We start from the raw sequence: 288358 nt of genomic DNA, 5'->3' as shown, positions 1-288358 counted from the left end.
ACCTTTAATAAGCTGTAATTCCCAATTGAGAGATGGTGTCATGTTTAGTACCTCTAGAATGGTAATAACAAATCCTCTTTGGTTGTAAAGTTGGATTTGTAGTTAGCATTTCAAAAAGTTGGACACGTCCTGCTCTTAGCCATTTGGTGTCTGCTGCCTTCTCTGATCACTAATTGGGCTGGGTGATAGTTCACCTTGAGTATTCCCTCTAGACAGTCCCATATAAAGGAAGGCTTGGTATGACTTCATACATCTTCCTGGGAGGAAGGGAGGGAGGGAGGAGCTGGGCAGAGCCTCACACTTACACCTGCATAGGCTGGACCCTGTCCACAAACAAAGGGCTGAATTTCCCCCCTGTAGTGAGTCTGGAGCCAGGGCGGTAGGAAAGGACTTCTGTGCACTTCAAAGACCCTTCTTCGAAGTTACCACCACTTCACAGGCACAACTGGGTATAAGTGCTGGACCTCTGACCCTACCAACTCAGTACACTTCTGGACTTGTAAAGAAACTCTGCCAGGTAGAAGGACTGCTGTGCTGCTACGAGGGCTGGCACTCTGCTGGACTGCTGTATTGGAAGGATTGCTTTTCTGCTGTGCTGCCCTGTTGCCTGCTACCCTCTTCCCCTGCTGAGACAGAAAGGGACTCTTGATTGAATCCAGAGTGGTCTTCACGAGCATGCTGTCTTGCCTCCTGTTTTGAAACTGAGGAATCTCAAAGTCTCACCTCCTGCCCCTCTTCCTGGTTCATTGTAAGTGGATTCAGGTGCTTGCTCCAGTGGAACCGATCCATCCTCTGCTGTGTGAATCAGAATTGGCGAATCTCTGTTGTTGTGGGAACAAAACCAGTGCAGCACACTCGGAACCAGCGCACTGCCTCCAGAACTGCCACATTGCTGCTGCTGCAGTGAGAGACGATTGATGCATTCCCTCAACTACATGGAGAAATCCGGCACATCTCATCTTGGCTTCAGTGCTTCACCTTCAGAACTGGTGCATCGACATAGTCGCATGGAAAAAATCGGCGCATCATCTCAACTACGGGATCGACACAGATGCATTGTTTGGCTACACCCCACATCTAGCTGTTGCGACCAGGATCAAGGTGCTTTCATCAACAGGCCTTGGTGGCTCAGGTATCCAGCCCGCGCATTATCGCAGTCGGCCTGAACTCTTGACTTTGCCCCGGTCCAGCGCAGCCAGATAACACCCATAGGTGCTTATAGCTTCTAAGGGCTGTTGACACTTTTAATACTTACAAATTCATATCTCAACTTCTAATTGATGGATTTTTGTTGTTTTGGTCTTGCTTCATTTATAAAATCATAATCCATTTTTCTAAACTGGTGAGGAGTATTTTTGTGGTGTTTTCACTGTTCCTGTTTGTAGCGTTGCAGAAATACTTTACACATTGCCTCTTAAATTAAGCCTGCTTGCTCTGTGCAAGGCTACCAGAGGGCGAGCACAGGTTAATTTATGGTGTGTATCTAACTTACTCTGACTAGGATTGTGGTTCCTACCTAGACACAGTGCATACCTCTGCCAACCAAAAACCCAGTTTCTGTCAGTATGAACTAAAATTCATTCAATTATGAAATGCATTCATGTGTGTTGAGCATCCCATAACTAATTCTATTTTCAGTTTATTTTGTGTGTCCCCCTGTTTCTGTACCTGCACTGCATTGGTTCTGTTTTAATTTTCAACTGGATAAAAGGCCAGGAGTGGCTGAAGGTTTCACGCATGGCATGGTGTAAATTGGCAACTGTACACACATCTCTATACTGCTGTCCACGTGAAGCTCAAACTGCAGCTGTGTCTGTGTGAAGGAAACTTGCACAATTCCTGCCAGGACCATGCTTGTCTGTCTTATGTCTATAAAATGTGTGCTGTTACTTGCAGTGATACGCCTCTGATTTGTGAAAGAAGCATCCTGTATGCGAGAAGCAGTTCAATTACCTTGGCAGAGCATCTGGCTGCGAAACTCCGGCAGGCTGGCTCCTGAGAAAGCAGAAAGAGGTTAGATTGAGACAAAGGACTAGAACATAAATGGATGGACTAGCTGTATTAGGAGGGAGTGGGGCAGGCTAGACAGAACATGGGCTGGAAATAGCAAAGGTGTAAACAAGCATTGGCAAAGCCAGTGGGTTTCGCCAACGCAATATCTGTTGGCTTTGGCAATGTTTTTTTTTAGATATGTTGCACAGCAGCATGGGCTGAAGTGCAACATTCCCTAAAGTAAAGAAAAAAGGTGCCATGACACTGCCAGCGCTGAGCACTTCATAGCACTATTATTTTCTTTACTTTCAGGGAAGTTGCACAGCAGAGCATGTGTAAAGTACATTGACAAAACCAATAGATCTCGAATAGGCGAAACATATTTGCTCTGCCAATGTTTGCTTTTTATTTAAGAGATTTCACAAGCACTGTGCAGGCGAAGCCAAAAATGGGCACACAGGAAGGGGAGGCGTTTGGGGTGGGGGGGGGGGCAAAGAAAAAGAGAGTGGGCAGAGGACGAAGAGGTGGGATGTTACAGAGTCAAAGAGAGACACACTTTGTGGTTCGAGGGAGAGCAATGTAAAAGGGGAGTGAGGTAGGAATGAGTGGGAAGGAGGGTGAGAGGCTAGTGGCACAATGTGAGAGGTGGCCGAGTACATAACGAGGGTGGGAGAACGTTGAATAGCGGCGATAACCGAGTGAGAAGTACGATTCTAACAGGGTAGGAAATGGCAACGGTAAAGACAGAACTGAGAATCTGAGGGACGTTTGGACTTGGAAAATACATGATTCTCTACACCGCCCCTTTATGAGGCTTCTGAGATTAGTCAAAACACAAGAATGAGTAAAAGCTCCAAAGGCATGGTAGTTGTGAGCACCAATATCATATCATACAGTAAGAAAGAAGAATCACACAGTGTGAGGTAGAGTGTGTCTGACAACACTGGCTGCAATCACTGCCTGTCCTGGAAGCATCCACAGGGTAGAGTGATGTAGGGTGACCACCTGGAATGGAGGCAAATTCTGGACAGTGAGTGAAAAGATTCAAGACAAAATCTAAAAACTCTGGGCAAAAAGGTCAATTTTAAGGATACAGCTGAAGAGGCCAATCAATATTATCTAAGTAAACAGACAGCAACACAAGTGCAAGTTAAAATAGGTTTATGTTCTTTGCTCTGTACAATACATAACACCATTGATCATTCATGTATATGTAACTGGGGTTACTTAACGGTTAGAAATTAGCAACCATGTTCACTAAGCAAATTTTGACTGCTAATATAAGTGATAGTTAACAGAGGATTCTGCCCCCTTAGCATGACTGTTTGTATTAGAAACAAAACTGTTTTGCTGAACACAGACAAACTGGCAGTAGTGCTATATGTTTTATAGCCTGATTTTGAAAGTGTACTTTTTATCGAAAGCCACTGACTTCTATGCATTAGGTCTCAAAAAATCATTAAAGTCTTACTAGACCAGTAGGTCTAGTGACTTGAATAATCTACTCAACCTAACTGTACTGCACTTGACCCATAAACTGGTTTCAGATTGTGTTATCCAGGCATGTATTTCATTTTTCAGAGTTGCCTTTTTCTTCGTTATCACGTATGATACCCCCTTCAAACTTGGGATTTCAGAACGTCTGCTATACAAAAATACTTTTGTTTGATTTAAGATAGTAAACTTTTTGCTTGAAGAATCTAGCCCATAGATAGGATACACATTAACCCTGACTTGCCTTTTCGTTCACTAATAGCATTTGTCATCAGGGCAGGGGCAGGAATGTTTTTCAGTTCATGTTTAAAAACTCTCACTTTTAATAAACATATTACTAAAGCATGATGTGGTACTGCACTGTTATTTACAGACCGCACATTTTCCTTTGAAAAGGCCACAACCTTCCAAATGACATGCAGTTTTACTGTTAAAACTAAATCTGCGTGATCAATTTTTTTATAGTTAAGGCATGCGTGGTAAAGACATATGCCTGGTATAGGACGCATTGTAAAGGCATGTGTGGTAATGGCATGCGTAATTTCATCATACATCTCTTAAAAATAGCTTGCCCTGATAAAATCTGCCTCACCTAGTGAGTGGGCAAGTAGATTTCTCAAGGCATGTGCAAAAATGTTCCATATTAATCTGGAGAGGTGGGACAGATGGAGGAAGAGATAAATTAAGGTTTTATGTCCTTACAGTGACAGTGGCCTAAAACCTATTTTCACTGGAGCGAGGTTGGCTGTTTCATAGGAAAGCATTGGGATACTTTATTAAAGTTACTAAAGTTATCTACGCCTAGGAACCAGATAAAAAGTTCATTCTTGGACTTACAGAAAATGTTTATTACAAATCCAATTCATTGGTAAAGTTGAATCTGTAACACATATTTTACAAAAGGTAATTTGAAGAAGTTACCCTTAGCCTGCATAATATCTCTAGAAGTAGTTTGCCTAAACTTCCAACTGTCAACCAGTAGATGAATAGCTCCTTGATAGGTGTATATTTGCTTTCAGAGCGGAGACAAAGGGCTTAGATGTGGGAAGGTGTCTTGTTCCTCTGACAGGATGCTTATCTGTGGAATACCTGGGGAATTAATCACATTCAGAGGGCCCTGCCCCATCATAGAGAAATGTAGTTCATACTTGGCTCTGCCACCTCTGTTGTCCACCTAGCCAGCCAGGTACCAGTCCCAGTAGGAGAGAAGCTGCCCCCAGAACGTGTTTTGAGTGACACCATTCAAGGGTTTGCTCATATGGCTGGCCACACCTCAAGGGTTGGCGCAGGGGTTCTATACAAGAGAGAATAGTTTCTGCCATCTTTGATTTAGGTAGAGGGTCCCTATGGGATTGTCTGCAGTTGGCCACACAGGGACTGCTTCAAAAGTGGGTAGGGTTACTCCTTGGGAACATTTTCCCTTGGTCAGGGAAGGGCCAGGATTCACCCACAAGCTAGTGCCAGGAATAAATGTGGTGCTCATAGGAACCCTCTTCGAAACGCTACTGAATCTTTGGGGCACAGAGGAAGAATGCACCTCCTGTTGTGATATGTGAGGAGAACCCTAAGGGTTGGACCTGCTCCTACTTAACCAGGACAAAGAAGTTGAGTCCAATGGTCAGTTGGCTGACCTCATAAGCTACAGGGTCACAAAAATTGCATTAAGCCCACCTTCCTGAAGAACCCCAGATGACCTGTTTCAATTTGACTTACCCTGGACCCTGCTCTTGGCTTCTATTAGAATGAGTCTTGATCCCCAAATGCTGTTCCTGAGGCCATGTAATCCTAGGCTGGTGTCACAGTGTGCTCCTTCTGCCTATTCCTAAAATTTGGAAATAAAACTTTTTAAAGGATTTTTGCACAGAGAACCAACAAAAGACTGGCACAAACTTGCCAAGTCAGTTTGACAAAGGTGTGTTGCCACTGGGCCCAAAATTCAGGTTACTGTCATTTGGAGCTTTTCTGTAGCAGCAGATCTGTTTCAGCGGGACTTTATGGAGAAGGTATATGGCCTCGTGGAGCCCTGTTCAGCTACAAGTGGTAGCCTTGCCCTGCTGGAGGAATTTGAGCTCCAAAAAAGTGACTAAGTCCAAAGACTGAAATCTTCACCAGAAGGCATCTAAACTATCTGGCCAGTGAGGGACCTTCCTTGGGTGTGAAATTAAAATTTCTCCTGTTCTGAGCTTTCCCACCAAATGTCAACAGCCTCACAGGGACTTGGTCAAAACACTATCCGACCTCATGGAACTAATTTCGGCCACAGACTGCCTGCTGCTTGCCCCATTGAGGATTTTTACTTCCATTCCAGAGACTAAGTCAGAAGATGTCTGATTTTTACACACAATGAGTGATCATCCATGCTTGTAGCTGGGTACGGGAAACTAGTAGTATTATAGAAACACAAGCAGCACTCAACATGTTCATTGTTATATTTTTGTGGCAGTTCGGGTATGACCTCTGCTCATTCTTTGCATGACATTATGAACTTTTTTCTTCGAGTACTTTTGTATATTTCTACTTATTCCAAGGTGGCGCTTATGTTTAGAATGATGGGAGGAACTATGACCATCAGACATGCGCACTAACCTACGCCCGTCTCCGTTTGATTTATTTTTCATGTTCCCACCCACGCCGTATATATGTAGATGGAGAATAACTGTTAGACTGTAGCGTTCCAGTTGACTGGAATCATACAGACAGCATGCAACTCTAATATTTGTCTTATGGGTATATCCGGGTCATGACATGGAATCTATTTGTGAAGGATGTTGTCTGCACGAGGGGATCACTAACTGTATTTGTCTCCTGTGGACCTTTGTTCTTGGGCAGTTATATCCATGTTTTTGTACCAGATAGCAGACGCTTCCCACATTTTCTTCTTACTTTAGCTAGTGTCCTGTTGATATTTTAAATAAGTAAATAGTGGGCGCTCTTATGAGAGCTTGATTACACATGATTTTCATGGTTTCTTTCTACTTTGATTTCATGTCGACAGAAACTTTGACTACTTAATGACTACATTGTACGCCCTTGTCAGGAGTAATATGGGGTCTGGCTAGTCCCCCTACTTAGTTCCTTTAAGATACATTGACTTTGATAAGGTATGAGTCATATGTTCATATTTTTTATGCTCTTCTGTGAGTAGATTCCATATAGAAAGCTACACATTTTTAAAAATTATTTTTGGATTTATGTTTGAAATTTTCCAATAGGAGATATCATTCTACTTATTGAGCACTATAGAGCTTTGGACTCTTGCTATATATTAGCTAAACATGACATATATGTCTGTATTCGTTCCACAACCATAAGTATTATTGGAGTGAGGAATATCACACACTTGATTGCTGCATGTTTGTGCGGTTTAATTTCTTTCACATTATACCTTTGAGGATTTCTTCACCCTGGTATGTACTTGGTGGACATATGCTCGCCCAGATACAGTGGGTTGGGCTTTGGAGGATTGTGCACTTCTGATATTTCATTTCATCTTTAACTTTATTTCTTATTTATACACAAGGTGCTTTATATCTGGGGTTCACATCTAAGTACGTTACACTGACTCTACGAGTATATTTGGTGAAATTACTGAGCTCCCCTAGTGATTCATTTATTTTTCTAAATAGGATCCTGCTCTGAGATCTGCTTGATTTCAATTCTCCCCGCCGACCATGTTGTTGTTTTGTGCTATACTTGGCCCTGAGGAAGGAGTGACCATTATTGGGGTCATCACCGAAACGAGCGTCGGTGCATACATAGAACGGAAATATGACGACCGGCTCACCTTAGTCTATTGATACATGGAGGACATTATTTGGTCATGAAACATTAAATATTAAAATGTGACAGATATATAAGGATTACTAATATTTTAATAAGGGGATAGGACTATGGGTTCTGTGACCTTCTATTGTTTCCGTTCCGTTTGGAGTTTGGCTGTATGAAGGTGTATCTGTGGTATGATAGTTATGTGTGTTTATTTGTGAGCAAGCATGAGTCTTTTTTGTTAGGGGGTGTCAAGAATTCCTGTCATGCGAGGGGAGGAAAACGGTAACCAGCGAAAACGGACTACATCTCCCAGGATGCTTAGCGGTTGAGAGGTTATGTAAACAGGAGAGCTGTTACATAACTCAAGGAAAACACGCCCTTATGTAAACAGGAGAGCTGTTACATAACTCAAGGAAAACACGCCCTTATGTAAACAGGAGAGCTGTTACATAACTCAAGGAAAGCACGCCCTTATGTAAACAGGAGAGCTGTTACATAACTCAAGGAAAACACGCCCTTATGTAAACAGGAGAGCTGTTACATAACTCAAGGAAACCACGCCCTATAAAGGGAGGAACCGGGAGGTACAACGCTGTCGGATATTGTGTTTACACCGACGTACCTGCTTCGTGAAGAGCAGTGTTCCGGAGTGGAGCTCCAGTAAGGCAAGAACGGAGGTAGGTCGAGTCGTTACTCCCTGGGCCGTGTCTTGCCCCATCGTCACCTGTGAAGGACCCGAAAGCTCTACCGGTCAACCATTGAGCTTCGCTTTTTGACTCGGCTGAGTCAAAGCGCAGTGGCGCTTTTGCTGGTTGGAGTCGTAACTCCCAGCCCGACCAGAGATACAGGGACTGCCAGCTGTAACGCGCACCAGGAGGTGTTTGCCGCGTTACAGACTCGGAAGTCCACAGGATCGATCGAGCGGCTGCTCTCGGTTCAGTCTTCTTGGTTTTGATTGGGGTATCGGTGACGCATCACCAGGAGGTGACTCCGCGTCCCGGTGCAGTCTGAGGAAGAGGTTGAGCGGCTGCTCCCTTCAGGTAGAGACCCCGGCTGGGTGTTTCCCTGACTCCTCGATGAACCCCAACACTCTTCGTGCCCCTCACAGCCTACCGATTGGTATTGTCGGCCATTTCATTTCTGCCCTCTGTTGGCATACGCCGGGACCGGCGTATATGCAGAGGACGGTTAGGACCACCCGTGCTGTGGGCTGGTAACGTACTTAGCCTGGAGGATTCCAGTGACTATAACTTTTGTTTCTTCTTTGTGTTATTTTTGCCTTCATTAAAATAACTAACCCTTCACAAGTGGTTGCGTCCTCATTATCGTGTCTGTTAAACGATCCCGAGACGTTCAGGGCGTTACAAAATATCCGACCTTAAATAACACTAACTGTCTCCCGGTCGATAACAGACATGGCAACACTTGATGATGTGCTGGCTGCTTTAGCGACCGTGCAAGCTGAAGTGGCTGCCTCTAGGCAAGAAACAGCCGATGTAAAAGCCAGACTGGATGCTATCCAATTGGACCCGCTCACGCCCAGCACCTCCCTCACGAAACCGACCCCTGCGGTAGTAGTGGAAATGCCGGTAGCCATCCCCTTGGCAACACCAGAGAGGTACAGTGGGGATTCTAACACAGTGCAGGTATTCCTCACACAAGTGGCGCTACATTTAACGTGCAAACCAAGGGCGTTCCCCACGAGTCAGGCTCGTGTGGCTTTCCTTATTTCCTATTTGGCTGGAAACGCGGCACAATGGGCCGTACCTCTGGTAAGCAGGGACGACCCCATCTTATGTGATTGGGGTGCTTTTCGCGAGGAATTCCTGAAGGTGTTTGACAGAAGGGCTGACTCGTACACGGCGGACCGTGAAATGCTTGAGTTGAGACAGGGATCCAACGACCTGGTGCAGTATCTCAACGCGTTCCGAAGGCTGGTTGCGGAAACCAAGTGGCCTGTTGCTAAACAGACAGCGCTCTTCTATCAAGGGCTGTGTGATGAGCTCAAGGACGCCGTGGCTCATATTGACCCTCAACCCAAGACATGTGAGGGCCTTATCAACCTGGTATTACGGCTGGAACATAGGCTAAGTGAAAGAAAGGGGGATCATGGGAGAAAAGGAAAATCCCTTCCATCCTATGTGACGGTGGGAAGTCCTGAAACTTCCACCGCATCCAAGGGAGAACCCATGGACATCGGCGCAATACGAGCGAGCCTCACAGCCACGGAGAAAGAGTCACGCCGTAAACAAGGATTGTGCCTATATGGTGGCAAAAAAGGCCACTACGTACGTGAATGCCCTGCCAAACCGAAGACGTCACGTTATCGGGCCAACCGGTCGGTAACAGCCGTGGTGGACATACCGGCGGAAAACTAGAGGACTCCCAGACCAAAGAAGGGGCATCTCGGAGTCACTCATCCATCCCTTCACTTTCCAACTCGGTCACTAAGGGATAACGACACCTGTTTCTCACGGTGCACATGGGAGTGCATGACCAGTGGATACCCGTTGTGGCCATGGTGGATTCAGGGGCCACTGGCATGTTTATGGACCACAACGAGGCATGCAGGCTAGGGCTAGTGCTTCTTCCCAAAGCTGTACCCGAAGACGTCTATGCTGTAGACGGAAGGCGATTGGTGACGGGGCCCATCGGGCAGCACACGGGGGTCCTTCCGATGAGATATGGGAGGAACCATTTGGAACAAATCGATTTTAACATCATCCGAGCGCCCCAATATGGCGTCATATTGGGATTGCCGTGGCTACAGAAACACAACCCCTCTGTGGATTGGCCAACACATCACCTCGAAATGACGTCACCGTATTGCATCCTGCATTGTGGAATAAGAACGGAATCCCTTGACGCAGATGAGAGCGGGAGTCAGACGGTGGCTACAGCGGCAGAAAAAGATGTGGCTCTCCCCCAGGCTTATCACAGTTTTGAGGATGTATTTGATGAGGTGAAGGCGGAAGTGCTACCACCACATAGACAGTTTGACTGCCAGATCGACCTGGTGCCAGGGGCCAGCGTTCCCAGCGGCAGGCTGTATGCCCTGACGGAGCCTGAAAACGTGCATCTCCGGGGGTACCTGGATAAACTCCTCAAGCTAGGATTCATCCGCCCGTCCAAGTCTCCGGCCGCCTCGCCACTCTTCTTCATCCCGAAGGCTAATGGGGAGCTGAGAGCCTGTGTGGACTTTAGGGCATTGAATGCGATAACCATTAAAAATCGGTACCCCTTGCCTCTCATCAGTGTACTTCTGGAACAGGTCAAGAAAGCGCGTATCTACACCAAGTTGGATTTGAAAGGGGCATACCATCTGGTGCGCATGAGGGACGGAGACGAGTGGAAGACCGCCTTTAAGACCAGGTTTGGCCTTTTTGAGTACCTCGTCATGCCGTTCGGACTGTGCAACGCCCCGGCAGCCTTTCAGTACTTTTTGAATGAGGTATTCAGAGAGGAGTTGGATATCTACGTGGTCGTATATATCGACGACATCCTCATCTATTCGTCCAGTGAGGAGGAGCACGTTCACCACGTCACAGCTGTGCTCCACAAGCTGAGGGACAACATGCTGTTTTGTAAACTCAGCAAGTGTGACTTCCACGTCACATCCGTGGAATTCCTCGGAGTGATGCTGAGTCCAGAGGGACAGGAGATGGCAGAACGAAAGATCAAGGCGGTGAAGGAATGGCCGGTGCCCCAAAGCGTGAAGGACGTCCAAAGTTTCATTGGCTTCGCCAACTTTTACAGGCGGTTTATAGATGGATTTTCAGGATTGGTGGCCCCAATCACACAGCTACTGAGGAAGTCCAAGGAGTTTGTCTGGTCCCCTGAAGCGAACAAAGCCTTTGAGGCCCTGAAAAGCGCCTTTGGTAAGGCGCCGGTGTTGGCTCACCCCGATCCGGATCTCCCCTACGTGGTGGAAGCGGACGCATCGGATGTGGCGCTGGGGGCTATCTTGTCCCAACGCAACCACGACACAGGGGTGCTTCATCCTGTTGCGTACATGTCCCGCAAACTCAACGACGCCGAACGCAACTACCATATTGCGGAGAAGGAGCTTCTCGCAATCAAGGACGCCTTCACCGAATGGAGGCATTGGTTGATGGGGGCAAGACATGTGGTATCGGTGTACACGGACCATCGGAACCTACAGTTCATGACGGCCACAAGACACCTTTCTCCCAGGCAGCTGCGGTGGATGATCTTCTTTGCGGGGTTCAACTTCCGCATCACATATCGGCCGGGGACGGAAAACCGGAAGGCGGACGCCCTGTCCCGTCAATCTGCAGTTAAGGAACCATTGCCTGCGACCGAGCGTTCCATCATTTCCCCGAGGATGGTATTGGGGGTTATCCAACCGGATACTTTCCTGAGGGGAATAAAGAGAGGGATCAGGTCGTTCGCATGGCGGAGGTGGCTCCTCAGTCACAGAGAATGGCAGCTGAAGGACGGGATACCCCTGAAGGGCAGGTGCCTATTGATACCCACGCCTAGGCTAAGGAAACAAGCATTCATCTGGTGCCATGACTCTCCATGCGCAGGTCATTTGGGCTTTGAAAAAACGGTGGCTAGCATGGGACGGCATTTCTGGTGGCCAACCATGAGAGTGGATGTCAGGAGGTGGGGACAGGAGTGTCCTACGTGTGCTACCATGAAGGCCGACCATGGCCGAACCCAAGGGCTCTTACATCCACTTCCGACCCCGGATAGACCATGGGATAGCATATCACTGGACTTCGTGGTGGGCCTACCGGTAGACCAGGGGATGACGGCGATACTGGTGGTGGTGGATTACTTGACGAAAATGGGGCACTTCATCCCCTGCAAAAGAGTCCCTACGGCCGGGGAATTGGCGTCACTACTCCTAAAGAATGTGGTACGACTGCATGGATTACCGGGGGTGATCGTGTCGGACCGGGGGTCGCAGTTTACTGCGCAATTCTGGAAGACTTGGTGCACTGCGCTGCATGTTAAGACCGCCCTGTCCACCAGCTACCACCCTCAAACGGACGGCCAAACCGAGCGCCTGAACCAAACGCTCAAACAGTATCTGCGATGTTTTGTGGACCAGGGCAGGGAAGAATGGGTCGACTTGCTATGGGTTGCAGAGATAGCCTATAACAACGCCACTCACAGCTCCACACAGTCATCTCCGTTCTATAGCAACTATGGCCAACATCCCAGGTTCTTGCCATTTCTACATCCGTTCAGAGAGGACAGGATTCCCGCCACAGCGGACAGGGTGGCACACATAAAAGACACGTTGATGCGCTCAAGGGCTGTCCTAATTGAGGCCAAGAGAAGATACAAGGCTGCGGCAGACAGGAAGAGAAGGCCCGGGCCACTGTTCCGCACTGGAGACTACGTCTGGATATCCACAAGAAACATGAGGTTTCGAAAGAACAGTGTGTTCCATCCCAAGTACATGGGCCCCTATCGAATTACCAAGTGTATGGGTCCCGTGAACGTGAAGGTGTGCTTGCCCCAGTCATTGCGGATACACCCTGTCTTTCATGTATCATTGCTCAAACCAGCACCCTCCAAGCCGTCTGGGACACCTAGGCCGGTATGCGTGGAGTCGGAGGTGGAGTATGAAGTGTCGGGCATACGGGCGTCCAAATGGCGCAGGGGGAAGCTGTGGTACCTGGTGGCGTGGAAAGGCTATGGCCCGGAGGAGCAATCATGGGAACCGGCTGAAGGGGTTCATGCTCCGCGCTTGGTCTCCTTGTTCCATCGGCGTTTTCCTGCCTGCGCTGGACCCGTGGGGAGCCGCTGAGAGGGAGGATGTACTGTCAAGAATTCCTGTCATGCGAGGGGAGGAAAACGGTAACCAGCGAAAACGGACTACATCTCCCAGGATGCTTAGCGGTTGAGAGGTTATGTAAACAGGAGAGCTGTTACATAACTCAAGGAAAACACGCCCTTATGTAAACAGGAGAGCTGTTACCTAACTCAAGGAAAACACGCCCTTATGTAAACAGGAGAGCTGTTACATAACTCAAGGAAACCACGCCCTATAAAGGGAGGAACCGGGAGGTACAACGCTGTCGGATATTGTGTTTACACCGACGTACCTGCTTCGTGAAGAGCAGTGTTCCGGAGTGGAGCTCCAGTAAGGCAAGAACGGAGGTAGGTCGAGTCGTTACTCCCTGGGCCGTGTCTTGCCCCATCGTCACCTGTGAAGGACCCGAAAGCTCTACCGGTCAACCATTGAGCTTCGCTTTTTGACTCGGCTGAGTCAAAGCGCAGTAGGGCTTTTGCTGGTTGGAGTCGTAACTCCCAGCCCGACCAGAGATACAGGGACTGCCAGCTGTAACGCGCACCAGGAGGTGTTTGCCGCGTTACAGACTCGGAAGTCCACAGGATCGATCGATCGATCGATCGATCGAGCGGCTGCTCTCGGTTCAGTCTTCTTGGTTTTGATTGGGGTATCAGTGACGCATCACCAGGAGGTGACTCCGCGTCCCGGTGCAGTCTGAGGAAGAGGTTGAGCGGCTGCTCCCTTCAGGTAGAGACCCCGGCTGGGTGTTTCCCTGACTCCTCGATTCTCCCCAACACTCTTCGTGCCCCTCACAGCCTACCGATTGGTATTGTCGGCCATTTCATTTCTGCCCTCTGTTGGCATACGCCGGGACCGGCGTATATGCAGAGGATGGTTAGGACCACCCGTGCTGTGGGCTGGTAACGTACTTAGCCTGGAGGATTCCAGTGACTATAACTTTTGTTTCTTCTTTGTGTTATTTTTGCCTTCATTAAAATAACTAACCCTTCACAAGTGGTTGCGTCCTCATTATCGTGTCTGTTAAACGATCCCGAGACGTTCAGGGCGTTACAGGGGGAACATACCAGTCTCTGTTGAGAAAGTGTATTCATACTTCATGTATTTGTTTTTTAGGTAATGTCTATAAAATATTATGCATGTTGTTAATATATGCATTTGATTGTTTATCAAACGTGGAATATGAATTATTGCATCATATTGCAGAAAAATAAAGCATAATCATGTTTTCGTAAACATATTTATCGGATCACTGGGCTCTATTGTTGATGCGTTGGCACTCCATATATAGGCAAGATATTCCACCTCATAATTTAACTAGGCAGAGGTTTTTGTTTGTTTACTTTGGTTCTTATTACCCCTGCTTCCCCTGCCTACATATTTATTCTCCAGGGGCCCTCTTTTATTTTGATAAGTCAGAAGATATAACTTCTGACTGGGATGGCCCTGTCTCTGTATCCGATTGCTGTCGCCTTATACCTTACCCCTATTCTGGTCTTGCGCGACCATCTGTTCGTGGTTGGTGCTTTGCACTTTTTGGTACTATTTCTATTTAAACCTCCTAAAATCTGTATGTCTGGTTCCCCTTAGCGGATGTCTGTCGTTTTGGCATCATATTTTTTAATTTGGTAGTCTCTATATTTTATATTGGGGTGGAATTTTTATTGAGTTGTGTTGATGACTTTTTAAATGTTTTGGTTCACATTTTCCTAAGTTAAGCCTGTCTGCTCTGTGCCATAGCTACTAGGGGTTGAGCTCGGGTTTAAATTACTGAAACTTTTACTGGACCTTACATGAATAGCGACAATATTACTTGGGGTGGACTACCATCCATCTCAAATAATAATCCAATTCCTCACAGTTTTAATATGCGACCATCGGGAAATTTAGCAATTGCTATGTGTGTGCATTTTTTCCAACTTCTGTCTCCGAGGGGGTGTCTTACTTATAACTTTCTCTAACCTATTATTTATAATGCAATGTTTTGGTTAATGTTTTCCTTGGGAAAGAATTCCTCACAACTTATCTTATGGAATATAATGCTTTCTTGGCAGAGTTCACTGAAACTGAAGATCTTGAGTCTAGTTCTATCTTTAATCAGCGACTGGTTATGCAACTTAATTCTAACTCTGATAAGACTAAAAACATGCTTGTTTATAAATTGAGTGAAGTGGAGTGTGAATTAATCAGAGAACATTATGACAGAAAGGTGCGAATGAACTGAAATTGGGAATAAGTTCGAGACAGGCTGAAGAGAAATTCTGATATTCAAGGTGGCATCCTAGACTGAGAGTGGGGCATGAAAAGAAAGGAGTAATGTGTATGGTTCTTGTGAACTCTTCAAGCGATGAGCCAATAGAAATGGTTGGAAAGATTGAGAGTAGTGTGAGCTATGTGCTTGATGATATGTTTTCGACTGGGAAAGAACCAGTATTGAAAAGAATGTATTTTGTCTGTGGTAGAGCTGCTCATTTGAACCTTCTATGTAATTATGTGGCAATCTGCTATCTTGCTTTTGTCTTTCCTCATGTTTATCATATGACTAAAATAAATGAAAGGAGTGATATTGGGCTTAGAAGAAAGTAGCATGGTTTTGGTCAAGTATGATCGATGTGTTTGGTGTTTTGATTCTTCCTGTTGGTATTACTTTGAATGACCTGAAGATTAGAAGTCTGTCTACGCTAGTGGATCGCTTAGCTCCTGACACTGAAAGAGCACTAAATCGTATTAATTAGGAGCTAATGGCTATGTCTGCAATGGTGATGCAAAATCGCCTTGCATTGGAAATTCTTCTCCCGAAAGAGGTGAAGTCAATTGTGTGATGAAGGTTCAACAGTGTTGGACTTTTATTCCAGATAATAACAAGTTCATTAATGATTTCATTGGTAATATTAATATTTTGCGTAGGGCAAAGATTCTTGAAAAAAAAAATTAGTTCTGGGAATCAGTTGAAATTGGAAAGCATTTTACAAACAATTCTGAATGGTTTTAAGTATTGGTGGGGGTATCCTTCGGAAAATCCTAACTGGACTAATTATTATTCTAGTTTGTTTAATTGGTCTCCTTCTTTTACTTAAAGTTCTTGAAGCAGTTTGTTTCCAAAGGTGTTTAAAGTGTGGGTCTGAAAAGGAGCTAGCGGTGTATACAAAGAAAAGAAGAAGTGATGATGTCCAAACTGGAGGAAATTAAGGCTCGTGCATACGATGACCTCAAGATTTTGGAAGAATCAATGTGCAAGAAATTGAAGACGATAGAGACTGTATTGTAATAATTGGGAATTTGTGATGATTTATTATTTATCTGGTGGGGTTTTGATAAAGATGTTTTCATGTTTTCCAATTAAAAGTTAAATATTTGTATAGTGTTGTGAGAATTTTACATTTAAACTATTTCACTACACTTTAAAAAGCCATATTTTACTGTGCTTGGCCGAACTATGTGAATGTAACGTGGCTGCATGTTGTGTTTTCATTTAGCCTCGCACAGAACATAGCAAAATATGAATTAACGAAACACTCTTTGTTGACATGTTGTTCTCGAAGAACTCCAAAGGAAACGTTTCCTACCAAATGTAACTGTTCATGACCTTTTGCTAGTTTTGCTGTGTACTTTAATATAAAAGGAGCTGGAAATGGAACTTTGCTAGTTTGTTATGCCTCTTGGAAAGCATACCCATGTCAGTCTGTCTTTTGCATAGGACTAAGACATTTTCTCTGAGATTTGACTTAATGTCCTAACACGTGCTGCATCTGACTGAGACCGTTGTAATTCCCTATGTATTATGCATAGTGATTAATCATTGTTTTGTGCCTTCTGTAATGCACGTTAAATTTCAATAAACCTTCATGGTTTCCGTTGCAGCCGTTCTGGAGAAGGGTGGCTTCTTGCCTCAGCAACATACTCTCATGGGAGCTCCCACTCGATCCGAGACTTTTTTTGTTTTACACAGCACTGAGGACATAGGGGGTAACAAGTACAAATAACATCTGCTCTTTTTGGCTCTTACCATTGCCAAATGAGATATAGCCCAGCTGTGGAAGGGGGTCTCCCCTCTGACAATAGGTAAATGGAAGGCTGATCTGGACAGGTGTATAGGGGGGAGATTGCGGTGTTTTTTGCCCGTGGCTGCTTCAGAAACACAGAAAAATATGGACCCGCATAGCTCAACAAACGACTGTCCTTCTACACCCTGAACTGCCAGCTTTGCTCCACCGACCTCGCCCTCGTCACCGTCCCATGTATCTGCCGAACGACCACCAGCGGCAGATCATTCTCCCACCTCGCTGCCAAGACCTGGAACACCCTCCCCGCCCACCTGCGTCGGACCCAAGACCTGCTGACCTTCAGGAGACTTCTCAAGACCTGGCTGTCCGACCAGTAGCGGTCACCCCCCCCCCCCCCTCTTAGCGCCTTGAGATCCTCACGGGTGAGTAGCGCGCTCTACAAATGATTGATTGATTGACCCCTTGGGCGACATACCGAGGGATAGACCTTAACCCATATTTGAACCCCTGATGGAAATCACCATTTATACAAATGTTTACTGAACGTATTATTCTGTGTCATGCAATAGTTTGCCTTTGTACGTATGTAACATTTACGCAACCATTGGGATCTAGAACTGTCTGCACTGTATTTATATTGTGTAACGCCCTGAACGTCTCGGGATCGTTTAACAGACACGATAATGAGGACGCAACCACTTGTGAAGGGTTAGTTATTTTAATGAAGGCAAAAATAACACAAAGAAGAAACAAAAGTTATAGTCACTGGAATCCTCCAGGCTAAGTACGTTACCAGCCCACAGCACGGGTGGTCCTAACCGTCCTCTGCATATACGCCGGTCCCGGCGTATGCCAACAGAGGGCAGAAATGAAACGGCCGACAATACCAATCGGTAGGCTGTGAGGGGCACGAAGAGTGTTGGGGAGAATCGAGGAGTCAGGGAAACACCCAGCCGGGGTCTCTACCTGAAGGGAGCAGCCGCTCAACCTCTTCCTCAGACTGCACCGGGACGCGGAGTCACCTCCTGGTGATGCGTCACCGATACCCCAATCAATACCAAGAAGACTGAACCGAGAGCAGCCGCTCGATCGATCCTGTGGACTTCCGAGTCTGTAACGCGGCAAACACCTCCTGGTGTGCGTTACAGCTGGCAGTCCCTGTATCTCTGGTCGGGCTGGGAGTTACGACTCCAACCAGCAAAAGCGCCACTGCGCTTTGACTCAGCCGAGTCAAAAAGCGAAGCTCAATGGTTGACCGGTAGAGCTTCCGGGTCCTTCACAGGTGACGATGGGGCAAGACACGGCCCAGGGAGTAACGACTCGACCTACCTCCGTTCTTGCCTTACTGTAGCTCCACTCCGGAACACTGCTCTTCACGAAGCAGGTACGTCGGTGTAAACACAATATCCGACAGCGTTGTACCTCCCGGTTCCTCCCTTTATAGGGCGTGTTTTCCTTGAGTTATGTAACAGCTCTCCTGTTTACATAAGGACGTGTTTTCCTTGAGTTATGTAACAGCTCTCCTGTTTACATAAGGGCGTGCTTTCCTTGAGTTATGTAACAGCTCTCCTGTTTACATAAGGGCGTGTTTTCCTCCCCTCGCATGACAGGAATTCTTGACAGTACATCCTCCCTCTCAGCGGCTCCCCACGGGTCCAGCGCAGGCAGGAAAACGCCGATGGAACAAGGAGACCAAGCGCGGAGCATGAACCCCTTCAGCCGGTTCCCATGACTGCTCCTCCGGGCCATAGCCTTTCCACTCCACCAGGTACCACAGCTTCCCCCTGCGCCATTTGGACGCCCGTATGCCCGACACTTCATACTCCACCTCCGACTCCACGCATACCGGCCTAGGTGTCCCAGACGGCTTGGAGGGTGCTGGTTTGAGCAATGATACATGAAAGACAGGGTGTATCCATAATGACTGGGGCAAGCACACCTTCACATTCACGGGACCCATACACTTGGTAATTCGATAGGGGCCCATGTACTTGGGATGGAACACACTGTTCTTTCGAAACCTCATGTTTCTTGTGGATATCCAGACGTAGTCTCCAGTGCGGTACAGTGGCCCGGGCCTTCTCTTCCTGTCTGCCGCAGCCTTGTATCTTCTCTTGGCCTCAATTAGGACAGCCCTTGAGCGCATCAACGTGTCTTTTATGTGTGCCACCCTGTCCGCTGTGGCGGGAATCCTGTCCTCTCTGAACGGATGTAGAAATGGCAAGAACCTGGGATGTTGGCCATAGTTGCTATAGAACGGAGAGGACTGTGTGGAGCTGTGAGTGGCGTTGTTATAGGCTATCTCTGCAACCCATAGCAAGTCGACCCATTCTTCCCTGCCCTGGTCCACAAAACATCGCAGATACTGTTTGAGCGTTTGGTTCAGGCGCTCGGTTTGGCCGTCCGTTTGAGGGTGGTAGCTGGTGGACAGGGCGGTCTTAACATGCAGCGCAGTGCACCAAGTCTTCCAGAATTGCGCAGTAAACTGCGACCCCCGGTCCGACACGATCACCCCCGGTAATCCATGCAGTCGTACCACATTCTTTAGGAGTAGTGACGCCAATTACCCGGCCGTAGGGACTCTCTTGCAGGGAATGAAGTGCCCCATTTTCGTCAAGTAATCCACCAACACCAGTATCGCCATCATCCCCTGGTCTACCGGTAGGCCCACCACGAAGTCCAGTGATATGCTATCCCATGGTCTATCCGGGGTCGGAAGTGGATGTAAGAGCCCTTGGGTTCGGCCATGGTCGGCCTTCATGGTAGCACACGTAGGACACTCCTGTCCCCACCTCCTGACATCCACTCTCATGGTTGGCCACCAGAAATGCCGTCCCATGCTAGCCACCGTTTTTTCAAAGCCCAAATGACCTGCGCATGGAGAGTCATGGCACCAGATGAATGCTTGTTTCCTTAGCCTAGGCGTGGGCATCAATAGGCACCTGCCCTTCAGGGGTATCCCGTCCTTCAGCTGCCATTCTCTGTGACTGAGGAGCCACCTCCGCCATGCGAACGACCTGATCCCTCTCTTTATTCCCCTCAGGAAAGTATCCGGTTGGATAACCCCCAATACCATCCTCGGGGAAATGATGGAACGCTCGGTCGCAGGCAATGGTTCCATAACTGCAGATTGACGGGACAGGGCGTCCGCCTTCCGGTTTTCCGTCCCCGGCCGATATGTGATGCGGAAGTTGAACCCCGCAAAGAAGATCATCCACCGCAGCTGCCTGGGAGAAAGGTGTCTTGTGGCCGTCATGAACTGCAGGTTCCGATGGTCCGTGTACACCGATACCACATGTCTTGCCCCCATCAACCAATGCCTCCATTCGGTGAAGGCGTCCTTGATTGCGAGAAGCTCCTTCTCCGCAATATGGTAGTTGCGTTCGGCGTCGTTGAGTTTGCGGGACATGTACGCAACGGGATGAAGCACCCCTGTGTCGTGGTTGCGTTGGGACAAGATAGCCCCCAGCGCCACATCCGATGCGTCCGCTTCCACCACGTAGGGGAGATCCGGATCGGGGTGAGCCAACACCGGCGCCTTACCAAAGGTGCTTTTCAGGGCCTCAAAGGCTTTGTTCGCCTCAGGGGACCAGACAAACTCCTTGGACTTCCTCAGTAGCTGTGTGATTGGGGCCACCAATCCTGAAAATCCATCTATAAACCGCCTGTAAAAGTTGGCGAAGCCAATGAAACTTTGGACGTCCTTCATGCTTTGGGGCACCGGCCATTCTTTCACCGCCTTGATCTTTCGTTCTGCCATCTCCTGTCCCTCTGGACTCAGCATCACTCCGAGGAATTCCACGGATGTGACGTGGAAGTCACACTTGCTGAGTTTACAAAACAGCATGTTTTCCCTCAGCTTGTGGAGCACAGCTGTGACGTGGTGTACGTGCTCCTCCTCACTGGACGAATAGATGAGGATGTCATCGATATATACGACCACGTAGATATCCAACTCCTCTCTGAATACCTCATTCAAAAAGTACTGAAAGGCTGCCGGGGCGTTGCACAGTCCGAACGGCATGACGAGGTACTCAAAAAGGCCAAACCTGGTCTTAAAGGCGGTCTTCCACTCGTCTCCGTCCCTCATGCGCACCAGATGGTATGCCCCTTTCAAATCCAACTTGGTGTAGATACGAGCTTTCTTGACCTGTTCCAGAAGTACACTGATGAGAGGCAAGGGGTACCGATTTTTTATGGTTATCGCATTCAATGCCCTAAAGTCCACACAGGCTCTCAGCTCCCCGTTAGCCTTCGGGATGAAGAAGAGTGGCGAGGCGGCCGGAGACTTGGACGGGCGGATGAATCCTAGCTTGAGGAGTTTATCCAGGTACCCCCGGAGATGCACGTTTTCAGGCTCCGTCAGGGCATACAGCCTGCCGCTGGGAACGCTGGCCCCTGGCACCAGGTCGATCTGGCAGTCAAACTGTCTATGTGGTGGTAGCACTTCCGCCTTCACCTCATCAAATACATCCTCAAAACTGTGATAAGCCTGGGGGAGAGCCACATCTTTTTCTGCCGCTGTAGCCACCGTCTGACTCCCGCTCTCATCTGCGTCAAGGGATTCCGTTCTTATTCCACAATGCAGGATGCAATACGGTGACGTCATTTCGAGGCGATGTGTTGGCCAGTCCACAGAGGGGTTGTGTTTCTGTAGCCACGGCAATCCCACTATGACGCCATATTGGGGCGCTCGGATGATGTTAAAATCGATTTGTTCCAAATGGTTCCTCCCATATCTCATCGGAAGGACCCCCGTGTGCTGCCCGATGGGCCCCGTCACCAATCGCCTTCCGTCTACAGCATAGACGTCTTCGGGTACAGCTTTGGGAAGAAGCACTAGCCCTAGCCTGCATGCCACGTTGTGGTCCATAAACATGCCAGTGGCCCCTGAATCCACCATGGCCACAACGGGTATCCACTGGTCATGCACTCCCACGTGCACCGTGAGAAACAGGTGTCGTTGTCCCTTAGTGACCGAGTTGGAAAGTGAAGGGATGGATGAGTGACTCCGAGATGCCCCTTCTTTGGTCTGGGAGTCCTCTAGTTTTCCGCCGGTATGTCCACCACGGCTGTTACCGACCGGTTGGCCCGATAACGTGACGTCTTCGGTTTGGCAGGGCATTCACGTACGTAGTGGCCTTTTTTGCCACAATATAGGCACAATCCTTGTTTACGGCGTGACTCTTTCTCCGTGGCTGTGAGGCTCACTCGTATTGCGCCGATGTCCATGGGTTCTCCCTTGGATGCGGTGGAAGTTTCAGGACTTCCCACCGTCACATAGGATGGAAGGGATTTTCCTTTTCTCCCATGATCCCCCTTTCTTTCACTTAGCCTATGTTCCAGCCGTAATACCAGGTTGATAAGGCCCTCACATGTCTTGGGTTGAGGGTCAATAAGAGCCACGGCGTCCTTGAGCTCATCACACAGCCCTTGATAGAAGAGCGCCGTCTGTTTAGCAACAGGCCACTTGGTTTCCGCAACCAGCCTTCGGAACGCGTTGAGATACTGCACCAGGTCGTTGGATCCCTGTCTCAACTCAAGCATTTCACGGTCCGCCGTGTACGAGTCAGCCCTTCTGTCGAACACCTTCAGGAATTCCTCGCGAAAAGCACCCCAATCACATAAGATGGGGTCGTCCCTGCTTACCAGAGGTACGGCCCATTGTGCCGCGTTTCCAGCCAAATAGGAAATAAGGAAGGCCACACGAGCCTGACTCGTGGGGGAACGCCCTTGGTTTGCACGTTAAATGTAGCGCCACTCGTGTGAGGAATACCTGCACTGTGTTAGGATCCCCACTGTACCTCTCTGGTGTTGCCAAGGGGATGGCTACCGGCATTTCCACTACTACCGCAGGGGTCGGGTTCGTGAGGGAGGTGCTGGGCGTGAGCGGGTCCAATTGGATAGCATCCAGTCTGGCTTTTACATCGGCTGTTTCTTGCCTAGAGGCAGCCACTTCAGCTTGCACGGTCGCTAAAGCAGCCAGCACATCATCAAGTGTTGCCATGTCTGTTATCGACCGGGAGACAGTTAGTGTTATTTACGGTCGGATATTTTGTAACGCCCTGAACGTCTCGGGATCGTTTAACAGACACGATAATGAGGACGCAACCACTTGTGAAGGGTTAGTTATTTTAATGAAGGCAAAAATAACACAAAGAAGAAACAAAAGTTATAGTCACTGGAATCCTCCAGGCTAAGTACGTTACCAGCCCACAGCACGGGTGGTCCTAACCGTCCTCTGCATATACGCCGGTCCCGGCGTATGCCAACAGAGGGCAGAAATGAAACGGCCGACAATACCAATCGGTAGGCTGTGAGGGGCACGAATAGTGTTGGGGAGAATCGAGGAGTCAGGGAAACACCCAGCCGGGGTCTCTACCTGAAGGGAGCAGCCGCTCAACCTCTTCCTCAGACTGCACCGGGACGCGGAGTCACCTCCTGGTGATGCGTCACCGATACCCCAATCAATACCAAGAAGACTGAACCGAGAGCAGCCGCTCGATCGATCCTGTGGACTTCCGAGTCTGTAACGCGGCAAACACCTCCTGGTGTGCGTTACAGCTGGCAGTCCCTGTATCTCTGGTCGGGCTGGGAGTTACGACTCCAACCAGCAAAAGCGCCACTGCGCTTTGACTCAGCCGAGTCAAAAAGCGAAGCTCAATGGTTGACCGGTAGAGCTTCCGGGTCCTTCACAGGTGACGATGGGGCAAGACACGGCCCAGGGAGTAACGACTCGACCTACCTCCGTTCTTGCCTTACTGGAGCTCCACTCCGGAACACTGCTCTTCACGAAGCAGGTACGTCGGTGTAAACACAATATCCGACAGCGTTGTACCTCCCGGTTCCTCCCTTTATAGGGCGTGTTTTCCTTGAGTTATGTAACAGCTCTCCTGTTTACATAAGGGCGTGTTTTCCTTGAGTTATGTAACAGCTCTCCTGTTTACATAAGGGCGTGCTTTCCTTGAGTTATGTAACAGCTCTCCTGTTTACATAAGGGCGTGTTTTCCTCCCCTCGCATGATAGGAATTCTTGACATATTGTTTGACCTGCAGGTTCTAAAGGACTTACAACTTTTTAAATGCTATGGTACTCCGGACTCATTTTGATTGCTACAGGTACTTGTGGGACTACGGCCTATATTGCATCAGAAAAATTTGTTATTAAAAAAAAAAAATCATGGTTTCTAAATTGCACCTGTCTCAAGAAGGCTTATTATATTGATTATGCTGCTGGATTATTTGTGGAATGTGACCTTGTTAGTGCTCATTACCTTATGCGTTCTTGAAGCTAACACCACCCCCGATCCTGCAAAGATGCTTTATTTTACATCTTATCAAAGATAGTGTCAACAGATGTACCAACATCATCACTAATTCTTACAGGCCAATCCAGATTAATGAGGGGACTGTAAAAGCTCCAGGTGATCATGGTCTAGTTCAGTCAGAGCTCTGAGAGGTGAACTAATATTTAACCAGATACTAAAAGAGCGTTTCACCCTCTGTGGTGGAAATGGTTGTACAAGGTAAAGGAGAAAATAAAGTGGAAAGTGGAGAAGCAGCAAAAATAAACTGCAACATATTGACTCTCCGATTGCCTCAGGCTGCAGGACTTAGGACTTCACACAAAACAGATCAGAGTTCTGCGTCCCTGATCATGCTTCCACTTGTAGGCCTTGATGGAACACCCTCCCCATCCGCCTGTGGCAGACTGAAGACCTTCTGACCTTCAGAAGACTTCTCAAGACCTGGCTCTTCGAACAGTAGCAGTTTCCCCCCTCCCCCCCAGTGCCTTGAGACCCTCGCGGGTATGTAGTGCGCTTTACAAATGCCATGATTGATTGATTGATTAATCTCCTTTATGGTGTTAGGCTTAGGCTCTCCTTGGAATTGTTGTTTTTCATAAGTAAGTAAATGTTTCAAAACTTATCGTTTTGTTGTCGTGTTTTCTTAGCTACTAAATAATATTCCCCCTTGATGGTACTCTTATATGTGTAGGTCATTTTATACACACATGCACAGTAGTGATCAGTGTGCGAACTGCTTACTATATGTATATGAGGTCGTGAATAGCTATATTCCATCCATACTAGTCAGTGAGTTCATGATGCCCTTCAACATGATTATTTTTGTGGCATAGCAGTGCTTAATTTGATCCGGTAGGTCTCCGGTGCTCGGCACCTGCACTTAATTGTCAACACTGGCACTTATGACAGCTGCCACACAGTAGCTCTGTTTGTCTAATATAGAGATGAGCAAAATAGCAGTTGTTGATTAAGTCAATACACATTAAATGGCTAATAACTACCTTCCAAGCCATTCTTACGACTTTGGGAGCCTTGAGTAGTCTGAATTGTCACACCTGGAGGAGTGCGTTGCTTAGTAGTTGTGTTTGTACTGACATTGGCAGTGCTGGCACTGGCAAAGGCTGGTGCAAGCTGCAGTGGCCTGTGGATGAGCGCCCCGCCACTTATTCTTCCACAGATTAAGCACTGTGGCAAAGACGTCTCACACCTACACATACCTGGCTACAAGCCAACATCTCGAAACTCTGTTGCACAAAGTCTCTTTACCAGCAGGATAAATACTAACAACCCCAGACCACCAGAAAGCTGAATACATGATTTAACTTAGTTTGCAAGTAAAGGCATACTGTACTTCACTCTCTCCAATAGATCACATCACTGCCCTAAGTGAGTCAGAGCCTGCCCTATAGGCCGCTATTTCTGAAGAAAAGAAAACAGTACCTCCCTGTCTGTCACATGTCAGAAATGACGAAACATTGTCGCTTGAAATATTTGTTGTGACACATAGGCAAGGCACTGCAGTGGATTCTGTGAAGTACTATTGGTGTCCCTTGGCATAAGGTACTATTTCATTCCAACTAAACACTAAGTTAACTCCTGTGACAGTTCACTCTAATAATAGCAAGAAACAGCATGGCACATTTTGCTTTTAAATATACCTTGTTGAGTGCTTAATTGTTTGTAGTCCAGGGTAATGGTATTATACAAACTGTTCAATAAATATTATGCTCTCTGCTGTTTTTTATTTTTTGTCCACTTCTTTATGAATTTGCCAGACACAACATTCTGTCTTGTATATTAAGATTCACCCTTAGTGATATAAGCTGTCTCTTATAGAGAATTCTTAGATGCGATTCTTGTCCACTTCCATTTTAGAGCCCATCACCTTTCTCATCCGACATAAAGCTCGGGTTCCCATGCGTATCAGTGAGGTGACTATCATTCCATTCTTCATTAATGGACGTGGGCGCCTTCTCACTACCTGACACCAAAGACACTGGTGTCCTCCACCTGCTCTGGGCTTAGCATACTACAGGTGAGGCCACAACTGCAACATGGCAGCAGGTGAGAGCTCAGTTCTTCTAAGTTCCTCTTGTGTCCAACTACCTTCAGGGCAAAGGATGAAGTCCCTGTCTGGAAAATGTGGCAATGGCTGTGAAGCGCTGCCTACCAGCAGGCCGTTCTCCCTTCCTTTGACGAACTAAGATCACACCCGGTGCCCTCAATTCACCCAGGAGGTTTTTGCTCCTGGAGGTGACTCGCTGTTGAATAGCCTACTTACCTCCCAATCAAGTGATCAGTGGATCTGACCAGTCTCTCCACGCCTCGTGAAGACCCACGGCTGACTTGGAGAGCTTTCGGATTATGCCCACCAGCTGCTCAGTGAGGCCTGGTGCCTGGCCATCCAGATGAGGGACTCCCTCAGACCAGGTCCTTCTTCTGAGGTGGAGCCTCTGTGCCAGCCAGGGTCTCTCACACAAGGAATGATTACTCTCCCCCCCCCCCCCCCGCCCAGCTAATGCTGTCCTTGTCAAGGTGTGCCCCCACAAGGCTGCTGGGTGGAAAGTTTCCATAAGCACAGGTAGGCCTTTCTCATCAGGAACCAGCTATTAGCTGACTGGTCTGGAAAATTCACTCTAGTAAATGCATGTGCAGCTTATAAGATAACAGCAGCTTTCCATTAACTATCCTTGAATCCGTCACAATACTACAGCGTGTGTTATCCTTGCTATCTGGAGGAGATACACTACTAGCTTCCACCAAGCCTAATCGTCCACTGGACACTGCACCTGCTGCTATCACACGTTCCCCTGTAGGCAAACTCACAGATCACCATAGGGGAGATAACCCTACATGTGATGCTTCCATATCTTAAAAGGATGGCTTGGCGAAGAGGAGAGCGCTCTGCACGATGGGCCTCCAGCAGACTTTACTTCATTATTACCTACAAACTACAAGTCGTGCCATGAATGGGACCTTGAGCAAGGCCACACCGAGGAAGGACACAGAGGACATTCATTCATACCCTGCACTGTAACCTTGCCTGATGCGCGGACTCTGTTGTTTTCTCATTTCATCTCAGCTCATTTAAAACACAGACTCTTGTTGGAGAGAGAAGGGCTCCTTAAATCTCTTCTTGGTTTTCGTACTGATGCAGTTTGACAGATTAAATGATGTTTGTCCCGTTACATTAATGGATGGAGCAACGAGGAAATGGTCATTGGATGAATAAAGTATAGGGAGCAGCGTTGGCCCACACCCATGAAGGAACCCATGGCATGCTGGCTCGTCTAAAGATGCGTAGGCCTAATAAATGAATAATGCTTTCAAGAATGAAAACGGTTTGCATTTTTGGAATTAGAGGCGGTTATTGACTTATTAAAGAGTGGAGGTCCACCCTAGGAGTTGCGTGGTTTTTATGAAGGCAGCCTGTTCAGATGGCAAATAACACCACCTCTTCTGAAGTGTAGTCTGCTTTTGGTCTATATATCCAGAAAGTACCGAGTGTTCAAAAGCTCTAAACGAGTGTGGGTGTGTTTACCTTTCACTGTGACAGTGATCACGTCAGCTTCTTTATGGCTGCTCCTCTTCCACCCAGCATGGTACCTCTTTGTTCTGTTAGGCAGATTTGTAGAATGCACTGTCACCCAGGTGAGTCTAGGCACACCTAGGACCTAGTGGTACTGCTCAACCAGCCAGATCTTCAGCTTCTTGTGGAATTCAGGAGGTGAGGAGGAGGCTCTTATGTGTAAAGGCAGGTTGTTCCATGCTTAAGGAGCGATGTAGGAGAAGGCTATACTGCCAGATCTGGTTTTCTGTATGTGCGGGATTCATGCAAGTAGGAGTCCAGGCCAGAGGAGGTGTCTGGAAGGTTTGTGAAAGCAGATGTGATTGTTGAGGTATCTTTAGGAGTTCATATGATCTCCGACTAGCAGGTTTGAATTAAGACCATGCATCTACATACGAGGATGTATATTTCACATGTTCAGATGGGTCCTGCAGGTTTTCCTGAGAATGAGTGCTCCTGAATCCTATGAACTGTGCTCTAGTAGTGCAAGTGGAATGCAGCTCCCACACGAATACCACACTGTTTACCGCAGCCTTCTTTTCTGATCTTCCTTGTCCCACAGTACCTTTTAGGCTGTCACCTTGGGGGTTGGCATCCCGTTCAATCTGGCAAGACTGTCCATGGCCACTTTGCGAGGTATCATGCAACCACTTTTTCCCTTTAAAAAAATGTATACATGTAATAAGCAAACTAAGCATTTGTACCTAAATTGAGAAAACATTTGCTCTGAAATTCAACAGAGTTCTAGCCACTGCTGTTTGGGAGCCATGACGTTGACCCTTGTGACTCTCCAAGACGCAGCTAATGCTCTGGTTCTGTTGGAGGGGTGGGGGGAGAGAGAGAGACACTTGCTTCCTAGAGGTACTTGCAGGACAATAGTAATGCCTACGCTTAGAGTTTTCGTTTTGTTTGTCTGTGTTCATAGTTGTCTGTCTCATGACTATCACTTAAAATTTTGAGCAAAAGTAATTTTTTCCCAGTGTGTTCTGATTTTGGTCCTCTTTGAAGCCAATGAAAATGTAAAATATGCATACGCTCCTAACTCTGTGAGGGAGAACAGTCCTTTAGGTACACAAAATCTATAACCCTACCAAATTCCGATCTGGTTGCACATGTGTAGGGATCCTATGTCTACTCAAATATGTGAGAATTATTTGAGTGTGCGACCAGAGCCTTGTAATGTCTATTGGGTGAAGTACTCATACAGGAAGCCAGGAGGTGCTGTAGACAGTGTGCATTGGCTGAGGCTAGTGTGTGACAGAGTATGTCTGCTCTGGATTGGCTTAGTACCTCCATGGATCCATGAGGGAGAATGTTTGAGTGAATTCTTTCATTTGAGACATGCTGAGAGGTCTGCTGGTAAGGCAGCCCCAGGTGCCGAGTCCAGCATGGCCACCCTGACAAGCGGTTGGTAGGGATTCAAATGTTTGTGATACAGGGTCCCATGCCTGGCATGGGTCCAAATGGGACTGAATTGTGAAAGGATACTGCGTTGGCCAGGTCAGCACTAGTTTATGCTGGGCCACCAGCAGGCAGCCACATTTCCGGTACTCACTACTTTTGTGACAGTGACACTATGCCTCACTGTATTAGCGGCATATCATGTGGAAAAATAGAAACTTATTTTACCCAGTGGCTCGCTCCTTGTGAGTTGTTCCAATGATATGATTTACATAAGCGTAGGCCACACAGTGGGCATGATGCTTTTTCTCTGGCTCTATCATGTGCCCTGAGAGCGATATGTGGCTGATATATTGAACATTAAGGTATATTTTTTGTAAGTAGTTTTTTAGGTCGAGCCTACAGCAGCGCATGCGCTGTTGCTCGACTTTTACTAAGGGGCTTTTCAAAGTGCTACCCACAAGCTTTTCTTGGCCTGAAGCTTGCGTGCATGTGCACGGGCGCAGCCACCATCTGCCTTTCTTATCTCTTCCTCCTCGCTGGCCATTACTTTCACTTTCGTGGCAATGGCTCCCCTTCAAGAATATTCAGGAGAATATTCTGAGTTCTAGCTACCAAAAACTCAAATTCCAAGCAATGACGGAGTGTACTGCAGCAAATACATCAAATATTGGGAGCCCTACATGCAAGGTAATGTTTTTGTACAAAGGGCAAGGTAATGTTTTTGTACAAAAGGCACATATATTTTGTCCTTCGAAACTCTCTTACAATACATGTAAAACGTTCGAGATGGCATCAAACTCCTTCTGAAATGACTTCACCAGAGGTTAAAGATGCTTTTCTTGAAAGTTCTGTGCTCAGTTTGGAAAGGTGGCCCAAGAATCCACGGGTGTTAACTTATTTTTAATACAGAAATAAGCACCGTACTTTCAACTAAGTGCATGCCAACTGTGGCCCGCTGGAACCGACTTAATTAGCAGCCCTCTGTGTGATTCCCACATCTAGCCTAACGTAGAGATGTGGCTTCACTGCTATTGCATAAACTGCATGGACAGTGTGCATTTTATATACCACGGGAATAAGTCCATTATAAGACAGACCACTGCTGGGATCGTGTGAAATCGATAAGTGCATAAAATTGCAACTTGGTGAACTTTTTTTTAACTTAAAAAGCTTCGGTTTAAGCGGGTATTTCTCGTGGCGGGAAACTGTGAGTGGTTTCTACGTGTAGGCAGTATGGAAGAGCCCACGTCAACTGGCTCTCTCATGCCCACTCCACCTGGTCCTCTCCTGCCCACTCCACCTGGCCCTCTCCTGCCCACTCCACATGACCCTCTCCTGCCCACTCCACCTGACCCTCTCCTGCCCACTCCACCTGACCCTCTCCTGCCCACTGCATCTGACCCTCTCCTGTGCACTCCACCTGGCCCTCTCATGTCCACTCTACCTCACCCTCTCCTGCCCACTCTACCTCACCCTCTCCTGCCCACTCCACCTGGCCCTCTCCTGCCCACTCCACCTGGCCCTCTCCTGCCCACTCCACCTGACCCTCTCCTGCCCACTCCACCTGACCCTCTCCTGCCTACTACACCTGGCCCTATCCTGCCCACTCTACCTCACCCTCTCCTGCCCACTCCACCTCACCCTCTCCTGCCCACTCCACCTTGCCCTCTTCTGCCCACTCCACCGACTCTCTCCTGCCCACTCCACTGACTCTCTCCTGCCCACTCCACCGACTCTCTCCTGCCCACCCCACCTGGTCCTCTCCTGCCCACCCCACCTGACCCTCTCCTGCCCACCCCACCTGACCCTCTCCTGCCCACCCCACCTGACCCCGTCCTGCCCACTCCACCTGACCCTCTCCTGCCCACTCCACCTGACCCTCTCCTGCCCACTCCACCTGACCCTCTCCTGCCCACTCCACCTGGCCCTCTTCTGCCCACTCCACCTGGCCCTCTTCTGCCCACTCCACCTGACCCTCTTCTGCCCACTCCACCTGACCCTCTTCTGCCCACTGCAGCTGACCCTCTTCTGCCCACTGCAGCTGACCCTCTCCTGTCCACTCACCCTCACCTGCCCACTCTACCTGATCCTCTCCTGCCCACTCCCCCTGGCCCTCTCCTGCCCACTCCCCCTGGCCCTCTCCTGCCCACTCTACCGCACCCTCTCCTGCCCATTCTACCTCACACTCTCCTGCCCACTCCCCCTAGCCCTCTCCTGCCCACTCCACCTGACCCTCTCCTGCCCACGCTACCTCACCCTCTCCTGCCCATTCTACCTCACACTCTCCTGCCCACTCCCCCTGGCCCTCTCCTGCCCACTCCCCCTGGCCCTCTCCTGCCCACTCCACCTGACCCTCTCCTGCCGACTCTACCTCACCCTCTCCTGCCCACTCTACCTTACCCTCTCCTGCCCATTCTACCTCACACTCTCCTGCCCACTCCCCCGGGCGCTCTCCTGCCCACGCTACCTCACCCTCTCCTGCCCATTCTACCTCACACTCTCCTGCCCACTCCCCCTGACCCTCTCACGCCCACTCCCCCTGACCCTCTCACGCCCACTCCCCCTCACCCTCTCACGCCCACTCCACCTCACCCTCTCCTGCCCACTCTACCTCACCCTCTCCTACCCACTCTACCTAGCCGTCTCCTGCCCACTGCACCTGGCCCACTCCTGCCCACTCTACCTCACCTTCTCCTGCCCACTCTACCTCACCCTCTCCTGGCCACTCTACCTCACACTCTCTGCCCACTCCACCTAGCCCTCTCCTGCCCACTCCACCTGACTCTCTCCTCCCCACTCCCTCTAACCCTCTCCTACACACGCTACCTCACCCTCTCCTGCCCATTCTACCTCACCCTCTCCTGCCCATTCTACCTCACCCTCTCCTGCCCACTCTACCTGACCCTCTCCTGCCCACTGCACCTGGCCCTCTCTCGCCCACTGCACCTGGCCCTCTCCTGCCCACTGCACCTGGCCCTCTCCTGCCCACTGCACCTGGCCCTCTCCTGCCCACTGCACCTGGCCCTCTCCTGCCCACTGCACCTGGCCCTCTCCTGCCCACTGCACCTGGCCCTCTCCTGCCTACTGCACCTGGCCCTCTCCAGCCCACTCCACCTGGCCCTCTCCTGGCCACTCCACCTGACCCTCTCCTGGCCACTCTACCTCACACTCACCTGCCCACTCCACCTGACCCTTTCCTGCCCACTCTACCTCACAATCTCCTGCCCACTTCACCTGACCCTCTCCTGCCCACTTCACCTGACCCTCTCCTGCCCACTTCACCTGACCCTCTCCTGCCCATTCCACCTGACCCTCTCCTGCCCATTCCACCTGACCCTCTCCTGCCACTCCACCGGACCACTCGCCTTGTCCTCTTTCACATTCCCCATGAAATTCATGGACCTCAGTGCGTAATAATAAAATATAAATAAGTGCAGGTACCCAAACGTTTTTTAGGAGGCCACCACCCACTTCAGCACTGGCGCTATATCACTCATGTCATAGATACTGCCCTAAGTTTGGTTGGAGCAAGCAAATTAAGAGAGCCTGCCTTCGACCAAGGGTCAATGTGATACCTGCGCCACCCATCTTTCGAAGTCACATGTCCGATAGATAACTCACTCCAGAGGCCTTTCAGAGACCTTACTTAGATCTGAATTCACCAAACTGACTGAACTATGACCATCCCTCTAGAGTCCTGCTAGTCAGACTAACTCCTGCCTGACATCTGACTGACTACCTCTTGTCCAGCTCTATCAGTCTTTCACTCACTGGCGTGAACAGGGCACTTTTTTAATCCCCCTTTCCCTTTAGGGTGTGACTGTAAATGTTATCAGATTCATTACAGAACCAGGAGCATCATCTGCCTCTCATTCTATCCCCCAAACCACCATCACAACAAGCTCTGCACTTCAGCAGGGAGGCCAAGCAATGGATGCTCATGCATGGCCTTTGAGCTCCCAGGCTGGGCAGCTCGGTAGTCCATCCGTCAGAATCCTGCAGGTCCTTCGGGCTCTTGTTCTTCAAACCCGGCACCTTTTACAGCAGCAGAATCCAGATTTGCACTAAGTTGGAATATAGTGCGCCAATCACATGTCGTACGCTGTACGTGGAAACCTACTCGCCCGTCCAAGCTCCGCACGAGTCTGGGGTCATTTATGTACAAAGCAATCTGTGGCATGATAGCATACAGATACAGTTACTATATCACAGCAACACGGATGGCGCCTAACTCCGCCTTAGCCATGCCTTCGCGGCATAGCCAATAGGTCTTGCTTTTGGGACCTTATAAGTATTTTGTTATGCAGTACAATATCCTTGGTGCAACAACATCAACTGTTGCATGGCGAAACACTTATAAGGTCCCAAAGGCGAGACCTATTGGCTATGCCAATGCTTGTTTTCCTTCTTTCTCAGGTGTGAGGTGCTCCCGAATTTTCAGGTCTGAGTCATAAAACAAATGCTGTGAATAGGTGTATTTTACTCTTGTTTTAGGTGTGACTCAGGGCGTTATTACAAGCCGCACGTAGCTTGGTGCGGTACACCAGGGGCCGGAATCTCTGATTCCGGTTTGTATCGCTGAACCAAAAATGGGTATCTCAAGTTATGCTGCTTGATATGAAGGACCATCCGGTCCTTTCCACATGAAACGACCACTGCTGGGCTGAATAATGAGCACATTTCTGCTGCCATTTACCACCTGCTTTGTACAAGAGGTAAATGTAAATGGGGCATTACTGCAGGTCTGAGACAGGACAATGCTGGTGAAGTAGTGTCTGCTTCCCCTGTTGTGCTGCCTGGTGTTTGGTGGGGGACAGTGTGTGCATCTGCACATGCTTCATGAGCTGCAGATCCACACTCACTGAAACATGGCCCGGTGTTTGCAGGCTTGGTAATCCCAGGCCTGAACCACAGAGGAATCACCTGGAGCCACATCTCCTTGCAGATAAGAATCCAGGTGACTTATAATAGGGTCTTCACTGATGAATTTCCTAGCATAGACATGCTTCTTAATGGAAGAAAACCTTTGAAAATTGGGGTCTTTGCCAGGAAGATGTGTGCGGCAGCGTGTAGACATGTGGTTATCGTTCTTGACCCTGTGTCATAGTTCAGGGCCTGCATTAGCTATAGGACACACTGCCCCAGTCTGTGCTGCAACAGAATTTTAACTGGGCGATCCAGGGCAGACCAGCGCAGTGCACCCTCTTACAGTCTGTCCCCAGTAGAGCTGCAACGTTTGTCAGCACCGGGATAGCGAATCACTGAAGGCAGACTGGTTGTTTGAAGAGACTAGTCCTCCTTACACTGTGGCCGGTGTTTGAAAGGAGGCAGAGATCCACCTGTAGGAGGGTACAGCGAGTGACTAAACCCATGTGCAAGGAGTTGTCTGTAGGATCAATGGGAAACCCTTCACTGACGCCCTGTGGAGCACCTTCATGTACTCAACTGACTGTTCTTCTCCGTCTTTTTTCCAACCTCTGTAATACCGCACAGGTGCAGAGGCAAAGTGTTTCCTCATTTGTATGGGGCCATGCTTTGCCAAAGGAGGGAATTCCCCCTCGCAATCATGCCAACAGGATCCGTATAACAGAAATGACTGCACAAGCATCTGCAGCAGTGGCGGCCGCTATTTACCGGGGTGGCGGGGCATGGGTAGAAGGGGGGCAGGATTTGTAAATTAAAATAATAAAAAGTTTTGTAAAAAAGCACTTACCTGCCGGCTGGCTGCCTCTCAGTCCACCTGCCGCCACCATTCGCTCCTCGGAAGCAGGAACCAAGAAGAAACTAGGCTCCTGACTACCCTAGCCACTCAGAACGCTGCTTCGGTCTGAGCGCCATGGTTTGGCTCTCAGACGGGGAATGGGGGCTGGGCATGTTCTAAACCCAGGCTGTAATGCAGCCTGGGGGCAGAACATGCAAAGTGCGCATGACAGTTATGGTTGGCCCGAGAGGGCTGGTCAAACAGTTATGCGCACTTAGAGTGGAGCAACCACTCCTCCTGGCCCCTGCTCTGACAGTACAGCCCCGTCCGCACCAGGAAACGGAAAAATAAAATTATAATAACGCTGGTCATCATTTTAGTTAAAAAAAAATGTACACTGCATAAAGCAGTGGGGCAACGCTCCTCTGCCTTAGTGGAGGGGCCGCCATTGATATGCAGCCTCTTTAAAGTGCTATGGGGGGGTGCAAGAAGCAGACAAGAGCGCCTGCTGAGCTTCCAGGGCACTAAATGTAATAAAGCCCCTGATGTTCCATTTAGGTGGAAAGATCACTCTGTGAATAGTCCCCTGAGTGAGCTGTCCATGAGGAGATCTGTCAGTGGGAAGTGACCTCTTCGTTCATTATAATCAGCGCGTGTTTATAAAGATGGTAAATCTTTAATCTAAAAATCACGATGGTTTCACAAAATAAAGACGCCCCTGGGCTTCTTTTGATGCCTCATTTGATAAAATGAATAACGTTCCTAAAATTAATTTAATACTAGCCGGGTCATGTTGCTCGTTTTCCATTAAAAGAATAATGCACACTTTCAATATTTGGCAGCAGCGATTCACAATGAAATGGAGATCCAGGCACGAGCTGGTTGACCTCAATAAGAACTTCGACATTCATAAAAAGGATTGCATGGTTTTCCAGACACTGCATCATCCGGAATGGTTATTAAATAGTACGTGTGTGGGTCACTTGTCTTGAACAACCCTGGGTTTGTGTAGGATATTAAACAAATATATTCCGCACATCCGCTGAAGTTGCTGGACTCTGCAAATGACTTAACTTGGTGTGGCTGCAATTCTACTTACCTAGAGTTCATGCGAACAGCGTAGAAAAATTAGACAATTGTAGTTTTCGAGGCTAATGCAGACACCCACAAAGAAAAATGTGAATTTTTAATTAAAAAAATGAAGTTGATGCTCCAAAGTAAATGTATTTATTTGAACTTCTGTATTAAGTACCGTTTAATATACAAAGGACCAGATTTACCACTTACTCACGCAGCGCAGTACAGCAGCCACAAATGCTGCGCTGCGTGAGAGGGTGAGAGCAGGAGAGCGCCATATTTACAGAAAAACAGCACTTTCCTCCTCTTTTCCTAGCGCCGGAGCTGAAATGAGCTGCCGGTCGCCATGGAGACACCTTTGCGCCATAGTTCAAGGGTGTCTCCATAAGTCTGCGTGTGTTTCTGTAAAGTGCAGCACATGTACAAAGTCGGAAAAGGAAGGAGAAATAAAAGCATTTCTCCTTTGTTGCACCTACTTCAAAAGGCGCAGTTTTCTGACACCAAACCCTGTCTCCTTTATTTAGTAAATGAGGTTTAGCATCACAAACGTTGGGTGGTTGTGTGGGAACACCCATGCTCCACCCATAGACCCATAGAATGCGTCATGCGCTGCTTTGCGTTACTTTCACGTTATTTCCAGCGCTAAACAAGTTTAGCGTTGGAAAGTAAATCGGAAAAAAAGATTGTGCACCGATTTACGTCAATTTTGTGACGCAATCATGGCGTAAAATCTTAGTAAATCATCTCCAAAGTCTTTATCCCAACCACTTAGCATTAATAAATATAAGCTCGAAATTGGAACAGCCGTGGCAAAAACGAAATTTGAGGATTTGATCTTTGCAGGCCAAACAATACCGCAGATGTAAAACAAAATCTGGTCCGATAGTGATAGAGACAATATTATTATATTTTGGAACATACACATACTGGATCTGTTCTTGGTGACAATTCTGTCTTCCGCATGGAGAGGCAGATGATAAGCAGACAATAGTAAATGAACAAGTTGTGAGACAGAAAAATGGAAACCAATCTGCGTTCAACATCAGGCTTCTGTGCTTGCAAGGAGCAGCTTTTAAATCCGCCTGGACATGCTGTCCACAAAAACGACGTCATACGAATATCCAAAAATAAAAATGCATGGTGCAATGCTTGTTTTTTTAAATGCGCTTCAATTTCAGTCGAGGAAAAAGTAAGTGAAGATTTCACTGACCATTCTGTGAAATGGAGAGTGGCTTGAGGTGACTCCCTTAAAGTAGCATGCTTAGCTCCCTTGCTGTCCTGGGCAAAGGCTGACTGGGAACCTGATACGTATCCCGAAGCCATGGATATGTTGGCCTCCTTTGCTAACATGGATGAGACGAGAATCCTCCGGTTTGCTCTGATAAAGTAGTACCATGATCCAGTAGCTAATGTGCCCTCAGGGGAGCATGCTTTTCAAAAGATATCTTTGCTCAGAAACCACAGAGTCCAAGGGCAATGTTACTCTACTGGGCATCATAGACTGCCTACAGAAAACGGCGGTATTGCTATCCATGAGATCCAAATGCAATAATTCCTGGTTGGATGATAGTCTTTTTCAAGTCTACATTGCATCGGCAACTGGAATTCTGTTTTAGGGAAAAACACTTGGAGCCTGATTGTTAGTTTGGTGGTGCGAGATCACGGCGGCCCGCCAACACCCTCCTGCACCGCCAAACTCTATTGCTGGCCACCCACCAGATTAGGAGTCTTCTCGTTGTCTGGCAGGTGGACCTTTGGCATCCCCACAGCGGTGCCTTTCAAAAAGACACTGCACTGGGAACTCCAAAGCCCTTTCCTGCATGGAATGGACTGGTAAGTCCATGCTGTGCAGCAAAGGGAGTGCATGCACACAGGGGGGCACTCCATGTGCTCCCCTGCATGCACCCAAGGGCCCAGAGGCAATGAGTTTTCTTCACCGGCAGGACTCCATGGCGGTGTTCACACCATGAAATTCTGGCGGTGAGGAAAACTTTTAATATGCTTGGCGGTAACGCAGTGGCACCACAAGCATATTGCACACCTCAGACCACCGCGCCACCGCCAGGGAATGAGGTCCCCCAGCAGTTGCGCTGGTCCCCTGGAGGTCTGACCGCTGTAGTTGTAATACGGCAGTCGTACCACTGGTGCGGATGTCTTTGACCCCCACCGCACCTCCACCATGTGTTCTGGGTCTGATGGACCGCCGAACTTGTAATCAGGCCCTTAATTCGTTTCTTTGTCTTAAGGAGTGCGTGTTTGTTTTAAGGCTATAAAACCAACATACAAAAATATTATTACTTTGAACTGTATGCCAGTGATGAACTGTATACAGTACACTGGAAGATTCTTGGTTTTGTATGTTACTAACACTGATGGGAACTTGAAAACCCAAGTCTTGTTTTTGTTAAGCTACTTCCTCTATTCCTTGCTTCTTTATTGTTGGTATGGTAGAACACTTATTTCTAATTCTAGATTAAAGTAAACCTATGTATTGTCGGCCTTTTTGAACAGGTCTATTCAACCACCTTAAAACCTTCAAAATATGATAACTGGTTGTCTGTTTTTAGAGTAACCATTAGATTTGCAGGTTGTGGGAAGTTAATATGCTTTGATTTATTACCAAGGTTTACAAGGAGTAAAGTGATTCTTTTAGCTAATGTAGCTAAATGCATTCTACCTGTTATTAAGTATAATCATAGATATATCAACATGGCCAGAAATTAGTATAAGGCAAAGGTGAAAAGCAAAGGTCCTAGTATTATGTTTTATTCCTTTTAGTGACTCGTCTGGATCAATAAGTGAAAAACAAGTAAGGCAGGCATACTGAGGAGCCAACAACTAGCAATGTTTCTCTTTTTAATCCCATTCCCCTTTTTCGCTTCCACAGGACTAAGCCACAGAGTAATAAAGTGGTGCAGTTTTTGCAAGGCAATAAGGGTATTCCTCATCTCCCTATAAAATCAACTTAATGACGCACCGCAAAGCATTGGAGACAGCGTGGCTGGGGTGTTGCCCTTGTGGACAGTGGCGTAGCAAGGGTGAGTTGGTCCACCTCGGGCAGCACGAGTTTTGGGGGTGGTGGCCTCCCCCCTCTTATCCACAGCCATCTCAGGGGAATCGCCAGCACCCCTCACTCTCCTGCACCCCCCATGGGCGGCAAACACAGGGGCCGCCACGGATGGCAAAAGGCCTAGTTACGCCACTGATTTTGGGAAGAAGTTGGGGAAAAAGAATATTAAGAGGCTCTTGGCTGAAGCGGCCTATAATGTTGCAGCTCCGTATCCCCATCATACCATTCATCAATGGCTGACTTTATTTATCCTAGGAGTCCCTGTGACGAGGTGGTGTCAGCTACTTTTCACAGAAAAATTGGTTTGAGAAAGTGGAAACAATTAGCAGAGGGCAGTTGCCATATCAAAGTAAATTGACATGTATTTGTGGAATTGTTGTCAGATGCGCATAGAAGATCATTAACAACATTGAAACATTTTAAAGACAACTCTGCCTTATCTGAAGACCAGTGAGATGCCTACAATTGTGGCTTGACAACTTGGCAAGGTTTTTCTCCTTTCTAGAGCCTTGTGTATTATCAGAAGTGTGGTGATTGTATTCAGTTTTTTTTAATGTCCTTTAGATTATCCTGGCTTGGATACGATTATGCCACAATTAAGTTTGCTTTGTTCAGCTTGAGCTGTAGTGATGTAGTTTGCGTAATAGTTATAGTAGCATGAGGGAGTTGCTGACGATCATTATCTCCGTTTTGTCTGATCACTCCCAGGACCATGACCAAGTAGACCCTCCCAGACGCAAGGGTGCTGTTCAAAACTTGATGCTGGAGAGTGGGTAAGCTCCCTCGCTAACTCTGCCCCTACAATGGATGAGGATACCACGGAAAGGTAAACAAATTTGAGAGTTTGCTAAGCTATTACCCGAGCACCCTCTTTCCCCTGGAGACCTCAAAGGACCAACCGGCCTGGTGGACATGCCCCATGGTTCACACCTGAACTTGCAGGACTAAAAAGGGAAGCTGTAAAAATGGAGGACATGGGGAAAAAAATTGGGTAAAATAATTTGAGAGCTACGAAAAAATATCAATACACCATAATAAGACAGGCAAAAATCTTGTATTTTAGTACTAAGATAGAAAACATCCCTATCTCGTCCAAGTAATTATTTAAGCTAGTGAAAAGTCTCATGAACCTACCCATGAGCTTATCAGACCCTCCACTATCTGAAGCACTTTACAACATATTTGCCAAATTCTTCCTCGATAAAGTAAATAAAATCGTCTGTTAATTACCAAAAGATCAGGATCATACAATGACCCCCTATGCTGGATCTCTAGCCAATGCCAAATTGAATGTGTTTCCTGCCTTAAATGCAATAAAAATCAGGCTTCCCTCTTTACCCTGCACCCCAGACATACTAAGTAAAGGAGGAAATGCAGTCCTGCCCATTTTAATGGGCATTTTTAATCATTCCTTAGACAGTGGAAATGTCGCCCGCATGGAAACGCATGAACCAGAAACCCTTACTGAAAAAGCCCTCGGCAGACCCATTACATGGAAAATTATAGACAGATCTCCTTACTTCCGGTAGCGAACAAAGCCTTTGAGAAATATATGAACAAACACCTCTCCTATATGGAGACACAAGCCATTCTCTATCCTACCCAAACAGACTTTGGACCGGGCAGCATTACTGAAACTGCCCTGCGAGCAGCCACAGAAGAACTTAGGTCAATCCTGTATCAAGGCAGCTCAGAAGCTATGATGATGCTAGACCTGAGGGTGGCCCTCGACACAGTCTTCCATCCTGTCCTAATGCAGAGGATGGAGGCAGCAGGAACACCCGGAGCTGCATTAAAATGGCTAGTAGACTTCATGGTAAGCAGGAGCTTCCAGGTTTGTGAAGAGTCCCTGTTTTCTGCTAGTCATTCTTTAAAATGCGGGGCACCATAAGGCTTGTCTCTAAGCCCCACATTATTTAATCTGTATGTACTTCTCAGAGATTGTGTGAGCACACCGCCTTGCACGAGTATGCTATGCCGATGACACACACATTGTCATATCTCTCTGGAAATATGGAAAACCTCCAACTAACTAAACACCTGTTTAAAACAGGTAATGGACTGGACACCCGCAAGTAGCCTAAAACTGAATGGCGAAAAGACTGAAGTATTAGTCATCAGAAAGAATCCTTTCCAGTGGACAGAACTTTCTTGGCCGGACTTCCTTGGGGAGCATCCCCTTCCTAGTCCAGCAGTTAAAAGCCTTGGCTTCTGGATTGACAATAAACTCTCCATGGAAACTCATGCCAGGAAACTTGCTGGCAGCTGCAGTGGAATTTTAAAAACTTTGAGAAAACTGCTACTCTAGCTAAAGTTCTCCTCAAGGAGAGTGGTAGTGCAAGGGCTGGCAAATTCCCACCTAGATTATGGAAATTCCCTTTACTTGGGAAGTCTGTGATAAAAAGACTGCAAGTTGTCTAGATCGCTGCAGCCAGGACCCTTCTAAAAATCCCTAAGCACCAATGACCCGCACTGGCTTTAGCAGCCCTGCACCTGCTGCCGGTGCAGAAAAGAATCCACATCAATGCACTTTGCTTCGCCCATCTGAGCTATGCACAGCAGGGGCCAAATCGTAGACAGCGACTACTCCACTCTTACATTCTGAGGAGGTTTCTCTATTCTGGAAATCTAAGATTGCTAACAGTCCCCAGGATAAACAAGGCAAGGAGCGGGGGTTGCTACTTTGCTTATCTAGCTCCCAAACTCTGAAACAACCTCCCTGCTGACCAAAGAATGAACCAGTTCAAATCTAGTTTTAGAAAACACCTAAAAACTCATCTGTTTCGCTCACCTTTCACCTTTGTTTAAGTGCATTTTAGCTATCTAGCAAATGTGTTGTCTTCAGCGCGGGGATGCCCATTTCGGTAGCCATTCACTATACAAATTTGCCAGAAATTCGCCAGATTTACCTCTGTAGGGAGAGATGCATGTGAATATGCCTTTGACTTTGACCTAGTTGTCCAAGATAGCTGCTTGTGCATTTAGAATGGCTGTGCTACCCTGAATTCTGACTCGAGATTATCAAGGATATGCAGACCCAGGAGTATAAGTACTCAGGAGGAGTATGAGTATCAAGGACTGTAGCATGCAAGACTTTTCAGGTGGAAGACCTTTATGTTCATAAGCAAGCATATCCTGAAAAAGCTTCATTTTCTGCATTACCATTTCAAGAAATATTGGTCCTATGGAAATTATTATGGGGAATTAATCACTTTCACTGCTTATTATAGTGTAAATCTTCGTTTCTTAGTAATCGCTTCTGTATGGTCGTCCCCATATCTCACCCCCCCAATATGCTAGGCAATATTGGCAGCTCCACAATGATAAACTCCAAAGATTGAAAAGTTCATCAGCAATTACTAGATAACTTGAAAATATGTTGCCTTTGGCCAAGAAAGTGATGCTTCAGGTGCCCCACCTTTCAAATATGACAATATTTTCAGCTTTTGTTGGGCATAGTTGAAAATGAAAATAGGGGGTTTTGCAGTGAAATTATTTCACTACTCGTTCAATGCATCTGGGTTGAATCTCCGCTTGAGGCTTTGTGGTGTGCTTAGTCTATCGGATTGAATATATTTTCTCTGCTACACACACACCAGTAAATAGGCTTGTTCAATATTTTGGACAAGCCAAAGGTTTTAGGTTTAAATCTTTTTTTATTGATACACAAAATGCAATAAAACAATACAATGTCGGAAGGTGTGCACGATAATAGGGCATAAGACAAAAAGAAAATCCCAATTCCTTCCTTCCCCCCCCTCTCCTCCCATCCCCCCACCCCCTTTCCGTGCCCTCAATCCCCCACCACCACAGATAGCAACAGAGGGAAAAACCAAGGATATCGCGAGGAGTCTCACGTTGGAGGGGGTTGAGCTGGATCCTGCATCAGCGCGTGGAGACGCAATAAACGCAAATATCTGGGGCAGGTGAGTTCCCGAAAGTGTGAGCTCAGCAGTGTTATGAAAGGGTGCCACAATTCCGCAAAGGAAGCCCCGTACCCCTGAAGCGAAAGGAAAATGCGTTCCATGCCCAACACATGCCACAACCTGTGTAACCACCCCTGGAGTGTGGGAGTCCTATCTGTGCCCCAAAGGGACAGTATGTTCTGCAAGGCCGTACCCAAGGCAATTCCCATCTGCCTACCTCTGCACGATTTAAGGGGAACTGTAAACGTGTTGGGCAGGCCCAGGAGAACATACGCCGGGAAACGTAGTATTTGTCTATTAAAATGTTTATCAACCTTATTGAGGAACTGTTCCCAGTATGATGCAAGCGCTGGGCATTCCCACAGCAGGTGTGTCAGCGTGCCCTCTGACCCTCAACCCCTCCAGAAACCTGAGGAGCGGCTGGGATTACCCTTATGTAATCTGGGGGAGTAAGATAACAATATGTCACTATCTTGGTAGCAGTTTCTATGCTGGAGATGTTGCGCACCCTATGTCTAGCCTGGTAAAAAATGTCCCCCCATTCCTTCTGTGGTATGCCCCTATTCTGCCCCCCATCGCCTCTGTCCTGTGGATTTAGCCAACTGCTCCAGAGGCCGCAGGAGGTGGTAAAGCTTTGTGATGAGACGCTTGCTTGACTGTTTGGTATGCAACCACTTCTCATATGGGGTGAGCAGTCTCTCTTCCCCCGGCGCGTTGAGGGCTGCATAATCCAGTGGTGTATCTGCTGATAATGGTATCACTCGGTTTCAGGCAATGCACAGTCCGAATGTAAATCCTCGAAGGTCAAGGGATCCTCCACATCAAAGAAGTGGCCAATCGATCTGTGCCCCTCTATGTCCCAGTATTTGAAGGCTACTAGGTGGAGGCCAGGAGTGAAATCAGGATTGTTGGTTATGGGCGTGAGCGGCAAAGGAAAGGTGGTAAGGATGCAGCGTACAGTGGTTGCATCCCAGGCCCTTAGGGTTGCCCACGTAACCAGTGACCAGTAGAGCCCTGAGGGGTGACAGGGTTTTTTGATAAAAGGGATCTTCCACAGGGACTGACCCGCCAAGGAACGCTCCATAAAGAGCCAGTGCTTTTTGGACTCACCTTGAGACCATTCCAACAGAACCCGCAGCTGAGTGGCTCAATAGTAGCGATCTATATTGGGAATCCCAAGGCCACACTCCCCTGGGGATCTGTAGCTCAAGTCCATATTCATCCTTCTTGTTTTTTTTTATCTGCCCAGACGTAGGAGAGAAACTCTTTTTGAAGTGATTTCAACATGCCAGGGAGAGGCTCCACAGGCAATGTTTGGAAGAGGTATAGTATTTTCAGAACCACGCTCATTTTGAGTGCCGCCGCTCGGCCCAGCCAAGAAAGGCCAAATGGTTGCCAGCGATGGAGGTCCCTCTGAGTCTGAGACAAGAGATGGGTGTAATTTAGAGTGACTGTATCCTGAATTGAGGTTGCCAGCTTTATACCCAAGTACTGTATGGACTTCAGGTCCCACTGAATTGGACATATCTGCTTAAGAGCGTCCTTAGTAGAAGGCTGTAAAGAGAACCCTAGAGCTTGTGACTTGGACAGGTTGATCCAAAAGCCCGAGGCTGCAGCAAGCGTCTCTAGTTCTGTGAGAAAGGCCGGTATTAATGTGGTGGGGGCCTCTAGTGTAGCAATGGTGCCGTCTGCGTATTAACTTATGGCATGGCGCTCTCCCCCAAACCGAACCCCGATGATCTGAGGATTCTCCCGCACCGTCTGACTCAAGGGCTCCAAATACGGACAAATAACGGGGAGAGCGGGCAACCCTGTCTCGTTCCCCGTGCTATCTGAAAGGGCTCTGAGATGTATCCATTTACCCGGACCATGGCCAAGGGGCGGCTATAGCTACTGAACACCCATTTTTCAGCATTGACAGACCGCATCACCAGTTCCTCTGATTGATGGTGGGCCTTGTCTAGGAGTTGAAGTAGTCTCCGTGTGTTGTTGCCACATTGTCTAGTCACCACAAACCCCGCTTGATCCGGGTCCACCAGGCCCGGCATCAGCGGTTTCAACCTAGAAGCCAAAATTCCTGTAAAGAGCTTTAGATCAATGTTCAACAGGGATATTGGCTGGTAAGAAGCGCAGTGCCAGCTATCCTTACCGGGTTTAGGGAAGACAACAACTGAAGCAAGGAGCATCGTGGGCAGGATATCCGAGGTGTCCCCAATTGAATTAAAGAGTCGGGTTAATATCGTGGCTAGAATGGTGCAATAGGTTTTGTAAAAAATAGCAGTAAACCCATCGGTACCCAGAGATTTAAGGTGTTTGAGTCAGGCTATGGCTGAGATCACCTCCTCAATGCGGATTGGGCTGTCTAAAGTGGAGGCCTGCTCAGGGGTCAGCCGGGAATGGGTTATTCCCTGGAAATAGTTTGTTATCCCACTCGGACAGTTGCTGTGCAGTGTACAATTCAGTATAAAAATCCCAAAACGTGCGAGAAATGTCCGCATCTCCGGTATGCTCAGAGCCATTTGTGTCACAAACCTTTTGGACCGTAGCCACCTCGCGCTGAGCGTGCAGTTTGCGGGCCGGCAGGTGCCCTGATCTGTCCCCTCCCATGTAGAATGAGTGCCTCAGTCGTAGAGCAGCGTATTCTGCCCTACCACGGTCAAGACTGGCTAACTGAGAACGCACTATCTCCAGCTGCCGCCACACCCAAGGTACCCCAGTCCGCTTGTGTATTCCTTCTAATTCTAGCATTTGTTTGGAGTGCTCTTCTCTTTTTTTCTCTGCGGATCTTATTGTCCTCCATTGAGGTGGTGATGAAGTTGCCTCTTGCCAATAGCTTATGCGTTTCCCATAGGGACACTATTGAAATATCCAGAGTGTTATTGAAAGACAAGAAATCCTCCAATGTCTTGGTCAAGCGGTGTACCACCTCGGGTGGTAGAGAAGAGTGTCCTGCAACTGCCAGGAGTATGGTGATCTGTCTGTGGGGGGAACTGCCAAAGTCAGGGTCGGTGCTGCGTGGTCCGAGAGTGCGCAAGACTCGATATCTGAGTCACCCCCCAGCAGGAGCAGGGATTGGGAGCCTATAAAATAATCAATCCAGGTGTAGGTCTTGTGGGCATGGGAGTAGAATGTTTAATACGTTGTGTGGGGATAAAGGTAGTGCCAAATGTCAACTAACCCTGGATCCTGCAGCCATTCTTTGACGTTTTTGGACAGAGCCCCTGTTTGTCCCTGACTTTGGGCTGAGCGGTCAAGTTGGTTGTCAAACACTGTATTTAAGTCGCTCCCTATAAGTAGCTGCCGGTCTGGAGAAGCCACTAGGTCTGTAACCACTCAGTGGAGAAATGCCTCTTGGCCCTCGTGTGCGTAAATAGTGGTGAGTGTGAACGTGTGTGCGCCTATAGATATAGAGAAGGCCAAGAGCCGCCCCTTAATTCCAGATACTCTTGCTCCCACCACCCCCTTGAAATTATGGGAGATGAGGATGGCTACTCCAGCCTTTTTGGTAGGGAGTGAGGAAACAAATTGCTGTGGAAAAGCCTTAGAACGGAGTCTGTGAGTGTCGCTGAAGTAAGCAAATATGTGCGCCTGGATTCTCGAGATATGACAAGATTGCCCTTCTCTTAATTGGGTTGTTAAGCCTTTATACGTTCAGGGCTAGAATGTTAATGTTTGCTAACATATGCTCCAAGATCGGGATATACAGCTAAAATAAGGCATCGGTATGTGCCAGGAATCCCTTCTTGTAGATAATCTCATGGGATTGAGGAGTGGGGCTGACATAGAGGGAGGCACATTTGCGCGAAGCAGCGAGTGCAAAGGTATGAGGGAGGAGATCCACCAAATGAAAAAGAAAAACCCCAACCCAACAACTATATGAATATAAGCAAATGTCATTTAACGAACAAGTGTCCAGAGCTTACAACTCCTGGAGAGTGAGTTGCAGGGTACCAGTTCCCGGTATCTCCCCCCCTCCCCAAACACAGCCCCATGCTTATGTTTAAAGTGTCTCTGAAGATGGGCATGGATGCAATCAAATGATCGCTGGTTCTTTTCTCTGACTGTTAAGGACTACTCCGAAGAAGCTTGGGTCAAGGACGCCAGGACCACTTGCCGTTCCTATGCCACGGTGTCTAAGTTGGGTCGTGATGATGGGCTCGGTGGCTTGATGGTGGTCCATCCGTGGCCACTTCGGCATCTGCTGCTTGAATTGCTCTGTTGCGACTTCTCGGCTGTAGGTTCCTCAATGTGCAGGAGCTTGTAGGCCACCGAGAGAGAGTGTATTTGCCTGAGCTCCCATTTGAAGGTGAAAATCAGCCAAAAGGGGTGCCCCCAGGAGTACGTGATGCCAGCCGCCCGAAGGTGTGCGGTTATAGGTTGGAATGCCTTGTGCTTGACTAGGGTACATGCCGCCAGGTCTTAGTACAATGTGACTTTCTGGCCTTTGTATTGGAAAGTGGAGTCAACCCTGGCCGCTCGAAGTATGCGCTCCTGGAGCTGGTAATCATGCACGCATGTCAGAATATCTGCAGGGGAAGCCAGGGCAGACCTCTGAGGGCCCACTCTGTGAGTGCGGTCTAGCTTAATCGGAAAGTCCTGAATTTCGCCCAAGAGTGAGAGGAAAAGGTCCACCACTAGCGCTTCGATGATAGTGTCCTCCACTCCGTATACCATGCCTCGGATGCGAAGGTTGTTCCGCCAGGATCTGTTTTGCAGGTCCTCTATGTGAGCTTGGAGGTCGTGGTTCTGTTCTTGCAGCCGAAGGACTTCTTGTTGAAGGCTCTCTAGTTGCTCACTGCGCCCAGCCTCGCATTCCTCCATGGTGTTGACCCTTTCCCCCAGAGAGTCCACATCTTGGCACACCTCCCGTAGGACGGCCGAGAGGTCTCGCTTCATAGCTGACAGGTCCTCGCAGAAGGAGGAGAAGAGAGATTCCAAGAAGGATCAACTAACTCGAGCTTCCATTGCCTCTGCTCCCTTCATCTCTTCCTTGGGCTTCATTGTGATTTGGCCCTCAGGCTACGAGTTGGTCGGTGTAAGCAAAATCTCCTTCAACGATCTGTCCTCCATCCCATGGTGGCCGCCATTGCGAGTTGTTGGTGCCCCGTGTCCATGTGGACATCACAGGCTTTTGTTTTAATGTCCCGGGGCTGGCAAGTACTACTCAAATGGCCCGCAAATCGCCCCCCCTCTGCTGTGATCCGCGGCCCCCTCCGATGCGTCCGCCAGGCCCCACTGAGTGCTCCAGTCTCGTCGGGCCTCCTGCTGTGCCCTCTAGAGTGCATCCAGGGGCGAGCAGTTGACCCTAGGCCCGAGCCCCAGCCCGTATGCCCAAGCCTGCTCTGCTGCTGTAGTATGTCGAGGCAACCCCCGGCTTTAAGAGGTTCTAGTTGGAGATGGATGGAAATGTCACTTAGGGGTTCACCTTACTCCCAGCCTTTGACGTGTAGCTGGTCCCCTGAAAATAGAGTCTCCTGTTGTATTGGCGCAGGGTGAGTAGTTAATCTTTCCCAGTCTGCTTTCAACTCCCTGCCTTGCGTAGAAGTAGCCAATAAATTAGGGCTCAAGTCCGGGCAGCCGAACATGTGGGGAGGGGCCACAGCCTGCACACCCCCGCTGCTCCTCTCTTGACCTGGCGCTTGTGTAGGCCGTCCGGGACGCCTCCGCAACCACCAGTTGGACGATGAGCCACATCATGGCTTCTAATCTCCTGATTGCTGTTGGCTTCGCCCCTTACGCTGCTCTTCTCAGTGCCGGTCCCAGGCCCCCCATGACAGCCTCCTCTCGATGTGATGGAGGCCAGCGTCTTCTGATAGCTTCCGATCAAGCTCCTATGTAAGTAAGCTTCCTTTAAAAATGTGCACACCACCCGCATATGGCCCCCTGGTTCTAATCCCCCTTTCCCCTGGCCCACAGATCTCTGCATGGAAGACTACGCGTTCTCTCATTAACTTTAGCACCCCGTGGCTTACGCCGGTCGATTTTTGGACCCTATCCTTCTTTAAGTAAGTCTTTTCCTGGACCTTGCTCCTCGCCTTGCAGCCCTTCGTGGTTCACCCTAGTCCTGCATCCGGTTACCACTTCCCTTGCATGGTATCATAGCAATCTCACGCGCAGCGATTTCCTTTGCCTTGATAGCGTTCTTCTCTCTGATTCACTTTTCTCCTCCTAATTCACTGTCGCCCAGCGCCTAATCGCTCTACTTGTGAACTGACATTTTCCTACCTTAAATCCTTACTTCTTCCACTACTCTTGGCTCGCTGCCACTTATCCTAACGTGTGATTGGTTCTGCAAGATTTATGTTTGAGGGTCACTGACCCACCCCAGTCCTCCCTCCTAATGTTTAGATTTCTTAAATCACGCACCTTTAATTTGTCTTCATGATTAGCTAACTAAGTGCTTATGGATTGATATACATGTACGCAGGTTCTGTAAAGATTCTTGTTTGAGGTTCACCGACCCACCTAGTCCTCTCTCCAAACTTTTTAACAGCGCACCTTAATTTTGCCTTCGTGACCTAGTGCTTGTGGATTGATAGACATGGACACAGGTTCAAATTATCTGTTTCTTTTTTCTTGTTTAGATTCTACTTGCTCACACAAATTGTCCTGATGATGATCCTAATGTTATAAGATCGAAACACCGTCGACCTCACAATCAAACTCCTTTACTGTATTAATTTAATTAGGAGTTTTACATAGTGTTTTCAATGCGATGTAAAGTTTTTATTTGTCACAAGAGCACCATCACTTCACGCACTTCCACTCATCTATGTGTGAGCACCAGAACTACTTGTAAATAATTGAGTGATACTCCTTTTTATGATGTTAATAAAAAGCTTGTGTCCACACATACATTGTTTACTGAGTCCGGTTAGGATTCAGTTTACATTTAACTTCTAGAGAGTTACACACCATCTAGTAATTGGTAGCCATAGCTACTGGAGGACCACTTTAGGCCTCACCTAGACCTTTGTTTCTCTAAACTGGAGGCCAGCGGGAGGCACAGGCTTGTCGGGCCTACCTGATCACCTGAGGCCTAGGCCAGCTCCCTCAGCACGGCCTCTAATCTGCGCTGTGTATGCAGATGGGTGAGTGTGCAGTATCAGTCAACAGACCAGGTGAGGGGGAATGAAGTCCTCGTGCCCCGGTCACGCCTCCACAGCCCCAACCCTCATGTGGGTCTCTGGGGGTGCCCGCACTCACCGGTGTGGCAGCATGGAGCACCGTAGCCACCAATACTCCTGTCTCTGTGGCCTGGCCTCTCTCGCCGCCCTCCTCGAATGTGGCCCCCGATTTCCCTAGGGTAACGTCTCCTCAGCACAGTGCTGGGTAGTGAAGACTGTGTACTCGTGGGGCCTATATCTCTCCCTGCAGCCGGGGCCTCACGTAGTTCCTCGGAGCCGGCTCCTCCCACTTCGGAGCCCGGCCAGCGAAGCCCCACTTCGAGATGCCATTGTCCTTCACTTGATCTTCTCTGATGAACCCGCACCCCAGACTCGGGGAGGGGGTCTAGCCACAGCACCTCCATCTGCTGTGCACCAGTTCCGTTAGGATATCTACAGACTGGCTGCTCTCTGCCGCAGGGCCGCTCCGGCAGCTGCCTCGCTGCAGCACTGGACCCAAAACTCATGCTCCGAGGGCACCCCCCGTCAGCAGTGTGTTCCCGGGGGGGGGGGGGTCGCTAACCTCAAGAGCCTTCCTCTGTCGCTAAAAGAACGGGCCTTTGCCAGGCAGGGCGGAAGCAGAGAGACCAGAGGACGCGTCCTACCAGGTCGCCATCTTGGCCACGCCTCAGGCCATAAGATTTAAGGTTGTATGCTATGCGGAAAGGAACCTTTGAATAGCTCTGATAAATCTCATCCCCTTAATATATTCAAAAACGTCACACAAACTGATCAGGCCCTGACTCCTCTATAGAGAGGGGAGTCACAAGAAATCAGATTAACCCCTTCTGTTTTCTATTTAAAAACAAAATCACTTAAAGATTAATCTGCTCTTGAAACCCCTACAAATTACCAAACCATGACACGCCTCTTCCTATCCATCAATTTTGACCATTCAGACAGAAGAAAGATTGATCAAGATTATCTGACATCTCACCATCCTTGACGGTGAACCTCCTTTGACCAGTATCGTTGAGATCAGCATATCAACCACGCGTTTTCAATTTATTGTGCACATTTCTACATAGCAATTTGAAGGACGTATGACTGGAAATACACTTGCAACCTGCTCTGACTTCTTGCTGAATTGAGACCACCCTATATAAAACCTCAAAGGTCTCCTTCACAAAGCTTTTTTATGAGTTGTGCCTTATTTATTTCATAGTTGTGAGTAAGACCTAAATATTCGGGACTGATTTATAAAAAATTAGCTTTGAGTATTTGCCACGAGTAAGACATGCTCACTTACAGAATAATGCATCTTATTCCTGGAGTAAGAATCTCTTACTTAAACCAAAAGTATTCTGGAGAATCAAAAAGAAAGGGAACCTTTGTGTTACAAACTAGATTGATGAGTTCTAATGCTGTCCCTAATGGTCCAACTCGTTGTTTAAGTAGAGTTAGTTAGGTGGGTGTATACTATGTGTTTTTGCCTCTACTCTCTCCTGTTTGTGCTGTAGTAGGACACACCTAGTCACAAAAAATGTTTTGTGAATAAGACCTGGATATTAAGGTGTCACTCAAAGCCAATTCATATAGTGAGATACACCTACTCATGAGAAATGCTTTGTAAATTTATCCTAAAATAAATCATATTTTAATAAGGGGGTGATTTGAAACTAGGCAACATGGTATTCTGCCACAAACAAGGTGGAGAACACTGTCTGCCAAATTGACAGTCTACCCGCCCGATCTAGGGCCAGGAGCACTGTCCGCTTTCTATCGACAGTGCTACTTCAGATGGCCCAACGGAGTAGGGGCCATTGGAGTAAACACTTTACATTGCCCTTTCTACTTAGAGCATATAGTCTGATGGTTATTTTTTTTTTTTGCACTTCACCACCAAGGAAAACCTGGCAATGAGGGGCAGAAAAATTACAAATGGCCTCCATACACTGGGAGATGTCTCCCAGATTGTTGGGAGTCATTATTTTTTTGTGTTTCAGTATCACACACCCACCTTGGGTGTTTGTTCTTGTAAAACGAACATTTTTAAAGGTTTGGTGGATGGCAGTCAAAACCAACACCAGCCATCCACCAAACGTGTTGTACCGTGAAGGGTATTGTCATGATGGCAATTTGACAACCATTCATCCGTCTGTCAGGGTATAAATCTGGCCCTAATCCCCATCTCCCAGAACATGGCATTTGCCACACTGTAAATTTAGTTTGCACACTTTCATACATGCCAACTTGAAGAACAATATCACAGTGTGATAAGGGGGTGGGGTCTCGTGCCGAGAAATACCCAGGAGGCACTTTTTGAACCCCACCCCACCCCCAACCCTTCTCCCCAAATACTAAGCTTGCTGTGGGTGGTGCCGATGTCCTGGGGTGCCCCTAATGGATGTTGTCAGTTCAAAGCCTTTCAAAAACAAGCTGGGAAACCACTATTCACTGTGGTTTTCATCTCATTTTCTCTGCAACAGTGTGATATCTGCAACAGCTGAAATGGTGTGTCACACGGTGGCACCGTGTGAGTTGGCAGGTATGCACTTTGACCTTCTCTAACATGGAATATCTGCTAATGTGGATGCATTAAAATATATGGACCGTGGTTGGAAGGATTAAAATGGGGCTTCCTGAAGTGCGACACAGGCCCCCTTTGAGCAGATGTGTTATTTAGCAGCAATAAAATCCACTGATTTGAAGAACATACCCAGTTTTAACTTTTTGGGCATTCATTTCAGAGTTCCAGTGTTTTTTCCAATAAGAATAATAATTTCCTACATACATAAACATTTTTGTTTGATCCTACGCATTCTCCCTGAAGGGCAATCTGCTGTGAAATAAACCTCCGCTAGTAGTAAATTGATATACCACACTGTATCTGTGAAGTTTACAATATTAATGTCTGCAGTTTAGCTAACAGTACTCTCTCTCTATTGTCACAGGAGTGATTGAATACAGGCTCCAAACGCGTCTCCTGCGAACCAAGGTTAACCTGAAATCTTGCAGGGATTAATGGAGTTGATCTCAACTAAAAAGCTTCTTTTGTACTAAAAATCATATTCTCTACTTGCCAGATGTACAAATAAAGAGGTTAAGTTGCCAAGAAACGTGAGAGGTTTACTTAAGGTGTAATTGAACTGTGGACGCGTGTTTTCCATCTTATGCTTCACATTACACATCTGGGACGGAAGTCTTCTTCTAAAGAGGTGTCCTGGGTCTTACATTTGAGGATTGTTGAAATCGAGGGTCAGTGTTTAGCTATCCTTGGCATAAGAGTCAACAGAAAGAACCAAATTGTTAATTTAAAATTAGAGTCTGCAAACATAAATCATCAATAATTTTCAGCAGTTCCCGGTTATACTTACATAAATAAATAACGTAACATCTTTATATAAGAAGCTTAAAAACATGATAACACACAACGGAGAGCCTCTTCAGTAATCATTTTGAGTATTGGAAGCAATAGTGTGGTAGTACTACTTTAGGTACTCACAAATGCTAATCATAAATCTCCAACAGATCTCCACGTGCTCTGACTGTGCGGAGCTTCACACCGAGATACACAGTTTTGTGGTAAATATGGGAGGGAAGAGGGGAAGTGGAAGGAAAACGTGAAACATCTACTAATAAAAGGATGGGGTTAATGGGAATGAATGAAGGGTTTAAAGAGGTATGTACAAGAGTAAAACAATAGCGATTCACAAAATGTAGACTCTTGTCTACTACAGTAATGCTGACAAAATAGTCTCCCCTCTATCCCAGCCAGGACTTGGAGTAAGTCAAATGACACACACAGCCAATCACGGGCACAGGAAGCCAAAACCCCGTGGAAATCAATGCATGCAGTGAGAAACACGAATATGATATAGGAAATAGGAAAACAAATGGAAATTATTTTTGAATAGCTTCATTTTTTATTTATAAAATCACATTTTTTTAAATAGATAATATTAATTTTAATTTCAAGGTATGTAAAACACATATTGCAAAAAGGAGGAGAGAGAATTTACAGTCATAGGATCGCCATCTCCAGCAAGTCCAGGAAAGCAGTGGTTGCTAGATTCCACTTCTCAACTGATGTGATCTTTAACGTGGTTGAGAATGGGAGCAGGAGCTCTACTCACCTACAGCACGTGCCCTGGCTACATCTCAGTATGTCAAAATGATGGTGGCACTCTGCTATTAGGCCACTATCTGGCCAGTGGATCATTCCAGAGGATCAATGGTGATGCCATGGCTATCTCTCACGCCAGCTAATCAGTGCTTGTTACAAATACGGAGATACAGCAGAAAACATGTGTAGCAGTTTATCGCTCTGCCACAGTCCGAAGTACTGTTGCTCCAGCTGTGGTAAATTGAGCATTAGACTACGGAACTGTACGTCAGAATTTTAGAGAGCACTGAACAATGTCAACAATTTATTCTCTGAAACGGAGGGGTTGTAGGAAGCTGTGAATGAGGGACATGTGTGTGTGATGTATACCTAGCTGTTAATGGTGGAAGGAGAAACAGAATGGCACGAGTGGTGATACAAGAACTAGTTGTGAGAGAGGGCTGTAGAGTTCTTACCGGGCCTTACATTGAGATTCCCTGGAAGGGGCAGGCAGAAGGTCAGGGTGCATGATGGTGAGAACAACCTTCTCTAGGGAAATCAAGTCGAAGTAACTAAGGTCCTCTTCCAAGAAGAGCATTTGCCACTTGCATCCTGGAGAACTTCTCCTTCACCTGCTTCATCTGGACATGTCACTTTATCTTGATGTCCTCTATGGTGTATACCTCCACTTCCAGGGCACTGATATTGTCTGTCAACTGCTGCCACATTATTTCCTTCTCTGCTACACTGAGTGTGAATGAGGGAGACAGTGTAATTCCTTATGATGATTAACTACAAAGGTAACAACAAGATCTTTCTCCTCCTCAGTGAACAACCTCTTTCTCTAAGTTGCACGAATGGCAAAAAATGACGGTTTATCGACAATATTTTCTTGATTTGGAGTAGAACCAGATACAAGCTCGAAAATAACATATTAAATTTAATTAAAAGAATTCAAGAATCAAATTTACATATTCCATCAATAAGCATTTGATATATTTTTTGGACTTACAAATAAAAATTGAAGACATGAAAATTCAAACCAGCGTTTTTAGAAAAAGTACAGATTGCAATAACTGTCTTCTGCAGCAAAGTTTTCACTTGCCATCTTTAATCAAGAATTTACCTAGATCTCAGTTCATTCGCGTCAAGAGGATAACTTTGGATGAATATAGATGTCAATTGACCATGGAAGAACATAAGAAATTATATGAAGCCAGAGGATATCCTAGAGATCTCTTAGATGACTCTGCATCTGAAGTCATGTCCATGAAACAAGAGACATTATTTGAAAAAAACATCAAAAATAAATCAGAAACATCAGTTTTTGTGAAAAGGTTTTCCACCAGTTCATCCATCATTAAAAAGATCATCAAAAAAAGATGGGAGTTATTATAATGTGAGCCGGAGTTTTGCAGAATTTTTGTTAACCCACCTATATTTGCATACACCAGAACGAAAAAGCTGAAGGAAAAACTAACAGCACGAGAAAAGACTTCACACAAAAATGGACTGGGGTGAAAAAAAAATTCCAATTGCACTCATTGCAATTCTGTTATAACGGGCAAAATCCAATAACTGATCCATTAATGGGACAAACAATCAAACTTCAACATTCATCAGATTGTAATACAAGCAATGTGATTTACTCTATCAAATGTCCATGTGGACTTCTGTACATTGGCAAAACCGAGAGAAAAAGGAACAAAAATATCAACTCAAATTTAGCATTCCATTGGTTGGAACACAACCATAATTTGGCACAACTTCGGTTTCAAGTTCTGGATGCTGTGGAAATTATCCCTGGTTTAAAAAAACCCAGAATATTAACCCAAAGAGAAACATACTGGATAAATCGATTTATTACTCTTATACCAAAAGGTCTGCATGATAAAATAGAATTCAGCTGTTTCTTATGATCATTAACATACACAACGGGATATACAACGTTTATCATCATGATACACCCTAAAGGATGTATTAGAAGTTGTTGGTTCATATGAAAGCAGATACAGAACAACAGTAACACACACAGAATGTTGATCACTTCATAAGCTACATAAAGTTTGTTTTAAATGAATTATAGAGTTTGTCATATGGCATAATTGAAACCATACATGATGATATGTTTTATGGTTACTAAAACAGCATTTTTTTGTTGTTAAAAAATCATAGAGTGGCAGGATGAAAGCACTGAGTTTGTGAACGAAGTTATATGATACGAGTCTGTTATGAACACAAAAGTTAAATCAACTAATTCTTTACTCAATTGCTTTCAGAGTTTTTCTCTGTCACATTCTTAGGTCTTTCATCTGGGTTGTCTGCAAATTTTTTTAGCTGAAACTATGTTTTTCCTTTTCACATTTCAGTTACACTGATATTAAAAAGAGCCTCGGTTTTCTTAATGCGATGTTGGACTAATTTATTCATGAGTCTAACTTGTTCTCCTCACGTACTCCAGTCAAAAATAAAATGTTTATCATAAAAAAATGGCGGAATCTATTCAACACAAACAGTTGTGCTTCTCTTTTGCAGAGTCGTATTTCTATGACTAATGATTTAGGACTCAAGCAGTGAGTCAGTGTTATGCATAATTTTAAATAGGAGAAAGTCTGGCGGCGCTTGTATCGCTGGTGGGACGGTAGCTGTGTTTAGACCACGTACGGATTCTGAGAAACATTCATTAAGAAATTTAGTGGCTCATAACTAACCCTGGGCGCAGTTCGCGGAGTTGTGCTACGCAAAACTCTGCAAAGTGGAAAAAAAACTCCGCCGTACTACACGGAGCTCTGCAAGCTGCAGAGTGCGAAAGAAAAATGCAGTTTGCGGTGGTTTTCAGTGCCTGGTGCTTTTCCGCACTGTGCAATCATCACGAACGGCACCATGCACAGCACAAGCGGGCGCTGCTTTTCTTTCTGACGCTCGTGTAGATTTTTACTCGAGCGGCAACTTTCTCAATTCAAACGGGCAGTTTCTCAACGCGAGCGGTCGTGAGCATACGCGACCAATCACAATGAGAACCCTGACCCCTCTGCATTGAGAAATCTCGCCGAGAGATTTATTTTCCACGCTCGCGCTCGCCAACTTGATGTTGACGATCGCGAACGAGAAAATCTCACCGGGAGGTGGATTTTCCTTGCTCGCGATCGCCAATTTGATGTTGATGAACGCGAGCGAGGAAAAAAACTCCGTGAGCTCCACATAATGCGGCGTGTGGAAACCACAAACTCAGCGAGCGGAGCGGAGTTCACCGCCCAGGCTTACTCATAACAATAGCATGCTATTGTTCGACGTACGCTTATAATGTTGCAGGACAGAGGTACCAAGCGATGCAGCAGCAGGAGTTTAATTCAAAAAGCTGTTTCCCTGATATTCTATGTATTGTATACAAACTAAATGGATTTAAATTATTTGTAGAATGTTAACAACCTTGTTTACTCATGTTGCAAGAAAGTATGATCATTAAATCATTAAATGAAGAACATCATTCATCATAATATCACGTATCTTCTTCCGTTGGTCTTGCGATAATTTTTTTTAGAACAGGAGTGTCATAACTTTCACTAAACGTTTGGATTATGGCAGACTAGCGGTCAGTTTTAGCATATTATGTTTTAAGCACTTTGCATAACACGGTGCCGGTACAGTTAGAGTACTTTGAAACCTAATGAGTTGTTTATAAATTGCACTTATATTTTACCACCGGGAGCATGATTTGATTCACAGTTTGTCTTTACAATTGCACACTTTTTCGGTGATGGGTTTGAATCTGGGTTTTCGCTTTCAATACTTTTGCTTTATATTCTTATTGACATTATTGACCACATAAGAGTGTGCTAAATATTGAATATATTTCCGCTTTCTTTCAAATTTGTTTCTAGTTCCACCCGAAGAAGGATCATCCGATTCCGAAATGCACTGGGCGTGCAACACATAAAGAAAATAGTTTTGGATTGTAAAATGATTTTGAAAATGCAAAATGGTGGCAGGATTTATGTCAATTTGTATTGTGTTTAAAAATAAGTTTCTAAGAAATTGTTGAAGTTGACAATAAAATGTACACATTGGTTATCCTGATTAAGATTGTAAATGAATGTTTTGATGAATGTAATAATAGTGCATGCTGTTCCACACAATCATCATTGTCTGTTTCTTTGTAAAAAAGTGCATTGAGCCATATACAGTATGGGACATGAACCACTTATGTCATCAGCTGAGCTCGGGCTAAGAACAGTGCATAATTTGAAGGGCGCTCCCCAAGATGCCACTGCAGCTTGCACCACACATTTCTCTGGCCAGCGCTGCCCGTGACAGTACCAAAACAACAAATAACCTTCACACTCTTAAAAGTGTTACTATTCAGACTATTCCAGTTCCTCAACGCTCTAAGAATAGTTTGAGAGCTCATTTTTAATGTATCTTGAATTAATAAACATCTGTTGTTGTGCTCATCTTTAAATTTGACAGTCAATGCCACCATGGTGCAGACTGTCATAAGTACCGGTGTTGACAATTAAGTGCTGGTGCTGAGCACTGGAAACGACCGTCTCAAATTGAGCACTGGCTAAGAAAACTATTTTAGCTTGATGTTAAGCATTGTGCTACAGTGCACAAGCTATCCAATGTTGCCTTATGTAAGATTTGTTCTTGAGGTACACCCTCAAATAAAGATTTTGATATGAGGACTACTGTCCAGGGATAAGACATGAAAAATGTGTCATTTTGCATATCTCACATGTTACATTTGGGAATATCATGCAATAGTCTTATGTTTGAACATGGTTTTATTTGGAATTCATGCAAAGAGACCATACTATTTTAGTTGATCTTAGTTTGGTGTTTCCACTGTTCACACGCTGTTATGTCTCTTTTACATAGATAGTAAGGGGTTGGCTGTCTGCAGGGTAAAGAACTGTGCTCACATCAACTTTTGGCAGAACATAGTTTTATGACCAAAAGTTGATTGGTACAGCCTTTTACCCCACTTTGTCTTGTGCAGATGCCACATGTAAACATAGAGTAAATCTGGGGCTGGAGCCCTTTTCTGTTGCAATGCATGATGACCCATCCTCTGAGTAACCAGTCATTCCAACCTAAAAAATAAAATTGATGTAATCCCAAAAAAAACCACTAGTCCTCCTGCACTACTCGCTTTTTTGCTGTCACACTCTGCTAATGAACTGAGCTAAGATCTTACTCATAACCAAGTTTATGGGAACCCCCACCCCACTTAATGCCATTGTATGGGGCCTCCGTTTGTGCAGGGATTGGAATTTTCCTTTGGTATAGTATTGCAGGTCAAACTTGCAGAAATTTACTGAGGGGAAAATATAAAGTAAATTAAGCTAAATGTGAAATTTGGCATGGGAATCATAAATTCCATATGTAATTCCTCATTTTTAGAAACAAATCTGGATACTTACTGCATCAGGTAAATGTGCATCCCACGGAGTCTTAGTCCGTTTACAACTCCAAACAGTAGTAATTAAGTCAGGTTCCACTGACTCTTTTACATTTGTCGTATCCAATATTTTATGTAATCTGTGATCCCACGATTTGCCTTTTTTGAAATAAGATTGTTAAAAAGCATGCATAGGATAATTAAGGTGACATAGCAGTGGAGCAGGCTATTCCAGCAATAGTGACACTACATGAGCACTGTTCTGGCTCAGAAAACCCTATGGAAGATATTATACTTGAAAATATAACGTTGGCTTAGCAACAAATATCATGTAAATTGTATTGTACAGTTGAGTGGAAAATTAACCTTCATTGTCACTGCTGCCACTTTAACTTGTTGATAGCTTAACTCTAACTTAAGTTCTACCTTGCTGCAAACTTAAGCTTGTCACAAAAAAAATATATGATTCTGAAAAGAGCAGTATGGTATGATTAGTGCTTGCATGTTTTAATGTACTAGAATTGGGAAGATGTATAGATTCATATGTTGCCACTGCAGCCATTAGCAACATTTCAATATGTGAACTGTTGTGTGTCGTACAAGGGTATATTTCATGGACAGAGCTGGTCCTAGGATGGCTGAACAGGGGTGATACCCCGAAACCTGTCCTAGGATGCTTGGTTCCAGTTCAGGGAGGACCTGGCTTGGCAGTTCGGGCTGGACTGTTCCCATGAGGCACAGGGTCAAGACTGATTTGCTTATGGCTGGGTTCAAACTGGAATGGCATGGTGAGCAAAAAAACGATGGATTTAGGCCCAGATCTGTGTACTGGGGTGAATGTATGACATTGTTCTGCATTCTGTCCATCAACTGTTGTTTTTGCATTTGGCAGAGTAGGTGAGGTGGCATTTTGCCATACTGCCTGTAAATCTGTCCACGCAATATCTCCCCCCACTCTTTCCCTCCATGGCTGAAAAGGAACATATATGATTCTTCTAAACAGAATCTCTTCCTGTGGCATCCTAGGCTACTGCCCAGAACATTCTTGCATTAACACAGGTCATGTCCTGGAGAGGAAGAATTTTCAAAATAAATTGAGAGATCCTTTTACTTAGACAAATCATCCTAGGGCTGTTGGCAAGTCACGTTACATCTCATCCTATCAGGCCAGGCTTCAATGTCTCACAAAACATCAGTCAGGTTCTGTTTTGAAGCGAATGGAAAGTGAGGTAAGGTAGCCATTCCATGTACGTGTTTAGATTGCAGTCTCTTGCAAATATGTTCATTGTAAGGAAGTCGAGGGCAGGATTTATTTATTTAGTTTCTTTTTGGATGGCATTTAGAAGACCTGGAGGGGATAGGAAAGCACTTTTCAAAGACATGTAGGGGAGCGCTGGCAACATAGATAAACTGTATATTTACAACTGGACTAACTGAAAAACAATGAAGACTAAATAAGTTTAATAAGGATACACAGTAGCAACATCAATGATAATATATATATGCACATGATCAGGGTAAAGGGCATCATCAGACATGGCATCAGCGTCATTAAGAGTGTTGAAGGTGGTTGTATCTTAGAAATTGAAGACCTTTTAATTTCTATTGGAAAGATTCATAGGTGACATTGGTTGTTATTGCATGGTTTGGGGGGGTGAAGTTCCATAAGTTTGGTGAATTCACTGAGAAGGAGTGTTTGAGTATGCTTTTTTTCTTGATGATTGGGGTTTCAAGAACATTGTCAGGGCTCCAAAGGGGATGGGATCCTCGTTCAATGGTGATTTTATGGACCAGATATTTTGGCGTCCTTAAGTGTAAGGTTTTATGGACTGTGCAGGCCAGCTTGAATATGCTCCTAGCTTCAATGGGAAGCCATTTGATGGACACCAGTTCTGGTGTTACATGGTCAATTGTTTTGGTTGCCGAGACTAACCTAACAGTCAAATGAAGGGCAGGGTTGTAAAAAAGCCAGCTGAATTGTGAGAGTACCTGGCAATAGTGTGCCATGTCTGAGTCAATCCTAGCTGATTGAACCACTTATTTTAAATCATCCCTGGTGATGATGGATTCAACCGATTGGAATTTGAAATTATGCATCTTTGACTAGGGAATTTAATTCAGGTTGTCAGTATAAATCCGAGAGACTTGGCACAGTTTGTCCCTAATGACGGTGGGCTCACCATTCAATGTGTTGAGTGTCAACCTAGTTTGCATTGGAATGGGGAATTGAGGATGGAAGATGAGGAGGACTCATGTTTTTTTTCCAGTTTTCAATTTCAGATGCTGGAGAAACATCCAAGACAGGATGTTAGAAGGTATTTGGCCCAAGGAGACAACGCCTTCAGAGAAAAAATCTTCATTTATAGATGGTGTCATTAACACAGCAGAGAAGATGAGAAATGCTGGAGAGCTTCAGGAGTGCACCTGGTGAGTCTAGATCCAGGTTAAAGAGTTGAAGGATCATGTTGAGGAAGAGGAAAGTGGAAGGGAAGGGATATGTGTGAAAGCTTTCTCTCTGTTTTCACAGTACCCAAAACACAGTTCAAGACTCCATAACGTATCCTTTGCTTGTTGTCTGGCTGCTTGGCAAAGCTCAATGCTGTACCGCCCAAAAGTCGATGGAGATTGAAAGAAATACCCTGCGCAGTGCAAGAAAGTTAAGAGATAGAGAACGTATTGTTCAGACAAAGCAATATGCAAAGAAAATAAACATTTGTTAACTTAAGGAATGAAAGTATTAACAAGGATACAAATTCTTACCCATGCACAGGGTTTAGCGGTGGGGCTCATTACGATTCCAGACAGAGGTCGGTTCTACTTCCTGGCTGAGCTCCTATTTGCCTCAAAGGAATGCCGCAAAAAATCCGGATGACTGCAGTACTTTGTGAACTGAAGGCCACCTTAATGTATAAATGCAGGTGGATGTGGCAAGTATATGGAGTCACATCAGAAACTACTACATCAATGTAATTTCCATTACTTCACACATTTGTCATATGATACATTCCTTATAAATCTGTTTTCCCTAGTTTTGTTTTTCAAACATAAGTACAGGTCATAAACCTTTACAAAGTCCCTAAAATATTTATAAAATATGATGCAGGGTTTTCAAAATTCCAGGTTCTGTCTGTGTAGTCCATTTCCCATCCTAGTATGACATGGTTCGAAGAGCTTCCGCCTCACTCTTTTCATGCTTCAACTCTCCATTCCTGCTTTCCCTTTGCATGGGTAGAGGAAGATCATCTGAAAGTCATTCTTTATTTCCACCAACTTTATGTACTCTGGTTACCATATAGCCTGGTGTGGGAAACATTTAGGTAGGGTGGCTGGAGATGATTGAGACTTCTTCTCTAGACCAGCTAAATATAGCAGCCATATTTAGCAAATGGAAAGGAATTTGAACAAGCATTGGCATATACAATAGGTCTCGCCTTTGGGACCTTATAAGTGTTTAGCCATGCAACAGTTGATGTTGTTGCACCAAGGATATTGTGCTACATACCTAAATACTTATAAGGTCCCAAAAGCGAGACCTATTGGCTATGCCAATGCTTGTTTATTATGATGCTGAAACTTGATCTAAGCATTTCTCATTTCTCCAAGTTGATGTTTTGCAATGAAATGTATCAAGGAACAGTATACTGCTTTAAAAATAATGGAAGTGAGTATATTTGTATTTAATGTTGTTAGTTTTCCACTGAGTCGCTGCAATTAGATCTACGCACTTATAACCCTTCCAAGTGGATGCTTTTTAATTAATCTTATTGTGGATATTTTAATGTTTTTTGTAAACTGCCTGTTTTTATCTGTTTGTCTTTTATGATCTGATTTAGGAAGATTGAATATTGATTATTGATTGATACTGATTGTTTGACAAACGTTTATTAATGTAAAAAGCACACTCACTCTCCTCAACCGTATACCAAAAACTTCAAACTCTTTAAAAAAATAGTTTTGCTTCTTCTTTTCTTTCCCTTCATAATGTGATACAAACTTAAATAAGAGTCTAACAAGACTTTCATTTAAGCTAGAACGTCTTAAAGGACAGAATATGCAGGGCAGATTTTCAACACAAACATTGCGCTTTTTGCTTCATATGGAAGAATTGTTGTAGGTCATTTGAGAATGGAAGACTCAACGAAGGTCCACATGAAAATTCTCCATCAAGGTAACAATGTTGTGAAATACATTTTCAAAACTGTAGTCCTGAAGATGAGGAGCAGTTCTGTGAAGTCCACTTGGGTAAAAGTGCATACACTGCACACTCTCCTGTAACCGAAAATTAAACCATTCTAGTTGCTGCAAAAAGGCTCTATTGCTTTTGGGCATTAAACCATCTGTCTCTGAATTATGGGACCGAGAAGCAGGCATGCTCTCAAATGGGAGAGAGGCCATTTAGTATCTAAAAGCGTGCATCCATTGAGGGAAGCATGCTAAAAATTAAATAGAGAGCAACTGTAACATTCGAAAGCAGGAGCGAAAGCCTTATAGGAGTCATTAGCCACCCTGTGAAACACGATCGTTTTCAGTGTAGCGTTCAGCCTTCCAATGATCAAAATCCCCTTACAAATTGCATCTATTTCTCAAATTCAGATTTCTGACAATAATTCAAGCATTATATATTAACTCATCCACATAGAGACATTTTGAGAGACAGACATAGCGAGACACACAAAGAGGGAAAAATAAAGAGAACGGCGCAGAGTTAGACAAGCTGATGGAAGCAAAAGGAATGGCACCATGAAGTGAACGATATACTGAAACAGTGAAAGAGGGAACAAAAGAGACCAAGCTTGCCAAAGTTAGACAGAGACAAAAAGTGAGAGCGACAGTCAGTAAATTTCCAGACTCACAACAGACCGAGAAGACATTCTGTGATAGATACGGACATCAAACACAGACAGGAGGAATCATCACACCCCGTTTCATTGGTCCCATTGAACTTGGGCTGGCGGCCTGAAGACGAGACAAACTTGTGTGTGTTGACTGGTAAAATGCAACCAATTTGTTTGCAAAAGCAGACTGTGCGAGTCTCGAAATTAATGCTTTCACAGGAATTGCATACGTTTCAAATGTAAAGGCATCTCAATTTATTTTGCCCGTCTTTTGCTGTTTTCAGCCTTCCCCGCAGGCGAGGTATTTTTCCAGTGTTAGAGTATCAATGCATGAGGAGCATAGGCAGCATAACGGTCTGAAAGTTAAAGCCACCACAACCTAAAACAGACACAAAGTCTAGCTGTCTAGCAGTGAAACATCAGGCGTGTGGGGCTGGTTTAAAAAAAAAAAAAAGCACTTTGCTGAAGAGCGTGTCAGGCAGGACAAAAGCAATTATAGAAAAAACTGCAAAACAGATGGTGCCTGTGGGCGCCGCTGTATGTAAACAAGCGCGCATGGGAAAGTTCATTAGAAAGAAAAAAAAGCATTAGCTCACTGAGAACATAAAAACGGCCGTGCGGCCGTGAAAGTGAGAGTGATCGCGATCAAGCGCGGCGTGCGCCCGCGCACTTGCACTGTAGCTCTAGGCCGGTCATGGTAGCAGTTTTTTAAGCCCTCACAAAAAGTCTCGCCAGACCAGCGCATGCGCTGGGTCAGGCGAGACCTAAAAAGGCCTTATGGAGAATCAACACTACTGTGACACAAGAGGCCTCAGCATGTGATAGGTGTGCAGTAGAGTTGTAGTGCATTGAAGTCAAGAAGAAGATTCTTATGGGTGTACAAGCTTATGAGGTCTATTCGCAGGCCTCTGAATGCAGAACAAGAAAGATAATATCTGGAGTCTGCACAACATTTATTGCTCACCTGCCCCCAGTCTATATTTTCCAGCTGCTAGGATTCATACCCAAACGTTGGTTGTTCTTCTGACTCTGATACTTATTCTTTTTGTTTGGGAGTGCTACTGTTCACAATTTATCACAATACTCCTCTTTTCTGAGTCGATATGGGGTCATTTTGTTTGTGTATGCTGTTCTCCTCCCTAAAAAAGTATTTTGTAGCTTCCTTACCACACCTATGTCTGTGTACCACTCCCCGTGAGGTGACCTTCTGGTTTCTTGCGGGCTTGCCCTGAGGTCTGTAGCCCACACAAGGGATCATTGTTCCTGACATCCAGCATAAACATATATTGCAGATTTCAAACTTTTTATATCCAGTAATATCTCTGAGAGATCAGCATTCAAAATATGTCATAGGAAATGTGCCTGTCCAGTTTCATTTGCATAATATTAATTACTATTATCGCCTTTGGCATTTTAATGCATGTATTACAATTTCAGAAATGAAAGCTGCAGCATGTTTCCATTCCTCCTTTTGGTGTGGGGCCATTTTTATGGGAGACAGCTGCATGCCTACTACTTTATGTTGAAGTTAGGTACCATTAGGTTGAGCATGAGCAAAAACATAGCAACTTCGTTGCTATCAGTACAAATGTTTGAGATGAGCTTTTTTTAAACATTTTTTTATTGAGCAGAGCAAGAGGTTCAAAATACATTACAGAATAAATTTTACAATCATATCATAGATAATATGGCATTAAAGTGCAATCGAAAGTGCAATGTGCCATGTGCAAAACAGCATTGACCGTAGATTTTAAGATCAAAAACCCAAAACAATACAGATACTCAAAACCACTAAAATGCAAGTGCAAGGCTTAAATAATTGGAATAATGTTACGATAAAGGGAATTCATTAATATACAAACATCGATAAAAAAACATACTTCAAAACAATTCACCACTTCCAGTATTTAAAATGTAGTGTCTATAAAGTGCTAGTGCATTCTTGACGAAAAAACAATCAAAAAGGAGGTTCACTTCCGTACAGAGACCACGTAGGGAGAAGACTTCTAGGTATATCCCTTCCAATATTTCATTTTCTATTAAGACCTCTCTAACATTTAAAAAAACTTCCAATTTCGCTCAAACTTTTTTTACAGCTCCTACCCTCCTAGCGTAGGCCTCCTCAAATTTTTTTACCCTTTTAATTTTGTTAATCCATTTCAGATGCGAGGGGGCTTCTGTAGATCTCCAATTTGGCAAGATTAATGAGCGTGCAACCGCACTTGCAATAAATATAAAAACTCTTTCTGGTTTAGACTGTTGTATCCCTCCCTTGCAATAGCCAAATAGCGCTGCCTCAGCTTCAACCGGGATTCTATTTCCGATTGCGCGCTCAATATCTGAAAAAACGGCTTCCCAGAAAGACCTTAGACCGGGACATAAAAAAAAAAATATGATGCCAGCCACCTTCCCCAGGTTTAGAACACCGAAAACACTTATCTTCCACCTCTGGAAACCTTTTGCTTAGAGTAGAAGGTGTTAGATAAGCCAGCCACCTTGATAAAAAGGCCATCCTCTTGTAAGTGGCAGCACGCAATGCTCTCCCTCCTAAGTGGCTGATCCGCTCCCACTCCCTTTCGGATAATCTGCAGTCAGTCTCCCGATTTATTTTTTCCAAATGATTCTGAATCACCAAAGAATATTTAGTTTTATGTAGCAACTTATACCAGTTGCCTATTTCTCGTAATTTGGCCCCGTAAAGGGCAACTACCAAATGATTGGGGGATTCAATTATACCACCGGTGCTTCTAAACCAGGAGACTAACCGCAGATATTCGAAAAAGGCCGGTTTCCGATGGGTCCCTGTCCTGGCCAATATTTCCTGCCAGGAAATCAGCCTATTCTGTACTATGAAATGTCTCAATTCGGTTAACCCAGAATTCTCCCAGACATTGATATGGCTCGCTTGTATCTGGAAACCGAGGCTGGCACCTTCTCTTATATTCAGATACTGAAAACCTGTCAGATTCATTTCCTTAGAGACATCTTGAAGTCTAAAAAGGGAGTCTTTTAAAGTTTTATATCGAGTTTTCTTAGGAAGTTTAGCAGTTTTTAAAAACACTGGAGTGGACGAACCGATTTCTAGCAGCATTCTATCGATAAAAAAAGTATCTCTACAAGAGCTGGATCCTAACAGCCCAGATACTAAATCAAGAAGGGCAGCTTCATAATATAATCTTATATGTGGGAGCGCAAGCCCACCCAAATCTATAGACAATTGTAGAGTATTCAATTTAACTCTAGGGGTTTTCTTCTCCCAAATGAATTGTCTAAAAAGCGTATCCATTTCCCTGAAAAATTCCTGATTAATTTTAATTGGAACATTGGAAAATAAAAAAATCAATAGGGGTAATATAGACATTTTAATTAATGATACTCGCCCTATTATAGATAATGGGAGCAATGACCATTGCTCCAATAATTTACTTATTTTTGTCTTCATTCTTAAATAATTTAACTCAAATAGTTGAGAAAACTGTGAGGAAACATATAACCCAAGGTATCTTATAGGGCCATTTCTCAATGCTTGTAATTTCAAAGAACAGGGAAATGCATCAATATCAGCGTTCATGGCAAGAACTTCTGTTTTATTTGCGTTAATTTTATAACCGCCTATTCTCTCAAACTGAGAAAATTCTCCCAAAACCTCCTCGAAATTGATCCTATTTGGGGCCAAGTATAGAATAATGTCGTCAGCAAATAATTTAAGTTTAGGCATATTAGAAATTGGGGGATGGATAGCAGCATTATTTCAAATTTTTAAAACCAAGGGTTCAATAAAAAAGGTAAAAAGTAGAGGAGAAAGCGGGCAGCCTTGTCTCGTTCCGCGCCAAATTTGTATTGTTCCTGCACAGCTGACATTTATTACAAGCTTGGCTGTAGCATCCTGATAAATATTGTTTAACATCCTTACAACATTCAAAGGGAAACCAAATTGAGCCAAAGTAATGAATAAGATGAGCTTTTATTCTTAAAAGTGATATGATTAACTTTAAATATACCACACGCACTATTGTAAAGAAATTAAATTTAACTGCCATAGATCTTGCAATGGTCTGTCAAGGACTTGTGACAAGTGAGTCAAATGGAAGTGAATGTTAACAGAGCTGCCCAAGAGTCAGAGGTGAAGAGGGATCCAATGGTGAAGCTCTGCACAAGGTAAGAAAGTCAAAGCTCAGAAGGATCAGGCACTCAAGAGGTAATTCAGAATAACTGAAACCTGTGGCATGCGAGACGTTTGTGCAACCATATAATTATATTGCAGATGTGGGGTAAAGCACTCAGGAGCCTAGCATGGTAAGAGTGAAGCTCAGTAAGTTTCTCATCCTCAATTGCTGTTACAGATACTGACTGCAAACTATCCCCATGCAGGGAACATGTTAAGGCATGGTGCGTGGGACTGATACCTACAATGATGTTATAATAGGGAGCATGATGATCCTACTTAAAGTGGATGAGGAACACCACCCCCCAGAGGCTTAACGAAATTGATCCCCCCCCTGCGAAGTACATGGAGGGGCCCCCATGCTGAGTCAGTCAGGAGCTCTCAGGCCAAGGTACTGTGCTGAGGGGGCCCCTGGAGCTCAACCCCCGCACCACTGGGGCTGTGGGGGCGTATGTTATGCCACTACCACCAACTTTGTCAGCTGTGCCCTTGAATCCTGTGATCACACAGGAATAAACAAGATGGGAAAAACAAGAGTGATTGGCTTAATACACAGTCAAGGTAGACCATGAGCTAAAGAGGAATAACAGGAGAGATTTAAAGTCTTAGGTAACACTTGGCAGAAAGCAGGCAATATATCATACCAGGAAACTGGAAACATAGGCAGTAGAGATAGGAAGGCACTGAACCATTATCTGGGAACTAAAGAACAAGATAATTAGACCAATACAGATTAAAGTGTAACCCAACCCTCGAAGCTACACCCTTGATCACCTGCCTCAGAAGAGATCAAACTAGCCCCTGCCAGTCACAGCTGCACTGATTCCTTCACCTATCCTTGGTCTGCAAGGGAGGAAACGAAGCAGTGAGCAGGTACAGCAGCCTCGGGCAGGAAATTCAATCGGGCTTCCAAAAAACCTGTTGTGGATCTGTAATGTAAGTCAGATCCTGGAAACCAGTATTTTGATATCCCACAAAACCAAGGCTTCTGGGAAATGTAGTATTTGGGAGGACGGTACCCTGGCTGTTAGAAAGACCAATGTGGGCACAAAATAAGAGACGAGGGCAAAATATTGTCCCAAAGGTTCAAATTCAGTACAGATACAAAGCACAAGGTCAGGAAGCTTAGTGTAACACTGGAAAGTCCACCAGGCATGTCCACTAGTGGTGGGCACAAGAGTGTATTGAGTAAATTGTGACAGTAGCACTCCCTACATCAATTCCAGAGGTGTGAGTTAGTTGTGTGCGATGCAACTTTGGAAAATAAGCCAACATTCATTCCCATGGAACACCTCATGAGCTCAGGAAAAGGCAAGGGAGCGAATTGCGCTGCCTTGCCTTACACCATATCTATGAGGCCATTTAAAGCCACGCATAGTGGCTTAGCATGACCTCATAGATACGATTTTGATATTTGCACTTCCGAAGTATCACAAAAAGTGACGCTCCGGTGGTGCAAGGGACTCGTAAATATGCCCTTAAGTCTACAGTGTAACATTGCACCCTAGAAGGGTGTAGACAAACATTGCGTTCTTTGACGGTATAGGCTTAAAAACGAATAGTCGCCCCTAATTACGAATGAGCCACAAATCCAATTTTTGGTGCAAATTGTTGCTTGCGTCCAAAACGAATTGAGTCCATCTAGGGAGTTTGTTTCCAAGTTCTACTGGGTCAACAACGTTTACCACAAAATATTTTCCCCGCAGGGAATTACAACGCGGTCTGTAGTATGTCATGGACATGGCATATGAAGTGCCTTCCATTATCATTGGGTCTTAACTTTAGAATGGTACTGTGTCATTCTTGATGTCACTGTGTTCTATGTTGTGGTTCAGATGATAACAGCAGTTGCTGCATGGAGTTTGCATGGGTGAGATCTCTGAAGATTAAACCTGCTTCTACTTTACTCTAACTGCCTCTGGACTCATCATTCCTGAAATCTTACACTGGCGTAGTCGGCAGAGAAGCTAAGAGATCTCAACACTACCTCTTAAAAAAAAAAATATATATTATTTTTGACAACTTTTCGTGCAATTTCGAGGTGCAGGACTCCTGATTTGCTTCAAGTTAGCTGTTAACATTGGAGTTGAACTTTCTATGGGATTGAGGATTTAGCGTGCTGTGGAACTATGGAAACGTTTTCAGAGTGACAAGCAAAAACAAAAAAGAAAAAGAGCAAAAACGACTACAAACGGACTGTTTACTCAGAAACTCGAGCATTTTGACTCAGCTGTGAAGCTAAGGATTTACTAGCTCATCTGGTGTTTCATTGGTTTGCCGATTCTGGGAAAGTTTTGGAAGAATTCGTGAATCCCCGTTGGATCGTGCTGTGGAACCGTTTCACGTTTTGAATCATCACAGGTGCGCTTACCTTCGCGTGAGGCTTCGCGCAGAGAACGCTGTGCTCTTCTTCCTTTCCTCGTTCCAGTTACTCCATTGTTTCTTCCTGAGGCTGCGTGACACACGGGTAAACGTCACCACGTGGGAGCGTCATCGCGTGTCAACGTAGAAGCCATTTTGAGGCTTTCACTGACACGCACGGCTTGAGCGTGACTGTGTTTCCTAGCAACAGGGGAAGCTTCCGTTGTTATGCACTCCGGACTTGAGACGCAATCCTGAAAAATAAAGAAGCCTTCGCCGACACGCACGGCTTGAATTCAAGTGCGTTTTCTGGCATTTTATGGGTTTTGCTGATGCTTATGGCGGTGCTGTGTAAAACACGCACACCACGTGCATACATTGATATTCGTGCTGTTTAATACACGCACATTGCGTGCATACATTGCGTGCATACATGGGTAGTTGTTTTATATCCTCATTTTATGTACAATTGTTGGTATTTTGGTATTGTTTATTAAGAATATCAATTTATGGCATGATGTTTCTTTAAAATGTTTTTAGTTTAATTTGATGTTATAATAGTACTCAATACTGGCGAATTTTGAGGGTTGTTGGGTCATTCCTTTATTTATGCTATAACTTACCTTGTAGTAGGTTATATTTAATGGTGGTAACAGACAAACTTTTATAGTTTTGGTTTCCTATTTTAAAGTCTGTTGACCTACGTGCAATATGCAGAACGTCACGGCAGCTCCATTTTTTTTGTCAGAACCTGGTGACCCCAACATAAAATGGAAAAAATGGAAAGTAGTATTCGAACGTTACGCTAGGGTGTGTGGTCCCTCGCTTAGTGCGGAGAGAAGATCTGCATTGCTTCTACATTGCTTGGGGTCAGAAGGACAGGATGTGTTTGATCATCTTCCCGATTTAACACCCGCAGAAGCACATGGTCTCAATGATTATGAGATATGCATAAAAAACTAGATATACATTATCTTCCCAAAGTAAGTACCATTCTTGAAAGGTATACCTTTGCGAAAAGAATGCAGGCTGAGGAAGAGACTGTAGAGAGTTATATAACGGTGTTGAGAAAACTGGCATCGTCTTGTAAATTTGTTGGCACGACGGATGAACGTATACGTGACCAGTTTATGTTTGGTTGCAATATTGAAAAAGTAAGAGAGGAATTGTGGTTGCGTGATGAACCCACTTTAGAGGAAGTTTTAGTCGTTGCCAAGAGGATTGAACATTCAATTAAATGTGTCGAAGTTTTGAAGAAGAACTCTACTAATGATTGTAAAGTGCAATAGGTTAGGAGTAAGAATAAATCTGAGATAAAAGAGAAAGATAAGAGTCAGAAAGAGAGTATGTCGACAAAAGGGAAGACGAGTGAGAAGTGGGTCAACGGCAAGTGCTTTAGATGTGGGAAGTTAGGACATTTAGCAAATAATCCTAAGTGTCCGGCTCTTGCATCTGTGTGTTCAAAGTGTAAAAAGAAAGGCCATTTTACTGCTTTATGTAACAGCAGGATTACACCAAGTGTAAAGGAAGTTTATGTGAGGGAGGATAATTTTGATGAGTTAAATTCTGGGGAATATGAGTGTGGCCAAATTGTTGTACAAGTGGTAACTGGGGAGAAGAAAAGGAATTCTCCGATTGATGAGATTTTGGTTGAAGGAAAGAGAACCAATGTCTTATTTGATTCGGGGGCGAAAATCACGATTGTGTCTAGTGATTTCTTTATGAATAACTTAAAGAGTAAGGTTGATCTGTTAAAGCCAGATATAAAGCCATTGGCTTATGGTGGCGAGCCCATTAAATTACATGGCTACTTTCAAGGTTTAATTGAGTACAAAGAGAGATTAATTACAGGTAAAATTTACGTGTCAAAAAAAGGGGACAGCATTATAAGCTGGATACACCAAGGCTATCTTGGTGTTTTTCTGGATCCGAATAGTGTTCCTCCTATCCAATTGAGAGGGGATGTAAATTCCATTGGAAGGGTGGGACATGTCAATGTGGATGTCAATTTTGTTGATAGCCTTAAAAAAGAGTATCCTAATGTGTTCAGAAAAGAATTAGGGTGTCTCAAGGGTTACAAACATAAAATACTACTCAAAAGAGATGCCATTCCCGTATGTTGCAAGGTGAGAAATGTACCTCTTTCGGTGAGGGATGATATGCATGAAGAGATTGAAAAATTAAAGAAGGGTGGCATCATTGAGGAAGTCGAGGGGACTGAATGGTTGGCTCCGGTTGTGGCAGTTCGTAAACCTAATGGAGATTTGAGACTCTGCATAGACTTGAGACAACTCAATAAGTGTGTGATTATTGACAAATATCCATTACCTAACATCAATGAGTTAATGTCTCTTTTGGGGAGAGCTAAGGTGTTCAGCACGATTGACTTGACCTCGGCGTATCACCAAATCGAACTGGAGGACTCGTGTAGGGATTACATTGCCTTTATAACGCCGTTTGGTACCTTTAGATTTAAACGAATGCCATTTGGGCTGGTATCGGCCTCTTCCGTTTTTCAGAGGGTTATGGAGAACTTATTAAAAGGTCTACCTGGCATTTATGTGTATCAAGACGATATCTTAGTTTTTGGGGAGGATTCTGGTCAACATGATATACGTCTGAGGTCTGCTTTGAAAAGGTTAGCGGATCACAACTTAACAGTAAAAGCAGAAAAGTGCAAGTTTAGGACTAACTCCATCGATTATTTAGGTCATAACATAACGAGCGAAGGTGTGAAACCTAAAGAGAACCTGATTAACACAATTCAAGAGATGTCTTCTCCTTCTACTAAGAGTGAACTGATGAAATTCTTAGGGGTAGTTGAGTATTACTCGAAATTCGTGAAGAACTTTGCTAGTCACACAGTGAATATGAGGTATTTGCTTAAGAAAGGTGTGGATTTTCTGTGGACGGAAAACTGTGAACAGGAATTTGTAGACATTAAGAGTAAACTTAAGTCTGCTCCTTCTCTTGCAAGTTTTAATCCCAGGATCAAACCTGTTCTTATTACGGATGCAAGCGAGAAGGGTTTAGGTGCAGTTCTTCAACAACAGGGTGAAGGTGGCATGTACACGGTCATGTGTTTGTCGCGTAGTCTTAAAGATCCTGAGACAAGGTATTCCGTGGTAGAACGGGAAGCTCTTGCGGTGTACTGGGCGGTTAAGAAGTTGAAGAAGTTTCTTTGGGGCATCAACTTTGAAGTGAGAACTGATCACAAGCCGCTTGTGGAGATATTTAGCAAAAAGGGGCTAGATTTGATATCCAGCAGGATCACTAGGTGGGTGATAGGATTGCAGGAGTTTAGTTTTGACTTAAAGTACATACCGGGCGTGGAAAACAATGTGGCTGATGTACTTTCACGTCTCACGCCTAGGACAATGGTGGAAGAGGATGATTGGGAAGATTCGGAAGAATTGGTGTGCGTTATTGATCAGGGTATCATTAGCGAGGAGAGATGGAGTAAGGAAATGTCTTTGGATAACGTTTTGAATGAAGTCATGGATTTAGTTAGGAAGGGTTGGATCAGTAACAAGATGGGGTCGCTTGACTCCAGGAAATTTTGGGCGGTACATAATGAGTTATCAACAGATAATAATCTGTTGTTTAGGGGAACTAGATTGATTCCTCCTTCCAGTTTTAGGAAAGAACTTAAAGATTTGGTACATTCTTCTCATGCTGGTATTACTAAATCAAAGGAGCGTTTAAGGATGTCTTATTGGTGGCCAGGCATGGACTTGAAGGTGGAACGTGTTATCCGAGATTGTGTACCATGTACTTTGAGTGAAAAGTCTAAGTGTACTCGTGTTCAGCCCATGGTGGTAAGGAGACGTCCATTGAATCCGTGGCAAGATGTTGCCATGGACATTCTGGGTCCCATTCATTCTAATGGATCCCAATCTTTTGTGTTGGTGGTGATTGATATGTTTTCTCGCTTTTTGTCATGTGTTGACTCAAATCACATTATTAAATGTTTTAAGGATTTATTCTCCAAAGAGGGCATTCCTAACTCAATATTGACGGACAATGGGGTGCAATTTGTGTCCAAGGATATGGAAAAAATTTTAGCTTCCAAGGGTATATCTCACAAGCTGTGCTCTCTCTATCATCCCGAAACTAATGGAATGGTGGAGAGATTTAATAGGGTAATCAAGGAGACTATTGCATTATCAAAATCTATGTCATTAAACTGGAAGGATGAGGTTTTAAAAAAAATAGAGGAGTATAGGTTATCCCCGCATTCAACTACGGGTAAAACTCCCTTTTTGTTGTTTCGTGGGAGAATTCCCAATACAAATGTAGAACCAACATGGGTCAACGATTATGAAATGGATAGAGGTAAAGAAAAGCAGTGTGATAAGAACATGATTCAGATGAGAGAAGAAGGGAAAAGCAATGCAAGGAAGGTGTACTTTGATAAAAAGAAAAGTGTGAAGGTAACTAAGGTTGCTGTGGGTGATTTGGTGATGATTAAACGTCCTGGGTTGATGGGTAATTCTACCACCAAGTTCATGAAACCTATGAGGGTTGTTAAGGTTTTTAAAAATGCAATCAAGACTCAGGATCATAGGATTTGGAACTTGAATAGGGTTGTAGTGGTAAAAGGAAGGCTAGATGGGTGTCATGATAAGGATGTTATTGTTAATCCTAATTCATCAGAAAATATTAGGTGTCGTATATCAACCAGAGTGTGCAAGAAACCATCTTATTTACTAGACTATGTGTAAATGAATAAGTGTCATTCACTGTTGATGCATATTTTGTTTGTTTCATTGTAATATGATTTTTTTTGATCTGTAATGACTGTTTTTTTTGTAAATGCTTAGTGTGTTTTAGTTGTAGTATAAGTCTTTAGATTTGTAATTTTAAATGGGACGAGGGGAGGTGTGTAGTATGTCATGGACATGGCATTTGAAGTGCCTTCCATTATCATTGGGTCTTAACTTTAGAATGGTACTGTGTCATTCTTGATGTCACTGTGTTCTATGTTGTGGTTCAGATGATAACAGCAGTTGCTGCATGGAGTTTGCATGGGTGAGATCTCTGAAGATTAAACCTGCTTCTACTTTACTCTAACTGCCTCTGGAGTCATCATTCCTGAAATCTTACACGGTCGTTACAACGACAGCATTGTAACCACGCATACCATTACTCCGCAAGTCGGAACAACGACTTGCGTAGGGGGCAGTAGGTGTTGGATTTAAAATCCAACACCTTCTCTACTGTACGCACAAACTGGAGTTGGAATAGTAAATTATACTATTCCAACATCCTGCCCCCTGCTTGGTACGACTTGCGGGGTAATGGTATGCGTGGTTACAACGCAGTCGAGAGGGCCAACATCCCTTCCGAGTTTGATAGGGAGCTACAGAAAACACTGCGTTTCAGCATCTCCCACATTAACCAAGCTCATGTTACCAGTTCTTTTCAACTAAAATAGCAGGTAAAGGGTCGGTAAGGTGTTTTATTGAATTTACTTTCAGTAGTGATGCGAGGATCAGTCACACCTACTGACATATATTTTCTCCATTGTATAACTGTGATTGATATGAATGTTGTCTCTTTCTCCACCACAAATTGTGGCTTAAGCACTGCACCTTGGTGTATTATTATTCATTGTTAGTGAAAGTTCCCGCAGTATTTTGTTCATGTTCGATTTTTCGATATGGTGCTACAGAGCCTGAATGCACTGAATACGTTGCTACGTATTTGGGGTCATGTTTTACAACATAAAGACCATTCTCCTATAGAAGTTTTCCTAAGCATGGCATATTCTTTGAGCATCATGTCATTTCTACATTTGTGTTCAGGAAGGGACTGAAATGGTGTCAGATAAAATATTGATGACACTCTTGTGCCATGGAAGCATTATCTGTAAACCATACCTAGTGCAACTGTAAAATAGACAAGCCAATTAGTCTTGTGTTATCTGGTCAATTGAATAATGATTCCTGTGACTTTAAATGATAGTTTTATGAAGTTTTCCCCATCAGCAACGTGTCGTTGAAAATGCTGTTTATTTTATGTAGATAGTCTATTTGCATGTGTATTCACTAATAAAAGTTATACTAAAAATGCATGCAGCTAAATGAACATCATAAAAACAGACCTCAGGATCCTGTTAAAATTTCCAAGAGGTAATAATAGTTCATGGCTAATCACACCAGTCGTAAAATTGAAAGTAATTATTTTCAATATATTGTAAAATTAAAATAGTGGTGCTTGATTAAATTAATACCTGTCTGCCATGGTTTTCTGCCTATGCTAATACTGTTCAGTAGATGTGGCCATCTTGGAGATGAGCGTTGGCATGCCCGGCATAAATGATATAAACCAGTTTGTTCCCCTGAGTTTTGTTTCCATCATTGCCACTTAAGAAGGGGCTCCACCAGCTCTCTCATCACCTCACTATACTCCTGCTTGTATTCTTGCTGAGTAGTTTGTCATGTCTTCCCCGTAGAGCTTGTCACCAATGCTGATATGGTAGTGTCCTTTGTCCTAAAGGTCGATGACCCACTGACTGTAAATGTTTGCAGTAAACCGCTTTTGGATTCAGTCCAAACATAAAATTGAATTTTTGTTGCTGCTACTGTAATAAATTAGGAAAATAAAGTAAAAGATAAACCTCTTATGTACAATCCTTTAAACGTCTCACACTCTGCAGACATTGTGGGAGACTTTGTGAATAAGTTTCATCACTTCCCCACAATTCGGTACAATGCTGCACAATGCTTCCCTATCGGTGAGATTGAAAAAAGTGAAAATAGCGTCGGCAACTGTCCTAGTATCTACATAATTGAACTGTTCTTGTTACCAGATACAGTCATCTTTTTTAAGTTTGCAGCCTCTAAAGAGGATGTGACATACGACTCTAACCTGTAATGATAGTCTGTGGCAAACTGAACAGTATCTTAATTTCCGTAAAAGGGAGAATCAAAAACCTGAACCTAAATATGGTATTTTTACTGAAAAATTAGGGAAGGAGTCTATTCTATTCTTGAGCCAAGCCAACTTGATAGAGTAAGGTGAAAGAAGGAATGTTTTTATCTTCATCTTAATTGATAATTGACTAGGATGTAACATGAGTGTAGTATGGGTGTTGTATTAAGAGGTATGTATTTGCAGCAATGGGGTTTGATGCCGGATCGCACAGCAGCGGGTGCAAGCGTGGAGCCAAACCCAGGCCAAGTTCAATTTTATAACAAGAGACGCCGCACTCTGGAACCAGTTATTTTTAAAGCTTTATTTTTGCAAAGGCCAGTCTGTCAAACCGCCACGTTTCGGCCATGACGGCCTTTCTCACGGTGAGAAAGGCCGTCATGGCCGAAACGCGGCGGTTTGACGGACTGGGATTTGCAAAAATAAAGCTTTAAAAATAACTGGTTCCAGAGTGCGGCGTCTCTTGTTATAAAAAAAAAAAATAAGAGGTATGTATATATAATAGTTTACCTATGTCATTACATTGTCATTATGGTGGGGATTCTAGAATGTGGGGTTCACTGGGCACTTCTTGTCCAGCTCCTGTCTCAAGCTGTTGTGGGTCCTATACTTGGAAATAAACCTCCCTTTAAGAATTACCTCTACTTGTCTGCGTTTGCATCTATAGCCGCATACTACATTTATTGGTGACGATTCTTCGGTTGTCCTTCGCTTGGGAAACGTTTCAGATTCTTTTTTTTTTATCAAGGATTTTACTTCGCTTGTCTCCACGTTAGGGTCAATTTTGCTGTGTTTAACTGTGGTGGTTTCGGCAATATGGCGCAACTGCCTACGGTCGCTTCTCTGTGACCGTTGAATTTGCCTCCACCTTGTTGCTGTTTGAACAGGGTTGAGAGTTCCTCTGCGCCCGCTGCCCATTCCAGTTCACATGGTAGTGAACGAACGCCGCATCCTGTGAGTACCGCCTCATCCTCCCAGTTCTTCTGCGCTCACCAACTGTAGTTCCTGAAGTCAGAGCTTGTGTTCCACGCTGCATTGTGTGCTCTACTTCCTCTCGAAAAGCACACAGAGCACGTTTTCATCTGCCATTTTAACTGCTAGGGCTGGTTCACTTACATCCCTGCTAAAGTACGACATTTAAGCTGCTGCATTTTGCTTGTTTCCATGACCAGAAGACGCTGTTTGTTTACGGAGCTACTTCAGTCTACAACACAACCAGAACTTACACACTTCCTCTTGCGGCAATTACCAGTGGATTTCACAGTGACTTTTACTGTTTTTTTTTGTTTTTGTTTTTGTTTTCTGTGTATTAACTTTTTATTTACAGGATAAAGGATCTTGCAACTGACTGTGAGTTATGGCTAATAAGAATAACGTCTTACAACCTCCAATTTTTTCTCCAGAATCCTGGCAAACCCCTCACGGCATGGCACAAGTGGTATAGGGATTTTGAGAACTAGCTTGAGGCCATTGATGCTACGAAATATACCCTGTCTAGAAAGAAGGCCTTATTATTCAATCATTTAGGAACGGCTGGCCAAAAAATCTTTGATAATCTACCGGTAGTTCCTGCACTGGCTGGTGATGAAACTTGGAATGTGTTTTCAGAGGCTTTAGCACGGATGGGAAAGCAATATGTAGATGAACCATCTATAATGGTGGAGAGTCATGTTTTCTTCAAGTGTAAACAAATGCAAGAAGAATCTATTGAAGGTCATTTAGCAATTCTTAGGGTTTTAGCATCTGAGTGTGAGTTTGGCACTAATTTGAACACATCTTTACGTGATCAATTAGTTTTTAATTGTTTTAATAAGAAAATTCAGGAGCGTATATTGACATGTAAAAATTAACCCTGGGCGTAGTACTACGCTAAGCTCGCAGAGCATGCGTAGTTTGGGCTACTACGCACTACGCGAATTGCACGTAGCACTGTGCAAAAACACGTAGCGGGCATTTTTTGCTTGCTCGCAGTCCTCAACGTCAAGTTGGCGACCGCGAGCGAGCAAAATCAATATCCCGGCGAGACTCTTTCCTCAATCGCGATCAACAACATCAAGTTGCCGATCGCGAGCGTGGAAAATAAACCTCCCGGTGAGATTCTTAACGCGGGGACGTCAGGTTTCTTATTGCGATTGGTCGCGTATGCTTGTGATGGCTCGCGATGAGAAACTACTAGTCCGCGTTGAGAAAGCTGCCGCTCGAGTCCAAATCTACTCGAGCGCGGCAGAAAATGACTGCATGCACTATGCAAGATGCCGTTTGCAATGATTGCACAGTGCGAACAGCATTTCCCTCCCGCACTACGCAGTTCGCGTAGTGCAAAGTGCACTTCACATAGCGCTACTACGCAAACTACGCCCAGGGTTAGTAAAAATGCACCATTAGAGGAAGTTATGGATATAGCAAGAAGCATTGAGCGTTCTGTTATTTCATCTAAGATTTTAACTGATGGTGATGCTTACAGGCCTGTGGAGGGCACCAGTGTAAACATGTGGCTCAGTTAACAATGTAATCGAGTCAGATGTGAATGCGGTTACAAATATGATAAAAACAAGAAAAACTTTTGAAAGAAAATCTAACACAGCTTGTTATAGATGTGGTTCAAAATATCATATGGGAAATAGCACCAGCTGTCCTGCACAAAGAAAATGGTGCAACAATTGCAAAAAGATAGGGCTTTTTTACACGGTGTTCAGATCCGCAATGGATAAATGTAAAGTCAGTCAACTTAGTGTTGAGGATGAGTCAATTTCTGAAGCATTGAACAATGAAAATGTATTGTTAACTGTTGAGGTTAGCAAATTAAGCAATTCTGGTAAAAGGTGCAAAGGACCTAATTGTGAGGTACATATTTGTTCAATTGAAATTGGTGTAATGGCTGATTCTGGCTAGCTCATCACAATATTGGCTGAGCATACGTTAAATTTTGGTCCAACACTTTGTTAAAACCTATAGATGTCAATCCTAAGGCATTTGGCGAGTATGACACTATAATGAAGGGTTACTTTTCTGATGTCATCAATTTCAAAGGAAGAGAATGTTTCATTAAGGTATATGTTGCCCTCAATGTACGTGACAATTTAGGTTGGCAAGATCAAGCTAGATTAGGTATAATACTTAGACCAGGACACCCTGAACCAGTGGTGTTGGGTGATTTGCCTGTTTAATTAATTGAGCAAAATGTTGAACAAGATCAAAAGCTGCACGATCTGTTCACCAAAGAGACAAAGAAAGGTTTCCCGAACACTATAAAGCTCAAAAGTGATGCCATTCCAGTTGCACAAAAAGTCAGACCAGTGCCCCTCTCTGCTAGGCAAGAACTTAAAAGTTTATTAGATCAGAAGTGTTCTCAAGGGATAATAACCCCTGTGGAGTTGTCTGAATGGGTTTCCGCTGCTGTTGTCACCACGCAAACGTTCAGGGGACAGACTCCTGTGTGCAGATTTAAGAGTTATTAATCATAACATTGTGGTGGATTGTCACCACCTTCCCAGGATTCATGAGATGTTGGCTAAGTTAGGGGGAAGTACGTTTTTCATCACTAGAGATCTGAGGTCTGCATACCACCGGATTCCCCTGTCAGCTGATTTGCAGCCTTTAACTACCTTTGTAACACAGTTTGGTGTGTACATGTACAAAAGGCTGCCAGCGTTTTCCAAAGACTTATGGATCAAATGTTGGTATCCAATCTTTTTAGGATTATACACTCATTCACTCAGACTCTTTAGACCAACATTATCTTCTCCTGGAGAAAGAGTTAAACAAATTTGAAATGCATGGTATGACAGTCAATGTGGGTAAATGTAGATTTGTCACACAAAGGTTGAATTATCTTGGGCACAATATCCCAGGTAAGAGTATTAAGCCAAAATCTTCTTTATTTGATGCTATTATTGATGCACCTGTCCCATCTGACAAGGACTCTTTAAGGGCATTTCTTGGCCTTAGTGAGTATTATGCCAGAGTTATACAGGGCTACGCTGTAATTGTACAGCCACTTAGGAATTTGTTAAAAAAGAATGTCAAATATGTGTGGTCTGAAGAAACTCAAAATGCTTTTGTGTCTATTAAAATGTGATAATGAAAGCACCTGCCATCAGACATGGCAGCTGTGGTGAATAAAGTATTATCACTGTTGATGCCAGTGCTAAAGGGCTGGGGGCAGTGTTGAGCCAAATTGTGATGGGACAAGACTGTATTATAGCGTTTGCCCCAAGAATACTTACTGAAGCTGAGAAGAACTACAGTACTATAGAAAGGGAGGCATTAGCGTGTTCATGGGCCATAGAAAAACTTTAAATGTATATTTGGAGCACAAAATTCCAGCTATACACTGACCACAAACCGGTGATTTTCATGTTGGGGGATAGTTGTTCCAACAAAGCTTCTTCTAGACTTATCAGATTACTGGCAAGGTTACAGAAATTTAATTTTGACATCAAGTGGTTGCCACCTGGAAAGAATGTGTGGGCTGACTGCCTGTCACGTTTACCTGTGGAGTGTTGAGATAACTTCGATGTGGGGAGAAATGATGATGAGTGTGTGTTTACGGTGTAGGATGTCATGCAAGACTCTACAATTACTCAGGAAGAATGGTTTATAAATTGTGATAAGGATGAGTGTTTGAAGAATGTGAAGAAGTTTTTAGTTAAAGGTTGGCCTTGTGATAGGAGCATGTTAGGGGAGGAAAGAATTTTTTCCCAAGTACACCCGAATTGTCTATTGCTAATGATGTCTTAGTGAGGTAAGACAGGTTTGTACCTCCCATTGGTTGAGGGGGAAAATAATATCCTTAGCTCATGAAGAACACTTGGGTATAACTGCCACTGTTAGGGCAATCAAACAAATATATTGGTGGCCTGGGACGGATGGTCAGGTTAAGCTTTTTGTAGAGAGATGTGCAGAGCACCTATGTTCTGACTAACATTGGAAGACTTTCACTGCACCCCTGCGCCCTGTTGAATGGCCTAATGGTGCATGGGAAAAGTTAGGTTTGGAATTTGCTGGACCATTTAATGTTTTTGGGGGAACAGATTTCTCATTGAGGCCATTGATTATTTTTCAAAATGGTTGTATTTTACCTTTGTTAAAAACACGGATTCCAGTTCTGTCATTTCCTTTTTGGAGCGCCTATTTTGAATTGAAGGAACCACTAATGAAATTGTGACAGATAATGGGCCGCATTTTGTGTCTTAAGAGGTAGGAAATATTTTTAGGAAGAATGATATCATACATACTCTTGTACCTTTGTATAGTCAAGCATCCAATGTACTTGTTGAGAGGGCGAATCGCATGTTGAAGGAAGGTGTGCAGACGGCTGTAGCTAACAGACTGGATGTTGCAAGTTATTTGCATCACAAGGTCTGGAGTTATGATATTACTCCTCATAGCACTACCAATGTTTCCCCCTTTGTACTTTTAAGAGGGAGGAAACCCAGCTCCAGGTGGAGTCCGGGGCGGTTATAGGACAGAGTTGGACAATCCCATGACCTTGATTTAGATAAAGTGCGGGAGCATGTGAAAATGAAACAAGCTAATTACAAACGGGATTATGACAAACGTATGCATGTGAAAGAGAAAGAATTGGTTCGTGGCAACTGGGTCCTAATTAAAAAAAACGGTTAAAGTTAGTAAAGGTCAATCCAAATTTTCGGTTCCGGTTAAGGTGATGAGAGTTTCTAGGATGGCGATTTTATTGCAAGACAGAGGGTGGTGAAACAGGAATGCTCTGGTCAAATTAAGTAAAGAACAGGCTGCCATAATTGGTGAAAGAGTGAAGAGTCACGCTGACACATGGAAGTGTGGGTTTGCAAGTGATGATTGTTATGATGTAGGAGAGTTAACTCGTGTTGCTCCAACCAATGCAGACAATACGCCAATGGGAACTCCTGTGTGTGCGGATGCTGATATATGAGATTGCATACGTGGGTTGTCTAACTCGGGTGTGCAAAGTGCGAGGTGTGGTGTCTGAAGAGGGGAAGGAGATGGGCACTTCTTGTCTAGTTCTTGTCTCAAGAGCTGGACAAGAAGTGCCCATCGAGCCCCACATTCTAGAATCCCCACCATAATGATATAGTAATGGCATAGGTAAACTCTACTATTAAAGATACATACCTCTTAATACAACACCCATATTACAAGGAGCAGCAACTACCTCCTAGAATTTTGAAAGCATACAGACCTACATTCATTTTATGAATCCACTATAGACATGCCTTAGGTCAGTGGTTCTGAGCCTGTGGTCCGGGGCCCCCTGGGTAACTGCCAAACCTCTTCAGGGGGCCTGTAACTGCTTTTGAAGTTGCATAATATTAACATTCTAATAGTGTATGAAATTAAAGAAGCAAAATGTAATGCTTGCTTCCGCAATTTTGTGTATTGTGCTGAAGTTCAAATCAATGAAATTGCCTAAGCTGGACTCCCCAGCTTCCAGTAATGACTAAATGGGTTACCCAGATTCCAATAATGATTAATTGGGGGGTCCCTGTGGGTGTCTACAGAAGTCAAAAGGAAAAGAACCACTGCCTTAGACAATCGCCCCACACAGGTGTTAACAGGTTATCTCCTGGCAATATCATTTCTTTAGGAAGTAATTGTATCATTCCAAGCTGTTCAGCCTTGATCCTCCAAGCCCCTTTCTAATCAATTGGACATCAAGCACCAGGACCTAACTCATTAGCCTAAACTCAAATTTGGTCTGATTGGCATGTGGTAGGTAAATACTTTTTTGCCGTGTGAAGCTCAACCATCCTGCCACTGTCAGAATAAGCTTCCTTTCCGTGCAACAAAAATGTGGTTTTATTTTCTTTGTTTATTACGTTGCGTATGATTAAATTGAATAATAGAAAGCCCTTTTATTTGCAGTGCTTGGAAACAACAAAAATAAAACACAAACAATTATTATTATTAATATCATTATTATTATTATTATAATTAGTAGTAGTAGTAGTATTGAAAGGTTCAACATTTGGAAAGACAATAAAATGTCTACACAAAGGTTCATCCTAAATCATGAACTAGGTTAAACATGCCAAGCAAGATATGCATTTATATGTATACCCAGCCCTGATATATTCCATGATGTGGGTTAAATCGTTTGATAAATTTAGGCCGGCAGAGATCATAGGAAAAGTTTACTGGTCCAGCCAACTCCATGTCACAGGAATTCCAGCAAGAACAATTGCTTTGACTATTCCCTCGCCTGCCCGTGTCATAATCCATCCCCCCAGCAGTGCAAGTGAAAGCAATCAGTCTCTGGCCCATTAACAATACCCATCTGCCAAAATCTTTTGTCTCCATTTAACTGAACCTTGGGGTAAGTATCAAATATGATATTTATCTGGTTCTGCTTATGAGAGTAATAGACAATTAGGGTTTTTTCAAAATATTGTCTTGCATGTTTCCAAAGGTCTGATGCATACCATACAGCAAAAGGTTGCCTAATGCTGGATTCTATTGAGCTGGAATCAATATTTATCTTTGCGTTGCTAAAGCATCCAGTTCTAGGCCCCATTTTCCACAGTTGAGGTAACAGCGTGATGTGCAAGTGTCATTACCCTACAATTAAAAACTGCTGCAGAGATTGTTTTGTAAAAGCTGTCATTTTCATTGTGCACATGCATAGCATTGTTAGTCTGTAATAATGTATAATGCTGCCCTCTTATAAAAGAAGCCAGGACGTTCTACACTTGGCTGTGCTACTACGAGAATTTGTCGTTTTGTTTCCAGCACACGTCATGATCATGGGGATATCTTTGCAAGTATCCACGGGTGTATTGCTACATAAAGGGCACCACGCTCTGTCTTCCAGTAGATGACACTGATCTTCCATACATGAATGTTACCAAGCACATTTGGCATTTTAACAAAACATGGCTCAATTATGAGCCCTGAAGTAACTTCAGCCTAGCTTTACATGTATAAAATTGTTGTATCTCAGATTCTCTAGCTACCATCAACTTTGTCCTTCTAGTAGATATGTTCATTAATGCCAATTTGTTCATGATATTTGCTACATATGATCATTAGTAGGCTAGCATTTAATCAAAGTCAATAATATACTAGTTTAGATGTCTTGTGTGAGAGTTGTGTTGGGGGATGTGCTGCAGGAAACACCTATATCTGTCCAGTCTCTGGCAGGGCTGATCATCCAGCCCACATGAGCCCTTAATTAGGTACAATATGAGTAAGGTTATGTGTGACCCTTGTCGGTGTTTTCAGCATCACAGGTAGGCATACAATCACCACCTGAGGCCTGGAGGAATCTACCATGTGTTACAGAAATCTCTGCCATGCAACAGGATAGGACCTCCAAGACTTACAAAAGCCACACCTGTTTTGGCTTGTTCAGGATCCCCTAATTTGCCACAACCCTTCCGGTTCTGTTAAGTCCTCTAAAGAATGAGTAATTTCTGATCCAACAGGCTAATATTCTATGGGCTGTGTGCATAGGAATGAGGAGACAGGACAGTCCTTTCTGACCATGACTGATGCTGTAGGGATCATATGTAACAATATAACCCAAACACCAAATTCCTGTCCATTTTTTTAAGGGTTGCCATGAAAAACTCCATTCAATGAAATTGAAAACATTCTTTGTGGCCTAAGGCAGACTCACAAAAGGCTCCTTGGCCCCTCTTGCTACAGTGCCTCCGGTTCATGTGGCAACACAGACATTCTTTGTTTATTTCCCATCACGTTGAATCCCCCAGTTGAGGCCCTCTGCTTAGTGAATGACCTTTCCCCAGTTTCATGTAGTGCACTCCTCATGGATTCTGGTGACTCCCCCTCCATTGCGGTTGCCTGAAGAGTCGCCAAGATTTTGTCTGAACTCCCCTGCCAGTATGCATTTGATCTTGCTGGCCTTTTTTCCAAGTCCTGCACAAGTTCAACACGACTAGAGATCCTGTAAGATCAGGTGGTCATTTTGGGTATGAGTATATATAAACCACACTCAAAGAATGTACCAAATGCTTAGCTTTCCTAGGTTTCTTTGAGAAACATCTGCACTAGCTCACACTAAGGGATTAGCTTTCTTACCTGTTTCTGGTTCTCAATCCACTTCGACTACAGCAGATGGTGTCCAGTGATGGCTTTTTGTTCTGTACTCCTCGATCCTCTCCTGATCCCATGCTGAGTGTTCCACAAAAATACTTAAGTGGACAGAAAACACCTTCAGGCTTTATAGAGGCTAATTCATTTATATATACCCAGATTTGTTCGGCTGTTCACATAAGTCTCAATAAAATAAAATAAGTATCCTTCCCAAGGATGTTTTCAGTCCTCTGATCCCATTCCCTTTCTTCCTTGTAGGACTTCTAGTGGTCTTAGCTTGTTTAAACTTGATGTTTTTCTGGGCATCAAGAATGAGCTTGCCTCTCTGGAGAGCACATACAGAGATAAGTGGTTACATTGAATTAGGTTTTTTTTTTCCTCCTTTCTCTCTTGCCATTTAGTTTTTTTGTTTTTTTGTTTTTTTATTACTTCTAATCCTTTCTAAACTAAATCAGGTTCCATATTCTTCTCCCTATGTCTCCGTATATTGCTGTCCTTTTATCGTGCTTTTATTTTGCGACATTCATTCCTAATTTTAAGGCTTTGGTCAGAAAAGCTTTAAAGCACTTCACTCCTTTTATCCAGTTCTTAACAATTAATTGCCTTGTGCAGTCCATCCTCAGACCACAAATAGTGCTTTCCTGACTCCTCAAGGAACCCAGATAACCACCAGTCATAGTTATCAGTTGTGTTCCTGCTGTCTCCTGGTCTTCTGTTTCTGCTGATATCGCACGTATGGTTCCTTCAACTTATTTCCCTTCATTAGGTTGATCTGCTTCCCGAGGCTCCTCATCGGCCTCCTCTTCCTTTGGCTTGAACTTCTTTGCTGCTTTTCTTGTGAATTGCATGTTTTTATCCTCTGATGTCCCCTTATACATTTTCTTTCTTCTTTTCCTTTTCTGGTTGGTCCTCCCCCTTTCTGGGTTTTAGTTTCTCTTTGAAATCAGTGTCAATGGTAGGGACAGTATCTCTGGTTTATGGTACATATTCCCCTGACATACCCCCTTTGCTTAGATTTTGCTTTTTAGGTGAAATATTTAATGGGTGCTGGCATTGGATGTCCGTATTATTCTGTAGACTTACAGCTCAATGGAGGGTTTTAGAATAGTAGAGATGGAGTGAGAGCAACCACCGCACTATTCATGGATTGTGACTTTTATTCTGGGGTAGCCACAGCAGTAAGGAATGATAATTGTATAAAATGCAAGGCCTCAAAGAGTTGTTACCTCTCATTAACATGCTAGCCACTCTTTGATGACTAGCCATTTTGTATTTATAGCATAACACCTCGGGGCACATTTCACGCAACACGGTGCAGCATGGAAACTTGCTCCGCTGTGTAAAAAGGAGACAGCAAAAATGCCCCATATTCACAAAGATCTGGAGCCTTTCTGCTCTCCCCTTGCACTGGCACACTGTGTGCTGCCTCGCGCCATGCAGGCACCCTCGCACCATAGTGTAAGGGTATGGTGGTTTAGTGGACTAATGCATCCACTGCAGGGGCCTGTGTTCGACCTCATGGTCACAGGTTCAATTCCTGGTGGGTCCACTCAGCCTCTCATCCTTTCTGAGGTCGATTAAATGAGTACCATTGAGTTGGGTAATAATAAAAAACTGTTATTTAGCGCCAAGATGCCCCGTTGGGGGTGAACGTGAGCTTTACAAATACCCATGTTATGTTAAGGGTGCCTGATTACGGGCATGATTGTTTTTGTCCAGGAAGAGACCCCTTCCTAAACAAAAACACTCCTCAGAGGCATATTCCTCTATCCATGTATGCTGCAGAATGCAGCACACATGAAATACGAAGTACTGAGGAAAAATAAAGATATTTCTCCTTGTTACGCTGTTACATGCTGTATTATTAGGTGCATGTGTCATTAAGCAGGTTCTGTGTCGCATGCCACTGCATGCGACATGTTATGTTTCAGGAGGGTTCTACATTCTAGGTGGAGATCAAGGTTGGAGAGATTAACTGTCTAGTGGATTTGATTTGCTGACCTGTAGCTGATGGAAGGATTTTGAATGTGCTGCCAATAAACCATTTTATTTGAAGATATTACATTTTGAAGAGTTTTCATTTTAACATTTTGGCGACGACGGGAAACCACTGAGCAGCACAGAGTAATTCAGTGGTTGGACCTACGTTTTTTATTGGAGATTTACAGCGTTTTGAGGATTCTGGTAAAATTGCCATTCCAGCGATTATTTTTTTTTCAATAAGTTACATTAATTTTATGATCGACGGAGGTTGGATGCATCTACATGTTTGTTTTTGGCAATAATTTCCAGGGAGAAAGACAACGGGAGGAGCGTGACACTTACGTCGTGAGAAAGACAACGGGAGAAGTGTGACCTACGTTGTTTTGCCGCTACATCGCAATTTGGATATCTACGTTTTTTTTTGTTCTGGTAGCAAATACTTATTTTGGTGTGAACCTTTTGCGAAGAAGATATGCTCCTCGTACTTTCAGCGCTTGTCATTTAGTTGGAGTTACGCATTTATCCTGAGAGAGTGAAGACATCGAGCTTACGGTGCACTTCGGCCGTTACTGTTGAACTGTGTTTGCCGATGTGCAATAATTTGACATATAATTTGTGAACTTCGCTCGCACAGTTGGGAAAATATTTTCATCGTTATTTTCTTTCAAAAGGTAAAAGAATCTTACTTGGTCATAGCGTGTTCATTAAGCTTCCATTTCCACCATTATCGGCAGCATTCCATCTCCGTCATGATTGTCACGCACGCAGTGAAGTATGCGCGTTCGTGATGTCACACGCTGAAGTTGATGTTGCTAAGCAACGCCCACAACAACCAACGCGTTGACGCACGAAGAAGTGAAAGATCAGGTTAAGTCCGGAAATTGATCTGGAAGCAACGCGCGTGTTGGGGGAAGTAAGTACTTTATTGTTCCGTGGCTCGAGTTAAGTGTTTTGGTGTTTTCAAAGGTATACGAACTGTTATTTTTTTTTATACGAACTGTTATTTTTTTTTAAGCACCACAAGTCATTTTGCTACTGGCACATCTGGGTTAATTTAGGTGTACATTCTGTATTACCAGTGTTTATATAAAAATAAGGAAGTAATGAGAATATTAAAATGCAATTCGACCCGCCTGCGAAATTTCTACAAGTTAAAGGGGATCCACCCATGCCATGGCCAAGGTGGAAAGAAGAGTTTTTAAACTACATGAAAGCCATTGACGGTGAAAGGATGGGTTCAGAAAGGAAGAAAAGCATTCTGTTACATTGTCTGGGCTCAGAAGGGCAGGTTATTTTTAGGTCACTTCCTCAAATCAACATTCCAAATGCAAGCGGTGATTCAATGAATGTCTACACAGAAGCCTTGGCACGATTAGAAAAAAGATTCAAACCAACCATTAGCATAGCGCTAAACCGATTTAAATTTTACACCAGGAAACAGAAAGAGGATGAGTCATTCGATGATTTCCTAACTTCGTTAAGGTCATTGAGCATGCATTGTAATTTCGGAAACATGTCAGATGAAATGATACGTGACCAAATAATAGTTCATGTCAAGTGTAAAAAAACTCAAGACAAGTTATGGGTAATGGGTGATCCAAATTTGAATGAAACTATTGCTACAGCTAAAGCGCAAGAACAATCAGATCTATGGATGGACATCATCAAAAAATGCTCTGATAAAAAAACAACAGAAGAGGAAATTTGTGCAGTCTGTTACAAAGCCACAAAACAGAACGCAACACAAAATTGGGGAAAGCAAAATTTTAATAAAGCCAAGCAGTTTGTTCCAAGACAGTTTGAAGGAGTTGTTAACCAAGGAATGTGTTTCAGATGTGGAAACAAAAACCATTTTGCTTCATTTCCAGGTTGTCCAGCATTGAAGAGAGAGTGTAAAATTTGCAATAGGATTGGACACTTTAGCAATATGTGTAGAGACAGACGTGGACAATTCCAAAAGCAGGGTCCTGTTTCAACAATTTCAGAAGAAGATAACACCTGTATTAATACTGTCCAAGAGCATGGCTTTGTTGTATCTATTGTGGGGGATGTTCCAAGGCACATAAGTACTCCTAAATGTACGTTTCAAGTTTGCGATGTAGATATTTTGCTTATGGTAGATTCTGGTTCCCCTTGGACCATCATATCTCATGAGTATTACATGTCATTATTGGTAAATGTTTTGCCGTTAGACACATTAGTAGAGCCAGATATTATTGCTGAGAGTTTTTGTGGTACAAGAATTGACATGATGGGTTTCTTTTCTATTTGCTTACATTACAAACATAGAATGGCAAATGTCAAACTATATGTTTCTAAAAAAGGGGTAAATGTTTTGGGATGGTTAGATCAATGGAAATTTGGCATCATACTCAATATGAGATCTGTAGAACCAGTTTCCTTATGTGAGGATCATCTCATGAATTCTGTATCTGTAATTGAGAAGGGTAAAGTAGAGGAAACAAATGAGGTCATTAAGGATCAGGCAAGCAAACTCATCGGTAGTTTTGGGAAAGTCTTTATAGATAAGTTAGGTAGGCTCAAGGATTTCTCACACAGAATTGTACTTAAGAGTGACCATATTCCTGTTGTACAAAAAATTAGGAATGTACCCATTAACATCAGGGATGAACTCAAGGAAATGCTAGATGAGTTACTTAGAGAGGGCATAATTGAACCTATAGAGTCATCCGAGTGGGTTTCCCCCATAGTTTTGGTGCGGAAACCTGATAAAAAGTTGAGGGTGTGTGTGGACTTGAGAGCGTTAAATGCTAATATCATTGTGGACTGCCACCCTTTACCAAACATTAATGAGCTTGTATCTTTGTTGCATGGTGCTAAAATATTTTCCACCCTCGATCTCAGATCAGCATATCACCAGATCGAACTCTCTGAAGATTCGAGGAAATACACTGCGTTCATCACTCCACAAGGTTTGTTTCAGTACACTTGCATGCCTTTTGGTTTGGCATCCGCAGCTTCCGTATTTCAGAGAATCATGTTCCAGATTTTCAGGGACATTGATGCTTATGTCAAGTGTTTCCAAGACGATATCTTGGTCTTTTCAAAGAGTACACAGGAGCATCAATCTCATTTGCAAGAAGTATGTAAAAGACTGGAACAACATGGTTTGACTCTCAAAGCACATAAATGCAAGTTATTCAAAGAGTCTGTAGAGTATTTGGGACATACGCTTTCAGGGGATGGTGTAGTGCCCAAAACATCTAATGTTGAAGCTATATCTAAAGCCCCGTTCCCAGAGAATAGAGATCAATTACTCTCCTTTGCAGGAATGGGTGAGTATTACAGTAAGTTTGTGGTTAACTTTGCCACCAAGATGGAACCTTTGAGAAGACTTTTGAGGCAAGGAGTAAAATATGAGTGGGGGGAGTCTGCACAACGATCGTTTGAAGAGATCAAACATGATATTGTCAATGCACCCACACTCAAACCCTTTCGCATCAAATCTGAATGTATCATCACAGTGGATGCAAGTCTTTACGGCTTAGGGGCGGTGTTGTCCCAGAGAGAGAGCAAGGAGGAATGGAACGTGGCATTTGCGTCAAGGACTCTTAATGAGTGTGAACGTAAATATTCTGTTATTGAGAGGGAGTTGTTGGCTTGTGTTTGGGCTATTGAACATTTTAGGTTATATGTATGGGGTTCTAAGTTTGTTTTGAGAACGGATCACAAGCCACTAGTAAACATTTTATCGGTTGGTGGAGGGAGGAATTCCACTGCCAGGATTGCCAGGCTCATGTCAAAGTTGCAGGAGTATAATTTTAGTACGGTGTATGTTCCGGGCAAGAAGAATGTTACTGCGGACTGTTTGTCACGCTTACCGTGCAAACAGAGTGAAATTAATTCTGTATGTGATTTGGATGTGGTAATGACTATTGATGATGTACTTCAAGGAGATTTTCAAGACATTTCTGAAACCCGTTGGAAAGATTGTGAGCAGAAGGATGCTAAATGGTCATTGCTTAAGGATTACATCAAACATGGGTGGCCAAGGAAAGATAGAATTAGTTCTGAGTTTTTACCATTTTTTAGGGTTATGGAAGAATTAGAACTTGATGGTGACTTTATTTTTAAATCAGGGAAGTGTATTCCACCAGAAGGAATGTATGAGGTGATTTTGACAATTGCTCATGAGACACACCCGGGCATTTCATCTATGAAGCGTTTAATTAGATTGTTTTTCTGGTGGCCAGGTATTGACAGATTTATTGATAAGACAGTCAGGGAATGTTCTGAATGTGTATCTAGTGAAAGGTCACTCAAGGTTTATACTCCACCGCTCAAGGTTGTAAAATGGCCGTCTGTACCATGGAAGAAAATAGCTTTTGATATTTCAGATCCGTTTCACATTCTTCCAGAAAGTGCACGTTATGCTTTGGTGATAGTTGATTATCAGTCAAAGTGGCCTGAAGTGAAATTTGTTCCGAAGGCGACCACTAGTGCTGTCATTGGATTTTTCAAAGATGTTTTTGCCAGAGAGGGGTGTCCTTCATGTTTAATTACTGACAATGGTGTTCAGTTAACTTCGGGAGAAATGGATGAGTTTTTAAAAAAGTGTAACATCATGCATAGGTTTACTTCCTTATATGAACCACATGAGAATGGGCAAGTAGAACGTTTTAATAGAGTGTTGAAGGGATTTGTCACGGAAGCGATTAAGTGTGGTGCAGATTGGGTTAGTGCTTTGAGAGAACGTTTATGGACTTATAGGATTACACCACATTCCACAACTGAAGTTAGTCCTTTTAAACTGTTTAAAGGAAGAGATCCGGCTTCATTTGTGTTACCTTGGTGGTTAAAAGAAAAATCTCATTACTTTGACTCTGATAAGGAGAATTTGGAAGTGGTTGCTAGACGGGTGGAAGCTAAACAGATGGTGACTAAAAGGCGGTATGATGAGAAATGGAAAGTAAGGCCTCATGAATTTCGTGAAGGAGACTGGGTGAGGATATTGAAGCAGGGTTTAGTTTGTAAAGGTGAAAATAAGTTTGGTGAAAACACTCCTCAGAGGCATATTCCTCTATCCATGTATGCTGCAGAATGCAGCACACATGAAATACGAAGTACTGAGGAAAAATAAAGATATTTCTCCTTGTTACGCCTCTGTCGGTTAGGCGCACCAGTTTAGTGCAAACCCCTGTTTACATGTCTTTGTAAATCTGGGTTAGCGTCAATATACAGGGGTGGATGCATGGGAACGCTCATGCTCTACCCATGTGAAACTCGCTGCAAATTAATGCATGGCAGTGATATGCTTTGTATTTACTAAAACATGCAAAGCCAAGCTTAGTAAAAGCCAAATATTATTTTGTGTTGGGCTGCACCACAAAAGTGACACAAACCTGATCCAAAATTATAGTTAATCTGGGCGCTTGTTTCTATGGGATAGAACTTCCTGTATGTGAATAGCATAGGATGATCCACCCCGTGTTCACCACCTATTCTGAATCAAGGGCTCAGTGAATATTTTAGTGGTTGAAAAGCACTACAGAACTTTAAAAAAAAGTTCTTGTAATTGCCTTCTGCTTTTTTTCTTACCTAAGAAGTCAGTCAAGGGTCTAGTGATATGTGAAAAAAAAGGAAGAAATCGACAATAGTCTTCTATGCCTAAAAAGGATGCTTACGCTTTTTTTATTCTGAGGAAATTAAAACTGTTGTGCTGCTTCTACTTCAGATTTACAAAATACAGCGAAGCACTGTGTTCTGAGAATCATACACCAACCTGTGCGAAAAAAGATACCACCCGAGTTTGCTGACTAGGGAATTGCACAAGCAAGGAGGTGCATAGCGATTAAATGGTTGAGGCATAGACCACCAGATGTGGAACTGGGAAAAAGATATGATCGGATGGTCACTGACTTGAAGAAATTCGAATGTAAGGTGTTAGAACTGATGAAAAAGCAGTAGAAGAATTAGCAAGGTGGGCCGAAATGATACAACTATTGACAATGGGTGGAAGTAGTCAAAACATGTGACGAACCCAGTAAAGGCAAATGTATAACTCTGTCCAGGGACAGTTTCTGAATATAATTGGGAAATGTGATGAAAGATAAACTGAAGTTTACTGTGGAAAAAAAGGGAAGAAAAGGAGTATACAGCTGTGTAGGTTGTGTATGTCTGTGTGTAGGTTGACAAGAAAGCGCTGACTATTGCTGTTTGCACATGTTAAATGGTCATTATAACGTGCTTGCACACTACTCCTTGGGATTAGATGCAATCCTGCTTGTGTAATTAAGGAAACTACTTCCTTTAGAGGTCCTAGATGGCCTGGCTAATTGGAACTGTAAATTACATCAGTGAGACCTAAAGTAGTTTTTTCCCAGCCCCCATTTGCTCAATCATCCTGCCTATCTGAGACATTGAATAAGCCTCAAGGTGAAAAATGAAATTAACTGTTCAAAAATCTTTGCAAACCTAATGCTTCCTTCTGCTTTTAGAACCAAGACAACAGGGGAATTCCCTTCAATGCAAGATGGTTTAATATCGACCATCTTTAACATTTTTCTACCACCTCTTGAACTGATGTGCTTCAGGTCTCCTTATATAAGTGTTAACTATCTTTTGAGGTTCAATACGGATATAGTGATGGTTTGAATTGATGCATCTAAGTTCCTCACTGAATATTCAAGGCAAGTCTTTAAGCATATGTCCAAACTCAGGGGCGTGGCTTGCCATCATGGCCACGTAGTCGTGTCTCAGCCGAGCTCTGCGCGGCGGCCCAATCTATGAGAAAATCCTTTGTCATCCTGGCCCTACATTACGCCCTGATTCAACATGGGACCACACCAGACTCCCACGCAACATAATCTGGGATCGTGGAGTCAAGAGTAATACTGAAAAAACCTAAATAAATACTGTGGTCACTAAGGAGTATCAGTGCCATCTTGGCTACTGAGGGAACGAGCCGCGGCACATCGGGAGGAGCCGAGATTGGAGTGCCCTGCGGCCCACCCCTACGGGCCGCCGGTGAAAAGGAAGAGGACCGGGGGCCCCACTGAGACACCTTTACACCTGAGGGTGTGGAAAGTTATACATATATAACCACTGTTAATATGGGCAAGATATAGGTATACATTAGGTTGACTAATAATTGAAGTAGGGACAGAAGGGCAGCCTTGGGGTAGCGACACTCCTACCAGAGTTTGAAACCGCTTGGGATGCTTGAGAGTAATCTTGCACCCTGGTGGAGCCAATTCTCTAGCACAGCACTTAATATCAAACAATTAAATGGAAAGTAAAGGGCAGATCTACAAGAAAGTGCCTCAGCACGGCACCACAGGCCCTTTGGCTGCGCCACGCTGCGGCACTTTCAAAGCACAGGAATGCGACATATTTACAACAATATGTCACATTGCTGTGCTCTCCCCTGCGCTGGCGCAAAAACAGCTGCCGTGCACCGGCGCAGGACCCTTGCACCATGGTACAAGGATGCCTGCGTCATGGGGAGATTGTTTTTGTGCAGGAAGGGGCACCTTCCTGCACAAAAACAATCACTACAGGCATTTTCCTCTTTCAGTGCGTGCTGTATAATGCAGCACGCATTGAAAGAGGAAAAAAAAAATGAGGAGAAATGAAAACATTTCTCTTCGTTGTGGCTTTCGACGCCACACATAGGGTGGCGTAGCATACTGACACAATTCCAGGTTTACGATTCCTCATAAATCTGGAAATGTGTCAGGTTCCATGGGTGTTGCGTGGTAACACCCACGGCAACACCCATGGAACACCCCTTTCCGTATTTACAAGGACAGGAAAAGTCACGCAGGGTGGCTTTTCCTGTCCTTGTAAATGTGGGTCAGTGAAATGGATCGCCGGTGCGTCACGAAAAGTGACGCACTGGTGGCACAAGGGGCTTGTAAATCTTCCCCTCTGTGAGGCCGAAATGGTCCCTGGGCCTCAGGTATTATTGTTCGGGAATCAACTGTTGTAAAAGAGGTATATGGGGGAGGGAATGGGGCGGTATGTGCTGCCCGTTGTAGTAGTTGTAGTGTATGCAATGGGATCCACACTGCTGCCCAAGGGAAGGGAGATACCAAGGGATTGTTTAGTTACAAATGTTATATCAGTTACAGGGGAAGTGCCATGGTCGTCGGGGGAATGCACTTGTTCAACACAGAAGGTCGGAACAAGGGATAGATACTCACAGGGAAGGATTGGGAGGGAGGAAAATAGGGAAAAGCCAAAAACAAAAAATAATAACCCTGTCTGCTAAAGTTGTAACATTACTTAATTGGAATGTCCGTGGGATGGCGGGCCTTAAAAAACACAGCAGAGTACATACCTTTCTAAAACAATATAGAATAGCAATAGCTGGAGTACAGGAGACACATATATGGTAGAACATAATTTCGAGTATTCGGAAAAGATGGAGAAGGCAAATATATGCTACTTCATATTCGGGCTTTGCAAGAGATGCCCTTATATGGGTGGCACCCGGAGTCCCCTTCCAGCATCTCCACCACATCCTAGACCCTGAAGGAAGGTATGTAATATTACACAGGAAATGGGAGGGCAGGGAATTATGAATTATTAATGTATATGCTCCCAACACGGACTGTCCCGACTTCTTCCCGTCTATTCTGAAAGTAGAAACACCATACCTGGGAGAGGAGATTATCCTCTTTGGGGACTTTTACTGTGTCTCTTCGATGCGGTGTTGGATAGGGAGCCCCCCAGGGACAACACTAAGCGATGTATGCTGAAGTCGCTCAATGTCATAATGCAAGGTATGCAATTTAGAGATGAATGGAGAGCTAGTAACCCTTTGAAGGGAGTATTTTCCTGTTATACCCCTTCTGCCAATACATTCAGTCAAATTGATCACTGTTGCCTTACACCAAGCCTTTCTGCTCTTGGGGAGGGGGTTTCTTACCTCCCTCACTACCTCTCTGACCATGCACCATAATTACCCTGAAGAGTGGACCGGGTCGTCCGACCATCCCACTATGGCGACTCAGGGTTGAGACACTCAAAGACCCACCTAACTTAAACACAGTATCTGAAGCCTTACAATACTACTTCGAGGAAAACTGGGGGTCAACAGTCACTAGATCAACAGAATGGGAAGCCATGATAGTGGTTATCCGAGGGGTATGTATGAGGACCACATATGGGGTGAAACAGCAATTGGGCAATGATATTACAATGCTAGAAAACCGATTAAAAAAGCCAGAGAGTACCATACATACGATGGCAACCCACATGACGGAATGGGTACAGGTCCGGGGAGAGCTATTGGAAGCTTGGACTAGACTAGAAAAATTCATGTACACTGCCTATAGACGGAGACTGCATATGGAGGGGGACAGGTCCGGGGCACTTCTTGCACGACTGATCAGGACGGAAAAAGAGCACACACCTATCCTGCAGCTTCAAAATAGTAAGGGAGATACAGTACGCACAGAAGGAGCAATGATAAATGAATTTGCAACCCACTTAGAGACTACGTGCACAACCAACCTTCGAACGGCGCCGAATATACTGTGGGAGTTCTTAGCTGATGTGATGCTCCCCACCATGGAAAGGGCAGATGCAGAGACGCTGGGGGCGCCAAGATACTCGCATCAATCAATAAACTGAAGTTGGAGAGGTGCCTTGGGGGGGCGACTCCCAGCAGAGTTCTACCAAAACTTTGCTCCACAGCTGGCCACTTGCATGCTGGATGTCTATAATGAAGCCCTTGCCCGCTGGCTGTGGCCCACAACTATGCTGAAGGCGACAGTGTCCATGATCCCCAAGCCGGACAGAGACCCCCTTTGCCTGAGCTTCCATCGGCCGATTTCTCTCCTCAATACAGCCGCAACGATATTGAGTGGAATTCTAGCGGACCGTCTTTTACCCTATTTGCCCCGGCTGATCCTCCCAGATCAGGCTGGATTCATGCCAGGACGGGATACCACACATGATCTGCGCAAACTGGCGCAGGTGTGACATGCACCAATCCTAGAAAAGGAGAACTGGGCATTGAGCCTAGTGGGCATACAACAGGCCTTTGATTCAGTCGAATGGGACTATATCTGGGTGGGTGCTTGAGGGGATGGGATTTGGAGAGAAATATATAGAATGGCCGAAGATCTTATACACTGGGCCAACAGCGAGAGTACGCCTTCGAGACCAAGTGTCAAAGTTTTACACTACAGAGGGGTACCAGGCCGGGATGCCCCCTGTCCCCGCTCCTGTTCGCTATTGTGATGGAGCCTTTGGTGATTACTCTCAGAAAAAAATGGAAGGCTAGGCGATCCACCTGGGGACCACAAATTTCATGGTGTCTATGTATGCCGACGACACGCTGGTATACATGCACCATCCTGAAGAAGCCGTACCAGCACTTTTCACGGAGCTGGAGAGATTTGGGGAGCTGTCCGGACTGTACCTTAACCCGGGGGAAGTCCAAGCTTTTCCCCATGGGCAGCCTAGCAGGGAAAAGTGAAGCCGAATTACCCATGGTGGGGATGAAATGTGTCTGTGACGAAGTGCGATACCTGAGGATCAAGCTGACACACACACACACATACAGCTTACTTAGAGAATAACATAGGGAGGAGCATAGAGGGCATTAAAAAATCGATTGCTCTCTGAAAAGAACTGCCACTGTCACTAATGGGCAGAGCAGCATTAACCAAAATGGTCATCCCACCACGTTGCCTGTATGCCCTGCAGAACACCTTATATAGAATCCCACATGGAGATTACTTGCACTTGCACTTGGAGCGCCTGATGGTGGAGTTTCTATGGGGATCCAAAAGAAAACAAAAAAAATTGGGCACCCTACAGAGAAAATGGGTGCAGGGTGGACCGGAAGTCCCTCGCCTGGAACTATAGTACACGGCCACACAGCTTCAGCATGCGGTGCATTGGCTGGACGAGCAGGATAATTGGGAGAAGCGATTACTTCAGGGTACTCACCAGTGGGTCCCCTTACCAGAACTCTTCATTTTAGGGTCTAGGGTGCCTGAATCCTTCCCGAACATCATCAGAGATGTCGCCGCGATCTGGGAAACAGCAGTGCAGAAAGTAGTTAAACGGGCGCCCTATGCCCCAGATGCACCATTATGGAGTGTACAACCTTTCAAACAGATAGGACAAACAATGTCAATTAACATATGGATTGAGGGAGGCTGCCACACGATGGGGGACCTGTATACTGCACAGCGGTTTATACCAAGAGCAGAGGCAGGGAATGCTTTTGGGCTTGGCAGGGGGCAATACCTACAATACGCTAAGATTTCCACGGTAGCCCGTGACCTATGGCCAGTATTTCCGCAAGAGCCACCCATTGCGACAGTCCTGCAGATGATATCCAACCTGGCGGGAGGGTTTAGACTAGTCTCACACATATATAAAGCACTTGGGGACGCTCCCACCAATCCCCTTCCAATACACATTAAAATTGTACCCGGAACGGCCGATTTACTGTCCTAGATGTAGAAGTGTGGACGCCCACTTTGTGCATATGGTATGGGATTGCCCAGAACTCGCACCCTATTGCAGGAAAGTAATAGATGGCTTGCAGAATGCCACGCGATAGAAGATACCACTTAATATTAGGACAGTGATCTTGGAACTCGTTCCCACGCCCAAGAACAACAAGCATTGGCATAGCCAATAGGTCTAACTTTTGGTACCTTATAAGTATTTAGTCTTGCAGCACAATATTCTTGGTGCAACAAGATCACCTGTTGTATGGCTAAACCTTGTACCTTATAAGTGTTTAGCCATGCAACAGTTGATGTTGTTGCACCAAGGATATTGTGCTGAAGCTATCCAGCATTTTCCACCTACTTTCCACTCCTTTGTCTGCAAAACTATTTAAATATTTTACTATCTTCACCCTGCTCGAAGTGTGACAATAGTTGTGAGAAAAAAAGTGTAGCTTACACTGTAAATTGTGGGATACATTTATTCCATAAATGTGGACATTAGCAAACTGATACATCCTTGTCCACGTAAATCAGGTACCAGAAGAAGAGTACGCAGAGTAAAGTACACAATACAAGGTAAACGCAGAGCACGTGCTACACGTACAACACCGAGGACACAGAATGGGTGAAGGAATGAGTGGGCGTGGAGTTTGTTAGTATGATGGGGAAAAGGGATGAGTGGATCTCAGTGGGAGAGAAATGGGACAAGAAGCAGGTGTGATCGATGGCTGGCGGAACAAGGAATGAAGAGTAAAGGGGGTGAAGGTGAGTGAAGGAAGGAATGGGCGTGGCTACGAAGGATGTAGTGAGGTGGTAAAGGAGGAGACGAGGAATGAGGGAGCTGAAGTATCATGGTGAGGATGGGGCGGGTAGTAAAAGGAGGGCATGAGTGCACAAGGGGCGTGGAAGTGAGACGGGGATCGACTGAGGGCTGTGGAGGCAAGATAGGACTCAAAGAATTTTGGTGTCGGAGACAAATGAGTACGGGAGGGCAGTGAAAGGGGGTGTGGGAGGGAAGATATGGAAGAGGGTTAGAATAAATTTTCAGGATGAGGGATAAACGGGTAGTGCGGAGCGGTTTCAGGGAAGTTCAGGGTTGTGAAGTGGGTGAGGAAAGAATCTATGGCTGTGGGGGTGAGAGAGACCTTAGGGGTTGGAGGGAAGCCGAGATGGGTCAAGAGAGGAAAGGCAGAGCCGAGGTAGGAATTTGTGTGTGGAAGTAATGACTGAGTTAACATGAGTGGGCAGGAGGGGTGAGGGGAAGGTGTATGAGGGCATTATTTGAAGATGTAAAGGGAAATCAAACCGAGAGGTGGAAGTGAGAGAATACGGATGTGAAACTGCTGGAGAATGTTTGCGAGAAAGGAGGAGAGAGAATGCAGGCAAAGGAGGGAGTGCAACAAGAGGAAACCGGACAGGTGTAGGCTGCAAAAAGGGGGAGCATGATGGGGCGTAAAGGGTGTTGGTGTAAAGAGCAGGGCACACAGGCGAAGAAGGCTAGAGAGCGGGAAAGAAATAAAGTGGGATAAACACAGAGGAGGAGGTAACAGAATGGGTGGTGGAGGAAGAGCCACAGAGAGCTAAAGAAGAGAGGGGGGTTTAGAAGAGGGTACATAGATATAGAAAAGAGCTGAGAAGCTGAGTGAGGAGGCAAAAGAGTGTGAGTGGGAGGACTCAAGGACAGACGCAAATAAAGGCAAAGATTGAGGAGTGAGAGGGGAAGGTACAACGGGATATGAAGGAAGTGGGGATGGTAAGGGGTCGGGAGGAGTGAGTTAACAGACAATGGAGACAATATTAAAAGAGGGGAGGAATGGTAAAAATCGAGGAGAGAAGAAAAGTGAGAGGAGCAAAGAGATAGAGATAACAAGAGACCGAGATAACAAAAGACAGGTGCATGTAAAGAAATCAGGAGGGAGCTAAATTGGTGAAGGGGACAGTTGGGAGGAAGAGAAAAGGGGAAGAATGAAAATAAAATGGGACAGAAAAAATTCACCGGAATCCACCCCTGAATGCGAGTGTCCAATAGAGGAGGGGCTGAAGAAATGGAGTGGAGGAGGGCACTACAGGTGTCAAAGAGGCTAGGAGTAAAGAGGGCTACAAGGGTCTGGTGGAGGAGACCAGGGGAGAGACTACTGGTAAAACGATGAAAATGAACACCTGGTTTTAGAGTGAATGGGCGTGAAGGTGAGGGCGTGTTGAAGTGGTCAGAGTTAGCGAATAGATGGTTCTACCACGGATAACGTGACAGAGGCAAGGGGGAAGGGGGCACATGAGAGAGCAGGTGAAGGGCAGAAGGTCCTAACGAAGTTTGTGAGGGAGAGCAGTTTGAGGCGAGAGATAAAGATGGGTACTGACATGGTCGGGTCAGGAGGGTTGCTGGGGGAGCCACAAAGGGGAGAGTGCACAAGAGGCGGGTGGAGGTTAAAGTAGATGGCTTGGGAGGGGGAAATACAGGGAGGACTGAGTTGGTGCAAAAGGAGGGATCCGGGAAAAGGCTACTGAAGAAAACCAGTGGACGAGGTAAATGGAAAAGGAGCGGCTAGTGAGGGAGAGCAGTGGGAGGAAAGAGTACAACATGGGAGAGGATGGTGAGTGCGGGGGGGTTGCATAGGAGGAGGTTTGCGAGGTGCAGGGGGGAGTGAGCGCTGGGGAAAGGAGGAGGCTGGTAGAGAGGACACTGCGGGAGGCAAAGGCTTGTGACAGAGCATGGGGAAGGGGAGGAGGTATTCAAGCAGCTCGAGCGAGAGGGCGGGGTAGAGGGCACAGGAGGAGGCAGGTGAAGGAGAGCTCATGAGGGCAGAGGAAGACGCACGTGGAGGATGGCGAGAGAAGAAAGGGGCAAACAAGGAGGCTTTGGGGAGAGAACAGAGATGAACACACAAGAGGGGGCTGGTGAGGTGAGTGGGTGGTGTAGAAGAGCAATGTGGGAGGGTGCAAACGAGGTGGCACTGAGGGACAGCAAGAAGATTAAGGTACAGGAGTGAGCTTGCGACGGAGGGCAGAGAGGAGAGCACGTGAGGTGGCTGGTGTGAAAGAGCAGCAGGGGAGGGTGCGGAGAGGAGGCTCTGAGGGAGAGCGATGGCTAAACGGAGATCAACGCACAAGAGGGGGCTGGCGTGGGAGGGCACGTGAGTGGGTGGTGTGGAAGTGCAATGTGGGAGGGTGCAAATGAGGTGGCACTGAGGGACAGCAAGAAGATTAAGGTACAGGAGTGAGCTTGCGATGGAGCGCAGAGAGGAGAGCATGTTAGGTGGCTGGTGTGAATGAGCAGCAGGGGAGGGGGCAGAGAGGAGGGAGAGCGACGGCTAAAAGCCGAGAGGAAAGCCAGAAGCACGCAAAAAGTAAATTAAGAAAAGCACGCGAGTGGTGCGCGTGAAAGTGATCGCGTGCCGTAAGGGTACAGCGAGTGCTTAATGAGCCATGACGGAAATCCAGATGGCGCATGTGCGTGTCACCGCACGTAACTGCAAGCATTAGGTCACAAGCAAAAGCGTGTGGTCGCATTTCTAAAGCCCACTTACTAAATGTCTCGCCAGACCAGCGCATGCGCTGGCTCAGGCGAAACCTAAAAAACTGAGCAGGAAATTCCTTCAATTGGGGTTGGTGTTAGCAAAAAGAAGAATAACAATTAAATGGATCAGCCCGGACCCCCCGCAGTTGAGAGCTGGGTCAAAGATACTCACAAATGGGCTACGGGGGAGCTCCTTCGAATGAAAAAAGTTAGAAGAGATGAAAAACTCGCGGAAGATTCGAGGGCCTGGCATCTCATGATAAGAGATATACCTGAAGAGAGTGATCCTCCGACAGGGGGGACAGATGTAGCCCTGTCTGGAGACGGTAGTTATGGCGGTGTTGCGAGACTCTCCAATAACCAAGGATAACATAGAAATGTGAAACACACAGAATGGTATCATCTATTGTTCTCATAATACGTGATTTATGAAGTTTGCTGTACCCCATGTGGCAGGGACGACCGAAAATTTTACTGTAATACATTTGACTGAAAATGTACTAATTTAATGAGAAATACCAATAAAAACGTTTACAAAAAATAAAAAGCATATGTCCATTCTCTTCTTTCTGTTTCTGATCTAAGCTGTCACCCACCTTCAAAATAGTGCGACTATCTTCCAATCGGATAGTGAATTTTTGTACCTGTTATGCCTAGTCTTCTGACTCTTTCCAATGTTTCAATACATTTTTATAATATATCTGGTATTTTCTCTTTCCTGGCATCTCAATTTGATGTCACTTCATTGGTCCATTGTATTACTATAAAGGGTTCTTGCTGTCAAGAACCACTCACCTGAAGCCCAGGTGTTCTGCAGGAGCGATGTGATTCCTCCAAGCCCTCCAGAGAATAGGAAGAGAGAGGGATGACTAAGACATGCACTGTGTGGTGTGTGAAGGGTTAGCTGGATTAATGCATCTCTGACTCTTCCCAGGGTTAAATCTATATTCTTTTCTTTTCTTCCACTTGGTTCACCTCCTGTTTTATTTCACATAGGTTTGTCATAGTTCAAATTGAATATCCGTTTGCTTCATAGTGATGAAACAATCTTATTTCCAGATTGATTTGTGTTTTTTTTTATTTTATTCGATTCATCTCTCTGCTTAATCCTTGAGTCTGCTCTCATTAGCCTTATTAGCATGGGTTTACTGTTCATTCTTTAAGTCACGTGTCTTTTAAATATGACATCTTTGTGTTAATTAGCACATTGTTTTATCAAATTTGTTTTGCAACATGATTTTGCACTTTGTTTAATATTTATTTTTGTAGAGGTTTGTGCACTAACCTTTGTAATTGCCGGTTGCTTCTTTTACTTAAATCTTCTTCTCTTTTGTTCCATCTTTCAGGGTACATATCTACCTCTGTGAAGAAGCAGGTCAGGACACGCTAAGAATATGCCACTTACAATGTGCGTTGATGAGACAAGAAGGAGGACCAGTCACGCACCAGTACTGCGAGCTGCAACTCCAAGGGACCCAGGGAATCAAGACTTCACCCACGAAGTCTCGAAGCCAGGCAAATGGCTTCAAGACTGGATACGGTATTGATGTTACTGCGTACAAGATGGCCACCAAATCCTGGTTTGAACCCTAAATCTCACAAAAGTTCGGGTTGGCATTCTTTACAATAAAAAACGATCTCCCAGGGAAGGGTATCTGCTGCAACACACATGGAAACCTTGTAACATAAAATATATGAAGGGGCATGAACACAATATATTGAAGGACTAAAATGGGACAGGATATGAAATGTATAAGAGAATGGGGCAAAAGTAACAAGGAGACATGAGGTAACCGATAAGTGGTGGCGGGGGCTTGAGATGCACGAGAGATTGAAGCTGTATTGTGTGCAACACTTACCATCTTGCTAGGAATTTGTTTTTACTTGATGGGAGCATGACTAATACTTGATCCCCTGGTGAAAAGATCCTTAGCTTTGTACCCTTATTATAATACTACTTTTGTTTTCTCCGGGTTTCCCGATAGTCTCTTTAACTTGCTTCCGTACATTTTCCAAATGATTTTTCAACTGGAAAATATATTCCAGTGATAGTTTGGCTACCCAAGTCTGTTCTTCCTAAGGTAGATCAGAAGTGACTCTGACCAGCAGAGGAGAATTCCACTCTCTCTGTATGGGATGATTACCAAAGCCTGTTTGAATCGGGGCTGAGGGGTGAAGCGTAGGGCAAAAAAGGGGTAAGTGTAAGCGAGAGATCGAGAGAGAAGGTGGCTGCCGCTGGCGCCTTCAGTAATGGCAGTGCTGGTTATCACCCAGGAAGTGCAATCGTTGTCCTCATCATGTAATCTACTGGGGGATGGAGGACAACTCATTATTATGATACCAGAAACAGGGCAACTTAAAATATACAGATTTTATAAACATGGGGTCTTATCACCAAGAACAGTGGGCATTGCTGTAACTAGTCTACCAGAGACCTAGTGACTGCTGGAGAAACAATGTTGAAGCAAACTCAATTGGAGTAGAAGCAGACGTTTTTTTCAGAAACACAGGCCCAGGAAACAAACATGTAATAATGGGAAAATTAGCAACAAAGCCCTTATTATGATAAAGACCCAGGGCAAAAACAAAAAAAGTGCACGGACGCAAGATGGGTGGGAACTGAAGGAACAAGCGTAACCTGCCAATTGCTGATGCCTGGCATAGATATTCTGGAGACACTTGTTATTTTTCTCTCTCCCCAGTAGTCTTCCTGCGCTTACAGTGTCTTCTTTGTCTGCCCTAGGAGTACCTAAGTCTACGTCTCTTTCGGCTCACACAAAACCAATGACTGGCACTCCAACCTTCCTTCTGCCGTAGCCTCTATCGCTGGTTTGTGATTGGCCCAATCCACTTTGACAGCTGAACAGAAGTTTATAGTAGTCATTTCGATGATTCCTGATACATGTGGAAAAGAATTTTAGTGTGAATCCTGAAATAATTAAAAAAGAGAAAAGCCCATGAAAGCTTGCTCCATTGTTCTCAGTGGAAATAATAGCAAGTGTTAATATCATATCCCAGATCAGACCCTTCTCACCCATCAATTTCCTTAGAAAAGCCTTTAGGTTGACATTATATTTTGCTACCAGCCCATATGTCTGGAGTGCTGGGCTGATGCTCGTAATTTGGTTATTCCTAAAGTTTGACACACCTGATGCTTTAGTTTGGAGACAACGGAAGTATCCTGATCCAAAAATATCTCCATAGGACACCTGCCTCTAGTAACGTTCTGAATGATTAAATTGGACATAGTGTGGATAGTGGTGTTACTTAAGGGCACGGTAGAAGGATAACTTTAACACAGTCAGACAGATGTAGAATGTATGTCCTTGTGTTGATGGCATTAGGGGTCCTATAATATCAATCTTGACACTCTAGAAGGGCTTCAATAATGAAAGAGCTTTGGTGGTGACGAACACGTTGGTTTTAGGACAGAGGGGAGCAGTGGGGTTTGCAAGCCGTGCAGGTGTCTGTTGCTGGAGAAGATAGCAGAGCCGGCGTCTTTTAGAAATTCGAACTTCGTGTATATTTTAGGTTGGTAAAGCTTTTTTGCAGTTTGTGGCTCATTTGTAAAGGCATCTGGGAGCAAGGTCGTTGGTAATTCCTGCTCTGTTATAGTGTTGTTCCCCCCCGGTGTCTGCTCCGCCTGCTCTGTTAAAGAGAGATTCAACTCTGTGCAGGTGGATGAGTTTGGGCTTGTTTTCTTTTTATTGTGTCCCTTTCCTTGTCCTTTGCTTTGGTTTTGCACTTGGTTTGGGCTTGGGCTTAGACTCAGGAGGCCCCCTGGCCTTCCCCGACCTCATGGTGCTGGTAAACGTAGAGCTTTTTCTCCCCCCCCCCCCCCCTGGCTCTCCAGCTATTTGGTTCACTAGTTCACTGGCTGGTGTTGGAGACCTGGGGCGGGCGTCGCCTTACTCCCTCGCTCCAGGGGGAGTGGGCTGACTCACAGGAGCAGGCAAGCTGCGTCTGGGCTAAGCTTGCAGGTCCATGAACAGATCCGTGAGCCCGATGCCAGAGAGGGTGAGGTGAGGTGAAGTAGGGTGAGGGATGCCAGAGGAGGTAAGGGTCATAGAGCAGTTTTAGGGACCCCCCCCCGCTCCAGAGCCTCTGCAGCTGTCGGTGTCTTAATGTCAGTGTGCGGGTGGTGGTTGAAGGTATTGCACGCGCAAGGAGCCTGCTGCGAGCGGAGCACATGGTGGGGGCCGTAGGTCAGTCGGGCCTGGCCGGACTGCCTGTCAGACAACCCCCCCCGGGCTCTTACTTCGCAGCTGCCTCTATTGGCAGCTGCGCTCACATCTCCTGCGTTCTCCCCCAGAAGGCTTGCGCCTTACCGATAGCTGGTGGCCCGGGGATACCAGGGTGCGTGATCTCACCTCCCTGTCGCTGGCAGACTGACGATGGTGAAGTGATGAAGTGATGTACCGCTGGCAGAACTGGAGGTCCGGGATCGCGGAGAGAGAACTCAGGAGAACACCACCGACAAAAAACGGCAGTGAGCGGCAGTGAGCAGCTCCTCCTAGCTCCTCTCACTCCTCTCGCTCCTCGCTGCTCGCCTGCTCGCTTTGCTCCTCCTTCCTCCTGATGTCCGCCGTAGGGTAGTTGTAGTTGTGGCAGCAATAAAGTGGGTACACTCTCCCGTTGCCTAAGATGATTGTTCCTGCTTCTCCCACTACTCCCCAGGGTCCAGGAGTTAGCAGGAAATTGATTGCCGCTGTATGTGGCTCATGTTCGAAGCCCACTTGCTGCTTAATTCTAATTTCTTTAAACTGCAGTCGAGGTGAAGGTGAAGGAGTCTTGTGCTGTCTTATGGTCCGCTGTTGTGTTCTGCGTACTCCAGCTCCACAACAGCTGCCTTCAAGGCCTCATCTATACCTCTATCGGTTGCAGGGCTGTGGCTCACCTCACCCACCTCACCCGACCAGGGGTCCTGCGGCGGCCGCCGCTGCTGCCGCAGTTGCTGTACTGGAGATCGGGAGTCCGGCAGGACCGGGAGAACCAGGATGCACCGGCCGCCACTGCCAGTTGCGACACTATCGTGGCGAAGTTGTGGCTCACCCTGATTGGGAAACCAGGAAGCTCCTGTGGCTGCCGCTGCCTGCTACTGCTGCACGCCTGCCTGTGTTCAAGCACAGGAGTCTGGAAGAATGAAAGAGGGATTCAGGTGCCTTTCCCAAGGTTGTGCTTATGGTATATGGCACAGGTCTCACGATAATATTTCACCTCAGCAAATAATCCTGTCCACTAAAAATCTGTCGTGTTCTGCCCTTTATTTCCCAAGATGGCCACCCCAAAACGTAGGTGAGCCAGATACATAATTTGTTTTTATAAAGATTAAGGTACTTTGAACTGTCTCGGGTGTAGGTAGGGATTATTTGATAACCCCTTCACCTTTCACAAATAAAGGGCTACTTGATTTTTCCATGTGAGCTTGAGTGTCCTGTTATTCTCATATCTGGGTATCCACTTTACAGCCCTTGATGCATGGAATGCACACAGAGAACGTGTAAACATAAACCTTATACAAACAACAGAAGGGGTGTTTAGATTTGTCACTAAGTTGGGTTCTAAACCCATTAGAGAAATGTTGGCTATATATAAAAGTGAGTGCCTTGCTGCAGCCTTGTATGGGGTAAGATTATGGATATTTTTTAAAAAATGTTGCAATTCAAAGTCAAGAAAATAAATTCTTTAGATAATTAATTCCAGTCTCTCAATTGACTGTGTCTATTATGCATAAAAACTTAGGCATTCCCCATATCAAAGATATTTTATACATAAAACCTGTGCTTCTCTGGTACTCGGTCTGGACCAAGGCGGAGACCTCTTTCACCAGGGGTATTTTAAAAGATTATCTAGCCCTTGATTAGCCCATGGAATTCCATGGCGTTGTGATATAAAGAAGCTCTTAAACAAGCTGGACAAAACACGTCTTTTAGAAACTCCAAAGATGGATAGCCCGATACTCAAAGAACAAGTTAAAAAGGTTTTGCTCATTGGTAATAGAGAACATTAGAGAGTATCTATGGAGCCTCTTAAATCATCAGTTCGAGGCTATTCAGCCATCTTCCAGGAGGATGAAACCCAATTTTATCTTCTCAATGTTTTCAAATCATACAACAGATATAGCCTACACATTTTTGTTTAGGATTAGTTCACCATATGGTGTCATTCCCTGAAACTGGGCACTGGAATAAGGAACGACTTTCTTGCCCATGTGATTGGACATTAATACAATCATCAATGCACTTTATATTAAATATAGTGGTATGTAAGGTGTGGAAACCTGCCTCCAACATTGGGACACCCTGTGAGGCAGCTATGCTCTTTATAAAATGTATTATTATCATTATTGTAAATTCTATGTGAATGCAAGAAAAGGTTTTTTAAAATACTATTTTTAAATAGGAATATTATTAGCTATAAAAGTAATTTTTTTATATCATTGTAACTTGGAGGATTCAATAGTATGCAATGCGATTGTATGATTCGTTTTACAACCACTTAAAGAAAAGAAACGCCTAACTTGTTTGGAAAACCTGAATTATGAATTGTTTGATCTTCCATATTTAAAATGTAATGCTGTAATCTTTAAAGTTTTTACTGTATTATTGACAAAGTATGTTGTTCTGCATTTATTGACAGTTATTTGATGGTTGATTGTTCATTGTATAAACCGTATAATGATTTATTGATGATGATTAGAGTCCTGGGCTTGTTTCAGGGCTTCCGGCACAGGCGGATGTTCCTAGAAGACATCCCTAAAGCGTCTACCCCCTCCCATCAGTCTTCCACCTCAGATAAATTCATGGAATGGTTTAGAAGCATAAGATTATGTTGTTTCTGTTTGCCATTCTCCTTTCTTTTTGAGTCTTCTTTTCTCTAATCGAGTCAAGTGCAATCTCCTCTTGAGCATACTGTGCATCTTTTAACGAGTGATCCTCTGCCCAAAGGGCTATGTGAAGACAGTGCAATAAAATTGAATGTTGTCAGTCCCTCTGATATTCTTGTGGTAATCAATCAATCAATCAATCATGGGTTTGTTAAACGCGACTACTCACCAGTAAGGGTCTCCAGACTCTGGGGGGGAGGGGTGGTGCAGGTTCCAGTCCCTAGTAACTAATGAACTACTCTAGTAACTACTACCCTGGTAACTAATGAACTACTCCCTCCTTGTCGTCTCTCTCTTGCTACTCGTCAGTAACATAAATACAGCTGTGTGATATTTACTCGCGTCTCTGGTTCCTTCTCTAATCATTTCTCTCTAGCCATGGGGTCTCTAGTTACAGACTGTGTGCATCAGGTTTCAATTAAGACTTCAATATTCCTCCCATTGGTTACCACTGGGAGTTTAAATCCCCCACTTTTCCTTTGTGTGTGTAATATAGAGTCTGCTATGTACACAATTTCCATCAGTTTGACCATTTTTTTCTTGGGACAGTACCCCACATTCAAAACATTAGGGACCTTGCAGATGAAGTGGATGAAAAATAGCTGTTTCCGTTTTCCCTTTCTCCTTATCACTGGTTTGACAGGGATTATGTCTCTAAGCTAAGATGTTTGAGACCTCGACCCATTTCCCCCATTGTCTCTTCTTGTGCCTTTTTAGAACCCTAACTTAGGATTCTGTTTCGCCCATGTTTGAGTTGTGAGAGGTGGGGAATGTAAATGTTTTTCCAAATAAACTTTATCTATACTTTTCTCCTTTGAAATCATTTAGCTTATAAAACAAGGCTTGAAGAATTTTCCTTGTATGCATTTCGCAGATGAAAACTTTGATCTCTAACTCCAAACATATCCTTTCTAAAATGGTCTTTTTAAAGTCTACCTAAAAAGCCAGTATTAACTGCCTGATATTCATCTTCTAAATCTCGAGTTATTATAAGAGCAATATTTTGACCAATGCAGGCTAAGTTTTATTTTCAGCTGGTTTTTCAAAATTCGTAAAGAAGAGAGCAGATTCCGCTCCTGCAACATATGCTCAATATGACTGCTGGCACATTAGGGTGCACCAAACATACTATTTATTTTATTTAAAACCAAATATGTTTCATTTTTCACTATATATCTTGATGTTTTCCCGGTTGTCGGGATTGAACTATCCCCTATAGAGAACATACACATAAAAAAGGTCAGTAATTACATTGAGTTAAGATTGACATTTTCCTCCTTTTTCTTTCCTTTCTCTAATCCTTCCTAAAGTAATACAGGTTCTATTTTCTTCCACCTATTTCTTCCTGCATTCCTCTCCATTTAGCACACATTTATTTTGCTTAGGCCCATGACTTTCTCCTAATCACATTTTGTGATGACAGAACTCCAAAACAGCGTGCTTCATGTCCAGTTTCACCTCCATTTGATATCTTGCCTCTTCCCATGCAGTTCCTGTCCATAACTCACCTTGCATGGCCAATCCTCGGACAGGGCGAATGGGCAAGCTGGTATTTTCCTGAGAATACAGGGAATCACCAATTAGAGCCATCAGTCTGGTTTCTACTGTCTGACAGTTTCCTGCTTCTTCTGATGTCCTGTGTCTGACTCCTTCCACTTGTGTCTCTCCAGCAGCCTCATGTCCTTCCTGCAGCTCTCCTGTGGCAGCCTCTTCCTTTCTTGGGATACCTTTTCTACTTGTTTTTCCTTTCCAGGTTTCCACACCCCTTCATCTGGGCTAGTGTTTCTTACTGAGTTAAGTGCTGGTGATCAGGACAGTGTCTCTTGCGTAAGGTAAGTATTCCCCTGATGAACACCTTGCTCTGCAAAAAAAAAAGAATCTATAAGACCAAGGTCAGTGCATACCTTGCATAGCATGTTAACTATGCAAGATGAAAGAGCAAGAATCCCCATTGTTCTGCTTCAGAGGAGCATTGCATAGTTGAATAGAATTCTGCATGAAAATATTGATTGCACTCTAAAGGTATAACATCGTGCTTGACAATGTTGTGAAATCGAAAGCTGCTCAAGACGAGACAGAATGTTTGGCCAGCATTAAAAGGCATATTTAAATATTGAAACACCATGGAAGGAACCTGGTTTGAACAAGAGGGAGGTAACTTCAGCACTTTCACAAGTGATTTCCATTTTCTGGGAGGTAAGCACGTTAAGGCCTAGAAGCCATGTGACGTAGAAAGTAGTGTGTAGTCAGTATGTCATTTTCAAATCAAAGTACAGATAGTCAGTTTCACAGAGCTATTGCTTATTATTATTATTATTATTGTTATTATTATTATTACAGCTCATAGAGCGCACGGCTACCTCCAACGGAAGTGTCACTGTGCTAGCAGTGCATTCAGCCTATAGGGAGTGACAAAGACAAGCGAAGGACTCTAGGGGAGGCCGAAGAGCCAGGTTTTTTGAGTTTTCTTAAACATAGATTCTTACTTGGTTTTCCTCAAATGCTCAGGCATAGAGTTCCATAGTGTAGCAGTTTTGACCGAAAAGGCCCGGCCACTGATCCTGGCCTTCGTAAAACGAGGGATAACCAGTAATTTCTGGTCATTCGATCTATGTACTCTATTCTTGCTGTATTACTGAAGTCTCTGCCTCAAATACTGCAGACCAGTATCTTGCATTGCTCTATGTGCCAGGATCAGTGCTTTATATTCTATTTTTCTTTTGACAGGCAACCAGTGTAGACTCCGCAAATGAGGGGTAATGTGGTGTCGCAATGGCACATTCCTAACGAGCCTTGCTGCCACGTTTTGAATAATCTGAAGCCTCCTGAGAAAATACTCAGGGAGACCCAGGTAGAGGCTATTCACGTAGTCATGCTGAGAGGCGAATAATGCATGCACCATGGTCTTCCTGCAGTCCATAGGCAGAAAGCGAAGGAATCTCTGCAGAGCCTTTAACTTCCAGAAACAACATGGGAAATTTGTGCTTTGCAAGTTATTTGCAAATCAAACTTGAAACCTAAATTCCTGGCAGAGGCAACTGGAAGAGGAGGTGGATTTAACTCAGACGGCCACCAGAGTTCTAAAGGAGGGGGGGGGGGGGAATAATTAAAAAACAAGACCTCCGTTTTATCGGTGTTCAATTTTAGGCAGCTATCCATCATCCAGGACGAGATATTAAGAAGACACTGCTTGAAGCTGGCAAAGGCTGTTTCGCTGTGAGCTTTGAAAGAGAACACCAGTTGCGTGTCATCAGCATACGAGACGACCTTCACCCCACATTGCTCGACGATGGCCGCAAGGGGAGTAAGATACACATTAATAAGCGTTGGACTCAAAGACGAGCCTTGAAAGACCCCACACACAAGGGGGCTGGAGGTGGAAACATGAGGATGGAGAGTCACCTGCTGTGTACGCCCCTCAAGAAATGAATAAAACCAGGCCAGGACAGTTTCCCTCACTCCTAGATGTTCAAGTCTGTATAGGAGAATCCTGTGTGACACTGTATCAAAAGCTGCGGAAAAGTCCAGCAGCACCAGCATTGCGCAACTTGCTTGATCTAAAGTTTCACGGATATTCTCTGCGACTTCAAGTAGAGCCGTCTCCGTACTGTAGCCAGATCTAAATCCTGACTGGGAGTCGTGCAGATTGTGGTTTGACTCCAAGAAGTCCGATAGTTGTTTCTGAACTTCTTTTTCTAGAATTTTAGGCGGGACAGGAAGGAGGGAAATTGGCCTAAAATTTTTGAGCTCTGCTGGATCAGCGTCTTCTTTCTTAAGAATTGGCTGGACAAATGCATTTTTCCAACCATTTGGGTAAATCCCAGTCTCTAACGAAGAATTCCAGATAAAGTTCAGTATAGGATGAGCCAGGGGGCTAGTAACTTGAAGAATCTGGCAGGGCAGGGGTCAGACGGAGAGCCAGATTTTATTTTATTCAGTTCCACCAAGGATGCTTCCAGGCAGAAAGGGCGAAAGACAGACCACATACTTGTGTGGTATGAGGTATGAAATAGCAGGTCTAGTGGTGCTGAAAGTGGAAAGGAAGAGTAAATAACTTGAATTTTGTTCTGAAAAAAAGTGGCTAAATCTTCACAGAGAACCACTGAGGGGGGGATAGTACTCTTCAGAGCTTGTGGGTTGATAAAACCCTGGACTATCTTGAAAACTTCTCTCGCAGTGTTGTCAGAAGATTTGATCTGATTAGCTACATAGTCCCTAATGATCTTACGTTTTAGACCATGAAATTTTCTTTGCGCTGCTTTATATGCACACTTGGCCTCTGGCTCATAATATTTCCTTCAGGCACGCTCCAGCCTCTTAAATAGGCTTTTCTCCTTGAGAGAATCAGTTGTAAACCAGGGGGCTGAGGGTTTGCTCCAGGCCAATTAGATGGTCTTAATTTGGGCAATTCTATCAAAAACTGAAGCATCATGGCTCGGTTAACCTGTAAGCTGAGGGGGTGTGTTCTGTAACTCTCAACCCTTAGATTCAGATGAGATCTTCCTACAATTTCTCCTATCCTCCAAGACTGATCTGGTCTGATTATTACAGGAAACCCACATTAGAATGAAAGGGATCAACCAGTGATCCGACCAAGTTACAGGTAATGGGTCCTCTACCTGCAAAGTATGATCATTGGTGAAAAGTAGATCAAGCATGTGGCCATCCACATGAGTGGATGACGATGCCTTTTGGATTAGATTAAGCCCTTTGAGGGTATCGGCCAACTGGACAGCTAAGGGGCAGTTGTTGTCCATATGGACATTAAAATCACTGAGGACTGTAAAATTAGTATGCCCCAGTGCGAGGTCAGCGATAGTGTCATAACGTTTCAGCAGTTGGGCAGCCGGAACGTTTGGGGGTCTATAAACCAGCTGTCCGGCCATGGAGAAAGCCATAGAGAATTTAATACAAAAGGACGAGGCCTAAACCAGCCCTATACTTTCAATTCTCTTGTGCTAGATCTCCCAGCCCTCTCTCATATTCACGGCAAGGACACCTCCTAATCTATTGCCAGCCCGGTTTGCCTTGGATATTCTGTATCCTGCTGGAATAGCCAGTGATATATCAGGGTTGGAACTCTCTCTCTGCCAAGGTTCAGTTAGAAACATGACATCCCAAGCGTTTGTCTTTAGGGTAAGCCAGACATCATTCACATGCTTTGGGAGAGATCTGCAGTTAATAAGACATGCCTTAATAGTGGCCCTGGGGGAGGTTCGGGTACTATGGTAGACACAGCCACAAGAGCATCAGTATGCTCACTGCCTTTCACATGCCCATTATCCAGCTTAAATGTGCAGGACCTGCAATGGAGCTCTTGGGGGCTCAGCCTCTTTTCTTCCACCAAACTAAGGTCCAAACATATAGGACGGGGGCAGCCTGATGTAGAAATGGCAAGCAGCTGCTCTTTGGACCAAACGGTTCTGGTTGAAGAGACACGAATGGCAGCATGGCTGGCGCTGGCCGCGGTACGGATATATACTTTAACTGTTACAGCTGAGCATAGAGACCAGAATGACAAGTTGCTTAACATAGCTCTTCTCTTGTGGTTATCCATTGCATTCTGCATATGTCCTTGACTAGCAGAGGTCAGGTTTTGGAGTCCAATGTATGTTTTTTCCTTTGTCCCATACCGCTTTTACATGCTTGTACTGCTGGCTCATATATCTATGCATGTGGGCTCACGGATTGGGGTAGCTGGAGACAGAGTGGAGCATTGCTCCAATCCATGGGGTTGGTGCATCCTACATAACATAACGTGCATTTATAAAGTGCATATTCACCCTGAAGGGTATCTTGGTGATGGATAACAAATATATATTGTTACTTATTTCAATGTTATCCATTGTATTCATAACAGAAGGATCAAAGACTGAATGGACTCGGGAATTAACCCTGTGACCATGATGGCAACACAGATCCCTGCAGTGAGTGCATTAGTCCACTGAGCCACTAGACCTGAATGGTGTTTGTCACCTGTTCCCTTGGCTCCATTGGAATAGTTCTTGGCTGACATCACTAAAGTTGCCATCTGCATGGATCAGTGAAATCTCCAGTTCCTATGCCATTCAGGTACCACCCCATATGATTCTTCTAAAGCTGCATTTCTCCTTTCATACTTGGTGTGCAAGGCGGCCACATGGTTACTACCCAAGAGGGAAAAGAGCAACTTGGTCTTTTACAATTTTGTGGTCTGCAAAGAGGCTATGGAAAAACAGTTTGAAAACACATGCTTAAATGGAAACAATCGTTAATGAGCTGCTCAGTCTGAAGCAGGGAAATAAGGATCGCTTGCTATCCCTGTCAACGTTTAAAAATTAGTGGCTGATTTTAATTTGCATCAGGGTACAAGGTCATCACAGTTTTTTTGGGGCCTCCAAGATTAGCTAAAAGATGTTTTAGTTCAGATTGCTGATATTCTTGATTTGAGTTCAGGCGTAATCAATTTATTCATCAAACATGATTGTAGACTGGGTGATCGGAAAGGGGAGAAGAAAAAGGGTCGCACTAAGCTGCGTGTAGTATGTCATGATAAATATGAATATGAATCCTGGACTTCTGATGGCTCAGAATCAATGGAGAATGGATTGGCAGATACATGATCCCCTTTCTTAGAAGGAAAAGAGATGTTTGAATCTTTGTCTTTATTGTGAGAAAGGATGTCATTTCTTGAAGGATTGTCAGGCTAAGCCAAAAACCTGTCTAGCATGAGCCCAGAGACACAGGAATCAATCTTGGAGTCACAGGAAAATGAAATGCCCATCACTAACTGTGACTGAGCTTATGGATGAAGGTCTCATTCTGACTTACATACATTATCGAAGACCTTGGCTGTGCTACATAAACATCTGATTTTTTACAGTATCCCTTTTTTTCACTGCACAGTGCCAGCAAATTGTACAGCGCTCATTAGACTGGGGCGATACCAGAAATTTCAGTAATATGGCCTTTGAAAAGACACTGACTAGGCCAACAAGAAAAAAACCTGAATTCATATGGGCTGTACATGGCACAGAACTTTTTTACGGCCCAACACAATGCAAATTGAATTAATTTCTAGGTTGTATAACAATGGACACACAGAAAAAGTCAGTTTTGATGCAATTGATGCCTGTGCCTTTGGAGCAATTCTTGGTGTCCACTGGCTTTACCATCATAACTCTAAAATAGATTGAAAATGCCACAGTAACTCTAGCCTCCATGCAATAATATTGCAACTGTTATAGTGAATCTCCAAGATCGATAATCGCGTTTTTCTTTGCCATCGTGGAAGACACTTCAGATGTTCAAGTACCCCTTATTGTGGCAATCTTGACTTTCTTGCATCCTCGTTAGAGTTTCAACTGTCATATTGATCTCTAGCGCGGAGCAGTCCTACTATGCAGTCGAAGTTACAGGAAAAGCAACATTTGAAGACCTAAATTGATGAGCTTCTGACTATATAAGACCTTCATCCTCACTCATTGTTTTGTCTTTATTATGTAACTTAAGATGGTGGACTCCAGGATTGCATTGATCACAGGATCTTGAAGCAAGGTTGCTATTAAGAATCTCTGCTCAGTATTTTTGTATCAAGTCCCTAAAGCTACCATTTACACAAATCTAGATCTGTGAAGGGTGCATCATCTGATCTGGCAAGGGTGCATTATCTTAGGGTATGAAAATGAGAGGAGTGTACAGTTGCGTTTCAAACAAAATATGGCCTCTTTGAGACCTGTATTATGCCTCTTGGACTCTGTAACTCTCAGGCTGTGTTCCAGGTTTTTCAATAAAAGAGGTATTTTGGGGATTTTTCGACAAATGTGTGGCCATCCACTTAGATGACACCTTGATTAATTCCCATTCAGAACAGGCTGGTTTACAGCACTTGGGGGAGCACCTGTTGTATATGCAATTCATACTACTATGTTAGGGTTCCTGGGGTTCAGTATCACTTGCAATGGAAACCAAATGGATAAGAAAAAAGTGCTCTCTGTTTTGACCTGTCCTACGTGTGTGACAGATGTACAACGGTTTCTTGGCTTTGTCCAATTTTTATGTATTTCATGCAGCTCTTTTCTGAGACAGTGGCCTCCCACCACTCACATGCTCCACAAGGGAGTATCTTCAGCTGGCTCCAGAAGCTGATAAATCCTTCAGTCACTTGAAGCAATGCTTCTTCAGCACCCATACTGAGGCAGTGGGACCCTTCAATCTAATTTATTGTCGGGCCTGGTGCATCTTAGTTTGCAGCTGGTGGTATGTTAAAACGAAGGACCTTGCAGTTTCCATCTTCTGGCCTTCCTATAGGGGAGATTCCTCCCTGCCGAATAAAGCAATAAAACTACACTTCGGTTAAACTAGAATTAATAGCTATTAGAGCTTCATTTCAAGAACTGAGAGATATTTTAGGATCTGACACACTGTGACAGACTATTCAGAGCAGAAACACATCCGGTTCTTACACTGTGCCCGAGCGTTGACCCCCAGGCAAGTCTGACAGATGTTTTTTCTTTTGTCAAAATCGACTTTATAATTACTTACCATCCTGGAATGAAGAATGCCAGAGCACATGCATTATCCGACTTGAAAATTTGAAATAAAGAGGAAGTATCCCCAGAAAGTGACCTACAGGAGGGAACTGTAGAAGCATTATTCCACTCAGACATTTCTGGATGCTGCACACATTTCTACCGCTTCTCTTGATGAGTTGTTGGTTAAAAGACGTAATACAGAGTATTAACAATGTTCTCATTTTACCAGGGAAGGCTTGGTTGTACCAGCCAAAGAGTCACAACAACAAGTTATTTCTTGCTCTCATGCCACAACTTTGGCAAAGAATCCTGCACAATTAGTGTTGGTGGGCCCCACTGGCAAGAATTGGCTCAATTTAAGCTATGACTGAGCCTGCTCTCCTTAACATCACTTTAAGATTTAACTTGGATATATTGTCAAGGCCACATGTGACATTCCTTGCTGCTGTGGAGATGACATGGATGCCACCAGTCCCCCAAACTGTCACCAGAGCTGGGAAGTGATGGAGTACTCTCATCAACCCTGATGGTGAGATGAGGGAAAGGTGAAGGGATTGGAGGGGAAGAAGTTGTATGGACTTGTTGGTCTGGTCCCTGTGACCACTAGATTCACTCAGTGCAGAAGTTGTCTCTTAGTGCTTTCTAAGTGAATTGAAAAGCAGATGACTAAACAAAATGAGTGATGATAGAGTAACAAACACACAAACATTAGCCAAATCCACCAACATGTTTGCCATACACTACTTTCTATGTCACAGTATTTGTAGACCTCTGAATATTTACCTTCCGGCAACTGGAAACCTTTTGTGAAGGTGTTGAAATTACACTACTTTTTTCAAACCAGGTTTCTCTATCTAAATAACATGTCTTTTAACACTTGCCAAATGCGCTCTTTTTTCTTAAATAGCCATTCTTCCTTTAATAACTTTTTCCTGTATTATTTTCTACCATTCTAGGCCAATCAGCATTGTTGCATGGAATCCTCCAAAGCTCCATTTAAGAAGAATTATAGTGTTTTTTGTCTCTGTTATCTTATGCCGTTGGTATTCTGCAGAAAGTGTGCATTAGCATTGGTGGTGTTCTCTTTTGTTTTTGCAGCTTTTGGACCACTCTACGCCCAAGCAGAAGAGGATTGAGGGGTTTGGAGCAAAGAGAAGTAGCTGAACACCTGTAGTGTCTTGTGAGGTAGAGACGACGGGACACTTTTGGTTCCTGACAGACTCCGTAGAACAGTAATGTAGATTTGTGGGTGATAGAATTCATGATGTAGAATGTTCAGTTAACTGTTAAACACTGAGGAATAAAGACTTGTAATACCAAGCTTCATGTGTGTCATCAACATTTGCATGAATCCGGGTTGGGGAGTATACCACCACTGGCGATAAGATAGGGGATTATGTAAACCCCACGATCCGAAGAACCGAGAGTGCTCTCCTGGAGAGTTTGCTGTGGTTCAATAAACAGTTATGCATGCCATGTGTGCCTCAGTCGAAGTGAAAATCCATTGTTGGCATATGCAGAGTCAAAGCGCACACTCCAGCCAGTGCAATGCATGTGAAGAAAATAAAGGTCTTACAGAAAGTTTGTTTGTCATTGGCTCGAAATTTGCTAGTAGTCGAGAGGTACTGCGCCACAATATGACAAAGAGCTGTCATTCTTACAGTATGACAATGCTAACAGCAGCGACAACCAGGTGCAGAGAAGCGCTAAATGCAATGATAGCCGAGTGCAAGAAAGCGCTAAAAGTGGAAACATTTCTAACGCTAAAGGCAGTAGAAACCAGGTACAATGCAAAGAGGTGAGAGGGGTGAAGAACCTGTACAAGAACCAAAGCCGCTAGTCACCGCCAAATACGAAGAAGTGCCTCACAACTGGAGAGTGGGTTTGATGACCCATATGTCGGCACACAGCTAGTGCTTGACGAAGGTGCTGGTCCAAGCGGGCTGCAGACTCTGCCAGATCGTGCTCCGCTCCAGGTAGCAGAGAGTTCCACAGGTTATTACGCTGCCACATTCCCAAAACCACTGCTTCCATTAGATACCACCAAAAAATAATATATTGGTGACAGATGGATTCCTTGGATTGAAACCTTCGATGATTTAATTGATGTGCTGGAAGAAGCAAATGACAAAAAAGGTAATTAAATATTTTAAAAATTTAGCGGGTGGAGTTAAAGAAGTGATCAAGAAAATACCACAAGGTGATGAAGTGATGTACCATCAAATCATTGAAGCATTAAACACCAAGTTCAATCCAATGACAAATGTCGACTATGAAAAGTAGATTTTAAGTCAGGAAAGGCAGAGAGCTGGTGAAACAATGGATGAGTTTGAAGAAAGACTTGCAAGTTCAATATGTTTAATGATGAAGAAGCCATGCGTCTCAAAGTAATAGATGGTTGTCTCTCCGATTCCTTCAGATGACTAATGCTGAAAGAGACACTCAGCGTGAAGAGAGTACTCCTGGCTGCCACAGCGGAAGAAAGAGCTAACAACCAAGCAGTTAACATGGAAGTCTGAATGACCCAAAATGATTCAGCGCTGAGTGTGAAAAGTAAGTCGGAATACTAAGTAGAAAGGCATAAATTAATGTCTCTTAAGAAAAAGACGTTTTTTCGATGTGGATTTTCCTTTCCTCATGAAGGTAAATGTCCCACCATTTCACAGATATGCAAAGGATGCAGGAAAGATAACCATTTTGTAACAGTTTGCAAATTGAGGGTGCATCACGTCAAGGAAATAAAAGGATGCCAGAACGTTCCAGATGCAACGCTCTACGTACACCCGCAAGGCCAAGCACCACAGCTGTTGTGGCAAGTAAAAACTGAATGACATTGATTGTCATCAAATTCCTCTTCTAAAGGTTTGTCATCATCATTGTCGATTTACATTGAGGAAGATGGGTGTGCGATGTCAATGTTGACTGCTGGATGACGTGCACATGTAGGATTAGCTTCGTCCAAGGAAGAATGCTGGTTGAAGCTAGGTCGGCAAGTGAAAGTGCAAAATTAAATTGGACACTGTCTCAAGATCACACTGAAAGTGAATGGATGCTCCATACCTTCTATCATAGACAGTGACGCGTGAATAAATATTATGCCAGCAGAAAAGTACAATGAACTATCTGCAGTTCCCCATTTAACCCAGTCGAAAACTAAAGTGTATACATGAGCTGCTTTGACGCCACTGCAAATCAAGGTTCAGTCATAGCGACTTTGAAGCATAAAAAGAGTGAAGTAAAAGCACCTGTTCATGTCTCGCCAGATACTTCATTAAGTGCATGTTCACACAGTTTCAGGACTGCTGCTGACATTGGCTGATTTCCGTAAACTATATTACCAATGCCTATCATGAGATAGTGAATCTGTTTCCATCTTTGTTTCATGGCTAGGAAGACTTAAGAGCATGAAAGTGCAACTTCAAATTAGTACGGGCATTCATCCTGCTGCTCAACGGCATCGTCAAATTGCGTTTTATTTACAAGAGTCTGTTGAGAAAGATCTTGAGATACTATTAAAGCACTACATCATTGATCAATCCACAGGTCCGATGCCATGGGTATCACCAATAGTGGTAGTGCCAAAGAAGAATATCAAAGGAGCCACGCGCATCAGTGTTGATATGCTCCAAGCGAAGAAAGAAATTGACAGAGAACAATATCCAGGTGCACACATTGCTGACATGATTACGCAGCTCAATGGAGCTTAAAGTCTTGTCCTGTCTTGATCTGAATAAAAGGTATCACCAGCTCTAACTAGAAGAGAATTGCAGGTACATTACTACCTGTGTGACTCATGTTGATTTATTTAGATATAAACGGCTAAGTTTCGGAGTGTCATCAGCTGCAGAACCTTTTCAGGATGTCATTTGTCACACAATACAGGCAGTCACAAATGCTTCAATTACAATAATAACATACTAGGTTTTGGGGCCACACGAAAGGAACATGATAAAGCTCTTACACAAGTGAATCGTATACTTGCCGATTCAGGTCTCACTTTAAATGCGCAAAGTGTGAGTTTCATCAAACCAAACTCAAGTTCTTTAGTCATATATTTTCTGATGGGGGAATGACTCCACATTCAAATAAAATCAAGCCTTGTCATCCACTTCTCCCCCACAAGATAAGACTTTGCTGCAATCCTTCCTTGGTATGGCGAGTTACTACTCAAGGTATAGTGACTTTGCCACTGTAAGTGCCCCATTGAGAGACTTAACAAAATGAAATGTCCCATTTCAATAGTCAAGTGATTGTAAACAAAGCTTCAAGAAAATAAAGCATGCAATTAGGAACACCACTGAAATGGCATACTTTGATCCGAAATTGCAGACAGAGGTTGTCGATGCAAACCTAGTGGGGTTGGGTGCTATCCTTGCTCAGCACACTGGACAACCCAATGCCCCAAAACACATTATGGATTATGCTAGCCGAAGTCTGTAATCAACAGAACGTTCCTATTTACAACCTGAAAAATAAAGCCTCCCTATGGTGTGGGCTTATGAGGATTTTCATGTGTTTCCATATGGAAAGCATTTCACAGTTTTCTCTGACCACCAAGCATTGCTCACAATTTTCAACAATTCTAATGCCAAGATGCCCCTTTGCATTGTGAGGTGAGGGTCGCGCTGCAGGAGTATGATTATATAATTGTTCATCATCCAGGAAAATATCAAAACCGTGCTGACTACTTCCCACATGCGCCAATACAGTGTCATGGCACTACTTTTAAAGCAGCTGATGCTAATGTTAACTTCATTGTGAAATCCAGTACCCCTGCTGCCATATCGGTAGTACAAATCATTGCTGCCACGAGTAAATGACAGGGATTTGTTAGTACTCAAATACATTATTACACACCAATCATGGTGAAAATATAATCAACCTCTTCATGATGACCTTGAATACCAGAAATTTAAAAAATGTGCAGTAGAACTTTCAATTACCCTAGAATGGATCAACTTATGAGGGTCAAGAATTTCATACCAGGGAGTCTGAGACAACAAGTTATTGAACAGGCTCATAATGGACACAGTGAAGTTGCTGCTTCGAAACAAGCTCTATGGGACTGAGTATGGTTCCCTCGTCATGATGATAGAGCTGAAAGAGAGTTAAAGGCCTGTCATTTGTGCAACTGTTTGTCATCCAAGACGACCCTGCATCCGTTTACCATGTCCGATCTTCCAAAGCATGCATGGGAGACAATAGCAATTCATTTCTTTGGACCTCTTGACAATGGACATCATTTACTAGTAATTGTTGATGAATACTCCCGTTTTCCCCTTGTGGAAGATCTGTGATCAACTACTTATGACAGAGTCATTGAGGGACTAGAACATATCTTTGTAACCTGGGGTGAAATCTGACCATGGCCCGCCTTTCAATCGTTGAGAATTTAAAGGTTTTCTCACTCATTTAAATGTCAAGCATCAGAAATGAACAACTCTCTGGCCTCAGGCAAATGATGTGTTTGAGAGATTTATGAGTACCCTCAAGAAGACCATTCAGTGCGCTGCACTAGAAAAGCTTGAAATCAAATCAGTTCTTCAGTCTACGCTTTGTGCATACCGGTCAACAGACCATTCTACCACGTGACAGTCCTGCCACCTTAATGTTTGGGAGAGATATAGGAACCAAATTGCCACAATAAACTTCTCACCACTGATTCGTCTCACAAAAGAAAAATGAAGACCTATGTGGACAGACGACGCTGTGCTCGGAGCACTGTGTTCAAAAGAGGAGACCAAGTTATTGTCATGCAGAAATGAAACACAAGTCTGATGATTCTTTCGATGCTGACCTACTAAGGGTTGTGACTAATAGGATACATGGTGACTGCTCACTGTCCTGGAAAGTCCATTACATGAGATTCTTCACATTTTAGGCACCTACCTCGATCTTCACCAACTCCAGATATCAGAAGTGAGACCGGTCCATCTGAGAATCCGGAAAGCCCAATTACTGTACTAATGTCTCTGTCACCACTGCCAGTCATGGAAACTTCTGTGGTATCTCTGCATCCTCACATGACCAGATCTGAGGAATTAATTTGAGCACCAAAATGATTTATTGAAGAGTTGTGATGTATATGTGTATTATTGGTACTTTTTATTCAAAATAGGGAGAGATGGAGTGTCTTGTAAGATAGAGACAGCGGGACCTTTTGGCTCCTGACGGATTCTGTAGTACAGTGACGTAGGTGCATAGGTGATAGAATTAATGATGTAGCATGTTCAGGTAACGGTTACACGCTTTGGAATAAAGACGTTGTAGGACTTGGCCTTTTTGGCTAAAGTTCCCTTAACTTTTTGCTTTCCCCCTAGACCGTTTTCCTGACATAGAGATGCCAATTTAGATGCTTTGGGTACTTTGCTACTGCTGATCTGTGTCAAAGTACAAGTGTTCCCTGTGTAAAGTGTAATGGTAATTGTTTGGACATGATTGGTATGTTTGCCTTACTAGTAAAGTCCCTAGTGATGTGCACTGTGTGTGCCAGGGCTAGTAATGCAAAGGTGCACAGAAAAGGGACCTCAGGCCTGCAGTGTAGGGCCTGCGCGCAGTTTGCTAAGTTAGCATGTTGTCCTGACAAGTACAACCACTTGTCAGGCCTTTCTTTCCCTTTTGCGTACACAGTGGGCACCAATGTGGTAGGTCCAGGGTAACCCCTGGGCAGGGTGCAGTGTAAGTAAAAGGCAGGACATATACTAAGGTGTGTGTCATGTCTTGAAAGTGAAAAACACTCCATTTCGTTTTTCACTGCTGAAAGGCCCTCCTGCCCATAGGACAGAATGGGGGAGGCTGGGTGTTGTGTTTGTTAGCCTAGTTTCCTATAAGTTTAAAATAGAGAAGTGAAGTTTAGTATGTATGAACTCAGTGTCATAACACATCTTTCTATGAAAGTGGTTTTGTCACTGTGTGTTCAGAAAGCACTCTTTTAGAAAGTGGCTGAGTTTTGTGCTTTAAGCATTTCTGTGTGTCTCTGCTGAATGTTGATTGACTGTCTGGATCTGAGAGGTGAGAGGAGCTGGGAGAGGTCTTGACCCAGGGAGGGGTTGAGGTGGCACCAGGCTGCCCTGCATCTGGAGAGTAGGGGGAGGAGAAGCCCGTGCTGGTGCTATAAACCAATTGACCCATCTCCTGCTGAGTGAGTAAGGATCCAGACCTCCAGTATCAAAGGGAGAAAGGTGACACTGGGAGGGAGACACCCAGAACTGATTTAAGCAGGGGTCAGGGACCCCTGAGCAGAACGAACTTCAAAGACATTTAGCGGTATAACTATGAGAGCTGAGGCCCCTGTACGTTGGAATAGAAATGGATTGAGACTGAAAAGGCTTAGACCCATTTCGTGGTCAAGAGGAACCTCTGTTAAGGAAAGAACAACTGAAGAGACTACTGGGAAGGACCAACCCTTGCTTCGTGATCTGGGGCTGGTCTGAAGTTTGCTGTTTTAACTAAGGAAGAGGCTGTTGGGACTGTGCTTTGTGCGCTGGGTCCCCCTGCTTTAAGAAGACTGTGTTTTGTGCTGTGTCTTGTAACCCCTAGGGCCCGAGGTGAGCTGGCTACCTGTTTGGAAACACAGGAACATAAAAGTTTCTGGAGAAGTTTCAAGCGACGCCATGGGCGCGTGTTGTGGCAGCTTGAGACCCTCGGAAGGTGTGCCCTGTGATCTTGGACACACGGAGGAGAGGTGAGACTCTGATGCGCCCGGAGGGTGTCGTGGTGCACAGGAGACATGGGTGAAGAGCGCCTGGTCAGCGTGTGCATCGGAGGTGGAGTGAGACTCGGGCATGCAGGGTGCATGTTGTGGTGCACCGCAGACACTGGTGAGGAGCGCCTGGTCGGTGTGTGCACCGGCGGTGAAGGGAATCTCGGACTCACAGGGTGCGTGTCGGGATGCACCGGAGGTGCTGTGAAGAGCGCCTGATCATCAAGTGCACCGGAGGAGAAGTGAGGCTCGGACAAGGTGAGCGTGTCATGGTGCGGCCAAAGGCGTTGGTGAAGAGCACCTGGATATCGGGGCACCGGAGTTGGAGTAAGTCTCAGTGAAGCAGTGTGAGTGCTTTGGTGCAACCTGGGACTGTGGAGGTGATCGGCTGATCATCGTGTGCACCGGAAGAAAGTGAGTCTCTGCAGAGCAGTGTGCGCGTCTTGGTGCCAACTGATACCGCAGGAAGGAGTGCCTGGTGAACGTGCACTATGAGTCGACGTGAAGTCTCATCAGCGTTGTGTGTGTGGCTTCGTGCCAGAGGAGACCTGGAGAGTGCTGTGGTGAACGTGCACCCGGAGTAACGTAATCTCAGAGGCGCGGGTACGTGTGCCCTGCGGCTGCCTGAGACCTTCCTTTTTTTTAATTTTTTAATTTTTTTTTTATTCAAAGAGCACACAAATTTTCCTACATACAATACAATTGTTCAAACTTCAAGACTTCAGGATTCGGAGGTAGAGAGTACATATGTACAGATACGCAAAATAGCCGGGACACAGTTCATACTGGATAGCCCCCTATAATGCAGCCAGGTGACACTCTAACCTTATGTTGTTACTTAACCAATCCCCAATCTTTCCCTATACCATTCTGAGATGTATGCCCAGACCTCCCTCCCCCGAACCTTACCTCGTACCCCTCTACACGCATACAGTGCCTTTTCCTGATTGTATATTCCCAACAGTCTAGACAACCACATTTGAAAGTTTGGGGGTTCCATATCTTTCCTGCGTGCTGTTAAAGGTATCCTATACACTGCTGCCCCTATAAATAGGGTGTAGGCTTGTTTCCTGTCCAGGCCCAAGGAACAATCATATCCTAGAATCATTAGGGTTGGTGTCATCTCCAAAAGCTGTCCGAATAATTCGCCATAAAACCTTGATATCTCTTTCAAAATAGCTGTCAGCTTCTTACAGTCATATAACATATGCTTAAGATCTGCCGGCCCTTCCCCACATCTAGCACATTTGTCGTCATTTCTCTTTCCCCAGCTATGCAGCTTTGCCGGGGTATAGTATAGATTATAAACCGTTTTATACAGTTGGGCCTTCAAATTGGTGCTTAATAAGATATGCCTGGAAAGGGCAAAAGACTTGTCGATATCCACATCCGGATTGTTTAATTTACTGGCCCAAGTTGTCTCATTCTTGTTTACGTCATCCGGAATTCTTTCCAATAAACACTTATAATATATACCGATCCTGCTTCTTTCTTTCTTGCTCAATATTTCCAGTAGTGGTATTTTATCCCCGACCTTCTCTGTTGATCCATTTATCGTTATACAACTCGTTATTTGACAATACTTTATAAAGTGACCACCTGGTAAGCCATACCTCTGTTGCAATTCTGGAAAAGTTATAACTTCTTGTTGATCACAGAGATCCGCGATTGTATTAATACCTTTTTCCCCCCACCTTTTACTGACTACATCTCCTGATAAAACGGAAAGCATTGGCGTATCCCATAAAGGGGTATACCTATTTAGCTTAGGAATTACCATCAAATTGATCACACATTTCCAGACTTTCCAAACTCCTTGGATTGTCTGTAGCTTTGTTCGTTTATAAAACCCTCTGCCCATATATTTTAATCAAAGCTTCCTATATGCTTTTCCTATTGATAACTCAAAAGTTGGTGGTACTCTAACACCTATATTCGATATATTAATACTAGAGGATGAAAATAATGGTGCCATCTGTTGCAAAAAAGCAGCATAGTAATAAAGCCTAATATTTGGCACTAATAAACCACCTCTGTCTAAGGGTAGTGACAGATATTGTATAGAACGCCTTATTTTTCCATACTGCCACAAAAATCCAGATATTATAGCCTCAATCCGCTTCATAATTGATTCATCAATAGCTAATGGTATAGAACGGAAAAGATAGAGCAGCTTGGGAAGCACATTCATTTTTATATAATTGCCACGTCCTATAAGTGATAGATGTAAGTTATTAACCCGCCGGAGATCCTTTCCAATCGACTCCATTAGGGGCTCATAATTACATTCCATAGTATCTTTAATGTTGGCGCAGATACAGACCCCTAAATACGTGGCTCTATCAGTTCTCCTGATATCGTTAAATATTAAATTCTGCTTACAGACAAAGATCGTTTTCCCCTTACTCAATGCGTAACCTGATAAAGCTCCAAATTCTTCCGTTAACTGTTCTATCTCTTGGATGGCTTCTGTAGGAAGGGTCGTAATTACTGCTACATCATCCGCATATGCAAATATCTTGCTTTCATATTCCCCCGTTCTAACTGGAATAATTTTCTCACTAGCCATCATCTTCGTCAGCAGTGGTTCTAGGTACAGAGCAAATAATATAGGAGAACAGGGGCACCCCTACCTCGTTCCTCTGGAAATATAGATATTCCCTGACTCCAAGCCCATAAGTTGGATCCGTGCCGTAGGTTTATCATACATTGCTTTTATGGCTCCAATGATATTAGGGCCAAAGCCTTTATAACGAAGTACCTCCCAAAGAAACGACCATGACACCCTATCAAATGCTTTTTCCGCATCAAGGAGGATCATGGCCATCGGCCTTCCCCCTGCCGCCATGATGTCAAAAAACGTGATTGCCCTGCGAACATGGTCCGTCGTGTCCCTTCCAGGGACGAATCCATGCTGCCAGGGGGAGACCAAGGTACCCATGACCCTCCCTAATCGGTTAGCCAAGATCTTAGAATACACTTTATTATCCGAATTTATCAAAGATATTGGACGATATGAGGACGGGGTGTCAGGAGGCTTTCCCTTCTTAGGGAATACTATAATGTCCGTTTCTTTCCAAGAATTTGGAGGGACTCCACTATACTGTATGCCTAAAAATAAATCCAAAATTAGGGGGGTAATAATTTCCTTCAGCAGTCTATAAATCTCCAGGGGTAATCTGTCTGAGCCAGGGGCCTTACCTGCTGCTAACTCATTCAATGCCAAATCTACTTCTTCAATTGTTATCTCTTTTTCAAGTTCAGCTCTCTCACTTTCCCCTAGCTTTCCCACTAAATCTATTTCCGCTATTTTATTCAGCAGTGCTTCGACGTCTTGTGGTTTTTCAACCTCCTCCTTATTCTTATAAAGTGATTGATAATATTTTTGAAATTCATTAACAATCCCTGCTGCATCTGAAATAATATGATCTCCCTGCTTGATATTAGTTATTAAATTCTGGGTCAGTCTCTGCCGAGTGATGAAGGCCAATCTCCTTCCTACAGTCTCTCCATTTTCAAAAGCTTTGTTTCCTATTAAAAAAGGTTTCTCTGCAGCTTCCTTAGCCAAGTAGCTATTAAGTTCAGCTACCCTTCTTCCTTCTGCAATCTCCCTTATATGTTTTTCCTCCGCTTGTATGAGTTGGCACATAAGTGCCTCCTTTCTATCTGCTTGAGCTTTTCTTTCCGCTGCTACAAAGCTCACAGTCTCCCCCCGATGTGTAGCTTTAAAAGTATCCCAGACCGTATTTCGACCAGCACTAAATCTATTACAGTTAAAAAATTCTGATGCCCATACTCTAACGTAATAATCAGTCGGTTGTGATCAGATATTGCCTCCGGGAGATTTTAATAACTACATCACCAACCAGGCTCCTAGAGATAAAGAAATAGTCAATCCTCACATACTTGCTATGAGGGTAGGAAAAATAGGTATAGCCAGCATCCTGAGGTTTCTTAATTTTCCATACGTCCTCTAGGCCATGGGTCTCTTTTAGATATGTTAGTGCACTAAAAACCTTGGGCTTCCTATCCCCATAACTTGTCTTACCTAACCCATGTAAAGAATCTTTAACCGGATCTATAGATATATTAAAGTCTCCGCATAAGATTACAGGGGTAGGCCAACCCGCTAATTCAGTTTCCAGTGTCTCCAAAACTGCAGGATCGTCTTGATTAGACGCGTATTTAGTGCCTAATGTAACCCCAGCCTCCAATTCAACCAGAGCCCATCTACCCATACGGTCAGCTGCCTTTCTTTTAACCAACCCTAGTGCTGATTTCATCAACATAGCCACCCCGCTAATCTTAGAGGACTGGGATGAACAAACCACGGTCTTATAGCCCAAGATGTCTATCAGACTTCTACTAACCCAAGGGATATATGTCTCCTGAAGACATACTATATCATAATCTAATAATCTAATATAGTTATGGAGACGCTCTCTCTTAGCCCTGTCATTCATCCCTGCTACATTAATCGTGCAAATCGTTATTCTCCCCATAATTTCGCATTGTATTGTCCCGACTTACTGTCTTTCCAATTCTTCCCAAATTTAATGTGCTGTATTGAATGACTACTGATCCTCACTACCTCCATCCTTATTTTCTTTCCCAAAAACTTATTTTTATTGAGTCGTGCTCCTTTTTTAACAATTTTCTCCCCCATTGCCAACCCCACCTCCCCCGTACCCCTCACCCCACTCACCCTCTCCCACCCCCAACCCTTTCCCCAACCCCCCACCCTTTTGGTGAAGCACAGACAAGGTCTGTAAATGATGGTCGCTGAGCACAGATTCGAGAGCCCATCCATCCGTATGACCCAGTTCCTATACCCTTCTCACAATCTTAATGAAGACAAATATTTCACATTGTTACATAAATTTGATAATCAGGCAGAATTGTCTACAAGCTATCAAAGAACTCCTTAGCTTTTATCTCTGATGAGAAAAAATACATTTGACCCCCCCACTATAACCTTAAGTTTTGCTGGGTTGTTCAAGTAGGCCTGGGCATTCTTATCTTGAAATCATTTGATAAGCTGGCGAAGACGCCAACGCCTCTCAACCGTAGTGTGACAGTAGTCACGGCGTACAAAATATGAGATATCTCCTCTTACTCTTTTTGCCTCTGGTCTAGCCTTCTCATATATCAGCTGCCGTAATAGGTAGTTGCCCACATAGACCAAGACTGCCCTAGGGAAGGCTCCCTCCCTCACAGATTGCTTCTGTTCAAAAGGAAATCGGTGCACACGTTGTAGTTCTGTGTGCCAATTCCAGTCTTTTAACTCCGGGAGAGTGTCTTTAAACAAGGTCAACATATATTCCCGGATGTCCCCCCCACCTCAACCCCCTCGGGAATGCCTAATACTCGGAGATTGTTTCGCCGCTGGCGATTTTCAAATTCTTCAAGTTTCCAATTTATGTCAACCAACTGTGCTTCATGGGATTTGTTTCTCATCACGGTAGTAGATATCTCTTCCTCTACTGTTGCAATTCGCAACTCCATCTCCGTTACCCGGGCCCCCATTGCACTACAATTCTTAGACAGCTTTCTTGCCACACCCTGAAATTTTCTTAGGGCGATCTGCACCTTGCGTCCCCCCATGCGTGTCTCCTCCCTATGCATAGTTATAGCTTGAAGAATGGGATCTAGCGATGGGGGTTCAGAGCTAACACCCGGAATCTCTTTATTTAAACCGGTAAGTTGCGTTGGGGAACTGTAGTCCCAATTCAACTCCTCCTCACCAGCTCGCTTTTTCAGCCTCTTTATAGTCTTTAGACCTGTTCCACATCACAATTTTCCCTCGATCCCTCACTGTCATTACTCTCTTCTTGACTACTGCTGGTAATAGATGGAATGCCTGACTGCTTGTCTGACCAGCCTCCTTCTTCCGAGAGAGAAAAAAAAATGTTGCTGTGTATTTTTTCCCCATGATCCTTATCCTGTTCACATGGTTTATTTGTCTGGGGCACCCCTTGCTGTACCGTGGAACCAGATTTCCCTATCTGCGCTGTGGAGGCACTTTTAACATCTGGGAACCCTGCCCCCCCCACAGATAGAGGAGTATCGTTCTCCAGAACCAGATCGGGCGTATTTGATTTGTTCAACCCTCCACTGTCTGCTGCGCTTCCAACATCCATTACCTCAAGTATAGTATGTGTCGTTAATCCAGACAAGGGTTCAAAGATGCTGCGATCTACTATGGAACCAGGCATACTAACAGGATTAGGTATAGTAGCCTCTAAGCCTTCCCCCCCTTGCTTAGAATTTTTAGTTACGGTAGGGGTTTTAGGACTGCTCACCACACCATTGGCTTGAGACACCAAATCGATCTCTCCTAGAGCCTCTCCTAAATCCGCTCCGGACCCAGTCCCAGTCTCTGCTTGCGACCCTCCTCGGGTGTCACCCTCTACTTTGTCGCCTTCAGCTCCGGCACCAGCTCCAATGTTATCACCGGTTCGCTTCAGCATATCGATAACAGAGCGAATAGGTTGACGAGGCTTGCTCACCGCCCCACTTCTGCTTTTCTTCTCCACTGCTTTGTCGGGAACCTCCGATGACTGCAGCTGACCTCGGCGTGCCTGTCTCGGCGTAGCTGGCGAGGCCGTTTCCTCTATCTCCACAGCCGAGCCAGCCGGCTTCGGCTTGCCAATCACCTGTGCTGCCTTATGATGGATTTTAGGAGCTATTGCCTCGCGCCTCTTCTTCTGCTGCCGCGACCTCTCTGCGCCACAAACACAGCACACGCCGCTCAGGAGCTCCTTCACCTTCTCCACATACAGCAGGAGAAGGCGGGTCCAAACAATCAGCGACTCTGCTACCTCTCGCAACCTCAGGTAAGCTCCTGCCGGTCCCGTGGGATTGAACAGAGCTGTGCTGATTCTGCCTGGCGGCCTCGAATATTCCAGGCATTCCGCTCGGTATTCCACTCGGCCCCCTGCACCTACACCTGCTGCCATCGTATTTCTATAATAAATATCCTCTATCTCAGCCTCCTCAAAAATCCAAAATCCAGTGTTAAAATATTACAGCATCATCCGCTATTTCCAACACCACTTTGGACGGGCTCTCAAACGCGCTGCATCTCAGCTACGGTCTCAGCAGACCGCCATGTTTGCTTCCACCGCCATCTTTGCTTCTTTGCCTGAGACCTTCCTAACAGTCGCGGCCTGGACCGGCAGCCCCGGAGGAGCTGAGCTGCCAGGCCGAGCCGCTGAGGCCCATTGAGAAAGTTCTGCATGGAATGCCCAGTTCGCTGAAGGAGGAGAGGAGAGTGGGGTCGCGCCCCCAGGGTAACGTGGATCACTACCTGGGCGGGGTGCGGGCTTGGAGGAATACACTCTCCACCTCTCAGTCCTTCTGGTGACGTAAGCCTTTGCTTCGGCTCAGATTGGGGCCCATACTGACCAACAGAGTGGCAGTACTGGGGCCAGAGTGAGAAGCTGCACTTTGTCATCAAGGATACGTGTGGGGGGCAACTGTTATTGAAGAGGCTGATTGTCGTAATACACTTTGCCAATGTTGCTGCTAACGAACTGCCGGACTGTCTTAATGACGCCTGACATTAATAATGCATAACGAAGTACACGATTATAGCGCTACGTATTGCATTATTTCTTCATTGCAAAGTACATGATTGTAGCTACGCATTGCATTATTCCTTAATTGCAAAGTACATGATTGCAGCGGTGCGAATTGCATTATTCCTTCATTGCGCAGTACATTATTGTAGTGGTACGCATTGCATTATTTCTCCCATTGCAAGGTACCGGGGTGTATCGTTAGGCATTGTATTATTTCTCCTTTGCTCAGCACAGAATTGTATTGTTACGCAGTGCATTATTATTTGTCCCTTGCAACGTGTGTGATTCTAGCATTGTGACCAGCATAGCATTTTGAAAGTGGTGGTTGGGATTTGAACCTACCAGCCAGCCGGAACGAATATTACCTTTTATTAGATGTTGACTTTTGTATTGTGTGGTCTGATGGTATATTTTTTTATATAAAGTTTAAACACGTTTAATCAAACTCATGTGGAGTCCATTTGTGGTGTCACCAGTGAGTTGCTGTACACTCGTGCCTTGGAGATAGGCCGGGCTGCTCGTGCTAAGCTACTAAGGGGGTGAGCAGGACTATCTCAAACGGTGTCCTTTTTTGGCCTAACGTTGACTGGGGAGTCCTGGGTCTCGCATTTGGTGACAGTGGTGCGGGACAGGGACTCCCGCTTCCAACAGACGTGTAATATGAAACTCTGTGTGTGGCGTAATCATTTGCACCTACCCAGGCTGGAGAGGACGCTACAGACACGGATCTTTGAAGTGAAAAGAGAACAATGAACCAGAAATAGGGAATGAGTACAGAGGGAATTGTTACCTACTATCACGGGATCTCCTAATCCTGTTGAACCTCACTGAAGTTAAAAACAAGACCCGCAGGATTAGGAACCGAATGCAGACTAGCAAGAGTGTGCAGTCAAAATCCTGCAAGGTCCACTGTGTACCAAGAAGATCACGAGAGGAGTTCACTCCATACCCTTTCCGTTCAACTAGATAATACAATTATCCTGTTAATATTTTGTCAATCAAGAATGGCTTTCACCTCAAACTAAATGTGCTCATCTGCTACAACTTGGGGTGGCCGTAATGCCTGCCTGCATTTTTCATTATAAGACCTTTGCAATGAAACAAAGAAGACTGCATATATGAGGATAGCTTGAGGTAACAATAACTTGGCTGCCTCTAGGATAATCATTCTATGTTTTTATAAGCGCTCAGAAGCAGCCTCTTGAATTCAAGTCGCGGCTGGCATGACTCGGGGGTGGGGGAGCGTCGCACGGGTGGGAATTTAAAAATAAAAACTTACCTTACCGGGCCCCACGCCGCCTCCGCTTCTGGCCGGGTCACACGTTTTCCTGCTGCTTTCCTGCTCCCCTGCCTCCGGCAGGAAGAGGTAGAGAAGGCAGCCTCCGTCCCCTCCCCTAAGCCAATCACAACGCTGCAATGGCAGCTTTGTGATTGGTCTCTCTGTAGGCTGCATGCAGCCTACTTAGAGAAAATCCAGAGTGCGCTTGACCTGTTTGGGCAGCCCCAGAGGTACGACCAAACAGTCAGGGCCCAAAGCATTGGGCAAACCACTCCTCTCCGACCCACCCACCCAACCAGGCATACCCTTCTGCTTTCTCGCAGTGCGAGAAGTAGAAACATAAAATGGTATTTAAAATACCATTTTATGTTTCTGCCTTTCGCACTGCGAGAAAGCAGTGGGGCGACGCTCCCCTGCCCTAATGGAGGAGCCGCCCCTCTTGAATTCTTGAGCATTAAATGAAAGCAGCAGATGTAATAAATAGCATCATACATCTAAAGGTGAAAACACGTTGATGCCTTTTTTACCTGTCATAAGTTGCATACTCTCTAATTAAAAGAATGATTAAAAGTGCCTTTACTTGGCACCATTTGGGACAAAATACTGTGTAGGGGAGCACCATGTAAGGATTAAGCGAGATAGGCCTATGTGGCCAACATCTATGTCCCGATACATTTCTGTCATCATTGATGATATACTACATTTTTCAGTGCTTAATTTGAGCCGGTGGTCGGCACCAGCACTTAATTATCCACACTGGCGCTTGTGACAGTCTGCCACAAGGTGGCACTGTCTGAGATGACTACAACAACAACATTCTATTATTAATTCAATATACATTAACAATGACTATCACCTGTCGCCCAAGCCATTCTTATAGATTTGGGGGCCTGTAGTAGTCTGAATTGTCACACATAAAGGAGTCCAATGGTTAGTAGTTGTGTTACTGTCATTGGCAGCATGGCAGGGGCAATGTGTGGTGCAAGCTGCAGTGGCCTCCTGACGAGAGCCCTGGCACTTGTTTTTAGGTTAAGCACTGACATTTTTACACCATAGCTCAGTTGGTGGAGATTCAAGTGACAATCTGCATGGAATGTCTCCTGTAACATATCTTCATGGAGCCAGTTACTATGCCTACAAGCACGCCGCTGCCCCCTTTAAATAAAACGTATGCCTTCAAAAAACTAACATGCGCACTGGGGCTGCCATGCGGTTCAAAGCCAACCTTGCAAAATGGCTAGGACTTAGGTTCAGGAGGAGTCCAAGCAGCTTGGTCCCATAGTGCCCGCCGCCAGAGGGAGAAGGAATTAAAGAGGCATGTCAGAGAGAGAAGGATCTCAGCCACTATACACTGAAAGGAAATAAACCCGGAGCACAGTCCACCCAACAAATGTATTTCCATAAGTAGCCTTTTCAATATTTCCAATTCGATTTGATTACTTGTTGTACTCGTGACCTCTTCTACTGTTTCTACACAAATTATCTGTGCCTTATTGTAGTTAACCAACACAGATGTGTTCCCTGCTCCTGGAGACGTATTTTCTTACAAACATTCTGCTTCTATGTAGCCAATATTTATTTAATGGTTACTTTAATCTAAACATTGCATGCTGTTCCACACTCATTCGTACTCTTTCTTTAGCACAAATAAAAACACTATAATTCAGTTAAACATTGCTACATTTTTACGAAATATTTATCTGCATGCGCTTTCATTTCAAATACTCCAGCACCCCAGACCAATAGACAGTTTTCATTTCCTGCAGTATTCCTTGGCATTACACACTACTTTCCAGACATTCTGTTGCAATGTCATTTCTGTACTTTTAGTGGACTGAATATCTTCGAACTTCCATGTAGTTGAGGGCAGCTGCTTCTACCAGGGAAATGTAGCTTCTTACCTGAGTGGCACACAGCTTGAATGTATGAATGTTGTATTTTGCATACATTTCCTAGCTGCATACCGGCACGTATCTTCATTCTCAATGTAAAGTGACAACTTGAAAGGTGCTTCCAAAGTATTTTACACAACAATAGGGCAACCCACTAAACCCCAAGGGATTGGGTATAATATCTTGACACAAAAATAAACCTTGAGGATTTATTTAACTTATATTTATCAATTGAATCGTCACCGAAGTGAACCTCATTTCAAGGAACTCAGACAAGACCACAATTCATTATTTTGTGTTCTTTTTATATCGAAAATAAATCTTTTTTAGAATGTTTCAACACCTTTCATTAATTAGGTACAGAAACTTCATTCAATTTTAACATTGGCAACCAAGGCTACTGTCTTATTTCACAACTTAAGCAGTAGTTATTGACACTTTTACAAAGATATGTACCTTACACAGTTGGTCATATGACATTAGACCAATTTACATATTTGTAATATATGCAACACATCACATGAGAATTATTTATGTTGAAGAAGTGTCACAGCGTCGACGTTTCGGTCTCTTAAAGTTCAATTCCTGAGACCATCATCAGGACTCAAGTTGCACCACGTATCTATCATAAAAATATACATAAATTACCAACTTTTTTCATCATCTGAGCTTATCTATTATTATTGTCACTTCACTGAAGGAAAACAGATGTTGTGATTGGTCTGAGCACTGTGGTTCGGCGCTCAGCCAGGGACTGGGAGCCTGGCATGTTCTCCACCCAGGCTGTAATGCAGCCTGCGTGGAGAACATGCAAAGTGCGCATGAAGGTTTGGCTGGCCTGAGACGGCCGGCCAAACGGTTGTGCACACTGATGGCAGTGCATACCACTTCCCGTGTGTGCCTGTTATCCCCCTGTCCCTGACCCCAAGACTCCTGGACACAAAATAAAACTACAATAAACCACCATTTATTATTGTTTTATTTTTCTTTTCTTTATGCGGTTGGAAGGGGGGTGACGCATCTCCGCCATAGCTGAGGGACCGCCGCTGACTTTTACGAAAATATTCTTGCTCTGCATTGACTCAAATGCCTGCCTATGACATCAGTTTCAGGACACCACAACTTTTTGTGCAAGTAAAACGAGATACGTATCAATTTTTCAAAACTGCTGCACAGTCAGGGCCTGCCCTTACAATTTCTACATCGAAAAGACATAAAAGGGCTTAACCCCTCTTAAATGTTCTAACCTTTTCAAGTGCAAGGTACTAACAACTGGAGAAAAGTGCTTAATGCTTTTTCTAAATAATTTTCTTCTACAATCTGAATCAAAATATGGTGAATCAGGTAATCATTTTGACGATACTGCCCTGGAGGAGTGAGCACATTCTAGAACAGTTTTCCCTAGTGCTTGAGGACATAAAGTTCTTATTTGTATTCTGCCAACTATTGTTTACATTTCATAGGGCCTGATTTTAAAAGCTTTTGTGTAGGTAGGATTGAAAGGACCTGAAAAGTGAAAAGTGTGTACCTGGTGTATAATACCTCATCTGTCCCTCCTGCCCTGCTCCCTCCTACCCCAGTACAGGCCTGGACCTCTTCCTGCCTCTCGAATGAGGGTGAAAAGGGATTCTCAAAGAAGTTGTCTCAAAGAAACAGCTTTCACCTTGTGAATTGTGGCCTTCCACATTGATGGAAGCATTTATACCCCCCACAATGACATTCACATGTATTTTTTTAAAAACAGCCATTGTTCGGGGTGCTTTTAAGGAGAAACATCATTGAGTGAATACAAATGCAGTGATAGAACGCTGCTGTTCCCCGAAAGCCTCCATTCCTGCTTCTTAGCCATTCTCAAAAAAGTTAGATCCAGTGGCAGGTTACTGGGAACGGGGGTGGTGGGGTGGCAGGGGCTGTGAGTTAAAAACAAATGAAAAAAAAAAGTACCTCCTCCGCCACGCCTCCGCCTCTCCTCCGTCCTCTTCAGGTCTGCTACAGCACCAGAAGCAACGTTGCAGGAGCAGCGTCGTGATTGGCCTGGGAATCCTATTTGGACACTCAGGCAGTGCCTAGGGAGGCTGGGCATGTTCTCCATGGGGCTGTGCAACAAAGCCCAATGGAGCTGGGGCGGTTCCTTCTCGTGGGCGGAGGAGCGTCGCCCCACTGCTTTCTCGCAGTGCGAGAAGCAGAAACATATTTTAAATACCATTTTATGTTTCTGCTTCTCACACTGTGAGAAAGCAAAAGGGTATGCCTGGTTGGGGGCCGGCGGGTGAGAGATCCTGCAGGAGTCCAGGGGAGGAGTGGCTTGCCCACTTAGTGCGCTGACTGTTTGGTCGGCCCCAGGGCTGACCAAACCAGTCATACGCACTCTGCATTTTCTCCATGTAGGCTGCATGCAGCCTACATGGAGAAAGTGACCTCCCCATGGACGCCTGTGAGGTCGGCATCCCAGCCAATCACAACGCTGCCATTGCAGTGTTGTGATTGGCTTAGGGGAGGGAGGCTGCCTCCTTCCTGTATGGAGAGGAGAGAAGAGACGCGATGAGACGCAGGACCGGAGTAGATGGTAAGTTTAATTTATTTGTCAAATTAAATTACCCCCCCCCCTCTCGCGATCTCCTCAACCCCACCCCCACCTGCGAGTCATGACAGCCGCGACTGCAATGGAGGACGTGCCAAGGGTGCATGTCTGTTTGGCCGGCCCTAGAGGGTCTCCCAAACTGTCATGTGCACTTAGCGGAGTGCAAACCACTTCTTCCCCACCCTGGCATCACAGAGCCAGCCCCACCCGACTCCCGCATAAAAAAAAGAAAATTATAATAATGTTCTGTTATTATCATTTTCTTTTTTGCACCGCTGAAATAGCAGTCCCCTGCCTTAGCGGAGGAGCTGCCACTGTTGAGATCAACTTAAGAACTGCAGTCAGAAGAAGATATTCGAATACTAGATTTGAGATCCATAAAACGTACGATGTTGGTGCTTAGCAGAGCACCATTGAACCCTTTAAATAAAACATGTGCCTTCAAACTACTAACAAACGCACTGGGGCTGGCGTGCCGTTCGAAGCCAACCGTACAAAATGGCTATAACCTAGGTTCAGGAAGAGTTCATGCAGCGGGTTCCATAGTGCCTGCCGCCAGAAGGAGGAGGGATTAAAGAGGCATGTCAGAGAGAAATATCTCAGCCACTGTACACTAAAAGTACTTAAACCTGGAACAAGGTCCACCCAACAAAATATCCCCCCAAGGAGCCTTTCCAACTCGTTTTGATTACTTTTTGTACTCGTGACCTCTTCTACTCTTCCTACACAAATTACCTGTGCCTTATTGCAGTTAACCAACACAGATGTGTTCCCTGCTCCTGGAAACACATTTTATTACAAAACTATGCTTCCATATAGCCAATATTTATTTAATGGTTACTTTACTTTAAACACTGTATGCTGTTCCACATTATTTCGTACCCCCTTCTTTAGCACAAATAAAAACACTATAATTCTTTAGATGTGCATTCAGTTAAACTTTGCTCCATGCGCTTTCGTTTCAAATACTCCAGCGCACCAGACCTATATACAATGTATATTTCCTGCAGTATTCCTTGGCATTACACAGTGCCTTTCAGAGATTCTCTTACAATTCCATTTCTGTAATTTTAGTGGATTGAATATCTTTGAAATTCCATGTAGTTGAGGGTAGAGGCTTCTACCAGGGAAATGTAGCTTCTTACCTGAGTGACACACAGCTTGAGTGTATGAGTGTTGTTTTTTGCACACATTTCCTAGCTGCATGCCGAAACGTATCTTCATCCTCAATGAAAAGTGCTAACTCGAAAGGTGCTTCCAAAGTATTTTACTGCACATTTCTAAACAGTGAATCACCCCGTTGTATGTGCTTGCACTATTTTTACTGTTGTTTCTTTTACCAAAATATTCTTGCTTTGCATTACCTCAAATGCTTACCTCAAACATCAGTTTAAGGACACAACAACAGCTTGCGTATCGATTTTACAAAACTACTGCACGTTTTCTACATATCAGTAAGGTCCAGCCCGTACAATTTCTACATCAAAAACCCCCTCTAATTATTTTTCTAAATGTTTTTCATTTACAGACTGAATCAAAATGTCATGGAGAAATAGCTAATCATTTTGAGGATCCTGTCCTGGAGGAGTGAACACAATCTAGCACTGTTTTCCTGTGTCCTTGAGGGCATAAAGTACTATTTTGTATTCTACCAACTACTGTTTACATTTCATAGGGACTGAGTTAAAAGGTTTTTTTGTAGGTAGGATTGAAGGGCCCAGAAAAATGAAAAGTATGGGCCTTGGTGCATAATGCCTCATCTGTCCCTCCTGCCACCCCCACCCCCCTACCCCCCTTATGAAGGCCTGGATCTCTTCCCTACTCTCGAATGCGGGTGGTAAGAGATTTTCAAAGTGGAAGCTGTCTCAAAGACAGCTCCCACCTTGTGAATTGTGGCCTTCCACATTGGGGAAGTATTCCTACAAATCTAGGGATCGATGTCTGCTGTCCCTCACAAGCCTCAATCCCTGATTCTCAGCCATTTGCAGGGAGTCACAAAATGATTCCCACCTCATAATTAGAAATGACGCAGAGGTGTTTATAAGTATATGAAAATCAGCTTTTGGGCTGTCACTGATTAGCTGATCAGTTTCAACTCAAAATGAAGGCGGGGTCTCAAATCAATCCAGTGTAAAAACGAACACTGCTTTGCCACCCATCTTTGGTCATTGGTGTTATTATCATTTATGTAGAAGTGTTAGCCTATAAAATGATCTCCATAGTCCCAGAAGCAGTGTTGTAACAAAATTACTGGACACCCGGCCCCAGATTAGAATGAGGGGCTCCTGAGTCACTCATAGGATTGTGGGCCCTCTCAAGAGCTGGGGTCCCCTCCGTGCCAGAGTCATTGCAGGACCTTGCGTTACTCTCCTGCCCCGCACTTTCTCAATTAGACCAATCCATTTATAAAAACTCTCTTACCCAAGCATAATTTACTTTGTTTCCATTCTCTACTTTTCCACATTAGGGATTTCTTCTGGTTGGCATAAATGAGCTATACTAGACATGGTGATTAGGGATCCTAGAAAGACTAGACTATGTTTTTCCGAAATAATCACTGGAGATGGCATCATATTTCCCATCAGAGCCAACCTTGCGTCAGGTTTAATTTTAACTTCAGAAGGTGTATTAATCTGCTGTAAGGTTTTATCAACCCGAGATTCGTGTGAGGGAGAAAGAGTTGGAGCGTAACTGTCTGCAGGGTTGGTAGAGATGCAGTCTGTCATTGAGGTACGTTGGTCCTGAATTTTAGAGGGCTTTGTAGGTGTGGATGAGCAGCTTGAATTTGCAACATTTCTGGATTGATAGCCAATGTGATTCGGTGAGGCGGAGTGATGGGAGCAGTTCTTGGGACATCTAGGATGTTTCTGGTGATGGTGTTTTGAATAGTTTGGAGTTTTTGCATGAGTAGGTTAGAGATACCTACATAGAGTGCGTTGTAGATGAGTCTGCTGGTGATGAAGGCTTGGGTGACCGTGCGTCTTGTGTGAGTTGGGAGCCATTTGAAGACCTTGCGAAGCATTCTATCGATTCCTGAGCCCCTGAGTCTAGCAATGAGGGTGCCCTGGGAGACGGTGTTGAATGCCTCTGAGAGATCGTGCAGGATGAGACCGGTGGTTTCTCCTCTGTCAATGATGGAGACGATGTTGTCTCTTGCTGCCAGGAGGGCAGTTTCCATGTTGTGGTTGCTGCGGAAACATGACTGGGTGGAGTCCAGGAGATGATGTTCAGGTTAGGAGGAGAGCTGCTTGTTGATTTCTTTCTCCAGGACTTTGGCCAGGAAGTGTAGGAGCGAGATGGGATGAGTGAGTTGCTGAGTTTTTTTCTGGTTGGCTGAGGGTTTCTTCAGTACAGCTGTGACTCCTGCTTGTTTCCAGCTGTCTGGGAATATTTTGCTGAGGATGGAGGAGTTGACAATCGTGATGAGATTTTCACTGCTCACTGTGCTTCCCAGGTTGTACGTATGGTGAGGGCATTGGTCTGAGGGAGACTCTGAATGGATGGTTTGTATGATTCAGGTGATTGTTAGGTAGGGTTGATAGATTAGCTGTGGTAGGTATGCTGGATAGGTAGGTTAGATACATATGATAGGTTAGAAATGGTATGTTAGGTAGAGTCGGTAGGTAAATATGGTAGGATGGTAAGTATGCTAGGTTAGGTATAATAAGAAATCATGTTAGTTATGGTAGGTGCTGTAGGGCTACAGTAGGTATAGTAAGTAGGTTGGGTAGGTAGTTATGAAATGTTAGGTATGTTAAGAAGGTATGGTAGCCAAGTTTGCTGGTAGGTTAGGTTAGCTATGTTTAACATGTTAGGCATGATAGGTAGGCAGGGATGGTAGGTATATTAGGTATGTATGGGAATATAGGACTAGTAAGCATAACAGGTAGGCATCCTTGGTTATGCATGTTAGGATAAGTGTGGTACATAAGCTTTGTGGGTAAGAATGGTAGGGTGCTAGGTCGGGTAAGTTATGTAGGTATGATTCCTACGGATGGAAGGCTAGGTACAGCAGGTTAGGCATAGAATGATCGTGTGGTGAGGTACATTAGTTATATTAGGGTTAATATGGTATAGTCAACAGGCAGGGTAGGTTATGTATTCTAGGTAAGGCAACAAAGGTAAATATAGTAGGTAGGTAGGTATGGTTTATTAAGTGGTATGTATAATGCACAGTGGTTAAAAGTCATTAAAAAGAAAAAAACATTTTAACATTATGTACATTCACTATACCTATTATTGTTGGTTTCTTCTTTAAGAGGTCAACTAAACACAGACAATAAAAAAAAATTAAAAGTACATTGCACACTGGATAAAAAGAACCATTCTCTTGCCTTTATGTATACTCTTATTACATATAAACTGTAACCACAAGACATTTACAGAGGCTTAAAACAATTGCTAGGCAATGAACAGAAGCCACAACAAAACATTCAGTAATCTAAACTTGAGTTAGTATATAGTTAGAAGACTGTTGAAAGATATGTAGCAGCAAGCAGCATGGTAAGGTGCTGTAGTAGAATATACATGTTGTCTCCACAGTTATAACATTATTCTGGAGAAGCAGCAGTCCTAGCAATGTTGACTTTAAATACATTGTTTATGCTGGGCAGAGAAAAAGCAAATGATTCAGGTTTTGAGTGCCTGATGTACATAAAGTACAAATTTGTTAAGTGGGAGAAATACCATCCAAGGCTTGTATCCTTTTACTCAATTGTAACTTGCTTGGTCTCATGAGAAAAATAATTCTTCTTTGACATGATAAGCTTGCGGTTTACCCAACAGTGCTGTTTCCACCAATAACCATACAACTTTAGTGTAATATTGTGTTATATTATACGTCTGTCCTAATAACAAGAATCCCTTAACTGAAACATGTGCATTTACGTTGCTCCTGCATTAGTGGCTTCAGACATGAAAATAATAAAATCCTGCCAACTAAAATCCAAATGTTTTACGTAAAAATGTTATATATATATATATATATCAAAGCTCCAAGGTTCCCACCTGTGGAGACGCACTCTGACATCCACTCCAGAAACCTTCATGAGGTAAAAGCCGGATTGGCGGGCGGATCCAGTTTACAGCATGCCTGTCGATACACACCTGACGCGTTTCATGCTCATTGCACTCTTCAGAGGCGCGGCAGTCATTTTGGCATAGAGGCCACACCTCCCACTTTGAAATATGAGCCCTTCAATGGGCAACTCGAAAGAGTCCGCGTTGGCTTGTGGGTCTTGTGGTGTGTGCCTCAGTTGTGTGCCACTGTCTGAGACATTTCAAGCTCACCAATGGGCCTCCACTCGCACATCCGGCTTGTCAATCCTCCATGGATGCCTCCACATTGAGACTCTGATACTGAGCTCCGTGGCCCCAAGTGTCCGGGTGGTGCATCTCCTGCGGCTGGGATGCCGCGTGTAAATCAAAGCTCCAAGGTTCCCACCTGTGGAGACGCACTCTGACATCCACTGCAGCAGCCTTCATGAGGTAAAAGCCGGATCGGCGGGTGGATCCAGTTTACAGCATGCCTGTCGATTCACGCCTGAAGCGTTTCGTGCTCATTGCACTCTTCAGAGGCGCGACAGTCATTTTGGCATAGAGGCCACACCTCCCACTTTGAAATATGGGCCCTCCAATGGGCGACTCAAATGAAAACTGACCTGTCCTGTACCCAGGGCTGTGACGACTGAATTACAAGACCTGCAGGCCCGAGTGCAGTTGCTGGAGCCGTGAGCAGAGGACGCCGAATGCTGCTCCCGGCAGAACAATGTCCGGGTGGTGGGGCTGCCAGAGGTGGGACGTAGGGGGCTGATGAGGTGGCATATGCCAAGCAATGGTTGCTGTACCTACTACCATCCGGAGTGCTCTCACACTTCTTTGCAGTCAAACGAGCTCACAGAGTGCCAGCAGGCCGGCCACCACCGGGAACGAGACTGAGAGCTTTCCTCCTCCACCTCCTGAACTATAGGGACCGTGATGCAATTCTGAGAGAGGTGCACAGGGTGAGAAAGGTGCCGGTGGAGAATGCTGCAGTGCGCTTCTTTTCGGACTATGCCATGAGAGTGCAGAGGCAGAGGGGATCTGTCTTGGAGGTCAAACGACAGCTGTGTGATCTAGAAATCCGATACTGCCTCCTCTTTCCGGCACATCTCCGAGTCATCTTTGAAGGCAAAGCCCATTTCTTTGATGCAACGGGAGAGGTGTGGAGCTTGCTGGAGTCTGCTGGGCACCAGGTATTGCGACCCAGAAGCAAGGAACTTGTACAAAGTGGCACCGAACACAGAGCCAACCGCAGAGAAAAGCGTAGATGCAGCAGCCACCTGCCCCCCACCACGAGCCGTCCCAAATCTGGAGCAGGTGATACAAGAACGGCGGCAGGCTTTACTAGCAATTGCAGTGATTTGCAACAACGATGGCAGACAGGGGTGAGGTACCTTGTCCGAACATTCCCTTAGTGAAGACGGCTCCTCTGCGACATGACCCTCTGGAGGAGAAACAAGGAAAGCTCCAAGCAACACACCACAAATGGCAGATGAACTGTTCTAGTCAATAGAGCGTTATGAAACCCACGGACTGCACCTCAATATACTGTGCACATTGCTGAGACATTGGGGATATCAGGGAAGAGGGTGTGGCCAGCTGGTCACCGCTGCCAAAATCCAGACTATCAGATGCCCCCCTCCTGTTCTAGAATTTCGTGAACATGACTTGGCGCCGTTTGCGCATTGATGCATTTATTCTGGGGCATCACTGCGATAGCCTCACACCCCCTAACAGGCCACAGGCCTTAGAAATTCAGCGTGTTTAGCCGATAGTTGTGAAGAGAGGCATTTTTACAGTCTGGTCGAATACATGTTGTTCCTCTGCTTTCTTCCAGTTAATGTTCATGCTGTATTTACCACTTTTAGATATGTTATGCACTGCAGTTCACCAATACACAGACTAACAGGTGCTGCCCCGCCTGTAGAATTGGGTCTAGACACATAATCCACCCCCATGCACTGCGACAACCATGCAGGGGTCCTAACTCACACAATAGATGTCGGCCATTAATATAATTATCTGGAATGTAAGGGGCATGCATACCCACGTGCATCGCTACACTGCATATTTCTACCTAAAGCGCAGATTGGCCAATCATTGCTGCAGGAGATGCATTTGCCTTGCCTGAGATCCACAGGCTACAGCACAGATGGCGCAGGTAGGTGTTTGCCATGGTGTACTCCTCATACACCAGGGGTCACTCATCTGAGTAAGGCCATGAGTCCCCTTTGTGTAGATGAGGCGGAGGTGGACCCTAATGGAAGATATGTGTTTGTGAGTGAGTGCCTTGACTGGAGATGCCTGCTACTTGGGACTGTATACGCCCCAACACAGAACAGGTGATCTTCTGGCATACAATATCAGTAGTGCTGGCTCGCTGGAGTGCTCTCCCGTGCCTCATAGGTGGGGAGCGACGGAGACCTGAGTTGGGCAAATTTACTGGTTGACATCTGACCCCTATCACTTTTTCCCACCTTCCTAACCCTCCTTATTCTCCCTCACATCAGCCCAGCGTACCTTACAAAGACATGGGAGCTTTTGCCATTCGGCATAGTAGCTGTTCCTGTATGCCAAATATTAACCTGTAGTCGGGGCTCAAGCAGAGCAGGCCGGAGGTAAAGCCGATGTCTGTAATGTAAAATGTTACTTCGTTGTATATGTGCTGTACTGTCAGAATCTTGAAATGTACTTATGATTGACGTAAAAGCATGTTAGGTACCTGTTACTAAACCAGGAAACCAATAAAGAAATTGAAACCAAAAAAAAATGCAGGAAAGTTTCTTTAGATTTTGGAAAAATGACTGCCATTTTTCGTAATCTTACACAGTGGCGAATTGTTAGTACTGGGGTCTCTAGTTGGCAGAGGTAGGTACCTTTGACCAAATCGGGACCCTTGCTTCTAAGTCAGGGAAAGGGGATTACACTACTGGATAACCCCTGCTCACCCCCATGGTAGCTTGGCACGAGCAGACAGGCTTATCTCAGAGGCAGTGTGTTAAGCATTTTTGAACACATACAGTAATAAAGTGAAAACACTACAGATGGAAACCACACAGGTCTTATAAAAATAAGTATTCTTTATATAGACTTAACACAAGACCATAAAAGACAAAAATCCATAATACTGTACTCAAAATTGACTTAAAGATGGTAGGATAAACTTAGTTCAAGTTGGTGATAAATGCGACACAGTTCTCACAAAAGTACCTGGATGCGTAACACAAAATAAACAAAAGGCTCGCAGCGTTGGAGATGCGTCGGTTCCTTACTTCGGGGGAGACGATGCGTCGCGCCTCAATGCTTGAGCAGAGTAGGGGATGCGTCTTAATCCTTACCGGAGAGGAGTTGATGCGTAGATTCTCGTGCTGCAGCCCGGTTGCGATGCGGCAAGATGGTGCCTCGATGCGATGCTACGATCCAGTGTGATGCGATAAGATGGCGCCCTTGATGCGATGATGTTGAGACGATGCAGCATGCCCTGGCAGCCTTGCGGCGACTCTGTACTTTGGAGCTGCGACAGGCCCTGCGACACGCTTCTCCGATGATGCAACGGCGACCCTCACGGTTGCGACGCGCTTCTCCGGTGATGCGACAACAGACAGCTGCGACGAAGGCACGCTTCTGGGAGATGCGGCGGCAGCATGCTTCTCTGGCGATGCGATGACTACAGCGACACACTTCTTCTCGTTGCGTCGCGCTTCCAGCTCCCAGCGACTCGCAGGCTTCTGCAGATAGAATTCCCAGCAAGGAAATTCAGAGGGAAGCTGGTGGTGAAGTCTGTTGTCCATGAGACTTCAGCAGGAGGCAAGCACAAGTTCAAGCCCTTGGAGAAATATTCTGCAAGATGATGAAGTACACACAAAAGTTCCTTCTCCACTCCTTGGCACTGAAGTCACCACTGTAGGCCAACCCACAGCACACTGGCAGGAGGGCAGTCCACTCCTACAGCTTCCTTTGGTTCTTCTCCTTGGCAAAGGTTTCCTCTTGTTGTTCCAGAAGTGATCTAAAGTCTTGGGGACTGGGTCCCCATATTTATACTACTTTTCTCTTTGTTCTCTGAAGGCAGAGAGGCCTTTGCCTAGTCCAAACCACTTCTGGTCAGTCCTGGAGCACTTTGTTTACATGACTCCTTCTTTCCTTTCAGAGTGCAGGGCAGAGACATCAGACACACCACAGGAGGTGGAGCCAGCATTGTGGAGGGAAGGCACAGCACTATTCAGGTCCTAGGTGCAACTCCTCCCATCCATCTACATGCAGATCTTCCTATTCAGCCCTGTGCTGACTCACCCTCTCCCCTGGAATCCCCCAGCCCCTGTCACTCACAGAACCAGACACACAATATACAACCTAGCAGAGGCAGGCATGGACAGTTAAGCAAGAAAATACCTACTTTCTAAAAGTGGTATTTTCAAACACAGAATGTTAAAACCTACTTCACTAAAAGATGTATTTTATCATTCGGAGTTCAGGCATTCTAAACTCAAATTTCTACCTAGTTCCCTGAGTCAGTTAGGATTATAAGATGTAATAATCAAACTGCCCATTCTGGCCTATGTGGAACAGGTAGCCTTGCAATAGTGAAAAACTAAAATGGCTGTAATTCACTATTAGGACATGCCACACACACCAAGGCATGTCCTACCTTATACTTACAATGCACCCTGCCCTTGGGCCTACCATAGGGGTGTCTGATATGAAGATAAGGGAAGGTTTAGGGACTGGCAAGTGGGTGCACTTGGTCAGTCAACATGGCAGTACCAGACTGCACATAGGCTTTGCAATGGCAGACCTGAGACACACTTTACAAGCTGCTTCTGTGGGTGGCACAACCAGTGCTGCAAGCCCACCAGCAGCATTTGATTTACAAGCCCTGGGCACACATGGTGCACTGTACTAGGGTCTGACAAGTAAATCAAATAACCCAATCATGCAGTCACTAATCAATACATCAATTTAACATAGGGAGCACTTGCAGTGTGGCACTGAATAGCAGTGGCACAGTGCCCAAAGCATGTAAACTAGCAAAACATATCAAAAGCAGAGGAGGCAATTAGTAAAAAATGGAAGGGAGACTCACGCCAATGGTACCAGGCCTAACACGTGTCCCCTCCAGTTAAAATGTGGGGAGAACTACCCTTCCCCTTGGGAGTTCTCATCAATAAGGCGGAAAAATCTGGACAGACCATCAGCATTGGCGTGTTGTGTACCAGCACGGTGTTCCACTGTAAAGTCCATCCCCTGTAGGGAAATGGACCATCTCAACAACTTTGGGTTCTCACCCCTCATCTGCATTAACCATCTGAGGGGCCTGTGGTCTGTCTGAACCCGGAAGTGAGTCCCAAACAGGTATGGTCTCAACTTCTTCAGTGCCCAGACCACAGCAAATGCCTCACACTCAATTGCACTCCACCTCTGTTCCCGTGGAACTAACCTCCTACTGATGAAGGCTACAGGTTGGTCTAGGCCCTCCTCATTAATCTGTGATAGAACAGCACCCACACCATGCTCTGAAGCGTTTGTTTGAACAATGAATTATTTTGAGAAGTTGGGTGCCTGAAGCACGTGTGCTGTGCTCATGGCAGTCTTCAGGGCGTCAAAAGCCTTCTGACAGGTGTCAGACCAGTTCACTTTCTTGGGCTGCTTCCTGGAAGTCAGCTCAGTAAAGGGTGCAACAATGTTGCCATACCCCTTGACAAACCTCCTGTAGTACCCAGTGAGTCCTTAAAAGTCTCTCACCTGTGTCTGAGTCTTTGGGGGTTCCCATGCCAGGATGGTATCAATCTTGGGTTGCAGGGACGCCACCTGGCCGCTCCCTACCTGGTGCCCCAAGTACACCACGGAACCCTGCCCGATCTGGCACTTACTCGCCTTGATCTTGAGGCATGCCTTGGGCAACGCCATCAACACTTCCCAGAGGTGGCGCAGATGTTCTTCCCAACTGGCGCTGAACATTGCAGTGTCATCCAGGTAGGCGGCACTGAAATCTTCCAGTCCAGCCAACACCTGGTTGACCAACCTCTGAAAGGTGGCAGGGGCATTCTTCATCCCAAAGGGCACAACCCGGAATTGGTAGTGCTCATCTGGTGTGGAGAATGCTGACCACTCTTTGGCCCCATCAGTTAAGGCGATCTGCCAGTACCCAGATGTCAAATCAAACATTCTGAGGTACCGTGCAGCCCCTAACCGATCAATGAGCTCATCAGCTCTGGGGATGCGGTGCGCATCAGTCCTGGTGACTGAATTGAGTCCTCAGTAGACCACACAGAACCTGAGTTCAGGTGTGGCACCAGGCGAGGCAGCGTTTGGGACCAAGACCACTGGGCTGGCCCAAGGACTGTTGGAGGACTCAATCACCCCTAAGGCAAACATCTTGGAGACTTCCTCCTTGATGTAAGTCCTGACCTTGTCAGTCACTCTGTAAGCCTTGTGCTTCACAGGAGGACTGTCCCCAGTGTCCACATCATGGACGCACCACTCAGTGACACTGGGAACCAAAGAAAACAAATCAGAGAATTGTCCCAACAGTTGGTGACAATATATCTGCTGATCAGGGGTCAGTGTGGCAGAGAGGCTGACACCATCCACTGACCCATCTTGCTCTGTTGCAGACAGGAGGTCAGGAAGAGGCTCGGTCTCCTCCTCCATTCCATCATCCGTTGCTAGGAGCATGCCCACTTCGGACCTTTCTAAGTGGGGCTTCAGGCGGTTAACATGTAGGACCCGCAAAGGGTTCCTTGGAGACCGCAAGTTCACCAAGTAGGTGACATCACTCTTGCGCTCCACCACCTCAAATGGACCGGTCCACCTGTCCTGGAGCGCACAAAGCTCTACAGGGGCCATGACCCAAACTTTCTGTCCAGGTTGAAGCTCAATCAGAGTGGCATTCTGATCGTACCACCGCTTCATCTCTTCCTGGCTGGCTTCAAGATTCGCCTGAGCGAGTTCTCTGAATCACTGAGTCTGGTTCCTGAAGGCCAGCATGTAACTGTATACATCCTGGGGAGGTTTCTTGGGTGATTGCTCCCAGCCTTCCTTGACCAGACTCAAAGGTCCTCTTACCGGGTGTCCATACAACAGTTCAAAGGTACTGAACCCTAGGGACTTTTGTGGCACCTCACGGTAAGCAAACAGAAGGCATGGCAAGAGGATGTCCCACTTATGCCTCATTGGTTCCTCAAGACCCATGATCATGCCTTTAAGGGTCTGGTTGAATCTTTCAACCAGCCCATTACCTAGGGGGTGGTAAGGAGTGGTGAACTTGTAGGTAACACCACACTCCCTCCACAGGGACTTCATATAACTGAATATGAAATTGGTATCATGGTCTGACACCACCTCTCTGGGGAACCCCACACGGGAGAAAACCCCCATCAGTGCACGTCCCACCACGGGGGCCGTCACTGTCCTGAGCGGGATGGCTTCCGCGTACTGGGTGGCATGGTCCACCAAGACCAGGATAAACCTGTTGCCCATGGCTATCTTGGGGTCCAGTGGCCCCACAATGTCAATGCCCACCCGTTCAAAGGGGGTACTGACTACCGGAAAAGGTTGGAGAGCAGCCCTTTGCTTCCTTCTACCTTTCCCACTTGCCTGGCAAGTTTGACAGGTCCTACAATGAGTATCTGGACTCTTCCGCATCTGGGGCCAATAAAAGTGGGTGACAAGTCTCTCAAAGGCTTTGTCCTGCCACAGATGTCCAGCTAAAGGTACATCATGAGCCAACCGCAGTAGGAAGGCTCTGAAGCGCTGGGGTACCACCAGCACACGGGCTGACCCAGGCTCAGCAGCCTTAGGCTCTGTTTACAGGAGGTCGTTCTCCCAGTAGATCCAATGTGATCCAGACCGATCACCTGCTGCCTGGTTTGTGGCCTGTTGACGCAAACCCACAAGAGAAGGGCACTTCTTTTGTTCTGCACAAAATTCCTCCCTGGAGGGTCCTCCTTCTTGCTGCCAATGAGTCAGCTCAGGCTGGCCCCCAGGTCAGCAACTTGCTCCCCTGTAGGTGCCAGGGCATCCCCCTCAAGGTCTGCCTCCTCCTGGACCGTGAGAACACTGGGGGCTGGTTTCCCATGCCCCCTACCTCTTCTCTTCAAGGCAGGCTCCTGGGCCATACTTTCAGGCTCCAGGACCTCTTCAACACCCTTACTGGCTATCATAGACCGAGTGGTAACATACGCCCACTCAGGCAGATCCAACATCTCCAAATGAGCCTTCTTCTTCACCTTAGCCCAAGGGGAGATTTCCAAATCATTGCCCAACAGACAATCCACAGGCACCTGAAGAGTACCAGAGACGCCCCCCCACTCAAAGGGAACCTGAGCCACCTTGCAGTGGCTCTCTGTGTTATCAGCAGCAACAACTGGGTAGAAGGCATTGGGGACAACCTGCTCTTGAGACACCAAGTGACACTTAACAGCTGTCACACTGGCTCCTGTGTCTCTAAGAGCCTCCACTCTATGGCCATTGATGGTCACCCACTGCCTGTATTTCTTAGTGTTATCAGGCAGCTTGAATGAGACAAGGGACATTTCTGCGGGACCCCACCCACCTTGGGTACCCTTCTCCTCCCCTCCCAGGGCTACACTTGCCATCTGACGGGGTGGTGCACGTGGTGGCACTCTGGAATCCTTCCTGGGACACTGTGCATCAAACCAACGGTGGCCCACTTGACCACACGTAAAGCACTTGCAGGGGCCCCTCTGAACAGGTTTACCTGTCGGGGCCTCTTGCTTTTTCTCAGTGGGGAGGCTGGGAACCCTTCCCTTGGTTCCCTTGGGAATTACTTTGGGGCCCTTCCTGGAACTCCCTCTGTTTACCCCTGTCCCACCCACTCTTCTGCTGGGGACCCTGCCCACCTTTGACCGAATCTCCCACATGACCCTTGTGGACCCTACTACTGACCTGGCGGTCCGCCTCCTTAGCAAGCTTCCTAGAATTAGTTAACTTGCCATCAATAAGGTACTGGTGTAGCGCTGGAAAACAGTTAGCAGGCAAGTGCTCCCATGCAAACGAATCATAGAGCTCTTCAAAAGTATCCACGTTGCTACCCTTCACCCAACCATCCATAGCTCTGCAACAGAAAGACACATATTCCACCCAAGTGGTCCCCTCCAGCTTCTTACAATTCCTGAAACTCTGTCTATAGAGTTCTGGGGTCAAACCATACCTTGTCATCAGGGCTTCCTTCATGTAGCGCCATGATACTCCTTCGAGTGATAATAGCGCTATAAAAATACATTTTACATTACATTACATTACATGTGGTCATAAGACATCCTATTCTCACTGGCAGGTCTAACAAAGTATCCCTCCCCTCACTCACAAAGCGGCCCCACAACCCAGCTCCTCAATCCTTCTCAGGGACCCGGTGGGCCAACATTGCTATCTCATAGGCTGCAAACCACTGCCCAATATCCTCATGCTTGTGGAAATCTTTGATGACATCCTTGGGAATATACACTCTGCTTTCTGAAGGCACAGATGTTGCGCTGCCACCTGAGGGAGCGATCTCTAAGCCCATTGCCTTGATCTCTAACTCCCTCAACATCCTCTCATGCTCCATTCTCATTCTCTCTCTTTCCCTCCAAGTGTTGAAGATGGCTTTCAGCTCATGCTGAGAGATTAATGAAATTTTCTACTTGGCAGCCATTTTAGTTAGCTATGTGCTGGCCATTTGCTGTTTCCCTCTCCCAGAGTCTTGCGCATGCTCAGATGGGCCTAGCTAATAGAATGCGCCTGTTCTTAGTATAGAACTGTCAGGCTGTTCTAACTGATGTCAGCAACGTATTACTCCTCCTACTTGTTGACTGTGCAGTTTCTGTATGACCAATATGTGCATAACTCTTCTCATGTGTACTTGTACCGCCTTTTTTCAGCCCCTGTGTGGGTATATAATGCCCCTGTTCTCTGTACTCCTTAGAAATGTCTCCTACAGTGATTTGAGAATTCTGTATGACGCATTTTTCCCTCTTTAGAGGTTAAATAAAAAGATGTCTTTTATATTACAGCTTCTGTGCCAATCTCTTCTTTGTTGGTTTAAAAGGACCAGGTGTATCAGTGAAGCCCCAGATTAGGTTTTGATTTCTACACAAGTTCAACTTGTTATTCTCCATTTCCCTCTGACGCTCCATATTAAGCTTAGCCATCTCCAGCTTGTGTGCCCTATTTCTCTCCCTGTCATACAACTCTCTGGGGGACAGGTCTTTGGAAGAGACACTACTGCCAGGTGGGGACGGTACCCCTCCCCTGACTGAAAACACTGGCCTATCCAGTTGCCCATCTGCATCCCCAGCTAGCTCCACCACTGACTCAGGGGCATTTCTTGCTTCTACCCAGGCCCTCAGCGCCTTTTGGTAGTCATCTTTCTTGCAGAGCTGCTTGAGCTGTTTCAAAGTGTAGGTTTCCAACCTCTCTTCCTCAAAATCTAGATCCATAGATGCTTCAGATGCTGGCCTACTCATGGCAGTAAGAATTGGCAGTTCTTAGGAAAAAATAACAGTCCAAGGAAATAAAATTCTACCAAAAAGTATGTGGTCGCGTTTGGTCTGCACTTACTAGTAGTGTACACCAATCACTGTATATGAGTCACAAATGCAGGTTCAAATCCTCACCGCTGACCACCAATGTTAGAACTGGGGGTCTCTAGTTGGCAGAGGTTGGTACCTTTGACCAAATAGGGACCATTGCTTCCAAGTCAGGGAAAGGGGATTACACTACTGGTTAACCCCTGCTCACCCCCTTGGTAGCTTGGCACAAGCAGACAGGCTTATCTCAGATGCAGTGTGTTAAGCATTTGTGAACACATACAGTAATACAGTGAAAACACTACAGATGGACACCACACAGGTTTTATAAAAATAAGTATTCTTTATATAGACAACACAAGACCACAAACAACAAAAATCCACAATACTGTACTCCAAATTGACTTAAAGATGGTAGGATAAACTTAGTTCAAGTTGGTGATAAATGTGACAGTTCTCACAAAAGTACCTGGATGCGTAACGCAAAATAAACAAAAGGCTCGCAGCGTTGGAGATGCGTTGGTTTCTTGCTCCGGGGGAGACGATGCGCCGCGCCTCAATGCTTGCGATGAGTAGGGGATGTGTCTTGATCCTTACCGGAGAGGAGTTGATGCATAGATTCTCGTGCTGCAGCCTGGTTGCGATGCGGCAAGATGGCACCTCGATGCGATGCGACGATCTCGTGCAATGCGATAAGATGGCGCCCTTGATGCAATGATGTTGAGAAGATGCAGCACACCCTGGCAGCCTTGCGGCGACTCTGTACTTTGGAGCCGCGACAGGCCCTGTGACACGCTTCTCCGATGATGTGACGGCTACCCTCACGGTTGTGACGCACTTCTCCAGTGATGCGACAACAGACAGCTGCGACAAAGGCACGCTTCTGGGAGATACGGCGGTGGCACGCTTCTCTGGCGATGCGATGACTACAGCTGCGGTGGCGACACGCTTCTTCTCGTTGCGTCACGCTTCCAGCTCCCAGCGACACACAGGCTTCTGCAGATAGAATTCCCACCAAGGAAATTCAGAGAGGAGCTGGTGGTGAAGTCTGTTGTCCCTGAGACTTCAGCAGGAGGCAAGCACAAGTTCAAGCCCTTGGAGAAATATTCTGCAAGATGATGAAGTACACACAAGTTCCTTCTCCACTCCTTGGCACTGAAGTCACCACTGTAGGCCAACCCACAGCACACTGGCAGGAGGGCAGTCCACTCCTACAGCTTCCTTTGGTTCTTCTCCTTGGCAAAGGTTTCTTGTTGTTGTTCCAGAAGTGATCTAAAGTCTTGGGAACTGGGTCCCCATATTTATACTACTTTTTACTTTGTTCTCTGAAGGCAGAGAGGCCTTTGCCTAGTACAAACCAGTTCTGGTCAGTCCTGGAGCACTTTGTTTACATGACTCCTTCTTTCCTTTCAGAGTGCAGGGCAGAGACTTCAGACACACCACAGGAGGTGGAGCCAGCATTGTGGTGGGAAGGCACAGCCACATTCAGGTCCTAGGTACAACTCCTCCCACCCATCTACATGCAGATCTTCCTATTCAGCCCTGTGCTGACTCACCCTCTCCCCTGGAATCCCCCAGCCCCTGTCACTCACAGAACCAGAACCAGACACACAATACACAACTTAGCAGAGGCAGGCTTGGACAGTTAAGCTAGAAAATAACTACTTTCTAAAAGTGGTATTTTCAAACACAGAATGTTAAAACCAACTTCACTAAAAGATGTATTTTATCATTCTGAGTTCAGGCACACTAAACTCGAATTTCTACCTAGTTCCCTGAGTCGGTTAGGATTATAAGATATAATAATCAAACTGCCCACTCTGGCCTATGGGGAACAGGTAGACTTGCAATAGTGAAAAACGAAAATGGCTGTAATTCACTATTAGGACATGCTACACACACCAGGGCATGTCCTACCTTATACTTACAATGCACCCTGCCCTTGGGCCTACCATAGGGGTGTCTGATATGAAGATAAGGGAAGGTTTAGGGACTGGCAAGTGGGTGCACTTGGTCAGTCAGCATGGCAGTACCAGACTGCACATAGGCTCTGCAATGGCAGACCTGAGACACACTTTACAAGCTGCTTCTGTGGGTGGCACAACCAGTGCTGCATGCCCACCAGCAGCATTTGATTTACAAGCCCTGGGCACACATGGTGCACTGTACTAGGGTCTGATAAGTAAATCAAATAACCCAATCATGGAGTCACTAATCAATACATCAATTTAACATAGGGAGTACTTGCATTGTGGCACTCAATAGCAGTGGCACAGTGCCCAAAGCATCTAAACCAGAAAAACATATAAAAAACAGAGGAGGCAATCAGTAAAAAAATGGAAGGGAGACTCACGCCAATGGTACCAGGTCTAACACGAATCGACCATAATATCATACAAATCAAACAATGAATAATGACTATGCTTAAATCTATGGTGATAATGAGCTAATATTGGCAATTGCAAGAATGACAGAAGAGCCCCCAAAGTTTGCCATAACTGATCGATATATTGATTTTCCTGTTTGTGAACTCAAGGTAAAACTTGGCAATCGCTCTAACCTGAATTTTGGTGGTATTTCAACTCCAAGATCTAACAATACAATATCTTCCACACCCTTAATTACATCCGTTTATGTCTCTGTTTACAATTTTAGCTGTCCCGCCATACCGCCCGCAGCTATGCGAGCCGCCACTGGTCTTGACCCTGTTCCTTATGGGAACAGTGAAGCTGAACTGCCACGCCAGGTCTTCCCTGGACCAGAGACAAGCACCCTGGGACTTGTTTCGGGGTAACACCCCTCATCAGCCAGGCTAGCATGAATCCAGTGGCAAAGTGAGCATGGGACCTACATCTGGGCAAACCATGCCAACTTAGGGTGAACAAAGCAAACACAAGGAGATCATGGACGGAGCGCTGAGACTTTTCAGACACTCACCCCCAGTCACAGATCTGGGTTGAATCGAGAACAAAGGTTTTTTTAAAGAGGCAAAGTAATGCTGGGGTGGTCCTGATTGATACAGGGATGTTGTTCCAGATCATGGGTGCATTGATGGAAAGGTCTGCCGCCTTGCTTTTTTCTTTGTTACGTCTTTATTGTGATGGTGTCCTGGTTGTGGTGAGAACCACCAGAGGTAATGAGCTGTCTGCACGATAAGCGCACATGCTGGCCATGATCGCTTGTAAATGATGCAGATGGTTTTGAAGATAGTGCAGACGAGCAAAGGGATACAATGGATGGGGGCGATGAGTTGTATTTAGAAGCTATTTTATTTTAACTAAAAATTCATTTACGGAGCTGTGAGTGAACCAGACTGCAAAAGTATTGAGTTTTTTAAATATGCTTTTGTGGACTTTTCAGACAATGGTGGTTGAGGTCATTTGTCTCTATTATCTTTGGGTCAACCTATTATGGCTCTGCATCCTGGGACAAGTACACCCTTTGCGCACATAACCCACAGAGTAGCGCAGGCGAGCAGCCAAAGACTTCTCATGGAGGGCATGTGAGGGCAGAGATACCAAACTTAAATAGTCAAACAAAAGACACTTTCATTTACTGCCAACCCCAGTACTTATATTTTAGGAAAAGTAAGTACTTTAATATCACAGCAAAACATAATGCTACACAATTAAACAAGGGGATCAACGAAAAGGATAACAATCACACCCACAGGCTCTTACTTATGCAATACACCCTGAACAGTGCCATTCTCTGATCCCTACTGTGTCCCCCATTGTCTATGGTGACTTCCCTGAGATTTGGTCTTAGGCAAGAACAGCAAGGGTGCATGTTCACTAAACCTCTGCCACATCGGTAACTTTTAGGGCAGTTTGAATAGTGCTTAAGCCCAAAGTGTTCTCAATAGCAAAGGGAACTTACAATGCCAGGATAATATTTGTGCATGTGTGATACAGTCTTTTAAGGTTGGGGCTTGGGTTATTAGCTCCACAGAGAAGGCTTGGCTAGCACCGGATGGTGCGTGTCAGGCTTGCACCATAGAGTTTTCTTCGACCTTGCTAGACCGTGATGGCAGCTATCCTCTTTGGTGAGGGGATAAGTGTAGCAGGCCGATTGACAGGTTATTGTCTTGAGTGATAGTGGCCTCTGTGCCAAGGGCACCCCTTCCAATTAAGTCTGTATGCATTTGACATTTATATAGCACAAAGCTAGCCAAAAGATAGCAGAGCACTGTACAGGATCAATGGCAAGATTAAAGTCAACGAGTCATTGGAGAGGTAGCTGGATTGTGGACAAGTAATGCATTGAGATGTGCTCTATAAATAGGTGAGTTGTCTACTTTTTCCTAAATTGGAGCAGCATTTGGGCAGTCCTGATGGATATGAGGATGTTTTACTTTTTTCTCTTTTTTACACTTCTTAATCTACAGTTTGATGGTGTCCTGGCTATGGGTGAGTCAGAACCACCAGGGATATGTGAACTTGTCTACAGGTAAGCAGAGTTGCTAGTTATGATGGGTTTGTAAATGATGCAGTTGATTTTGAAGATGGTGCTGGCTGGCAAGTATTGTGAATAGAATTCCCTCAGCAAGTGGATGATGTGATCATATTTTGTCAGACCATGGATGAGACGTGCTGCTTCATGTAGGATGGGTTTAAGGGATGCCAATGTGCAGCCTGGGAGGCATGCAGCAGTGCATTACTACTATCCAGATGCGAGAGTGAGAGGGCTTAAACACCATTTCTGGAGCCATTTTCATGAAGAAATGATTTCATTTTCTTTAGAAAAGACAGCTGGTAATAAGCTTTGTATTTTTGGCAATGGGTTTCCTTCAGGGAGAGATTGGTGTCCATGGTAAATCAAAAAGATTTGGCATTTGGTAATAGTTGGCTTTCTAAGCCGTAAGGCTCATGTCATTGAGCTAGATTTGTACAGTATCTTGATTGTTGAAGGTTTGGTTACCTTCCTATTGAGAGCTTGTAATATTTTCACATCCCCTGTTTGTATTGTAACAGATGCAAACTGATCAGAGCTTTTTGGCTGAAAAAATACAGCAACATTTTTTAATGACCAAGTAACCTACTGCAGTTTTATTGTCCCAACAAAAGCGTTTATCAGGAAATTTGATTCCATGACCAATCAAACAGCACAGTAAAAATCACAGTTTGAAACATGTCAGTTTGTTTGTTTATCCAATTACTAATGTAAGATTACACTATCATAAAACTCCAGTACAAGCAATAAAAATACAATAATTCCTGCTATAAAGACATGTTTGGAGCCCACAGCCGCCCCACTTGATTTCAATTCTTATTTTTACTGTCATGCCCTCATTTCCTTATTAATGCAGCATACTTGACTGAAGCTATTGCAATTTTTATTGAGTTTTCTCATTTCCTTTACACTCTGCTGCCTAGCTTGTCCAATGACCACTGCAAGGATAACCACCTAGACACATTTAGGTAATTTACATAATGAGGTAACAATAGAGGGGCAAGGATACACTCCTACCTCTCTTCTGCTGAATAGGAACACTGTCAATTGGCCTGCTGACCCATACACCACTCTAGCAGTAGATGATGGTAAACGCACTTTATTGCCTTCAGGAAGTTGACCTGAACTCTGCAACCGAGCAGTTTCTCCCACACAAAGGCCCTGTCTGTGGAGTTGAATTGTATTTCAAGATCAATGAAAGCTTTGGTCAGTGAACACTTACTATACACAATATATTTGCCATTTGTGAACTGAAGGAAGCGAACTCGAGCTAGGTTTCCCAGTCCCTCTCTAAAGAGATTTGGGCTTATTTCATCAGACCATTATCATCCTCCATGGTCTCTTGGAGATTGAAATGAGTTTCTGGAAGCAGTGTAGGTCTGTAGTGTGCTGGGTTGGACCTAGTCCCCTTCTTGAAGACTACAAGAATATAAGCAATGACCTGTCGTCTACAAGGTCATGAAAAAGGACAGATGTACTTGAATGGAGACAGAAACTATTCCCCTGTTAAATACTGAGAAGACAATCAAGAAGCCAGACATGTGCTCGCATTTCTGTTATTTCACCACAATGTGTCTTACATTATGTACATCTTATCTGAAGCAAATTAAAACTTTCCCATGTCTACAGAAAGAACTGATAAGCCCACAGATTTGTCTTTTGTGATGGATCAGTTAAACATTTTCTGTGAATGGCGAGTTTCTGTGTATGGTTGGGTAAATGGTTGATTTTGAGTTGAGTGACTTGGCCGAATTAACAGATGGATTAGTATGAGCATGGATGAATAAACGAGTATTAAATTAATGGATGAGTGAGTGAGTACCGGGATACAGGAGTGATGAATAGATGGATGAATAAGTCAGAACAAGGATGCATTAGTTGGGAGAACATCATTGGATAAATGAATGGGCTAGCCAATCATCAGCACCTCAGCATTAACTATACATCCATATAAACTCCCACACAATTACTTTAATTTTCATTTTATTTCATTGTATTTATAGATCACGTATTCCTAGGTGATGTATGGATCAAAAATGTAAAAAGGTACATAATATATCTATAGAAATATCAAGGGTGTACAGAAAATGATTCAGCTATGCTTAGCAGAACTATGAAACGGTCCGGCTGGAGCATATGTGTTTTCAGGCCCGAGAATCTGGAACTCCCTTCCAGTGGAAACAAGATTGATTCCCTCCACACTTGCCTTCAAAAGGGAAGTTAAATCTCTACTAATGATCAATGCGCTGATCTAGATGCTTTTCTCCTCGTGACTCTAGCTTACTGAATACATATCATTTGTTGCGGCCCAATGTCACCTACTATATTGCATTGTTTGCTCTTGATGTTTATTGCCCTACTTTTCGCTCTCACCCAGCCTGCTTCCTATGTCCACCATAATGTCATCTTGCTCCTGTTGTATATTGTCCCACTGTTACCTTGATTTGTCTCCCCTAGCTGTTTTCCTATGTCTTCCCCAACTATATGTAAAGCGCTCTGATACCCACTTGGGTCATGTTCGCGCTATACAAACCTTTAAATAAATAAATTAATTAATTATAGCCAGGATTTAGATAACAAAAATGCACACGCTCATAAAATTTGTGACATAACTATTGTTCAGAAAAATGCTATCTACTGAGGAGATTTTCTGTTGTCAACTCCAATGGTGGACATTTTTGCAAAGACTATTTAGGATTTAATATTGTTGTCAGATGATATGTAGGCAACAATATTCTAGTAACATAGTTATAGCAAAGTGTAATGTTAAAAGTAGTAAATTTCAGATCTCTGGAGAAAGAGCTGGAAAAAGAAGTTAATCTAAATGGGGCACACAATGGAGTAAGGAAGTCAAGTCTGCATCGAGAGGCAGAGAGTAAGGTTTGACCGATAATTTATAGCTGGATTTGTAGACCAGATGAAAAAATCAGAACTGAAGCTGAAGAGGGATTGGCAGCCAGAAAGGAGATATTATATGAGACAGGAGATTAGCAGTTGGGGATTTCTTGAAAAGAAGTTGAATAGCAGAGTTAAAAACTGAGTTCAGGAAAGTGAGAGAATAGCAAAAGAGAGGCAACAATAGAGAAGAACAATGAACAAGACTGGAAAAAATTAACATGAGTTTGAGAATTTTGGTGGTGTGAAAAAGGCATATTTTATGAAGATTGTTGAACTTGTAGTGGCGAGAATAGAAGAAATTGGAAAGATAGAAAATATATGGCAGGCTGGTATAAAAAAAAACAACGACCACATTACAGGCTGAAGAGGACAAAGCAAGATAAGGGAGAAGATAGCTGAATTGGGCTAGGATAAATGGGGGTGGCAGCAGGCACAAATAAGGTTTTAATGGACTTTTGGTGGAGTGCAAGAGAACACATCCACGAATAGGCATCTGATATCATCAGAATAGATGAGTTTAAAGAAAGGGGAAGAGAAGATAAGCTGGGAAGCATTAGTACATGGATGAGCGGAGAGGTTAAAAGATGGCATGATCTCAGTGAAAAACAATATATAAATATAAAATGAGATCTGGTCTAGGACCATTCACTAAGACACCCTGTAGCAGAATGGGAGAGAAGGCCAGAATATACACGATCAGAAAGATAGAAAAAGAACCAAGAAAGAGCTGTGGCAGAGATGGACAATTTTCAGAAGACATTTGGGTCTCCAAAATTGGAGATACGTAATGGATATGAGGCTGTGCCATTTCATCAGACCCACCCTATCCTCTTACACAATAAAATGTTTCTTTAAGTTAGTAGGTCTCTAACCTGCATGAACCCAAGCTAGCAAGCAAGGATTGCTAAAGCCAAAAGGTCTCCGCTCTAAAATGCTGAGATACTGGGTTTGCCAGGTATATTAGTTGCGCACATTAAAATGCAGGCCTGAAAAATGCAACAACATGTGTCACTGGCAATAAAAAAAAGAGGACTACGAAAGTTCACATGATGACAGCCGTTGCATAGAAGGCATGCAGTAAAATATGAACAAACGGAAACAGAGCTTTTCACACTTATGTCAGGTCCACAAGTCTAGAGCAGCTATGTGTGTTTGCATCAGAACCTGAGTGGCCGCTTCAGCCAGCACTAAAATTGTGTGCCTGATCTAGTTATCACCTCTGACCTACACCCTCTACCAATGTACCACCTGTAGCATTCTCCCCAGTCTGGATACTCGTAAATTACTGCACCACAGAGGGAGGTTAATTTTACACATAATTTGTCTATGGAGTCAATCCAGAGCCAAAAGCATTCAGTCACCTGTAACTCACAAGACACAAAATTTTTTTACAAAAATTTAATTACATAAACACACATACATATTTATACATTTTACAACTCTTCAATGAGTTGGCATCGGGCTCTTGTCACACCACCTGATTGGGTAATCGAAAACCGGGAGTCAGCAGTCAAAGTGTCAGTGATCTGAGTTGGTGAGGTGGAAACAACAGCAGTCACAGGATCCACAACGATCTGTTTGGACCCAGTCTCTTTATTGATGTCAATGTTTGGCGAGTGATGAGCCACATGTCTGAAGTGCAAAGAATCTCGCAGAAGGGACTTCCCAGGATGCTGGGCAGTCACCAGGTGTCCTTTAGTGGTCACAACAGTAAAGGGTTCAGCATCAAAAGTAGAATCAGATTTTCGTTTTCCCAGTAGTCAAGCAAATACTTAATCTCCTATCTTATAAGATATATCTTTCCGATGGTGTTTTTTGTCAGCATATAACTTCACCTTTTTGGCTTGCGACCAGCATCTGTTGCATGAATAGCTTCCTCCTTTTTTGATCTTCTGTTGGTCCATGTAGGCAACTAGGTCATCATGGCTCCCCGAACATCGGGATTTCAGGGATTTCCCCTGTTGTGGAATGAAGTGTTGATTGGTAAGCTCGAAGGTAGGATTCAGAATAACTTTAAGGTCGAGTCTCTCTAATGCAGCACGCTGAACAGCTTTCTGGAGAATACTCATGAAACATTCGACGAGGCCATTGGCCTGAAGCCGAAGAGAAGTGATTTTCTGATGCATCACATTGAGATGGTTAAGAAAGTCTCTGATCTCTCAACTATTGAAAGGTGGGCTGTTGTCAGATTTCTAGATCACAAGATCATCAAGATATCTTGCAAAAATACCATCTAGTCCATGGGTACTCGCAAACATTTCCACCGGAGCTTTAAAGTACTGTTTGTGGCATGCCCGAGGGCAGCACCAATGCCAGAACTGCTAGGGTCGGTGATGAAAGGTGGGCGTAGGGGGACATGAAGCAGATGCATGGTGTCGACAACAAACCGAGCCTACACGTGACTTCTGTCTGCCACCAACACTCTATCTCATGCACCAAGAATTAAAGTCAAAGCAGTAACTTTTAATGTAAATGTGAGAAGGAAAGATATACTCATCTGGTGGCTGAATTGCAAAATGTGAAACCAGAGAACTTGGCATCAGTCCTGGCTTCCCACTTGATGAAATTATGTGATCCTAGGCAATTGTTAATTTCACTTTCCTCCTACTTCTTCATTACCACATATGAGAGCCGCCTTACAATATACGAGTTCAGGATGTGTGCTGTACAAAACCTTCTCTTGTGTTTTAGTTAATAAACTAAAATGTTGAACCAATTATATAGCAACCAAGGCTACACACAAGGTGCACCTGACAAATGACTTGCCTCTTGGTTCAATAATGGCATTGTTCTCAGAATGGGGGCAGCATTAATGTTACCAAGATCATGTTTGAAAACTATCACTGCTAATTAATGCCTCTCAGTGCAGTGGTATCATCTGATATATTAAGGTAAAACACTCATGCATGTTATAAAACACAGTGTTTTGAAGTTTGCAGAGAGTTTATTATGTTTTTACATGTTTAGTGCAAGGTGTCTTTAAAACTAAAGGTGTGACTGATCTGTGACAGCCTGTAGATAATACGTGCCCCCGAACTTGTAATATGATGACGGGGCCCATTGACATCCAAAATCGGCCTGAGCCAGGGTGCTCCCTTTCCAGAGGATGTCGACAGACCGTCAGCCACATGGACCCAAACACGTTGGTGTGTGTAACATCCAACGGAGGATACCCTCCTTGTTCTACCAATCTCTCAGTTTTGTATTTGTATTTCTTGATTTCTTCTTCTATTCTACTCTTAGGGTTGTGAGATTATCCCCCTTATTATTAGAGATGGGCCCCCAGTCAGGCAAGGCAAAGTCACGGACGGGGGCGGGTGGTGTCGAGGCGGCGCAGGATAGGGCTAGATGTCGGCGGGTGGAGGGAGCAAGGACCCGAGGAAGGGTGGATGAGTGTGGGGTACCTGTCACACCCGTAATTGGACTCAGAATAGACCTTAAAGTCTGACCACATGACAGCATTTATAGTGTGGATACGGAACCTTAATGTGAGGGGCCTTAACTCACCTGTTAAGCGATGCGCGCTGCTTGTCATGTTGAAAGAGTCTAATTGTGACATCTGTCTCTTGCAAGAGACCCATTTACTAAAAGCTGACAGGAAGCGCCTCAGATCCAGGTGGTTCAACAGGCAGTATTTTTCTTCTATGGCAGGGAAAAAAGCAGGGGTAACAGTCCTCATTGCAACACACTTTTTGGGCTCAGTCCTGGGAGTGCACACGAAGGTCCCTGGCAGAGTACTAGCATTGAGAATAGCAGTGGGAAATCACACATACACAGTTGCGTCTATATATGGACCGAATGACCAACAGGAAATCTTCCTTAGAGACACACTGAATACAGTCCTAGAGTCACCAGATGAGGATCTCATTAGTGGTGGGAGACTTCAACATAGTCCCAGACACACCATTAGATAGATCTGCGCAAAGAATGGGACACTCCAGAGCTTTCTCGGACTCCATGCTACAAAAATTGAGGGACCTGGGGTTGACGGATGCCTGGAGACATTGCTATCCCAATGATAGGGAGTATAAATTTTTCTCGGCGGCCCATCAAACCTATGCGCGCATAGATTTGTTTTTAACTTCCCCACGGGTCACAAGGGACACACGAGAGGTCGTGATTGGGACCGTTGCGTTCTCAGTTCACTCACCCATCTCCCTGGAGATGCAACTCAAGAGTGGGCCCCGAGACAGAGAAAGTGGAGGCTAAATCATAAATTGATCACATATGAGACTAATATTAAGGAGATACGTGCCACAATACAGACATATTTGGGGATCAAGGATGACGGCTTGACTTTGGTCTCTCTGCTTTGGGATACTTTGGAGGCTGTCATGCGAGGGCGCTTTTTAGCAATCGTCGCAGGCCTGAATAGGGATAGGAGAGAAAAGCGAGAGCACTTGGAATCGCAGATCAAATAATTGGAAGGGGTGCACCGCCGCACGGGAGCTGCCCAAATTCTGCGACAGCAGCTAAAAGCATTGGACTAAGATCGAGCAGAGTACTATCTCCTGCTCACCAAGCAGTGCTATTACAAAGGGGAAAACAAGACCGGGAAGCTTCTGGCAAATTTGCTGCGCCCCCAAATTAACGCACGTCACATTGCAGGGATCAGAAACCCACTGGGGGAGATCCTTCAGGCGGACTCGGACATACCTGCTGCTTTTGAGACTTTTCACACTGATCCAGGGCTGGACTGGCCGTAGCGGGCACCGGGCAATTGCCCGGTGCGCCGCACGGGTGGGGACCGTTTTTTTCCCCTCGGGCCGTTTTTGTTACAGGGCCGTTTTTGCAGCATAGCTGCAAAATCGGCCCTGTGACAAAATCGGCCGAAACCCGGCCCTGGCAAAGAGCTCGGCGGCACCTCCAAGCCCGGGGGGGCCGGTCGAGCACTTTGCCAGGGCTGGATTTGGTTCCCAGTCCGGCCCTGCACTGATCTATATTTGGAGGACAGATTGGACCCGGAGGCTGCAGTGGCCTATGCATGGGATGCGCCAGTATCTTCCCTCCCCCCATAGATACAACATCATTGGCCACAGATGTTCACTTAGACAAGGTTTTACTAACCATCCGAGGACTCACCTCGGGGAAGGCTCCTGTGGAAGACAGATTCTCGACTGATTTTTATAAGACCTTTGCCCACGATCTCGCCCCGTTGTTGGTCCGCCTTTTTAATTCTTTTAGCGACACTGGAACTCTGACTCCAACCATGAACATGGCAGAGGTTGTCGTGATACCAAAGCCAGGCAAAGACCCACTGCACTGTGCATCCTACCGCCCCATATCCCTACTCATTGTCGATCTGAAAATCTTTACGAATATATTAGCGGATAGACTGGTGCCCTTAATGCAGGGACTTGTGGACCCGGATCAATCCGGATTTATCCTGGAGCATAGCTATAAGCGTTGGGACATGGTGGATGTTTCATCTCCTGGACAAAGTTCAACGCACTCAACAACCCGGGGTGCTACTCTTGTGGATGCCAAGAAGGCATTTGACCAGGTCCAGTGGCCATACCTGAAACAGGTGCTATGCAGATTTGGAGTTGGTGACCGATTTATGGGATGGGTGGATTGCATTTACAACAACCCGCAGGCGCGGATCAGAGTGAACGGGGTGGCAGCTCGACCCTTTCAGATAAGGAGAGGGACACAGCAGGGATGCCCTCTTTCGCCCCTGCTCTTTGCTCTCTATATGGAGCCGTTTGCAGAGAGAATCCACCAAAACCCAGACATCTCAGGGATTCGAATGGGAGATAGAGAACATAATATATTGCTTCACGTGGATAATGCAACCAATGACCTCGCTGCCCTCCCTCTTGGGCGAGATCGAAACCTTCAGTCGGGCATCAGGCTCTAAGGTTAACATCCAAAAAACACAGGTCCTTAGCTTGACGCACCCTAGAAATGTGCAGCAGCAGCTGGCGACACAGTTCCCATTTAAGTGGGCATCTGAAGGCATCCCTTATCTAGGGCTACAGATATTCCCTGCGCTTGACAAGATAGTGCAGGTGAATTACTCAACACTCATAGCTGGGATCAGGGGGAAAACTTTTAAATTGGAAAATGCATACTTTGTCGTGGCTGGGTAGGCTGGAGGCCATTAAAATGACCATCTTGCCACGTATTCTATACATAATGCAGACACTACAGCTATGACCCTCACCTAGGCTGGTGGCACAGTTGCACCATCTTATTTGGAGCTATATATGGGGAGGGAAGAGAGCACGAAAGGCTCGATACCTGACATATCTGCGACAGGAGGATGGGGGCTTGGCGTCCCACATCTGGAGCGATACTTTCAGGTGGCACAACTGCGGTACATGACCGAGTGGTATAAGCTGGATTCGGAGAAACACTGGTGCTTTATCGACTGCTCGATAGCGGGTATACATGTTTGGAAAACACCATGGCTCCAAAAGTGACACCGTCCACCTGGAGTATATGTGTCTCCGGTCCTGAGAACTACCCTCAGAGTGTGGGATAGAGTGCAGGAATTGTGTGGCCTCTCGACCTCTATGTCGCCGCCATTCTCTTTTACAGGTAACCCAGATTTTCCTCCGGCAAGAACGGGAAACGGCTAAATCCACTGGCAAGACGCTCATTGTAGAAGAATTGGGTATATTTTCGACGAAAAGGGGGTGATGGATTTCACCAGCCTTGTCTCAGATTTAGGTGTCCCCAGAAATGCATACAGTCAGTACCTTGCCCTTCGCCACTGAGTGACCCACCCACAGGTGTTTCCTCATGCTAGCTGCCCGCTAACCAAGTTTGAGCTGTGGTTTATTACCTGGACCTCAGATAAGCACCTTCTGTCGGATATATATGCATTCCTGAGTACTCCCAGACAGGGCAGTAAGTCTCCTGTGCAGCACAGGTGGGAGTCTAAACTCGAGTGCGAATTCTTCCCCAGGGAGTGGCAGGACATCATACACAGAGCTAGAGCCTCCTCTTGCAGCACAGCAGGTAAGGAAATGTTTTTAAAAATAGCGCACTACTGGTACTATACCCCCGCTGGGGTTGCAAGGTGTAGGCCAGGAGGGACTGACCTATGTTGTCGCAGATGCAGGATGCAGGGCACCTTCTCACATATTCTATGGCACTGCCCGAAGATGCAAACATTCTGGGACTCAATCCTACACAAGATAGATACCATACACCAAACAGACATTCCCAGATTCCCCAGCTATATACTGTCAGGGCTCCCCAATGCCATCACATATCCTCTTAAATCCTGCCGAAGGATAGCAATCCCCGTAGCGGTAGGCGCTGCTAAACAGGTGTTGTTATCCAGATGGGGATTAGAGAAGGTACCGACCCAACTGGATTGGCTGCACAGGTTGTGGGAGATGTTGGGTATGGAAAAGATTACAGCAGGCCTCACGCACTTATTCCCCATATTTGATCAAAACTGGGGCCCCACCATGGAATTTGTATCCACAGAATTTCTGGAGCTTACATGCTCGAGATACCCCAAGGTACTAAGACTCACTAAAGCGCCTCCACTCGTAGACAACTAAGCATACAAGGTTCAGGAACCCCTACGGCAGCCACAGCAGATTACATCGTGACACTGTCCCCTCTCCCTAGACTACATAGGCTCATCTCTCCTCTCTTCTCTATCCCTTTTTCTTGTTTGTGTGGAGTATTGTTTTTGCTCCCTACTGGCCTGTGGATGTAGGTGGTGGCTATTGTTATTTCTGCTCTTCCAAATCAATGAAAACATTTAAACCATAAAACTAAAGGTGTTCCTAAAGATAAGTTGTCTAGGACACCTTCTTTTATTAGGTCTCGCCTGAGACAGCGCATGCTGTCTCTTCGAAACATTTAGTAAGTGGCTTTTAAAAGTGCCACCAGAGGCTTTTGGTTGCCTAAAGCTTGAGTGCACGTGAGCTTGCACGTCCGCAGCCGCCATCTGCCTTTCTGTCATGGCTCATTAAGCCTCCTCCACCCCCTTGCTGTCTGCTCTCACTAACCCTCTCCCTTCTCCCCCCTCCCTTCTCCCCCTCCCTCCTCGTTAGCTTGTTATTCTTAAGTGCAGAAGCATCTGATGTGAATTCTTCAAGGAGCAATTCACTTCCGACTAAGCCAATGCCGTCTCAGACAGTAGACATTTTCTGGTGCTTGTTGTGTGTTTCTTTTCGTCGCATTTGGCATATATTCACTGTATATAACGTTACACCATTAAGCACCCTTAGATCATTTTTACTATACGGTAACTTGCTGCACAGTGCCCGTTTTTTAATTTAATTATTTAATTCTTTAATTTGTTACAATTAACGTCCAGTTGTATTAACTTTCTCCACCCCTGCTTAGCTGTTTTCACACTAGTTGCCCCGTCTACTGTTGTGGTTTCCGTTTGGACTACATACAGTTGGGACGAGTTTGTGGGGTTACATCGAGCGTCAGCCTGTCCATGCAAGCCACTGTGCTTTACCTATGGGATTCCCTTAACCAGCACTGCGCTGTGATTAGGCCATAAGCCCTATCTTTCATTGAGATCGCACTCGCATCTCACCGTCTTTATGGCGTTTAGCTCCCACACTCGTCAGAATTTAATGCGAACATAGGCTAGTTCACGCGTCTCCTTCACATTTTTAGTCCCGCACTGCGCCGCCACTCATTTCTTTACTTCTTTCACTGTCCTCGGAACCTCTCGCATTTTGGCATCGGATATCTATCCACGATTTGGGGCATTGTCGTGATTGTGCATGTCATGCTCTGCAGCAAGATTACAGTTAATCAGTTTGCACTGTCATTATATTTCACGTTCACCGTAAAACACACGCATCTCGTGACTCCTAACGTAATGCAACTCAGTTACCTCCCTATAAAGCTGCTACTTGCACGTAGCCTGGTCTGTGCCCGTGTCTTCTTTGCTGCCTGCAACCACTACGGGACTTGCTGATGACATATATTTCCCCATATTTCATGATTTTCATAGTGACGTGACAAAGAAGCTGCAACAAATTTCATAGACTTTTGCAAAGTATACCTTTCTGTGCAATTTGTATGGCCTCATTCAAAATATAGAAGCATCTTTATAGTCAGTGAAGAGGGAGGCCTCAGCAGAACAGGAATATATGTTTGCTATATATGAATGCACACATGTATAATCAGATCAGACTCTTTATTTCCAAGAAATGCATTCTTACAGAAATATTGCACATTATTCAATTCATTGACATAAGCAATTACAAATATCATAAAAATCTACAATAACTAGCAATTAATTAAATCAATACAGCAAACACAGAACACCAACCTAAAACACATATAAAATGGTATATAAATTAAAATATCTTAAAATTAATTGAGCGATCTGCAGCCCATTATCCCACACGTATCAAAATGTTTGAAAGCGCAACAGTTTAACCAACACATGCAAAGCTCATTCCATCAGTTAAGGCTACAAGAGAGCATTATACAGGCCTACAGAACATAAACCAGCGGAGAGACAATCCATTTAAAACAAGCATTGGAATTGCCAATAGGTCTCGCTTTTGGGACCTTATAAGTATTTAGTTATGCAGCACAATATCCTTGGTGCAACAACATCAACTGTTGCCTGGCTAAACACTTATAAGGTACAAGGTTTAGCCATGCAACAGCTGATGGTGTTGCACCAAGGATATTGCGCTGCAAAACTAAATACTTATAAGGTCCCAAAAGCGAGACCTATTGGCTATGTCAATGCTTGTTCTTATTTACCATTACTTTAGTTAACATGTAAATGAAGTATGCTTGTTTGTTTCACAGCTTTCTGAATGTGCCTGCTCTGTCATGTGAACAGCAGCCCAGGGCTGCTGTTCACCAGGGGACCTCAATTAAAGGTCTGGAGGGCTGCATGTAGTGCACGGGCCATACTTTGAGTATCCCTGATCTAATCTTCCAATAATGTTTTCATTAGTAATGGATGAAAGATCTTCTATCAAGGGAAAATGGGTGTATTCATTAAGAACTACCATTAAGCGACATCTGTTATCAAGAGGACCAAATAAATAAATAGCAATTCTCTACCAAGCATGGTTCGGCAGTTCTGACATGTTTAAGGGGTGTTCAGTGACTTTGGATGAGAGACAGTTTCAACATTGTCATCGAGATCAGGAAACCAGACTCAACCTCGGAGAGCGGCTTTGGTGGCAACGATTCCTCGATGTCCCTCATGGGCCACCACAGTTATCTGCTGTCTTAGACTTTCCAGAATAACAATTCGTGAAACTCTCAAGATGAGACCCTCTTGAGTTACAGACAGTTGATCTCTAGCATTATTTAAATTCAAATATTCACTGTCACTAGTCAGAGTTTCAGAGTGCTGGTTCCAGGGTTGGTGAGTAATAATGTTTTTCAATGTTAGCATGTCACTATCTGGGCTCGGCAGTGACAATGTGTTCCAATGACATGGCAGCTGGAATGTTCAACTTCACGATGAAGTTTATTTAGCCTTCAGCTGTTTAGATGGATTACCAGGGCTTTGTAATAGAACTCTTGAGAAATAGTCAGCAGGATTTTGATATCTCCCTGGACAATCTAAAATCATATAATTGTCTTCTTGTAATCTCAAACCCCAACATTCAATATGAGGAGGCGTATTGGCTTTTGGATTTTAAAATATTGTCAACAAGGCCTGATGATCAGTCAGTACTGTGAAAGGCTTTCGATAAAAAAGTTGAAGTCTTCACATGCCAATACCACTGCCAAGCTCTCTTTCTCGAAATTGTGAATAAGCATGTTCAGTTTGGGACAAGCTTTTACTGGCATAAGCTTTGTTTCGTCTTTGTGCATTTGGCTGTCCATGGTGTTGTGCAAGTATTGCACCTAACCCGACAGGACTAGCATCTCCTACAACCTCTGTGTACAGTGATGTCCTCAATGACTTGTTTGGTTCTCTGGAAACTCTGCTTGCATTCTTGTGACCAATGAAATGACACTTTTTTTCGTAGGTTCTCTCAGCGTAGCACTGATCATAGCAAAGTCTTGTATATATCGAGAACAGTAACTGGCCATGCCAAGGAAAGAACGTAACATAGAAATGTCCTATGGGGCACAGCCAGTAGACACATCTTGCACTGGATCAGGAGGCATGCCCCATCAGAAAAGGTATGGCCTTTTGATATATGGAGTTCACACTTCTCAGCATTTAGTGTTAAACCAGCATCGCTTAGCAATCTACAAACATGCATGAGAGCCTTGTCATGCTCCTCCTGAGAAGCTCAGAAACCTAAGATGTCATTGCTATCATTAAAAGCATTCACAACAGGCTGTATGATACGTCAAATGACGTCTTGTAAAAGCTCGGCAGCAGATGACACACCAAAGCTCAGTCGCTTGTAACGAAAATGACCAATGTGTGTAGAAAAGGTCATAATGCATCTACAATCTTCTTCAAGTTCCAACTAGTTATATCCTTTGTTTAAGTTGAAACGAAAGAAGACCTTTGCACCATTCAATTAGGGCAATCATGTCAGCAATGTGCGGAACAGGATGTCGCTCTCTATCAATAGCCTTATTGAATTGACGCATGCCAATGCATGTGCGCACATCTCCTTCACTGTTGCTTTTAGGCACTACCACTATTGGAGAGACCAAAGGCTTTGGCCGAGTGGAGCGCTCAATGATGTTATGCTTGAGTAAGGAATCAAGTTATTTTCAAAAACTTCTTGTAAGTGAAAATCAACTCTTCTATGCCCTGGCGCAACAGGACAAACTTCTTCATTTATATGTAACTGTACTTTCATAAACTTCAGTTTACCTAACCCATGAAATAATGAAGGGAACTGACTTACTATTTTATGATGCACTTTCATGTTGTAGTTCACTGAGATCAGTCCCATATCAACAGTGGTGTCAAAACTGACTAGGCAGGCACTTGAAGGTGCACCTATGGAGTATATACCTTTGTTTTCTTATGCTTCATTTCAGCCACAAATGAGCCTTGACTTTTTAGTGGCATCAAAGCAGCCCACGTATAGACTTTAATTTTAAATGGCATAAGATGTGGTAACGAAAGCAGCTCATGATATTTCTCCTCAGGCATTATGTTAACGAGGCACCACTTTCAATGATGGAAGGTATTGAACATCCATGTATTTTTAATGTGATCTCGGACAATATTTGAATGTCTTTGGTGCTTTTTCATGTTGGCTCCTCTTCATCTGATGTTTTTCCTCACATGTGACCAGTCCTAAATGGGCACATCATTCTGACGTAAATATTGACATTGCACAACTATCATCGTCACTTTCACTGGAAACTGAGGCTGAGGAACTCTTTGACGAAGATTTAGATGGCAATTTAGATGACGATCAACCTTGTTTGGTGTTGATTTGTTTCAGTTGGTGTTGCCGCTTGCCCTGATGGGAGTGAGTTGAAGGCCGCTTGTGGAATGTGCGGGCGGCCATTTTGTTTTTACTCCGTGACACAGAGATATTTAGGCCTGCACACCGTTACAAAATGCCTCGCTTTACCACAGCCATTGTAAATAGCATGACACTTATCTTCATGTAGAAACGACTGTCCGCATCTGGGGTACAACTTCTTTTTCTTCTGCTCGGTGTCTCTCAGCCTTTTGCCTTGGCTAACTTTCCATGTTCATGACAGATTCACTCTGGACACCTCTGGCCTCAATGTCCGCAGCTTGTTGATCAGCTCGCTCCTCAGCTCTAGCAGCTTCAAGGACTCTATCCAAGCTAAGAGTCTTTTTTAACATAGTCTTTGAAATTAATCTGACAGACATCCATCAATGACTCTGAGGCACATATCTTCCTCATCATTAAACTCATTGAAATTACAGTGTTTGATGATCTTATCCATTCTCTCCACAAATTCATTGATAGTTTCACCCACTTTCTGTCATTCCTGGCTCAACACATACCTTTCGTCATCATATTCGGCATTGAATTGAATTTGAGATTTTAGGCTGCTTTGATTTGAACATACGTAATTTCATTAACTTGTGGGATTTTCTTTATGACGTCTTTTACACCATAGCCAGCAAGATTTTTGACGTACTTCATAATCTTTTTGTCATCACTTTCTTCAACTACATCAATGAAATTTTCAAATGCCTCTAACGATGCAGTCCATCGATTACCAACATTTTGTTTCTTGGTTGGATTAAATGTGAAGGGCGCTTTCAGGAAAGCGGCAGCATTGTAACCATTCATGGGATTGGCTGAACCTGAGGGAGTAGTCTTTACTGATGACGTCAGCTATCCACCATAACTTTCTTCATCACTGCTATACCGCAGGCCCAGTTCTGTGCTGGCCTCTGGATCATATTTGACTACCAATAGAACCTTGACCTCCCTTGCGGTCTCCATTACTTTACTTTGGTGGAGATCTGTGGAGTTCTTCTGAGCCATCACCTAGCACCTTTGGTGGCTCGCTGCTTCGTATAAGGACAGCTCCGTAAGTACAACCCCTAATGCTTCTTCTGGGGTTGTGGCTCCTGGCACTTAGGCCGTACAACTCTCTCAATTTGCGTTCTGGGGAGTAACAAATCTATATTACATTTGAAACACCTGTTTGATCTGTTCCTGGTAGCGCCTCCTATTGTCTCTTTAGCTTGATCTTGGCTGTTTCTTTGCTTTTGTAGCTTCAAGCTTAGTCACATCTGCTTTTAGCGTTATCACCCCATATACTGTATTGTATTATGTTGCATAGCAGTGCAGTACCTTTAGTTGTCGTCTTCCCATTCAGTTTTCAGCCATCAACATATAAACTTGTCACCGAAGCCTCAGTTATCTTCAAAGTCGTGCTCCAACTCTACATACACCAGTGTTGACTCTGCACTTCAACTGTGGCTTAAGTAGCATGCACGAGCAGTTTTCTGGACAATGGCATACTCTCTGGGAGAGCACTGTCAGTCTTCGGATTACTTAACCCCTCTTGTCACCAGTTGTAGCGTTCCCCCTAGCCTAGGCATTCAGAAATGGCAGCACCACCTGCAAAGGGTAGTTTTAAATGTCTTTATTCATCAGCGTGTACACCCGAACTCAACATTCTAAACCTGTCTTCCCTACCCACCATTCAATGTTCCCGTAATCAGTCTCCAGAGTCCATCCAGAGCCAAAAGGGTTCCGTCTCTTCTAACTCACAAGACATTATACCACCCAATAAATAAAAGAGCACTCCCCTCAGGCAGACTCAAACAACTGTTTGACCAAGAGATTTTTTAAGGCATGTGCTAAGTGGGCAACTGCCCAGGCCTCCACCTTCCAAAGGGTAGCCTACGAAAGTGAATTTACTATATCTCACTTCTGTTTATTTCTATATGTGAACCTTTCTCCTCTCTGCCTACCTCTACCTCTGTCTATCTGTGTTCAATTTCATCCTATGGATTTTGGGCCCCCAGCTAGGCATATTTCAACTGTTTGTGATTGACTGCCCATTTCTGACAGTCTGTTTGGCATCAATTGGGCTTGGATTAGAAGAAAATTGGTATTAAAAACCAATAGTTGGTCAGAACCAGGGCCCCCAAAATATGTCTTGCCCAGGGCCCCACACATTCTTAAAACCACACTGGTTTAACCAATAAAATGGCCAAAACCGGTAAAGAAACAAAACTCCACAAGACATGACCATTATTTCCAACTCCCAATGGCTACTGTTTGCATTGATCGACAATGTGAGTGACACTTGCAGTGTCCAATGGCTGAATGGTTCTCACCAATTGACTCTCAACTTTTTGTTTCTAAATTGGTCACGTAAGATATAGCAGGCAGCTAAAGCTGAATCTTCCTGGACCCCAAAACATAGTCTGCAGTATTCTGAATTTGAATGGCAAAGACTTAACTTTATAAATAATGTTTTCAAGTTTTCACTTTATCACCAAGTTTGTGGAGATAATGAGAACACAAATGAAAAGTGTGATTGTAATGTACAGATTTTATCCCTTTCACATTGTTTGCGTTGTTTCACCAGTAGTTAACACATTGGGAAGATTTACCAAATCTCCACGCAATGCAGCACAGCCTCCCGCAAGGCTGCTCTGCATTGTGTGACAGGGAAGGAGCTTGAGAGCCCCATATTTTCAAAGATATGGCTCTCTCCTCCCCTTTCCCACGCACCACCTTAGCGCCATAGTGCTAGGGTGTGTGTGTGAGTCTAGCATAGGTTTTGTACAGGAAGGGTACCTTAAAATGGTAATAACTATTTCCATTTTATGTTTTTGCTTGTCGCACTGCGAGAAAGCAGTGGTGCGACGCTCTTCCGCCATAACGGAGGAGCCTCCACTTCTATGCGCTGCTTCGCATTTCTTTTACGTTATTTCCAGTGCTGGAAAGTAAATTTGGAAAAAAATCTTAGTAAATCTCCCCCATTGTCTGGTACAGATTTTTTTTTTTTGTTTTAAAATAAAAAAGATTTGGATTGCCACTATTGGATTTTTGAAAAGCAAAGCGATAACCGGGTATTGCTGCTGTGTGATGTATGAAAAGTAAAGCGGTAGCCGGCACAGCCAAGTCTGGTTTTATTCAGTCTCTGATTTGCGACCTGCAAGGCTCTGCCTCACATCTGATAAATACTCGTGAATCTATGTCTTAAAGAACTATGCCCTGCAACTGATTGCAGCTGACAAGAGCACTCGCCCTTGCCAACTGCATCTCTTGATTTTCAATTACCGCCTATCAAAATAAAACTTTCCGTGATCTGCTTTATGATATGCTGCACTGCAAAAGCCACCTGGATCTATGTTTTTTTTCTCTGTTCTTTTCTCAAAGCCTTTTTACATGTTTTTGAGAAGTGGAAGGCAGGCTCTTGCGACACAGACATATCAAAAGGCTTGTACAGCTGGTAGCTTTTTGATGTTTTTATTTCACAATCCTTTTGGCCTGAAAGTAGATACGAGGAAACGCAATAAGCAGAATGCCTGTTAGACTAAATACGGGTGATCTCACTTCGAGCTCGCCTATTGTGTCCCTGTGAGTGCGCCTCTGGACTGCTGTGGAACTTTTCAGATGCTGAGCCTACGCAGAGCACCCAGGGACACACCAGAATTGCAAAGGCTCAGAATCCTTCACACAAGTGCACTTTTTCGAAACGTTCAGGAACTCAGCATGAGAAAATCCACATGTCTTTTTAGACACAGTCTAAGATGATGTGTATGTAATAAGGCCACAAAGAGTACATTATCTTCTCAAATTGATGGACCCTGCCGCTTTGTCGGGCTCTTCTCAAAACTGAGGCCAGGGGTAGTTTCCACTTTGTAACTCTGAAGTTCCCAGCACTAAGGTCATTTGCAGGCCTCAATCGGTTTATGTTTATTATATTTGTATTTAGATGTTTTCTGAATTGTAGACAAAAATGTGACACCAGCTAAGTTTAACTTACAGATGAGCCCACTTCTCTTACCTAGAAATAGAGAAGAGTTAAAAAGAAATAGAAGAGTAGAAATCAGATAGCACTGTGGTCTCCCCATTACATTACACCCAAGGCCATATATAAACAAGCATTTGCAATGCAATAGGTCTCGCATTATTAAAGTTTGAGCTATTGGCATTGCTAAATAATGCAACACCAATAGCTCAAACTTTAATAATGCGAGACCTAAAACTTGAGGCTATATGAGGCTGGGCATGTTCTCCATCGGGCTGTACAACACAGCCCGGTGGAGAACATGACCAGTGCGCATGAGGGTTTGTCTGACCTAAGACGGCTCACCAAATCCTCATGTGCTCTTAGGAGGGTGCCACCACTCCGCCCCCTGCTCTGCTGGAAGCGCAGCCCCGCTTGCACCTGCTTTACATAGCCAATAATGAAAAATAAAATGATAACAACAGTGTTCTTATCATTTTATTTTTCTTGTGGGTGTATACAGATATAGATATATTTTTCTTCAATAAAGTGTTCCATATAGCACATCCGCCATTGGAAACAGCGCAGTTACTTACATCAATTTTACTGGCGCCCTGTTTACCGACTTCGGAAGGATGAGTTGGCCTTACCAGGATTCGGCTGGTGACCTTTGGACCACAGAGCAGCTGTCCGTAGATAGTGTTCAGCTCACTTAGCCATCTTGCAGGATCATAAATCAGGATAACTGCGCTTACAGAGCAATGTTTTGCAGCCTTTCTTCTGCAAAGAATGCGCGTGTGACGCTCTGACCCCACGTTGCCCCCGGCTGTACAACTATCACAGGCAATTTTCCTGATAGGCTATCTTGACTCGTCAGCTGGAAATGGCTTTATGTGGAAAAGAAGTGTACATACAGGCTCGTGAGAAGGGATGTGCCTGCCATGTCCGGCCAGGAAGCTTCCGGATGTGCTGCAACCCACAAGTGGAACATAAACTCGTTTTCTGCGCTTGTAACCTCTGATGTCAAGCGCTGCCAGGCAGCCTGGCCGCCTAAGACATGTTGACATCTTCGAGCGAACTGTAGTGGCATTTCTGGAGATGGGAGAAGTCAGCTGTGCTTTTATTCCCTGCTGAACCGTGATGCCGAGGCTCACGAAAACGAGCTTCTTCCGCCAGAAAGCAGCTCCCCATCCGGGCCGGGGAGGAGACCTGGGAGGGTGAGGGCTGCCCGCGCATGCACTGTAACTGGAACTTTCGCGTGTTCTGCGACTGCGGCTCGTGCCCAGTGGCGGCGGCGCGTGCGGACTTCAAAAGCCGCCGTACTTTAATGAGTGCTGCATCGTGCAGCCCAGGGAGGGGGGCGCCAAAGTGGCCAAGGCAAAAAAAGAAAAGCAGAAGTCCGGCGGGAGCTCACCCGGCCTTAGTGAACGCCGCATGGTGCGGCCAAAACAGGATTTCAGGCGTGGCTCCTGTGAGTAAGACGGAGCCCTGCGTGGTGCTGCAGTGAGCCGCTGAAGTCATGAGACCAGCCGGAGTCCTTATAAGAGCTGGTAAGTGGGGCATGCTGTACGTTTAAAGCGCGCCGCGCTTGGAGCGCGCGTGTGCATTTAAAAAAAAAAAATATTGCATGTTGTACATTTAAAGCGCGCCATGCTTGGAGCGCGCGTGTGCATTTAAAAAAAAAAAGAAATTGCATGTTGTACATTTATAGCGCTCCACGCTTGGAGCGCGCGTGCGCATTTAAAAAAAAAGATTACATGAGGCTGGTGAGGACGGAAAGGGACAGGAGTTGTGCACATCGCGTGTGTTCACGTGCGCGTACACAGGCTCCAATCCGCCGAGAGCCTGCGCGTGCCCATCTCCTGTCCCACTTCCGAGGCAAGTCAGCAACAATAGATCTCGCTGGCGGACAGCAGCGCTTCGTGCTGCGTTCGCCAGGCGAGACCTAAAAAAAAAAACTTTATTAGACCCACAAGGCTAGTAGTTGTTGAAATGCAGGACATTGAACCATTTGCTGTCCTTCCTAGTAAACAATATTATCGGAGTCAATATAAAGAAATGCTTCCATCTAGAAGGAAGCCCTAGGAGAATATAGTTTAGTGTATGTCGGAAGTGTTTAGTTGTGTGTGTGGAAGTGGCGTCATATGGTGTGGATGTGGAAGTATAGCAGTGGTTATGCGTGAAGGGGAAGAGGAAAGTGAGATTCCTGCATATGTGGGTGTGCACTCCATTTCAACCTTTGCAAACATGCAAAGATGGACAGATAAAAATAATAGCTTTATGCAATAATTACATTCACCAATTCAAAAAAAGAAATGTTGATTCCGGGGGCCCGATTATTAATTTTATACATCGGGGGAGGGGGCGCGGCATTAAAATGTTTGAAAACCACTGGACTTAAGCAATTGCGAAGTAAAGATTCTGCAGTCTACAGCTTCTTTGAAGTATCTATAAAAAATGGCTTGATGCTTTCTCAAACAAATTAAACTCATGAAGTGAGTACATTTGGAAGTATGCGGATAAATTAAATATATTGGAAAAATGGGAATATCTAAATGTGCACCCAGGATTTGTCCTAGTTAATCATCAAACCACAAAAGCACCTGTTAAAGAGGACAGTCTAGCATAATGTAATAGAAGAGAAGCAACATATAGTAAGCCAAGTTTTAAGGCAAAGGTAGATCGCCTAAGGTACCTCTGTTTTCAACTGATTTGAACTGAGCTACTGTTGGCATCCAGCACATATAAAGCTAGAATAATTTCTTCAACCTTCTTAAAACATCTGTCTCGAAGAAACAATATATAGAGCTAAATAAAAAGAAAAGGAGGATGGTTATTTTTGTGAGGGTAATACGTTCCAATATGGATAAAAACTATTTTGTCTAATGGCTAAAAAACCTACCCAAGGAATGATCAATGGAGTGGTATTAAAAACCATGATCGATCTCAGATTTTTTGTGTTGATCCTTAAATCCCTTTAAATTAGTAAACGTCTAAATAATGTTACATGGTGCAGTGATAGTCTACTGGTTAGCTGTGGGGCATTGTATGGAATGCAGGGGACAGGTTCAGTATTAAAAGTGTGGCAATGCAATGCTATTCCTGTTCACAGTGGTCTACAGGATATTTCAGAAAGAAATATATGCTTATTTGATAAGATACCTGAAACCCGGTTTGTTGGGTTGAAAGTAGGTTGTCTTCAGGAAATTTGCAGATCTGGGTGAATGCCACTTTTTCTATAAATTTTACTAGTAAGGTGCAATTTAAGATTGTTATATAGCTGTAGGTGCCTGCTAGATCTAGATTCTTCTTCTTGATGAGTAGCCTTTTGTAGGATATTGTGCAGGATCCGGAAATGTGACCTAAGCATCCAAAATAAATTTGGTTACAGAACTACTAAGTAGATACATTCACAGTATTTTAAAAACCTTTGCCGAGAATCAATCTTCTTTTATTAATGATTCTACTTGTATGAGTTCCAAGATCTATCGCCTGGTGTTTAACAAAGAAGAGGATTTAGTTAAATTGCATACTAAAGCCCTGTACAATAACATACCAAAGAAGGATACAATTAAATTAATCAGGAATATACTTCTGTTATAACATCTACCTAAGGACGCGAATGAGGGGAAACACATATATATATATATATTTATATGGCTCCCCTTTGCAAAAATTATGTGACAAATTATTGTTGTTGGTTGAATGGGGGGGGGGTGAAATCTGTTCAAGCAACAGCAACAGCCACAATACTTGTAAGGGTAAACAACAAAATTCACTAAATTAACTTTTGCTTACCATCTGGTAGCTTGGCACAAAAGCGGTCAGTCTTTACTTAGAGGCAATGTGTAACATATTTATGCAACACACAACCAGCAATAAAGTGAAACACAAAAAAGAAAAATCCCACACCAAATTAGATAAAATAGAGTGGATTTTAATAAATTGACACTAAAACAACAAAATTCCAAATAGAAGAACTGAAGTTATGAATTTTTTGAAGTTTAAAGTAAGAAATAGTGCGTAAAAGATCAAAGAGCAAAAAGCAAGAGACCGGGTCAAAGTTGAAAAATATGGCTGACTGCAATGGTGTGCTGGTCGGATGCAAAGAGTGGATTAGGCACGGTTGCAGTTTACCTTTGGACTTAGAAGAAAATTTGAAGAAAATGTTCTGAGAAGGTAATGTTCAGAGGGCAGGGCTGCAGTCGGTGTATGAGGCAGACGCGTCATCGTTGGGGAGCCGCGGGACGAAGTCACTGTGAAGATATGTAAGTTCGGACATAGTCATTTTTTTGGAAGTCGAAAATTTCCAGCGGGATAAAGCTACCCCTTTGCTGAAGGACAGCTGACCATGATTTGATGCTGCGGAGAAGAACGTAGTGGGAGCTGCCACAAAGTCGGGCCGACTAGCGATAGACAGATAGACAAGTAGGTTGGTCCCAACATTCTCTCTGTTCTCAGATCAGTTTTGGGTACACAATTCAGAGCCAAGTTTTAGATTTTTGCTATCTGGCCTCATTTAGCACCACCACCAAGGGTCCCGGAGTGGAGGGGCCCAACTTGGTAGGTTAGGTGTCACTCAGGCTGGGCCCAGGTGCAGGTTCAAGATGGGGGGAGCCTTCACTGTCTCGGAGTCTCTGAACGGGAGGTCAGCAAATGAGCTCTTGCAGTCACTCTGGTAGTCCTGGATACAGGTGATGAAGCAGGGCTTAACCAGCTGGGCAAACCTGTGAGGGTTGAAGGCAGACTCCATACAGCAAAGCAGTTCTTCCAGGTGCAGAGCAGCAGTCTTGCGGGGTGCATAGCAGGCCACAGCAACAGTCCCTTCTTTGAGAGTCCTTCTGCAGGTCCAAAAAGTGAACTAAAGAGTGGGTCTGACAGCAGTGGTGGCTCCTCCACTATGGCGGAGGAGCATAGCCCCACTGCTGTCAAGCAGTGCGAGAAGAAGAAGAAACATAAAATGATAATAACTTTCAGCTATCATTTTATGTTTGGCTGCTTTGGTCGGCAGGTTTCTGCCTGGCGGATGAGGGCTGATTCCCTGAAACCAGTTCCAGGATGCTTGTTTCCAGTCCAGGGAGGACCTGGCTTGGCAGTTCAGGCTGGACTGTTCCCATGAGGCACAGGATCAAGACTGATTTGTATATGGCTGGGTCCAAACTGGGGTAGCATGGTGAGCAAAAGAATGATGGATTTAGCCCAGATCTCTTGACTGGTGGTAAATGTTTGATTTGCTCTGCATTCAATAGGACTAAATTCAGACAGAGCCTCTACTCCTGAAATGCTAGGATAAATGGCGTGCCGAAATTGGAGGTACTTATAAAATTGAGTTTTTTGCATTTGATACTCTTGTTGTAGGTCTTGGAATGATTTCAGGGCAGAGCCTCGCATCACATCTCCTAATGTAGAGATTCCTATGTTATCCCACCCACAAAATCCGGATAGTGCGGCTAGCTGTGGCAGTCAACCATTATGCCACAGTGGGGTTTCCCCGGTCAACTTGTCCCACCACCACATCCTACGGAGGGACTGTTTCCACAACTGGAATACCGCCCGCGTGGCCGGCGGCAGAGAGTTGTGCAGGGGCGCGGAGTACAATATGGTATGAAGGGAAGACTCTCCCATACACATTCGCTCCACTGCATATGAGGGGTCCTTCCTATCTCCATACCACCATTCATTCAGTACTAGCAAGTGCGATGCCATATAGTACGACTGGACATCCGACGTAGCCAACCCACGCAATACGTAGACTGAAAGCAAGTCCGTAACGCAACTCTGGATGCCCCCCTGCCCACAGAAATTGTCCCAATGCCTCGTTGACCTGGTGACACCACGTAGGTAGAATTGGGTATGGATGATTCTGCAATTGGTAGAGCAGGCGCAGCAATTTTACTATTTTAAAAATACCCGATCTGCCATAGATGGAGAGGGGCATGTGCGACCAAGCTTTCATATCCTCACGTACCCGCGCCCATATCAGGATAATATTTCTGTCCCATGCCACGCGTGGTGTATCCGACAGGAAAACTCCCAGATACTTTACTCCCTCAGTTGTTACCGGTACTGTCGATGCCAAAAGCCCCAGTCCAGCCATTCCCCCTAACACCCACAGTGTGGACTTACGGGGATTCATGAATAGGCCCGAGGACTCCCCGAAGATTTGCATGATGCGGAGCAGCCACGGACCCGTCTTGTTGATGTCAGTTAAAAAGAATAGAACATCATCTGTATATAATGTGATGCGGTCTGAGAGCCCATGAGCCCACTCAAAGCGTGCTACCTGTGCATCCATCTGCACCCATGCCACCAAGGGCTCCATTGCCAAGGCACATAGATATGGCGACAAGGGGCACACCTGACGAGTGCCCCTTCCAGTTGGAAATGTGTAGGAGGTGAATCCCGCAACATGCACTGATGCTGTAAGGTCCGTATACAGCAATTTTAAATATGACAAGAATCGTGGACCCATGTTAAAGCAGTCTAGTAGTGCGAATAGGTACACCCAACTAAGGGGGTCAAACGCCCTATCCATATCTGCCAACAAGACGTCGGCCTGTTCTCCTATTCCCTGGATGTTGGCTATGGCAGTGTGCGTTCTTCGGATGTTATGACACGTAGCTCTCTGGGGCATAAAGCTGTCCTGGTCAGGAGCGATCAAATTGGTTACATGGGGTTGGAGGCGATTGGTCAATACTTTGGCCACAATTTTGGCCTTGACATTCAACAGTGAAATGGGGCGGTATGAGGCGTGGTGTTCCAGGGGCCGGCCCGGTTTATGAAACACTACTACTTCCGCATATCTCCATTCTCGTGGAAGGGGACCTTGGTCTCTCGCTTCGTCTACAACTCTGAGGAAGTGGGGCCAACATTGTTTAGTGTAATTAATTCCATGTGGCATGAAGGCGGCGAGATAGAATAAAAAATATATGTAGATATCTACTACAATAACGATGTTTGGGATTTTGTCACTGAAGGATTTCATTAATCCAAGCGCTTGTGAAAATCAACAATGAATGAAAGGGAATTTTTTATTTGATTAGTGTGTAAATACAATACAACACATTTTTAAAATGTGTTCTTCATATAAAATCCACTTGTTTGTCATTGTCAAACCTCTGTGTATTTTCTGTGATTCTTGTGATGTAGCTTGTTATAGAACTACCTATAGTGTATCCATGCAATATCATTTGCCGAATGCACTTACCATTTTATTGTATGATTATATTATTTTTCAATGTGTTTTTTAGTTTTTGTTAATCTTGCTAGGAAAATATCATTGGAATTTTGCCATGTCAATCTATGAAAATTAGTGGTCTTGAGCAATATAGCTGTTATAGATCAGTACCAAAATGCTGTTTCAAGGAATTGTCTCAAGCTCACTACACATTGCAAAGTACCACCTAGATGAATATGATGTTATGCATTGATGCATTTGTAAAATAATCTGTATTTCAGCCCTTATAAGGATGTGGGCAATTTTGTCATAAAGAGGTGAAAGTTCTGAGACTTAATATTACTCTTGTTTCATACATTATTGACAGCAGGGAACATCCCTAAATATGATGAGCTATTGATAATGATCGTGGTTATTGTCACAGTAACAACGGATAGTATATGTTCTTGAAAGTTTGTGTTGCGCAGAGGACTGATGGTGAATCTGCACCACCCGTGAGCAGATATTTGAATCTATACTAAAAGTGTTATTTGAAGGTGGCCAGGGTGGGGGTGAAGTGGATATCAGGTGGTAATCTTCTTAGACGTAGCCTCTCTCTTTGGGATGGTGTCTTATTCCTAAGGAGTTGAATCCAGCAGTTTTGCCTAAGCTACAAAGTGGTCAAGTATGCAGATACAGAATGTTTAACACCGGAGAATTGTTGGTGTGATACACCCAGCATTGTAGAACTGAGTAAGAATCCTCTTGTATGTTTTTATTATGTTGAAAATTTGACAGGAAAAATGTAGTTTTTTGTATTCTTGGCAAAAGACGTATAGATACAACAGAATCACTGACGATGGGGTTTGATCTATGGATTGCTGAGCTTACCCAATTAATAAGGCAGCACATACAATTCGGCTTTCATCTTATTTATCTCTTCATTGAGACAGGGGTTCTTTTGTTGATTGTTTGGGTGCCGGGATGGCTTGAGAGGCATGGGCTTGTCAAACATCATTGTGAATGAACTGTAGAGATGATTCACTGCTATAATATGTTAAGTGCATATGGTGGCTGACAGTCAAGGCCAACACCATGGCCCTTACATTACCATACCTTGACCCATTCTCTAACTCTTTCAGGTGGGCTAATTCCAATATACAGTGCATGCTTAGATTATGCTAACCATTGTAAAAGTAGCATCTGTATACTGACTGACACATCTAAGATCTTTCTGACTGTTTGTATTTGCAGTTTCTACTGCTCAAACCTTGGTCAGATGTCCCACTCCATTATGTTGCTTTCAGCCATACATGTATCTATCTGTCTCATTACCTCTCACCTAACTCATCTTCATCTCCTAGGGCCAGATGTACGACTATTTTATTTTGCGTGTTTTTAACACTGTTTGCGATTCCCAATGGGTCGCAAATTGCGAGGCTCATTAATATTAATGAGCCTCTCGCAATTTGCGAGCCCATTGGGAATGACAGGCCCTCCCAGGGATGGTGGCCTGCTGGGCTCAGCAGACTACCATGTCTGGGACTGCTTTGAAATAACGCAATTTAAAAATAAAATGCAGACCATTTTCCTTAAAGGAAAACGGGATGCATTTAAAAAAAAAAATTAAACGTTTTCCTTTCATTTTTTAAGGGCAGGCAGTGGTCCCTGGGACCACTGCCTGCCCTTAAAAAAAGATTTTGCATGCATTTACAAAGGAGAAGGGGTCCCCTAGGGACCCTTTCCCATTTGCGAATATATTACCACCTACTTGAAGTAGGTGGTAATTGCGAGTGTTTTGCGACCGCAATTGCAGTCGCAAAACATTAGTACATGGTTTTGAGACTCGCTATTTGGAAGGGAATGCCCCTTCCAAATAGCGAGTCGCAAAACCTATTTAGCAAGTCGCAAATAAATTGTGACTCGCTATATAGGCTTTGTACATGGCCCATGATGTTTTTACATGCACAAACGGGTTTGCATACCCGTTTACGCATGCACAAATGGGTCGTACATCTGGCCCCCAGTCTATTACTTTATACTTGACCATACTTAACTAATCCATCTACTGTATCCCTAGATCTCAACAGGTTATGTACATTTACATCTATGAATACCACTGTTCCTCACCTTCCTCCCATCATACATAATGGGGATTCCCCTGTATTCACAGTGTCCACATTATAAACATATGTGCATAAGTGTACAACCTAATTACTGTTTTTTAAAGTTTTTACAAAATATATGTTGTTTTCACTGATGCACATACCTTTCCTATTTCCAGCTTATGTGGTATCATGCATGCTGTGCAACACCAATGTGCAAACAACATATACCATTGAACTTTTGTTGCGACAATGGTAAATACGCCTGCACTTTACTTTTTTCATAGATTCTTCTTCTTATATGAACAAACTAAATATTACAGCCTTGAAAAAGGACCAGGCTTTTCAGCCACAAGGGGCAAAATGTGTTGACCACTCAGGATAAATAGATTAAATCCAGTAGAACAAAAAGGAAAGGAAGTTGTGGTAAAGAAAAAAACATACTACCGCCTATGAATTAACAAATACTCTATTGTCAACTGATGTTAGAGAAGGAATTGATGAAAGAAGAATCCATTTCTCCCAACTGTTGAAGAAGCTGCTTATTTTCTGATCTAAAGTCCAAGACCGCTACCTCCTGCCCAACAATTGCAAACTAGAGAGACTATCCGCAGGCTGACCCATTACTTCTAGTAATGTCTCCATGGCTTCACATATTTCTGACTACATGTTATGTTTTGTGTATTTGTAGAGCGCACTAACACCTGCAAGGGTATCCTGGTGTTGAGCTCTGTAACAGCCTCGACTTGAAGGGCAGAAAAGGTTATCTTGAAGAGCCAAGCCTTCAGTTTCTAGCAAAACTTAAGCAAGAAGGAGGAGGCTCTAATGTGTTGTGGGAGGTTGTTCTTCATTTTGGGAGTAACATATGAAGAGGCTTAACTTCCGGCTTTGTTTCTTTGCATGCATGGGATGCATGTGAATAGTCCGGCAGAGAGGAGGTGTCTATATTGGTGATAGAAGGAGATGCGACTGTTCAGGTAGACCATCTGCTCTGAACTATGTATCTATGACAAGGACAACCCTATATGCCCACAGAACACACATAAGTATGTCTATCAATCTGCACAAACTGTCACATGGGACTCATTCAAGCCTAGAGAGCTCATGCATAGGTATGGGGGCTCTCTAATTTAATTGACCCCATTCAATTCTAACTTGATTGTGTAGGGACATTACTATAGAAAATACCATGCTGGACAAAGTAAGAATATCCGTCATACATATATTGCATTCATACATATACAAACAAGGTGCGTAAATGTGAATATATAGTGCAGACGATTAAGTGCTCCAATGATGATTTTATTTACAACATTTATTACGCAATCTCCAAAGTACAATCCCCAATGATGGTGTAAATTTTAAGCTCAAGTAAACATAGGGAAGTTCCAATGAATTTGCAATCCCTTCTTGTTAATTGTAGATGTCAACCAATTGGGGGGGTTTATCGACGTTTCAACCTCAAAGTATTTGAGGGGTCTCCTTAGGACGTCATATTCCAACTACCACACTTGTATAAGTAGGAAACATAGAGTGGAAGACCCTTAGTACCAACAATAACCACACTTTGGTTAAAAAAACATAGCAGGGTGGTAAGCGCCACCTCTACAATTACTCACCACCTTTGTGTAGGGAGGGTACCGTCAACAATCTACCATCTGATTTTTTGTATTTCTGTAATAGGCTTTGTTAGAAAAACCACTCCCACACCAGAAGGGTGGTGGTGTTCTCCCAGACATACACTGTGGTAGCTTGGCTCGAGTGGTCAGGGATCAGGCACCGTGCTAAGCATACGTCATACCCACACAATAACCATGCGTGCATCCGTTCCAAAAACGACACTACACCTTAAAAATTATACTGAAAATATATCTCTTTATCTTCTTTTCTCTTAGTTGCTGATTAAATAAATAATAATACAATCACAGTACACAAGGCTTTTCCTGTGGAAGGGTAATTCAAATAAATAATACTTCAACGATTCAATAAATAAGGTAGATCATAAATAATCAAGGCATAAATATAAGTGCATTACATAAAAGGCAATTAAATATTATGAGGCAATAAATACTGCGAGACAATAAATACTGTGCGACAATAAATACTGTGAAACAATAAATACTGTGAGGCAATAAATACTGTGAGGCAATAAATAGGATGAATACAATAAATACAGTGCTCTCAATAAATAATAAAAGCCAACAGTGACACTTGAAAATCAGTTCACATTCCTGAGGTACTATGGGATGATTTGACCCAATCCCAGCTTGTAGAGATTTGGATGGCCTGAGGGGTATACTCCCTGGCTTGGACAAGGCTGAGGCCTAAACTGAGGTAGATCAAGGGGGAATCTAGAGATCTGGCTCTCCCACACTACACAACCCCTCTGTATTAGTCTCAGCTCACCCCTGGCACTATCAAGCTGGTTCCAGCACCTCTCTAGCCTCTAGGATGGTCTCTTAGGGCTTCACAGGGCCTTAGGCGCCCTCTATTCCACTTACTGCCCTTTTTATGAAGTTCCGACGCCGCTGGAGTCGTGTCGACGCCGTGAGGCGGTTCCGGTTCGATGTCGGTGGCCTCGGCTCAATGACAGTTCTTGTCGACGCCGGGAGGCGGTTCCGGTCCGATGTCGGCGGCCTCGGTTCGATGACGTCGGGCAGTCTTGGCTCGATGTCGACTTCGGGCGGCTCCGGTTCGATGACGTCGGGCGGCCTTGGCTCGATGTCGACTTCCGGCGGCTCCGGAGTGCGATCTCCACTCCCGACCTCCGGTGCTCCTTTCCTCAGGTTCCGGCGACTCCGGAGTGCGACCTCCACTCCCGACCTCCGGCACAATTCTCTTCAGGTTCCGGCGACTCCGGAGTGCGATCTCCACTCCCGACCTCCGGCACGATTCTCTTCAGGTTCCGGCGACTCCGGAGTGCGATCTCCACTCCCGACCTCCGGCACGCTTCACCTCGGTCTCCGGCGACTCCGGAGGGCGGACTTCACTCCCCCGTCGACGCCGCACACTCGACCTCGGGTGACTTCCTCCTCGACCTCTGGTACTCTCCACGACCTCCGTCGGTGCCCTCTCTCGACCTCTGGCGGCTCCGGGTACGACGTCTGCTTTCCAGTCAGCGCCGCTTCTCCACCTCGGGCTCCAGGTCTCCAGGCTTCTCGACGTCGGACTTCAAGAAGTTACCAGTAACCAGGTCAGGAACTTGCTGTTCTTTACTTTTAAGGCCTGTTCCTGCTGTCCAGGTCCTTAAGATGGTTTCTCTTGCTTTCTCCCACACAGGGCTCCAGGCTGGGCTCAGTCAGCAGGGACTAGTATCAAGGGTGGGTTTCTGGACCCCACTCCAGGCACAAGTTTCCACCCCTGTTGCCTCACTCCTTCCTCCTTCAGTTCTGTGCTCCTCTCTCTTCACCAGTCAGGTGCCAACTCCAACTGCCAACCTGGAGATGCCTTCCCAACATTCTAAACCTGCCTCACACTGTCACAGGGTTCTGGAATGTTCTGGAAGGTGCTGGTAGGTTCCAGTGATGTCACAGGTGACAATGGGTGGCCACCATTTTGTGTTTCAGGCCCTCAGACAGAAGTTCCAGGGGTAGATAAAATGGCTCCCTGAATCTGCATCAATACTAAAAAGTCTGGTGGTTCCCAAAAAGGAAAAAATACTAACAGGGTTTGAGGCAAAAGTGGGACAAAATAAATAATGATGAGGAGGGACCACCCAAAGGGCCGACAGGTCTAACACGCGTCCCCCCCAGCTGAAAGTGGGGAGAGCTACCCAACCCCTTGGGAGTTCTCATCACTAAGGCGGAAATACCTTGAGAGACCGTCTGCATTGGCGTGGTCCACTCCAGGCCGATGTTCCACCTGAAAGTCCATTCCCTGTAGGGAGATAGACCACCTCAACAACTTGGGATTCTCCCCCTTCATCTGCATCAGCCAACGAAGGGGTCTGTGGTCGGTCTGAACTAGGAAGTGCGAGCCAAACAGGTATGGGCGCAGCTTCTTCAGAGCCCATACCACTGCAAAGGCTTCTCGCTCTATTGCACTCCACTTCTGTTCCCTGGGAAGTAGTCTCCGGGATAGGAAGACCACGGGTTGATCCAGACCCTCTTCATTGAGTTGCGATAACACTGCCCCAATGCCATGTTCCAATGCATCTGTCTGGACAATAAACTTCTTGGAAAAGTCTGGGGCCCTTAAGACCGGGGCCTCGCACATGGCTTGCTTCAGCTTTACGAAGGCCTGCTGACAAGCCTCCGTCCAGACTACCCGTCGAGGTTGTTTCTTGGACGTGAGCTCCGTGAGGGGGGCCACGATGGTACCGTACCCCTTCACGAAGCGGCGGTAGTATCCGGTGAGGCCCAAAAATGCTCGGACCTCAGTCTGAGTCTTGGGGGGTTCCCAGGCCATGATGGCCTCGATCTTCGCCTGGAGGGGTTGCACCGCTCCCCTACCCACCAAGTGTCCAAGGTACACTACCGACCCCTGCCCGATCTGGCACTTGCTGGCCTTGATCGTTAAACCAGCTTGTCTCAGGGCCTGGAGAACAGCTTGCAGGTGACGCAATTGATCCTCCCAGCTGTTACTGAAGACGGCTATGTCATCCAGATAAGCAGCAGAGAAACTCTCCATTCCGGTGAGGATCTGGTTTACCAAGCGCTGAAACGTGGCAGGTGCGTTCTTGAGCCCAAAGGGCATCACACAGAACTGGTAGTGGCCATTGGGCGTGGAGAAGGCTGACCTTTCCCTTGCTCCATCAGTCAAAGAGATCTGCCAGTACCCAGAAGTAAGGTCAAAGGTACTTAGATATTGGGCAGCTCCCAGCCGGTCAATCAATTCATCCGCCCTAGGGATCGGATGAGCATCAGTTTTGGTTACTGAATTCAGTCCCCGGTAGTCCACACAGAACCTCAGTTCCGGTTGGGCACCCGGTGGTGCGGCTTTTGGTACTAACACCACCGGACTGGACCAGGGGCTGCTGGAAGGTTCGATCACTCCTAGCTCCAGCATCTTAGTGACTTCACTGTTAATGCTGGCCTTCACCTTGTCTGACATCCGGTAGATCTTGGACTTCACAGGTGGGCTGTCTCCTGTGTCCACATCATGGATGCACAGGTGAGTCATACCCGGAACAAGGGAGAACAACGAAGAGTACTGTCCCAGGACCTGGCGGCAGTCCTCCTGCTGTTCAGGAGTTAGAGATGGGGAGAGAATCACTCCCTCCACTGACCCATCCTTCTCTTGAGACGCAAATAAATCGGGGAGAGGCTCGCTTTCCGCGTCCTCTGCTCCGTCAGTCACTATCATCAAGATGACTTCGGGCCTCTCGTGGTGGGGTTTGAGGCGGTTGGCGTGCAGCACCCGTAGGGGCTGACGAGGGGTCTTAAGATCCACCAAGTAGGTAGCCTTACCCTTCTTCTCCAACACCTCAAAGGGTCCTGACCAGCGATCCTGGAGGGCGCTAAGCTCTCTTGGTTCGATCACCCACACCTTCTGGCCAGGCTCCAATTCCACCGGGTGAGCGTTGTGGTCATACCACGCCTTCATTACTGCTTGGCTGGCTTCCAAGTTGTCAGAAGCTTGCTTCCACAACTTAGCCATTTGGCTCCGGAAGGCCAGCATGTAGCTCACCACATCCTGGGGAAGCTTTCTGGGAGTTCTTTCCCATCCGTCTCTCACCAGGTTGAGAGGTCCACGTACAGGGTGCCCATACAAAAGCTCGAAGGGGCTGAAGCCCACTCCCTTCTGTGGCACTTCCCTGTAGGAAAACAATAGACAGGGTAGGAGGACGTCCCATTTCCTCCGCAGGCTTTCAGGCAGACTTCTGATCATGCCTTTCAAGGTTTTGTTAAACCTCTCCACCAGACCATTGGTCTGGGGGTGGTAAGGAGTTGTGAACCGGTAGGTCACTCCACACTCCTTCCACATCGCCCGCATGTATTCTGACATGAAGTTGGTCCCCCTGTCGGACACAACTTCCTTGGGAAAACCCACTCGGGTAAAGATTCCCATCAGGGCCCTAGCCACAACAGGTGCAGTAATGGTCCTCAGAGGTATAGCCTCTGGGTACCGTGTGGCATGATCCACCAAAACCAGGATAAACCTGTGACCAGCTGTAGTAGGCGGATCTAATGGACCCACAATGTCGATGCCCACCCTTTCAAAGGGGGTGCTAACGACAGGAAGTGGTTCCAGGGGAGCTTTCAGCTTCACCCCTGTTTTCCCACTGGCTTGGCAAGACACACATGTCCGGCAGTAGGTGTCGGACGACACTTTCATCTGAGGCCAATAAAAGTGTGGGACAAGACGGGCGAAGGTCTTGTCTTGCCCCAGGTGTCCTGCCAATGGGATCTCGTGAGCCAACTCCAGAAGGAAGGCTCGATAACGTTGAGGGACTACCAAGGCTCGTGACGATCCATGTAGGGGTGCCTTGGGTTCACTGTAGAGGAGGCCATCCTCCCAGTAAACACTGTAGTTCCCTTCAACGTTCCCTGCTGCCTGGGCTTCGGCCTGTCGCCTCAGTCCCTCAAGGGTAGGGCACTCCTCCTGGCCCTGGCAGAATTCCTCCCTGGTCGGGCCTCCCTCCACGTGCCACTCGGCCGGGATGGGGAGGTCCTCCAGTTTGGTGACATCCCCCACCGCAGACTCCTGGTCCACCACCTCCGGTGGCCTATCCGTCCTACGGGGTGCAGACGCCGAGGCAGGCTCCTCCTGTCCTCGGTTCTTCCCTTGATCGGCAGCTGGCTGGGCCTTTGTTCCAGGCTCCAGCCTGAACGAACTCCCTCTCCGGGTAGTCGCGGACCTTGTGCTCACACAGGCCCAGTCAGGTGTACCCAGCATCTCAGTGTGAGTCCGGTATTCCACCTCTTTCCAAGCATTGTGCTCCATGTCATTCCCCAGCAGACAATCGACTGGCACGGCAGGGCTTACGGCAACTCGAAGTGAACCTGCAACCCCTTCCCATTCAAAGGGAACCTCGGCCACCGGATAGTGGCCCATTCTACCGTCAGCCATCGCGGCAGGGTGGAGTACATCGGGAATCACCTGCTCTGGAGACACCAGTTGGCTACGCACCATAGTCATACTGGCTCCTGTGTCTCTCAGAGCCTCCCCCCTTTGGCCGTTGATGGTGACCCACTGCCCATACTTTATAGTATTTGCGGGCACCTGGATCTTAGGAACCATCTCCCGTTCTCCCAGGGACACTAAAGTGACACCCGCCCACTCCCTTCCCTTAATTAAAGGCATCTCCTCCCCGAGCACTACACTAGCTACTCCGGGGGCCTTTCCTCCAATGGGAGGGGGTGGTCGTTTTGGGCACTTCGCATCTCCCTTATAGTGTCCAACGCCACCGCACTCGAAGCAATGGACAACCCTTGGCTGCTGACTCTGGCCAGGATTAGGGTTTCTGGGTGGGTTAGCCCTAGGGGTGAATCCTGTTCCCTTACCTTGGAAATTATTTTGGGGGCCTTTGGAGAACTCCTTTTTCTTTCCCCCACCCTCTTTCTTCTGGGGGGCGCCCTGTCCGGCCTTTTGAGTATCCCCTCCAGTCCCCCTTGTGGACACCCGGGTACTAGCCCAAATGTCCGCCTCCTCAGCAAGCTTCCGGGGATTGGTCAGCTTGCTATCCACCAGGTGTTGACGCAGTTCAGGGAAACATTTTTCGAGCAGGTGTTCCTTCAATACTAAATCAAACAACCCCTCGTAGTTCCTCACTTCACTGCCCTGAATCCAACCCTCTAATGCCTTCTTTGCATAATCCAGGAAGTCCACCCAATTCTGTGTGCCCAGTTTGTGGCTACCCCGGAACTTCTGTCTGTATTTCTCGGGTGTTAGTCCAAACTTTCGTATGAGCGCCACTTTCATGGTGGGGTAGTGGGTCTGCTCATCCTGCTCTAGGGCCAATAATGCATCCCTACCAGCTGGAGGCATGTACCTGTACAATCCCCCTCCCCAGTACTTCTCTGGAACCCCATGGGCCCTTAATGAGACCTCATAGGCCGCTAGCCACTTGGCAATATCGTCGCCCACACCATAGCTAGCCACTATGTCTTTCGGCAAATAGGGTTTGGGTTCCCTGGTGAACTCTCTTTCTTCGCTGCCACCATTAGGAATAGGGTGTGCCCCGGCTCGTAGGATCTGGAGATCTATCTCCCTTAACCTCAGCTCATGAGCCATCCTCTGTTCCTCCTTCTCTTTCTCCAGCCTTGCTAAGTCCCATGTGAGCTGTCTTTTCTCCCTCCGGTCTGTTAACTCCACTTCAGACAAGCCACCGCTAGAGGCACTGCTGCCCTTCCTAGAAAGTGTCCTGGGCCCCGCTAACAGGTTCCCCACCTCAGGTTGGTACAAACCAGCTCCCTCACTGTCGGGCTCTCTATACCTGTCCTCCTCCTCAGCCTTGCTTTCCCGTCGTGCCTCCCCCCAAGCCCTTAAGCTGGTTTGGAGTGCACCCTTCTTTGCTCCTGGGGGACAATACACCCCCTCCCGCTGACAAAACTCCCTGAGTTGGGCCACAGTGTACGTTTCTAAATTCTCCAGTACAAACTCCATCTTGCCCACTCAGGTCAGAGGACAGTTATTTGCAGAAGCTATGCAGGGGGGTACCTTTTATAATACCTCCTCCCACCACCAGAGTAAATTTGGAAAAACAAAAACTCACAATTAGGAAGTCCGCTTGGAGAAAACTCCCGGTGTAGGCCTATGGACTACCCACAGTTATTGTCGAGTATACGTAGGCACAGCTCTATCCCACCACTGAACACCAATTATGTTAGAAAAACCACTCCCACACCAGAAGGGTGGTGGTGTTCTCCCAGACATACACTGTGGTAGCTTGGCTCGAGTGGTCAGGGATCAGGCACCGTGCTAAGCATACGTCATACCCACACAATAACCATGCGTGCATCCGTTCCAAAAACGACACTACACCTTAAAAATTATACTGAAAATATATCTCTTTATCTTCTTTTCTCTTAGTTGCTGATTAAATAAATAATAATACAATCACAGTACACAAGGCTTTTCCTGTGGAAGGGTAAGTCAAATAAATAATACTTCAACGATTAAATAAATAAGGTAGATCATAAATAATCAAGGCATAAATATAAGTGCATTACATAAAAGACAATTAAATATTATGAGGCAATAAATACTGCGAGACAATAAATACTGTGCGACAATAAATACTGTGAAACAATAAATACTGTGAGGCAATAAATACTGTGAGGCAATAAATAGGATGAATACAATAAATACAGTGCTCTCAATAAATAATAAAAGCCAACAGTGACACTTGAAAATCAGTTCACATTCCTGAGGTACTATGGGATGATTTGACCCAATCCCAGCTTGTAGAGATTTGGATGGCCTGAGGGGTATACTCCCTGGCTTGGACAAGGCTGAGGCCTAAACTGAGGTAGATCAAGGGGGAATCTAGAGATCTGGCTCTCCCACACTACACAACCCCTCTGTATTAGTCTCAGCTCACCCCTGGCACTATCAAGATGGTTCCAGCACCTCTCTAGCCTCTAGGATGGTCTCTTAGGGCTTCACAGGGCCTTAGGCGCCCTCTATTCCACTTACTGCCCTTTTTATGAAGTTCCGACGCCGCTGGAGTCGTGTCGACGCCGTGAGGCGGTTCCGGTTCGATGTCGGTGGCCTCGGCTCAATGACAGTTCTTGTCGACACCGGGAGGCGGTTCCGGTCCGATGTCGGCGGCCTCGGTTCGATGACGTCGGGCAGTCTTGGCTCGATGTCGACTTCGGGCGGCTCCGGTTCGATGACGTCGGGTGGCCTTGGCTCGATGTCGACTTCCGGCGGCTCCGGAGTGCGATCTCCACTCCCGACCTCCGGTGCTCCTTTCCTCAGGTTCCGGCGACTCCGGAGTGCGACCTCCACTCCCGACCTCCGGCACGATTCTCTTCAGGTTCCGGCGACTCCGGAGTGCGATCTCCACTCCCGACCTCCGGCACGATTCTCTTCAGGTTCCGGCGACTCCGGAGTGCGATCTCCACTCCCGACCTCCGGCACGCTTCACCTCGGTCTCCGGTGACTCCGGAGGGCGGACTTCACTCCCCCGTCGACGCCGCACACTCGACCTCGGGTGACTTCCTCCTCGACCTCTGGTACTCTCCACGACCTCCGTCGGCGCCCTCTCTCGACCTCTGGCGGCTCCGGGTACGACGTCTGCTTTCCAGTCAGCGCCGCTTCTCCACCTCGGGCTCCAGGTCTCCAGGCTTCTCGACGTCGGACTTCAAGAAGTTACCAGTAACCAGGTCAGGAACTTGCTGTTCTTTACTTTTAAGGCCTGTTCCTGCTGTCCAGGTCCTTAAGATGGTTTCTCTTGCTTTCTCCCACACAGGGCTCCAGGCTGGGCTCAGTCAGCAGGGACTAGTATCAAGGGTGGGTTTCTGGACCCCACTCCAGGCACAAGTTTCCACCCCTGTTGCCTCACTCCTTCCTCCTTCAGTTCTGTGCTCCTCTCTCTTCACCAGTCAGGTGCCAACTGCCAACTCCAACTGCCAACCTGGAGATGCCTTCCCAACATTCTAAACCTGCCTCACACTGTCACAGGGTTCTGGAATGTTCTGGAAGGTGCTGGTAGGTTCCAGTGATGTCACAGGTGACAATGGGTGGCCACCATTTTGTGTTTCAGGCCCTCAGACAGAAGTTCCAGGGGTAGATAAAATGGCTCCCTGAATCTGCATCAATACTAAAAAGTCTGGTGGTTCCCAAAAAGGAAAAAATACTAACAGGGTTTGAGGCAAAAGTGGGACAAAATAAATAATGATGAGGAGGGACCACCCAAAGGGCCGACAGGTCTAACAGGCTTTATACACAAAAGGGTGCTTAAAAATTTGGACATGTCATTGTGTATCTGAAAAGCTGTGGTGGAAAATATCCCTTGTTTTCACTTTCATTAGTTAGTCTTTGGTATGTCTAGTTTTACCACCAAATGCAGAGTCCCTCCTTCCTCCCTTATCTAGTTTCTGGTGTACTGAATGAGTGACTTTCTCTACTAGATCCTATGCAGACATGCAGGATAAATTAAACCAACATTCTCCTTATCTAAGATACAATACTATCTAACGTCTTGGCAACAACAGCACAATGTTTGGCTGAGAGGGCACTCTGTTGCAGGTCTGTCTACCTGATTTACAGATAGGTAGATCTTAAGTACGTCAATGACTGCTCTGTCTCTGACATACTCCTTGATGATCTGACGGAGTTAGGGTTGCAGAGGTTTGGCTATTTGATCGCCCACCCGATTTAGAGTGGCCATTTTTTACTGCTATGAAAAACATGGTGCTAAGAGAGAGTAACGACATTTAAATTACCCCCACACCATGGGAGAAAATTGCAATTATATGGTGTTACTCTTTTTTGTTTTTCAAAAACAAACTCCCACTTTGGGACTCTGTTTTTGAAAAAACAAAAGCATGTTAAAAGTTAGTAAGATGGTACCGTCATTTTAATGTTGCAGTCTGTTTTATTTTGGGAACAAATGAAGGTACGAAATTGTTGTCAAACATGTTAAAGAATGGGAAAACCCCACTTCACACAGTCTTCTGGCAAAAGTTATAGCAACCAGAAAAATGTTTTCAAAGTCAATATCCTCATAACCACCGCCTCTACTATCTCATATGGTGGATCTTTAAGAGTGTCTAGAACCAAAATGAGATTTCAGGATGGAAGCAAAAGTTCTGCTAAAGGTTTGATTTTATTATATCTTTTGGAATAATATACAATCAAGAGCAGGTTGCTAGTAGGTCTGTTTAAAGATAGGTGCAAGCAGTGGCAGGCTCAGCTCATTAACTATCAGTCAAAACAATTTGTCAATCTTGACAATGGAACACCTAGAGAGAACATTAAGAAGCACTGGCAAAGCAAAAAGAACAAAGGAATAACATAGTAATACATAACACATCCCCCCTTTTCTTTACACATATATTTTTGGGTGAAAATAAACAATTAGGACAGTTGACTGGACAGAGCACAGTACTTTTGTTCAACATCACCTATTACATCTTACGTTTTCATTTCTATACATTATGACCTTAGGATCTTGCTTTGTTGGTTAATTATAATGCACTATATACATATTGCTGTAACCACTTATACAGTGCCCTCCTCTTAGTACAGTATACCGAGTTTGGTCCCACCACCACCTGCACCCACGCCTAGGCGATGAGTTGCCTGGACGACAGCATCTGCCTTAATGTATATGTTTGGTGAGTGTTTGCTGACTTTGTGTCAGTATCATCATATGTTGTGTCCCTTCTTTGCTCCCGCAGGCCCAAGTGTCTCTTTCTTCATTAAGAATGTACGGTAGCTATCTCATTTGTTGTTGGGTCAATTACGTAAGGGAAGTAGATCGTTATAGACATTGAACTGTGTGTTGCAGTAGGTCATGTCCCTGTGCCATGTTTCAATTGTGGACCCTGGGCCATTAGCGCATCGGTACACAACATTTGGCCAATAAGAGTCCCACTGCTATCAATTTATGGTGTGTTTTTTCAATATCTTTTGTGTATCCCAATAGGGCCATAAACGGACCTATCTCTAGTGTGATCCCCGTTATATGTTCTAGTTCTCGAAAAATAACCTCCCAGAAGGCAAACACTTCAGGACAATGCCAAGCAGCAAGCGTGAAGTTAGCTGTTGGGTCTGCGCACCTATGGCAAGTCGCTGTACTCAGGAGCCCATATCTATGTAACCTCTCAGGACTGTAATAGACCCTGTTACTATACTTGTATTGTATTAGTCTGTGACTACCATTTTGTGACACGTCCTTAGTCATTTCACAACAGTATTTCCAGCTCTTGACGTTAATGTTTCTGCCCAGCTCCCTTAGCCATTCTTGTCTAGATTTGGTCATGAGTGATCTATGGGCTTCTTGTGCAGTGGAGTAGAGTTTAGTGACAGGTTTAAAGGGCTCACTTTCTTTTAAAATGGTAGATAATGCAGGAATGTCTAGGGGATCTAACATGCACGTAGTCTGTGTCTGTGTAAGTGGAAACGAGTCATGCTCGTTAGGGCTTCTGAGTCAGTTACAATCATCTCCCAGCTCTTCACTGTTGCCTCCGCAAACAGATCCCCCATTTTTGTGACTTTCAGCGCCTTCAAGGCCACCACCACCTCTTGCTCCTGCCCGAGCTTGAACCACGAACACCAGTCTATCCGGATAAGAGGGGAGTATAAAAGTGAATCCGCCTTTTTTTCTCGAAGGCTCCACCAGGCGTGTGCCATGGAATTCAGGGTGTCAAAGCATCCATAGCGTCTCTTTGGTGGGGCGAATAATGTTTGGTGGAGAGTGTCAAGTGCGGCAGCATCTCCTTCTATATGTAGGTAGGGTAAATCAGGAGGGCCATGAAATCAGTAGTGTGCAAAGGAGTTTTGCGCTGCTTTGTGATATATTTCAAAGTCCGGAGCGCCAAGTCCTTCCATATCATATGGCAGGGTGAGAGTTTCCCATTTTGCTCGTGGTTGGTTCCCAGTGCATGCCAGTTTGATTAAAATAGAGTGTAATGCTATTCAAAAATGATCTCGTTAAAAGGATTGGGACGTTTTGGAATAATACTAGAAATCTGGGTAGGACCACCATTTTCATTATGTCTATACGTCCTGCTAGGGACAGTGGGAGTTTTAGCCAATGGTCAGTGTCTTTTTCTAGCATGTGTATTGCTTTCCCGTAGTTATCTCTGGCAACTACTGCTGGGTCCGTATGAATCTGTACGCCCAGGTATCTAACCAAGTCAGTTGACCAATTTAGGGGGAACTCAAGGGGAACTGGATGTATTACTGATGTAAGAGGAAATACTATAAATTTCCCCCAGTTGATGCGGAGCCAAAACAGGGCTCTGTAGGGCTCCACCTCTCTAAGTACCGGAGTGAGGTTCTTTTCTGGGTTCTTTTCTGGGATGTATATTAGCGTGTCATCCACAAATGCTTAGATGGTGAGATTATATCCTGGGAAGCAAATACCTCTATGGCCATGGTATTCTAGTATGGCACTTGCCAGAGGTTCAATTGTCAGAACGTACAGTAAGGGCGAAAGGGGGCATCCCTGCCTGGTACTTCTCGTTATCTGTAGCTGCGGAGATACTGCACTCCCTAACACATACTCTAGCCACAGGGTTATTATATAAGATATCTACTAGGGTTAGGAATACATCACCCTCCACGATGCAACAAAGTACAGAGTGCAGGAAGGCCTACTCGAATGAATCGAAGGCTTTTTCCGCATCTAGAAAGACCGCAGCAGCTTTTACTTCCTAGTTGATCTGTTGTATGGTTGCATAGAGGGTGCGGGGGTTCGAAGTGAATCTTTGCCCCGGGACAAACCCAGACTGTTCCTGCTTTATCTCTCCAGGTAGCAGTGGAGATAGTCTATTGGCCAGTATCTTAGCATACAGCTTGGTGTCCACATTTAAAAGGGACAGGGGTCTGTATGTAGTGCATTCCTTGAGGTCTTTACACCGTTTTAATATAGTTGCAATCATTGCTTCGCGCATGGTACGGGGCATAGTGCCTGCTGTCACCATTTCCTCAAAAAGAGTTATCAAATGTGGTAAGAGGAGTTCTTGTAATGCCTTATAAAAAGCTACTGTGAGACCGTCTGACCATGGAGTCTTGACAGATTGCATGCCTGCTAGTGCTTGCTTTATTTGGTCTATGATTATTGGAGCCATCAGATGCTCCCTGTGTTCGTTGGTTAGCCAAGTCCTAGCGAATTGCTCTATGTAATCGCTCAATGCCTCATCATCTGGGGTGATTTTGGTTGTGTAGAGATTTGAGTAGTATTGGTGGAATCTCCCTGCAATATGACTGTCATCCTGCATTAACTCCCCTCGCTCATCTGCCAATGTGATATTGCTCCTTAGGTCCTGCCTACGTCGCATAAGTGCGGCCAAGGTTGCCCCGGGTCTCTCCCCTTCTCCACTGACACGTGCTGAAACGTATTTCCCCATATGCAACACCTCACTATTAGCAGTCTCATGGAAGTCAGTTATTTTAACTTTGAGTTCCCCCAGTATCTGTGTCTTGTGTCTCTATGCCTAGTCTCTTGAGACACTATTTCCTTTTCTAGTGTAGAGAGTCTACCCCTTAGAGATCGAAGGACTCCAGAAAGTTTAGCAATTGTTATGCCTCTAATGTAAACCTTAAATGTCTCCCACACCATAGTGAAGCTTTCTACCAATCCAACGTTATGAGGGAAAAAGTCAGCTATTGCAGTTGCTAGCTCGGTCCGAAATACCAGATCCTGTAATGATTAGGGGGGAAACCGCCATGTGAATGGGGCGGCTTTCTGTCCTCTTAGCTCGAGTTCAAGCACTATTGGTGAATGATCCAAAGAGGTACGTGGAAGTGGTTTGCATCTCACAACCCAAGGTGTTAAGTCTCTAGATATTAACCATTAGTCTATCCTGGTGTGTATATTGTGTGCTGCTGAGTAATGTGTGTATCCGGTACCCCAGGGGTTCTGCTGCCTCCAGATATCTACCAAGTCTAGTGTACCTAACATATCTCCGATGGCTCTGGCCACAGCAGATGGTCGTCGGAAGGGGTCCTTTGGATCGATCTAAGGTTGGGTCCAGTATCCAATTAAAGTCCCCTCACCAGATCAGTGGCAGCATGCTCCAGCGCGCTAGACGTGATCCCAGCGCCTCGTAGAACTTAGAACTGTGGATCATCAAAATTTGGACCGTACACCCCTACCAGAACCACTTCCCATTTCGTTGTGCTGCCCCGTGATATAACAAATCTGCCCCCTGGGTCTGCAAACACCTCCTGTAGCTGGATCTTAGATCTGCAATCAACCCAGATCAGAATTCCCTGGCCATGGAATGTGAATCCCGCAGTGCAGTACTGGCCACGTAATCGTTGCGGGATAACATACGACTGTTGTTTGCTGCGTTTCCTGTAGGAACGCGACCTGCACCGAGTGTCTCGAGGTATGCAACTACTTTGCGGACTTTGTGCTGATCATTGAGTACCCTAATATTCCATGTAAGGAACCGTATCTGCATGCAGGCCTGTTGGATCTGTATGCCATGTCCCATATTTTACTGTGTGATGTCTCTTAATGTGGGTGCTTATCACAGTCGGTCCAGTAACAGTTTCACATTTTTTAATTAACATTAAACAGAATAATTCCCCTAACCACATCCATCCCACGCAATTAGCATAAAACTCCTGCTTGGCTGACCTTTGTCCCTCCCATCCCTGTAAGTCCATAGGAGAACTTATAACAACCCCAACTTGGTATTCTGTGGTAAACACTTAAGGGTGGATGTCGCCCGGCCCCAGACTCCTCCCCGGCCATAACCGGATAGTGGCATCAACATTTGTAGATTTAACTATGCTCACGTGCCCCAACACCTAGGGGCCCATGGAGCAGAACTCAAGCGGCGACTTGCCCCTGCAGACGGGACATTGAGTGCACAAGAGTCAATGTTCAGGGCCCTGGGGGCTTATCTCCATTATGCCCCCCTCTAGTCTAGCGACAAAGCCAGAGGTTAACTGGGAACAGTCTTACCATGAATCTGGCGTTGAGTCTTGAGGCCCTCTTGTAGGCAGCAACAAATATCTCATATCAAAGTGTGTTCTCTGGCAACAGTCTCTATGTCGGGGTGGCCAACAGTTGCATTTTACACACTAGTCCCTGTAGGGAGCCTACTCACAGCATATGCTTTGTGTATCACTGTTCCTCGTCATCTTGCAGTATCTCTTCATTAGCGGCATTGTGTTGTGGGGAGTTCCATCACGTTCCTGCTCTTCCCCTTTGTTTGATGAAATGTGCCACTTGCTTTGGGTCCGTGAAGTAGTGCGTTTTCCGATCCGCAAGGATACGCAACTTGGCGGGGCACAGCATACTGAACTCCAGCTGGAGATCTCGCAATTGTCGTTTGGCTGTCTGGAAGAGTTGACGGGCGTCCTGGACTTGTTGTGTGAAGTCTGGGTATAGTGAGAGTTCTGAGCTTTCATATTGGAGGGATTTTAACTCACGCACTTTGAGCAGTGGCGCATCTCGATCCCTGTAATTCAGTAGGCGTGCTATTATCGGTCTTGGTTTAGCTCCCGTGGACTGGATGTGGCCCCAGGGACCTGTGTGCATGTTCCACTACGAATATTGCAGAGAAAGGGTCTCTACCCAGTAGAGGGCAGAGGAGGTTCTCGATGAATTACTCCATATTGTTGATATTATTGGATTCTGCCACTCCTACGATTTGGATCTTGTTTCTCCTGGAACGGAAATCTAGATCTTCTGTTTTAAGCTGCAGTGCATGAATGAGTTTGTCTGCTTTTTTAGCACTCACAGTTTTGGTCAGTACTATATCTCCCACATTGGAAACCCTTTCTACTGTGTCAAGTCTTTCAGTATGTTTGTGTAGGCGTTCCATCATTCGGTCCATTTGGAATGTTAGTGCATTGATCTTGCCGTCAATTTTCTCTGCATGGCTGAGAGTATTTTCTTCAGATTGGGATCTACTGAGTGCTCCACGGTTTCCGGGTCCAAATCCGCCAACTGTGCCTCCGAGTCCCTTTACCTGGGGGTCTTGGGAGCTCCAAATTGCAATTTGGATTGTACTTTGTCCGCTTTGCCCATAGTTATTGATTTTACCGGGTGGTCCTCTTGCATGCGATGTGCTCACACTGTTATGCCTCAGAGAGCCATTCTGCCCGCCGGACTGCAATAGGATCAGAAGCAGCCAGGGCCCTCAAGGAGCCTCCCCTGCCAGCTCGGTTCCAGCCTCCCCTGCTGGTCTTTTCTAATTGGTTTCCTCACTAGTGAATTGTAGAAAATATGCCTGCACAGGGGGTGCCCGGGCGAGGTATCAGAAATGAGGTAGATGAGCACTTCTGTTAGGAGTCTCCTCTGTCTCAGTGTCACAGCGTGAATGAGGCTGGTAGTGATCAGGTATTCGTTTGGGCATCAACAGTTTTATCGCTTTGTGAGCTTGACTCCTGTTGTTCCCCTTTGTATTTAATAGCGGTGATGTGTCTTATATTGGGGAGTATGCCCTAACGACGAGTATCTAGAAGCTGTGCCTCGGAAACAGAATGTCATACACAATCCAGCCTCACAGCGCAGGAGTAGCCAGAATAGGCTAGAAGTTTCTGTATGCGGCAGCAATCTAAGGCACCCAGAATAGCCTCCTATGGGCACAGTCCCGGCCACCTCCACCAGTTATACTCGCTTCTGTGGCAGTGTCTTGGGGCCCACCTTATTGACGCTCCCAGCGATCGGTAATAATGGACTCTCCATCTGGCTGGGAATGTTTATTTCCCAAGGTGTGCACGGCCTGCCCCTGCAAGAGGGGGTCGGCCGCCTCAGCCCGTGCCTCAGCAATACGGCCCACTCTCCACCCCATGCAACCACCGCAGCTGGGTGAGGAGCGGTCACACACCGCACATGGTGCTTCCAGTAGGGAGGGACAGGCCCAACCCCGCACAGCCAAAAGCCCGGGCAGGAGGGCGTTTGGAGGGGTCCGGGGCACAAGTCTGGCTCCCGTTCTCCGCCTGCCTCGCAAGTCCTGGGTTAACTGGTCGGGGTAGCAGCTCCTGTGCCTTGCGTTGATGTGGAGAACTCGACCTCAGGTACGCAGCCGTTGTATGCTCTGACGGGTTGCTCTCCTCTCCTGGGCCCACACAAGCAGAGCCTAAACACTTGTTCGCCTCTGTTGTTTGGCTTAGCTTTTTCAGCTATTGGAGGGTCGATATCAACCTCCGGGGGCCTCAAATGGTTGCAAGAGTACAGTGTTGCGATTTATGCAGGATTATGTCGAATTGTTGGCCAGGTTGGTCGTAGCCTCGTTACTATGCGGCCATCTTGGAGTCAGGCAAGCTCCGCCCCGCCCCAGTCTGTTAAACCTTTAATGCATTCACAGGAACCACAGTGACAGCGGTTTTTGCCAACTTTAAGAGATGTATTCTGGGCCAGCGGATAACTCTAAATTCAGAGTACAGTTACTCTGTCAAGGTGATGGAGTATTTTACTCCATCACACTGACAGAGTAGTTGCTGTACTCCAAAGTCTAAATAAGGCCCTTATTAACTAAAAGGGGCTATGTTTGTTCTTATTCTGATTAGTGAGGGTCTAACAAGTCACCTAACTAGAGAGAACTTTACAAAGTGTGTTGGCCTTGGCCCTTTTTGCAGGATCATCCCTAAACTTTTTGCCTTCCTCCTGTATTTTTTCCAACCTGTTGTTGGCTGTTTTATGACTCTGGGCACTTTACCACTGCTGATCAGTGCTAAAGTGCATATGCTCTCCCTTTTGTAAATGAATGTATTGATTAGTGATTCCATGATTGACTGATTTGGTTTACTTGTCAGACCCTAGTATAGTGCACTGAGTGTGCCCAGGGCTTGTAAATCCAAATGCTGCTGGTGGGCTTGCAGCACTGGTTGTGCCACCCACAGAAGCAGCCTTGTAAAATGTGTCTAAGGTCTGCTATTGCAGAACCTGCGTGCAGTCTGGTACTGTCATGCTGACTGGGCAAGTGCACCCACTTGCCAGTCCCTAAACCTTTCCTTTTCTTCATATCAGACACCCCTATGGTAGGCCCAAGGGCAGGGTGCATTGTAAGTATAAGGTAGGACATGCCCTAATGTGTTTGGCATGTCCTAATAGTGAATTACAGCCATTTTCGTTTTTCACTATTGCAAGGCTATCTGTTCTCCATAGGCCAGAATGGGCAGTTTGGTTATTACATTTTATAATCCTAAACTGACTCAGGGAACATGGTAGAAATTCGAATTTAGTATGCCTGAACTCAGAATGATAAAATACATATTTTAGTTAAGTTGGTTTTAACATTCTGTGTTTGAAAATACCACTTTTAGAAAGTAGGTATTTTCTTGTCTAACCATTCAAACCTGCCTCTGCTAGGCTGTGTATTCCCTGTCTGGAGTTTGAGTGACAGGGCTGGGGAATTCCTGGAGACAGGGTGAGTCCGCCCAGTGGTGAATAGAGAAATCTGCATCCAGATGGGAGGAAGGAGTTGCACCTGGGACCTGAATAGGATAGTGCCTGCCCCCCACAGTGCTGGTTTCACCCCCTGTGGTGTGTCTGATGTTTCTGCCCTGCACTGTGACAGGAGAGATGGAATCATGTCAACAAAGTGCTCCAGGGCTGGGCTTTCCCTCCACAATGCTGGCTACACCTCATGTGGGGCATCTGATGTTTCTGCCCTGCCTGCACTGTGAAAGGAAAAAAGGAATCATGTCAACAAAGTGCTCCAGGGCTGGGCTTTCCCTCCACAATGCTGGCTCCACCTCATGTGGGGCGTCTGATGTTTCTGCCCTGCACTGTGAAAGGAAAGAAGGAGTCATGTAAACAGAGTGCTCCAGAACTGGTTTGGACTGGGCAAAGGCCCCTCGGCCCTCAGAGGACTAAGGATTTTGGGGTATAAATATTGGGAACTGATCCCAAGAAATTAGATCACTTTTGGAACAAGAAGAAACCTTTACTGAGGAGCGGAACCTGAAGAAAATGAGGAGAGACTATCCCTAAACTGAAGTGCTACTTGGGGGATTGGCCTGCAGTGGTTTGCCTGAGTGCCAAAGGAAGGAGAAGAGACTTTGTGTGCTTATTTCAACTGGTAAGGATCTCCAAGGGCTTGGAACAGAGCTTGCCTCCTGCTAAAGTCTCAGGGACAACAGACTTCAACCCCCAGCTCCCCAGAGTTCTTTGGAAGTGCCTGCTGCTGTTTTGGGCCTTCTGAGGGACTGCGTGTCGCAAGGAGCTGGAAGCGCAACTCAACAAAGCCGAAGCGTGTTGCTGTCGCTGCTGCTGCCGTCACACTTCTGAACAAGGGTGTCGCCGCTGGAGTTGTCGCACTGCACCACATCGAGAGAAGCGTCTCGCAACGAAGAGGAAGCGTGTCGCCGTCGCTGCTGCCTGCCGTCGCACTTCTGAACAAGGGTGTCACCGCTGCTAAAGTCTCAGGGACAACAGACTTCAACCCCCAGCTCCCCAGAGTTCTTTGGAAGTGCCTGCTGCTGTTTTGGGCCTTCTGAGGGACTGCGTGTCGCAAGGAGCTGGAAGCGCAACTCAACGAAGCCGAAGCGTGTTGCCGTCGCTGCTGCTGCCGTCACACTTCTGAACAAGGGTGTCGCCGCTGGAGTTGTCGCACTGCACCGCATCGAGAGAAGCGTCTCGCAACGAAGAGGAAGCGTGTCGCCATCGCTGCTGCCTGCCGTCGCACTTCTGAACAAGGGTGTCACCGCTGGAGTTGTCGCACTGCACCGCATTGAGAGAAGCGTCTCGCAACGAAGAGGAAGCGTGTCGCCATCGCTGTTGCTGCCGTCACACTTCTGAACAAGGGTGTCGCGGTTGGAACTGTCGCATTGCACCGCATCGGAGAAAGCGCCTCGCATCCCCGAGAAGTGCGCCGCCATCAGAGCTGCTGCCTTCGCATTTCTGAACAAGGATGTCGCCGCTGTAGTTGTCGCATTGTGCGGAAGCTTCACGAATCATGGGAGAAGAGTGTCGCAGTTGGAGCTGTTGCCGTCGCATCTGGAAGATCTTCACGTCTTTATTTCTTTGCGCCAGAACTTTGCCACATTTCCATCGCTGCGACATTGCTTGTCGTGGAAGCGCAACGCATCGTAAGGTACATTGACGCAAAGTGTTGCATCTTAAGAACTGAACTGAACTAAGCTAAAAACTACCATCTTAAAGTAATAGTATTGTGTATTTTTGTCGTTTATGGTCTTGTGGTAAATCTATATAAAGTATACTTATTTTTTATATAAAACCTGTGTGGTGTCCATTTGTAGTGTTGTCACTGGATTACTGTATGTGGTCACAAATGCTTTACACACTGCCTCTGAGATAAGCCTGTCTGCTTGTGCCAAGCTACCAAGGGGGTGAGCAGGGGTTATTTTAGGAGTGTACCCCCTTACCCTGACTAGAGGCAAGGGTCCCTATTTGTCACAAGTACCTACCTGTGCCAACTAGAGACCCCCAAATCTAACAAAGTGGAATCACTATAGATGGCTTTCTCTTAAATATAGTGCCTCTGCTTTCTGCCCTCATGCTGGTGCAACGTTTTTTAACACGTAAAAATTATCATTTGCCTTCCATGCTCCTGATAATGTGGCCAAATTTGTAGTTTCTATAGAAATTCTAGTCCCCCTTTGCTGATAGCACCATGGGTAGCTGTGTAGTGAGCTCACGTCACTGTATTGTTCTGCACATAAAGTCTTCTTATGCATGGACTGATGGGCATGCTGTAGGGTATTGAGTACAGATGATGAAAATATTGGTGCATGGAATGTTGGGGCGTATGTACTGGGACTAGGATGGTGATTTGTTACAGATGGTGGGAAGATTGAACCCTAATAAGAGGTATACATTTCTGATTGCAAATAAGAGCTTAAGAAGGAACAACAAGCATTGGCTAAGACAATTTGTCTGGCATTGCCAACCTTTTTGCTTTGTCAATACTTTGCCTTGGGTTTTATAAAATATTGTTCTCGTAGCTGCTGGGTCCTCATCAATAAGTAAGAAAAACATTGGAAGAAAAAAATAATTTTTGGTCTCAAAAAGTATATGTTGCAATAGTAGTTCCTATAACGGAACTACTTTGTGTGTCAATGTGCTCTGGTGAAAGAGCAGAATGTCGTATTCTATGGCTGAAGTGGACTGACCCACTGCTTGATGCTGAATTCTGTTGTGTATGGAAGAAAAATATGAATGACACAACATCAGACCAATGGATGACGAGAACTCACTGAAGGCAGCTAGAAAGAAGTGTATTATACATACATTTTTTTAAAAAACTAAAGGTCGTGCCAGACCTAAAAAAGTACCTCGTAGCCACGTGGCTCCAGGTTCATATTGGTAAAGACCTGCCCTCATATTACAACAAGGTACCCATTACTGCACTGCTGTAGGTAGCATACCGTAGAAAATTAAATGTGGATATGGGAACTACTGGAAGCAGTTCTTCTGCCAGTCTCAGAATTGGCCTAAACATTCAACATATTGACTCTTTTGACACCTACCACACCCTAGGCAGTTTCCACAAGTTAATAGAGTTTGCTTTGATATCGGATTATCATGTACAAACATACACTGCCTGATACAGTTCCTGTTCACACACAGGCGTACCATGTGATTCAAGTACTGAGAACTGAAAATGTTGTGACAGTAATTAACGTTACAGGCCAAACATATACTTTGCGCGGCAAGAAACAGTGACATTTGGGCGACATAATTTCTCTCAATGACTGTTAGAAAAAAAAGTTAAGGGACACTTCCTGGCTGAGTTCATTAAATAATATACCTGTGGGTTTTTTTGGGGGATAATTGGCTCTTCACGTTTAGTAAACCACTTTTGCCGCATTTTGCTTCAGGAAGAAGAGGTACCTAGAATTCAGTGTTATGGTTAGGACATGAATGCACACATCTGAGCAGCGCATAGAGTGAAATATTGTACTGAGTGCACCGGATAAAATGCCAAGATAATATAGGGGCATTTGAATGCAGGGATGATGGATAATATAAGCGTGGAACAAAAGGGATGCGTGCAATCAGGCTTCTGATTGGGGATTACTGTAGGTACTGGATTTTAATGAAATATCCCGACGTCAGACTGAAGGATGTATAGAGTTCTATACCCCAGCTGGGACCAATTTTCTGCGAGTTTAAAATAGCGGTTATGTAACATTATAAATGCCTGGCTTATTGTATCACATTACACATTTTAGTCTTAATTATTTATCATTCTGAAATCCAGTTTGCCACGATTGTTTACGTACTCAGTACTTGTCTGCATTTGTGCATGACCTGATTAAATGAAGACCAAGTGCTACTATTCAAAAAAACACTCGATAAAAATAAAAATATAGCCCTGTAAAACGATACATTCGAATAGTTTCTGCATTCATAGGTCGGCTTCTTATATTATTAATAATATATTATGCTTTCTTACGAATGTTGATATTTTTAGCATTGCCCAATGGTTAAAAGGGGAGGCCCTAATATTGCAACCGTGGTAGGATCATTCTTTAGTGCACAGGCTCTCGTGGTAAAATGTCACCTTTATCAGCTCCATCGTTCCCTGTTCATCATTACCTGAAGTTTGGTAAAAGCTCTCTGGTCCAAGTATCTTTGAGATGTTCCTGTCTGCTGGGCTAGAGCTGGCTAAAGGTCGACACAAAGGAGACAGAAGACGACACAAAGCAGAGGGTGTAAAGAAGGTGGAGCGGATGTAATTTACGGCCATCTTGGGTAGGCCATCATAGTGTATGTCCTGCTTCAGGCGCGCAACACCCATTGGACTCACAGGGCTTCAGCCCCCCCCCGTCGCGTGTGGCAGCCCGGGATGAGACACCTTCCCGGGCAAAAAAGCAGCCGCACCCGAGCACTTCACAGGTCTTTAAAAGACCATTTGCATGTTAATGAGGCCTCGCTGTTGCTTCACCTCTTCTAAGAGCCCCTGCAGCTCCACTCTGCCTATTGCTTAAAGTTCAGCCCCCCCCCGAAATTTTTGCTCAGCCCCCCCCGAAATTTTTGCTCAGCCCCCCCCCCGAAATTTGGCTCTAGTTGCGCCTCTGTCCTGCTTTGACTATAGGCTTTCAGCCATCTATATGTTTGATGAATATCTTGCAGGTTACCATATAGACGAGCAATACTGATGTTTGTTGTGGCTGTTTTTCAAAACTGACCAAAGAGAGGAGTTCACAGAGGCACGTGAGTTTCAATAAGACTAACCTCTCACCTTAGGTAGGATTGCCTGTTTTCTCAAAACAATCAAATAAAAGCACCAAATCTAAGCACATAGAAGTTCATACTACCTATACACGTACCCCAAAATATTTAACGTGAAAAATAAAATAACATAAAAAACTAATAAGGGTTTAAAAAGTGATCAAAATTAGTATGGGGCAGCACGAAACAAACAATATTCATGAGAAAAATACAGTCTAAGGGTATTCATGGAATTTGGCGGTGTCAGGTGGAAACTAATTACCTGGCTGCTGCAGTTTTCTCTTTGAGCATTTTGCTGGTTTTGAATGTGTTACTCCAGCAGAGTTAGTGACTTCTAAATAATTAGGCCAGTTGAAGAAAGGGTACTTGAAGGTGCTGCAGGCATTCCATGACTTTCACAGTCGCACACTAGCTAATTACAATACAACGAACAGGTCAGCAGCACCCACTGCTCCTGGACATTCTCAGTGTTCATGGACTTCTAGATCTTCAGGCGCAGTGATGGCCACCACATACAGAAAATGGTGGGCAGGTGGAGGGGGAGCATGGGGGAGCGCTGGGGGATTTTAATAGTAAAAAAGACTTACCTGAAGCTGCCAGCCGCCTCCTGCATCGCGCCTCAGTGGTCTTCTTCCTTGCCCCAGAAGGCACTGGGCAGCATTTGAGTCCCTGTACAATCCCCGCGCTGCTGTCATGCAATGCAGCGCTGGGATTGGCCTGAGCGGGCTGCTTTGACGCTCCGCTCACAACAGGGAGTCTGCGCTGTTTCTCCAACTTGGCTGTTCAATACAGCCGGGTTGGAGAAACCTAAATGCGCATGTGTGTTTGGCTGGCCTGAGATGCAAAAGACACCTGATTGCATCTGACTCTTTAAGTATGGGTAAGATGTCTTGTCTATTCTGTTTTAGTAAGGATCTAGATATGTCCCTGTCCATGCTCACATTTAAACTATGAACGAAAAGACAAAAAGGGGGTCAGGCCCATTTATTGTCAGCAAGGCTAGGCTAGTTATATATTTAGTTGTGTCAGTATTGACTTTTTGTTGGTATTTTCATAATTTCTACATAGAGGTTCAGCCCTGTTCTGTCTGCACATTTGTGTGGTATCCTATCACATGTGGTGATGTTTAGTGGTTTGCTTTGGTGAGTCTGGTTCACACTGAGAGTATCAATGATCAAGTGAGAATTTCATGTCTGTAGATTTCCGGCTGTCCAGAAAATATTCACCAGGTTCTGTGTATTCTGAGCATTTGCCTTCTATGGTAATCTAAATTCTTGAAGGTTGTGAAAGGCCATACTAATATTTCAATTTTTGGTCTCAGAGCGACAAATTCATATGAAAGTCTGCAGATCTGTGTACCATGTGGTGAGCCCGCACGAATGGGCGATTTGCCCAAGCTGCTTTCATTGTTTGTCATGCTTCTTGGTGCCTTACAAGTAGGCAATGATGGGTCTCAGATGAGTATCATTGATGGCATGACTCATCCTGATAAAACTATAGTTTCGGGGAGAATTCTATGCAAGTGAGCTAATGCTTTAATCTTTCCAGGAAGCCCTCCATGTTATTCTTTTCCACTTTTCAGGCACTCCATAAAAATATACGTTGTCATGCTTTATCTTTCAAGTCCCTACATTTCTTTTGTATGTGCTATATAATCCGCCACCAGGCAAGGGCAGTATTCATGCAGAATTCAAGATAGTCAATATAGTTTTCTATAATGGCTAGTATATTCCGAAATGTGACAATACAGATTTTGGTTGATTTGATTTCTGATCTCAGGTTTGCTATTTTGTCATCAGTAGATCCGTTTTGGACCAAATAGAGGTGATTTCTCACATGTTCATCTTAAGAGTGATTTCTGAGAGTGAAGTTTAAGTGTGTTGTTGCAATGCTTTTATGCAGCTTATTCTTTCTTTAAGGACCAATTGGTGCTAGGGCCTCTTCAAGGACATGATTGAAGGAGTCAATCTCAGCTGGGCCAATCCCTTGTGGCTTATGTCCCTGTTGAAGCTGGCTATTAAGGGGGCTGACTATTTGGGGTCCCCTGTGTGCAATTGGGTGAAGAACAACGGTTGCTGTACTCAAGCAATATTGTTAGCTGATTAATTGATGTTCGGAAATCAGATTGGGTAATATCCTGACTGACCTCACGCATATAAGTAGTGATGCTGCCATAAACTCCATACACTAGGTCTGTAAGAAACTGGATTATTAGTTGCGAGGGGTGAGAGACCCACTCAAATAATAATCACAATCCTTGTCAGGGTGAACCATAAAACTCACTAAATAAAGCTGCCCTTAACCGTTGGATAGCTGGGCATAAAAGCAGTCATGCCTAACTTAGAGGCTAGGCCTAAAGTATTTATTTAGTACTTGAACAGTAATATAGTGAAAGCACAACACAAGAAAAAAACCAAACTAATTTTATAAGTAAGTTTTAAACAACAAAATGAGACTCTGGTCACTTTACTATTGCTAATCAGTGCTAAAGTGATTGTGCTCTTTCCACTAACCTTGGTAAATTTGTGTTCCACTGAATTGGCACATTCAATTTACTTGTAACTCCCTAGTAAAATTGTACTACATATACTCAGGGCCTTTAAATTAAATGTTACTAGTGGACCTACAGCACCTATTGTGCCACCCAGTTTGTGTGTGCAGTTTAAACAGTTTAAACTGCCAACAGGGTACGGCGTGGTCTAGTTAAAAAGTAGGACATGTGTCTTAACTTTTACATGTCCTGGTAGCGAAAAACTCTTAAATTCGTTTTTCACTACTGCAAGGCCTACCTTTCCCATAGGAATACATTGGGTTACACTCTTACATTTAATAAGTGATAACTTTCAATTTGCAGTAGATAGGAATATTGAGTTTGGTTTCTAAAGAATTGCAATTAAAAACCTTAATTAATGGCATAGTCGAATTTTAAGACACAATTCTGAAAATGCTACTTTTAGAAAGTTGCATTTTTTTGTCCTAAACATTTGGTGCCTGCAGCCTGAATTCTAGATGTAGTTGCCTGTGGGTCTGTGTGTATTGCTCCCAAACAATGTGACAAAGGGTGAATAGGTGTTGGCAGGATGGGCATTCTCTGACTTGATAGGGGGTAGAGCTGTCACCTACCACGCTTGCACATCACAAGGACTGAGCACACTTACTAAGGGATTGACGCCAGTCTTTTGTGACCCCAGACAAGCTGGGGCTGAAGCAGGCTGACAAGAAATTCCAAGCACCTTTGGGGTAGAAACCTCTATATGTTTTTCCTACTTCAAAGCTGGCACCAAGTATATTGGACCCTCAGACCCAACTCTTCAGTATGCCCCTGGACTTGTGGATACCATTGAAGGACTGCTGTAATGCTCTGCTGCCTGAAGGACTAGTACTCTGCTGTGCTGCAACTCTGCTGCCTAGTTGCTGAGAAGGAAGACTGGACCTGTATCCTTCCTCCCAGGCTGAAGGTACTCCAAGGGTCAGCTGAGTGACCTCCTGTTCTGTGATATACGGATAAAACAAGCACCAGAGTCCTTCCGGCATCTGCCCAGCTGACCTACTACCTGAACCTGCAACTGAACCTGCCCGAGCCCTGCTGGCCTCTGCCGGAGTGAGTTCTTGATCCTCAAGAAGTTGCCCTCAGGTCCTGAACCATTGACGTGGCATCAGTTGAGCTCCCCTTTCAATGAAAGGAGAAATCCTGAAAGTTTTGGCTCTTCACAACTGGGAACAAGCCTGACTGCGCCAAGATTTTGCCACCAACACCACCAGTCAACGTATAGGTCCAGTGTACTTGACTCTATGCGCCACAGCGACCGCTGGTAATGCCCGGCAACTCAAGATCTGAACTTTGTGCTAGAGCATTGACAGCTCACGGTGACTGCCAATACAAATCTCCAGCAATGACCATCTGTGAAGCCCGACAAGATTTTCGCAATACAGTGAAGACCATCCGCAACACTGTCTCTGCTCCTCCTGGCCTTCTCTACCACAAACAGAAATCTTCGTGCTGGATATTTGAATGTAACTTTTTCAGCAGGACTAACCTGGTCCCTGTATCCAACCCATGCTCCATCGCAGTTGCGGTGAACTTGTGACTTTTACCTGGTTTCACACGACCAGATACCAGAAAGTGACGCTTTGTGCTTTTTTGCGCTATACTTACCTAACATTTTAAAATGTGTAATCTCTGGTTCTACTAATTGGATTTTTGTTGTTTTGGTCTCAAATAATATATTTCTTTCAGCTCATCTTCTTGCCTCACCCTCCATGCAGTCAGTCATGCACTGCTTCTGGTGGATCATCAGATTACCCACCAGGAAAGAAGTGTTTATGCATCATATATCCCCTTGAGCTGGTTGTGGAGGTGGCTGAACAGTAATTAAAGACTGAAGAGAGTGTAGCTATTTCCAATGGCTTATCTTAGGGTTGACACCACAGTGCACAACTCTTGCATCCCATGCTTTGCATACATTTTAGCTGGGAGAGTTGCCAGACTATTTCTGCTTTGAACGATATCAGTGTCTGCACCCCATTCTCTACGTTAGCTTCAGGACTATTGTCCTTCATAACCCCATAATGTCCTAGGCCATTCTTCTTGTCTTTTGTACCACTGTGGTCCCATCTTCCTGGCTGCTACAAAGCCACTTCCTCCATCTCTTTTAGCATCTAATTCTCTTCCCCTCCTTTCCTTTCTTTAGCATGGCCTCATCTGCATGCCTCACATATCCACTCCTCCACATTAACTTCTGTTCCATCTCATAACTCATGTGGTTGGCACTCCTGTTGCTGTGAAAGATGTGCTAGGTCACCTGACAGCTGCTACTGCCAGGTTATCTGACTGCCAAATTTGGAAAATATCTGGTTTATTCTAGATTTTACATTTCTGCATATTTTCTGCCTTTTCTCTAGCCTCTACACTGCATCCAGCCATCCAAACGTGATTGGGGCTCATGCGCCACTCTACACAATTCACAAACCCTACAGTGCAATGAAGTAAAATTCAGTGTCCTACATGCTGGCTAAGAAAGAGGTGAGCAATGGAAATATGATGTATCACGTCTGGATTGCCTGCAGCATCTAGAAAGAAGAGACAACATTTTTATCAGGTATTCGTCTCTGCAGTGGGTCAATTTCATTTTCATTGATATCCTGATTTATCATAGAACTGGTGAGCAAATATAATTTTCTAGTCCGAAAAATACTCATTCCCTTGCAATGTATTGTGGAATTAACTTTTGTTCTAGATATAATCGATGTTATGGTGTTATTAATATAACGGCGGAAATAGAGAAAGTATGTCTTTTTTTATTGGTCATCCCTAAAGTCTGATAACTCTACAGTCGAAGCTTGTTCTCGTTACTCGACTAAAATACGAAGAACCTGGAAATCATTAGATGAATCGAGCAAGACAAGATACAGTCTCGAAAGTCCTGAAAATAAACACGAACTCGTGTTTACGTAGACCGTAGACTGGTTATGACAGCCAAAGCTCATTTCACCATCGCCTGAGTCTGCGTCAGGTCAGCTGAGCAGATTGCTCGTGCGATTTCCGTTGCTTTGTATGGGGTTCCTTGCCATTTATTGCAAGATCCTGTGGGTGGCTATTGTATCATCCTACAGTATACCCATTAGTGCTGATGGAATCCCTCAGTCTGGTTCAGTTGCTTCCTTCAGGGCAAGGTCATCTGATTGATTATTGACCAGACAAGAAACCAAACACCCACACCATGCATTGTCCTCCGAAAAACATATATTGCACACATGAGATTATTCTGAGATTGTTAAACGTCTAATCACTCCATCGGTATGGATGCAAGATAAAGGCAATAAGGGGCAGATTTACAAGTCCGACACATTTATGCCACTGTTGCGTCACTTTTGTGACGCAGCGGCGTCGTAAACAATGCGCCATGTTGCTACAAATTTACAACGTGACGCATCGAGGGTGATGTGTCACGTTGTAAAGCCCTGCGTCACATTATACCTGCGTTAAGTATAATGTATGCAGGGTGGGCGTTCCCACGCAAGAAAGCTTTGTAAAAGTGACGCAGTGAAATCTACAAGATTTCACTGAGTCACTTTTACGACGCCGCTGCGTCAAAACCTTGCGCCTGCTTGAAGCAGGCTCAAGGAGTGACGCAGCACAGCAAGTATAGGCTGCCTCTGAGCAGTGCTGGAGTTTGGTCGTGCTTCCGCCACGACTCAATCACAGAGTAACTTTTACGCCGACAGACTCACTTAACTGACGCATCTCTGCTGATATGCAGAGATGCGTCAGTTCTTGTAAATCTGCCCCTTCATATTTAGGGCTGATACACAAAGCTCTTTTACAGTGGTTCATCTTTTGATAAGCAAAATCCCAGGTTTTTTAGCGACTGCGAAATGTTTTTTTTACTATTAGTAAATCCTTTTCCTATGCCTTTTCAACTTGCAATAGCGGTTTTGTGACACATTTTGAAATGCAGGTTGAAGTGGGTGTGAAAAGGGCACCAACTCCAAATTCTGATTTACAATGACATGTAACAATGTTTTGTGACCACAACTCCAGTACTAATCTGTTGATGAGATACTGATTTACAAGCTGGGGTGGTACCTGATTTGAAAAGGGGATTTTGACCCCAAGCTGCAACTTCCCCTTAGAGAGACATGTTGTGTGGTCTCCGGGAGGTGGGCTGGGGAAGTTTGGGGTAGAGCAGACAGTGGTCCAGGGGGCAACTGCATTCTCTGACAATGTCGTCCAAAATGGAGAAAAAATTGAAAGTTTTCCTTTAAGGGACAATGGTTGATTTAAAAAAAATAAAATCCATTGGGCAGGTCAAATGAATGGACATCATCTCTGTGTTCGTACCGAACTGAAGGAAGTCATCAATAGTGAGCTGCCTATTTAAAGTTAATTAGGCAGTTCACTTTGTGATCCTCTTCAAAAGCCATTTTGTGATGTGACGTTTTAGTACATAGAGTGCCACATTGAAGTGTATAAAAAAGTAATGGATTGAATGCTAGAATTAATCACAGGCTCTGGTAATTACTCGGGCCACATTCCATTCCATCATTATTGTGCACACCATGCCACCTCAGTTTGGACCAAGTCATATGTAAATAAGTCTTCTTCTTCTGTAATGGGAACCGTCCAACCACAATGGCCAAGCCCAGTCCTTCCTCAATGGCAACACAAGCAATCTAAGATTGGTTTCATCAGTTGGGTATAGTTTGGTTCTAGTTGAGCAATGTGAACAGGACCTACCACTTGGCATACCCATCCCACTTAGGGCGTCACACTGAAGTATACAAAAAAGTAATGGATGGAATGCTTGAATTAATCTCAGCCACTGATAATTACTCAGTTGCATCCCAGTTCATCATTAGCTTGCACACCGTGCCTCCTCACTTTGGACCCAGCCGTATAGAAATCAATCTTGACCTTGCTCCAAAGGGAACAGTCCAGAACTAACTGCCAGGTCAGGTTATTCCTGAACTGGAACACAACAACCCAAGACCAGATTCAGCTTTATTAGGACTCATCAGTCGGGTATAGCTTGGTTCCATGGCTACAGTATGCATGGGACCCACGTCTGGGCATACCCATCTCACTTAGGATGTCACCCTGAAGTATAAAAAAAAAGATAGATGGAATGCTTGACATAATCTCAGCCACTGATAATTATTCGGGCTGCATCCCAGTTCATCATTATTTTATTGCACCGTGCCACCTCATTTTAGACCCAGTCATATGGAGATCATTCTTGACACTGATCCAGTGGGAACAGTCCAGCTCGAACTGCCGAGGCAGGTCCTCCTTGAGCTGGAACACAAGCAACTCAAGGCCAGTTTCACCCTTATTACAGCTCATCAGTCTGGTATAGCTTGGTTCTAGTGGTATGGTATGCACGGGACCCACATATGGGCATACCCATCTCAGTGTAGGTGTCACATGGAAATAAACAAAATAGTGATGACTGGAAGTCTTGAATTAATCTCAGGCACTTTTAATTACTCAGGCCGTAACCCATTCCATTGTTATTTTGCACACTTTGCCACCTCAGTTTGGACCCACCCATATTCAAACAATCTTGACCCTGATGCACTGGAAACAGTCCAGTCCGAACTTTAAGGCTAGCTCCTCCCTGAGCTGGAACACAAGCAACCGAAGACCGGTTTCACCCTTAGTAGGAGTCATCAGTTGGCTATAGCTTGGCTCCAGTAGCACACTGTGTGTACAGGACCCACATCTAGGTATACCTATCCCACTTAGTACATCACACTGAAGTATGCAAAAACGTGATGGATGAAATGCTTGAATTAATCTCAGCCACTGGTAATTACTCTGGGCTGCTACCCAGTCCATCGTTATGTTGTACACCATAGAACCTCAGTTTGTACCCAGTCATATGCAAATCAGTCTTGACCTTGCAATGCAATAGGAACAGCTCCTTTTTTGTCAACTTTAGTATTGGTACATAAGTCATATCACAAAATGACAGGTCTCAAAAAGATGGTGCAGTATTAGTAGCAAACTATTTGCAATCTGCCTATACTTACACGAGGCCCATAATTTGCTCTTGTATGGAATGCTCCCCACATTGGCACACTCTTTCTCATATTCAGTCTCAGGGTGTGGGCCGTAAGAATTTGGAGCTCTCTGCCTGTTATGTGATTTGCCATGTGACATTCAAAAAGATCTTAAAAACTCCTGTTTAAAAACCATCCCTCATTTGTGTTCTGCTAAAGCTCTACACACAATGTTTGTGACAATGGGGTTTCACTTTCTTCTGATGGTTTCCGGTGCTGCCTTTCCTCTTTTCTACAATTTGTTACTCTATGTATATAGACTGGCTGAATTAGCTCAAGGTGTATACCCTCAATCTATACCATGAAAATATGTCAAACTATATTTACATCCCCCTCCTCTTGTATTTGATCATATTACCTATTGACCCCTATAGAGCACTCTGGTGTACTATGGGGCCTGGTTCACATTAACTATAAACAAATACAATAAATAAATAAATGCTGTATTGTTTTAACTTTTTCAGAATTCTTAGATTGCTGACGTCTTGGTCCCAGAGGTGAACCTGGAAGAATTCAGTGCTGTTGAGGGCCTGCACTCCTTGTTATAACTACACATACCACAACATGACTTCCACCCACAATTGAAGAGGAAATCATTCTTCGAGTGTTAGTATGTGGTTGACCAGGTCTTAAATACACCGAGTTCATTAACTGAGTCACACTTTGCTCTTTCCTGGAGATTGCATGGTAATCCCGGTTTTGTGTCACTCATCTTGAGGTGATACATTAAACTGTATGACTTGCAATTGAATCGGTCACCAAAATGTCATGCAATGCTTTGATGTGTTTTTCGGTGGTTTACTACATACATGAATATGGAGTGATGTACAGGGTCAAATGAAAGCATATAGTCAACATGTGATAGGAGTGGTTGCTGATTATTGCAATGCTACTACATTGTGAGGTGTTCCTTGCAGTTTGACAATAATCCAGAGGGCCACAGTGGCTTCAAGTCTGTTGGGACCTGGTGCAAGCATACACTTGCCTGATTCTTAAAGAATTATGCCTGGATGACCAGGTCTCAGATTCACTGCCCTCTTCTCAATGCATTTTGCTAGATGATGCCCTAGAATACTAGGGCGTTCTTGATTGTGTAGTCCTGCTACTGGTGACTTAATGTACTGGTGAGATCTTATCATGTCTGTACTGCCATTCATATTCTGTCAGTCTTTTGTATTCTTTGTTCTGCATCAATACCTTTTTTATTCCTTTCTTGTTTTGTTATGTTATGTTACATATATTTCTAGAGCGCAAGTTCACCAAGTGGTTTCATGGTGCTAAGGTAGCTAAAACCTAGCACGTGACTGATCGTTACTCTTATGCTAGTGATTACGCCAAATTGCACCCCTTATTTTCCTCTCCAAATTTGACGCAGATGTTCTTTATTTACCTACTAAAAGTGGTTAAGGGGAGCAAAACAATTCAGGAGTATACTTTCAGTATAGACATGCCTTAAAGGGCCACATACTCCGAACTTTAGTTTTGTCGAATTATTATAAGGCCAAACACAATTGGATGTAGACACAGTGCAGAATCAAAGTATATAGATACAAGAAGATCAATACAGAGCCGAGTCTACGAATATAGGTTATTCGGCACAAAAGGCATAAAATGGTAAACTCCAAAATCAGAATGCAACAAAGAATAGATGCAGAGTCTAGGTCCCTTTTCATTAGGAAGAAATAAAATATCTTTCCCTACACTGCTCCAAATGGTGGTCCTACCTAATTCCCTTCCATCATTTCCCAAAGGTGTCAGCACGTGTTGACTTCCTCAGAAGTACTCACGTCAAATGGGTTGCTTAGCTTAAGGCCTTGGAGCTTGCTTTAAGATGCTCCTTCTCCTCCGAAAGCTAGCAGAAGTCTGGTTTCAGTGTCCCTGCGCGTCATACAAAAACATGGGATTCAATTGGCAATACGTCATCATAAACTTTCCATTGCAACTTTGTCTGTGTGGTAAATTTCCAGGAGCCTTTTAATTAAATCTTCTTTGATCGAATGGCCTTGGTTCCCAGATAGGCCAGACATGAAAGGCGTCCTCCCGTCTCGCTTTCCAGCCATCTTCAAAAACATTCCGAGTATCTACTTCGATCTGAAAATAACGAGTTTGCATTCCTGCACCTGCAGTAGGATGAGAACACTCTGTTTTTTTAAAACAACATGCATTTAATTATTTATTTCTTGAGAGACCAAGAAGATGCGAAACTAAAAACAATCTGCAAGTTTGGGCCTAGACTCGGACAACTTAAACTAATCACTGTTACACTATATGAATATAATATCATCCTGTATCTTATACATTCAGGAATTTCAATACATATACTGTCCTACTTGATTGTATTCACTATGATTAATGTTTAAAGGGTTCAACTAAATACATCTTAATAATCATAAAACACTGCAAACGATAAACTACATGCGAGTACGTCTTAACCATGAATATATTGCACCCATACAAAATAGATTGCTGAAAGCACTCTATCACTTCCACTCTCTTATGACTAGTGTTGTAACACCATAATACGCACAAAAGATAACCGGATGGTAACCTAACTAAAGTGTGAATATGGGTGTGAAAAACTAAAAATAATGAAAAAAGCAATTGATTTTTAAAGACGAGAACCCTCACTCACCCAAAGGTGACATGCTTCATCATTGGGTTCCCTCTTGCACACTGTGCCCGCAAGGTGTACAGTGTGGGCTGCAACTCTCCCTTAGGAGAGGAGCGTGAGGTGTTTTTATACTCCAATGCTTTATGGGAGTGAGGGGCAGAGTGCAAAAATAATAACAAAAGTGAATTAATACTATCTCATATGGGGAAAATTATTTTAACGAGTCTCCCCTATGGACAGAGTTAAAAGACAGTGTGAGCGATAGGGTATGGATGTTCCCTATCAGACTAGGTCAACATGTTTCTGCCTTGATGACCAGAGGTTCGTGGCATTCTTCAGGACCAACGTCATGTCACTCTGCTAACAATGTGATAAAAGAAAAAAACATACTTGTTTCTATGGATGATCACAAAACCAACTTCAGTCTGGTCCGTTTTTAATATCAGACCAATTGTCTGCCTCTACCTTTAGCCGGTCCTCTATAATTATATAGTCACGGGGATCGATTATCCTGGTTCCTGCTACTGGTGTATAGAGTCCGAAGGGAGGGAACCCAATGATGAAGCATGTCACCTTTGGGTGAGTGAGGGTTCTCGTCTTTAAAAAGCATTTGCTTTTTTCATTATTTTTAGTTTTTCACACCCATATTCACATTCTAGTTAGGATACCATCCGGTTATCTTTTGTGTGTAATATATTAGTGGAGTGGTACCGTGGATGGTAATAATTCCTCCTATTTGGGACCTTTTTGTGAGATTATATAATAGTGTCATAACACCAACATTATATTCTCTAACATGTTTCTCTTTGTAGAAAAGACCGACCTAACCAGAAGCTGTAGCTTGCCGTCCCTGTCTAAATCTTTCTAACTCCTTAAGGTGCTGGTAATGACTGTCCTGCAGTCGGTCCATTTTCTGTTCCTGCTTTTTCAGGATATTTTCCTGATGTCTGGCCTTTTGCCATTTGTACGCCTTTATGGTTTCCAGTAGGACAATTATGCAAATGACAGCTATTATGATGGGTTTCAAGATATATCCCATTATTCCTTGCCCCAAACTTCCAAACCAGCTCCCAATCTTTCCAAATTTCTTACCAATTTGATCCCAGAGTCCTTCAGCAGCCAGATTACGTAACTCTTGATGTATATCTGAGATATTATTAATATATTTCCTTATATCCCGACTATTGTCAGGTATATAAGTGCAACACTGTTGGACTCTCAGTAATTTGCAGACTCCTCCAGCTTTTGCTAGTAACACATCTAAAGCAAGGCAATTTTGAAGAACCATAGCCCTAATAAAGACCATCTCTCCATCAACTAATAATTGAATTTAGGCTGTATTCACAGAGAGTTTATCTACTAATGTTGCCAACTTTCTAATATTCACATCATTCAAAATCACACCCATACTGGGTATCATAGCTCCAAATACATCACCAATGATTTCTCCGGCACTTACCTCCACATGGAAGATTTTGGGAAATGCTACAGCCAAATAACACGTACCATACCAATTCTTGGGCAACTTCACATGGGCATTATTTCCACACACAAAATACACATTGGGCATTATGGTTAACCTATCCAATAGAGCTTTTCTGATGGATTCTTCAATCAGGAAAATGTGTTCACAATCACCCTCACCCACGAATATCTTGTCATAATACGTTGACGGGTGTCTAATGCACAGCTTTCCCTTCTGTTGGAAGTTTAAAGCTATTGGTCCAGAACTCCCTTTTGCCTTGTGATCTAATTCTTCTTTGGTCCAGGGAATAACTTTATGCTTAGGATCTGGTCTAAATAAGGTCTGCCTATGCCGATTTTCTATCTGATCTACAAACTTCTTTTCAATGTCTGTTAACATGCACGTCAAATTAGGTCTGTGGGCATAAGATGTGTCTAAATTAATAGTAGGCACAAAATATGTAGACATTCGCTCTACATTATTATAATAATCATATTTGTTCATGTATTTAAAAACTGGAACTTCAGAGAGTACCACATCATAATTTGAGAAATAGTACTCAAAGTGTGCCTTACTATAAAACATGCTCAACAACACACTACATGTAATGCCATAGGTCAAAGGCAAATAATGGTATTGAATACCTTCTTCTACTGATGCGGGTAGTTGCAACAACACATAACACTCTTTCGCTTCCATGGTGTCCACATACTCATACAATAAACAAGCATATGCATTCAACGTGAAATCACCTTTTGACAGATCTACATGTAATTTTCGACTAGTTTCCTTGATCATCTCTCTATCTTTTATGGATGGACCCTCTTCTAAATCTGAGACGGGCGTGGTAAATGTAGTCTGTACTCGATTCTTTTCAGCATTGTGAGACCCAACCAAAGAGGTAACAATCACCACAGTTATGACAATAAGCACTACTAAAATAAGGGCACCAATTATACACTTCTGCTTGCATCCTGATTTTTCGGAAGCCATGTTCCACTGTTCGGTTGTGAAGTGCAAAGGAAAGTAATAAAATCTCTTTTTGTTTTCTTTTTTGTTTGCTTTATTCTGCTATTGCTTTATTCTTTTATTCCCAATGTCTCTTTTAATCTGCTTTTTCCATTCGATTATTGCAGTATTCAGTCAATTAATATTAAACCTATTGAAGAGATGTAGTCAGCCCTAACCCTCAATTCTTCTGCTATTTGAAAGTCCCTAAATTTAAATCTAGGTTATCTTCTTTCTAAAACCTAATGCGTTCTTTATTGACAGTTCAAGCTTTATCTGTAATAATATTCGAGCCAAGTATGGTAAGGATGAGTTGCAGAATTTCTGCACGGATTTCTCCCAATTCTTGTGCAGTGAGCTGTTGACAAAATGAAGGGAAAACAACCTGGTTGAGGATCAAAAATCGCAAACCATTCAGTCTTGGTGGATTAGGGACTGTCAGCGTTAGGGTTCCAAAGGCTTCTACTCCGGGGACAAGTAACTGAATGTCAATCGAGAGAATGTCCCCTCCGTAGCTCACTGTTCCAGTCCCCAATCTCCCGGAATTCTTCGGTCTCTACATCTGCAACCAGATACGTTCACTCAGGAGATGCGTACTTTTGAGACGGTATCCTCTTTCTTCTAGATCGTCTCAGGCCATCTGGTCCTTCTGTTTCACTTCAATCAGATTCAGACGTTTTAGGAATTGGAGCAAGATTTTTCTCAGATGCAAGCCTTATGTGCAGCCTTTCTTTTCTTGATGGCCACTTCTCTGATCTAGCATCTGCTCTCCGCTCTTCCTCTTGGTCTGACCCTTCTGCGCCAAGCCGTTCACTCGGGTCTGGTTCAAAGTGCACATCCAAAATCTCGTCGATTTCAGGTTCTGTACTTAACTCTGGGGCAGTTTGCTCTCTTCTTTCCTGCTCGGTTGACTGTTCAGCCTCTTCAGAACTATTTATAACTTGATCTGTTCCTTCAATTTGTGTTGCATTTTCAGTTGTTCTTCTAGGAGCAAGGGAAGTCTTTTCTTCCACGGGCTCTGGAACCCGGCGAGTATGGGAAGCGTGGATCTAGTTCAGTAATCCCTCACACTTCACAGCTGTACTCGTGACCAATATCACCTGATATGGTCCTCTCCAACGAGCATCAAGGCAGCTCTTCCTCATGTGCTTTTGAACCAGCACCTAGTTACCAGGGTTAAGATCATGCAGCAGGTCTCTCGCGGTGGATGCAGTCGGAGCCTCGACCTGGTGAGATACAGAATTAACCACATCAGCCAGTCCCCTACAATAATCCAATACCATATCATCTGTGATGTTTATCAATGCTGTAGCTGGCACCATAGGCAATCACAAAGCTCTTCTAGTTAATATCTAATGGGGGGAGAGCCCTGTCCTCCTGTCAGGAGTGCTACGCAGGCTCATTAAGACTAGTGGCAATGCATTTGGCCATTTCAATGCAGTCGATGAACAAACCTTAGATACTCTCATCTTGATTGTGCCATTTACCTGCTCCACAAGACCATATGCTTCAGGCCTGTAACTACAATGCAACCTCTGATCAATATTCAAGGCGGCACACAACAATTTCATGAGTTCGCTATGGAATTGCGTTCCTCTATCTGTCTCCACAGAGGTCAGAAATCCATACCTCAGTATCAGTTCCCTTACTAGCAGCTTTGCCACCATGAGACTATCACATCGTCTAGTTGGATAGGCCTCCACCCAATGCGAAAAGATACACACCACCACCAAAACTTATCTCAGCCTGTTACATCTAGGCATTTCAATAATGTCAAATGGTATTCATATGAAAGGGCCTCCTGATCTCCCAATGTGACTCATTGCAACCACAGTTTTCTTTCCGACATTCATTTGCTGACATGTACACACATGTGACACACTTCTTCAGCATTCACATGAAATCGTGGGTTAAACCACGTTTGCCTGAACACTCGCACAATGGAATCTCTTCCCAGATGAACTGCTCCGTGAATCTGCCTTGCCATCGGGCTCAATAGACAATTGGGTAATACTGCTCTGTCATCGGGTGACACCCAAATGCCATCCTCTCTCTTTTCACAGCCTGCTCTAACCCATGAAGCAGCTTCTTCCACTGAGACCTCATCTTGCAACCGCTTCACCTCATCCCAGGTATCAGCTATAGCTAACATCAAGCTGAGCTCAGTCTTTTCTGTGCTCTCTCCAATATATTCTCCATTGAAAACACAAGCATGTACAGCACAAAAACGAGCTACTTTGTCTGCATAATTGTTTCTTTTTGTAACAAAGTCCTTCCCCCCCTCCCATGGGCAGCACATTTCACCATAGCAATCTCTTTGGGTTTCTGCAAGGCGTCCAATAATTGGCGCACATATTCTCCATTATGGATTGGGGACCCTGAGGACGTTAGAAATCCCCTCTGTGACCATAACTGGGCAAAGTCATGAACTACTCCAAACCCATATTGACTGTCCGTATAGATCGTCACTCTGACTCCATTTGAGATGATACAGGCATGTATCAGAGCAATAATCTTGGCTACCTGAGCAGAGTATACTCTATTCAAACAGGTAGCTTCCACCACTCCCATGATGGTGCACACAGCAAACGTTACTCTCAAATACCCTTCATTGTCTCTGAGACATGAACCATCAACAAAAAGGATCAAATCAGATTCGGGCACGGTTCATCAACAATGTCAGGTCTGGGTTTGGTAGATAGTTCAGTAACATCGAGGCAGTCATGCTCTTCACAATCCTTATCATCTTTCTCTTGCGGAATGGGCAGCAGTGTAGCAGGGTTCAATGTGGTACACCGTTTCCAAGTGACATTTTCAGAAGCCAAAATAACCTGCTCATACTAAGTCAGTCTGTTATTTGTTAAATACTGTGTCTTCGTTCTTGTTATCAACAGTTCTACTGAATTTAGCACATACACAATAAGTGGATGACCCATCATTATGCTTTCACATCTTTCAATGCTGACACCTGTTGCAGCTACGGATTTGAGACAACCGGGCAACGCAGAAGCTAATGGATCTAATGTAGCTGAAAAGTAATCCACTGGTCTACGGGCACCCCCATGTGTCTGTGCAAGGACTGCTAACGCACATCCCTCCTTCTCACAGCAGAAGAGCAAAAACGCTTTGTTATAGTCTGGCATTCCAAGAGCTGGGGCGCGACATATGCTTTCTCGCAGCTCACGGAAGGCTTTCAAGCATTCTTCATCCCATGGTACCAGATCACTAATGTCTTTTTGAGTCAGTCTCAACAGTGGCTTTGCTTGCAACGAAAAGTTTGGGATCCACTGTCGACAATAGCCGACCATTCCCAAAAACATGCAGACTTCTTTTTGTGTTTTCGGAGTTCCCATTTGCAGGATCTTCTCTATGCGATCCGGTGACTCCCCATTTTCCTTTCTCAATCCGATGCCCTAGATACTGTACTTCAGGCAAACAATACTGAAGTTTATTTGGGGACACTGTGTGTCCATTCTCTGCCAAATGGTTCAACAAAGCCACAGTGTCAATCCTACAAGCGTCTTCAGTCTCTGAAGCGACCAGGAGGTCGTCAATGTATTGGCCCAGGACTGACTTCTGAGGCATCACCAGCCCTTCAAGATTCTTTTTCAAACACTGGCTAAAGATGGAGGGGCTTTCTGTGTACCCTTGAGGGATTCTACACCATGTTAAGACACGGTCGCCCATCCGAAATGCAAATAAATACTGGCTCTCTTCATGTAATGGTATGGAGAAAAATGCCTGACATAAATCTATAACTGTAAACCATTCTGCTTCACATGGTATCTGGAATAGAATGACAGCTGGATTCGGTACCACAGGACAACATGGGATCACAATTTCATTAACTCTGCGTAGGTCTTGCACTATTCTGTACTTGCCACTGGGCTTCTGCAGTCCCATGATAGGTGAGTTACAGGGACCTCCGCGTATCTCCTTGAGAATGCCTTGTGCAATCATGGACTCAATGACAGGTCTTATTCGGGCCACAGTTTCGGGAGTCAATTTATATTGCGGCGTTCGTGGAAATTCCGCAGTTGGTTTGACCTGTATCTTAACAGGATCAACTCCTCGGATTAGACCTATCTCTTCACCTGTGAAATCCCACACTTTTGGGGAAACCGAGTCTCTCAAGTCATGCGGTAATTCCTCTATGGTGAGGACCACAAACAGTTCTGCACACATGCTCATATTAGCCATTTTAAAATCGGCATCATCATCACAGGTCTGCAACTCCACACCTCTCGGAGTGCACAATATGGTACAATTTAGTTTACATAGAAGGTCTCGCCCTAATAGACAGACTGGACTTGTGTCCCACACTACGAATTGGTGTTTATCCCAATACGGTCCCATTCTCACAGGTAACTCATTCGTCAATGGATTTGTAATTTTCTGGTTACTGACTCCCACTACTTGAATCGATTGTCCTGAAGGGATAAATTTGGGACCACTTCTGTTCTTACTGTAGAACGCGCAGCTCCAGTGTCTAACAAGAAAGTAACAGGATGTCCATTCACTTCTGCATCTACAAATGGTCCACTCTGATCTACTTCCAGAATTGCACCCACAGTGCAACCTTCCTGCACCCCCTCTGGCACTTCTGAGAATCCTGATTCTGATCAAATCTGTCTTGTATTTCAAAGTAAGGCATCTGATGATATGTCTGAATATGCATAGGTATTCTTGGAGGCTGAGGTATTTGTACTTGCGGCTCATACCCTCCATACATGGACCTAGGTCTAGTCATGGTAGTCAAAGTCTCGGACATTTGTCCCTCTCCCCCATTCTGTAATTGATTTGCTGGATTCAATTGACACTCGCGCTTCCAATGTCTGGTTTTGTGACAATAATGGCATGCAGTGGCCTTCTTTTGTATTGCCACCCACTCGCTTGTACTCATATCCATGCCTCTTCCCTGACCAGGTTGGGTCACCACCTGTTGACCCATTCCTCTACCACCTCCTCTGCCTCGACCCATTCCTCCTTGCATCTGATCGGGCCTTTCGGCATTCCTCAACTGCACCAACATCAACTTATCTTTCAATTTCTTTCGTGTCGATTCCACCTGATCACTACAGTACTTTGCGTAACGCAGAATTTCGTCCACCGTTTTATTTTGCCAACATATCAAATGTGTCTGTATCATCAAGCTAATATCAGATCCTAATCCCAGCACAAACTTTGAGAAAAACTGTCCCATATCTTTCTGCTCCATAGTGTCGAGACCACTATGCTGTTTAAAAGCCACTAACAATCGCTCATAATAGTCATGTACCGATTCTTTCGGATCTTGAGTGGTGCGATCAATCTTAAGCCAATCAACAGTTTGGGGAGATACCGAGATACCTTCGATTGTAACCAGGTAATCACCTGCTCATATTTTTTCATTACCTCAGGTGAAGGACCATTTTTCATCAGGTCTCTAGCTAGATTTGCAGCAGGCCACTCAATGGCAATTTTACATGCAGCCCACAAGTCACCTGGAACCACTAAATCAAACAAGGTGTTCAAATCAATCCATAACACCTTTGAAATCTTGACAAACCGATCTAATTGTTTGTACAACTCAGCGGGTCTCTCCCTCAGCTGAGGAAAATCAATAGTGAGTGCTGCCAAATCACCCCTGCTCCATGGCACATGTACATAACCTCCGTTCTGTACTTATCTCAGAGGGAAATTTTCTGCGGCTCCCGTCCCTCTACCCGGGCGCGGAGTATTTCCTGTCCCATTCTTGGCACTTTTCTTTTTAGCCTATCTCTCTTCCCATCTATCTAGTTCTTTCCAACCTCCCATCCCTATCACCAGTTCCCTGATGTGTGCTTTTAGTCCTATCATTTGCTTCTCTTCCAATTCCTTATCTGTGTAATTCAATCGGCAGGTTCCTTACATCATTTTAGTCCTTGTCAAATCCACCTCATACTTTCGGGCCAATTGTGACAAGGCATCATGAGCTCTCTTCGCCTTTCTGGTGATGTCCTTAGCTACGAATAGCAATTCGCTTGGGTCGTAAGTATTAGTTATTTCTAATGGCAGATTCCCTTCAATTACCTCATTGATTTCTGCTCTTAATCTCACCACATCTAACAACAGTGCCTTCAATGCACCCTGTATCATCTTCTGGTCTCTTTCACTTCCCAATTCCTCCCTGTCACAACTTTGTGTTCTCCTTGGACACCCACTTTCTTCCATTCTCACAATTGGGCGACTTTCGCTCTCCCAGCTTCGGCTTCTCCAATGATTCCTTGGACACACAAAATGTGGCCCCAACGGTGCTACTCTGGGTGCTTCTCGTCTCATCTCTCTTTCTTCATTCTGTATCATTGACTCCCTCACCGGTGGAACCCACATTCTGATGTTTGATCTAGAATTTGCCAAACCTCCTGTCCGTCTTCGTTCTGACCCGCTGTCCATCCTTGATGGATCAGCCGTAGCTGGCAGTGGAGTACTAGATTCCACTGGCACTTGCACTATGCCTGACCCACTCATTGCAAGACTCCCTCTGGATACAGTCTCCTTCCCTTCTCCTGTATGCTGTTGACTATCGTGTGCTCTCTCTCTCTCTAGGGTTATATATTAAAAGCACTGGTCCAATAGTAATTGGTACCGACAGAGAATCTGGTACCTGCATATTTCCTGTAGATTCAGTTGGCTCAGAATGTGGATACCCTATTCCTCCAGTCCCTCCTGGGATTCGTCTTCCCACAGAAATTCTCCCTCTTACTCTGATTGGCTGCTCCTCTGAACCCACTTGTCTCACTCCAAGAGTTTCCTCTGTTTGTTGCGTCCTCTCTGCCTCGAACCTAGAGTCATAGGGTGGAGGACGTTCTGCTAACAGTCTATCAAGAAAACTGTCATCGTTATCACTGTCATCTTCTGTCTTACTCTTCCCTTCTGACACACCTTCTAACAGCCTAAATGGATACAATCGTTCTCCTTCTATGGTGTCTACTCTCCATCTCTTCAACTGTGCGTCCCATCTAGCATCCTGATATGCCTTCATTGCTTTCTTCATTCTTCCCTGTGAAGTCTCTCTTCTCGTAGCTAATGCTACTCTCATCCAAGCATCTAATGCTTTGAATTGTGTGGGTCTAGGTGGAAGTTTAAGGGCAGACATTACCCCCTCAGTTGGTACAGCACCTCCATATGAAATGGTCCTTAACGAGGGAAGGCCAATTCCCCCTCTTTCTCTGTGAGTTTATGCCAATTCTGAAGCCACACTATGGTATGGAGTCCTACATTTGTTGCCATGTAATGTGCCGGTGTGTCCTCTGGCGGAGCTTCTTCTCCAACCCGAGTTACCACCCCTGTATCACCTCTACATATATCTTGCAACACCTTAAAGCATCGCATTATGAGGATCGATCAATTCGCAATCCACAATCCAATATTCAGCTTCAGAAGAACTTCAACCTATCCCAGCGCGGTGCACACCAACTGACCTATCCCAGCACGGCGCACACTGACATCACTGCTCACTCTTTGCAGCGGCTCAACTGCCTTTACAATTTCACTTCACACACTCGCTCTTACATTCGCACTACAAGTAACTGTATACCCAAAAGTTATTGAAACCAAGCAACTATTCCTAACACAGTCACAATTAACTTACAGTTACATAAAACAAGGAAGTGTCCGTCCGCTAAAAGATCGATAGAGCATACATACAAGAACATTAATCTGCTGTGACCCCCGACCTGCGTTGGTCACATAATCACCCTAGTCCACCTCCAGTACCTGGGGCTTCCTACTGCGATGTATTCCCACACTCACAAAAAGTTCCCTATCACAAGTGAATCGTCGATAGCGCTTCATGACTCTCACAATTCTGATCAGACAATTACAATACCAAACTATTCCGGGACCTTGGACTTCTCTTGAGTCCGTTTACCAAACTGCCTGATCCGCACGTGTTCGGACCAGTACCAATAACCACAATCACTCAACATACATTCCAACTCCGCAAGACATCACACGATTAATTCATCACCGCAATCTAACACACCGCACAGTTTCTTTCATACTCACGCTACCACTGTTTCCGCTGCACCGTCCACGTCCGCTGGTCTCCACCAATCTTCGCTGATGTTCTCACCGAATCAGAAGCCACTATTATTCCTACTCTACACCCAATATCTCTATTCTCCCCTCACCTTTAAAGGCAAACCATCCTCTGCTACTATTTGATTACGCCAAATTGCACCCCTTATTTTCCTCTCCAAATTTGGCGTAGATGGTCTTTATTTACCTACTAAAAGTGGTTGAGGGGAGCAAAACAATTCAGGAGTATACTTTCAATATAGACATGCCTTAAAGGACCACAGACTCCGAACTTCAGTTTTGTCGATTTATTATAAGGCCAAAAACAATTGGATGTAGACACAGCGCAGAATCAAAGTATATAGATACAAGGAGATCAATACATAGCTGAGTCTACGAATATAGGTTATTCGGCACAAAAGGCATAAAATGGTAAACTCCAAAATCAGAATGCAACAAAGAATAGATGCAGAGTCTAGGTCCCTTTTCATTAGGAAGAAATCAAATATCTTTCCCTACACTGCTCTAAATGGAGGTCCTACCTAATTCCCTTCCATCATTTCCCAAAGGTGTCAGCACGTGTTGACTTCCTAAGAAGTACTCACGTCAAATGGGTTGATAAGCTTAAGGCTTGGAGCTCGCTTTAAGATGCTCCTTCTCCTCCGAAAGCTAGCAGAAGTCTGTTTTCAGTGTCCCTGCGCATCATACAAAAACATGGGATTCAATTGGCAATACGTCATCATAACCTTTCCATTGCAACTTTGTCTGTGTGGTAAATTTCCAGGAGCCTTTAATTAAATCTTCTTTGTTCGAATGGCCTTGGGTCCCAGATAGGTAAGACACGAAAGGCGTCCTCCCGCCTCGCTTTCCAGCCATCTTCAAAGACATTCTGAGTATCTTCTTCAATCCGAAAATAATGAGTTTGCATTCCTGCACCTGCAGTAGGATGAGAACACTCTGTTTTTCGAACACAACATGCATTTAATTATTTAGTTCTCGATAGACCAAGAAGATGTGAAACTAAAAACAATCTGCGAGTTTGGGCCTAGACTCGGACAACTTAAACACTATATGAATATAATATCATCCTGTATCTTATACATTCGCCTAGTGTCGTTTTTTTAAAAGTAGGAATAGTGAGAATATATGAATGCATAGACCTCAGGTTGCGAGTGGGGGTGTATATTTGTATGGGAGCCCAGATAAAGACAGAACTACCAGTCTGAAGTGATTTGAAAATAAGGCACACTGCCCTATAGGTAGAGCGCTGTTCTATGGGCATCCAGTGCAGTTTCCTCAGCGGGGGGGGGGGGGATATGACAGTTGTGGGTTGTTGGTACAATAGCCTAGCTGCCTGATTTTGGACCACTTGGAGTCTGTGATTCAAACACTCAGGAAGGCCTAAGTAGAGGGAGTTAACATAATCTGACATTGAGAGGACCAATGCAATGACAGCCTGAGTGAGAGCCTTGAAGGAAAGGAGTTTACTGATGTTTCAGATTTTGCAGAGTTGTAAAACACAGGAAGAGATTACAGGCCCTAATTGAGGTTTCATGGACAGATAAGCATCGATCATTACTCCGAGGCTCTTAACTGATTTCTTGGGCAGAGGAGGAGAGCCCATGGTGAAAGGCCAAAATTTGGACCCCCATGGGTCCTGTTTATTTCTGGTGATGACAATCAATGTCTTTTGAGAATTAAGTTGATTGTCATTGATCCAATCACAGATAAATAACATCATGTTTTAAAAAGAAGTTTTGCATTCCAGGGAGTTGTCTAAGGTGAAGATCAATTGCAAATCATCCACATAATTGTAAAGATTTACCTTTTTTTGGTTCAAGGAATGCACCAGCAGACGAAAATATAGATTAAAGAGGTAGGGGGACACGGAGGATCCCCAAGAAACACCACAAGTCAACCTGACCTTAGGGGAGCAGAAGACAGAGAGCTTAATCGCCTGGGACCGGTCCTTCAGGAATCACTTAATCCAGTCCCGCGCAGTGCCCTGGAGGCCCGTGGCCCAATCACAGTCCACCAGCATATAGTGATCAACCGTGTTAAAAGCCGTCAAGAGATCAAGATGCACAAATGCCTGTGTGGTATCCCCGTTAGCTGTCTCACGTAGGTCATCCACCACTGAGAGAATGACTGTCTCAGTGAAGTGGTCTGGCTGGAAGCCCGCTTGATGGGGATCAAAAAAATGTGTTGCCTTCTCGAAAGAGCATATGCATCCTGCTACATGAGCCTTGAGTACCTATGCCAGATAAGGAAGCAAAGATATTGGGCAATTGTTTTTGAAGATAGATGGAACATCAACAACTTTCTTCAGTAGAGGAACCACTATCGCCTCTTTAAAAGAGGTGGGAAACCAGCCACAGCTCAAGGAATAGTTGAGAAGCGGGAAGGGCTGAATAAGGGATGCGAGATAAAATTGTTTTTTAGAATCTGGGGTGGGGGGAAGCAGGGATTGTTTTGAGAGACTGATTTTACTTTGCTCAAAAGTTCCTCAAGATGTGGCTTGCTAATGGTGGGTAGAACATTGTGGCCGAGTTGCAGTCTGTGATAGATGTGGGCGTAAGAAAAAGATTAGAAGAGATATTGGCTTTAATATTAGTAATCTTATGATTCAAAAATGAGTTCAGGGCCTCGCATAAATCCTGAGTGAGAGTGAGAGTCACTCTGTCAGGAGGGAACCATTGGAACAATGTTGAACTTTTCCTTACACTTGTTAGTGGATTTAGTCCTTTTGTCTGGAAAAAAGGCCTATTTAGCTTGTATGATGAGCATTTTGTATTGTATAAGAAGTGACAGGTAGGCTGCTTTTTTAATCTGCGGAGTAGTTTTTCCACTAATTGTGTTCAGCACAATGCAGTAGAAATTGTACTGACTTTAAGTCATCTGAGAACCAGCTTGATGTGTTGTGACGCCTAGGTGGTCTGGCTCTCCGAAGAGAAGCATAAATATCGCTAGCTTTTGTCAACCATTTCAGGATTCCTTCCTGAAGTCTGTCAGACCTGCCATTTGTGTCAGGCAAGGATTTTGACAGGGAGCTACAAAAGGTATCAATATTAGCATGGGCCCAGTTTCTAGTCAAATTTAGGCTTGGACGGGGTCACATCAATGAGTAGAATTTTCATTAGAGATTGGTCTGACCATGTGTATGGCAGTACATCTGTTAGGGAAACTGAAAAGGTTAGTAGTCCAGACCTGATCCAAAATGTGGCCCTTATTATGTGTCGGTGAGGACACATGTTCAGTAAAGTTTAAGCTGCAAAGCAGTACAGTGAAATCTAGAGATAATTAGCTGCTGGTGTCCTTATTTACCTAATACACTCGATTACTAGCGGAGAGATCTGTTCCGCTAGCGACTGAAAGAAATGGGGCATATAACCCGGGGGCCTATATACTAAAATGAAATATTAAGGGGGAGGTTGAAGAGTCAAGTTTGATTATAAGGCTGCCTGTCATTTTGTCTAGTGGTGCCAGGCTGGAGAACTTAAAGTGCTTCATTGTAATGGCTGCTACAACACTTCATTTTGCTAGTGGGAGCCATGAGTAAAAAGGATATAATAGCTTTCCTGGTGGTTCAGCAAGAATATCAGGAGTTGACTCAGCTGTTAACCAAGTCTCAGTTAGGAATAAAATGTCTGGGTTATCAGACACCAACAGGTGGAAAGTTCAAGTTGATGTTTGGCCATGTACCTGGTATTCAAGTAAAAGATCCAAAGCTGATTGGGGAGAGGCTGGCTCCCTGTGAGATCGGTAAAGGAGGGTATGATTGGTTCTTGCGATGGCTTTAGCTGATTTGCTCCAACCAAATCATTGGATTAAGGGAATAGACCTTTTGATGAGTTTACATTCGATGCTTGTTGAAACACAAGAGCCTTCAATTAAATTGATTTTTCATTTGTTAAAGTGCTTAATGCTACATCATTTTATTCAGCAAAAAAAACCAACAGCTTCATGATTGCATGTGTTTTTGATATGCTGAGGTGGTTTTGTGATATTCATAATCTAGATAAATGGAATTGAATGTTTTCGGGTTTCTCTTAATTTAATAAAAAGGGTGACTGCCCTTCATGTTCAACTTTCTGCCAGATGTTTTATTAATTGCAGTTCTTTTCTGTCTTTTAATTTGTTTAGGGGCACAAGTAAGGGTGGAGTTGACACTTATACTCCCTTCAATTTGTAATAGTCAAAGAACCTTTACTTTGCCTACTTTGGGATTCAAATGAAAAGAATGCTATTTGTATTGAAAAACTTGTTTTCAAAACCTCTGCTCATGCGGTAGTTCTTTTGTTTACAAATGAACCTAATAGCTCTGTTTTGAATATTCTAAATCTAATGAATACCTATGCTAATGTGTCTGGTTATGCACTTATGAATAATAAAAGCTTTTTTGCCATTAAATGCACATTAACATTTTTGGAATTTTATTTCTCAATTCTATTAAGAATACTATCAGGATTAATTGTGGCAATATATGATTTAAAATGAAAGAGAAAATTGGTAAATGGTAATCATCACATTTAACCTAGTGGGAAAAATAGAATCTATGAACATGGTATTTGTTTCACCCAAACTTTATATATTATCTATGCTCCCATTGAAGTTTCCATTACCATTTTGCACGAATCTAGATAGTATGGTATCTATCTTTGCATAAAATAACAAATAACAGTAATGTAAATGGAGGTATGGTCTTGCCAGATTTATGTTATTATGATACATAATTTTTAATTATACAAGACTTTATGCAGTTTCAGTGAATATATCATATGTCTTCTCCTAGATCCAATTTGAGCAGAATGGGAATAAACCTTTTCTTTTGCCAAACATATTAAATATTTCCAATTCTTGTGTGCATATTAAATTCTCATCAATACTCAAAGTATATAAATTTACACTTCTTGAATTAGCTGGTAAATGCTCAGACAGAAAAGGGGAAAATGGAATTGAAGTTAAATCTGCAAAAGAAAGAAAATTCACATAGCAGACATAGAAAAGAGGTGAAAGTTATGAATTCAGACTGTTACATCTGGAAGAAAGAAAAAAATACCATGTGTGCACTTTTAGGAAAATAAAAATTGCTCAATTGTTTCTGCATCCAACTGCTGTTTTATTGAACCATACCAGACCCACATAACCTGGGCACCCCCCAAACCGGAAGTGAAAAGCCTTGGGGTCATATTAGACAAAGATCTTACTATGACCTCCCAGGCAAAGAAAGTTGCGGCCACATGTTTTGGCCTCCTCAGACAGCTGAGGAAGACGCTGAAGTGGCTCCCTATAGAAACACGTAGAATAGAGATCCAGGACCTCATATTATGTCGCTTACACTATGGCAATTCTCTCCTTAATGGCAGCCATCCTAAACTAGTACACATGAAAAGCGCTGGTGTTGATGGATAAGTGCCGGTGGTGAGCACTGGAAACCACAGGCTCAAATTAAGCGCTGGTTGCCAGTGGTCACAGTTGCGACCCCTGGTTTACCCTTTGTGACTTTGGGCACTGTCCTTGTGACTCCTGAGGTCCAGCTGCAAATGGCAGCAGGAGGAACAGAGTCAGCCGGACATTTTCATCTGAAAATAAAAGCAGCTTTGGGATTTCTAGACTGCGGTAGCTGGGTACAAGTAATAGATGCAACTTACTTTAGTTTGTCCCATCAGCTTAGGGTTTGCTTAAAGTGTTGTCTAGCAACACAACCGTCAAAGTCTCTCACACCCAGCACTCCACCAGGCAGTAACATACTTCACCTACAGGCTCCGGTAGGACTGGGCAGCATTGCGAATGAGCTTCCTGCGTTGCTATCAGAAACTTTTGCAGAAAGTTAGATGTTGATCCATAAAGAGAGGTTTTTTTTAATTTTAAGTAAATCTGTTCTGCCACCACATCAAAAAGGATGTGGCAGCAGCCATCTTAGGTCTCCAGACTCAGTCCTGAGTCCTACAAAAAAGGTTATCAAAAGAAATAAGGGGGCAGGGTAGGATTACCCTGACTCCCAAGGCCTGGTGTGTGGGAGGGGGGGTTCCCACAGGGATCCTGCCTGGGGCCTTAATGTGTTTTTTATTTTTTGCCACAATTTCGTTGAGGATCCGTCATGAAAAGTAAGGAGATAGGGAAATGCGGGTCCCCTTCCTGTACCCCAATAGGCCCCAGGGCCAAATTCCATTATTTAGGGGAGGGGCTCGATGTCCTCTCCTTGAGCGTTAATAGACCCCATCCCTCTGGATGACCTTAAATTGAAGGAGAGTGAGGTGTGCTGCCAAACCTGTAAAGGCCCCTGGGACCTCATTCCCCTGGGGCTTGCTCAATTACTATGTTCTGGGGAGCCCACCCCTGCGGCATAGTAGTTTCCTTGCCCTCAATAGCTTAGGAAGGGAAACATCTATCTACTCCCACCTGGAGGGAGCATTTTTAAAGCTCTTGCCGGGTGGGTGCAGACATGCCTTCCCTGCTTGCAGGAATGAGGGCAGGGAAGGCATGTCTGCTCTCACTCGGCAGGAGCTTTAAAAATTCTCCAAGTGGGAGGGAGCAGACTTTTGTTTCCCTACCCACATCCTTGCAGGTAGGGAAACTAACATTGCTCTTGCCCAGCCAGGCCAAACAAAAACAGTAGGTCACCGTTGGGTCCTAAAGGACTCGGGATGGCTCTATCCTGGGTCAGCAATGGCCCTGGGGCTCCCCTCGACCTACTGTTTGGTTGGTGCCCTGGGTGGACGCCTGGGCTCCCACACACAAGCACCACAGGCCCAGGGGATGGTGTCCCCAGGCCGGCGCGGGGTGGGTGATGTGAACCCTCTCCTTAAAATACGTTTTGGCCCTGGGGAATGGGCCTCCCAGGGCCACTATTGGTTCAGGAGGGGTCTGCAGGCCCCCTCCCCTTAAAGGCCTCGGGCAATGGAGTCCCAGTAGCTCTTGTGGCTCCAAGAGTGGCTCCAAGAGTGGGGCTGTATACCCCTTCCCTTTAGAAAACAACAAAGGCACGAGTTGATGGGGTCCCTAGGGCCGGAAGTGCTTTGAGAAGGGGGGCTGCGCCAATGGGTTGGCCGAATACATGCTGCACATGGACAAAGGATATGCAGGTGAGGGTTGACAGTCCATGTGGGTTGGACGCAGGCGGGGTGCTGGCTTTAGTAATAAACTATCACTTTACATTAAAAAAGCACCTAGAAATTCACTGAAAAAAACGAATGTTGAGTTAACGTTTCAGTGACAACGTACCATTTTGAATGTATGCACACTTGATGGGCTTGGATAACCTTTTTAAAAAACAGGGATTATATTTCTTTAATAAAAATGTCTTGTCAGAGCAACTGTTTGGAAAACCTCGCAAGGATTACATTTGAAATTCATTATGAATTCTAGTTATATGTAATTCACTGTTAAAGCTCGACTGATGTATTACTGATTATGCACTAAGGTGTTTTGTAGCTCAATTCTTCCGTTAGATTTTATTTTACATCATATTCAGTTAATCTGGTACATAGATTTGTTTATGCTTGTTAAATTTGAACATTACAACATTTTGAATTAAAAAAAGAAAAAGCTTCAAGCAGTCGAATGAAGGCAACTGTTTTTGCCACTATAAACTACATATTGGATAATTAAAACAAAATCAAAATACATCCTAAAATGGCATCATCTATCAAGACATGTTATTTTAAAACTACCCACTTTTTGAAATGTATTTTTGTATTAAACACCATAAAGTGAAACACAGCCATGTATATTAGGTAGTGTAGAAACCGCGTGTCGAACACATTAATTAACAGTATAAATAATGCATGTTTCTCAAACTTATGCAATGCAGTCTCTCCTTCTATTAAAAGTGAGACATTTTAAGGGTCATTTTGTTCCAGTCACAACGTGAAAAATCAGGAATAAATGGTTTTGTACTGATTTTGATATGTTAAACCGAAAGCCAGGCGCAAACTGAAATTGTGACCTGGGCTTTATGTGCTACTTCGGGCCTAAATTATGTTGTGAGACACTGGTTACTGATGGAGTGCTGCATTTCTGTGGTGACACTGAAACCCTAACTAAAAGCCACAGGAAATGCCCACAGCTTGCAGATGACCAGAAGCAATATTTGTTTTGTACTACGCATGACTGTGTCTCTGTGGCTGCTGTTTTGCCATGTCTGGAAAGAACCATTGAAATGAAAACATGTACATTTCAAAACATGAGGTCATCATTACTAATGGAAGGTCCAAGCAAACCCATGGGAGCTGTATAATTCATTGCAACATCCTACAAATTTGAATCGTCTATGTTTAGAAGTGATGACAGGGAGTTTTGAGGTTAGTACACAAGTGTTTAAAAACGGACTGTAATGCACAAATATGTATTACAGCTCTGATTGCATTTTAAGTGTTTTACCTGTGGCATGCGAAGATTCATGTATAAAATGGTTTGCTAATTTATAAACCAAGTTATATATATATATATGGAAGTTATGACTATTAATGGAGTCATATATATTTCCCCAAAAATCTTAATCATATTGCGCAAGATAATTATAATCGAATGATTTGTTGAGTTGGTTGTAGTTGCTTGTTGGTCACATAGAAGAGCTTGACTTTTCCAGCGTTCAGAGAGGGGAGTTTTAATTTTGATGCATGATTGCCATGCACCAGAGAAGGGCTGGTTTCATTTCTGCTTCTCAGTTACCATTTGAACAGAAAGCAGAACAAACCTGATGGATTTATTACCTTTTTGGATTTAACTCTGGTACAGACTCCGCTTTTATTGACATTGTAAAATGGAAGATGTTGCCCAGAACAGTTATTTCCCTTTTAGAAAAATGCAGACCTTTTTCCAGATTTGACATACACAACAGGCCAAGAGACTCCTATCCCAAAACAGCTCTAAATAGACTCAGGCTGACTTCACTTGGCAGAGGCTGCCGATAGGCGGCTTTCATCTTGCCTGTTTAAACAGAAGGGCCTGTCATTTTGCGGTGTTGGAGGCCAGCTTGAGTCATGAGGGTTGTCATTTGAAAGAACACATTGAGCTCAGCGGATGACATCAGAACCCAGGGAGATTTACACGGCACTCTAAAGATGTGTCTGCAGACAGTGGCACAGTGAGCTCGAGGGATGTGCACCCGATGATCCGCTGGAGGCTGGCTTCTCCACTTGAGAGGGCAATAGCTACACCCTGTCCTAAACTAGATTAACCACTTGTTATGTGAATGTGAAGATATACAAAAGATGGAAAGGGAAGAAGGTTATATTTCACTCAATTCTTTACATTTACATGTTTTCTTAACTTACAGTCGATCAAACTAACTCCTAATCATTCCAACTTTTTAGCACAGTTTGATGATCATATTCAATTCTGATTTATTTGACTAAACAATTGATACATACCATGGGAGCCAGGTTCACCAAGTTATTTCTTTGTAGAACATAGGTCTTATCAGCATATCCATTGAGATGAGATGTCCTGGCCCAGATTTAATAATGGCTTGGGTTGCATGCCCATAAGTGAGATTTACTATGGCAGGCAGAGGCACCTTGCATGGCTCTGCGTGGCATAGTAAATCTGGAGTAAAGCAAAGCCCTGGGAAGGCGTTCCATGGGTGGAGTACCGGTGTTCCCACACGTCCACCCATGGTTTTTAGCGCATTCCCAGATTTACTAAAAATCGTAAACTTGGGAATGCGTCAAAATGCTATGCCTTCCCTGGGGAGGCGTAACAAGGTGAAATATGTTTATTTCTCCTATTTTCTTCTGAAGCACACATAGAAAGAGAATTGTTTTTGTGCAGGAAGGTGTTTCTTACTGTACAAAAATAATCCTACCTGCGTTTGCATTTGGCAGCCACTAGTGCGCCAGCACAGAAAAAGCAGGAATACGACTCATACCTGCCCTCTCCATTTGAGGCAGCGCAGCAAATGTTAGTAAATCTACCTCCAAGTGTGTCCCAGGAGACCCCTTGACTCATGTGCCTGATGATCCATGGAAAAGACACAGGAATGAATAACCCCACTTCCCCAACCCCAGAACTTTGATTAAGGCACTCATCATTCATTTCATGGTCTCTTCTAAAAATACCTTTAGCTCTCTCACCGGCCACAAGCAATCTAAATATATTATAGATAAATATTATTTACATAGAGTGGCTTTGGGTCAGTCATCTCCCTCCAGCGATATGTTCATCTCTCATTCACATGTAGCATTCATGCACCACAGCCAACAGCATTGGGCAAGGGTCAGCCCGCCTTTGCTGGTTCTTGCCATGGGCCTATTTCACCTGTAAAAGTTCACCTAAAAACAAGTGCACTTGAGTGGCAGTGCTTAACTTTGTCAAGGCTTTTTCCTTTTCATTTTTATCTTTCTCTAGTCATGCATGTGGATTTCAACTATGCTTTCAATTTACAGGAATGCAAATTCAATATTATATTTTCTTTGTGCTACTAAGAATATTTTTGTGTGATGTGTAGGGAAACTATACCTGTACTAAGTACCTGCCTGCTAGGAAGCAATGGTTAATTTGTTTTATTTTGTGTTTTATTGCAGGTATATGACTACCATGTTGAGGCAGCCACGTTTTTTTTTTCTTCTTTTTATTTTTGTGGCATATGCTTGCAATACATTTTTTTTAAAGCGACCATCGCACCATCTTGAAAAGGGTCAGATCTATTTTTTTGTGAACACTTCTTTATAGTACCGACCAACTATTGAAGGACACCCAAGCAGACCAAGCTGCTCACCCTTGACCACAAAAGCAGGGAGCAACTCCTAAGAAAAACAGGTGGGAGAATAAACGTGCAACAGTGCCACTTCATCATAGGAAGGGATGTCACTAGCTTATCACACCTTTTCTATGCAGTCATAAATTAAGTAAGTTCACCTTGTTTATAACTCAGATGACAACTCTGTAGAACAAAGGTGGGGCAGGGCAAGCTTGCTTGGTCCATATGAAAAGGCACTTTTTTGGCAAGTAAATCAGATTTTCGGCATTGAATGTTGAAATGCATGAATGCTAAGGGTCTGACAAGTGAGAGATGGCTTGCAGTTGCTGCTTAATATGTATCTCCATGCCCTCTCTGCTCCCTGTATGCTGAACTAGACACGTGTTTTCACATTTTGTCATTCTGAAGTTAAGTGCCCGCCCAGTAAACAATGTGAAAGGTCCTGCCCTAACTCTTGGTTCTCATCAGAAATTATTGGTAGGTCTCTAGCCCAATACACCCTTATAACCTGACATCTATGTCACATGCTCATCTATTTTTTCAGTGCTTGAATATCTTAGTTGAAGAGCCTAATTTGTTGTTGAATATTAATTGAAGATCATTACATTTCAGAAGGAAGTCTGAAATCCGGAGAACCCACCATTGAAACTTTCTCCACCACACTGTCCCTCGGGTTGAGGACATTCCAATTTATGGGGTTTCTTACAAATGTAACTCTTCCTTCAGAAAGCGGAGGGTTTTCTACTACCACCCAACATTAAACCAGACCCTAAGTATGCGAACAGAAACATCTGTCTTTCACTGCTGCGGTTCTTACTGTGCCGAAGGATCACACAAAAATGGGAGTAAATCACTGCCTGTGAAGGCCAGGCCAAGAACCCTAATCTGTAATGGCCTTGCAGAAAGATATTATTGCATTTTACAAATCACAGACTTACCACAAACCGCTGAGTTCAGCTCCAGCCTTTAATTGTAAACTACATAATGCACAACATACACTGCAGGGTATGTAACTGGATTAAATGTTAGCAGAGATCAAACATAACAGTTGGATGGAGGCTGCACACTGGATATATGTGTTTTCATTTTAATGCAAATAATGCCACACTTCTGACAACTGTATAAACAAATCCGTAAAATAAGTGCTGTGTTATCGTTGGCCCAGTGCAAGGTTTGCGCTGATGATGAGATCCATCACAGACCTTGCGGATAGTGTGTGGGAAGCAGTGTCCAGCTAAATTCTTCCTCAGGTGCAGGCCAAAGGTAAAGGCTTGCAGCAAAATCTAGAAAGATGTGCTGCTTTTTAGTAGACATACGATTCTGCTAAGGGAACTACATTGGCTCCCCTGCTGGACCGCTATCATCTTTAAGATCAGCAGCATCACCAACATGGCTGGAGGACATAACACCCAACATACCGGGACAAAATGCTAACCCCCCCCGGCAGAGAGAGCCACACCTGGGGACAGGCCATCCCCAGAACAGAAATGAAGAGGCGTAAGAATGTGATATTCCTCCTATGCCTCCTAGAACCCCCCTCTCTCTCACCCTCCTTTCTTGGAAGGCTTGTTTACCCTTTCATGAAGATTCTCAGGTTGTCAGTTGGTGAGCCAGCTGGAAGATGGTTGGTCACCCATGTTTAAGTGTCCGATAAATGTGTTTTCATACTTAGCAAATCACAGTGATTACAACACTGCAGATGAGTTGTATATGGAGAGGGCAGAACAGTGTAACCACTCTTCACAGCAATCATGTGACAAGTGATCATAACCTCTGATTTCCAAATCTTCCTCACAGCTGTGGTCATGATGGTAGACACAAGGTATCCCAGAATCCTAGCCCCAGAGGCTTTTCCATTCTTTCAGGAACTCTGCCCTAGTATACCCGTGAGGTGGAGTGCTCTCTTGATCTGAGGTATGCTCAGCAGGTGGTCCTGTGTGAGATCTCTCCACTCTCCTCTCAGAGCTGCTTCAGCTTCTGTGGGACACGTCTTCCAGTGTCCCCCTTCAGCAGGCGGCTCTGCCTTGCCATGCAGGTCTATTGTTTACAGCACTGGTTCCTCAAATTTTCTCTCCTTCGCTCAGAGACTGCGTCTTGATAATAACCGGCATTCTGGGATTGATCATGTTATTGCTGAGTGACATCCTCTTTCTATCTATCTCGGCCTCCAGCTATAGCACCAAACTACTCGACATAATAAACCAACTTCTACACCAATTTATCTAAAATTCTCCCTCACATTAACTGATGTTTTATACTGTGTTCATTTGGAGTGCTATTCAGTCACGCAAAGACACAGTAATAGTAGCTTGTGACATCATTGTTAATGTTGCCTGCTATTGTTATTATAATTATGTTTGTCTGCTTTTTATTTATTTAGTTATTTTAGTCTCTTGTTTTACTCTTCTTTTTATCACTGTCAGGAACCACCCCTATTTTTTGATAACACAATTTTCTTGATGTTTTTGTAAACAAAACAGATACAAAATATAGATTGTTCCTAATACATCTCATGACAGCACATTACAAACAATAACAGTAGAGCCATATGTGTGGCCCGACCCCATCAACCCGTACGAAGCCAGAGAACAAAGTATACCCCCCACTTCCCACAGATCTTCTTGTGTTTCTATGGACACTCTCTCGCTTGGTACACCGGCAGTTCCACCAATTAACCCCTTTTTGCCACTCTGCCAGAGTGGGGGCCTGGGGCGACTTTTTTGTTGGTGATCTCACTTTTAGCAACAAGAGTGGCAACCCCAACCAGGGTATGCTCCACCTGAGGATCTCCCATTTCCTCCAGGATACCCAAGAGGCTGATCCCCTAAGTTAGTTCCAGCTCATGTTCCAGGACGTGGGAGAGACTCTACCGGGCCAATATTCCTGTATACGGGGACAGGACCAAACCACACGAACAAAGTCAGCGTGTGGGGCAGGACAGTGAAAGCAAGAGAGTTGCAGAAGTGCCCCTGTACACCACAACTGTTGAAGTGTGAGGTAGAAGGTATGTAAGTAGTACATTTGAATGAGGTGTAGTCTGGTGGAGACGGTGAACTCAAGGGGCGCTGCACATGCATGCCACCAGTATGCCTCTTCCAAGGGCCCCAACCATCCCTCCCACTTCTGCTTAGGGGAAGGAAAGTCATACAATGAATGAATAACCAGTGTACAGTAGATTTGGGAAATCACCCTCCTCCCAAGGTGACCCATGTGTATCTTGGCCTCAAGTGGGCTAAATTCAGGGACCACGGGGGAATCTTGCAGGTGACAGGCCAGGGCATGTCACCACTGTAAGTATCTGTGGAGTTGGAAGCTCTTTAAGGAGAATTGTATTTGCAACTCTCGAAAGGAACGAAGGTGCCCACCCTGCCACACCAATTCTGTCCCACCCCTTGAAGCACTCAAGGTGTGCAGTGTGGTGTAGCCAGTGTCCTTCCCACAGGGGAACGAGTTGCGTGAATTTTTTGTCCCAGTTCGTAAGGTGCAGGACTGCCCACCACATGCTGAATACCACAGCAGTCAGGCAGGGAAGTGTTCGGGGTATTGGGTTGCCATAGACCAGTCTCATGACAGTGTCCAGTCCCAAGTGAGCAAGCTCCAACCGATATGCCGGGTCGTCCCATCACCCAGTCAGCCAATCATTGAGGACCACTAGGTGCGATGCCCAATAGTAGAGAAGGACATCAGGAGATCCTGGACCACCATCATATGTCGCCTGTCAGGCCCGGTCCAATGCTACACGAGAACGGCAGTGTGCCCAGAAAATTTTGAATGGAGGTGTTAAGGGTCTGGAACCAACTGTTGGGAATGACAAATGGAAAGTGTTGGAGAGTGTAAAGGTACAGGGGAAGACCATGATCTTGAACAAAACTGCTCTTCCCAACATGTTAAGCAGCAGGCGGTCCCACTCATGGAATTATGTTTCATGTCACGAACGGAGGGCATGAGGTTAAGGTGTCAGGCCAAGTCAGGGTTCGTGGAGATGTGGAGATGTGGAAGCCCAGTTAAGGAAAGCTCATCTGCCAGATGGGTATGGACTTCTGGCATTTCACCCAATAGAGCGGAATGCGGAAGGACAGTTACCTAGCAGACTGGAGGGCATTTCGTAAAGGCAGAGGATTTCTATCACTCTGGGCCCCAATAGGTGCAGGTGTTCGATAGAGAGGAAGGTATCATGCGCATATAGGGTGATTCTGTCATCAAGTTGTTCAGCCCACTGCCACCTCCTTATCTGCGCATCGGTGTGGTTGAGACATGCCAGTGGCTTGCACTGTAGGTGTGGCATACAACAGCCTCACACAAGACCGAAACTTGGGGCCAAACCCCATTTTCTCGTGGAGGAAGGACCAGTTGACTGAATCAAAGGCCTTCTCAAAATCAATCAGAATGGGTTACCATGTGCGGTGGCAGAGGGCAGTGAAATCTGGATGCACCACATACAGTGCCTGGTGCTTCGGTTCGCTTAAAACTGCAGTGATATGGGTGTGTCAGGGTGGGCAGGACTTTCAACAGTCGGGTGGCCTATATCTTGACATAAATCTTGGGTTTTGCATTTATTAAGGAAATCAGGTGATATGAGGAGCATTCCCCCAACTGCTTCCCAGCTTTAGGAAAAAACACTATTGTAGGGGTATCAATCCCCTGAGGGAAGTGTCCTTTGGCAAGTGCCTCGGAGTACATCTCTAGTAGAAAAGCGTTAAGTACGTCACCAAATTTTCGATAATACTCAAGGGGGAACCCTTCGGGCTGTTTTTTTCCCTCCGGATTTCATAGCAGCTACCGCAGACGCAAGTTCTTCCAGCGCCGGTAGTGACTCCAAGTTGGAATGGTGGGTGAGGGAGAGTCATGGCAGGGGGATGTCACTAAGGATCGAAGGAGCTCCTTCGGCCGGCGGCAGTGCCAGCTGGGCATAGAGTTGACAGTAGTATGCCGCAAATGTAGCTGCTTTCTCAGAAGCGTTACACCTGCAGAGACCTGCCGGGTCTATTTCTGGACAGTTCTGGAGGTCAGGTCACTGGTATCGAGCCAATTAAGAAATTTGGCACGTTTGAAGCTCCGTTAATACTCTCTTTGGACTGAGGCCCTTCAGCACTGCCTTGGGTCCTCCAGGGAGACTTGACGCAGGGAGGTTTGGTAAGCTGTAGCTGGTATTCCAGCATTCTGGAGGGGTTGCACAGAAGCGTCCGCTCAAGATCTAGTATGCTTGCCTCCAGGGCAATGATCCAGGCCAGTCTCTTTTGGGTCTGGACCTAAAGGAAGCCCTGATCCCCACCCCTTATGGTAGCCTTGCCCGCTGGCCACAATGTCTTGGGGGAATCGACTGCCCCTTATTGCCGTCAAAATTGTGTTGTGTCTCAGACCGCAGACATTCCGCACGTTGGAAGTCTACCAGGCACCATGCATTGAGGCGCCACACTGGGCGCTGTAGATGGTTCGGGTGCTCAAACCAGAGTGAGATAAGAGAGTGGTCTGAGATACACTGTGGGAGGATCTCAGCCGCAGTGACATGGAGCGTGTCTGTGGCCGGCAGGAGCAACAAGTAGATACGCAAAAAGGTCTCATGGGAGGCAGAAGTGTGAGTGGCAATATGTGCCATAAGTCACACAGCCCCAGGAGGACCAACCATTAAGCTAGCTGGTGGGCTTGGGAGATTCTTTGTGTATTGGGCAGACTGGAACAGTCCTGAACTGGGTCTGGCTGGGCATTGAAATCACCCCCACAATCATAGACCCTGAGGGAAAGGTGAGGGGTACCTTCTGAAGACTGGAGAGAACCTGGGCTGGGGCTTGGGGCGGGACATACACTCTGAGCAGGGTGTACAGCTTGCCCTAGAGAAGGCCCTCCATCCCAATGTAACAGCCCAGAGTGTCGATGACTGTGGAAGTCACCACCAACGGGAAGGCCCTATGAAGGTGCATCACCGCCCCCCGGGTCTCTCTGGTGAAGCCCGTGTGGTCGACCCGATCATATCCAAAACACCTCAGAAAGGGGCAAGGGGAGCCAAGTAGATGGGTCTCCTGTAGCATCAGGATATCTGGTTTGGAGCGCTGAGTGTATTGTAGGACTGCTGTATGCTTAATGCGGTCTAGGAGGCCATTCACATTGCACAACAGGACTTTAAAGTGTGACATTGGATCGCAGGTCATGCATAGTGGGGGGCGAGTGGCCCCTCTCCCAGGGACAAGCTGTTGTCAGGGGATAGGAGGGGAGAGCATCATCTTCCTTCCTTGTGTTGTCTAGTGTAATGTGCGCAAGCAGAGACAGTCTAGAACTGAACAATATAAGAAAACAAACACAATGTAAAATAGCCCAACCTCCCAATTCACCCCAACCCCTTTTTCTCCTCCTGAAGCATCTGACACCCACAAAACTTCTGACAAACAATCCTCCAACTGGACCATGTGTGATACATTAGTGTGGGACCTCCTCCATTGCATAATGAAGCAGGACTGGCATAGCATCTAACATAAAAGATTTCTGCACTTAAAAGCGCCAAGTGCTGCACTGACACCAGGGCTCGGTCCGGTATCCGTACTTGGGTGAGACTCTCAGTGTTCAAGTGAAGGGGGCATAAGGCGTTGACCTCAGCTCGCGTTGTCCATCTCAGGGCATCGCTCCCCGCTGCAAGTGCAATTGCGCCCCCCAAAGGCCACCAGGAGGGTTTCCGAGCAACTGTCCTGTCCCTTCGCGACCATGCGTACCGGTGCACCCCGGGTCGTGGGCAAGGATCAGTTGGACTCGTATGTTCCTGATGAGGTGGGGGCAAACCATGAAGGTTCGGACGCTCGGTTGCCCACTCCAATGAATTTTCCGGGGAGTAAAAAAGGCGGTGCTGTAATCATTGATGACTTTTAGCTTTGCAGGGAAGATGAGCATGTACTGAATGTCTATGGCTCTGAGTTTCGGTTTCACGTCCTTGTAGGATTTTCTCCGTTGCTCAACCACCCTAATATAGACAGGAGTCATGGGTCAGGGTACCTGCCAAATGGGCTTCACACCAGATTGCATTCCTGTCTCTGTCGTTGATAACCTGGGCCATGAAAGGCTGGGGAAGGGGCTCCCAATAGGGACACTGAGCTAGGGAGTAATGTGCCCTTTCGATCACAAACCATGGTGACAATTTCCCTTCAGGCACCCAAGACGGGTGCCAAACCTTCATAAAATTTTCAGGTTGCAGGCCCCTAATGCCCTCTGGGAAACCTATGAACTGCAGGTTATTTAGACAAGATCGTTTTTCAGCGTCCTCAACTCGGGCCTCCGGGTGGCAGTTGTAGTTGTTAATTTCGCATCAGAGAGTTTAAGTGTGGCCACCTTGTCTTCCAGGGTGGAGACCCTTCCCTCAGCCTCGGAAACATTGCAGACCATATTACGCAAGTCTTGGTGCAGTGGTGCCATGTACACTACAACCTCACCAATTTTGGCCTCCACTGCTTCTTTAGAGGCCTGTATGTCTTGTAAGGTGGTGTCTGCAGAGGAGTGCATCAAGGCACTGGACTGCAAACTTGTCCATCTTTGTTTGCACAAGCAGCTGGGTCACCAGCAGGAGAGAGATATCATGTGGGCTGCAACGACTCACGGTGCAGCCTGCAATTGTCAAATATTTAACCCTGCTCATGGGTGCAATGACCCACACAGCCATCTTAATTGGGAAGGAGAAGGGGTAGGCAGGGAGTTGGAGGTGCCAAGCCACCTTGCGCTTTTCCTACATCCAGATGTGTTCCCCCCCCCCACTGCTCATTACCTCCTATGAAGCGATGTGGGCATGTGGAGGATTTTGGTGGCCGCCTGTCTTAGCAGGCGGCCGTCTTGGCTGCATCACCCTTGACCAGCGCAGCCAGTAATTGGGCTGTTCACGGGTGCTGGGGGCAAAGAGACAGAGAGGCTCTCTATCGCCGACTGTCAGGACCAGCAGACCAGGCTCAACAGCGATCCTTAAACGAAATAGAGCAAGACCAGAATCTAAGATGGCCGCTGCAGTTGGAACGCGTGAGCAGCAGGTTAGCGCTCTAGCATTCCATAGTACTCAGTAGGATCCAGGTGTCAGCCCAGTGGAGAGGCGCACTTCACCGGAGTCGTGAGGAGAGAAAGTCACCTGTTATGTGCCGCGCGTTTGTGAGGAGAGAAATTCGTCAAGTAGTAGAAACGTCGAGTTCCAGGTTCCAGAAAATTCAGTAAGACTGTTCCGTTGCTCTGCACGGAATATTTTTGAAGAGTTATTTCCTCAAAAGAACTTGTGAGAGAAGGGAAAGCTAACGCATGCACTCCTCCCTTTCCCTTGAATCGTTGTTCAGGGCAGCAATACATAACGACCAACAAGAGCGAAATATCAAGAGGAGAATGTCCAGTGACCATAATTATTTATAGCGTCACAGGAGAAATTCCAGTTGTCTCTGTCAGAGAAGTGAACCCGGTTACTGAATTACAGCGGAGAGTTCATAAATAGTACAGACAACTTACCTCAGAGTAGAGCGTCAATAGGACAGTGCGCAGAATATTTAGTCCTTGTGAGGAGAGCATTCCTGAGTGTAGCTAGTTAGGGGTACACCATTGAATCTCCTATTTTAATGAAGGATCACGGAAGTACTGAGCAACTACTAAGCAGACACAAGGAACAGAAAAACAAAGATAGCAGTTCTCAGGAAGATTAAGGAAGAAGTACTCACCAATCCAGAATCCAGTTGAGGCACCTTCAGTGGTATCTTGGGTAAGAGAACCTATAGGAGGGAAAAGAAATAAGAAATAATAAGATGAGTAGAGAGAGAGTAAGACAACTCTAAAAGAAAGGATTTTTGTCATTACAGTAACTTCACACCAAGACAACACCCCCCCCACACCACAGAAGAGGAGCATTGGTCACTAAAGACAGGGTGGGTATTAGAGAGGAAAGGTCACTCAGAGCATAGATAGAGTAGAGTGTAAGAGTAGGGTATTTACTAATGTGATTACTTCTTTTACAGTATACGCACTACTGTCACCGCAGTGGAAGATAGAAAGAGCGACAACACTCAAGAAAGAAAAAGACGTAGTGACTGTCTCTTCTCTGTCCCATTCCCCTTTCCCCCCCCCCCCAGGTTTCTTGGGCCAACTCGTATCTAAAGGCGTGTGGTCCGGGGAGCTGGGAAGGGGCATTGGGAACAGCGACGTTCTGCTTCCGAGCGATTCAGAAGATCACCAGCCTTGACACCGACTGGATACACAGTCCCGCATCCACCGGCCCGCTTCACGATGGTCATGTAGGCGTTCAGTGAGTCTCCGTGGCCACTCATTTCAACGGGCCGCCATCTTTTCAGCTTCTCCCCAGCTATCACAATCTGACTCCCCAATCACTGTTTGGACCTAGACAGCTCACAGACTCTGGGTGTAAAAGGGGGTCTCACCGTGACTGGCCAGCAGCATCACAAGGCTCGGTGAAGGGCTCAGTCAGCAACAGGATGGCTCAGGATTCTTGAGAAGGTCCCGGAGTGAATCTAGGATGCAACCCCCATCTTGGCACATGTGGCTACACCACTGCCTCTATTTTTTTTTTAAAGAGATTGGAAAATCTGATCCCCCATGGAAACAATGGGTAACATGTTTGAATCATATTTGTTTGCCACTGGTGGGAAAAGTTTTTACCATTAGGAAAATAACACATAGCGTTGCATAACTTGAGAGTGGAAGGGATATAGGTGTATGAGAGCCTTCCTGAACCTGCTAAACAGGAGGTTGGAAGTGGACCTAGAGATGTGTTTCAAGCTGTATACAAAAAACATAAATATAATTTTGTGGTCCATAAAAGGCACACAGTTTTTAGCAGACTGCAAGGGAAAGACTAGAACGTTTTTAATTATATTGCTGTTCTCAGGGGTTTGTTTACTACATTTGATTTTCGGGTATTAAGTCACTCCTTAATCAGCACCAGTTAATTAGCTGAACAAACAACTTGCGTATCCAATAGAAACGTGCTGCCATGAATCCTGATTTAAAGGCAGCTATATCTATAGTGGAAGGCATTGAGCGCAATGACAAATGTACTACAGAAATAAAGCTTACATCAGACCAGCAAATGTGTATGGCCAGATTTAGTTTTACTGAAGATCCACAGTAGGAAAAGTGTATGTGACTGAAAAAGGCATAGATTTGCTTGGTCGGGCTCATCAAAAACACTTGGGTATAAAAATTGACTGTAGTTTAATTAGAGGCCATTTTCGTGGTTGGAAAGATTTTGGAACTAAATAACATCTGGGTTTGCATCTGTGAATATTGTATAAAGTTGAAAAAAGAGTGAACCTCCAATGGTGAATAAAGCGAGACAGTGTACCATCAAGGCCAATATGAGTAAATTGTTAGACTAGGAGGTGATTAGAAAGATTGAAAGCTCTAAATGGCTTTCTCAAACTGTGGTGGCAACCAAAACGAGTGCTGCTGCTGTTAAGATGTGTGTTGATTAAAGTTATTTGAAAAAAAGTATGAGAGTTGACCCCTTACCTAGCATTGCAGAAATTTCCAGGACCCTTGGTGAAGCCACGTGTTTTATGTTCCCAACTGATCACCAAAGTAGGTCTGCACACAGAATTCCATACTTTAGCCTCTTCCATTGCAGTATTGTGTGATTTATGTTCTGCAAGATGCCATTTGGGCTGGCCTACGCAGCAGCTGTGTTTCAGTGTATAATGATCACCCTCCTGTCAGGTCTTGACAATGCTTTATGTTTCCAGGATGATGTCTTAATTTATGGGCAGAATGTGGAGCACCACAATCGAATATTGAGGGAAGTCCTAATGAGACTTAAGAAACCTGGTCTCCCAGTCAAAAAGGACAACTGCCAAATTTGTAATGGTGCAGTGACCTATATATAGCATACCATTTCTAGAGAAAGTGTTAGGCCCAGATTTGACCTGGCTGAGGCAATAAGATTAGTACTCCTAATGCAAAATATAGATGAGTTCAAGTCATTTTTAGGTCTCGCCTACGCAGCGCACATGCGCTGCATATGAAAAAGACCTTTAGTAATTGGCACAGCTTTGCTTCCAATGGCAACGCGTGCATGTCTGTCGATTCCCTTGCAGGAGCGAGCTTTCCAACAATGTGTTTGTAATTAACTGGCTCGTTCCTGCAAGGGAAACAGGCCCAGGCTCCCTCCTCTATCCCCTCTCCCTGCTGGTTTTTACTTTCAGCGCGAGGCGCGTGCTGATGTTTAAGACGGCGGGGTACCGAGATCACGCAGAGAGTCATCACACTCTCCTCTCCATGGGGTCTGGATTAAGAGCAGGCAAACAGCGTGTTTTTTCCATGACTAAGATATGCAATTCTCGAGAGGGCCTCCAGTGTTGTGCAAGTTACAAGTGCAAGTTACAAGTGCAAGCGTGAAAAATGTACACGAGTTGAGCCCCCAAAAGGCATGCGAGACACCACATAAAAGTAAAGCCCAAACAGTTTCCAAAGTCACGTGGTGAATATTAGAATGTTGCGCACGTGGCCCTGGCATCACCCACTTTCACACTTCCTGCAGGACATGTATTTTCTTCGCTAACCAGGCCACAAACATTACACAATTACGGCAGACGAAAGTATTCATAAACGACCTGTTCCATGCACAGTTCAATAATCGGGGTGTACACGAGATCACACTCACCTATGAAGTATGCACTGTGCTAGGACAGAATAAAGGCCGTTTCTCAGACCTGGAAGGCCTAGGGGGTCCCAGCGCAGTCTCTCTGGGTTTGGGGTGCCCCCCAGGCTGATGAAAGCAGAGCCCGGCCTGGGATTGTGGAGAGCGCTGAGCCGAAGCCCCTTAGATCAACCCCACCACCTGCTATTCCAATCACTTGACAGGCGATCTCTCTCACCGGAAATGCTAGACGCCTGAGAATAAACTCCCTGACACTCGAGCCGAGCCTGGCTTATTTATAAGCAGTGTTTGAAGTAAAGTTTCCTGGTAAATCAAGTGACCAAACTTCCACTGAAGAATGAGGTAACCAGGGGTCACTAGTGTGCACGCGGCCTGCACTGCGTACTCTGCCGACTCTATGCAGCGTGCATGACTCTGCTGTACACCCCGCCTGCACTGCACACCACCACACTGCACAATATATCGTGCAATGTTTCCACTGTGCACCCCACCTCTGCATGCGCCTCTGCATGAGCCTGCCGTGTACAGCGTGCCTGCACTGTGTACCCTGTCTCTATCACTGCACACCCTGCCTGTTTTCACTGTACACCATGCCTGCACTGCGTGCCCTGCACCAGCTGCCCATTCTGTCGACCTACATAGTCATCTGTCTATTTCAACAGGGCACCCTGTCTGAACAGTGACTTCTGTATGGTCACATCAAACATTCTGCCTGCACTGTGTACCCTGCCTCTTTCACTGCACACCCTGCCTGCTTCCACTGTAAAGGTTACCTGTTAACGAAAAGTGCCGGCACTGAGGGATAGAAAATTTGGAAGTGCCGGTACTCAGTACCGGCCCATTCAAAGCACTGCTTACGTAGGGAAAAACTAATTATTTTGATAATTCTGCATGTACCGTCAAAACAGTCACCCTCCTAGAGGCCTGGCAATGAGAAAACACCAGCAGCACAACCTTTAACATAGGTCATGCCTCAGGGGGGGAAACAGGTTTGGCTGTCGACACTCAGGGAACAGGCAGTCCAGTAGGCCCCTTGCCCACTGTTAGTGCAGCCGGACTGCCACGTGACCGTGCCCACAACGCAGGAAGAGTCTCTGCCTACCATGCACCCATGACAACAGAGCAGGAGCTAATATAATGAGAGACCACCCCCATGCAGCTGTAAATTGCACACCCAGGGGGTATATCTGCCCAAACAGAGTGGTTGCTATGACGACAAACACATGCCGATATTATTAAATGTACTAAAACACATACACAGGCAAAGAACACAGCTTTTTGCATTGAGACAACTGCTCTCATTTATGTGTTTGGGTCATTTCTATTAGTGTAAATGATATGTGCTACAGTGAAGCAAGGATGCATTTAAGAACAAGCATTGGCATAGCCAATAGGTCTCACCTTTGGGACCTTATAAGTATTTAGTTACGCAGCACAATATCCTTGGTGCAACAACGTCAACTGTTGCATGGCTAAACACTTATAAGGTCCCAAAGGTGAGGCCTATTGGCTATGCCAATGCTTGTTAGGGTTGTATGAGTATTATGCAAAATTTAATTTCAAGGGTTTAGTTGTTATAGAACCCGTTAACACACTTGTTAAAAAACTGAGGTGTATTACTAATGGTCCAAGAGTGCAAAAAGGCCTTTAAAACTGTGAAGGAAGAAATTTGTATAGCTGCGATATTCGAAAGATTTGCTACATCTAAATGTACTACAGCAGCGGTCCGTGGAGGGTGTTCCGTGGGGCGGAAAGGCGGGGCGGGGGAGGGGCAGGGTGGGGGGTACTAAACACCGGAATATGGATAATTGGAGGTAAGTAAACAATTAAATAAATAAAACGAATTTCGTAGCACGCGCTGCACCGCATTTTGTGATGCAGGGCGCGCTACGAAATTCGTTTTTATTTATTTAATTGTTTACTTACCTCCAATTATCTTTGTTCCGGTGTTTAGTACCCCCCACCCTGCCCCTCCTCCGCCCCGCCTTTCCGCCCCACGGAACACTCTCCACGGACCGCTGCTGATGTACTATATGACTGGCACTATTTGTAAAGGCTTGGGCAACTCCCTCCTAAATCGTGAATTGTCAAGTGAGGAGAGGATGTGGTCTGTTGGCTATACTACTGACTTTGGTGCTGGAAACCAAGGTTCGAGCCTTGGTGTCACGTCCATGTCCTGTGATTCTGGGCAAATCACTTAATCTCCTTATGCCGGAATGTGTCCTTGTGTAACGTAACTGGTGCTCATGTAAAGCGCTCCAGTACCTTTGAGTCGAGCTTGCGCTATATAAATCTGCATTAAAAAAAAAAAAGTGAAAGTCGTTGCCTTTGTCTCACATTTTCTAGAAAGAGCAGAACTCCATCCGTCTGTAGTTTAACGAGAAGCTTTATTTTATGGGTTGTTACTTTCATGGGACACATCAACCATATTTGATAGTCCACTTTCTAGTTTCATTGTTGTGAATGTGAGGACGCCCAGAGATGACGTCACCCTGTGTACAAATATGGTACGCCTTGAGGAAATCAGTATCACCTAGTTGAAAAAGTTCGACCCGGGTAGCCATCTGAGCACGTTGAACGCTGATATCGGTAAGCATTTTTCTTTCTACTTTGATTAGCGGTATCATCGATAATGGGTAGAGGTAATTACTATATCCTGGTTTGTTTACAGTTTGAAAGCGATTTCCTGTGGTGTGGAGAAAGTACGAGTACACGTTACAGTTGACGTTGAAACAAGTGTGTTTACTGTGACGGTGGTTCTTCAGAATTTATAAATGCTAGTTTCAATTTTCATACTTACGGTTATTTTTTTGTCTACAGCACTCGTTGAGAGACCAAGATTGAAGTGAGTGGTTGTTTATTGTGTTGTGGGACGTGGTGATTTTGGATATCACATATTTAGAATTTTACCACAGTAATGGTGGTTGGAGTATATTTTCTGTTTGGTTTTGCACATTTTTCCTTTTTCTCTTCTCATTAGTTTTGGTTTATTCATTCGTTTAAACAGATTATGTTATTGCATGGAACAGTCTCATTAGTTGAGCAAACTCCTTAAGGTGTTTCTAGAGAATTTTTGTTGATTTTTTCTGACAACTATGAAAACCTTATACTTCCATGTACAGACAGTGTTCTGCATTTCATGTATTCAATGTTTTGGTATGTTTCAGATTGGATCCCCTGAAGAAGGGCCATCAGCCCGAAATGCATTGGGCAAGGGCAATATATGTTGTTTGTTCAATATGAAAATTTGAATATTTGAACATTAAATGGATTCTGTGCTATGATTTTGTTCAAAGTGATGTACAAATGTATTTAGAAACAGTTTAAGTTTGCGTAATGTTATAAAAGTGTTATTGCAACTGCTATTGCTAATGAGCACAGTGGTCAGGTCGCATCGACCTGAAATAGGGTGTATCTGATAGGCGTGATTAGGCAACACGCATTCCACTGTAGCACACGTGGATAAACCTTCAAAAATAAGTTACATTCCTTAAGAGTAGGTGTGCTTCACCTATGTAATAGTGTTCACATCAACCGTAAACCACAGACCTTTGTATTTACCAGTTCAGGTGCTGAGCGTAATACAACTCACATTTCCAGTTGATTTCCAGGATAGGGATCCTGTACATTAGGATGCAGTATCTGCCACAACCCAAGAATGCAGCAGCTGACTGTCTCTCTAGATCATCATTGAATAACCTTCAGGAGGAGGAAGATGTGTGTGAGGAAGTTATTATTGTTGTGTTGCAAAATGGCCTCTCAGGAGATGAATGGAGTAAAGAAGAAATTTCTGATGGCAAGTTGAGGCTGGTAAAAGGATGGGTGTGTAAAGATTGACTTCATAGAAAGCAATTGGCTTAAATTAACCTATCTTCTTGGCAGATCAGAGATTAATTTAGTGTAGTGCATGACAAATAACTGCAAGGTAGCAAAATAGTGCCACTAGAATGAATGAGAGAAAAGATGATCAACCTTGTCTATGTAAGGTCCCTGGGCAGGAGTATTATCAAAGGTAGTGTGTGGGTAAGACATTGATTGCCAAGTATGGATTCTGATGTGGACAAGGAAGCAAAGTCTTGCTTTACCTGCACAGTATGTGATAAGGTTCATGCCACGAGCAGAATACTCCTGTCTCCCATTGATGTGCCTGACAAACCCTGGAACAAGGTGTTTTTTAGATATTTTGGGCCCTGTTAAGTGGCATTGGAGTTGATGGGTGTTTTGTGCTTTCACTAGTTAATTGCTGCAAAGTGTGAGTTGCTATTGCAGTACTTAGAATGGTTTTCTATAATGAAGGCATTTCAGAAGTGCTAATTACTGATAATGGTGTATAGCTATGCTGGGCCGACTTTAGGGTGGTGCGGCCAGTGCAGCCCCACCTGGTACTGAGCTCGGGGGGATGGGGGTGCTGTGTTTAGAAATATCTTATGGGTTTAAAAGCACCTGCTACAGAGCCCTTTGTGTGTTAAGCAGTTTCCAGGCAACACTAAAAATATCAAGATAACTCTGGTGATTAATGTTTCTGCTGGAGAGGGATCAGAGTTTTGTCTAGTAGCAATTTGACTCATCCTTAGGTAACATAGAGGGTTAACGCGCCTGCTGCGAAGAATGTGTATCATGTAGATCACAGAACTGAATTTTATATGGATAGCTCAATGGGTTGCTGCTGTTGTCACAGAGATTTTTTTTTTACTTGTAGTTCATACGTTACAATGCTAATATAGCAAAGTGAGCTATGAACAGTCATCAAATAGCTTCATACAAACTGCATGGTATAGGTTAGAATATTATGCTTTTTTTCAAGTCTTTCATTAACCCAATGTTGTTAAAAAGGGTTTTTTTTGGATAAAAATGCATACTTCTGAGTAAAATACAAAAACAACAGGAACTGGGGGTCTTATAACGGACAGCACAAAGGTGATAAGTGAAAATGGACTGAAGTGCAACAGACCAAATCAAACCTGGCCACGAGCAGAGCATGGATTACCATCAATCTTACTCGAAGTACAGAGCAAATGGTGAGAGAAAGGTGGCTCTCATGATCAGTAATATCATTTGGTGATCCAACTATTTGGCAGAGGTATGTCCCTTGATCGTGGGGACTACCTCGCTAGTTTGAAGCTCTGTTGTTATCTCAGGCTGGTAAGTGTTAGCCAGCAACACATGAAGTGTAAGAAGTTGTGAAGAACAAGGATCGTGATCCTATAGTGTGCAGTGCAAGAAATAGAAAAAGTGAGAACTAAAAAAGGTTGTGTAGAGAGGACAAATCTTGATGTGCCGAGTACTCCACACACCTTGATTAAAAAGGTGTAACAAGGTTATAGCAGTACTAGCAAGTGAGTACTATGTAAAGGTCAACATGTTTCAGCCATCCGGGTTTGACTCCCTACGGCTTTCGTCAGGACCTATATTGCACTGAAACAAGCTACTGCAAAAAGTACATTACTAGGCGTGAAAAAAATCACACTTATCTGCATGTGAGAGGTTGAATAGAATTGGAAAAATACAACCTTAAACGCTCAAAATCCTCAGAGGCGTAGAGTGTAATCATCACCTAGAAAATAAAGCACCTGTTGCACACAGTCCAAAACACACACAACAAAACAGAAGTGCTGTCATTTTAAGCAAGAATCTTTCTTAGCATTATCAATAAGCATATCAAAATTGCTTACCCCACGTGCTCTAGGATTGTACCTCACCTACCCTGGAACCATGCTCGGGTGTAGGAGGCCCCGCTCTGTAACGTGGGTAACAAAAAAGCAAAACACAAGCAAAGAATTTCTCTTAAGTTTTTCATTGTTTTGTAATTTTTTCATTTTTTTATGTTTACAATTTTTCTAGAACTAAAGAATATTTTAATCAACTGTGATTATTGGTTTAGCTCAGAGGCGGTCCCCTAGTGTACCCCTGTGTAGTTCTGGCTTAGCATCCAGAATAGAAAACACTACACTCTCAATAAAATTAAATCACCCTGAAAACAATACAAAACGCCAGATTAACATAAAGCAAATATTTATGTCCAGGCTGCAATCTCAGCCAAGCGCTATTAACTAAAAAACTGAAGACAGGGCACAAAGTCCAATGAGTCCTCTGCTAACAAAACGCACACACCTTATGAAGGAAATCAAATCCATTCTAGAAAGATAGGAACGCTTACCTATCCGTCGTTGCCCCAGACCTGATCGAGCTGGGTGGGAGGCAGCGAGAGGACTGAGGAGTGCGCTTAAATAATGTTATCTGTCTTGCCTCGTAACGATCAGCGGTAGCTGCCACGCCCACTGAGGTCACCCCTCACTGTCTGTGAGTGGCGTATGTTAAGAACTACAAAGTGACGTAATGCTGCTTGGGAAATGTAGTTTATAACTTAGATGCAAGGAAAGCCGGATCATCCGTCCATACTATGCCGCTAAAATTGCGCATAATATGTAATGAGCGATGCTCAATGTCATAGGGCTAAATGAAAATGATAAAGAATACAAAATAAACTACAATAAAATAGTAAAATAATGAAAGTCGCCCATTGCTCAAATCCTGCAGCGTCTGCTCGAGGCTGCCATCTGCGGACAATGTAACATCTATAATTCTAAAATATAAAGCCCTGAATTATAAGCAGACCAATAATGTATTGTTACGCTATATGTCACGGAGCTGTATTTATCCTTCACGGTCTGGTGGTACATGTAGCGCTCCGGTATCATGGCTAATTAAGTGATCCCAACCAGAACGAAACTACAAGATGATGTCATGCAGACTAGAATTGTAGTTCCAAGGGGAATCATAATTGTATATACTGGCTAATCCTTTCCGTTATTACATTGCCTAGTACTGCATCACATACAAGAAAACTTGCTTCTAAATGCTCTAAAAATAAGAGTCTAAAAGGGACATAAAGGTCCAGACTACTGACAATAGGGATGTTGTATAGAACCGCCAAACGGTCACTCATACTGGCAAACTAGGAGTTGTACCAAGAAGAAGGTGCTTAGCATTAGAAGTTCCTGACACATATAGATATCTATGAATCATGTTAAAAATTATATCTATATGTTGCCAGTGGATGCCATTCACTGGAATCGAGTGTTATATAACCTGTCAGTGATTACGTCATGTATGAAGCCCTTAGTAGTCTTATGCTCAGGTAATCCCTCAATCAAGAATTTTTGAACTGTATTTCTACAGGCTAGTCCAAGGTATATCATCATTTAGACCTAGAGTGTCGCTATGAAGTTTGTATACCCATTTCTGTTCTTTAATGAACAGGAATCTGGAAACATCACTCATGTGCAGAGGTATGATTGGTTTTTCTAATACTGTCCAGTGAAACTCTTCTGCAGCATGGTTCGCCTCTACAAAGTGTCTAGTATGTCTGGTTGTGAGTTTTTTGCACCTGAACGTGCTCTTATGTTCAAGCATGCGTGCCCTCACTTTGCAAGTGGTCATACCCACATATCGGATGTGACACGGGCACGTGAGTAGGTAGATCAAGTTACTACTGTTGCAATTAGTAAATTGACTTTGGATCCAAGGGCTGTCGGAACCAATGTCTATAGTAGTACTATGGGTGGTTTGTGGGAAAACCGAACAACCCCCGCATGGATGGTGTCCAGAAACTGGCGGTAAATCCCAAAGAGTCCCCAGTGGCCTTGGTAGGCACGCCTGGGGACGTGTATGTACCAGTCTGTCTCTTAAGTTGCCTGATCTTTTGAAGGCAAACAATGGTGGAGCGATATTGTCATTGCAGCTGTTTAAGATACGCCTATGTTTTTTGATACTCTTCTTGATTCTGTTAGATAGAGTACTGAATGTGTTGACAAACGTCAACCGTTCAAGGGGTGGTTTAGGTGTAGGTAAATCTAGCAGAGCTTCACGGTTGTTGTTTGAGGCTCTCTTACATGACCGTTTGATCAGTTTGTGTGGGTAGAGTCTCTCTTTGAGTTGCTCTGTTAAGAGGTTAGAATGTTTTACAAAGCCCTAGTAGAGCAGTTCCTTCTGACTCTTAAAAACTGGCAATAGGGTAAATTATCCCTAAGGGCCTTCGGGTGCTGGCTGTCATATCTCAACAGTGAGTTACGTGCCATGGGTTTTCGATACAATTCACTCGCTAGGCCTTGTGGTGTTACAAAGATGGATAAATCTAGAAAAGCCAGACGCATCTTGTCACTCTCTACTGTGAACTTCAAGTAGTCATTGCGTGTATTTAGCCAACGATGGAATAAGCCAATTGACTCTTGGTCACCACGCCACACCACCAACACATCGTCAATATACCGCTTCCATAAGCGAATTGATGTGAGGAAGGGATTGGTGGGGGCCAACACATGTTCCTGTTCAAAAGAATGCACATACAGATTCGCTAAGCTGGGCGCGAAAACGCTGCCCATGCTGGTACCTGAGATCTGCAAATAGGTGGTGTTCTCAAATTTGAAAAAGTTTTCTTTCATTGCTATACGTGCCAAAGACATAATGAAATGTACTGGTGTGATGGACTGTAAATCAGTGGCTTCCAAAATAGTGCATATTGTGTCTAGTGTCTCATTTTGAGGGATTGATGTATACAGAGACTCGACGTCAAAGGAGACTAGAAAATCTGTCTCGACGTCGAATTCAACTTGTGGAAGCAGTCGCAGGACATCCTTAGTGTCCTGTAGATATGTTGGCATTTTCTGGACAATGGGTCTTAGAAAATGGTCCACGAAAGTAGACAAAGGTTCCAAAAGGGAACCTATGCCGGAGATGATGGGCCTCCCAGGAGGTGGCCTAATGGGCTTATGCACCTTGGGTAGGACGTAAAAGTACGGAATGGCAGGGAATTTTGTTTGTAAAAACTGTGCTTCTCGTGTTGTTATCCACCCTTCCCTCAGTGCTTCTTCAATATGTTGCCCAATTGTGCTTTTTAATCTTTCAGTGGGATCCTGTGTCAGAGCTTTATAAGAATTCTCATCATTCAACTGACGGAGGCATTCTGCCCTATAGTCGGTGGTGTGCAGAATGACAATGGAACCACCCTTGTCCGCAGGTTTGATAGTAATCTCATTGTCTTTAGCCAAAGTGGTGAGTGCCAGTTGTTCGCAACGTGGTAGGTTGTAGAACCTTGGTTGCTTCTGTTTGTATAGGGTAGTGACCTCACTAGTCACAGCTTTTTCAAAGGTCAAAACTTGAGATGGAACCAAGTGTGTAGGAGGATTGAAAGTCGATTTCAATCTGAGACCCGTATTTTGCTCATTCTCAATGGTGTCCATGAGTGGTTTGTCCCTGAAGAAATAATGGAGCCTGAGTTTTCTAAAGAACTGACCTAGTGGTTAATTTGAGCAAACGAACTCTCACCAAGACGGAGCAGTCCGTTCTCAATAGGGGTCTAGGTTTCGTCATCACCTCTGAAGGTGACCCCTTTCGGACTCAATGTGAACTGGCACAGTTCTTTAGAAAACTCAGGCTTCATTATTTCTTCAGGGACAAACCACTCATGGACACCATTGAGAATGAGCAAAATACGGGTCTCAGATTGAAATCGACTTTCAATCCTTTGACGTCGAGTCTCTGTATACATCAATCCCTCAAAATGAGACACTAGACACAATATGCACTATTTTGGAAGCCACTGATTTACAGTCCATCACACCAGTACATTTCATTATGTCTTTGGCACATATAGCAATGAAAGAAAACTTTTTCAAATTTGAGAACACCACCTATTTGCAGATCTCAGGTACCAGCATGGGCAGCGTTTTCGCGCCCAGCTTAGCGAATCTGTATGTGCATTCTTTTGAACAGGAACATGTGTTGGCCCCCACCAATCCCTTCCTCACATCGATTCGCTTATGGAAGCGGTATATTGACGATGTGTTGGTGGTGTGGCGTGGTGACCAAGAGTCAATTGGCTTATTCCATCGTTGGCTAAATACACGCAATGACTACTTGAAGTTCACAGTAGAGAGTGACAAGATGCGTCTGGCTTTTCTAGATTTATCCATCTTTGTAACACCACAAGGCCTAGCGAGTGAATTGTATCGAAAACCCATGGCACGTAACTCACTGTTGAGATATGACAGCCAGCACCCGAAGGCCCTTAGGGATAATTTACACTATGGCAAGTTTTTAAGAGTCCGAAGGAACTGCTCTACTACAGAGGGCTTTGTAAAACATTCTAACCTCTTAACAGAACCACTCAAAGAGAGACTCTACCCACACAAACTGATCAAACGGTCATGTAAGAGAGCCTCAAACAACAACCGTGAAGCTCTGCTAGATTTACCTACACCTAAACCACCCCTTGAACGGTTGACGTTTGTCAACACATTCAGTGCTCTATCTAACAGAATCAAGAAGAGTATCAAAAAACATTGGCGTATCTTAAACAGCTGCAATGACAATATCGCTCCACCATTGTTTGCCTTCAAAAGATCAGGCAACTTAAGAGACAGACTGGTACATAAACGTCCCCAGGCGTGCCTACCAAGGCCACTGGGGACTCTTTGGGATTTACCGCCAGTTTCTGGACACCATCAATGCGGGGGTTGTTCGGTTTGCCCACAAACCACCCATAGTACTACTATAGACATTGGTTCCGACAGCCCTTGGATCCAAAGTCAATTTACTAATTGCAACAGTAGTAACTTGATCTACCTACTCACGTGCCCGTGTCACATCCGATATGTGGGTATGACCACTCGCAAAGTGAGGGCACGCATGCTTGAACATAAGAGCACGTTCAGGTGCAAAAAACTCACAACCAGACTTACTAGACACTTTGTAGAGGCGAACCATGCTGCAGAAGAGTTTCACTGGACAGTATTAGAAAAACCAATCATACCTCTGCACATGAGTGATGTTTCCAGATTCCTGTTCATTAAAGAACAGAAATGGGTATACAAACTTCATAGCGACACTCTAGGTCTAAATGATGATATACCTTGGACTAGCCTGTAGAAATACAGTTCAAAAATTCTTGATTGAGGGATTACCTGAGCATAAGACTACTAAGGGCTTCATACATGACGTAATCACTGACAGGTTATATAACACTCGATTCCTGTGAATGGCATCCACTGGCGACATATAGATATAATTTTTAACATGATTCATAGATATCTATATGTGTCAGGAACTTCTAATGCTAAGCACCTTCTTCTTGGTACAACTCCTAGTTTGCCAGTATGAGTGACCGTTTGGCGGTTCTATACAACATCCCTATTGTCAGTAGTCTGGACCTTTATGTCCCTTTTAGACTCTTATTTTTAGAGCATTTAGAAGCAAGTTTTCTTGTATGTGATGCAGTACTAGGCAATGTAATAACGGAAAGGATTAGCCAGTATATACAATTATGATTCCCCTTGGAACTACAATTCTAGTCTGCATGACATCATCTTGTAGTTTCGTTCTGGTTGGGATCACTTAATTAGCCATGATACCGGAGCGCTACATGTACCACCAGACCGTGAAGGATAAATACAGCTCCATGACATATAGCGTAACAATACATTATTGGTCTGCTTATAATTCAGGGCTTTATATTTTAGAATTATAGATGTTACATTGTCCGCAGATGGCAGCCTCGAGCAGACGCTGCAGGATTTGAGCAATGGGCGACTTTCATTATTTTACTATTTTATTGTAGTTTATTTTGTATTCTTTATCATTTTCATTTAGCCCTATGACATTGAGCATCGCTCATTACATATTATGCGCAATTTTAGCGGCATAGTATGGACGGATGATCCGGCTTTCCTTGCATCTAAGTTATAAACTACATTTCCCAAGCAGCATTACGTCACTTTGTAGTTCTTAACATACGCCACTCACAGACAGCGAGGGGTGACCTCAGTGGGCGTGGCAGCTACCGCTGATCGTTACGAGGCGAGACAGATAACATTATTTAAGCGCACTCCTCAGTCCTCTCGCTGCCTCCCACCCAGCTCTATCAGGTCTGGGGCAACGACGGATAGGTAAGCGTTCCTAACTTTCTAGAATGGATTTGATTTCCTTCATAAGGTGTGTGCGTTTTGTTAGCAGAGGACTCATTGGACTTTGTGCCTTGTCTTCAGTTTTTTAGTTAATAGCGCTTGGCTGAGATTGCAGCCTGGACATAAATATTTGCTTTATGTTAATCTGGCATTTTGAATTGTTTTCAGGGTGATTTAATTTTATTGAGAGTGTAGTGTTTTCTATTCTGGATGCTAAGCCAGAACTACACAGGGGTACACTAGGGGACCGCCTCTGAGCTAAACCAATAATCACAGTTGATTAAAATATTCTTTAGTTCTAGAAAAATTGTAAACATAAAAAAATGAAATAATTACAAAACAATGAAAAACTTAAGAGAAATTCTTTGCTTGTGTTTTGCTTTTTTGTTACCCACGTTACAGAGCGGGGCCTCCTACACCCGAGCATGGTTCCAGGGTAGGTGAGGTACAATCCTAGAGCACGTGGGGTAAGCAATTTTGATATGCTTATTGATAATGCTAAGAAAGATTCTTGCTTAAAATGACAGCACTTCTGTTTTGTTGTGTGTGTTTTGGACTGTGTGCAACAGGTGCTTTATTTTCTAGGTGATGATTACACTCTACGCCTCTGAGGATTTTGAGCGTTTAAGGTTGTATTTTTCCAATTCTATTCAACCTCTCACATGCAGATAAGTGTGATTTTTTTCACGCCTAGTAATGTACTTTTTGCAGTAGCTTGTTTCAGTGCAACATAGGTCCTGACGAAAGCCGTAGGGAGTCAAACCCGGATGGCTGAAACATGTTGACCTTTACATAGTAGTCACTTGCTAGTACTGCTATAACCTTGTTACACCTTTTTAATCAAGGTGTGTGGAGTACTCGGCACATCAAGATTTGTCTTCTCTACACAACCTTTTTTAGTTCTCACTTTTTCTATTTCTTGCACTGCACACTATAGGATCACGATCCTTGTTCTTCACAACTTCTTACACTTCATGTGTTGCTGGCTAACACTTACCAGCCTGAGATAACAACAGAGCTTCAAACTAGCGAGGTAGTCCCCACGATCAAGGGACATACCTCTGCCAAATAGTTGGATCACCAAATGATATTACTGATCATGAGAGCCACCTTTCTCTCACCATTTGCTCTGTACTTCGAGTAAGATTGATGGTAATCCATCCTCTGCTCGTGGCCAGGTTTGATTTGGTCTGTTGCACTTCAGTCCATTTTCACTTATCACCTTTGTGCTGTCCGTTATAAGACCCCCAGTTCCTGTTGTTTTTGTGTATAACTTAGTAGTAGGGGAGTGGTACTTGGGCAGGTCTATAAACTATATTCCCTTAGACCCTTTTTTCTCACTAGGATTATTGATACTTCTGAGTAAAGCCAACCCCAACCACTGTGGTTTTATATCCTGAGTTTGTGTTTCTCGAGACCATTCTTAGAATATACTGCCTAATAGTATGGATTACATGTGATTCCTACACCGTTGTATTCCTCATTGTCCTATGTAACATTTCCAATAGACTGATTAACATGGGTATGATTCATTCTCTCTCTATCATTTGTGTGTGTTGTAAAGTGCTCTAATACCCTACACTGGTATGGTAGGGCTGTGAAAGCAATTAAAAAACATGTGAAAGAGGGGCTATGGAGAGATAAGGGACACCGTTGGAGGGTGTTAGTCAGGGTATCTGTGAAAAAGGTTGTGGGCACCAAAAAAGTTTGTCTCCCCGGGGGCCACCAGTGCCAAAGCCCTGCAGCCATTGCAGAAGTCATCATAGATTTTTCAAGAGAAATGTTAAGTAAGCACCTCCAAACTACTCTATACTGTCCCAGAGTTAATTGTCCAAAATAACGTATAAATAAAATGATAATAGTACTTGCAAGGATGAACAGATTCATGCTAGTAAAGCCCTTTAGGAAATTATTAGGGCCTACTACGCAACCCTGAAGACTGTTAAAGAGGAGTCCTATTACTCAGAGGGAAGCAAGCAGGAACCAAGTTTTCCACAGAGTTGTTAAACATTGAACAAGGCAAACAAGTGAACAGAGGCCACATTAGTGAGTGTGTGCTGTCTCACCAAAGGAAGTATACGGAACGTTACAACGGTTACAACCAGTTGAAAGAAGTGACGAAGTTATAATTCCATGTGAGTGAGTTGGTAAAGAAAGAAACCTGGTGCATTACCCGGAAAGGTGTCCAAGTATTTCGGGCCCTTTCAGACTCATGAGTTGAGGAGGAGTGTTTTGTACCTAGAAAACAGGCAAGTTTGGGAAATGGACAGAATTTGGGAAGTGCTGTTTAGAAGAAAGTTGAATCAGTTTGGTTTTATGTTCTTCTGTTTCGAGAGAAGAAGATTTAAAAAGTCACTAAAGATAAATACTACTCTTTAAATTAGTCTTCGCTGAACGAATTCAGTAATTATGATAAGTATATTATCTATTACAAAAGACACATTCAATCAATCTTCGGTCAGACATTTGACACAAAGCAGGATAGGAAGTACAAAAGAACAGATTATTAGCTTGATTCTCCATTGTGGCATAGAATTTAACAAAGGTCTCACCCCAGGCATAGATGATACTGTGTGAGGTGTATGCCATGTCACTATTGAACATCACCTGTCAATTTTTTGGATTGTCAGTCTTTGACTTGTCATCCTGCTTTTGCATGATGGACAGATAAACCTGCTGCGAAATCTAGCCTTTCATCAGTAACAATAATATAGAAATAGCATGTTATATTTAAACAAGTGCTGTTCTACCTATACTACAACAAGAAACTTCTTTCTAAATCAGTCCTTCTTAAGGACATTGCACAGCCACTACAGTAATTAGAGTAAGTGTGCACTGTTTGGTGCATCAGTCTTCGAGTGGCCATCATATCTTTCTATTTGCTCTACGCTGCACAACTTCAGGGATTGTTGGAGAAGATGGACAGGAATTGAGTTCTATTGAGGCTAATCTGGGGTAGTTTGATTCATTACTCCGCGACAGAAAACCAGAAAACTATTTCTGGGGCATGTGTTTTTGAGATTTAATAGGCACCTGATCTCTTATAATGTTACATGCATATATGTGGCTGCCTCGAGAACTGAAACCCGAATTACAGGGATGTCCCACATAGGTCCAGGATGAACAGATCCATGCCAGAATTTTGGGCTATCCACCTAAAGGAAATTTGTATCCATTAAATCTAAATGGTGATAATTTGTATAGTCAGTTGATATTATAAAAATCTAGCAACACGAAAAAAAAAAGTAATATATTTTTCTGAAACAAGACTAAAGATGACAAAGGATCAAGAGGTAAATCCAACTGAGCAGTCCTAAAGCTCCTATTCCTGGTCATATAAAAAACACGATTTAAACAGCATTTCAGATTATTTTGCCATTAGAGAACTATACTAAATGTGTTTCTAACAATTGTTTTGGGCAGTAGAGAAAAAATCATGAAATAGGAAACTACATTCCAGAAAGTCATCCGAAGTCTGTAGCACATACCTTAGTTATAAGGGAGGGAGTCTAAAGACCATGTTACAATGTATCTCTTTTCATGAACAAACATTGATTGCCAAAGGCAATAGTATGGGCTAGGCAAGCTAGTGAGATGTTTTTTTTAAAACATTTTTTAAAAGCCTTAAAAAGAGCAAGAAGAAAGGAAAATATGCTGCTGCCGAACTATGGTAGCCATAAGCTTTTGTCAAAAATTAAACTTAAAAAAGAATTACCATTGCATTTAATTTGAATGAAACTATACAGGTGCTTCCAAGTAGGCAGCTGGTTTTAATTGAAGTATGGGCACCCTTTTTCACTGTATTGTATATCACAAGTGGCAAAAAGAAAAGATTATTTTGGTTTTCAATTAATATAACATGAAGAGATAGTTTAAACACATCTATATATGTATTTATATATATTCGAATGTAACACGTTTTGGCTCAATACATCCTTTAACACTGCGAATGCCAATTGTTTTCAAATTTTATTTAAAGTGCAACAGTGACAAAAAGTGAAAAGAGACTGATTTCACTTACTCTTTCTTTTATGTTAGGCATTATGATACTCTAACATTTCATTCCTTTTGTTTACATTTAGCCACATGGATTTGCATGTTCCAAAATTCAGTACATATTTTTAAATATCTTAAATTCATTAAATAAACTAAAGATACAGAAACAAATGTAAATATAGCCAACACAGATCACATATAGTACCCTACATAGTATTTCAGTTATGAGCAGCCTTATTCGTAATAAGTGCCACAAGAATCAAATGACCTATAAATTGCCATTTAATCAAATAGGAGATCTGATTTACCCTCATTAAGCATAGCATCATTCAGTCGCAAAAGGAATTGCTCTTCTTACGGTTGGCCATAATGTGATTGTTATATAAAATAATTTAAAAAGTATGACTGCATCCAGTGAAGCTGTTGGTGTTTATTATGATTAAGGCTGCTTTTAACTAAAAATGCAGAAAAACTATTGCTCTGCAAATGTCACCACAACCCCAAGAAGGCAATAAGGTACATATTACACGTTAACTGTTATGTATTATATATTTGACATTTGTTGTGTGGTACCTACCTTGAAAAGTTGTTGTTTTCAAAGTGCAGCTAAGAATGGACACTTAGTGGAATTAGAATGTTTAGTTTGAGCTTTCATGAAAAAATTGTTGATAAAACAATAGACAACAGCGAGTGTATTGATGCAATTCTGTACATGCAGTGTTTGCTACATAATGATGGATTTACCATATTTGCCACAGATTTTGCAGACTTCACAAGCAATTTTGGTTTTAGCTCAAATGGATTCAATAATATTGCAGTGAATGCAAAACATAGTTTCCTTTTTTGCCACATGACTTGGATAACATTGCTGCAAAATTTAGATAACCTTTCTGTATAATCCTAGTGATATACACACACACACACCCCCACCCCACCCAGGGCCGGACTGGGAACTGAAAGCAGCACAGGCAAATTTTCCCAAACCAGCCCATGTCCGGCGCGTTGCGAGCGAGCGAACACGACCTCTACTAGGGGGTTTTGGGGGGTTAAACCCCCAAGAAAATTTTGGAAAAAGACAGGTCAACATGGTGAATTTTACAGCACATTTTTCATTACATATTCAATTGTATCAACTTTCAAAGCACAGTAAATAGTAAATGATGACCTTAAAGAGCACCAGGTTACCCACCCAGTCATATGTGTACCCATAGACATTCTTTCAGAGAGCACCAAAAATAGACACAAGTAGTGAATCAGAGAGAACAAAGTAAAAGTGAGACCAGCCCCCACATGTGTGCGGATGGATGTATTGAGGTATGGATGGATGGATGGATAGATTAGGTAGGTAGTCATGTAGGTAGATAGACAGACAGATGAAGAGACTCTGAGTCTGGCACCACCAATAAAATGTAACTTTAAATGTGGATAGACACTAGACAGCCAGCCTGACTGACTTCAGTAACACCCATAATGTTTACATTTAAATGTGGATAGAGACAGACAGACAGAAAGACATTCTGACTGACTCCGTAGAATCCATAGCATGGAAATGAAATGACCTTATATGTGTACAATAGAGTATATCGAAGAAATAACGTGTGATATCAATATTAAGGTAGAAACAAGAAAAGAGGGGGTAAACAAAGTTAAAGGAAGTAAAATCAGGTCTCGACAAATCAATGCATAGAAGTGTTACTAGAGAGACACAACATAGATCACACGAACAGACCAGCCTCTATCACAGAGAGGGAGGCCTAACTGGTGTTTACCCTGAGCACATCTTCAAAGCCGTAAGTGTGATTCAAGCAAGACACATCATGACACTTAATTAAGGTCATCAAACATATGCCCTCAAAACTACAACTACAGTAGTCCGCCTTGTGGCCTGCTGGGCGTGCATGTGCGCGCCTTGAGTGCCCTCACCACCCCCAGGTTTTAAAGCGCTATGTTTTGGTAACGCGATAAGAAATGGTGTTATTGGCATTTCGCACCGCTTTATCCCTTTTTGTTCTCACTTCTCAGGCCCCATTCAAAGTGCGTATAATGGACTCTGCTTCCTTTGCCCTCACAAAACAGCTTCAGCTGTATCTGTCGTGCATGCCGCTCGCCTGGTGATCAGACCCAGGTTCTGAGTACTGTACAGACACGGATGGGATCAGACAGCCTTGCCTTTGGCGCCCCTTCAGTACTTCAAAATTTAAAACAGGAAGAAATTGGTGCAGGATAAGAGGCTATCTTCCAACTGACGTCCAATTGCCACTCACTCCAAATTCCCTCACCATTCTAAATTCCAAAAATCAAGCCATATTCATTCTCACTTTCCCTTTTCCAGTTAGGCAACATTCCAACAACAACTCACCTCAAACCTACTGGTCTCATCATAAAAATGAAGTGCTTTGGCTCTTGGTTATGCACAGATATAGATTTAGAGCTCAGGCAGGGCTGGACTGGAAGATGTTTAAACCAGCTCCAAACTACAGGGGGGCACAACTGTAATGGGGATATGCGGCTATGTGCAGGTCATGGGAGCCCATCCTGCTCTGAAAGCAGCCATCAAGCCTGTAGTCTATTTGGAAAATGACAGAGTGGTACTGTGTTCAGCTCAGCCCGGGCTCAGAATGTTATCCTTCAGGCTGAGTGTACTTACGAGCACAGTTCCCTCTAATCTGAGGGTGTGAGTGGCCGCCCATACTGTGCTTTTAATCTGCGCAGTGAGCCTAGGGAAGCGCAAACCACACTGGATGCTCTGACAGCCATAAATTACTTCATAAGTATGAACTGAATAGGTACTATTTTAAGCTGTTGCACTGTCTTGTTTTTATATCATGATGTTTTTTATCTGTACTTTTATGGTATTTTTTCATACCGAATAAAGTATTATGATTGATTGATACCTCATTAGTCCCTATGTAGTGCAGTGCGGTGGTAAAAAATCTGATAGTGTCTTTATTTTCAGCTAAGTAGTGCACTGCACAAGGCCTACATTGTTGATTGGGGAAATAGAGAAGAAGTGGCTGCTAGGGACCGTTTGTTCGTAGGGATGTGACCAGAGGGGGAAGCTTAGAAGCTACAGCATATATGTATTGCCATGTTGGTGATTCTACATTTAGACATGCAAATGGCGTGAATGTGAACACCTGGAGTGAAACACAGTCCTGACTCAGCAGGAAAGCATCCCCAAGTGACTATAATGGAGTCCAAGCTAGTTGCCAGTTTTCAATTAGTAGCGAGTACAGTATGGCAATCCAAGCCCAAGCCCCCTCTTATTCCATTAGAGTGCGCGAATACGACGTCTGCTCTGCTCCGAGTCCGACCTCATAACCTAGACTAGAGCCAGGAGGCCAGCCCAGCCGAGGCCCGAGCCAGTGCAGCCACCACCACCATTTTATCCCTCTCACTTTTACTACAAAAACATATACCTCCATTTGTGGAGATCTACACTTCCATGCTTGAAGTCTTTGCGCATAAGACATATATCCCTGGGTCATGTAATGTTCAGTCCAAATTCCCTAAGGTATATATTTTTTAAATATCTCCAGATTCTGTTTATCAACCTTTGAAAGGAGTGGTATCTTAAAGCATCATTGTGAGAAGATGGTTACCCCTTTAGAGCCTAATATAATAGGAGTTTTTTAATGTTTATTTTTTATATAACTGCGCAAACGATATAGAAACTTTCTGCAATAAATGAAGCAATAAATACGATTTCAACATTACAAAGTCGTTCATCAAAAGCATTTCATAACATAGAAGCCTGCTGATGCCGTCAAATCTGTGGATGTAACATTATTTTACTGTACGTCGTTTATACAGAACATCTGCCAATCTCTGTAATGAAATGCAAATGTTACCTCAAATTGTAATAGATTTGTGGGTGGATGGGGACAGCTTGTCTCATGGCCTTAACAACCTGTCCCTCAACAAATCTGTTTGACGTTGCATTTTTCCACATGTCGGATATACGCTGTTGCAATGTCAGGAGAATGGCACATCTGATTCTACTGGGCAATGATAAGCATGTACAAAATTAGTCAGCAGTATCTATATTTAACAATATGGGTATTGCATAGCTTGTAATTCCAGAGGAAGAGGGAGTCCCGCCAAGTCATTTGCAGTGATCGAGCACGGACATCGATTGCTTTGTAAATTAATACAGTATAGTCGACGAGAGAGAGCAGAGAGACACTCGGTGCTAAAAGGATGAAATAATGGTATTACTTAGAGAGATGTTAATTAAAGTCAAGGTGCACTTAGATATTTAGTTATTTACGTGAAACTGATTATTTCATGTTTTGATCTAATTTCAGTGGCGGCTGGTGAAGTTTCAAAGTGTGGTGCTGAAGGGCAGGGGGGGCACAGGGTAAGGGACACGGACACATGAAACAAATCAACATAAACTCACAAAGGCACACTGACCACAGCCCTGTTAATCATAAAACCTCCATGTGCACACATTAAACTAAACTAAAATAGTAGGTTTCAAGAAACAGCCTGCTCACAGACAACATCAGCCACAAGCACCAACACAGACCAGAGGACCAGCAGACTCAAAAGGGCAAAAGAAAGGCAGCATCGAAAACATACTGCCCACAAACAGCAAGACAAAAAACCCACTAAAAGTATAAACTGTAGTCTATATTAGCTAGCGTGTGTACTTTGGCACTGCGTGTCTGGATTTTCATGCCAGTAAAGTGCTCTGCCTTATGCTCGATTATAGTCCCCCTTCTTACATACCAAAACACGCAGGCAAAATCCAACTCCCCTGTCAATGCCACTTTATTTTTCAGTGTGAATGTACACATACTCTCTCAATCCCCAATCTCTTTTGCACACACCACAACTCCATCCACCACTCGGGCAATTGCAACTGCTGCAACCTGTTTGTGCACAACACAATGCAACCCTGCCCCACTACTCTCTGCCCTTTTTGTCTCCCTGCACTGGAGCAACACGTCTATAGTCCACCACCTCGCTCCGAGCCTCTGCCCTAAGCCTGGTTACTTAGGCCCCAGCCCGGTTCCGCGACCGCAGTGTATTTATTTTGTGAGCACTGCGCTGCGGTCGCGGAACCAGTCCCTGGCCTAACCAACCAGGCTTTTACTTTTAATTCCGGCCCGGTCGCAACGCCCCCAGTCCAAGGGCCAATGGCCATGAATTGATCAAATGATCACGCAGCGTACCACACCTTTACCAGTCTCCTGTTTGGGTGACATTGATGGCAGCATCCCACTCTGAAAACTGTGCCAGCACCACAGGATAAAGTCAATTTAAAGGATTTCTTTCTTTCCACTACATCTGTGGCTTCTCTCAACACTGAAGTGGGGCTTTGAGGGGAGGAAGTGCACTGTGAAGGTGTCCCAACAAACCCAGCAGGGCACGAGGAGGTTAGAGTGCTGCGGAGGGAAATGCCGTTATCCCAAACTGCTGAAGAATGTAAGGCGGACAGAGTAGAAAGGCTATTCCTTAAGAATGTGACGAACGATAGAAAGCAGAAGTCCCAGAGCCCTCTGCTGGTCCTCGTTAATTGCCTCATTAAACAGCACGAGTCGCTGCTCTTCATTCTCAATGTGACGTTCTTGCTCTCACTATCTCTCTCAGGCTCACATGCTCTCACACTTCTGCACCCTCACTTTCTCTTTGCCACAACTGGGCTGAGACCTCGTCTGAGTTTTTTCTTAAAGTTTTTTGGGTCCACTTTGGAATCATGAGAATGCAGCAAGTAGCAAAAGAAAGTCCAGAGGCTGAGCCCCCCCCCCCTTCATTTCCTAGTTCATCTCAATTTCTGGCAGAAGTGAGGAAGGCTCTGCCTGACACTCACCTGCGGGCGCCGGGCTGCAGACACACGGGGGCAGGCAGCTAGGCTACAAATAATTAAATTATCCAGCCTCTCTCTTTCTCTGGCGTAGTGGCGTCCTCTGCCTTGCAGACTCCAGTCACGCGCACTTTTTATTGCGTGACCCCCAATGCGCTTGCGCACAATCACCAGACTCCTCTAGACCAGACCTCACCCTAAGGGTGAATGACTGTACGTACAGTGGCGCGCAGACTAAGAGAGAGCGCTGCGCGCGGTGCATGCACATCATGGTGCAGAGTGCATACTTTTCATAAATAATAATTACTCCTGGTTAGAAATAAAATTTGGATGACATGACATCACGAATATGGACGGAACCTACCAGCAGCTGCATTTTATGCAGATAGAGATAGTTGTGCTTGTTTCTTCGGTCACGCTGCCCTCAGGGTCCAAATCGGCCCCCTGTCACAAAACCGGCCCCCTGTCACAAAACTGGCCCTCACCCCATCCAGCCTACCGGGGGATTGCCGGTGCCCGGCATTACTAGTCCGGCCCTGACCCCACCTACAGGTCTACTTTCCCCTAGAAAGAGTGTTTTTTGGTTTGCTAATAACATTGGCCCCGATTGACAAATCTTCACCAGATTTTTCCAAATAAAATTCAGCTGCTTCCTGAAAAGTTGCAGGGTGAGAAATCAAGCGGGGGCTGAGAAAAAAGAGGCCCCCCAAAATGCAAAATCCCCATTAATTTTCCATAGACTTCATAAACAACCACAACACCAAACTTGGCAGAAAACTAGATCTTTGTCCGCAGATTGTGCTTTTTGTGATTTTGTATAAATCCGTTCAGTAGTTTTCGAAATATTAAGGTTAAAAAATATTAGTATATCTGGATAATTGGGTCTGCGAGAGTCTCAAGAGACTCTTGCGGGAGTGCAATTTAAAACAGAGCATTCCAATTTGTCCAGGGAGCTTTGTTTCCTTGGGTCATCTCTCTCTCACAGGAGTCAAATTCCTGTGGGAGATAGTGCTCTGATTGGCTGCCAGCAACATGAGAAAAATATTGCTGGCAGACATTACATGACTCGGGGATTTAGTCCGCTGGCGTGAAGTAATTAAAAAATGAAGGTATATGGGAGCAGGAATACCTTGATCCACTAGTCCCCATTGGGGGGACCCAAAAGGACCACCCCCCACCGGGACCAAAAATGAAACGAATCCTGGAAGCAGACATATTACTCTATCTATCTATCTATCTGTCTGTCTGTCTGTCTGTCTGTCTGTCTGTCTGTCTGTCTGTCTGTCTGTCTGTCTGTCTGTCTGTCTGTCTGTCTGTCTGTCCGTCCGTCCGTCCGTCCGTCCGTCTACCTACCTACCTACCTACCACAGCAAGCACCCTGAAAGACAACACCTTGTTCTGGAAGGTAGTCCATCACCCATTCTTTAAAGAGGACGTGATATCAGTTCAGGCAGCCCTAGTTCTGGCCCAAGTCTAGTAGGACCATTTTTCAGCTTTATATCAGAGGGCAGATTCAGTTTCTCTAACTCCATCCCTAGAACAGGGGGAAAACTGACATTGCATTGGGAGGAGATCAGCAATGCTATTGTGTCCCTACCTGCGGGTAAGGCCGCCAGTGCAAATGGGGTCCCTGGGGACCTGTTTCAGTCCTTTGTGGATCTCTGTGCTCCACTTCTTACTCTTCACATCAATGCTGCCATCAGTTGCTCCTTGCCAGATCCGTGGCGTCACTCCATGAGAGTATACATGTTCAAGAAGAGGGACAGTAAAGACATTTCTTGTTATAGACTCATCTAGCTAATCAATGTTGAGGTGAAAATCATTGGATAGGTTATTTCGAAAAGATTAACTTACTGGACGGAGGAAAACAATATATTGTGTGACTCCCGATATGGGTTTAGGTTGGGGGGGCTGCAGTGGATCAGAAGCTTAAACTTACATCTTGTAATTAAAAAATATACCAGGGCACAAAGGGATTCCCTACATCTTGCCTTCATGGACCTCGGCTCTGCCTTTGACAAGGTAAACATAGATAAGCTCTGAGTAGAGCTGAAGTCCATGGGGGTGGAGCACTGTCTGGTGATTTCATCAGAGACCTTCACTGTGGACTGACTGGCTCTGTTAGATATGGAAGTAATGGGGAATTCCCTAAGTACTTTGACTTAAAAAGGGGTGTCTGGCAGGGCTGTATTTTGGCCCCCTTTATTTTGATTATGTACATTAATAGTTTAGAGAGTGTGCTTTCTGACCAGGGCGCAGATGTCCCAAGAGTCGGGGGAAGACTGCTCCTGGCTATTTTATATGCAGATGATGCAGATTTGATCGCCCGTACCACCAACGGTCTTCAGCGGCTCTTAGACTTTTTAAATCAATTTTATGAGCAGCATGGGCCTACTAATTTTAAGAAGTCTCAGGTGTTGGTCCTGGGTCCCAAAAACATGAAAAGTGCCACAATTTTGCGCAGGTCCAGGTCTTAAGTAAGGTAGACAATTTTACCTACTTGGGAATTTTCATAGACTCAGGTCTCAACTGGCAACGCCTTTGAAAAAAGAACACTTGATGGAGTGTGCACTAGCGTAATTTACTTCTCTTCCTGTCTGGGTCAGAAGCCTCTGAAAACTATGCTTGAGATCTATAAAACCAAGTGTATCCCAATCTCCACCTTTGGTTGTGAGATTTGGGGTTATGTGAACCTAAGCCCGGATGTGGTGGCAGAGAATAAATTCCTTTGGGGCCTTTTAGGGTCTGGGCAATGTACCCCTCTGAGATTTCACATGACGAGCTCGGTATGAATTATATTGCTGACTTTATTCATCTGCAGGCTCTTTTGTTGTTGTGTGCTATTTGGTTAAAGGACGAATTCGGTCTTCACAGGCTAGTTATTCTGGATTATTTGAAATTGGACAACATGTACAAAATTCCCTGGTTGACTTACATTAAGGAGAGTTTCAAAGTCCTTGGGAGACCGGAGTTATTTTTCAATCCGGAGAGTATTATCAAACAAGATGTTGTTTGGTTAAGGCGAGCTTTTCATCTCAGGGTGGCAGCCTAGAGGCAAGCCTCTGCCCTGGCTAAACAGACATAGCAGAAATATGTTATGATAAAATTAGTACCCAGGATAGAGCCATATCCCCTCCTTAAAATGACAAGCATTGGCATAGCCAATAGGTCTCGCCTTTGGGACCTTATAAGTGTTTAGCCATGCAACAGTTGATGTTGTTGCACCAAGGATATTGTGCTGCATAACTAAATACTTATCAGGTCCCAAAAGCGAGACCTATTGGTTATACCAATGCATGTTTATATTGAGAGGGAGACTGCTGGCCCTTCTCAAGAGAAATGCAATACTTTTCATTGGAGAGTATTGGTACTTCTTAGAAAGAATCAGGTACTCTAGGACAGAGTACCTGCACTTCTATTTTTCCATTTCAAGCACTGTCTATACTTATACTACACATGATGTATGAAATCTATACTTGGACTGTACTTCCGCTGTACAGTGCTCCGATGCCCATGGTGCCTAGCTCGTGCTTTACAAACTAAATTTAAATGAAGGTTAGGACTTCAGTTTAATGAGGATTACCATTAAATAAACCATATCTTCTTTAATGAAAGCCTGCAGCTTGTGAAACTAATTTCTGGTAAATAGCACTGCCTTATGTGAGTGGAAACGAGGCGAATTTTGGTGCTGCTCTAACAAACTCTTAATTTCTCTGTTGTGGAGAATGCGTTTCCTATTCAAAGGACCCCACACCATTTTCCTTTAGAAAACAGCGATAAACAGACTCCGTGCACAGTCTTCCAACAGGGGTATGCACAACCCATGTACTTTTTGCAGTATATTATGGAGAAGAACATCTTAATTTCTACTAGGAAATGCCATCAACTTTTTAATTAGCCTTCCCAGCGAAACCATATTAACATATAACGTGGTATAATTATGTTAAAATGTACGGAATAAGATATCTATCCAATCCCCTTAAGGGAAGCGTTGCTACATAACAAACGGGTCTGCGGTGTTCCCTCAGTGTTGGGTGATATTTTTTGGAGCCAATGACTGCAACAATGAAAAACAAGCACGCGTGCGAAAAAAGTAAAAAAAAAGTGTCGGCAAAAGTGAAAGCGTTTCACTTGCGGGAGCGAGCAGCGCCAGGAGCGATAATTGCTACCATATGGCTCCGCTCGCTCCCGCAAGTGAATCGCCAGACGTGCATGCGTTGCCATTGAAGGCAATGGAATGCGTGCACGTTTTTGGCTGAAACGCCGAAGCGATAGCTAAAGGTCTTTTGCCTATGCAGCGCATGCGTGCTGCGTAGGTGAGACCTAAAAAACCACCAATGACGGCAACTGACATATTTCATATTGGGTTTGTTTCATCGGCTGCTCTATTCACAGGTTATTTGGTATAAGTATACTGAATTGCCCTCATGTACTTGTGATAAAGTTTCAATTTGCCATACTTTACACACTGTACTCATATGTCCTTTATATAAAACCCTTCATCACAAGTTTTTAAGATCTCTTTTTCTATCCATGGATGTTTATCAGATTATGCTTGATGTTTTATATTTGCAACTTCTATCGACATATAAAATCTGTTTTAACGTGTCAAGGTATTTATCGGAGGTCTATAGCTCAAGACATTAAGTTCTGTAACCTGCTCCTTTTTCCCTGAACAGTTGCTGCATAAGTTGGGTTCCCTCCTCGGTAGGTTAATAGTGATGATGATCAATGATGTTTTTAAGTTTGTTTTAATTGGGACGCTCTTTTACTTCCGCAGGGCACTCTTTTTAGTTTCCTGTGTAATGATTGTATTTGTGCACAATTGTGATGAATTGGCTATTTATGTATACTTGAATGATTTTATTTTTTATATTGAATAAAGCCTTCACTTACTTACCTACATCAAACGGACTGCATCACCTCTCTCAGCCCACCCGCAGATCACTAAGACTTCACCTTTTCATTCCACACCTAAGCATTTGAATTGTGGTGTCTTACAAGGGTCAGTCGTGTCCACACTGATCTTAACCCACTTTCCTTCAATACCTAGGGGAATATTTCTTTATGTATTTGGATGCCATTCAAATCCTATTTAACCTGGCTAATTCTAGTGCCATTATGAACCTTGCACAAGCTAGAAAGACTTTGACCCATTGCCTTACTTCGTGAAGAAACGTTTACCCTATATTGACTACAACTGGCACACAACAACAGTAGTCAACGCATTGATTCAATCTAGGCTGCAATACACAAAGGGAATTTACACAGCCGTCCCTGAAAAACTCCTCTATAGACTACAAGTCATGCAGAATGCTGCTGTCTGCCTCATTTACTGCATCTCAAGACATGACAGGATAGTACCATTCCTAAGAAAACTGCACGGACCACCATTCGATCTAGAGCTGCCTTCAAAGTCCATATGATAACACATAAACTCCCACATCACCATTGTCCAACCTTTCTAAGCCAAATAAAAGCGTATGCTCTGCCAATCAGATCTTACTAAACTTGCCACTAACTAGAACAGTTATATATGGGGACAGATCTTTTTGCCTTCGCTACTGTCAAACTGTGGAACTTCCTTCTCGCTGACATTCACTCAGAACTCATTTTAGTTAAATTCAAGAAGGCCATCAAAGCCTGGCTTTTTAACCAATAACTTCTACTTCTCTCTTTTTAGACTAGTTATGTTACTTGCTTTTGCACCAAGAAGCTTAGCATAACTGCGCTTTATAAATTAATATACCACAACATAACAATTGTTTTATCTTCAGACCTGTGTGCAACAAAAGTGAGAAAGCAAGGGTAAAATTGAAGAGCGTGTCAGGTGTGTAAACAAGCAAGCGGGAAGCTAAAAGACTGAGTTTTCTCACTGTTCTATATTCGCGATCAACTCAATCCAGGTCACATGCTTGGTACAATACTTTACATCTAGTAAGAGTATATGGATTGTCTTTTAGCATAACGGAAATGATTAGCTGCTTCTTCACACAAACAAAGCAGCTCTTTGTTGAACAGACATGGCTATGCACAATCTGAAAAGTCACTGTGTAAAAAAGTTTTGGATCAGTCTGTGTTGCAGTCTAGGTTCTCCTACTTTACTGAATTGTTTGATGTAGGGCAAATCATGTTCTCTCCTGGCCTTTTTCACATAATCTGCCGTTATTTCATGGGCTGACTGGCCATTATACATAAGTAAAGATTTTACAGAGGGTGCCTACTCATTTAGGGCTTTTTCATCGAGTTTTTATATTCCTTCTATTTAGCACCTCTAAAGGTAAACATTTTAATAAGGTGGCCTGTGTAAAGCCACCTCCTTTGCTACATACCCTCCCAGCCTGTTACCATGTTAGCAAATACTGGCCGCTCACACTTCTGCACAGTGGTTGTTCCCACAGTCTTCGTTGGTACATCGTGCTGGGCAGGGTGATTCCAGGCTGTGCAGCTGGCCTGTTTGTTTTATATCAACTATAAATTAGGCTCCTTACCTGAGGCAGTCCCTTAGTGAGCAAAAAAAGTTGAACATTTGGTCTCCCCGCAGGAACTACCTGCAGGGTGCAACATGAACATCTAAAATGGGACAACCATGCACCATGCCAAACTACTACGCTTGGCTTACAGCATTAGACCAGCAGTGTGAGGCCAATCAAAGAGGGGCCAGTGCTGTAACAGTGGTGCCATGTACCCTAGCAGACGCAACAAACGATAAATAGATCGCTATCTCCCCCATCCACTTGCTAGGCAGTAAGACACAGACATAGATTAGGTAAATTCATCTGATAACGCCCCTGATATCCAGTGCCACTACCCCTGTCACACTATTGATCACAACACTACTGAGGGAGGCCTCGTCCCCTGTGCCTCTCAGCCATGATCCGATGCTGCAAAGCCCTTGGGCAACAACTGCTCCCCTGAGCATCTAATCATGGCGGCAAATAGCAAAGCATGGAGGGCATTCCCTGGGCCTCGCAGCACTGGAGCATGACTTCAAGCCCCCCCCCCCCCCCCATAGAAAAGATGTAAGTATCATAGCAATGGCACCATGGACCATGGGTCAAAGTAAAAGAGTCCCCTTGCCCCCATCCACTTGCTGCACAGTAAAATACCGCCATAATGTGTTTAAATTGGGCACCTAACACCTCTGAGGCCTCGATCACTGCACCTGCTGCACTAGTAATTGCTATGTCCCGACATGAACCCATGCATGTGGGCTTGGTGCAGCGCTGTGTGGCAATTCCAGCATGACCCAGCGGAGGCTTAGCCGTGATATACGTAGCTGAAAGGCCTAATACAGGGGCTCCTCCTCTCCTAGGCCTTGCAACCATGGTCTATCACTGCCAGGCCAAGGAGAGGAGAGTCCCCTTCTCTGAGCCTCTCATATATGACCCAGTACAGTATGTTATGTTATGTTACGTGTATTTTTATGGGGCACTAATCACCTGTGATGGCATCCAGGCACTCTTTAGCAGGTGTGTAAGGCCAGCCCTTGGGGGCGTATTCCAAAAGCCAGGTCTTCAGCTTCTTGCAAAAGTAAAAAAGAGAAAAGGAGGCAGTGATGTGTTGTGGTATGTCGTTCCAGGCTTTAGGGGTCAGGTACGAGAAGGTGCATGCCCCTGCTCTGCTTTTTAGTATGCATGGGGTATGTGCTAGAAAGAGACCAGCGGAGTGGAGACATCTGAAAGGTTGGTGGAAGTGAATATGGCTGTTCAGTTGGGCAGGAAAAGCGTTATGGAGTGCTTTGTAGGTGTAGCAAGGAGTTTGAAGTGTGCATGCTTGTGTTTCGGGAGCCAGTGGAGTTCCCAAGGGTCTGGTGCGATTTGGGAGGATTAGTCTGGATGCTGTATTTTGGACTGTCTGCAGCCTTCTTGTGAGCTGGTTGGTCATCGCTGCATACAGGGTGTTCCTTTAGTCTAGTCTGCTGGTGATGAGGGCTTTGGTGATCTTTTTCCTGGTGTTGTCTGGTATCCACTTGATGATATTCTTCAGCATCCTTTGGGTGTTGTCATGTCCAGTTTGTTGTCCATGATGATTCTGAGGTTTCTCGCTTGTGGGCAAGGCGTGGGGGTGGGTCCAAGGTTTGTGGGCCGCAAGGTGGAGTCCCATAGTGTGATGATTTTCCTGAAGACTGCTACTTAAATCTTGTGAGAGTTCAGTTTGAGACATTTGTATTTCATCCTCTTTTTTGCATGGTTACCCCCCACTTTTTGTTCGATGCCTGATGGGATTTCAAAATGTAAGTGCACTGGGCCCCTCATAACCAGGTTCCCAGTGCCAGATCTCTTTCCCCAAAACTGTACCACGATTGGCACAACTTCATTCACCCCTATATGTCTCTATTACTAGGTACCCCTGTTACCTAAGGCACAGGTACTGAAGAGGGTCCTTTGGGGCTGCAGCACTGATTGTGCCATCCCAGACCCCCCCGACCAAGGCTATGCACTCTGCCACTGCAGGCTGTGCAACTTGCTGCAGGAAAATCCGAAGAGTTGACATGGCACACAGCCCTGTGTGCTATGCCTCCCATACACTGTATAAGATATATAAAAGCCACTCCTACTGCAGGTCTTCAGCCCAAAGGCAGGGTGCACTATATCCTATCTGCGGGCATATCTGCATGAGCAGATAGGCCCCTACAATGTCCAGCCTATTCTGTGATGTTGGAAGTAAACAGGAAAGCCATAAAGAGTACAGGGGCTGGATACTCTTCAACACAAATTTCCTAGCTCCATGATGGCTTCCTTGATTTCTAAGGTGTTCGTTACTAAACATATTGTCTTAATAAATTCTCACTGATGCCAGTGTTGGATTCATTAATTACATTCACACAAGAGACCCTTTTAGAGGGTCCCCTGAAACTTAACCAAATACTAGTGGGGTCTCACACCTCCTCCCAGACAGGATGGTGTTCCCAGGCGGGAAGCTTCAAAGATGATGCTGCCTTTGAAACCAGCCCAGGATA

General features: G+C 44.7%; 1 long non-coding RNA gene across 1 annotated transcript; it reads left to right on the top strand.

Moving 5' to 3' along the window:
• Nucleotides 1–260160: 260160 nt before the first annotated feature.
• Nucleotides 260161–260907, top strand: LOC146789568 (uncharacterized). Its single transcript, XR_014969828.1, has 3 exons — nt 260161–260217; nt 260449–260473; nt 260796–260907. It is a non-coding gene; the product is annotated as an uncharacterized LOC146789568 (long non-coding RNA).
• Nucleotides 260908–288358: the final 27451 nt, after the last annotated feature.

Source organism: Triturus cristatus, chromosome 10 (assembly GCF_964204655.1).
Source record: "Triturus cristatus chromosome 10, aTriCri1.1, whole genome shotgun sequence".
Taxonomy (NCBI): domain Eukaryota; kingdom Metazoa; phylum Chordata; class Amphibia; order Caudata; family Salamandridae; genus Triturus; species Triturus cristatus.
This window is presented reverse-complemented; position numbering and strand designations above follow the sequence as displayed.